Source organism: Bufo gargarizans, chromosome 7, assembly GCF_014858855.1.
Source record: "Bufo gargarizans isolate SCDJY-AF-19 chromosome 7, ASM1485885v1, whole genome shotgun sequence".
Classification (NCBI taxonomy): Eukaryota; Metazoa; Chordata; class Amphibia; order Anura; family Bufonidae; genus Bufo; species Bufo gargarizans.
Genome location: NC_058086.1, coordinates 154,237,368 through 154,525,725, shown reverse-complemented (window position 1 = coordinate 154,525,725; position 288,358 = coordinate 154,237,368). Strand labels below are relative to the sequence as shown.

Genomic DNA, 288,358 nt, shown 5'->3' with positions numbered 1-288,358 from the left:
GGAGGCAAAATTACCGGCCGGTTATCCTGGATCCGGACAGTACAAATTTCTCCTTTCTTGTTGGCGAACCTTTGTTGGGCACACAGCACACTAATAGTCTTTTGAATAACTCTTCTGGAAGCAGGTGAGGCTGAAGATATGGTTTGATTCAATGCTTCAAGCACTTCGGAGTAACAATTTTTAAGAACATTAGTCCCTAAGATCACAGGGTGTCCTCCTTTATCTCCTGCTTGTACCACAATCACGCCTTGCTGTGGCAGGGTGGCTTCTCCCACCTGAAGGGTAGGTTCCCAATACCCATGCACTTTCACTGGCTTACCGTTGCTAGCAATGATATCTAGCCAGGACTCTGGTGGCTGGGTGAGGAGACTTGGATCCCAGAACTTGTCAAAGGCAGGCCGTTGAATGGTGGTGACCTGCGACCCAGTGTCCAATAGGGCTTCAAAGGGTATCCCGTTGATACATATATTAATTTTTGGACGGGATCCTACATACTTAGGCATCCAGCTTGGATCTTTTGGACCTACTGTTCTACCTCCCGAGGGGCGGTCCTCTGCCTCAGGGGTTGCCCGTTTAACTGCCAGCACATTGATTCAGTATGTCTATATTTCTTGCAGTGGTGGCAGACAGGCTGTTTTCTACTTCTGGGCCGGTACTTCGGTCGCCCATCAGGCTCTTTTGGATATACATCTCCATATGCAGATGGGAGCCTTGGAGGAAAAGGACCTTCATCTTCCAGTAACAGAGGTCTCTCCCACTCCTCTATTTTCTTACACACCTTCTCCAAGCTTAGAGTAAGATGGTTCACTTGCTCCATTAGTGCGGCCACCACATCTGTGACCGGAGCCTGGGTGGCCTGACTGACTCCTGCCGGCCCCACATTAACAGTCTTTGGCTGGCAAGCCTGAGGTTCAGGGAAGGCTGCTGGCCCTGGAGCAGGGTTCTGGCCTAGTATACTGATGGCCAATTCCTTAAAGTCCAGAAATGTACAGTGGGGGTGTTGAGCTGACAACATGCGTAGCTGGCCCTTTAAATGTTCAGTACCGATGCCCGCAATGAATTGCTCTCTAAGAGTCCGGTCCTGGTCCTCAGCTTCTTTAGGATCCACTTGGACTACAGCTCTCAGTGTCTCTTGTAAGGACAGGGCAAATTCGCGGAGCGACTCTCCAGGCTGCTGCTTTCTGCTGAAGAAACGTATTTTAACTTCTGACACCGTTCTGGCCTCAAATGTGGTGCCCAAGCGTTCAAAGATCTATTCCAGGCTACTCTTCTCAGAACGGGGCCATGACATGACTTCCCTGCGGGCGGCCCCTTCTAACTGAGCTAGGAGGATCTCCATTTGTTGTTCAGCAGTTATGGGATAAAGCCGGAACAAGGCCAGTATCTGCTCCCTAAAGTCTTTTAACTTGTGGGCTTCCCCTGAATAACGTGGGAACCAGGGGGCCCCAAAATAGTACGGCATGGTTAGCGGCATCAGGCTTGGCAGTAGAGTCGGCTGTGGGTACTTCAGCAGGCACGACTGGGGCTGCCTGTCCGATTTCCTCAGCTGCGGACATGGTGTTGCTAGGTGGGTATGGCCCTTTAAATGTAGCGGAGTGGACCGGAGCGGCAATGGCAATAACTTATTTTTTTCAGACAAGTCTTTGGTTACTAACGGGGGTCCCTCCGGTGCCCTGGCAGGGGTCGGGAAGCTTCCGGTAAGGTAAACAGAGAAGCCGGCAAAAGTTTTTAAGGTCTGTACTTACTCCGGTGGTGCTCGCTCCAGGTATCGCGTGATGCGCAGCTACGGGTGTTGAACGTCCTGCGTACCGCGTCAGCAGATGGGCGCGGCCTCTCGTAGCTCCGGGACTCAGGTAGGCGGCACCTTTTTCTCCAGACAGGGCGGCGTTCTTCTTCCTTGTTGGCTGGGCGATGGCTCCGCCTGGTTCTTTTCGCGCCAAAGTTCTCTTTTTCGCGCCAAACAGCTCAACGTGGCGCGAAATTGTAATCCAATCAGGTTAAGTGGGCAATATGGCTGTCTATTCACTGACAGCAAGCGGTGACTTAAATCGGCAGCAAACAGTCCAGATAATACAATCTTCACACCGCAATTATCACAGTTCACTTTGGCCCAGCAATTTTTAATAAAGCAATTAGGGCTTGTCACCTTAAGGCAATAAACAGCACACAGTTTTTGTATCCGCAATGGCGCAGGAATGTTCGTATCCTGTTCGTGACGCCAATTTATGCAACACGACAGACCTGCAGGGTATAGCGACAGTGAGGTCACGGTGTGGGCAATCGAGGGTTACTCACTTTTTGGAGGACCCTGGGCAGGCATGTAGCAGTGAATGAGAGGCAGACACTAATTCCTCTGGGGCACACTCTGGGTGTAGAGACCTGGCCTGATGTTGGGTGAGGTGCCCTGGTTCTTGCAGGTGTTTAGAGTGCCTGAGGCAAAGGTCCCTTTAAGGTTTGTGACGCCAGTGCCTGTAACGGTGGCACACCGGTTTTCAGGAGCAGTAAGTGAGGTACACGGGTGATATGGTGAACCAAACGTTGCTTTACTTGTAACAGTCCAACTTTATACATGCAGTACAGAAGAGGTTAATGCAGTCCTTTACAGTTCCAAAAGCACAGCAGGTTTCAATCTTGCAAGATACTTGGAGGGTATATAATTAATACTTGGCAGTGCTATGCTGCTCTATCCCCACAGCTATTCTAGCTGGCTGGATCCCAAGGCCCGGATACCTATTTGCTGGCTTAAATCCTTGGTATGAATTCCTTCCTCCAGTATTGGCACTTGCTTAAGGTTACAATACCTTTTACTTCCTAGCTGTCTCTCTCTGCTTCAGGTGACTGTCATGGAACCATGAACCAGACGTACAACAAGAGATAAGTGGAAATAAGAAGGCTTTATTGAAAATCAAGCTGTAAGCAAAAGTCCAAACGGATGGCTAAACCGAAGCAGGGTCTTGCGTAGACAGAGGTCAGGAACCAGGAGGGTAGTCAGACGAAGCCTGGATCAGGAACCAGCAGGGTAGTCAGACGAAGCCAGGATCAGGAACCAACGGGGTAGTCAGACGAGGCCAGGATCAGGAACCAGAAGCAGCAGCAGTCTTAGAAGCATGTGAACACAGGAGGACCAAGCAAGGAACTGAAGCCACAGACCTCCTATATATATGAGCTAGGCATCCAGCTCCTCCCAGTGGGAAGGAGAAGCCGCAGGGTGGGAGGCTACAAGAACCCAGAAACCAAGATGGCCGCCAGCACATGTCAAACGAAGGAGAACAGTAAGAAGGTAAGACCATGACAGTACCTCCCCCTCAAGGGCCCCTCCTCCGCGGAGTAAGGAACGGTTTCTGAGGGAAGCGTGCGTGGAAGGCTCGGAGCAAAGCAGGAGCATGGACATCTGCGGAGGGAACCCAGGAACGCTCCTCTGGACCATAACCACGCCAATGGACCAAAAACTGCAACCGACCGCGGACCAGGCGTGAGTCCAGGATATTGCTCACCTCATATTCCTCACGATTGCCCACTTGGACCGGACGGGGCCGAGGAACCGAGGAAGTGAAACGATTACACACCAATGGCTTCAACAGGGAGACATGAAACACGTTGGAGATCCGCATGCCAGGAGGAAGCGCAAGGGCATAGGCTACCGGGTTTACCCTGCGAAGCACTCGGAAGGGACCAACAAAGCGAGGCGCCAGCTTGGGAGTGGGCACTCGAAGGTTGAGGTTGCGGGTGGACAACCATACACGGTCTCCGACCTGGTAGGAAGGAGCGGGCGCTCGTCTGCTATCAGCCTGGAGTCTCTGGCGCTGCGCAGAGACCTCAAGGGACCTCTGGATCTGTACCCAAGAAGCACGTAGGACGGAAAGGCGATCCTCCACAGCCGGAGTATCCTGGGGAGAGAATACCTCCGGTAACACGGCAGGTTGGAACCCATAATTGGCCATGAAGGGAGACGTCCCAGAGGAAGAGTTCACCGCCGTGTTCCTGGCAAACTCAGCCCAAGGCAGGAGGTCAACCCAATTGTCTTGGTGATCGGAGACATAGCAACGAAGGAATTGCTCCAAGGCCTGATTGGATCGTTCTGCGGCCCCATTGGACTGAGGGTGGTAGGCCGAGGAGAAAGAGAGATGAATCCCCAACTGGGAGCAAAAGGCGCGCCAGAACCTGGACACAAACTGACTCCCCCGATCCGACACAATCTCCTTGGGCAAACCGTGCAACCGGAAGACCTCCCTGGCGAAAATCGTGGCCAACTCTTGTGCAGAGGGTAACTTCTTGAGAGGAACACAGTGGCACATTTTGGAAAACCAATCCACAATCATGAGAATGACCGTATGGCCTCGGGATGCAGGGAGGTCCACAATGAAATCCATCCCCAGGTGTGACCATGGGCGCTCCCCGGTGGCTATGGGTTGCAAAAGGCCCAACGGAAGGTGCCGAGGGGACTTACTCTGGGCACAAACGGAGCATGCCGCTACATATGCGGCGATGTCGGAACGTAGAGAAGGCCACCAGAACAGACGTGAAACAGCCCAGGACAGCTGATTCTTTCCAGGATGCCCCGCGGCCTTGGAGTTATGGTAGGTTCGCAACAACCGAGTGCGCAACTCCTCAGGCACAAAACACTTGCCGTTGGGTCTCCCAGAGGGAGCACCAGATTGAGCCGCCAAAATCTGCTCAACCAGGGGAGAGGTCAGGCTGGTGCGAATGGCGGCCAGGATCTGATTCGGAGGTATGACCGAAGTCGGAATCGACTCCTCCCCGGACAGCTCGGAGTACTGCCGTGATAAGGCATCCGCTCTGATGTTCTTGGAACCGGGTAGGTAGGAGACCACGTAATTAAAACGTGACAAGAACAGAGCCCATCTGGCCTGACGTGGTGTCAATCTCTTGGCCTCAGAAAGGTAGGTCAGATTCTTGTGGTCCGTCAGGATGAGAACCGGAACCACCGATCCCTCGAGCAAGTGCCTCCATTCTTTAAGGGCCTGCACGATGGCCAATAACTCCCTGCCACCAATCTGATAGTTGCTCTCCGCGGAAGACAGTTTCCGGGAGTAAAACCCACAAGGAAGCAGAGAACCCTCTGGTGTTCTACGCTGAGACAGAAGGGCGCCTACTCCCGTCTCAGACGCGTCCACCTCGAGCACAAAGGGCAACCCAGGGTTGGGATGCGACAGAATCGGAGCCGACACAAAGGCGGACTTTAGAGCCTCAAAAGCTCGGATGGCCTCGAGCGGCCAGACCTGGAAATTACTGCCCTTCCTGGTCAGATCCGTGAGAGGCTTGGCTAGCATAGAAAAGTCCCTGATGAACTTCCGATAATAATTGGCGAAGCCCAAAAAGCGCTGCAGGGCACGGAGACCACTGGGCTGGGGCCACTGTAAGACAGCCGAAACCTACTCAGGATCCATGGAGAACCCCTCAGCGGAAATGATGTAACCTAAGAAGGTTACCTGGGATCGGTGAAATTCGCATTTCTCAAGCTTACCGAACAGCCTGTTCTCTCGTAACAGTTGCAACACTCGTCTGACATCCATAATGTGGGCCTCCATGGATTCAGAATATACCAAGATGTCATCCAAATAGACCACCACACACTGCTGCAACAGGTCACGCAAAACATCGTTGATGAATTCCTGGAAGACTGCGGGCGCATTGCACAACCCAAAGGGCATAACCAAGGATTCATAATGACCGGTCCTGGTGTTAAACGCGGTCTTCCACTCATCGCCCGCCTTGATCCTTACCAGGTTATATGCCGCCCTCAGGTCGAGTTTGGTAAAGACCGTGGCCCCTTTGAGGCGATCGAACAGCTCGGAAATCAAGGGTATCGGGTAAGCGTTCTTGATCGTGATGCGATTGAGACCCCTGTAATCGATGCAAGGCCTCAACTCACCGCCCTTCTTTTTCACAAAGAAAAATCCAGCCCCTGCCGGGGACGAGGATTTGCGAATGTGTCCGCGTGAAAGCGCCTCCCTCACGTACTCCTCCATGGCCTCATTCTCCGCTACCGACAGTGGATAGACTTTGCCACGAGGAGGAACGGCACCAGATTGTAACTCTATGGCACAATCGTATGGGCGGTGCGGAGGTAGGGCAACCGCGCGCACCTTATCGAATACATCCCGGTACTCTTCGTATTCAGGAGGCAACAGAGAGTCCGAGGAAGTACACAGCAACTTGACAGGCCCATGGATGCAACTAGCCCCACACTGCGGTGACCACGAGAGGATCTCGGCCGATCTCCAATCGAAAGTCGGATTATGCTTCTGGAGCCAGGGGTACCCCAAGACCACCGAGTAGTGTGGAGACGAAATCACCTGGAGACAGACCGACTCTCTGTGAACGGCACCAATGGCTATCCCCACTGGAAGGGTCTCATGAGTCACGTGTGGCGGCAGAAGGGGTCTGCCGTCTATCGCCTCAAGAGCCAGTGGGGAACCTCGAGGCTGCAGAGGAATGGAATTGGCGGCAGCGAACACACTATCAATGAACAAACCACCAGCACCAGAGTCCACCAACGCCTGGGTCGTCACCGAGCCCCCGACCCAGGAGAGGACAACAGTGATCAGTGGTTTGTCAACACGGGAAACCGGGGACGAGGAGACTCCACCCAAGATCTGCCCCCGACAGGATCTCAGGTGCGAGCGTTTCCCGGACGGTTCGGACATGCCAACCGAAAATGCCCACCGAGACCACAGTACATGCATCGGCCCTCGCGTCTCCGGAGTACCCTCTCCCCCTCGGACAGGCGAGCAAACCCCAGCTGCATGGGTTCACCCCCAGACAAGTCATCCCCAGGAGGCGTGGGAGGAGAGGGAGGCACGGGTGGGACAGCAAACGTAGGCGCCAATCTGTTAGAAGACCTCCGCAGGCTCTCCTTAAAGGAAGGTCTCTCCCTGAGTCTGGTGTCAATCAAAATCAGGAAAGAAATAAGAGACTCGAGCTCCACTGGTAGGTCCTTAGCTGCAACCTAATCCTTCAAGGCATCCGAGAGACCATGAGAGAAAGCAGCGACCAGAGTCTCATTATTCCAGCCCACCTCTGCTGCCAGGGTACGAAACTCAATGGCGTATTCAGCTACGGATCGTGAACCCTGTCTGATGGACATAAGGAGCTTCGCAGCAGAGGCAGCACGAGCCGGCACATCGAATACCTTCCGAAGAGAAGCAACAAAACCGGAAAACTCGGCAACCACCGGATTGTTGTTCTCCCATAAAGGGCTGGCCCAGGCCAAGGCCTTGTCCGAGAGCAGCGAGATCAAGAAGCCCACCTTTGATCTCTCAGTAGGAAAGGCATGTGGCAGCAACTCGAAATAAATGCCCACCTGGTTAAGGAAACCTCGGCACTGAGTTGGCTCTCCCCCAAAGCGCTGTGGAAGGAGGGCAGAACCGGTCATACCCCGAGACACCGCAGGCGCAGCAACAGGTGTCGGGGTAGACTCTGGCGCAACAACCGGAGCGGCAGTAGGAGCGGGCCCAGGAGCGACAACCGACCCATCGGCAACGGAAGCGAAATGAGCCGTGCGTTCAAGCAGGGTTTGCAACGCCACAGCGAACCGACCCAACAGGTGATCCTGCTGATCAAGTCTGGCAACCAGCGTAGGTAGCGAGGATGGCCCTGTACCGTCAAAATTCATGGCTTGGTCCTAATGTCATGGAACCATGAACCAGACGTACAACAAGAGATAAGTGGAAATAAGAAGGCTTTATTGAAAATCAAGCTGTAAGCAAAAGTCCAAACGGATGGCTAAACCGAAGCAGGGTCTTGCGTAGACAGAGGTCAGGAACCAGGAGGGTAGTCAGACGAAGCCTGGATCAGGAACCAGCAGGGTAGTCAGACGAAGCCAGGATCAGGAACCAACGGGGTAGTCAGACGAGGCCAGGATCAGGAACCAGAAGCAGCAGCAGTCTTAGAAGCATGTGAACACAGGAGGACCAAGCAAGGAACTGAAGCCACAGACCTCCTATATATATGAGCTAGGCATCCAGCTCCTCCCAGTGGGAAGGAGAAGCCGCAGGGTGGGAGGCTACAAGAACCCAGAAACCAAGATGGCCGCCAGCACATGTCAAACGAAGGAGAACAGTAAGAAGGTAAGACCTTGACAGTGACAGATGACTGCGGGTTGCTCCCAGGAGGTGCTGTCCTACTACTGGGGTATCTCAACTGAGCTATCCTTAGCCTCAGGAGCTTCAGGCTGACGAGGTAACTCCTCCAGTCCCCTGGAATACACTACTACTCCCCTGTCTGGGCCATCCGATATATATCTAGGGCTCTCTAGCTCCCTCTAACGTCTGGGAGGCTAAACTACACCCTGACAGGCCTGACACCCAGATAACATAGGGAAAATACACCAATGCAATACAACACATTAACCTGTGTAGTGCCCACCTTTACCTAGTGGGACACTACACTGTGACTCCAGAGGGGAAGGAAGAGGCCGAGACCGCAGCAGAAGAGTAAGCAAAAGGAGCCTGAGATCTTTTGTCGTTTTTCAGGTGTGTACTCCACTGCAGCTTGTGCTTTGCATTTACTGTAGATGCCTGGTCATGCAGGTGGTGCTCAGATATAGAACATTTATGCCTCGTGCAAACCACTCGTATCTAGGCGTCAGCACATTGTCTGAAGAACTGCCATGCCAGGGAACTCCTTGGAGCTGGCTTTGGTTTGCTCAGTCCCTGGGTGCGATGGGCAGTAGCAAGCATACTGGCTAGGGGACAGCCACTGCTTTTGCACCCTGCTCCCTCTTTTGCTGTGCAGCTGCTGATGTGTAACCACCACCTCTTCCTCCGAACTGCACACGTCACTCGCATGACCTTGATTCCATGTGGGGTCTAGGACCTCATCATCCTCCACATCATCTTCCACCCAGTCTTCACCCCTGCCCTCCTTGTCGGTCTGCACACGGCAGAAAGCCGCAGCAATTGGCACCTGTGTTTCGTCATCATCATCAGACACGTGCTGCGGTCGTCCTCCCATGTCCACATCCTGAAACATAAGTGGTTGGGCATCAGTGCACTCAATCTCTTCCACTTCTGGGGCAGAGCTAGGTAGATGGCCCACCAGCAGAGTCATCAAAAAGCATAATATGCTGCTGCATGAATTCGGGTTCAGACTGCTTGGCTGATTTGCAATGGGGTGAGGTGAAAGACAGATGTCCATGGCCTGCAGGTGTTTCATTTGTGTGTGTAGCTGGCACAGATCGACCACGTCCTCTCCCTGAGACAGCAGCACCACGACCAGTGCCACGTCCCTTATTTAATGCTCTCCTCATTCTTTGAGGTCACCCACCAAACTATCAGACGGATTAACTATATTAATTTCCTTGTCACATATGCAGTGCACATGTATCTCGCACCAAAATTGGGTATATGTCACCGGCCGAACTAACAGTCAGATTAAATATATAAATTTTGCTGTCACGTATAAAGTGCACGTGTATCTCACACCAAAAATGGGTATAATTTAGCTACCGAACTAACAGACGGATTAACTATAATAATTTCCCTGTCACATATGCAGTCGCTATATGTCACCCACAGAATTAACAGCCAGATTTACTATTAGATTTCTGTGTCTGGGGTGCAAAGCTGGTGTATTGCACCCACAAAAAATCACTATAGGTCACCCACAAAACAAATAGCCAGATTCCTAACACTCTCCCTTGCTTTAACTGCCTGCTTCCTATCTCTGCACTACTAATGGGTGGTGCTACAAGTGATCCAGCTTGTATAGAGGCTGGGTCACATTATGCACTGGCCAATCACAGCCATGCCATTACTTGGCATGGCTGTGATGGCTTCTAAGTGCCATTAGTTCAGGTCCGTTCAACACTATTTGTGGCTTGTCAATATGCATTTTGGCAAAGTTCAGTTTCGCTTTTTTTTTTTTATTTGCTTACAACAGTGTTTTACTTTTCGGTCCTCTTCCATTCAGTCCACTTTGGATAAGGCAGCCACGGATGGTGTGATCTGACAATCTGATGTACCTTTACCTTGGCGTTTACCTCTAATCTCTTTGGAAGTTGTTCTGTGCTCGTTGGTTACCATTCATATTATCTTTCTCTTTCATTTGTCATCAACTTTCCTTTTGCGGCCACTTCCAAGGAGGTTGGCTTCAGTCCCATAGACCTTGAACTTCTGAATAATATGTGCAGATCCTAGTGGTAAGTTACTGGGCCCATTGTAAATCACAGACCCTAGTGGTAAGCGACTGGAGGCCATTGTGAATCACATAGCCTAGTGGATGGAGGCCATTATTGTGTTACAGCCTATGCTCAGCGGAGGACCATCTGACACACCAGTACTGCAGCTGCAGCTGAAACTCCACTATCGTCTGCTTCTCGCACAGTCTCTCCAGAATGTGCAAGGTGGAGTTCCACCTTGTGGGTACGTCGCATATGAGGCGGTGAGCGGGAAGGCTGAAGTTACACTGCAGCGCAGACAGGCAAGCAGCAGCAGGGTGAGAACGTCAAAAGCGCGCACATACGGACCGCACTTTCTGCAGCAGCTCTGAAATATCAGGGTAATGTTTCAGACACCTCTACACCACCAAATTCAGCACATGCACCACGCAAGGGATGTGCGTCAAACCACCTAGTGCCAGAGCTTCTACGAGATTTCGGCCAGTATCGCACACCACCAGGCCAGGCTTGAGGCTCAGTGGCACCAACCACTCATCGGCCTGTTGTTCCATGCCCGTGCACATCACCTGTGCAGTTTTTGCCCCAAACAGATGAGTTTCAAATCAGCCTGCTGTTTTCCCCTGGCTGTGCTGAAGTTGGTGGTGCAGGTGTTACCCTGACCGGATGAGGATGCAATAGAGGAGGAAGCGGAGTAGGAGGATGAGGCAATGAGAAACGTCCTGTAATCCTCGGTGGCGGAAGGACATGCGCCAAACTGCTATCCGCCTCAGGCACAGCTGCCACTGCATTTACCCAGTGTGCAGTGAGGGAGATATAACGTCCCTGTCCATACTTACTGGTCCACATATCAGTTATCAGTCATTATGTGGACCTTGCCACAGATGGCGTTGCGCAGTGCACACCTGATTATGTCAGCCACTTGGTTGTGCAAGGCAGGGATAGCTCACCTGGAAAGGTAGTCGCAGCTGGGAACCATGTACTGTGGGACAGCCACTGCCATAAGGTTTTTAAAAGTCTCTGTCTCCACTCAAAGGCCAGGAATATTGAAATGCTGGCATTCAGGGTCAGGAATCACTGTTAGGTAGGGGGTGCTTCCTGTCACGGGTAATGGGAAATGGAAAAACACCAGATACACACAAAAGGAAATAGACAACAGTCTAGGCCTCAAAAGCTAAGGAAGAGGGATGGTGACCTTCTAGTAATCCCTAGGCCTTTCCCTAACTCCTGCCAGTATGAGTAGATCCTGATGATGGAAATGCTCATACGCCGGGTATCTATGCCCTGCTAAAACTGACGAGCCCTAGGATAGGCGGCAGGAATTGAGACAGCTGGTTCCTTCCCAGATGAAGAAACCCGCGTCTCCCTGAGGCCTAGAACCAAAACACACCAGAGAACAACAAGTGGTTTGCATGAGTGGTTTGCACGCTGAGCACAACCTGCATGACCAGGCATCTAAGTGCAAAGCACGAGCTGCAGTGGAGTAGACACCTCAAAAACCAAGAAAGGTCTCTGGCTCCTCCTGCTTCCTCTTCTGCTGCAGTCTCGGCCTCTTCATCCCCCTCTGGAGTGACAGTGGCACCTGGCACCCCACAAACAGAGGATGTGGCAGCAACACCACCACCTCGGTCACCAAGCATCTCCACAATGTCCCATGGAAGCGTTCAGCTGTCTATCTCCCAAACACTGGAGCAAAAGAGGAAGTACCCCCCTACCCACCCGCGATCCCTGGCCCTAAATGCCAGCATTTTCAAATTCCTGGCCTTTGAAATGCTGTCATTCCTTCTGGTGGACACGGACAGTTTTAAGAATATGATGGTGGTGGCTGTCCTACAGTACATTGTGTCCAGTCACCACTACTTTTCCAGGCGTGCCATCACTTCCCTGCACAACCAAGTGGGGGTCAAAATCAGGTGTGCACTGTGCATCTGTGGCAAGGTCCACCTAACTACGGATACGTGAACCAGTAGGCACGGCCAGGGACATTAAATCTCCCTAATAGCACACTGGGTAAATGCAGTGGCGGCTGGGCCTGAGACGGATAGCAGTTTGGCGCATGTCCTTCCACCACCGAGGATTGCAGGGCGTTTCTCTTTGCCTCCTGTTGCTTCCTCCTCCTACTCCGCTTCCTCATCCTCTACCGCCTCCTCATCCTGTCAGCGTAACACCTGCACCACCAACTTCAGCACAGCCAGGGGTAAACAACAGCAGGCAGTTTTGAAACGTATCTGTTTGGGGGACAAACCCCACACCGCGCAGGAGCTGTGGACGGGCATGGAACAACAGACCGATGAGTGGTTGGCGCCAGTGAGCCTCAAGCCCGGCCTGGTGGTGTGCGATAATGGGCGAAATCTCGTTGCAGCTCTGGGCCTAGCCAGTTTGACGCACATCCCTTGCCTGGCGCATGTGCTGAATTTAATTTAATAACTTGACCCACCCTCTCCATCCAATCAGATTTCAGCCATTGACCTCCCTTGGATGTGCTATCCCTTTCTCAAGCTCCCTCTCCGGCATAGAACCCTGATTCCCCGTTACCCGTGATCGCTATGGTAGGCGCATAAAAGAACATCGAAAGTTGATAGGGAAGATCTCCAAATGGATCGTGGACGTCACGGGGACGTGCGATCAGGCAGAAGTTATCTAGAGTCAACAAAGCGGCAGCAGGGCCTCTCCTGTATAACGTTTCCTAATCCAAAATACCCCAGTGACATTCACTGTATATTTTTATTACTCATTCCAATAACAAAGCATCTTAAAGGGAACCTGTCACCAGGATTTTGTGTATAGAGCTGGGGACATGGTTTGCTAGATGGCCACTAGCACATCCGCAATACCCAGCCCCCATAGCTCTGTGTGCTTTTATTGTGTAAAAAAAAAAATTGATACATATGCAAATTAACCTGAGATGAGTCCTGTCCCTGACTCATCTCATGTACAGGACTCAGCTCAGGTTAATTTGCATATGTATCAAATCGTTTCTTTTACACAATAAAAGCACACAGAGCTATGGGGGCTGGGTATTGCGGATGCGCTAGCGGCCATCTAGCAGCCCATGTCCTCAGCTCTATACCCAAAATCCCGGTGACAGGTTCCCCTTAAGAGTCCTGTATTATTATTTATCGTCATTACCTACCGTATTTTTCGGGAGTGGGTAATTGACTCACGCCTGCTGCCTTCCTTGGATGCTTCTGCTTCAATACCTTGTCCCACATCTCCACCCAATCAGATTTCAGCCATTGACCTCCCTTGGATGTGGTACCTTTTTCTCAGGCTCCCTCTCTGGCATGGAACCCTGATTCCTGTTAACCGTGATCACCATGGTAGGCGCATAAAAGAACATCGAAAGTTGATAGAAAAAATATTCAATTGGATCGTGGACATCACGGGGACGTGCGAGATGGTGGAGCAGTATGTGTGCACACGCCTACACCAACTGACTGATGGGTCTGCCCCCTTTACTTCTGGGTCTCAAAATTGGGCACATGGCCTGAGCTTGCCATTTATGCCTTGGAGGTGCTGGCCTGCCCTGCAGCCAGTGTATTTTCTGAACATTTGTTTAGCACGGCAGGAGGGGGTTATCACAAACAAGCGCAGCCGCCTGTCCACAGCCAATGTGGACAAGCTCACGTTCATTAAAATGAACCAGACAGCGGTCCCACAGGGCTTGTCCGTACCTTGTGCAGAACAGACATGTATACCGGCCTCACCCAGCCATTGTTTTACTCCAGCGCACTTTCTCTTTTTTTTATTTCCCAATGTTTTGGAGTCTACCCAAATTTAACTCCTTCAAGACACAGACTTATTTCACCTTAAGGACCAGGTCATTTTTTGCAAATCTGACCAGTGTCACTTTAAGTGCTGATAACTTTAAAACGCTTTGACTTATCCAGGCCGCTCTGAGTTTTTTCGTCACATATTGTACTTCATGACACTGTAAAAATTAAGTCCCAAAATTATTATTTTTTGCATAAAAAAATACCTAATTTACCAAAAATTTGGAAAAATTTGCAAATTTCAAAGTTTCTCTACTTCTGTAATACATAGTAATACCCCCAAAAATTGAATTGTGATGACTTTACATTCCCCATATATGTACTCCATGTTTGAATTATTTTGGGAATCATATTTTATTTTTTGGGGATGTTACAAGGCTTAGAAGTTTAGAAGCAAATCTTGAAATTTTTCAGAAATCCAATTTTTAGGGACCACTACAGGTCTGAAGTCACTTTGCGAGTCTTACATAATAGAAACCACCCAAAAATGACCCCTTCTATAAACTACACCCCTCAAGGTATTCAAAACTGATTTTACAAACTTTGTTAACCCTTTAGGTGTTGCACAAGAGTTATTGGCAAATGGGGATGAAATTTGAGAATTTCATTTTTCTGCCTAATTTTCCATTTTAACCAATTTTTTTCCACTAACAAAGCAAGGGTTAACAGCCAAACAAGACTGTATCTTTATTGCCCTGACTCTGCTGTTTACAGAAACACACCATATGTGGCCGTAAACTACTGTACGGCCACACAGCGGTGCGTAGAGTGAAAGGTGCGCTGTTTGGTTTTTGGAAGGCAGGTTTTGCTGGACTGGTTTATTTACACCATGTCCCATTTGAAGCCCCCTGATGCACCCCTAGAGTAGAAACTCCATAAAAGTGACCCCTTCTAAGAAAGTACACCCCTCAAGGTATTCAAAACTGATTTTACAAACTTCGTTAACCCTTTAGGTGTTGCACAAGAGTTATTGGCAAATGGGGATGAAATTTGAGAATTTAATTTTTTTGCCTAATTTTCCATTTTAACCAATTTTTTCCACTAACAAAGCAAGGGTTAACAGCCAAACAAGACTGTATCTTTATTGCCCTGACTCTGCCGTTTACAGAAACACCAAATATGTGGCCGTAAACTACTGTACGGCCGCACAGCGGTGCGTAGAGGGAAAGGTGCGCCGTTTGGTTTGGCAGATTTTGCTGGACTGGTTTTTTGACACCATGTCCCATTTGAATCCCCCTGATGCACCCCTAGAGTAGAAACTCCCTAAAAGTGACCCCATCTAAGAAAGTACACCCCTCAAGGTATTCAAAACTGATTTTTACAAACTTTGTTAACCCTTTAGGTGTTGCACAAGATTTAATGGAAAATAGAGATACAATTTCAAAATTTCACTTTTTTGGCAGATTTTCCATTTTAATATTTTTTTTCCAGTTACAATGCAAGGGTTAACAGCCAAACAAAACTCATTATTTATGGCCCTGATTCTGTAGTTTACAGAAACACCCCATATGTGGTCGTAAACTGCTGTACGGGCACACGGCAGGGCGCAGAAGGAAAGGAATGCCATACGATTTTTGGAAGGCAGATTTTGCTGGACTGTTTTTTTTGACACCATGTCCCATTTGAAGCCCCCCTGATGCACCCCTAGAGTAGAAACTCCAAAAAAGTTACCCCATTTTAGAAACTACGGGATAGGGTGGCAGTTTTGTTGGTACTAGTTTAGGGTACATATGATTTTTGGTTGCTCTATATTACACTTTTTGTGCGGCAAGGTAACAAGAAATAGCTTTTTTGGCATTGTTTTTTTATTGTTATTTACAACATTCATCTGACAGGTTAGATCATGTGGTATTTTTATAGAGCAGGTTGTCACGGACGCGGCGATACCTAATATGTATACAATTTTTTTTATTTATGTAAGTTTTACACAATGATTTCATTTTTGAAACAAAAAAAATGATGTTTTAGTGTTTCCATAGTCTAAGAGCCATAGTTTTTTCAGTTTTTGGGCGATTATCTTAAGTAGGGTCTAATTTTTTGCGGGATGAGATGATGGTTTGATTGTTACAAATTTGGCGTACATGCGACTTTTTTGATCACTTTTATTACCTTTTTTTGGAAAGTAAGGTGGGCAAAATTTCAATTTCATCATAGTTTTTTATTTTTTATTTTTATGGCGTTCACCGTTCGGGAAAAGTAACATGACCGTTTTATAGATCAGGTCGTTTGCGGACGCGGGATACCAAACATGTGTAGGGAATTTTATTTTTCTCATGTTTAATCAGTGATAAATGTGTTTTTTGATTTTAACTTTTTAGTTCACTTTCTTAACTTTTTTTTTTGACCCAGACCCACTTGGTTCTTGAAGATCCAATGGGTCTGATGTCTGTATAATACAGTACAGTACAATATATATTGCACTGTACTATATTTTACTTACACTGAACAGATCTATGCTTTTAGCATAGATCTGTTCAGCACCATGGACAGCAGGACGCCTGAGAAGGCGTCCTGTTGCCATGGGAACCTTCCCAGTCTGCTCAGTTATGGTCAGAACTGCGCAGACGGGGAAGGGTAAGGACGGGGCTTCGGGGGGCTGCCTGGGAGCTCTCTCCCTCTCCCATCGGGGGGCTGCAAAGGTACAGCAGCCCTCCAATGGGAGAGGGAGGGAGCTCCCTGAGCTGTTAACCTTTTCCATAACGCGGTCCGTACGGACCGCGGTATGGAAAGGGTTAAACGGCTGACATCGCATCACCGATGTCAGCCGTTTATACCAGAGGTCCAGCAATGTGCTGACACCCTGGTGTACCACTGTACACCAACGATTATTATAATGGGAGGCGGGCGGGGGATCGCAATCCCGCCTGCCGCACCGCCCGCCTCCCGCAACTGCCGCACCGCCCACAAACCGCCCCCCTGCAACCCGCCACATAAATGAATTCAGGGGTGCAGGGGGGGGTTAAAAAATTAGATTTTTGGCAATTTTTAGTTTTCTGATCCATGCGGTCAGGGAGAAGGAGAAGCACACAGTCCCTCCCTAACCCCCCCTTACCGGCCCTGATGCGCTGCGATTAGTCCCTCTGCAGTATTGGACCAATCACAGCGATCGTGGGCGGGTCAGGGCTACAATACAGTTACTTCCGGCTTCTCTGGTTGCCTAGCAACCCCAGCACGCCGGCTTCACAGAACCTTCAGCGCTTCGGTCCCTGCGCTGACAGTGAAAGCCGATCACGTACATGCACGTGGGGATGCGGTGAGGCACCACATTCCCCCACGTACATGTACGTGATGTTGCGTGAAGGGGTTAAACAAAAAAATAAAAAAATAAAAACCAAAACCAGTGTTGGCTACCTCCTCCTCCTCCACCGCCAATTCCACCTACACCGCCACATCCACCGCCTCCTCAACCTCCTACTCCATATGGACCTCCTCCTAGATCAAGTTTATTATTATTTTTTTACATATTTTATGTTATTTTAAGTCATTTCCCTATTCACATTTGTTTGCAGAGCACTTGCTATGCTCGTAACCACATTTTGCAGCATTCTAGCCCTTTCCATGACTTTTTTAGAGCCATTTTAGTGCTCCAAAGTTCGGGTCCCCTGCGCTGGTATTCCTCAGCAACTAGAAATGAGCAAACCAATTCTACCATCTCTATTCGATGCTGCCTCTTCTCTGAAGTTTCTCCAGCTAAAGGAAAGCCAACTGCATCTTTATACATAGTGAGATGGAATTGCTTTATCGGTAATTGTCCAATAAATGTCTATAACCTTAATCACAAGCAGAAATAATTTGGAAAGGAGCGCAGAGCAGTGAGAGGTGACATTTTCCCTCCTGGCACTGTCAGCAGAATATAGACACCTTTCATGGTGCCTTCATTCCTTGTATAGAGGGTAGGGGCTGATATAGGAGCAGGGTCCATCACCCAGCTTTACTCATATGGTGGCACGTGTATAGAGTAGATTTTTTTATTTTTTATTCAGAAGACATGAAAAGCCAAAAACATCTCAGAAATATATGTATAAAAATCGAAAATACTGAGGGCAAATCAGATCCAATCAGATCCAGGCATGTGTGATGATTTCACAATGAGGGGAGGACCAATGAAATTATAGAATCTTGTGAGGACCAATCAGATTGAGGCAGGTGTGATGATGTCACAGAAGCTAGTGACATCATCGAGTTCTGAGGCTTGGAAAACAACTGTCTGACATTACCTTGGTCAGAATATCTCTGGATAAAGAGAGAGACAGATAGGCTTGTGTTTTTGCTCAGCAAATCCTTGCTTTCGTTTAGCGAATCATTTACTTTGCGCCATGGAGATCCGGGGTTTGGCATGCTTGCCTTTCCTCTGGGTCATATGGACGCTATCGGGCCTCTGTGCCCTGATTGCCTTGACTGTCATCCCAGGCCATACAAAATATCCTTACATCAGGTAAGAGGAGACAGGGTGGGATTCCTCTGTAGTATCATCAATGTTATTACCGTATTATTATCAGATTAGTTCTGGAATGTTATGATTTTTGTTGGTGGATTATTAATAAGCTCCATCTCTTAATTGTTAGCACAGAAAACATCACATTGGGGGGACTTTATCAAGACTGAGATTTCATGCACTGGACGGTGTCTGCACATAAGATCATATTACGGAGGATGATTACAATAGAAGGAAATAAAGTCTTCTCTGCTATTAGAAGACATGAGACAATTCTGCCGTTTGTGCCTAAATAACTCCCAATATTTTGCTTTCTTTCTCAGTGACACAGGAGCAAAATTTCCCGAATCTGTGGTCTTTACAGTGGTCTTCGTAATATCTGCCATTCTAGGTAAGTAGATTTAGGTTCCTATAGAGAGATAACATCATGATGGGCTCAGCGCTCAGTGATGATGTTATCTAACAAAATCACTATTCACTGCTGAGCGGCGGCCATCCTTGCAGATTATAATCATCACTGAGTCCTGGAGGTTATTACAAGTGTGTAAGGAAGTCCCCGGCTGATCCCATGTGTTGTCCATTTCAGGAGCTGGCACCGCTTCCATCCAGTATCGGTTCATGATCATCCGGTCTGAGAAATCAGAGAGGCGACATATCATCTGCCAGAGAATCCTCTATGCCTTTGCATGGATTGGCTGCATTGGGACCATTGTGACCGGCATATTTTCGGTAAGTTTCTATACAGAGGTCTCAGGACTAGTAATATAGAGGGGTTATGGCTTGGAACCAATTGATGTCTATAAATATATGTAAGTACACACAGTTTTAGTCTTTGATCCATAGAAAATACATTGTCTGGTGCTCATTGGTATATACTGCATATTGCTCATTAGTTTTCTATAGAACCCAATCCATCATACCTAACAATTATGCCCCCTGGTGACTATTCTTATGAATTACTGCCCCCATATAATTACACCACCTGCAGCCTCTGCTGTTTTGTATTCTCAGATCTTCAGGACGTTCACATTGATGACATTTATTTCTCTGCTTTCGTTCTAGATGAGGATCAGTCCTACAGTCCACAGGATCGGCGCAGGACCGGCATTTTTCTTTTGTGCCGTTTACAACTTAGGTCAAGCTATATGCCTGTACAAGAAATCCTTTAGCAGTCGGCGCATATGCCACGTTAGATTGGCATCAATCTTGGTGACCATTGTGGCCTTGCTGACCTGTATCCTCTTATAGCTGACTTGTATAGTGCTATGTTGTATGTTGGATACACTGGAGATAACACACTTACCAACATCGTTGTGGGTAAATTTGGGGCTTTTAACACATGCCTCAGACACTCCCTTCCCCCTAAACCTGTCAGGTGATTCCCATATACTGGTAGGATATACCTAAGCCATCTATTTGAGGCCTGGGAAAACCTGAATTTGCCATCATAGTGCCTGAAAATTCAAGACAATTCTGGCAAATTCTGGACTATGGCAACTAGGAGGTTATCGGCTCCCTCTGACCCCACCGTAGCACAGATCAGACATGACAGTATAGGACACATTATAATAAAAGAATTATGTTACTTTTCCTTAACACATCTTTCCAGTTTCTGTGTGTATGACCATCGACTTCTTCCAGCTATGTACCGGTCGATGCAGAGAGGTGAGTTCATATCACTTTTCACCATCTTCTGTAATCCATGTGTCCTGTGTGACATTAATATAGAAGCTCTTGGTGGACATGTCATCCTCCCATCTCACTCCATACCATAGCTGCTGCTGAGCACCGCCAGGCACTAATCCTCCATTCTGTCCCTCTGTCTTCTGCAGATCTACACTAGGACAGGCATGGTGGCCGAGTGGCCTGGATTTGTTGGCCTGATAATATATCCACTAATGAACTATACAGATTTCCAGGTGAGTAGATGCCGTGTAAAGGTCTTATTTGTTCCAAAAACATTTCAGAGAAGTAATATATTATATAGAGCTATTTTATGATTAATGATCTTTCTTCTTTTTTTCCTTAGTGTTTGTATTTAACGTTGTCCAGAAAAGGTGTCTCCATTGGCCTGAGAGAAAAGACCCAGGACCCTGAAAACCCCCAATAACATCCAAGGGGTTGAGCACCAAGACAACTGAAACCATCATGACAGCGCTGGACAATGATCTTCTGTATCAAGAGGCAGATTCCAGGCTTGGTCTCTGCCCTCATTACTGGATGTGACATTTTACCGGACTTTCCTAATACCGGATTTGACATTTAACGGATTTTCTGGATTCAACATCTACCAGACTTTCCGAATACTGGATTTGACAAATTACCTGGACTTTCCTTAGCTACCTCATTTCTAATGATGGCTTTTACCCTCTTGCCCAGGGGAAGGGCAGTCCTTCAGACATGGTTCCCTGGAGGTTTCCTCCACTAGGAGGTTTTTCCTCCCCTGAGTGTTGAAGGATGAGTTGGGGGTTCACCATCATCAGGGCCATTTCAAAACCACTGGCCTGTTAATAAATAAGTCGTGAGGTAGCAAACAATGTGTCTGAGCCTCTTTATTGATTATTATAATGAATGTATTGTAACTAATGTTATCTAATAAAGACTGGGGAACGTCATGGGGTGACCAGACCAAGCTCTGGAACCAAGAGGAAGGTGGTAATGCCTGGGCTGGAATTTTCCATTAACATATAGCGTATTTTCACCCCATAAGACACACTTTTTCCCCCCAATGTGAGGGGAAAATGTCACTGCATCTTATGGGGCGAATACTAATGAGCACTTCCATTATGGAAGCGCAGATTATTATCGGAGGACCAGAAAGCGGTGAATGCAATGGCTCTGGGGCTCTATACTCACAGCTTCCTGGTCCTCTGCTGTCGTCTGTGCAGTGACTGCGCACAGCATGAGGACGTTCTCTGACCTCACGCTGTGAATGTCGGGTCCCAGCACAGACGACGGCAGGATGAAGAAGATAGAAAGCTGGATCCTGGGAGCCCGGGGAGTCCAGAGCAGGAGAGGTAAGTTGATTTTTTAAATTGTAATAGCTCTGAGGCATGGGGGTCTGATCTGAGGTCTAATTGGGGGTCATTCACATTGGGGTCTGAGCTGAGGTCTTATTGATGTCTTATTAACATTGGGGGTCTGATGAGGTCTGATTGGGTGTCTGATTAACATTGCGGGTCTGATTGGGGCTATGAGCTTAGGTCTGATTAAAATTGGGGGTCTGATTGATGGTCTGATCTGTGGTATAATGGAAAATATTTTTTTTCTCATTTTCCTCCTCTAAAACCTAGGTGAGTCTTATGGGCAGGTGTGGGTTTTATAGGGCGAAACATATGGTATGTCTATCGTGGTTGGAATTTTATGGGTATAATAAAAAGTGATTCAATAAAGGGGCATTCTACTTAGAACAAGTTATTCCCCTCCATTTGTCATGAGAACAATGAATGCACAGGCCGAGAATGCGCACCTCTGCTCTATTCACTCTATAGAATTGCCAGTGAAAGCTGTGCTGCACTCCGCCATCTTCGGATGTCCCACAGAGAATAAATGGAACAGTGGTGCACATATACTCAATCCATTCTCCTTTCAAATGGGAGTCATAGGTTCCCCTGTTCTTGTGACTGGCTGTGGTCCCAGAGATCACACCCCTCCAATCTGTTATTCCCGTTGGAGTGAATAGGGAAAACAAGCTGGTACAGATCTACGGCCGCAGCAATCTCATCCTTTATCTCATTTCACATCTGCTAATACCCAGATACAACCTTATTATCCATTATTTATAGACCAAACTATTCCCTGGCCCTGTGCATAGAATATATCACTCACCATGGTCAATTTCCCAAGTGGGGGCTCAAAATCTACCTTCTCCCAGGCACAGATACTAGAAACAATTTCACAGGGTGTCAATTAGACAAAACATATGTTACAGGGCTGAGAGTCAGTCGTGTTTTGATATTTAAATTAGAAACATGGGTGGGTGAGTAACATCACTTTGCCACATGGTTCCATAGTCATGACCCGCCCCTTCCTGTGCTGACATCATCGGTACAATGAATTCTGGGTAGGCAGGTGTTAATATAGTAGCAATAGACCTAGCCATTGGAGGCTATTGTGAATCATGGACTCTAGTGGTAAGTGACTGGAGGCCATTGTGAATCACGGACCCTAGTGGTAAGCGACTGGAGGCCATTGTGAATCACAGACCCTAGTGGTAAGTGACTGGGTTCATTGTGAATCACAGACCCTATGTAATGACCGGCAACACGCACAGGGAGGAAAAAGGGAAAGCCCTGCCCAAGGGAGAGGGAAAGGTGGTGACCCCTAACTCTCCTTGCGGCTGGCACCTGACTGCCCTGACGTCCCTAGACGGGTTCCTCACCCGTGCGGCGATCACGTGCCTAAACCCTGGCTTTCCCTGAAATGAACCCTAGATAATGAACGGGCCGGTGGGATCGCTAGTCCTCACCACTGCACTGGGAGGGAAACACCAGGGAGAGGACAGACAAACACAGACAAACACAAACACCCAGGTGGACGACAACAACTGTCCACAAAGGTCCAACAGGGATCCGGAGGGTAGCGTTCTAAAGCAACAATCAGAGAACGCAGCAACATAGCTCCAGTGGGTCAGAATAGATGTCCAGGCAGGAAGCTCTATATCTGGCAACCAGAGAAGTGTGAGAGGGGAATATAAGGAGGATTGGGAGTGCTGGACAAGGAACAGCTGAGAGAAGGAGCTACGGATCCCTGAGTGAGCCAAAAGGGTTTGCAAAGCAAACCCAGAAAGCTACAATAAGGAAACATCCCTATCTTACATAGAGCGTGCAGCCAACCGCTGCGACCTCCTGACCCTGGGTACAACGGAGTCAGGCGTGGCTCTTGACACCCTCGTGACACCCTAGTGGTAAGCGACTGGAGGCCATTGTGAATCTCAGACCCTAGTGGTAAGTGACTGGGTCTATTGTAAATCACAGACCCTAGTGGTAAGCGACTGGAGGCCATTGTGAATCACATAGCCTAATGGATGGAGGCCATTATTGTGTTACAGCCTATGCTCAGCGGCGGACCATCTGACACACCAGTACTGCAGCTGCAGCTGAAACTCCACTATCGCCTGCTTCTCGCACAGTCTCTCCAGAATGTGCAAGATGGAGTTCCACCTTGTCGGTAAGGCTACTTTCACACTAGCGTTCTGCTGTCCGCTCGTGAGCTCCGTTTGAAGGAGCTCACGAGCGGAGCAGAACGCTTCCGTCCAGCCCTGATGCAGTCTGAATGGATGCGGATCCGCTCAGACTGCATCAGTCTGGCGGCGTTCAGCCTCCGCTCCGCTCGCCTCCGCACGGCCAGGCGGACAGCTGAACGCTGCTTGCAGCGTTCGGGTGTCCGCCTGTCCGTGCGGAGGCGTGCGGATCTGTCCAGACTTACAATGTAAGTCAATGGGAACGGATCCGCTTGAAGATGACACCATATGGCTCAATCTTCAAGCGGATCCGTCCCCCATTGACTTTACATTGAAGGTCTGAACGGATCCGCTCAGGCTACTCTCACACTTAGAAATTTTTCTAAGTTATTAATGCAGACGGATCCGTACTGAACGGAGCCTCCGTCTGCATTAATATGATCGGATCCGTTCAGAACGGATCCGATCAAGCGCAAGTGTGAAAGTAGCCTTAGTCGCATATGAGGCGGTGAGCGGGAAGGCCGATGTTACGCTGCAGCGCAGACTGGCAAGCAGCAGCAGGGTGAAAATGCCGAAAGCGCTCCCAGACGGACCGCACTTTCTGCAGCAGCTATGACACATCGGGTAATTTTTCAGGAACCTCTGCACCATTAAATTCAGCACATGCGCCAGGCAAGGGATGTGCATCAAATTAGCTAGTGCCAGAGCTGCTACGAGATTACGCCCGTTATCGCACACCACCAGGCCAGCCTTGAGGCTCAGTGGCACCAACAACTCATTGGTCTGTTGTTCCATGCCCGTCCACAGCTCCTGCTCTGTGGGGATTTTCCCCCCAAACAGATGAGTTTAAAATCAGCCTGCTGTCCTTTTCCCCTGGCTGTGCTGAAGTTGGTGGTGCAGGTGTTACACTGACCGGAAGAGGCAACGAGAAACGTCCTGCAATCCTCAGTGGCGGAAGGACATGCGCCAAACTGCTATCCGCCTCAGACACAGCTGCCACTGCATTTACCCAGTGTGCAGTGATGGTGATATAACGTCCGTGTCCATGCTTACTGGTCCAAGTATCGGTGGTTATGTGGACCTTGCCACAGATGGCGTTGCGCAGTGCACATCTGATTTTGTCAGCCACTTGGTTGTGCAAGGCAGAGATGGCTCACTTGGAAAAGTAGTCTTAGCTGGGAACCACGTACTGATGGACAGCCACTGCCATAAGCTTTTTAAAAGTCTCTGTCTCCACCAGACGAAATGGCAGAATTTCAAAGGCCAGGAATTTTGAAAAGCTGGCATTCGGAGTCAGGAATCGCTGTTAGGTAGGGGTCGCTTCCTGTCACTATTGGAAAGGGAAAAACACCAGATACACACAAAAGGAAATAGACAACAGTCTAGGCCTCAAAAGCTAAGGAAGAGGGATGGTGACCTCCTAGTAATCCCTAGGCCTTTACCTAACTCCTGCCAGTATTAGTAGATCCTAATGGTGGAAATGCTCATACGCCGGATGTCTATGCCCTGCTAAAACTGACGAGCCCTAGGATAGGTAGCAGGAATTGAGACAGCTGGTTCCTTCCCAGATGAAGAAACCCGCGTCTCCCTAAAGCCTGGAACCAAAACACACCAGAGAACAACAAACAGAAAAGGCAACTAGTACTTAGCTACGAGATGTATGGAGAAGCAGGAGATCCAAGACAAACATCTCTAGCAACTCCAAGAGGAAATATCAACCGCATGGTCAGCAGTGTGAGGCGGACCTAAATAGAGCCTCATCACTGATAACAAGCATAACCTGAGGAGAGGTGAGACCCTGCCAAACAACATACAAAGAGGAAAACAGAGAGACCTGTCAGATAGCCTCACGTGCAGCAAGTCTATCCGATCTTCTCACCTCTGTCACGGGAGGGACCGTGACACTTCCTCTTTCTCTCCGGTATTTAGGGGATGGACAACTGAACGCTTCCATGGGACAGTGTGGACATGCTGGGTGACGATGGTGGAGGTGGTGGTGTTGCTGCCACATCCTCTGTTTGCGGGGTGGCAGGTGCCGCTGTGACTCCAGAGGGGAAGGAAGAGGCCGAGACCGCAGCAGAAGAGTAAGCAAAAGGAGCCTGAGATCTTTTGTGGTTTTTCAGGTGTGTACTCCACTGCAGCTCGTGCTTTGCATTTACTGTAGATGCCTGGTCATGCAGGTGGTGCTCAAATATAGAACATTTATGCCTCGTGCAAACCACTCGTATCTAGGCGTCAGCACATTGTCTGAAGAACTGCCATGCCAGGGAACTCCTTGGAGCTGGCTTTGGTTTGCTCAGTCCCTGGGTGCGATGGGCAGTAGCAAGCATACTGGCTAGGGGACAGCCACTCTGCTTTTGCACCCTGCTCCCTCTTTTGCTGTGCAGCTGGTGATGTGTGACCACCACCTTTTCCTCCGAACTGCACACGTCACTCGCATGACCTTGATTCCATGTGGGGTCTAGGACCTCATCATCCTCCACATCATCTTCCACCCAGTCTTCGCCCCTGCCCTCCTTGTCGGTCTGCACACGGCAGAAAGCCGCAGCAATTGGCACCTGTGTTTCGTCATCATCATCAGACACGTGCTGCGGTCGTCCTCCCATGTCCACATCCTGAAACATAAGTGGTTGGGCATCAGTGCACTCAATCTCTTCCACTTCTGGGGCAGAGCTAGGTAGATGGCCCACGGAAACCCCACCAGCAGAGTCATCAAAAAGCATAATATACTGCTGCATGAATTCGAGTTCAGACTGCTTGGCTGATTTGCAATGGGGTGAGGTGAAAGACAGATGCCCATGGCCTGCAGGTGTTTCATTTGTGTGTGTAGCTGGCACAGATCGACCACGTTCTCTCCCTGAGACAGCAGCACCACGACCAGTGCCACGTCCCTTATTTAATGCTCTCCTCATTTTTTGAGGTCACTCACCGAACTAACAGACAGATTAACTATATTAATTTCCCTGTCACATATGCAGTGCACATGTGTCTTACACCAAAAATGGGTATATGTCACCAGCCGAACTAACAGTCAGATTAAATATATAAATTTTGCTGTCACGTATAAAGTGCACGTGTATCTCACACCAAAAATGGGTATAATTTAGCTACCGAACTAACAGACGGATTAACTATAATAATTTCCCTGTCACATATGCAGTCGCTATATGTCACCCACAGAATTAACAGCCAGATTTATTATTAGATTTCTTTGTCTGGGGTGCAAAGCTGGTGTATTGCACCCACAAAAAATCATTATAGGTCACCCACAAAACAAATAGCCAGATTCCTAACACTCTCCCTTGCTTTAGCTGCCTGCTTCCTATCTCTGCACTGCTAATGGGTGGTGCTACAAGTGATCCAGCTTATATAGAGGCTGGGTCACATTATGCACTGGCCAATCATAGCCATGCCATTACTTGGCATGGCTGTGATGGCTTCTAAGTGCCATTAGTTCGGGTCCGTTCAACACTATTTGTGGCTTGTCAATATGCATTTTGGCAAAGTTCAGTTTCGCTTTTTTTTTTATTTGTTTACAACAGTGTTTTCCTCCTCGGTCCTCTTCCATTCAGTCCACTTTGGATAAGGCAGCCACGGATGGTGTGATCTGACAATCTGATGTACCTTTACCTTGGCGTTTACCTCTAATCTCTTGGGAAGTTGTTCTGTGCTCGTTGGTTACCATTCATATTATCTTTCTCTTTGATTTGTCATCAACTTTCCTTTTGCGGCCACTTCCAGGGAGGTTGGCTTCAGTCCCATAGACCTTGAACTTCTGAATAATATGTGCAGATCCTAGTGGTAAGTTACTGGGCCCATTGTAAATCACAGACCCTAGTGGTAAGCGACTGGAGGCCATTGCATTTACCCAGTGTGCAGTGAGGGAGATATAATGTCCCTGTCCATGCTTACTGGTCCACATATCAGTCATCAGTCATTATGTGGACCTTGCCACAGATGGCGTTGCGCAGTGCACACCTGATTATGTCAGCCACTTGGTTGTGCAAGGCAGGGATAGCTCACCTGGAAAGGTAGTCGCAGCTGGGAACCACGTACTGTGGGACAGCCACTGCCATAAGGTTTTTAAAAGTCTCTGTCTCAACTCAAAGGCCAGGAATTTTGAAATGCTGGCATTCAGGGTCAGGAATCGCTGTTAGGTAGGGGGTGCTTCCTGTCACGGATAATGGGAAATGGAAAAACACCAGATACACACAAAAGGAAATAGACAACAGTCTAAGCCTTAAAAGCTAAGGAAGAGGGATGGTGACCTTCTAGTAATCCCTAGGCCTTTCCCTAACTCCTGCCAGTTTGAGTAGATCCTGATGATAGAAATGCTCATACGCCGGATATCTATGCCCTGCTAAAACTGACGAGCCCTAGGATAGGTAGCAGGAATTGAGACAGCTGGTTCCTTCCCAGATGAAGAAACCCGCGTCTCCCTGAGGCCTAGAACCAAAACACACCAGAGAACAACAAGTGGTTTGCATGAGTGGTTTGCACGCTGAGCACAACCTGCATGACCAGGCATCTAAGTGCAAAGCACGAGCTGCAGTGGAGTAGACACCTCAAAAACCAAGAAAGGTCTCTGGCTCCTCCTGCTTCCTCTTCTGCTGCAGTCTCGGCCTCTTCATCCCCCTCTGGAGTGACAGTGGCACCTGCCAGCCCGCAAACAGAGGATGTGGCAGCAACACCACCACCTCGGTCACCAAGCATCTCCACAATGTCCCATGGAAGCGTTCAGCTGTCTATCTCCCAAACACTGGAGCAAAAGAGGACTGTTGGTAATCAGGAGAGGGCGGAGGAGAGATAGGAACCGGGCCGGCACCTCTGCCTACCTGTAGCTCCCCTAACTGAAACTGAACCAGTTAATAAACACTCGAGACAACAGGTAACCTTTAGCTGGGTGATGATCGGCCACAGCTTATTTATTTTAAACGGCAAAACCAAATAACATCATCTTGGAGCGGTATGCCAACCGCCGGACTCCCGGCGGGCAAGTACGCCATCAGCCATTTCCAACACTCCGCTGTATCAAATGCCGCCAGCTGTGACTTCATATCTCCAATCATACCGCAATTCTTAAAAGAAGAAGACAACATAAATATCTCCAAAACAACAGTTGTACAGGTTCCCAAACCTTTCTTTTCAACTTTCTTCCTCTTTTTTATTTTTTATTTATTTATTTATATATAACACCCCTGGAGAAAACCAGAATCCCCAAGGCAACTCCACACTGAAACCCATTCAAGGGCGGGAGGGAGGGCAACTCGGCGTCCGCTGACAAAGAGGAAGTGCAGCAGCAGAGAAGGGGGTTATATAACCTGGATAGAGGGAGGAGATAAAAAACCCTACGCCCCCATAGTGATGAATCTCCCACAATCCCTTAACCCTTTAGGTACCTAAACCAGGGCAAGGTGCTACACATGACCCCAGGCTGGGGAGGGGAAGGGGGACCACCAGTCCCTAAGCACCCTCCATAAAAAGTCGGGCGCTTGCCAGAAGTACCCCCCTACCCACCCGCGATCCCTGGCCCTAAATGCCAGCAATTTCTAATTCCTGGCCTTTGAAATGCTGTCATTCCTTCTGGTGGACACGGACAGTTTTAAGAATATGATGGCGGTGGCTGTCCTACAGTACATTGTGTCCAGTCGCCACTACTTTTCCAGGCGAGCCATCCCTTCCCTGCACAACCAAGTGGGGGTCAAAATCAGGTGTGCACTGTGCATCTGTGGCAAGGTCCACCTAACTACGGATACGTGAACCAGTAGGCATGGCCAGGGACATTAAATCTCCCTAATAGCACACTGGGTAAATGCAGTGGCGGCTGGGCCTGAGGCAGGTAGCAGTTTGGCGCATGTCCTTCCACCACCGAGGATTGCAGGGCGTTTCTCTTTGCCTCCTGTTGCTTCCTCCTCCTACTCCGCTTCCTCATCCTCTACCGCCTCCTCATCCTGTCAGCGTAACACCTGCACCACCAACTTCAGCATAGCCAGGGGTAAACAACAGCAGGCAGTTTTGAAACGTATCTGTTTGGGGGACAAACCCCACACCGCGCAGGAGCTGTGGCCTGGCATGGAACAACAGACCGATGAGTGGTTGGCGCCAGTGAGCCTCAAGCCCGGCCTGGTGGTGTGCGATAATGGGCGAAATCTCGTTGCAGCTGTGGGCCTAGCCAGTTTGACGCACATCCCTTGCCTGGCGCATGTGCTGAATTTAATTTAATAACTTGACCCACCCTCTCCATCCAATCAGATTTCAGCCATTGACCTCCCTTGGATGTGCTATCCCTTTCTCAAGCTCCCTCTCCGGCATAGAACCCTGATTCCCCGTTACCCGTGATCGCTATGGTAGGCGCATAAAAGAACATCGAAAGTTGATAGGGAAGATCTCCAAATGGATCGTGGACGTCACGAGGACGTGCGATCAGGCAGAAGTTATCTAGAGTCAACAAAGCGACAGCAGGGCCTCTCCTGTATAACGTTTCCTAATCCAAAATACCCCAGTGACATTCCCTGTATATTTTTATTACTCATTCCAATAGCAAAGCATCTTAAAGGGAACCTGTCACCAGGATTTTGTGTATAGAGCTGGGGACATGGGTTGCTAGATGGCCACTAGCACATCCGCAATACCCAGCCCCCATAGCTCTGTGTGCTTTTATTGTGTAAAAAAAAAGATTTGATACATATGCAAATTAACCTGAGATGAGTCCTGTCCCTGACTCATCTCATGTACAGGACTCAGCTCAGGTTAATTTGCATAGGTATCAAATCGTTTCTTTTACACAATAAAAGCACACAGAGCTATGGGGGCTGGGTATTGCGGATGCGCTAGCGGCCATCTAGCAGCCCATGTCCTCAGCTCTATACCCAAAATCCCGGTGGCAGGTTCCCCTTAAGAGTCCTGTATTGTTATTTATCGTCATTACCTACCGTATTTTTCGGGAGTGGGTAATTGACTCACGCCTGCTGCCTTCCTTGGATGCTTCTGCTTCAATACCTTGTCCCACATCTCCACCCAATCAGATTTAAGCCATTGACCTCCCTTGGATGTGGTATCTTTTTCTCAGGCTCCCTCTCTGGCATGGAACCCTGATTCCTTTTAACCGTGATCACCATGGTAGGCGCATAAAAGAACATCGAAAGTTGATAGAAAAAATATTCAATTGGATCGTGGACATCACGGGGACGTGCGAGATGGTGGAGCAGTATGTGTGCACACGCCTACACCAACTGACTGATGGGTCTGCCCCCTTTACTTCTGGGTCTCAAAATTGGGCACATGGCCTGAGCTTGCCATTTATGCCTTGGAGGTGCTGGCCTGCCCTGCAGCCAGTGTATTTTCTGAACATTTGTTTAGCACGACTGGAGGGGGTTATCACAAACAAGCGCAGCCGCCTGTCCACAGCCAATGTGGACAAGCTCACGTTCATTAAAATGAACCAGGCAGGGGTCCCACAGGGCTTGTCCGTACCTTGTGCATAACAGACATGTATACCGGCCTCACCCAGCCATTGTTTTACTCCAGCGCACTTTCCCTTTTTTTATTTTTTTTATTTCCCAATGTTTTGGAGTCTACCCAAATTTAAACAAAAAAAATATAAAAAATAAATAAAAACCAAAACCAGTGTTGGCTACCTCCTCCTCCTCCACTGCCAATCCCACCTACACCGCCTCCTCAACCTCCTACTCCATATAGACCTCATCCTAGATCAAGATTATTATTTTTATTTTTACATATTTTATGTTATTTTAAGTCATTTCCCTATTCACATTTGTTTGCAGAGCACTTGCTATGCTCTTAACCACATTTTGCAGCATTCTAGCCCTTTCCATGACTTTTTTAGAGCCATTTGCAGTGTCCCAGGGGGTCAGTAGTGTATGCTGGGCTTTGTAGTGCAGATCGACTCACTAACCTGGGATCCACTGTCGTCTTCAATTGGGGCAAATACTGGAACAGGCAGGTATTTAACAGTTCGTGACGCCAGTGTCAATTAAACGGTGACACGCCGTGTATGGTATTGTAGAAGAATGAAGCAAGCATAGGATAGCCAACAAAAACTGGAACATTTACTGAATATCAGTGAATACAGCTGGTTCTTGAAAGTACAGAATGGCCGGTCTTAGCAAGGCATTATACAGAGTGTTGATTACAGGAGATGCAGTACAGGCGGCTTGCTCACTATTCCTGACTGGTCCTGCTACATGTGACTTTCTCTCCAAGGTCTAATGCCCTTTATCTGGCGTACCCTTGAAGCTGTCCTTATCTAGTACCTCCTCTGTTATCTTGAGTACCTCTTGCTTTATCTGATCGGCTTCTGTGGTATTCTGTGTCTTCAGGCTGATTAGCTATGCCCTTCTGACTTCTATGCATGGACTCAGGAGGGAATCCTCTCTGCACTGAGTCTGGAAACTTCTCACTTCCTGAGCTAGGCCCTAGCCTATTTATACTGAACTGGGGGCTCCCTCTGCTGGCTGTGATAAGGATTGCCGGTAACCGGCCTGACTGGCTTAAAGGGAACTACACACTCAAATCTAGCAGTGTCGGGTAGCCTACCCGTATGCTGCACATTTTAGTGCTCCAAAGTTCAGGTCCCCATTGACTTCAAAGGGGTGCGGGTTACGAACTCAAACTTTTTTGTGAAGTTTGGCCGAACCCTTCGAACCCAAACTTCAAGGTGTCCGCTCGACTCTAGTCCCTACCTACCATGCACCATTTAGAATACTGGTACTTTCTTTCTGGTGCTGGCAGAGGGAACCGTGAAACAACTCAGGCACTTGTGCCCAGACATGACTTCTACTTCTACAGCAGATAGGATTGCCTGCGCTGGTATTCCTCAGCAACTAGAAATGAGCAAACCAATTCTACCATCTCTATTAGATGCTGCCTCTTCTCTGAAGTTTCTCCAGCTAAAGGAAAGCCAACTGCATCTTTATACATAGTAAGATGGAATTGCTTTATCGGTAATTGTCCAATAAATGTCTATAACCTTAATCACAAGCAGAAATAATTTGGAAAGGAGCGCAGAGCAGTGAGAGGTGACATTTTCCCTCCTGGCACTGTCAGCAGAATAGAGACACCTTTCATGGTGCCTTCATTCCTTGTATAGAGGGTAGGGGCTGATATGGGAGCAGGGTCCATCACCCAGCTTTACTCATATGGTGGCACGTGTATAGAGTAGATTTTTTTATTTTTTATTCAGAAGACATGAAAAGCCAAAAACATCTCAGAAATATATGTATAAAAATCGAAAATACTGAGGGCAAATCAGATCCAATCAGATCCAGGCATGTGTGATGATTTCACAATGAGGGGAGGACCAATGAAATTATAGAATCTTGTGAGGACCAATCAGATTGAGGCAGGTGTGATGATGTCACAGAAGCTAGTGACATCATCGAGTTCTGAGACTTGGAAAACAACTGTCTGACATTACCTTGGTCAGAATATCTCTGGATAAAGAGAGAGACAGATAGGCTTGTGTTTTTGCTCAGCAAATCCTTGCTTTCGTTTAGCGAATCATTTACTTTGCGCCATGGAGATCCGGGGTTTGGCATGCTTGCCTTTCCTCTGGGTCATATGGACGCTATCGGGCCTCTGTGCCCTGATTGCCTTGACTGTCATCCCAGGCCATACAAAATATCCTTACATCAGGTAAGAGGAGACAGGGTGGGATTCCTCTGTAGTATCATCAATGTTATTACCGTATTATTATCAGATTAGTTCTGGAATGTTATGATTTTTGTTGGTGGATTATTAATAAGCTCCATCTCTTAATTGTTAGCACAGAAAACATCACATTGGGGGGACTTTATCAAGACTGAGATTTCATGCACTGGACGGTGTCTGCACATAAGATCATATTACGGAGGATGATTACAATAGAAGGAAATAAAGTCTTCTCTGCTATTAGAAGACATGAGACAATTCTGCCGTTTGTGTCCAAATAACTCCCAATATTTTGCTTTCTTTCTCAGTGACACGGGAGCAAAATTCCCTGAATCTGTGGTCTTTACAGTGGTCTTCGTAATATCTGCCATTCTAGGTAAGTAGATTTAGGTTCCTATAGAGAGATAACATCATGAGGAGATCAGTGACTCCAGCGCTCAGTGATGATGTTATCTCCCTAATCACTATTCACTGCTGAGCGGCGGCCATCACTGCAGATTATAATCATCACTGAGTCCTGGAGGTTATTACAAGTGTGTAAGGAAGTCCCCAGCTGATCCCATGTGTTGTCCATTTCAGGAGCTGGCACCGCTTCCATTCAGTATCGGTTCATGATCATCCGGTCTGAGCAATCAGAGAGGCGACATATCATCTGCCAGAGAATCCTCTATGCCTTTGCATTGATTGGCTGCATCGGGACCATTGTGACCGGCATATTTTCGGTAAGTTTCTATACAGAGGTCTCAGGACTAGTAATATAGAGGGGTTATGGCTTGGAACCAATTGATGTCTATAAATATATGTAAGTACACACAGTTTTAGTCTTTGATCCATAGAAAATACATTGTCTGGTGCTCATTGGTATATACTGCATATTGCTCATTAGTTTTCTATAGAACCCTATCGATCATACCTAACAATGATGCCCCCTGGTGACTATTCTTATGAATTACTGCCCCCATATAATTACACCACCTGCGGCCTCTGCTGTTTTGTATTCTCAGATCTTCAGGACGTTCACATTGATGACATTTATTTCTCTGCTTTCGTTCTAGATGAGGATCAGTCCTACAGTCCACAGGATCGGCGCAGGACCGGCATTTTTCTTTTGTGCCGTTTACAACTTAGGTCAAGCTATATGCCTGTACAAGAAATCCTTTAGCAGTCGGCGCATATGCCACGTTAGATTGGCATCAATCTTGGTGACCATTGTGGCCCTGCTGACCTGTATCCTCTTATAGCTGACTTGTATAGTGCTATGTTGTATGTTGGATACACTGGAGATAACACACTTACCAACATCGTTGTGGGTAAATTTGGGGCATTTAACACATGCCTCAGACACTCCCTTCCCCCTAAACCTGTCAGGTGATTCCCATATACTGGTAGGATATACCTATTAAGACAATTCTGGCAAATTCTGGACTATGGCAACTAGGAGGTTATCGGCTCCCTCTGACCCCACCGTAGCACAGATCAGACATGACAGTATAGGACACATTATAATAATAGAATTATGTTACTTTTCCTTAACACATCTTTCCAGTTTCTGTGTGTATGACCATCGACTTCTTCCAGCTATGTACCGGTCGATGCAGAGAGGTGAGTTCATATCACTTTTCACCATCTTCTGTAATCCATGTGTCCTGTGTGACATTAATATAGAAGCTCTTGGTGGACATGTCATCCTCCCATCTCACTCCATACCATAGCTGCTGCTGAGCACCGCCAGGCACTAATCCTCCATTCTGTCCCTCTGTCTTCTGCAGATCTACACTAGGACAGGCATGGTGGCCGAGTGGCCTGGATTTGTTGGCCTGATAATATATCCACTAATGAACTATACAGATTTCCAGGTGAGTAGATGCCGTGTAAAGGTCTTATTTGTTCCAAAAACATTTCAGAGAAGTAATATATTATATAGAGCTATTTTATGATTAATGATCTTTCTTCTTTTTTTCCTTAGTGTTTGTATTTAACGTTGTCTAGAAAAGGTGTCTCCATTGGCCTGAGAGAAAAGACCCAGGACCCTGAAAACCCCCAATAACATCCAAGGGGTTGAGCACCAAGACAACTGAAACCATCATGACAGCGCTGGACAATGATCTTCTGTATCAAGAGGCAGATTCCAGGCTTGGTCTCTGCCCTCATTACTGGATGTGACATTTTACCGGACTTTCCTAATACCGGATTTGACATTTAACGGATTTTCTGGATTCAACATCTACCAGACTTTCCGAATACTGGATTTGACAAATTACCTGGACTTTCCTTAGCTACCTCATTTCTAATGATGGCTTTTACCCTCTTGCCCAGGGGAAGGGCAGTCCTTCAGCCATGGTTCCCTGGAGGTTTCCTCCACTAGGAGGTTTTTCCTCCCCTGAGTGTTGAAGGATGAGTTGGGGGTTCACCATCATCAGGGCCATTTCAAAACCACTGGCCTGTTAATAAATAAGTCGTGAGGTAGCAAACAATGTGTCTGAGCCTCTTTATTGATTATTATAATGAATGTATTGTAACTAATGTTACCTAATAAAGACTGGGGAACGTCATGGGGTGACCAGACCAAGCTCTGGAACCAAGAGGAAGGTGGTAATGGCAGGGCTGGAATTTCCCATTAACATATAGCGTATTTTTCACCCCATAAGACACACTTTTCCCCCCCAAAGTGAGGGGAAAATGTCACTGCATCTTATGGGACGAATACTAATGAGCACTTCCATTATGGAAGCGCAGATTATTATCGGAGGACCAGAAAGCGGTGAATGCAATGCTCCGGGGCTCTATACTCACAGCTTCCTGGTCCTCTGCTGTCATCTGTGCAGTGACTGCGCACAGCATGAGGACGTTCTCTGACCTCACGCTGTGAATGTCGGGTCCCAGCACAGACGACGGCAGGATGAAGAAGATAGAAAGCTGGATTCAAAATCTACCTTCTCCCAGGCACAGATACTAGAAACAATTTCACAGGGTGTCAATTAGACAAAACATATGTTACAGGGCTGAGAGTCAGTCCTGTTTTGATATTTAAATTAGAAACATGGGTGGGTGAGTAACATCACTTTGCCACATGGTTCCATAGCCATGACCCGCCCCTTCCTGTGCTGACATCATCGGTACAATTAATTCTGGGTAGGCAGGTGTTAATATAGTAGCAATAGACCTAGCCACTGGAGGCCATTGTGAATCATGGAATCTAGTGGTAAGTGACTGGAGGCCATTGTGAATCACGGACCCTAGTGGTAAGCGACTGGAGGCCATTGTGAATCACATAGCCTAATGGATAGAGGCCATTATTCTGTTACAGCCTATGCTCAGCGGAGGACCATCTGACACACCAGTACTGCAGCTGCAGCTGAAACTCCACTATCGCCTGCTTCTCGCACAGTCTCTCCAGAATGTGCAAGATGGAGTTCCACCTTGTGGGTACGTCGCATATGAGGCGGTGAGCGGGAAGGCCGATGTTACGCTGCAGCGCAGACTGGCAAGCAGCAGCAGGGTGAAAATGCCGAAAGCGCTCCCAGACGGACCGCACTTTCTGCAGCAGCTATGGCACATCGGGTAATTTTTCAGGAACCTCTGCACCACCAAATTCAGCACATGCGCCAGGCAAGGGATGTGCGTCAAATTAGCTAGTGCCAGAGCTGCTACGAGATTACGCCCGTTATCGCACACCACCAGGCCAGGCTTGAGGCTCAGTGGCACCAACCACTCATTGGTCTGTTGTTCCATGCCCGTCCACAGCTCCTGCTCTGTGGGGATTTTCCCCCCAAACAGATGAGTTTAAAATCAGCCTGCTGTCCTTTTCCCCTGGCTGTGCTGAAGTTGGTGGTGCAGGTGTTACGCTGACCGGATGAGGCAACGAGAAACGTCCTGCAATCCTCAGTGGCGGAAGGACATGCGCCAAACTGCTATCCGCCTCAGACACAGCTGCCACTGCATTTACCCAGTGTGCAGTGATGGTGATATAACGTCCCTGTCCATGCTTACTGGTCCAAGTATCGGTGGTTATGTGGACCTTGCCACAGATGGCGTTGCGCAGTGCACATCTGATTTTGTCAGCCACTTGGTTGTGCAAGGCAGAGATGGCTCACTTGGAAAAGTAGTCTTAGCTGGGAATCACGTACTGATGGACAGCCACTGCCATAAGGTTTTTAAAAGTCTCTGTCTCCACCAGACGAAATGGCAGAATTTCAAAGGCCAGGAATTTTGAAATGCTGGCATTCGGAGTCAGGAATCGCTGTTAGGTAGGGGGTCGCTTCCTGTCACTATGGGAAAGGGAAAAACACCAGATACACACAAAAGGAAATAGACAACAGTCTAGGCCTCAAAAGCTAAGATAGAGGAATGGTGACCTCCTAGTAATCCCTAGGCCTTTCCCTAACTCCTGCCAGTATTTGTAGATCCTGATGGTGGAAATGCTCATTCGCCGGATGTCTATGCCCTGCTAAAACTGACGAGCCCTAGGATAGGTAGCAGGAATTGAGACAGCTGGTTCCTTCCCAGATGAAGAAACCCGCGTCTCCCTGAGGCCTGGAACCAAAACACACCAGAGAACAACAAACAGAAAAGGCAACTAGTACTTAGCTATGAGATGTATGGAGAAGCAGGAGATCCAAGACAAACAAGCTCTAGCAGCTCCAAGAGGAACTATCAACCGCATGGTCAGCAGTGTGAGGCGGACCTAAATAGAGCCTCATCACTGATAACAAGCAAAACCTGAGGTGAGACCCTGCCAAACAACATACAAAGAGGAAAACAGAGAGACCTGTCAGATAGCCTCACGTGCAGCATGTCTATCCGATCTTCTCACCTCTGTCACGGGAGGGACCGTGACACTTCCTCTTTCTCTCTGGTGTTTAGGGGATGGACAACTGAACGCTTCCATGGGACAGTGTGGACATGCTGGGTGACGATGGTGGAGGTGGTGGTGTTGCTGCCACATCCTCTGTTTGCGGGGTGGCAGGTGCCGCTGTGACTCCAGAGGGGAAGGAAGAGGCCGAGACCGCAGCAGAAGAGTAAGCAAAAGGAGCCTGAGATATTTTGTGGTTTTTCAGGTGTGTACTCCACTGCAGCTCGTGCTTTACATTTACTGTAGATGCCTGGTCATGCAGGTGGTGCTCAGATATAGAACATTTATGCCTCGTGCAAACCACTCGTATCTAGGCGTCAGCACATTGTCTGAAGAACTGCCATGCCAGGGAACTCCTTGGAGCTGGCTTTGGTTTGCTCAGTCCCTGGGTGCGATGGGCAGTAGCAAGCATACAGGCTAGGGGACAGCCACTCTGCTTTTGCACCCTGCTCCCTCTTTTGCTGTGCAGCTGGTGATGTGTGACCACCACCTCTTCCTCCGAACTGCACACGTCACTCGCATGACCTTGATTCCATGTGGGGTCTAGGACCTCATCATCCTCCACATCATCTTCCACCCAGTCTTTACCCCTGCCCTCCTTGTCGGTCTGCACACGGCAGAAAGCCGCAGCAATTGGCACCTGTGTTTCGTCATCATCATCAGACACGTGCTGCGGTCGTCCTCCCATGTCCACATCCTGAAACATAAGTGGTTGGGCATCAGTGCACTCAATCTCTTACACTTCTGGGGCAGGGCTAGGTAGATGGCCCACGGAAACCCCACCAGCAGAGTCATCAAAAAGCATAATATGCTGCTGCATGAATTCGGGTTCAGACTGTTTGGCTGATTTGCAGTGCAGGTGTACCTCACACCAAAAATGGGTATATGTCACTGGCCGAACTAACAGCCAGATTAACTATATTAATTTCCCTGTCACGTATAAAGTGCACGTGTATCTCACACCAAAAATGGGTATATGTCACCCATCAAACTAACAGACGCATTAACTATTATATTTTTGTCTCAGGGGTACAAAAATTGTGTTTTGCACCCACAAAAAGTCGCTATAGGTCACCCACAGAATTAACAGCCAGATTTATTATTATATTTCTGTGTTAGGGGTGCAAAGCTGGTGTATTGCACCCACAAAAAATCATTATAGGTCACCCACAAAACAAATAGCCAGATTCCTCACAATCTCCCTTGCTTCAGCTGCCTGCTTCCTATCTCTGCACTACTCAGATGGGCGGTGCTACACGTGATCCAGCTTGTATAGAGGCTGGGTCACATGATGCACTGGCCAATCACAGAGACGGCTTCTAAGTGCCCACAGCTCAAAAGCTTGTTGATTGGCTGCCCTGCAGCCTTTCAAAACTCTTTTAAAATGCTTGAACACTGAACTTGAACCCAAACTTTTCCAGCAAAGTTCAGGTTCGGGTCCGGGTCCCCGAACTCAAAAAGTTGGGTACAGTTCTGGTTCGTTCAACACTATTTGTGGCTTGTCAATATGCATTTTGACAAAGTCCAGTTTTGCTTTTTTTATTATTTGCTTACAACAGTGGTTTTCTCCTCGGTCCTCTTCCATTCAGTCCACTTTGGATAAGGCAGCCACGGATGGTGTGATCCGACGATCTGATGTACCTTGACCTTGGCGTTCACCTCTAATCTCTTTGGAAGTTGTTCTGTGCTTGTTGGTTACCATTCGTATTATCTTTCTCTTCGATTTGTCACCAACTTTCCTTTTGGAGCCACTTCCAGGGAGGTTGGCTTCAGTCCCATAGACCTTGAACTTCTGAATAATATGTGCAACTGTAGTAACAGGAACGTCAAGCTGCGTGGAGATAGTCTTATAGCCCTTACCTTTAACATGTCTCTTTCTAATCTCCTGAGACATTTCTCTCCTTAGTTTTCTTTGGTCCATGTTCAGTGTGGTACACACCATGATACCAAACAGCACAGTGACTACTTTTCACCCTTTAAATAGGCAGACTGGCTGATTACAAGTTTGAAGACACCTGTGATGCTAATTACAGGACACACCTTAGTTTATCATGTTCCTATGGTCAAACTATTTCCAATCTTTTCTAGGGGTACCATTATTTTTATCCACGCCAGTTTCATTAGTTTGTTCTGTTGAACCTGAATTCAAAACCAATGTCTGATTTTCATTAGTTGATTTTCAGTAAATGTGTATTTATACAGTTCTGGAAGCCATAACCAGGAGTGAATTCAAAAAAAGAGGAAAAGCCATATCTGTATTTAAAGGGCATCTGGCAGCAGATTTGGACCTTGGCCCGTTGGCAGTTTTGCAATAAGGAGTCTTAGGTAATGACCACACGGTCTGGTCGTGTCTTGGCTGCAACGCACCCCAGTGTGTTCAAGTATCGCATGACCATACGGGCCGCAGTTGACTCTTGTTATATTAATGAGACCGCACTGTCTAGTCAGTCTGCATTGCTAATGGATGTGTGGCTCCTTCAATACAACGCTGCTATTAACAATGCAGACAGACTAAACAGTGCGCTTTTCATTAGCTAACAAGTGGCAGCTGCAGCCCGTATGGCCGCATGGTACTCAACCTCAGCCCGGCCACGTCACAACCACAAAATGACTGCAACGGGTGGTTATACCCTAAGTCACTCTTTACTGATTTACACATAGAATAACAATAGGGTGTTAATACATTTTTAAAGTTGACTTATGAAAATTGGGTTTTTGCAGAATAATCTTGACATTTGATTCTGAGACTGTAGTTACTAGTGGAAAGGTGAGCCTACCAATGGTTCCCTTGACCCTGGTTGATAGCTTATCAAATAGGGTAGACTTCATTCCATATCTCATATACATATTATTCATACGGTATATAAGACTAAAATGGTCCATACTTGCTTGGGGCAACCACATTTCATTGGCCAACTGACCCCTTATAGGAAGACACAGCTGGAAGATCACGTAGTGCAGTCACATTGTGTGCGGTGGAGGATTTGAATAGCATCCCACTTATATTTTATCAATTTTGTTATAATCAGAAGGTAATAAAGTAATCAGATGTAATCAGAAAATGAGTTCTCGCACAGCTGAATGAAAATTCATTATGCAAACTCGACGGCTGTGGATTTTTTTGTGCACATATATAATGCAGTAACAATTTGGTAACTTATTTTGGCATATAATAAATTAGATAATAATTATTGTGTATATCAGAAATATAGACACTGGATGTCAAATCCACTGCTTATAGAAATAATCATTATAAACGAGTCTTGGAGGAATGGATGTGTCTGACTGCAGGGAAATCTTTTAAGGAAGAATCCAAAAATGCTAGAATTTAGACAAAGAGGAGTCATCCTTATCTTCCAGCAGGGCAAAAAAACAAGGCAGGAAAAAAAAGAATACAATGTATACCTAGGGTAGGTTCACACAGGGTTTTTTGGGTGGGGGTTTTGAAGAAGATTTGAAAACCTGCAGGGCCTATCAGAGGTAAAATACAGATGAGAACATCCAACTACACGGTGGCTCAGTGGTCAGCACTGGTGCCTTGTAGAGCTGGGGTCCTAGGTTTGAAACCGACCAAGGACAACATGTGCATGGAGATTGTATGTTCTCCCCGTGTTTGTATGGGTTTTCTCTGGTTTCCTCCCTGGGATCTTAGATTGTGAGCCCCATTGGGGACAGTTGGATTCTAATATCTGTAAAGTGCTGTGGAATATATAAGTGCATAACATAACTAAATAAATAAACTACATCCTAGACTGTTATTATCACATGACCTCAGTGTCAAGGAACCATGAACCAGACGTACAACAAGAGATAAGTGGAAAATAAGAAGGTTTTATTGAAGAGCAAGCCGTAAGCAAAGTCCAAACGGATGGCTAAACCGAAGCAGGGTCTTGCGGAGACAGAGGTCAGGAACCAGAAGGGTAGTCAGACGAAGCCAGGATCAGGAACCAACGGGGTAGTCAGACGAAGCCGGAATCAGGAACCAACGGGGTAGTCAGACGAGGCCAGGATCAGGAACCAGAAGCAGCAGCAGTCTTGGAAGCATGTGAACACAGGAGGACCAAGCAAGGAACTGAAGCCACAGACCTCCTATATATATGAGCTAGGCATCCAGCTCCTCCCAGTGGGAAGGAGGAGCCGCAGGGTGGGAGGCTACAAGAAAACCCAGAAACCAAGATGGCCGCCAGCACATGTCAAACGAAGGGAACAGCAAGGAGGTAAGACCATGACAGTACCTCCCCCTCAAGGGCCCCTCCTCCGCGGAGTAAGGAACGGTTTCTGAGGGAAGCGTGCGTGGAAGGCTCGGAGCAAGACAGGAGCATGGACATCTGCGGAGGGAACCCAGGAACGCTCCTCTGGACCATAACCACGCCAATGGACCAAAAACTGCACCCGGCCGCGGACCAGGCGTGAGTCCAGGATATTGCTCACCTCATACTCCTCACGATTGCCCACTTGGACCGGACGAGGCCGAGGAATCGAGGAAGTGAAACGATTACACACCAGTGGCTTCAACAGGGAGACATGAAACACGTTGGAGATCCGCATGCCAGGAGGAAGCGCAAGGGCATAGGCTACCGGGTTTACCCTGCGAAGCACTCGGAAGGGACCAACAAAGCGAGGCGCCAGCTTGGGAGTGGGCACTCGAAGGTTGAGGTTGCGGGTAGACAACCATACGTGGTCTCCGACCTGGTAGGAAGGAGCGGGCGCTCGTCTGCGATCAGCCTGGAGTTTCTGGCGCTGCGCAGAGACCTCAAGGGACCTCTGGATCTGTACCCAAGAAGCACGTAGGACGGAAAGGTGATCCTCCACAGCCGGAATATCCTGGGGAGAGAATACCTCCGGTAACACGGCAGGTTGGAACCCATAATTGGCCATGAAGGGAGACGTCCCAGAGGAAGAGTTCACCGCCGTGTTCCTGGCAAACTCAGCCCAAGGCAGGAGGTCAACCCAATTGTCTTGGTGATCGGAGACATAGCAACGAAGGAATTGCTCCAAGGCCTGATTGGATCGTTCTGCGGCCCCATTGGACTGAGGGTGGTAGGCCGAGGAGAAAGAGAGATGAATCCCCAACTGGGAGCAAAAGGCGCGCCAGAACCTGGACACAAACTGACTCCCCCGATCCGACACAATCTCCTTGGGCAAACCGTGCAACCGGAAGACCTCCCTGGCAAAAATCGAGGCCAACTCTTGTGCAGAGGGTAACTTCTTGAGAGGAACACAGTGGCACATTTTGGAAAACCGATCCACTATCATGAGAATGACCGTATGGCCTCGGGATGCAGGGAGGTCCACAATGAAATCCATCCCCAGGTGTGACCATGGACGCTCCCCGGTGGCTATGGGTTGCAAAAGGCCCAACGGAAGGTGCCGAGGGGACTTACTCTGGGCACAAACGGAGCATGCCGCTACATATGCGGCGATGTCGGAACGTAGGGAAGGCCACCAGAACAGACGTGAAACAGCCCAGGACAGCTGATTCTTTCCAGGATGCCCCGCGGCCTTGGAGTTATGGTAGGTTCGCAACAACCGAGTGCGCAACTCCTCAGGCACAAAACACCTGCCGTTGGGTCTCCCAGAGGGAGCACCAGATTGAGCCGCCAAAATCTGCTCACCCAGGGGAGAGGTCAGGCTGGTGCGAATGGCGGCCAGGATCTGATTCGGAGGTATGACCGAAGTCGGAATCGACTCCTCCCCGGACAGCTCGGAGTACTGCCGTGATAAGGCATCCGCTCTGATGTTCTTGGAACCGGGTAGGTAGGAGACCACGTAATTAAAACGTGACAAGAACAGAGCCCATCTGGCCTGACGTGGTGTCAATCTCTTGGCCTCAGAGAGGTAGGTCAGATTCTTGTGGTCCGTCAGGATGAGAACTGGAACCACCGAGCCCTCGAGCAAGTGCCTCCATTCTTTAAGGGCCTGCACGATGGCCAATAACTCCCTGTCACCAATCTGATAGTTGCACTCCGCGGAAGACAGTTTCCGGGAGTAAAACCCACAAGGAAGCAGAGGACCCTCCGGTGTTCTACGCTGAGACAGGAGGGCGCCTACTCCCGTCTCAGACGCGTCCACCTCAAGGACAAACGGCAACCCAGGGTTGGGATGCGACAGAATCGGAGCCGACACAAAGGCGGACTTTAGAGCCTCAAAAGCTCGGATGGCCTCGGGCGGCCAGACCTGGGGATTGCTGCCCTTCCTGGTCAGATCCGTGAGAGGCTTGGCTAGCATGGAAAAGTCCCTGATGAACTTCCGATAATAATTGGCGAAGCCCAAAAAGCGCTGCAGGGCACGAAGACCACTGGGCTGGGGCCACTGCAAGACAGCCGAAACCTTCTCAGGATCCATGGAGAACCCCTCAGCGGAAATGATGTAACCTAAGAAGGTTACCTGGGATCGGTGAAATTCGCATTTCTCAAGCTTACCGAACAGCTTGTTCTCTCGTAACCGTTGCAACACTCGTCTGACATCCAGAACGTGGGCCTCCGTGGATTCAGAATATACCAAGATGTCATCCAAATAGACCACCACACACTGCTGCAACAGGTCACGGAAAACATCGTTGATGAATTCCTGGAAGACTGCGGGCGCATTGCACAACCCAAAGGGCATAACCAAGGATTCATAATGACCGGTCCTGGTGTTAAACGCGGTCTTCCACTCATCGCCCGCCTTGATCCTTACCAGGTTATATGCCGCCCTCAGGTCGAGTTTGGTAAAGACCGTGGCCCCTTTGAGGCGATCGAACAGCTCGGAAATCAAGGGTATCGGGTAAGCGTTCTTGATCGTGATGCGATTGAGACCCCTGTAATCGATGCAAGGCCTCAATTCACCGCCCTTCTTTTTCACAAAGAAAAATCCAGCCCCTGCCGGGGACGAGGATTTGCGAATGTGTCCGCGTGAAAGCGCCTCCCTCACGTACTCCTCCATGGCCTCATTCTCCGCTACCGACAGTGGATAGACTTTGCCACGAGGAGGAACGGCACCAGATTGTAACTCTATGGCACAATCGTATGGGCGGTGCGGAGGTAGGGCAACCGCACGCACCTTATCGAATACATCCCGGTACTCCTCGTATTCAGGAGGCAACAGAGAGTCCGAGGAAGTACTCAGCAACTTGACAGGCCCATGGATGCAACTAGCCCCACACTGCGGTGACCACGAGAGGATCTCGGCCGATTTCCAATCGAAAGTCGGATTATGCTTCTGGAGCCAGGGGTACCCCAAGACCACCGAGTAGTGTGGAGACGAAATAACCTGGAGACAGACCGACTCTCTGTGAACGGCACCAATGGCCATCCCCACTGGAAGGGTCTCATGAGTCACGTGTGGCGGCAGAAGGGGTCTGCCGTCTATCGCCTCAAGAGCCAGTGGGGAAACTCGAGGCTGCAGAGGAATGGAATTGGCGGCAGCGAACACACTATCAATGAACAAACCACCAGCACCAGAGTCCACCAACGCCTGGGTCGTCACCGAGCCCCCGACCCAGGAGAGGACAACAGTAATCAGTGGTTTGTCAACACGGGAAACCGGGGACGAGGAGACTCCACCCAAGATCTGCCCCCGACAGGATCTCAGGTGCGAGCGTTTCCCGGACGGTTCGGGCATGCCAACCGAAAATGCCCACCGAGACCACAGTACATGCATCGGCCCTCGCGTCTCCGGAGTACCCTCTCCCCCTCGGACAGGCGAGCAAACCCCAGCTGCATGGGTTCACCCCCAGACAAGTCATCCCCAGGAGGCGTGGGAGGAGAGGGAGGCACGGGTGGGACAGCAAACGTAGGCGCCAATCTGTTAGAAGGCCTCCGCAGGCTCTCCTTAAAGGAAGGTCTCTCCCTGAGTCTGGTGTCAATCAAAATCAGGAAAGAAATAAGAGACTCGAGCTCCACTGGTAGGTCCTTAGCTGCAACCTCATCCTTCAAGGCATCCGAGAGACCATGAGAGAAAGCAGCGACCAGAGCCTCATTATTCCAGCCCACCTCTGCTGCCAGGGTACGAAACTCAATGGCGTATTCAGCTACGGATCGTGAACCCTGTCTGATGGACATAAGGAGCTTCGCAGCAGAGGCAGCACGAGCCGGCACATCGAATACCTTCCGAAGAGAAGCAACAAAACCGGAAAACTCGGCAACCACCGGATTGTTGTTCTCCCATAAAGGGCTGGCCCAGGCCAAGGCCTTGTCCGAGAGCAGCGAGATCAAGAAGCCCACCTTTGATCTCTCAGTAGGAAAGGCATGTGGCAGCAACTCAAAGTAAATGCCCACCTGGTTAAGGAAACCTCGGCACTGAGTTGGCTCTCCCCCAAAGCGCTGTGGAAGGGGGGCAGCACCGGTCATACCCTGAAACACCACAGGCGCAGCAACAGGTGTCAGGGTAGACTCTGGCGCAACAACCGGAGCGGCAGTAGGAGCGGGCCCAGGAGCGACAACCGACCCATCGGCAACGGAAGCTAAATGAGCCGTGTGTTCAAGCAGGGTTTGCAACGCCACAGCGAACCGACCCAACAGGTGATCCTGCTGATCAAGTCTGGCAACCAGCGTAGGTAGCGAGGGTGGCCCTGTACCGTCAGAATTCGTTGCTTGGTCCTAATGTCAAGGAACCATGAACCAGACGTACAACAAGAGATAAGTGGAAAATAAGAAGGTTTTATTGAAGAGCAAGCCGTAAGCAAAGTCCAAACGGATGGCTAAACCGAAGCAGGGTCTTGCGGAGACAGAGGTCAGGAACCAGAAGGGTAGTCAGACGAAGCCAGGATCAGGAACCAACGGGGTAGTCAGACGAAGCCGGAATCAGGAACCAACGGGGTAGTCAGACGAGGCCAGGATCAGGAACCAGAAGCAGCAGCAGTCTTGGAAGCATGTGAACACAGGAGGACCAAGCAAGGAACTGAAGCCACAGACCTCCTATATATATGAGCTAGGCATCCAGCTCCTCCCAGTGGGAAGGAGGAGCCGCAGGGTGGGAGGCTACAAGAAAACCCAGAAACCAAGATGGCCGCCAGCACATGTCAAACAAAGGGAACAGCAAGGAGGTAAGACCATGACACTCAGATCATCTATATATTCTAAGAGATTAATTAGCCTTTAAATAATTTCTCCTAATAGCAAGTTATTGGCTCCAAAGGTCATCTGCTGGGTCTTTGGGATATTTATCAAAACTGGTGTAAAGGAAAACTGGCTTAGTTGCCCATAGCAACCAATCAGCTTCCACCTTTCATTTTTCAGAGCTCCTTTGGAAAATGAAAGGTGGATTCTGATTGGTTGCTATGGCAAATAAGCCAGTTTTCCTTTACACCAGTTTTGATAAATCTTCCCAATGTGTTTACTATATTGTATGGCTTTTTATTATTACAGGGGTACTAAATGCTGTTTTGTGATATTCATTAGTAAGTATATTTTTAAAAACATATTTATTGTAATGTTTTTGCTGAATATTTTTTTTTTTCCGTAATAGTAAAAAACAAAAAAAGGTTTTACCATAAAAGATAGCTGGAAAATGAATGTTCCATTTTCTGCTATAACCTTTAAAGGGGTTGTCCAGGTTCAGAGCTGAACCTGGACATCCCTCCATTTTCACCCCGGCAGCCCCCCTGACATGAGCATCGGAGCAGTTCATGCTCCGATGCTCTCCTTTGCCCTGCGCTAAATCGCGCAGGGCAAAGGCATTTTTCTGAGTTCCGGTGACATACCGGGCTCTCTATGGGGCTGACAGGCAGCCCGGTGACGTCACCGGCACTGATGGGCGGGATTTGGCTCTGCCCTAGCCAGTAAAACGGCTAGGGCAGAGCTAAAGCCCGCCCCCCAGAGCCGGTGACGTCACCGAACACACTGCTGGGCGGAAGTTACCGCCCGGCAGTGTGTTATTGAAAACACAAGAGCCTGTGCCCTGCGCGATCTAGCACAGGGCACTGGAGCGCATCGGAGCATGAGATGCTCCGATGCCAGGCTCAGGAGGGCTGCCGGGGTGAAAATAAGGGTATGTCCGGGTTCAGCTCTGAACCCGGACAACCCCTTTAATAAAGAAATGACGGTATATTACAAGTATGTAGTAGGATTTAAACGTCAGCTGTCATGTATAGAAGGCTAAAGACTTACCTCTACTCTATCACACGTATTGCTATTTATTTAATATACTTCTCAGGTAAACAGTAATACTATGTAGTCTTACTCGCGTATCAGATCACTTTTTTTAGACTAGTGGTAATTTTGATGCCTGCTCTTACAGAAGGTCTGGTGTCCAATTCCCAGTACATTCCTGTAAAACAATTTATTTAGTAGAAGTCATAGTAGATAAATGGAACTTTTATTTTCAAGCTTTTCTTTTATGGTAAAAGGCAAATCATTGTAAATTATTGCAAAAAAAAAATATAGTGCAAACACTATTAAATAAATGCATTTATGTAACATATTACTATTAAATATCAGAAAACAGTGTCTGCTACCCCTGTCATCATGAAAAGTGTGTAGAACCGCACAATACATACCCCTGTATCAGGTAAGTACTACTGTTAAAGATGAGCGATATGAGTTTTATTGCAGAGAAAGTGTTAAATCTGCGAGGATTACTAACAATTCCCGCTGGCAGCTAATAAGAAAATCAATAACGCTTTCATTTAAACTGGTATAATTCTTATAAAATTAAATGACACCGTTCATAACAAAGTAATTGTATTTTCAATCACAGCTGCTTCTTCAAAGAGATCGACTTCATTTACTGATTAAATGAGGAAAGAAGGCTTGTATGTGTAATGACTAATTGGTAAGTAATTGGCACAATGGAAGGTACAGGTAGGCTGGTATAATACATGTTGGGGCCTCTGTACCTTCATGCAGATTACCGCTATGCCTCAGTTTGCTGTAGGAAGAGGTGAAGCACGTGGTTTTTATGTCCTTCATCTGTACTTGTGATGAAACCATGGCAATTGGTGGTAATCTGTGTACAGTATGAGATTATGGGGCAAACCGGCACCATCAGTCATTTATACAGTGTACGCACATTCATACCGGCTATTGTCTACGAGTCCCATTTAGCTGGATAGCCTCACATGGCAACGCCACTTCCACCTGTGGTGGTCAATGTGTGCATGATTTTACTGCAAATGGGTGAGCGAGGCTTGGCCTTGTGTCACCCTTATCTGGGAATTTATATTGATGACCTATCCTCTGGACAACCGGGACCCCCACCGATCAGCTGTTAGAAGAGGCTGGCGCTCCATGAGAGCTGCAGCCTCTTCCTAGGCCGTGTGATGTCACCGTACATTGGTCACATGGCCTAATTGCAGATCAACCCCATTGAAGTGAATAGGGCTGAGCTGCAATACCAAGCATAGCCGCTATACAATGTACAGCTCTGTGCAAGGAAAGCTGCCGGGAGTCGGCTGTGCACACCAGAGCTCCCGGTGAGTGCGGCGGCTCCCTGTAACAGCTGATCGTGGGGGTGCCGGGATACGGACTCCCTGCCAATGTGATAATTATGACCTATCCTGAGGATAAGCATCATTATCAATTCTTGGATAACCCCTTTAAATACTGCATCACTGCGGGCAGTAATAAGGTCACCACGAGGCCACACTCCACATGACACTTAAGAGTCCAGGGTACAAAAAAAGTTTAAGATTATATAGAATTTCTTTCATTAAAAATGTATTTTCTATGATATGGTCAATACGGGGGTTGTCTCACCTCAGAAATTGGTAGCATATGACTAGGACAAGCCACCAATTTCAGATATGTTGGTGTCCCACCTCTGGGCTCTCTTGGCTATTTTCAGAACCACCAATGAAGTGAATGGAGAGCATCTGACGCATGCGCAGTGCGCTCTCATTCATTTGGGGGGCCTCATTCTAGAGATAGGTGCGGGTCCCAGAAGTACCGTACAGACCAAAAGTTTGGACATACCTTCTCATTCAAAGAGTTTTCTTTATTTTCATGACTATGAAAATTGTAGATTCACACTGAAGGCATCAAAACTATGAATTAACACATGTGGAATTATATACATAACAAAAAAGTGTGAAACAACTGAAAATATGTCATATTCTAGGTTCTTCAAAGTAGCCACCTTTTGCTTTGATTACTGCTTTGCACACTCTTGGTATTCTCTTGATGAGCTTGAAGAGGTAGTCACCTGAAATGGTCTTCCAACAGTCTTGAAGGAGTTCCCAGAGATGCTTAGCACTTGTTGGCCCTTTTGCCTTCACTCTGCGGTCCAGCTCACCCAAAACCATTTCGATTGGTTTCAGGTCCGGTGACTGTGGAGGCCAGGTCATCTGGCGCAGCACCCCATCACTCTCCTTCATGGTCAAATAGCCCTTACACTGCCTGGAGGTGTGTTTGGGGTCATTGTCCAGTTGAAAAATAAATGATGGTCCAACTAAACGCAAACCGGATGGAATAGCATGCCGCTGCAAGATGCTGTGGTAGCCATGCTGGTTCAGTATGCCTTCAATTTTGAATAAATCCCCAACAGTGTCACCAGCAAAGCACCCCCACACAATCACACCTCCTCCTCCATGCTTCACGATGGGAACCAGGCATGTAGAGTCCATCCGTTCACCTTTTCTGCGTCGCACAAAGACACGGTGGTTGGAACCAAAGATCTCAAATTTGGACTCATCAGACCAAAGCACAGATTTCCACTGGTCTAATGTCCAATCCTTGTGTTCTTTAGCCCAAACAAGTCTCTTCTGCTTGTTGCCTGTCCTTAGCAGTGATTTCCTAGCAGATATTCTACCATGAAGGCCTGATTCCCACAGTCTCCTCTTAACAGTTGTTCTAGAGATGTGTCTGCTGCTAGAACTCTGTGTGGCATTGACCTGGTCTCTAATCTGAGCTGCTGTTAACCTGCGATTTCTGAGGCTGGTGACTCGGATGAACTTATCCTCCGCAGCAGAGGTGACTCTTGGTCTTCCTTTCCTGGGGCAGTCCGCATGTGAGCCAGTTTCTTTGTAGCGCTTGATGGTTTTTGTGACTGCACTTGGGGACACTTTCAAAGTCTTCCCCATTTTTCGGACTGACTGACCTTCATTTCTTAAAGTAATGATGGCCACTCGTTTTTCTTTACTTAGCTGCTTTTTTCTTGCCATAATACAAATTCTAACAGTCTATTCAGTAGGACTATCAGCTGTGTATCCACCTGACTTCTCCACAACACAACTGATGGTCCTAACCCCATTTATAAGGCAAGAAATCCCACTTATCAAACCTGACAGGGCACACCTGTGAAGTGAAAACTATTTCAGGTGACTATCTCTTGAAGTCCATCAAGAGAATGCCAAGAGTGTGCAAAGCAGTAATCAAAGCAAAAGGTGGCTACTTTGAAGAACCTAGAATATGACATATTTTCAGTTGTTTCACACTTTTTTGCTATGTATATAATTCCACATGTGTTAATTCATAGTTTTGATGCCTTTAGTGTGATTCTACAATTTTCATAGTCATGAAAATAAAGAAAACTCTTTGAATGAGAAGGTGTGTCCAAACTTTTGGTCTGTACTGTATGTCATTGGTGGCATATTCTAGTGATATGCCACCAATGTGTAAAGTGACACAACCACCTTAAGAAAAAAAAATAGGAAATCCTTACAAATTATTATTAATAATTTTTTATTTTTTTTGCTTTTACATGCCTCCCAGTAAGACATTTCATGTTGCCAAATTGCTATTTGGAAATGCTTTGAGGGCAATTTCTTGCATTGAGGTATTGATTAGCGTTAAAGTCTTGATAGAGATATAGGCATGTGCAGTACAGAAGCATGGCAGAATGTAACTGCACATTTCAACGCAAGCTATTATTTTTCATCAATCAATATGAAAAACATAAATCATCAGCGAGAGCCTCAGACAGGGCTTACCGCTCATCTAGGCAATCTAAAGAATGGGACTGAACAGGGAAGCTGGAAAGAGGTTCCTGAGGAGGACAGTAGTGAAACAGGCCAGGGTAAGACAGGACACCTAGTTCATAGTCTTCTTCAGTCAACTACACAAACTCACAGGCTCATGCACACAAACATATTTTCTTTCCGTGTCCGTTCCGTTTTTCTGTATGTCTGTTCCACAAAAAAATAGAACATGTCCTATTATTGTCCGCATAATGGACAAGGATAGAACTGTTCTATTAGGGGCCAGCTGTTCCGTTCTGCAAAATAAGGAATACACACGGACGTCATCCATATTTTTTGCGGATCCGTATTAGAGGATCGCAAAATACATAGGGTCGTGTGCATGAGCCCTTAAAGTGAATGTGTCACCTATTATTTTTCTGCCAGTTTAAACCAGATCGTTACAAATGCCTTTTTACTAATACATCTTCATTTTATGATTATGGAGGCGGCCATCTTCGCAACACCAGGGACAAATTTATCTTCATTAAACACCAGTTTTCAGACGCAAATGAGGCTAGAAATCTACGGCAGCTCTAATCTGCCGTTCATTTCTGTAAGGTGCACGGACTGCAGGAGAATGCACCTAATTTATGACGAGGCCTGTGCATCCTCCGACAGTGCAGGGAATATCAAGACTGGCTCAGAAAGTGTCAGTCTTGATTAATCTCTCCCATAATCAAAGTAATCCAAAATGGATGATTTCAGCCAATGAGCGCTTGAAACAAATAGCGTTTACAATCTTGTGATGGCCAAGTTGAAAAATGTTTGCTGTTGTCAGATGAAATTACAGGCGTGTGGCTTGATAGGACGAGAATTGCCCTTTGTCATTGTGCTGGAGGAACAGGGTGTTATTATTATTTTTTTAAACTGACGTCCTGGTCGGTCAGGCTAGTCTACTTTCACACTCACGTTTTAGTTTTCCATTTGTGAGAGCCGTTCAGGGCATTCTAATGTGGGCAAAGGAAGATTCTGTCCGTCATGCAGAACCTCACTCAGAAATATGTGGCCACAATGCAGTTTCACTTTACCTAAACTAGACCTCCCACAGAAACATCAGACATTTTTCAGAAAATGATGGCTCCCAGAATGGTTGGAATACCCATTTTTAAATATTCTAATGCCCCACCTGTGCACTGCATAATGCTTAAAGGGAACCTGTCATCAACTTTATGCTGACCTCACTGAGGGCAGTATAAATTAGTGACAGAAATGCTGATGTCAGCGGTGTGTCACTCATGAGCTAAAAGTAAGTGGTTGCTGAGAACCAGCCTCATAATCATTACAGCCCTGGCCTTGAAAAGAGTCAAATCTACCTGAGAAGAGTCCTGGTTATCCATAATCTCCTGCTCTCCCGCCCATCTGCTGATGATTGGCAGTTCTCTCCTAGAGAGAAAGGTAGAAAACTAGGTAGAAGCCTATCAATCATCAGCAGGTGGGCAGGAGAGCAGGAATTCATGAATAACCAGGACTCTTCTCAGGTGGCCGTGACTCTTTTCCAGGCCCAGTCTGCAATGATTGTGATGTTGGGTCTCGGCAACCACTTATTTTTAACTTATAAATGAGAGATCGCGGAAATCAACTCACCTGTCTACTTTATTCTGCCGTTAGTATGGGCAGCACAAAGTTGATGACCGGTTCCCTTTAATTTTCCCTGTGGTGACACTGCCTGGTTCCTCTGCAGATAAAAATTGAATACTGTGTTGTCAGCAGAAGACCACCTGTGATCACCTTGCTTCCAGATCACCCCAAAGCAGACAAGCCCTTTAACAACCTATAGGTTGCCTCTTCTACAAAAGAAAAATGATCCCCATGCAAATATGTTTGTACACTGGAAAGGCCTTCTACAACTAGACTAAAGCAATATGCAGCTACCAAGTGAATGGAGCCGGGCTGCAACATGGCAACTAATAGATAACAGCCATTTTTTTTTAACCTTATTCAACCCCCGTTAAAGGGATTGGACGCATTAGCACATGTCCTATCTTTTGCGGTGCAGCCACATGACCCGGAAGCACATGGAAGGGCTTCTTTGTGCCTCCAGGTCCGTGCGGCCACTCCTCAAAAGAAAGGACACATCCTATCTTTGCCCGCAACATGTGGATCATGGACCCATTGAAGTCAAAGGGTGCGCAAAGTGATACAGGTCCGCATAACAGACACTCCCGTGTGAATCCACCCTACGGGCTCCTGCACACAACCGTACCCGTTTTGCAGTCCGCAAATCGCAGATTTTCAAAACACAGATACTGGCCGGGAGCCTAAAAATTTTTTTGCTCCTGCAGAACTTTCCTATCGGACATGTTCTATTTTTTTTGCAGGGCTGCGGAACTCACTTGTGGATGCAGACAACACATGGGTGTGCTGTCTGCATCTTCTGCGGCCCCATTCAGCTCAACGGGTCTGCAAAAAATGCAGATGCGGACCAAAACTACACCAATGTGCATGTGCCCTATGTCAGATGAAGGATCCATTCACACATCCGTAAGTGTTTTGTGGTCCACAAAACACTAATACCGGGTGTGTGTTCTGCATTTTGCGGACCGCACATGACTGGCCCTATGATATAAATGCTTATTCTTGTCTGCAATTGCGGACAAACACACTTGGCTCTGATACATCTGTTGCTTTCTGGATCTGCTGTGCTAACAATATTAAAAAGGAACTTTTCCTTTGGCTGAACTTGACTTTCTGTGGTCTGTCTTTTTCTTTATCCAGAGGAGCTTTTCTCTCCCTGGCTTCTGAGGCTTGTAGCTTGGGCCTCTAAGTCCAGTAGAGCTGAAGGTGCTCTGCTGGCTGGAACATAGCCTTCCCCCAGCAAGAGGGGGGGGGGGGGGGTAAGCTAGACATGACCTCTCCTAGACTAGAATGGAGAGAAGGTTCCATTCCAGGCAAACTAACTCTGCCATGCATGCCGCCATCTGCTGGTAAACCAGGTACATTAAACTTGAATCTAACATTTGCATGCAAAGAAATATGCACGTTATACAGGACCTGGAAATTAATATATGTGATGACATTGCATCAACCATAGGAGATAGTGGGGAGGTGCGGAAGGTGGTAATGCACCTCTGGGGCGTTACATATTGACGTGTGAATTGACCCCAAGTCTAGGTGAGCTACTGTCAAAACCTACATGTGCGAGCTCCAAAGAGGGTCCCTGACCCAACACCACACAGAAGCCCCAATACCAGGGTGTGCCTGACGGAAGAAAGGTTGTGTCCTCCAGTCACTGCGCTGCCCAGGGTGGTGCAAAAGTGGAGATCACCATGATCACCTGCGAGTCCTATCACCACCCTCAGAGCCACAACTACCAATCCCATCCTCCATGCACTCTCCAGGGAACTGGACGCCCTCAGATCATTCATTCATTTGGGTACCTCCAATATTTATCCCCTATCTTCTGGATAAGGGATACGTTTCTATCCTGGGGAACAACCCCTTTAACCGCCTCCGGACCGCCTAACGCAGATCTGCGGTCCGGAGGCGGAAGCTCTGCGCAGAGTGACGCATATAAGCGTCATCTCGCGAGAGCCGTGATTTCCTGTGAACGCGCGCACACAGGCGCATCAATGACAGGGGGGTGATCACCTCATATACACTCCCTGATCACCCCCTGTCATTGATCACCCCCCTGTAAGGCTCCATTCAGACATCCGTATGATTTTTACGGATCCACGGATACATGGATCGGATCCGCAAAACACATACGGACGTCTGAATGGAGCCTTACAGGGGGGTGATCACCTCATATACACTCCCTGATCACCCCCTGTCATTGATCACCCCCCTGTAAGGCTCCATTCAGACGTCCGTATGTGTTTTGCGGATCCGATCCATGTATCCGTGAATGGAGCCTTACAGGGGGGTGATCAATGACAGGGGGGTGATCAGGGAGTCTATATGGGTGATCACCCCCCTGTCATTGATCACCCCCCTGTAAGGCTCCATTCAGACATTTTTTTGGCCCAAGTTAGCGGAAATAGTTTTTTTTTTTTTTTGTTTTTTGTTTTCTTACAAAGTCTCATATTCCACTAACTTGTGTCAAAAAATAAAATCTCACATGAACTCACCATACCCCTCACGTAATCCAAATGCGTAACATTTTTTAGACATTTATATTCCAGACTTCTTCTCACGCTTTAGGGCCCCTAAAATGCCAGGGCAGTATAAATACCCCACATGTGACCCCATTTCGGAAAGATGACACCCCAAGGTATTCCGTGAGGGGCATATTGAGTCCATGAAAGATTTAAATTTTTGTCCCAAGTTAGCGGAAAGGGAGACTTTGTGAGAAAATACAAAAAAAATCAATTTCCGCTAACTTGTGCCAAAAAAAATAAAAAAATCTATGAACTCGCCATGCCCCTCATTGAATACCTTGGGGTGTATTCTTTCCAAAATGGGGTCACATGTGGGATATTTATACTGCCCTGGCATTTTAGGGGCCCGAAAGCGTGAGAAGAAGTCTGGGATCCAAATGTCTAAAAATGCCCTCCTAAAAGGAATTTGGGCCGCTTTGCGCATCTAGGCTGCAAAAAAGTGTCACACATGTGGTATCGCCGTACTCAGGAGAAGTTGGGGAATGTGTTTTGGGGTGTCATTTTACATATACCCATGCTGGGTGAGATAAATATCTTGGTCAAATGCCAACTTTGTATAAAAAAATGGGAAAAGTTGTCTTTTGCCAAGATATTTCTCTCACCCAGCATGGGTATATGTAAAATGACACCCCAAAACACATTCCCCAACTTCTCCTGAGTACGGCGATACCACATGTGTGACACTTTTTTGCCGCCTAGGTGGGCAAAGGGGCACATATTCCAAAGAGCACCTTTAGGATTTCACAGGTCATTTTTTACACATTTTGATTTCAAACTACTTCTCACACATATGGGCCCCTAAATTGCCAGGGCAGTATAACTACCCCACAAGTGACCCCATTTTGGAAAGAAGACACCTCAGGGTATTCCGTAAGGGGCATGGCGAGTTCCTAGAATTTTTTATTGTTTGTCACAAGTTAGTGGAATATGAGACTTTGTAAGAAAAAAATAAAAAAATCATCATTTTCCGCTAACTTGTGACAAAAAATAAAAAGTTCTATGAACTCACTATGCCCATCAGCGAATACCTTAGGGTGTCTACTTTCCGAAATGGGGTCATTTGTGGGGTGTTTGTACTGTCTGGGCATTGTAGAACCTCCGGAAACATGACAGGTGCTCAGAAAGTCAGAGCTGTTTCAAAAAGCGGAAATTCACATTTTTGGACCATAGTTTGTAAACGCTATAACTTTTACCCAAACCATTTTTTTTTTTACCCAAACATTTTTTTTATTTATCAAAGACATGTAGAACAATAAATTTAGCTAAAAATGTATATATGGATGTCTTTTTTTTTTGCAAAATTTTACAACTGAAAGTGAAAAATGTCATTTTTTTTGCAAAAAAAATCTTTACATTTCGATTAATAACAAAAAAAGTAAAAATGGCAGCAGCAATGAAATACCACCAAATGAAAGCTCTATTAGTGAGATGAAAAGGAGGTAAAATTCATTTGGGTGGTAAGTTGCATGACCGAGCGATAAACGGTGAAAGGAGTGTAGTGCCGAAGTGTAAACAGTGGCCTGGTCATGAAGGGGGTTTCAGCTAGGGGGGTTGAAGTGGTTAAAGGGCGTCTGTCACCCCACTAAACCTTTTTTTTTTTTTTTTTTTTTGCTTACTTATAATCCCTACACTGCGATTTATGGCTACATGATGTAATTAATCATTTTGTTCCTCTAGATTTTGTTAAAAACACGCTTTTAAAATATGCAAATTACCTTGCTACCAGCAAGTAGGGCGGCTACTTGCTGGTAGCAGCCGCATCCTCCGATCCTAAAGACGCCCCCTCCGCATTGTGATTGACAGGGCCAGGGAACGGAATCATTCTCTGCTGGCCCTGCCTGCTTGCATTCAAAATCTGGCGCCTGCGCCGCGGCTGTACCTGTCTTCAATCGGCACAGGCGCACTGAGAGGCGGCCGCTCCTTCCTCAATGCGCCTGCACCAATGACGTCACATCTACACCCGGCGCAGGCGCATTGAGGATGGAGCGGCCGCCTCTCAGTGCGCCTGCGCCGATTGAAGACAGGTACGGCCGCGGCGCAGACGCCAGATTTTGAATGCAAACAGGCAGGGCCAGCAGAGAACGATTCCGTTTCCTGCCACTGTCAATCACAATGCGGAGGGGGCGTCTTTAGGATCGGAGGATGCGGCTGCTACCAGCAAGTAGTCGCCCTACTTGCTGGTAGCAAGGTAATTTGCATATTTTAAAAGCATGTTTTTAACAAAATCTACAGGACCAAAATGATTAATTAGATCATGTAGCCATAAATCGCAGTGTAGGGATTATAAGTAAGCAAAAAAAAAAAAAAAGTTTAGTGGGGTGACAGAAGCCCTTTAAACATACATGGGGTTAACACTGAACAAAGTATCCAATTCCTTTAAGACATCACCTTCTAAATTTATGTTGCTGTAAAAACGTGGAGTGCGCTGTATACAAAAGGTTTATTCACTAAATTTTGGTAAAGGACTTCCGAGATGAATATTAAATAGATTTTCAATTTCCAGATGAAATTGAAACTTTCTATTAGTCCCTTCCTCGTTCTGATCATTCATGACATTAATTCAATTAGAAGTAGTAATGAAATTGACAGTGTAAATTACACTTGAAGCTTGTCCTTGGATCTGCTCCAGAAGAGGTCAGCCGAACACGCCTTATTAATACCCACGGGATACAAGGGTATATTTCAGCGTTGTCCCTCATTACGGTGGCAGGGTTACCGTAGTGTTCTTCAAGCCCTTCCAGCATCGCAAATCTCATAGGTCTACTTTAAAATCATAACATTAAAAGTTTACTGAGCTGTGTAAATGGCGACATCTGGTTGTGTTCACAAAGTGGCCACCTGTACGTCTGGTGAAGCTGAAACCAGATGGAGAGCTAGAATCCAGTGCATTATAGGTCACATTTTGGACCTTTCGAGCTCTCATCCGGAAAATGAGGACACCAGTGTTAGTATAATAAGCTTTTTATTAAAGTGCACCTTGATTTTGAGACTCAAATCTGACACTTAATAAAAAAAAACATTGGCAAAAGACACAATTCTAAAATACCGCGGGCGCGAGGATTCGGTCTTGGTGAACCGTGGCTATTTCCCTCATGGAGGACCTGAGATATCTTATTGGGAAAGTGCTAATCCAAGCTCTCTCATGTCATACATGTAGGAAATAGTCACATTTCACCAAGATCTAATCCTTACACCCATGGTATGTAATCTAATCTGTCTGTGTATACTGTAACATGCAGACCATGGCTGCCTGGAACCCCTACATAGGCAAGCAAGTAGATGAATAAACCTCAGTGGTAGTGATGGAGTCTTCACGATTGGTGAGTTGTCAGACCCTGCTTACTGGCAACTGTTTAAAACCTTTGTTTTAATGGCAGAGAGGACATACGCCTCAATGCAGAGATCATATGGACTTGGTCGTCAGACAGTAAATCTTAAAGGGGTTGTCTCATCTGAGACAATGGGGACATATCGCTAGGATATGACCCCCATTGTCTGATAGGTATGGGTCCCACCACTGGGACCCGAACCTATATTGAGAATAGAGCGGGCCAAAGTGGTGGCTGGAGGACTCTGGTCTGACCACCACAAAGCGCTTTGCCCATAGAATTGAATGGAAGCACACCACGCATGACCGGCTACAGCTCCCATTCACTTCTATGGGCCTGAGGAAAATAGCCGAGCCAGTGCTCAGCTATTTTCGGTGGCCCCATAGAAATGAATGGAGGGCGGTTGCCCATGTGCAGTATACCCTCCACCACTTTTGGGGCTCAGTTTAGGAGATTGGGGCGGGTCCCAGCAGTGGGACCCTGCAACTATCAGACAATGGGGGCATATCCTAGCTATATGTCCCCATTGTCTCAGATGAGATAACCCCTTTAATCTACTTCACAGCAGACCTCTGACATAATAAAATATAGTCATTGCATAATTTGCATGCACCAGACAGTGTCAATTTTAATACACATCCTGCAAAGAATAAAGCCAAGCTACAGCAGGAGAACAAAGTGGTCACATGATATACACAAGTGCCCGCTTACCTCTGCTCCAGCTTTCCTTTATTTTGTTCAGACGCCTCTCCATGAATTAGGAGACGGATGATCTTCAGTGATTACATGAGGGAAAAGGAGTGCTTACTAATTGTTCTCCGAAACAGAGTAAAATATCTTAGTATGTTGAGAAACAATCTGGGGTCGGCACTGGAGCCTCTTTATAGGGTTCTCGTGGATTTTAATGTGCTCTCGTGGGGTTCCCTGGTGGTGCTCTGCATTAGGGCTTGTTCATACAATGCTGGTGCTGTGGACCGTGAGGCAGCCACATGGGGATCGCGGACCCATTCACTTGAATGGGTCTGAGATCTGTCCGTACCGCAAAAAGATACAGCAAGTTTTATCTTTTTGCGGTGCAGAGGCACGGAACTGAACCCACGAAAGCACTCCGTAGTGCTTCCGTTCCGCATCTCCGGATTTGCGGACCCATTCAAGCGAATGGGTCTGCATACGTGATGTGGAATGCACGCGGCCGGTGCCCCCGTGTATTGCGGACCTGCACATGTAAGGACGGTGAGTATTGAGAAATGGTGGAGAGACATCCCGTATTGCTCCAAAAAGAAGGCTCCTGGATAATAAAAACAAATGCAATGGGACTTTTGGGTCTTAATGATGAGAACGATTTGGCAGTTTTCATCTAACGAGTTGTATAACGATGCTTTGGTTTTTAAATGAATGTTTGTATATTGTTGCCCTAGTGATGATGCCAGAAGTAGTCTGGCCTCCCACGTCATCACGTGGGAGGCCAGAAGAAGTGCGGCTGAGCGTGAAACAGCCGTCGCCTGTGACAGAGTAAGTGCTTGCACCAGCGACTAGGTTTTAAAGAGAAATAGACACTGCAAAAGAATCCGGTGAGTGCCGCAATTTTTGTTTTCTCCTCGCATCACAGAGAAAAATATCTATTTTGTGCCCTTTAGCTTATTTGTCTCCAAAAGGATATGTGTTATCTAGATTTTTTTCCCTACAAAGTTAAAAGCATTAGGCTACATGCACATGATCGTTGTGTGCTTTGCGGTCCGAAAAATCGCGGATCCGCAAAACACAGATGGTGTCCGTGTGCGTTCCGCAATTTGCGGAATGGCACAGACAGCCTTTAATATAACTGCCTATTTTTGTCCGCAAAATGCAGACAAGAATAGGACAGGTTATATTTTTTGGGCGGACCACAGAACGGAGCTACGGATGCGGACAGCACACAGATTGCTGTCCGCATCTTTTGTGGCCCCATTGAAGTGAATGGGTTCGCATTTGAGCCGCCAAAACAGCGGCTCGGATGCGGACCGAAACAACAGCCGTGTGCATGAGGCGTTACTGAAATATACTTAGTTTTTTATTTGCTGCTTGGGGATAGGAAACTTGCCTGAGCAGTGCGTTTTGCTCTGTAAACAGAGATACGTGTTACGGCAGCCACATTGACCATAGGAATCTGTAGTGTGGAGCTGATTAATGTCTATGCGAATGTGTCTGTGCGACCTGTGCAGGATGGGGGCGAGCTGGGGCCATCACCTTTTGTCAGTGGTGGATTCCGTTTTATCTACCCCAGCTTTATATTAGAGGTGTTACCTTTTATTGTAATCCTGCCTGCTAATAAAACATTATGTATTTTTACTATAACATGGATCTAAAACATGTTGGTCGCTGCTTTATTAACAGAGAAATCACATCTAGAAAGACTCCTTTATGATGATCTGTTATAGTTGTACTTCTATACAGTAGGTTTGAGTCTGATATTTGAGTAATAACCAAATAACTTTACTGCCGGTCTTGATAATCAATAGACATCACATGTAGTCACATCCAGTGACTGGAGCACACGTCAAGGCGCTACCTCCAGGAGGAGAGGCGGACATGGAAGACCGGTGACATGCTTATCGTTGTTGAATTATTGCTTTTGAATGTTCTGCAACCTCCTGAGGAAGGAGGATGAATTGATTGATGCTCCGAAATGCTCCGAGCAGTCCTTGGAAATTGTCTAAACCATCAACCGACCCGTCAGACTGTGTGACATGGGCAACACCTTTTGCTGTTGAGTGGTTTGGGGGTAGCTACACCAGGGATCAGCAACCTTCGGGACTTCAGCTGCTGTGAAACTAGACCTCCCAGCATGCAAATGTTCTTGGCTGTCCTAACTCCTACAGAAGTGAATAGAGCAGTGATGGCTAACCTTGGCACTCCAGCTGTGGTAAAACTACAACTCCCAAGATGCCCCCCTTGCTTGGCTGCTCTCAGAACTCTGTAGAAATAAATGGAGCATGCTGGGAGTCGTAGTTTCACCACAGCTGGAGTGCCAAGGTTAGCCATCACTGGAATAGAGGATTCTGGGAGTTGTAGTTTCAGAAAAGATAGAGTGCCGGAGGTTGCTGATCCCTGAGCTACAAGATTCCCCTGGGTGAGTGCAGTATGTTCCACATGGGCCTATGACGACGGAATTACCAGTTTGGCACTACAGTACCTAGCGTTCTCTTTTTATCTAGTACTTTCAAGGATGTCTGGTCATACCACCGCACTCGCCACCCAAAAATTACTACTACGGGCATTTATTATATTCATCCAATATTCTTCTGTGGACGTGAGGGAGGAGGGTCTGCATGGTTGCCACAATACTCTGCTAGATCTCCACAGTATTGTGGCAACCATGTGGCCATTTTTTACAATACTGTGCCGAGTTTGTCCAAACTGGCTCGCCCTCTGTTTTTCCACATTTTCTCCATCACCAGGTCATGACTAAAACAAATGTATCCACTAGAAGTAAGCAATGAAGGTAGCAACTGATTCAGTGCAAGCAGTGATCCAAAAAAAGGAATAAATGCTAAAAAAAAAAATTCAATTGTAGTATGTTCTAAAAAAACAAAAACAAATAAATGAGTAAGTGTTAATTGTGTACCATATACTTTCTGAATACAGTATCTAACAGCTTTTATTTTTTTCTTAATTCAACAAGAGCCATACAATACATAATATTCATAAAAAATGTAACATTCTTTAATTCTTTCATGTAAATGGAGGGGAGGGGCGGGGAAGAAAGCAAATACAAAATGAAAAAAAAAAAAAAAAACGAAGAAAAAAAACCCCCACTAAAATACTGCCTTTTTAGTTATTGCCAGTGAACTGGCACGAGTCCAATTGAGCACCAGTGTAGGAATGGACATTACACAGCAGCGTGTCAGATACAGCTCATGAACGTGTTCAAATATTCACAGGTGAAAAATACATAATCCATAGCAACTAGTGTAGACTGAACACAAAAAAATAAAAAATTATAATAAAAAGGGAAAACTGTCATTAACACTTGGTTTAAAAACAAAGTTGTAACAGTTCTGTCCGTACAGTGTATGTTCCAGACTGTCCAGTGTCCACATTGACCATTAAAAGCTCTCGTCCCATATTTATTGGTACGATTGACTGGCAGACGTTGAAGATCACCTCAAGGTCTTGTTTTCTTAGTGGAGAACATTAGATATGGCTCATTTGAGGACAACCTTAGAAGTTACCAATGAACCGTCTCGAGGGTATCATTTAGTCTGTAGGCCTGAAATTAAAAGTCTTATGAACAGAGGTGTATAGTCCATTAAAGTAACAGCGCACTGTGCCCTTAGTTTGACTTTGGGTAAATTTTTTCATAGAAAAAGTTCTGCGACAGAATGTACAGTTCTCCGTCTTTTTCTCGTACTGCGTGCGCCCTGACAAACTGGAATTGCTCAAGTGCAAACTCGTAAAATTCATTTTCCATTTTCCAGATGTCTGACTGCTGAAGTTTTGCAGTGGTCTCCTTGGAAGGTGCCTTCTTCTCGGTTGTTTTTCTTAGGTGGGACTTTTTACCTTTTTGTACACAGTAAAAGAGGAATAGGAAGTTAGAGAATGAAGAATACATCATCATCAATTAAAATAAAAAATAAAAATAAATCTTGAAGAATATTTCAGTGTAAGGGCGTACCTACTATAGAGGCAGGCCACGTGACTGCTATGGGGCTCAGCACTAAATTGCTTCTCGTGTTCAACAGAGATTCACTGAACTGCCATATGCCACCACTAGGGGGAGCTCAATACATAGAGATTCTACAGCTTTCATTGATTTCAATAGTAAGTGTATACATTTCTATGCACTGAGCTCCCCTAATGGTGGCTGTAGATATAGATATATATTTTAACACTGTGTAAAGGGAAGCAAGCGATTTATCTGTAGTTATGCCAGTCTTCTGGTGTTCAGAATCATATTTATGGAGCACCTGGCTGCTTTATAACAGCAAGATGAGAAAGACTTTAATGTCCTTTAAAGGGGTTGGCCCGTTTCACACATTGGTGGCATATCACTAGGGACCCGCACCTATCTCGAGTCCAGGGCCCCCAAATTGAAGGAGTGCGCATGCGCAATGTGCTCTGCATTCACTTCTATGGGAGTATCGAAGAAAGCAGAGCGGGCATGCTCACCTATTTCTGGAACTCCCTTAGAGATGAATGGAGAGCGCCCACTTTTCCATTCCCCTTTATGGGTGTCCTGGAAACAGCCGAGAAATAAAAGGAGGGTGGCTGTATTTGCGCACTTGTTCACTTTGGAGGCCCCGTTCTAGAGATAGATGTAGCTCCTAGAGGTGGGACCCGCACCTTTCTGACATTGGTGGCATATCCAAGCAATATGCCACCAATGTATTCAAGTCTATGGGAACATATGGGAATACAGAAAACATTGAGTAGGCTTGTTTGAAACATTTATTGGCACTTTGATTCCTCTTAAAGGGTAGGTTCATCTTTAAACATTTGCTGGCAGTCTGTGACTATCTAAGCTTCTCTATGTGTTGTGCCCCGTCATCTTTGACTCTGGAATGGTTAGCTCTCCAAAAAGTGAAGTGGCACAACACTCTGATCAGCACTTCACCCTCTTGTTTCTATCGATTGGTGGGGTCCCAGTGCATTTCTTACATATCTCAGTGAGAACCAGAAGATTACCAGTGAACCCTCCCTCGAAGAGATTTTCCAGACTATTAAAAAAATGGGCTGCATCTCGGTTTTTTTTTTTCTTTCTTTTTTAATTTACTACACATGCCCAGAGATTCCCATTTTTTTTTTTTCAGGGCCCAGACAACCCCTTTAAACAAAAGAGGTGCAATGATTCTGATTGGAAAGCGGTTTTATTTCTACATGGAAGTCTCCATACCTGAACGGTAAAGCTCTGTGGCACCTCTGAAGAAACGAGGCAAGGCGGCTTCCAGCAGCATGATAAAATCTTCAAGCTCCTCGGTCACTCCAACAAGAAAGTATTCGTTAATCAGGTTGTACTTCGCTTGGTCCAGCGCCCATCTGCTCCCCACATTCCTGGAACGAGAGTTCAGTTATAGGCATTTTTTGGCCAACCAATACCACAGTCCATTGGACAGGTGAAAAATGAAACAGAGAAATGAAGAAAACATCATATGACAAATAGTCCTCTTATCCGATTTGCATCTTGTGATTTGTTACCAAGGTAACTGAAAAAAAAAAAATCCAACGCACAAGGATAAATTTTTGTGTGAAAGCTGATCTAACATATACATTAGCCTGTGCCCGCCTCTGGGTTAGTACAGGTGCCATGTGACGCTTCCTGTTTCTTCTTCGGTCCCGGCAGCCTGGACCAACTTACTCTCTGCTGCCCACCAGCACGTGGTCCAGCTGCTGGTGACCCATATGTCTTCTGCAGGCTGTGGCCTGCACGTCTCTGTGAAGGCCTCCGGCCTGTCTCTAGGGTGCATGGTTCCCGGCTCTTAAAGGGCCAGAGCATGTCCCAGATTCCTATTCCTTCAGCTAAGAGCTGGTCATTTTAAGGTATTTAAGACGCCTTCCCCTATGGGAGAGTGCCTGAGCTTAGGTTTCCTAGATACCGGTGAAGGTGTGCTATTCTGTCTGTTAATCAGCTCTGACGCTCCGCTGCCCGTCCTGACCATAGCATGTTAACCCTTTACTGCCTGCCCTGACTTCGGACTAGTTTCACAGATTCACACAGACTCTGCTTGCCCTGACCACAGTCTGTTTTCTGAGTATGTGTCTCTGGCCCCAGTTGGCCAGCAGCTGATCACACCGAGATTATGTCAAGAAGTAGCGCCCCTGCAGCGAAGTCCAGATCCCAGTTTAGGAGTTAAAAGGTGAATACCGTGGGACTGCCAGGATAACGGCCTTAGGTCTAGCCGTTTAGTTTGTGCAATGGTTCCACATCTACTGCCTGTAATGTGGATATGTCCCAGAATCCAGTGCTCTTCATGCCACATCTATCAAACCTATCTTAAAAAAAGAACAGAGCCTTGTTGTGAATACTGGGTAGCATTCAGATTTAAAGGAGATGTCTGGTCTCAAAGTTGTCAACATCAATATACAGAACTGGTGCCAAGTAGGAAAAAAAAAAAAAAACGCAGAAGAGCCATTGCCATACCACTGCCCCATGACCATTGTGGGTCACTGACCTCTGAGGTCACATGTGCGTGAACAGCATGTCACTGCTATTTGACTAATGAAGCCAGTGACTGACTGAATCGGTCATGGGACCAAGGCAGGTGTTTCTTTTTTTTTTTTTTCTTCAACTTTGCCCAGGTTCCATCCACTGGGGCTGTTTGGTCGGTAGGCTGAACATCCCTTTCAGCTAGTCCACTGAATTCTGAAAATGAGGTCTTTTAGGCCATGCCTTACATCTAGAACGTAAATGGATCAGCACAATGACATGGCTGTTTTCAAACGACGAGACGCTGGATGTAGCCAATACCTTTTCCACTTCATTGTGCTGACCATAAAGGTGCCTCGGAGGTAGGATCCCCACTTATCAAACAATGAATGGCCCATCTAAGGGACTAACTGCTAAATGCAATGCGATTTTCTCCACCCCTGTATAATGAATAAAATCCAGGAAAATGAATGAAATAAACCATTTCTACTAAATATATTTAGTCTCCCTGGGAGCGATTAATATATCCCTTAATCTGCAGCTGCAATCCATTGTCATTATAATAACATTTCAGTAGCACCTAACACTATAATAACCGTTTTATAGCTTTTTCCTCTACAAATAATTTGAGAAAAGCAAGAACTAAAGTAGCAGCGATGGAGTCATAAAATCTATAAAATCTTATGCATTATGCTGTAACATATGGAGAGCACATGATGGGATATTGTATATTCATATTTTAAGGATTTTTTTTTTTATCCCCTGTGCGTGCTTTATGGCAGCTGCAACGAATGGGAGTTAATGGACAGAAGTCTCAATGGATTAAAGCTGCCCATTACACATGGGATAACAATCATTCTCGCAAGAAGTTTGAGGAGTCAGGTTGGAAACTTTTGGCCATAGTATGCTGAAAGTACAAGTGTATAGCACGACTAGCTGAACCCAGCCAATCATTTGTCACATTATATAGTCAAGTACACAACAGCCCAGTACGGGACTCCAAAATCAGCCAGCTTAGTCGTTTGCGTCACTGGTGGGATCGTTGGCAGGGCATTTTGTTTACATCATGTTTTTATGTTATACAATTTCTATAATTGCGCAAAGTTCTATATTAAAATAAAAATCCTAAAATCCTGCAGTTTTTACCCTGAGCCTAATAATGAACACCACTATAAGATAACTTTTCAGCAGTCTTCTAGTTATCATGAGAGACAGAATAACCATGAAAGATAACACCTTAAGGTAACACAGGACCCAGCATGTACAACATGTGACATCATGTCTTATCTACCCCCCCCCCCCCCTCCTCCACAATGACCTCTGTACGGGTCACATGTGACTGCTGCAAAGAATCTTTCTAAACAAGTTAACAAATCAGAGATAAGGCTTTACATGAGGCGTCAGCTGACGGGACTGAAAAGTGAGTGATTTGTTAACCCCTGTATGTCAAAAAAGGCTAAATGTTTTTAATAGACCAACTGAATTTTTTTTTTTTTTGCACAAAATGAGTAAAATAAAAGCAATCATAAAATAAATTTCTCTGATCTGATTAAAGGAGGAAGGAATGAAATAGGGATCAGTGATCCCTACAGAAGATGCCTACACAGGATCAATCAAGCTGCAGTATATAAGTGGATACTGGATATGTCTGAAGATATTTGATATATCTGTAAATGTGCAGCATTGAGTCTGACGCGTAGTAATGTATAGGAGACATACAGTGGCGGACTGGCTATAGACCATAGTCCACCAGAGCCGCCCTCACTGCCACTGGCCAGGTACATACTACTGGGGGCACTATAGGGGTCATTATTAGAGGAAGTCTAGGCAGCATGTAAAAGTAGGTCTGGCTCATTGCTGTGGCCCACATCTCTCTTCGTAAACCCCCTGCTGTATCTTAATTGGAGGAGGAAGAGGAGGACAGAATGTGGCAGCTATTAATGGCCACTACAGAGGGACATGCTTCTGAGGAGGTATTTTGTGCTGTATTGTGGCATTTGGTTCTTTGGGATGGTATTCTGTGCGGCACTATGGTATTGCTGACCCCCGACAACTTGTGTTGCCCTGCCTTCTGTCAATTTGGACCCACCAACAACAATAGGGCCACTTTATTTTCTTTTTTCCAGGGCCATTTTAAAGTTCCCAGTCCGCCCCATAGCGGTCATCAATGAAACCTGCAATTACGGGGAGCCGGCGTTCTACTAGATGCATGGCACGCTGTGTACTTGTCGGAAGTCTAATGAGACCTTGATCTTCTCATAAATATTTAATGACATTTAACACTTTTACTCAATATCCCGCTGTCTGTTTACTGCGAGTTTCAGCTAATTAGTAAATTCCCAGCTCATGAAAAAATAGGACCTCATCTTGTTCAGCCTCACGTTGATTAATTCAAGTGTTACATTCAACTCTGATGTAATGATGCATCGATCAGGGGGGCAATTAAGGGTTTCAACGGAATTCAGACTCTTACTTCAGTATGCATGGCTTAAAGGGGCCGTCCGAATACTGAATGCTCATCCTCAAGATGGATCATCAATATCAGATCGGTGGGGGTCCGATTCCCGGCAACTCTGCCGCGGCGGCACTTTTCGTAGGACAGTGATGTCCCATTCAGCAGTCACATGGCTCAGGCGCTCAGTCCCATTCAAGTAAATGGGGCTCAGCTGCAAGACAAAGCACAGCTGCTATCCAATGGACTGGCTCCTCAAACAGCTGCTTGCCGGGAGCGCTAGGTGTCGGACCCCCGCCGATCTCATATAGATTACCTATTGTAAGGAGAGTTCATCAATATTAAACACCCAGAAAAAAACACTTTATAAAGACTCCCTTCTTGACGCCTCTCCGCATTCTGACAAACTTTTTCATCTTTACACATAACTTTACGTCCTGAGACAAAAGTCGCAATATTCAACTGGAAATGTCACTAATATGCTTCAAAAGTCGCAAATGAGCTTCAAAAGTTGCAAGTGTCGTCTTGTAGGGTTGGCCTAAATTACGCACTCCAGTTAAATATTTTTTTTTTTAGTGCTATTGCCGTTAAAAATGTCACAATTTGAGAGAAATAGGCAGATGCTCAAGTCTAATATATATATATATATATATATATATATATATATATATATACACACATACATACATACACACACACACACATATACATACATACATACACACTCACCTAAAGAATTATTAGGAACACCATACTAATACGGTGTTGGACCCCCTTTTGCCTTCAGAACTGCCTTAATTCTACGTGGCATTAATTCAACAAGGTGCTGATAGCATTCTTTAGAAATGCTGGCCCATATTGATAGGATAGCATCTTGCAGTTGATGGAGATTTGAGGGATGCACATCCAGGGCACGAAGCTCCCGTTCCACCACATGCCAAAGATGCTCTATTGGGTTGAGATCTGGTGACTGTGGGGGGCCATTTTAGTACCGTGAACTCATTGTCATGTTCAAGAAACCAATTTGAAATGATTCGAGCTTTGTGACATGGTGCATTATCCTGCTGGAAGTAGCCATCAGAGGACGGGTACATGGTGGTCATGGTCAGAAACAATGCTCAGGTAGCCCATGGCATTTAAACGGTGGCCAATTGGCACAAAGGGGCCTAAAGTGTGCCCAGAAAACATCCCCCACACCATTACACCACCACCACCAGCCTGCACAGTGGTAACAAGGCATGATGGATACATGTTCTCATTCTGTTTACGCCAAATTCGGACTCTACCATTTGAATGTCTCAACAGAAATCGAGACTCATCAGACCAGGCAACATTTTTCCAGTCTTCAACAGTCCAATTTTGTGGAGCTCGTGCAAATTGTAGCCTCTTTTTCCTATTTGTAGTGGAGATGAGTGGTACCCGGTGGGGTCTTCTGCTGTTGTAGCCCACCTTTCTTTCTCATTCTTACATTCAGTTTGGAGTTCAGGAGATTGTCTTGACCAGGACCACAACCCTACATGCACTGAAGCAACTGCCATGTGATTGGTTGACTAGATAATCGCATTAATGAGAAATAGAACAGGTGTTCCTAATAATTCTTTAGGCGAGTGTATAATATATATATTAATCGTTTCATGCGGAAGTAGTCTTCCTGTCTAATCGGACATGTCTGCTTTGGGCCTTGGATCCTTTATCACCAGTGTGAACATAGTCTAACCTTGTTACATTTATGGGGATATCAAATCAGAACATGTGTCTCTTAAAAAGGGTTTTCATATTAATAGACTATCTTTGGGATAGGTCATCAATATGAGAACAGCAGAGGTCTAACAGCACCCCCGTGGTGCTCAGCGAGTGCTTATTAGGCCGCTCATCGGTCACATAACCTAGGAGCAGTTCAGTCCAATTCAAGTGACTGGCACTAAACTGTGATACCAAGCACAGCCGCTATTAAATGGATGGGAGGAGCTCCGGTGAGCGTTGCGGCTTTCTCAAACAGCTGGTCAGTCAGACCTCTGCCGTTCTCATATTGACGACCTCTCCTGAGGATAGGCCATCAACATGAAAATTCTGGAGAACCTTTTCAATACGTTCGGTGCGCATCAGTCTGCAATTCTAATTTTAATAAAACTCCCTAAGGTTTTTGAAACTGAAACCAACACAGACTTTAAAAAAAAATTATATATATGAAGTATGACCGAAAGAAAGCGAATCCTTTATGCTTTCATAGCCGAAAAACAAAAATATAATATTCTGAAATATGTGAAAATTGGGCTTTTGGAGCAGGTACAGTAAGCCAATCTGAATTCACAGTGTGAACCCTCTATCCTTGGGCGAGAATATTCATTTCCTTTAGTTCAAACAACCCATTAAAATAAACCAGCATATTGGAAATTGTGTCGGAAAAATAGTGCGCGCACAGCTGTGTGTAGTCTCCGCAGACAATGGAGCGCAAATTACCCTGATAATAGGGCTGGCTTATCTGCTTTCTAATTCATCACAACTGGTTCCCAGCATCCTGCCGCTGAGTATTGTAGCCATTTTAATTGAAACAATGTTTTAGTATTGCACTTGTCTCTTTATGGTTGCTTAGCGATACATAAACAGTATGCTAATCCGATACCAATCGTCTTCCTACACAAGCGCGTGAGCGTACAAATAAACTGGATGTGTGAACACCGTATGCCGTACGGCAGCGCATTTCACTTCTAATTCTCAAATACTGTTAAAGGGCATCTGTCAGCAGATTTGTACCTATGACACCGGCTGACCTGTTACATGTGCGCTTGGCAGCTGAAGGCATCTGTGTTGGTCCCATGTTCACATGTGCCCGCATTGCTGAGAAACATGATGTTTTATTATATGCAAATGAGCCACTAGGAGCAACGGGGGCGTTACCATTACTCCTAGAGGCTCTGCTCTCTCTGCAACTGAAACACCCTCTGCAGTTGGACAGGGCCAAACAGGCATGATCACATTTTCGCTACCTGTCCCTATCAACGTGCAGATGGCGCAGCAGTTGCAGAGAGAGCAGAGCCTTCAGGTATAACAGCAACGCCCCCGTTGCTCCCAGAGGCTCATTTGCATACATGAAAACATGTTTCTCAGCAAAGCGGGCACATATGAACATGGGGCCAACACAGATGTCTTCAGCTGCCAAGCGCACATGTAACAGGTCAGCCGGTGTCATAGGAACAAAACTGCTGACAGATGCTGTTTAAAAGGTCAGGATTTGAGGATATTCCATGGAGAGGGTGCCTGTGCCCCACTCTGAGGCGCTAACAATGATATCACAAGTGCAATACAGAAAACAGGAACTCTTGAGAGTATTTGCTGATTGGAATAGGGAAATACCCTTATACAATCAATCACACAGAAAATCAATATATACGGATGTCAATCACATTAAGGCTCCCGTGCTGATGGCAGCTTCTGTGATAGTACAATGCTCCTGACTTAAGTGGACATCATGAAGCCTTTAGGCACAGCAACATTATGAAGCGCGCCAAGGGATGAAAAAAAAATATATATAAAAAAAAAAATAAGGTACTTTCACACTTGCGTCAGTGGATTCCGTCAGGCAGTTCCGTCGCTGGAACTGCCTGCCGGATCTGGCAATCTGGATGCAAACGGATGGCATTTGTCAGACGGATCCAGATCAGTCTGACAAATGCGTTGAATTACCGGATCAGTCTGCGCATGTGCGGACCCTCAAGAACGGATCCCGCATTCCGGCGAGTGTTCAGGATTTTTGGCCGGAGAGAAAAATGCAGCATGCTGCGGTATTTACTCCGGCCAAAAAAGGTAAGAGGGACTAAACTAGGGGTAGGCAACCTCCGGCACTCCAGCTGTTGTGAAACTACAACTCCCAGCATGCATACTTGTTCTGCTCTTCTAAGAACTCTCATAGAAATGAATGAAGCATGCTGGGAATTGTAGTTTCACAACAGCTGGAGTGCCGAAGGTTGCTGATCCCTGGACTAAACGGATTGCTCTCCATTCAGAATTCATGGGGATAAAACTGATCACTTTTTTCCAGTATTGAGCCCCTGTGACGGAACAATACCGCAAAAGAAAAACACTAGTGTGAAAGTACCCTTATGCCACAAAAAGCATCACTATGCAAGGAATAGGGCATTTTTTATTATTATTGAAATATACGCACAATAAAAATATTTTATATTTATACGTAGTCTTTTTATGTACATTACATTTTCTTCGGTTAGCGCCTCCTGCTGTTTACCCTTCTTGTCCACCTTCTCCTACATTCAGCGGTGGACTACTTCCCTGCTCCCTTCTTAGCACTTGTATAGTGATCTCCTAGAGAAGCAGCCCAGACACCTGCCATTCACTCATCCCTACTTCTTAAGTCATAGAAGTATATAGCTATACCTTCTTCTAGGCAGGGGGGCATTACATGTCAGTGCTATTGATTAATGAAATCGTTGGAATTTCTGCTAGGAACTGTTTTCTAGGCGAGGGAGAAGGTCAGAAGGGGTTAATAAAAGCTGACTGCAATGCACTCCAGAGAGACTAAGGTGCTTGATGTGATTGTCACGTGGCACATGCTGCTGCCCACTCCTAGAAACTGAAGAGGCCACAGTTGCAAAAGGGTGAGGGAAAAAAAAAAAAAAGACAAAAAGGGTGAACGTTACACTGGAGAGCAGCGTGTCTGCACTGATATAGTACAAATGATGGTGTCCATTACTGCAGATATTGTTTTCACTTTGAGCGACAAGACCTTCAAACGGGTTTTGCCATTTGTAAAGTTGCTTTCATTCTGCGCCTTTTAGCCCAAAATTAAACTTACCCTATCCATGTTATTTTCGCTATGGCCTCCTCCTCTCCCTATTCCTAATTCTCCCCCCCCCCCCTCTGTTTATTGCTTGTTGCCAGGGATTACGGCCAACTCAGGAATACTGCAGCAGAGGCTGCGCTTGCGCAGTGTCTTTGCTTCCTTGTTTTTGTCTGCACTGGCTGGGACCACGGCAGTGCACATATTTGTGCATAAGTAGCATCTGCAGTAGCCAAGGAGCTGTTTGGTAAAGCAATGCAGGGTGCAAGCAGCTGACAGACTTGGCACCTACAGTGTTAGCTGCATCAGGTGCGCGCTCGTACAGGCAAGTGATGTCAGAGGAACCGTCAATCAAAATGGAAGGTATTGCCCACACAAGGCACAGGAAGCAGTAAGCTGCGGCAGAGGAAAGAAGGTGAGGAATCAGAGATGGGACAACCCCTTTAACTCCCAATATTAAAAGGGGTATTCACTTCTCTACATTAATGTCCATATACGTCTAATAGATGCAGGTCCCACCTCTGACAACAGGGTCCCGTCTCGCAGCCACTATGAATGGAGAGCTGAAGGTGCCTACTCTATTTCCAGAACTCCCATAGAAGTAAACGCAATGGGCACCCACCTCTACATTTATAGCTGTCACAAAATGGGGGCCCATTTTGGACGTCAGACGGTGCCCCACCTTTATCAGGCATTTATGGTACTTCCTGTGAAGATGGAATTACCCCTTTCAATAATGCCCTAGAACCACAGATGAATTAGAAGGAACTCGTGGTTTCTTCTCCAGGCAAGGAACGCCATCTTTGCCTCAGGAAGCGAGGCTTTCTTTAATTGTGACTACAATCTGGATTTACAGAAGACTGCACGTTCAGTCAAGATCTTGGACGCTTTTGGCAGGCCTCATGGGAGCTAGTGCATGCGCCCTAATCCCTGACCACCACACAAGTTGTGCGGTGGTCAGGGTTCAGGGAGCATGCACTAGCTCCTGTGAGGCATACAGAAAGTGCTTGTACGACGGCCATAGGCTGCCTTTCTCACCTGATATTATATTGTTCTGCAAATGCATTTTTTGAAATAAAGGAAATTCCACGTTACGGTGAGGGCCAGGTCATTTTCTTCTTATCTTGAATTATTTATTGGATGTCTAGTTTACATTGAGCACCTCCAGGTGGCTTGAATGGGACTCTGACCACAAGTACTGAAGAGGTACCGACGCTTGTTTCTTCTTGATTTTGGCAAGATTTGTCATAGTTTTCCTAGACTTAGGCGTTCAGAGATGTATTATTTTGCCTACACTCAGGACGCGCACCTCGTGGTTCACAAGGCTCCTCCGAACACCAGACTGTGCATCACATCACTAGGCTCAGGTGATGATACAGAGGCAATAGCGTAGTTGGGTGAACAAAGGTTCCTGGGAATTTAATTAAGACGTGCTGTAAAAGAAGGGTGCCCCCGTTAATGGGAGCTGTAAACTACCACCATCTGCTCTTATTGTCTGGGCTTTGTTGGTGTGTAAATGACAAGAGAAATTAACATAAAAAAATATTAAAATACATGGACACAAAAATGCTGTGAAATATTCATTAACGTCCTAGACATAAGTTCCTGCTGGAGAGTAATATGCAATAACTAGCGAGAGCGCATGTCTGACTGGCTGCTCCATTCATTTCTCCAAGGGGTACGAGGCCCACCGTTCACGTAAACAGTTGGGGTCAGCAGTAGGAACCTCACCGATCTAAGGGCTCATGCACACAAACATATTCTTCTGTTTCCGTTCTGTTTTTTTATTTTATTTTTATAACAGGTCCGTATGCAGAACCATTCATTTTAATGGGGCTTGGAAAAAGCTGAAATTACTCCATGTGCATTCCGTGTCCGTATGTCTGAGGTGTGCTTTCTGAGGTTCTGTTCCGTGCTTACGCACCGCAAAAAGATAGAGCTTGCTCTATCCTTTTGCCGAACGGAGGGACCGCGGACCCATTCAAGTGAATGGGGCTGCGACCCCTATGCGGTTGCCACACGGCAGGTGCCCCTGCTTAAAGGCAAGCAATTTGCGGTCCACAGCACAGGCTTCACACAGTCGTGTGAATAAGCCCTAACCGGAATACCCCTTTAAGGTCACTTTCACAGTGTCAGTGACTTCCATCAGTGATTGTGAGCCAAAACCAGCAGTGAAGCCTCCACAGAGATCAGGTATAATGGAAAGACCTGCACCTGGTTTTGGCTCACAATCACTGATGGAAATCACTGAACGCTGACCACTTAACGGTATAAAACAGGGCTGTGTGCTGGCAGCCATACACACTAGACTAGCCAGCAGCGATCTCTTCCAACGTCAATAAGGGCTCACGCACACGGCCGTAGCAGTTTTTGTGGTCTGCCAAACACAAATACCGGTTGTGTGTGTTCCGCATTTTATGGAACAGATCGTCTGCCCTCTATAGAACTGTCCTATTCTTTTCCGTAAAAAGGACAAAAATAGGATATATTCTATTTATTCGGCGGGGACGGACATACCAATGCAGACGGCACACGGGTGTGATGTCCGCATAGTTTGCAGCACCATTGAAGTAAATGGGTCCGCACCCGACCAGCAAAAGATGTGGACCAAAAACACATTTGTGTGCATGAGCCCTAAGAGGGGGAGATGAGCAGCTTTCAGACACCTGGCAGCGCTCATCTACCAAAAGAATAAAAGGCCGCACATGTAATAATATACAGCACGACTCCTCCGGGCTGACCCTAGGCTGCTGGTCATTTCTGATGGAATCAGCAGTTGTTGATGTTCATCTAATGTGAACGGCAGGATTTCATTCACATTTCACTGCAGCCCTGAACACTTTCAGACCTCGATAACCTACAGATTCCTCTTCCATCATTTAAAAAGTCCCTAAAATGTCAATTAAACTGCAAAGAATTGAACTGCGCCCAGCTGCTTCCTTATCGTGCGGCCCTGCAGTACCAATTCAGGTTGGTTAAGTACAGATTACAGCGCGAAGGCTCTTCATTAAGAAGGTGAGACAGTTTTGTTTCCTTACCAGCATTCAGAGCTGTGGCCGCAAAAGAACGGGATCTGGAGCCAAAGTTTCTCTGGAGCGCAGTCAGATCCTCCAGCTGCTACACATTCATCAAAGGTCTGAAGATAAAGATGTAATGGGAGAAGTAAATTCAAGCCAAATGTACTACACACACACACACACATTATCCAAAAATTGAGAGAAGTCTTCCAAGTGTATATCAATTATTTCTCTGGTGGGAAAAGGGTTAAATGAGAATATCACATAATGTTTCTCTAGGTTGCTGCTACATAATTTGACACATACACAATGAATGGCCGTTTAGTAGAGACCCCAATCTAGTAGTGTGTTGGACCTCTTCTGGCCTTCAGAACCACAGCAATTCATGGTAGCAGAGATTCCACTAGGTGTTGAAATCGTTCTGCAGGAATACTGGCACCTGTGGTCAGGAAAGCTTCTAGTAGTTGCCACAAATTCGGTGGAGGTACTGACATGTTCTGAACAGCCCGTTCTACTTTGTCCAAGAGATGCTCTATACTAGAGGATTAAGATCTGGGAACTGTGAAGGCCAGGAAGACTTGCTGCCATGTTCCTGGAACCAATCCATGACTATGTGTGGATGGTTGTGACCTGCTGAAAGTGTCCTACCATAGAGTAAACAGCTGCAACGAAGGGATGAGCTTGGTCGGCCACAATGCTTTGGTAAGCTCTACTGTCCATACATCCATCCAAAAGGTATCAGAGGACCCAGGGTGTGCAAAGAAAACATTCCCCACACCATACCATCATAAATCAATATAATGCTATGTGAGCCCGGCAGTGCTGGGAGGTCAGGACAGGATCTGTAGAATGCTAATGCTGCGAGTCCTGAGTGTGACACTTGCTCGTCTGAAAGGGGCCTAAGGAAATCATGCTGCATGTGTGAGTGCGATTCCCCGGTATGTACACTGTTCGGTTGGCAGGAGCGCACGGTATTATACCGATTTATAATGTAGAGTGTCTCATTTAAAGGGGTACTCCAGGAATGATTTTAAATGGCTGCAAGCAACCTGTCCTAGAATGTGGGAAGGACTGTTTGTGTCCACCTTGCAGAGCTATCTGGGGGTGAGAGTGAGGGGCCTCACTACACATTGCACTGCTCTACACTACATGGTAAGGATCCTGTCGAGGATATGCCATCATGGCTGAGCAGCCCGACAGGAACGCTCACCTGTATGCAGTATATGCAAGTTCCAGGGTGTAGTGAGACCCTAACCCTCAACCCCCTAGGCGGCTCTGGAAGTGGAGGCAACTAGTCCTGCTCACATTCTAGGACAGGTGGCCATTTTAAATTATTCCGGGAGAACCTATTTAAAGAGCCTTTACACATGTCAAAAGAAAATGCATGGGTGATGAATGCTCGTTACTACAATCGTTCATACCCCCACACACTTTCCATTACGTTAGAAGCACACTTTCTGATTGCACAGGGAGATGTGACGCCAACCAGCGAGCATTTGTATGCTTGCATAAAAGAGGCGATCAGCCGACACATGAGCATTTGCTTTATAGCCGATTGGTGGGACTGTTTAGACATTCCTGTGTCCCTTTAGGCTACGTTCAGATCACGTTTCTGATCTAGGATTGCCATATTTGCCAGGAAAGCCCCCGACACATACGTCAAATGCTTCCATTGAACACCACTGACTTCATGCATGGTAAAAGGTTGTGATCCCCAAAATATAGTATCTGTATCAGCTATCCAGACGGCATGCAGCGTGCTGTTCAGCAGTCAATATCTTATCCGCACGTCCGTCTTGTACCTTTTTATCTCCTTGCTTCCTCCGGCGCAGCCCTGGTCTGTAGTCATCACCAAATCGAAGGAAGTAGTAGTAAGAAACAAGCCTCTCTATGGGATCCCTAATAACATTTATATAAATAGGCTTCTTCTTGACTCCGAATCTGTAATAGTAAATATCAGTATGAAAGGAAAAAATGATAAAATATACATGAACATTTAAAAAACATTTTTTGATTTAACGCCAGGGATGTTTTAATTAAAATAGCTGTAAAATAGTTTAAAAAATAAATAAAAATAAAATAGAATTAAAAATAATAAACTCAAGCCATATTGCAATGAAGATGTACATGTAAAAGCAAGGCAATGTCTTGAATTATTTTATTAACCTCCCTTAACCAGAGTTCACACTAGAGGGCGCTGCTCTACAATGTCAATGCGTAGCCTTCCCGAATTATTCTGCAATGCGTTGCAGCCCCCATGAAGTAACAAAAGATTAGCTTACGACTGCACAATCGTAATTCTCAGATGTGGTAGAAATCTACCATGCCAGGATAAGGAGGGTGAAAAAAAAAAGGAGGAGGAATTGAAGGAAAATAATTGTAAACCTACTTCGCAAAGTCCAAATAGGAAATATGGCCGTGGTAGAAGCCAGGCTTCATTTCTCTCCATGAGCTTACATTCCTGACAAAGCGCATCTGGGAAAAGAAGAGAAGAAATAATATTAATAAATGTGCTAATAATCCTAATGGGTGTGCAGGATATAACTAGCGCCAATTAACCTGTTATGTATGGACCCAATTATTTTTATACGAGTAAAGTTTTTAGCTACAGACAACGCTAATGACATAACTGTAATCGCACACAAAGAAAAAGCCAAAATGTGTGACAAGCTGCTCCTTGCACCCAGCGGGAGCCCAGGAAACGTGAACCATTAGCGCCCTGGTGAACAGCAGCTGAGAACGGGGAGGTGGGCTGCGACGTGGGGACCTGGCTACACGAGCGGTTCTACAAGTCGCCTCACATGGGGAATCCACTTTCAGGAAATAAATCTAATAAAATGTATTTTGAAGAATCACTGACCATTGAAATTAAAAAAAGGAATTGACCGTATGGTCTCTCATGAACATCTGATCAGATATCTCAGCGTCGGCAATGGAGTGAGCAACAATTTTTATTTTTCTCAGTCTGTTTCACTGGATATTAAAATCCTGAGACGCTACAGAAAATGCCATCGGTGAGGGTCACCGACGTGGGGTCTCCACTGAATGCAGAACCAAAGGAGATGCATCTCTCTGTAAAATGCCCCAAATCCTTAAACTTGGTTCTCATGCACACAACCGTATTTTTCATCCATGTGCTATCCATATTAATTGTGGATTGCGCACTGACCCATTCATTTCTATGGGGCCCACGCATACATCGGTATTTTTACGGATCTGTGTGGCCAGTGGTCAGACTCCCCGATCCTGGCGACAGGTGTCCCCGAGTACACCATTTGGAGCGGTGATACACATGCTGGTTCACTTCTATGTGACTGACAGAATGGCGGAGTACCACCATGGGTGGTTTAGCATTAGGTATGGTCTGTTCCTCTCGCCATTATGGGGAGACTTATCAAAACTGGCTTGGTTGCTCATTTCTACCAATGGAGCTCTGAAAAATGAAACGTGGAATCGGATTGGTTGCTATGGGCAAATAAGTCAGTTTTCCTCTACACCAGTTCTGATAAAGCTCCGGATTTTGGGTCCTGCGCTTGTCCGCCACATAGGAGCACCAGAGATGTTTTCGCTCCGCCTACCTTCCCTCATCTTAGGCTACTTTCACACTGGCGTTTCTGGGTCCGCTTGTGAGATCCGTTCAGGGCTCTCACAAGCGGCCCAAAACGGATCAGTTTAGCCCCAATGCATTCTGAATGGATAAGGATCCGTTCATAATGCATCAGTTTGCCTCCGTTCCGCCTCTATTCCGCTCTGGAGGCGGACACCAAAACGCTGCTTGGAGCCTTTTCATGTCCGCCTGACGATGCGGAGCCAAACGGATCCGTCCTGACTTACAATGTAAGTCAAAACAGAAGGATCCGTTTTCACTGACACAATATGGTGCAATTGAAAACGGATCCACCTCTCATTGACTTTCAGTGCAAGTAAAAACGGATCTGTTGGCATCATGAACAAAAAAAAATATATATATTATTTTTTTGTTCATGTTAATGCAAACGGATCTGTTCTGAACGGATACAAGCGTTTGCATTATAGGTGCGGATCTGCACCTAACGCAGGTGTGAAAGTAGTGGTCATCTGTTAGCAGGGGGAAGTGCAGTGCAGTATTACCTGGATAATAAGTTATTACTGATTGGACTTTATTGATTTAAAGGAGTATTTATTTATTTTTTATATTCCGCAGCGCTTTACATACAATAGCATCCAAATGTCCCAAATGGGGCTCACAATCTATCAGTATGTCTTTGGAGAGTGGGAGGAAACCAGGGTACCCGGAGGAAACCCACACAAACACGGGGAGAACATACAAACGCCATGCAGATGTTGACCTTGGTCGGATTCGAACCTAGCACCAGTGCTAACCACTGAGCCACTGTGCTGCCCGTTTGTCTCACTTCTGCAAATGGCATTTATTATGTAGAAAAAGTGACTACAAGGCATTTATTGATGTATTGTGATTGTACATATTGCCTCCTTTGCTGGCTTGATTCATTTTTCCATCACATTACATTATACGCTGCTCGTTTCCATGGTAATCCAGAAGCGGTGGTCGGGCTTGTACATTATAGGAAAAAGCGTTGAACTATGGGCACTCCCAAGATCCAGGCCACCAGAGAGGCAGGCACTTTTTCTTATAGTCTACAAGCACGTCCACTGCTGCTGGATTTCAGGGTGGTCATAATCCCTGGAAAGCAGCCATGTTTAATGAGGTGGAAATGCATGGATCCTGTTGATGGATCCGGAGGATAGGTCAATATAAAAATGGCTGGTCCATTCTAATAGATGGTCCATCACTGGTCCATTCTAATAGATGACTCAAGAACACATTTTGGGGATCACTGAGGGTCACATATTCTGTAGAAGGGTGAGGAGCATCAGGTACCAATTACTGAAGACATATGGGCACCTTAACCACCCAACTGTTTTGCTGGAGTCCAGTTCGGGCCGTGGGAAAAGTAGTTAACTGGAGGAGGGAGGGCTGCTTTAGATGCTGCTATCTCCTAAATGGTAGAAGCTATAAACATGCGCTGACAGTCCACGCTTTCATACAAGACCAAAATGACAGCTAAAGTCCAAGCAACAGAGGAGAAATCACTGTAGAGTCGGGAATAATTGAGGGTAAAACCAGTTTTTACTTTAAGGTGCATTTACAGCATCCTGCTTTCTATCAGTGATATCCTCCCATGTACTGACATGTTGCTGTCATTCTGGTATTGTCTGAAAGCCTGAACAGTTCACGAGATTGAGTGCTGCTTTAGATGCTGCTATCCGACAGTCCAGGCTTTCAGACAATACCAGAATGACAGCAATATGTCAGTACATGGGAGGATATCACTGATAGAAATCGGGATGCTGTGAATGCAGCTGAAAGTGAAAGTAAAAACTGGTTTTACCCTCAATTATTTCCGATTCAATTTCTAACAGTGATTTATCCTCTGTTGCTTGGATTTTAGCAGTCATTTTGGTCTTGTATGAAAGCGTGGACTGTCAGCGCATGTTTCTAGCTGCTACCATTCAGAAGACATCAGCATCTAAAGCAGCACTTCCCCCTCCAGTTAGCTACTCTCCCCACTGCTGGAGCTGGACTGGGGCAAAACAGTTAGGGGGTTACATAGTATGCAATCTTCACACCGACCTGAAGCTACCAGCAGCTCCCATCTTGCCTAGTATGTCGGCATTGCATTTGGACAAAAACTGCTCCACCCAGCTTTCCCCAAGTACAACTGTGCAGCTTCCATCTTGCCTGGTATATGCCCTGCATATTAATTCATGCATACTGTTTTCTGCAAGATTTATATAATTGTGCCCAGTCCTATAGATGTTCTCCCAGTTGATGATGTCATTTGTGCGACTGCTGTAAAGCTTGTGATCTGTAGTGACTTTATTACCCATCCAGTATTACACTGGCTGATAATCGCTACAAGCGTTCACATGAACAAAGCTAAAGCCTGTATTAGACTGGCAGATCAGCAAGCAATTGTCGTGAGGGAAGCATTCCTTCTCGCAATCGCTAACTAGCTAGCGGAGGAGACAGCTGCTGTTACAAGCAGCGATTTCCTCCACAGCATGGGGAAGAGCCATCGCTCATCCCCATACAGTCTAGTGGTTTGCCAGCGGCAGATCGCTATTAGACAGCAAGATCTGCAGTCGGCAATTGCTGATTTTTCAGAATTGCCCAATGAATGAGCGTTTCATCGGGCAATCAGCAGCAGTATTAGACTGCAAGATGATCGCTGATTGCTGTTGTCTATTGTCCCCCAGGCTCCCCCACCAATTCCTGGATTATTTTGCTGCCTGGCTTCCTCATTTCCTATATTCTAAATCACCAACTCTTATTATGGTTGATTTTAATATCCCCATTGATGATCCTATCTCCCCATCAGCCTCTCACTTTCTTTCTATAACCTCCTCTCTTCTCCTCTCTTGGCCACGCTCGAAGAGGGCAATACACTTGATCTAGTCTTCTTCCGTCACTGCTCAGTCTTAAGCTTCATTAACTCATCCTTCCCACTTTCTGACCATAATCTTCTTTCCTTGACTATTAAGACCTCTCACTCTTCTCACACTTATAGAAACCTACACACCATTAACTGCCAGCAACTCATTGACACCTTACAGTTAGCTCTTACCCTAATCTCTTCCCTCTCCTGTCCAGACCTGGCTACCAATCTTTACAACCATAACTTCAAAACTACCCGTGATGAAGACTCTACAATATCAATCTGAACCTCCCGACAAAGAACACGGCAACCCCGGCACACACCTGAAACACGTTTTCTCCAGCAGTGCTCCAGATGTGCAAAACGCTTATGGAGAAAATCACAAATCTCAGCAGACTTCCTACATTATAAAGTTATGCTTAAAACCTACAAATCAGCCCTTTGTCAAAGAGAAGTACTTCCCTCTCTCATCTCCTCACTTTTAAATAACCCAAAACGACTCCGACACTGTTCATTCCCTTTTAAGCGTTAAAGTTCATGTACCCATCACTGTCCTCTGCGCTGATGACACAGCTATTTACTTCAGAGACAAAATAGGTAACATCCGCCAGAAAATAATCCTATTTCCCAACCAATTTCAATCCTCCTCCCTCCTGCATTTCGACATGTTCTCTCTCATCTCTTGACCTGTGCTGCTAACTACTGACCTGTTTCTAACCTCCCCTTCTTTAAACTCCTGGAACAGAGAGACCACAAACTCCTTCTCATCCTTGCTCCACTCAATTGTCCTTAAAAACACTGCTCTCTCCTGGTTCTCTTCCCATCAGCTGCTTTAGTGCATCATCTTCTCTTCCTCTTGATGTTGGGGTTCCTCAGGGTTCATTCCTAGGTCCTGCACTCTTCCCTCTCTACACAGCCCCCATTGGACAGACTACAGTGCCTTGCAAAAGTATTCACAGACCTTGACTTTTTCGTATATTGGTGCCTCACAACCTGGAATGAACATGGATTGGTTGAGGATTTGAATTATTTAATTTACAGAAAATGCCCACAACTTTGAAGATGTTTTTTTAATTGCGAAGCAAACAAATAGGACAAAATAACAGAAAAAGTCAATGTGCAAAACTATTCATCCCCTAAAAGTCAATACTTTGTAAAGCCACCTTTTGCAGCAATCGCAGCTGCAAGTCACTTTGGATAAGTCTGTGAGCTTGCCACATCTTACCACTGGGATTTTTGCCCATTCCTCCTTGCAAAACTACTCCAGCTCCTTCAAGTTGGATGGTTTGTGCTTGTGAACAGCAATCTAAGTCTGACCACAGATTTTCTATTGGATTGAGATCTGGGCTTTGACGAGGCCATCCCAACACATTTACATGTTTCCCCTTAAACCACTCAAGTGTTGCTTTAGCAGTGTGTTTGGGTTCATTGTCCTGCTGGAAGGTGGACCTCCGTCCTAGCCTCAAATCATAAACAGAGTGGTACAGTTTTTGCTCAAGGATATCCCTGTATTTAGCACCATCCATCTTTCCCTCAACTCTGACCAGTTTCCCAGTCCCATCCCCCCAGCATGCTGCTGCCACCACCATGTTTCACTATTGGGAATGGTGTTCTTTGGGTGATGTGAGGTGTTGGGTTTGCACCAGACAGAGTTTTCTTTGATGGCCGAAAAGTTAAATTTTAGTGTCAGCAGACCAGAGCACCTTCCTCCATACATTTTGGGAGTCTCCCACATGCCTTTTTGCAAACTCAATGTGCCCTTTTGTTTTTAGCTGAAAGTAATGGCTTTCTTCTGGCCTCTCTGCCATAAAGCCCAACTCTATGGAGCGTACGGCTTATTGTCGTCCTATGTACAGATACTCCAGTCTCTGCTGTGGAACTCTGCAGCTCCTCCAGGGTTACCTTAGGTATCTATGCTGCCTCTCAGATAAATGCCCTCCTTGCACGGTCCATGAGTTTTGATGGGCGGTAGTCTCTTGGCAGGTTTGCCGTTGTGCCATGTTCTTTCCATTTGGTTATGATCGATTTGATGGTGCTCCTGGGGATCATCAAAGATTTGGATATTTTTTTTATAACCTATCCCTGACTTCTCAACAACATTGTCCCTTACTTGTTTGGAGAGTTCCTTGGTCTTCATGGCAGTGTTTGCTTAGTGATGCCTCTTTCTTAGGTGTTGCAGCCTTTGGGGCCTTTCAAAAAAGGTGTGTATATATAATGACAGATCATGGGACACTTAGATTGCACACAGGTGGACATCATTTCACCAATTATGTGACTCCTGAAGCAGAGCTTTTTATGGGCTTCCTAACAAAGACGGGGGAATACATACGCATATGACAATTTTCTGTTTTCTATTTCTAAACAATAGTTTTATTTATATATTTCTCTCATTTCACTTCACCAACATAGACTATTGTGTTGTGATCCATCACATAAAATTCAGATTAACAAAACATTGAACTTAAGGCTGTAATGTAACAAAAACACGAAAAAAGTCAAGGGGGGGGGGGGGGTGGAATACTTTTGCAAGGCACTGTATCAGTAGATTTGGCTTTTAGTACCGTGTCTATTCTGACTACACCAAGTAGCTGCCTCTCTGTATCTAAAACTGAGCTTCTTGTCTTTCCATCTACTAACCCACCTAAACTTGATATTTCCATGTCGGCCTGCGGCAGTATCATAACTCCTGGACAGCACGCCTGCTGTCTTGGGGTCATGTTTGGCTCTGGTATTTCCTTTGTTCCCCATATTCATTCACTAGCACAATCCAATCTCTTGTCGTCGGAAGATATCCGTATTTTGCACCTGAGATCTGAACACTCAAGTTCACAAGGCTTAAGATGCTGCAATGTCCAGCAATTCGATTAGATGATCTTTTCTCATATCAATTGATATTGGATTAGCTGGACATATTAAGATGCTGCAATGCCTAATAACTGGATTCTATTTAAATCAATGACGATTAGACACATCAGAAGATGCTTTGGAGGTAGAAGATTAGTGGTCTGCACTGGTTACAGTCAACATATGACAACATACAAAAATCAACCATGACACCAGAAGGAAACCCATTTGTCCTATGCATATAGATCTTACCAACATGGCCACACTGGAGAAATGGGGAATATGTTCCCATAAAGAGCGTTTTTTAGCTATAAACAAATCCATTATCTTTTTGCACTTGTACATACATTGCTTTTATCTTGCAGAGGTGTCCGTTTATGTATATTGTAATTAGGAAGCGCCCCGATGTCCCCACGATACAGATAATGTCACTTCCTCTGGATAAAAAAAAGCTTGATTTCTGTTTGATAAGAGTTAACAGCAATATATTCTGGATATACTGTACAAAACTAGAAACGCTCAAAGCCCAATTATAGTTCCTGAAAATCGCAGACGTATAGGGGGATAATTATCAAAACTGGTGGAAAGAAAAAGTAGAGCCATTGTCCACAGCAACCAAATAGAGAAGGGGAGAAGTGAATGTGAAATAAGTCAGGGTACAGTCACACATGGCAGGCCAAAATGGGAACAAACTATATAATTACATGGGGCTGCGCTTCCAAAGTAACGCCAATCCGCCAGAAGGCTACGTGTTTGCTGCCAGCTGTGACGTGGTACATAACAGCAGTAAAATTGTGCAAAAAAAGGGTGACAAATTTTTGCTGCTGTAGGGTAACTGCTGGGGCCCCGTACTGCACCAATACCACCGTCTCTACCAAGGGGAGCTGTATTATGTCCACTGGATGAGAGAGGGAGATGGGTACAATGTCAAGAGGGAGATGGGTAAATGTTCCGGCAAAACGGATCGGGTTTTCCGTTCTGGGCATGCACAGACCTTTAAAAATGCAAAAAAAAAATATATATATACCAGAGATGTTTTTCCGGATGACACCGGAGAGACAGATCTGGTATTTCAATGCATTTGTTAGACGGATCCGCATGGTCTATATCACTTCCAGATCTGGAGATTTCAGGTTGCAGTTGATAGGGAGATGAGCTGTGGCTTCTCTGCACTTCAGCAATGATAGATATGCGAGGGGGCCATGGGGGGAATTATACTGTGTAAGGGGGCCACTGGGGGTAATTATACTGTGTGAGGGCCCTTAACACAGTATAATGACCCCCAGTGTCCCCCTATACAGTTTAATGAACCCCAGAGCCCCCCATAAAGTATAATGACCCCCAGTACCCCCAATTCAATATAATGACCCCAGTAGCACCCCGTACAGTATAATGACCCCCTTTGGCCCCCTCACAGACTATATTAACCCCTAGTGCCCACTATTCTGTATAATTACCCCCAGTGACCCCCATACAGTATATTGTCCCCCAGTGCCCCCTCCATACAGTATGACCCCCCACTGCAGTTTCATTGCTGAGTACTTTGTGCAAAATACCACAAGGGGGGCCACAGCGTCTATCGCTCACATGAACCTGGAGCCGGCCCTGACAAGCGTATAAACTAGAACAATTAATAGAAATAACTGTTACTTTCAGAAAAATTGTGGTGCCTGCATGTGAAGTGTTAACAAACCTTTTTACTTTTATTAGTAAACTCATTTTCAGAATTCTCCACATTTTACTGCAATTTCCTACTTTTTATAGAGGGTGTTAATGAGATTAACATGAAAGGATGACAGACATCTTCCAGAAGCCTCAGAAGCGTCTTCTTTTGCTGTAAGGCCTCTTCAAACACGTTGTTTTCCGTGTCTTTTAAATTGCACATAAAAGCAGTTACATAAACGTATGCCGCCTGAAAGGGCTGTCTGCATATGAGGTATTTATGGCATAGCCAAAATCTCCAAGATATGCCAAAAATGTCGGACAGGTGAGACCATCACCCTTTAGTAGACCTCACCACTTTCTCCTTCAAAACCTATGGGAGTTACAGATAAAGCACAGCAAGCCTTGCTCGTTTCTTTATGCAACTGGCTATAGGGTGAGGAACTCGAGGCGAGAGCCACTGCTACCTGCCCTTTATATCTTGTGATCGCTATAAATCTCAAAAATGGGAATACCCTTTCAATCCTTGCCCCATATTTATTTGAGTCTTTACTGTAGTGTTTTTTTTTTTTATTAGCATGCCAATTATCATTTTTAGTGGCTCTTTAGGTCAGTCTAAAGCTGAATGTTTGGGCCGACTGAGCAGCCGATTGTCGGGAAGGAATCGTTCTTTCCCGACAGTTGGCTGCGCGTTCAGTGAGGGCGACCACTGGATTTACATGCAGCGATCTCCTTCACTGTATGAGGAGGGGAGAATCGCCATTGTGATCCCTCGTCCCCATACAGCTGCATTGTTTCTGGGCAGTACAGGCCGTTTAGACCGCACAATCTGCTGCCCAGAAACAATGGACGACAGGATCACCCGATGAACTAGCATTTCGCTCGTGATCGGAAGCACATTTACATGGCCAGTTTGTCCTCAATGACCATTCGAAGGAACGCTCGTTCTGGATAAACTGGCCAAGTGTCAGGCCATGTAAATGCGCCTTAAGCTTCCTAGACACTCCAGGTTTGATCACTTCCCTTAAGTTAAAAGGGTTGTCCAACTTTCAAACATTTTTGGGCACATCCCCCCCACCGGATCTGTGGAGGGAAGTGTACTTACCTGTTCCCCGCCTCTCGATTTTGGCTCCTTCAGTCCACTGCCGCATTCACTGTGCTCTGGTACTCATTTGTCAACTTCTGGAATGTGCCGCTGCACCCAATGACTGGCTGCAGAAGTGACGTGTACCCCGAGCAGCATGTGACCCTGTGACATGCCGGAAGATGACAAAATGCAAAGCATTGAGGGGGCCGGCACAAAGGGGAGGGGAGCAGGTAAGAATGCTTACCTCCACAGGAATGGTGGGGAGGGATGGAAGGGACTACCCAAAGTGTTTGAAAGCTGGATAACCCAGCTTTTTTTATTTTTTTTTAAGAGAACCTGTCACTTCTCCTGACATGCCCGTTTTAAATAGCTTCATGCATTCCCCACGTAATAACAATTCTGGAGCATCTATTCTTATGGCTCTATGTTGTACCATTCCTTTATTATTTCTACTAGAAGTTATGAATAATTGCTAGCAGTCTGCAGTAAGGGTACAGAGGGGCGGTAACAAGTTGAAGGGGTGTACCTGCACAGTCTGCAGCAACGGCAGCAGTGATTGGATAGAGTCCAATCAGGAACACACGCTCAACTGGTTACCGCCCCTCTGTACCCTTACTGCAGACTGCTAGCAATTTATTCATATGTTCTAGTAAAAATAATAAAGAAATGGCACAACATAGAGCCATAAGAATAGAAGTGTTATTACATGTAGGAGAGGTGACAGGTCCACATGCTGCAGATTCTGTTGCAGAAAATGTCTCCTGGGTGCAGATTACTGAAATCCATGTGCTTCCCACCAAAACAACCCCGTTCAAATGGATGGAACAGATTTTCAGTTGCAGACATTTCTGCAAAGAAATTTGCCACGTGTGAAGGCGCCCTAAGAGGTAAAGAGTCAAAAAGTCCAAAGTCTGCAGTAGGCTAGGGTACTTTCACACTAGCGTTTTTTCTAATCAGTTTTATCCCCATGCATTCTGAATGGAGAGAAATCCGTTCAGGATGCATCAGGATGTCTTCAGTTCAGTCACTGAATGGCGTTTTGGACGCAGGAAATACCACAGCATGCTGCGGTATTATCTTAGTAGAAATTTCCGGATCAGTTGCCAGAAAGCCGGATCTGGCATTAATTTACATTGAAATGTATTAGTGCCGGATCCGGAATTAAAGATGCCGCAATGCCGGATCCGTCCTGTGCAGACCGGTAAAAAATGTGAAAAAAAATTATATAACGGATCTGCTTCTCCGGATGACATCCAGAGAGACGGATCCGTTCTTGCATTGCATTTGTAAGATCGGTTATTGGGCTAATTAACCGCAAAACACATACGGTCGTGTGCATGTAGCCTTTAGGGTATTTATGATCACTTTTTCCTACATTTTTAGGAAGCAGGATGGAATTCTCAAGGATTTTTGCCTGTGTACAGTTCAGGTTAAATGACATGATCATTTTATAGTTCAAATAGATGCAGAAGGGGCAATTCAAATCATGTGCATATTTTTCTTTTCATTTGAGCAATTTTTGAACGTTTTATTAAACTTTTTAGTCTCCGTAGTGGACATGTGATCACTTAACTGCTCAAATAATACTTATAGATGCCTGTCAACTTAGCACTCGTTCACATCTCCGTCAAGTAGACCCGGCTGCCTGATCCGGCACAAATAAGGGCCATCGGGCGGACAGTAAACAGTCACGTTTTGTTTGGCTGAAACCTGGCTTTTTTGCCACAAAATGGCCGAATCACCGCCGGACCCTATTACAGAAGATCCAGCTGTTAACTAGAGAATCCGGCAATGCCGGATCCAGCGAAGTCTAGCAAGCTTTTCTCTGCCGGAATAGCACGTCAGATCTGCTTGATGGAGATGGGAATGAGGCCTTAGCGCCCATCTTTATAATAGGTTTATTAGGTCGGTTTTAGCAACATGTATACAAAGCTAGTGGATCTGGGGGTCAAAACTAGGCCCCCAGCTGCTAGGACAACCCATCAGCATGCCTCAATCATGCCAGCACTGCACAGATTAAGACAGTATACAATACACGGTCTCAATGTCAAGCAGCAGCTGCAAAAGCAAATAAGACTTTATTGTATATAAAAATAACTAAATAAAAAAAAAACGGTGAAGTAAGAGTGTCACTCTACAAACCCGTTACAATCTGTCGGAGGAGTTTTTTTACTCTTCCATTTCTGGCTTTAAAAACATGAACCTGTTACTGAGATATAAACAACCCAGGTACCCTGGTTTTCCTCAGGGAACGAGTCCTGTTTATAAACAATACAACTCCCCTCTACAGAGGATTTCTATACCCAAAAGGGTTTCATCACCTTTAATAGAATGCTAATAATGGCTATTGCCGTGCGCTCGGTAGCGGAGTCCTGCTGCAAGTTGTGGTAGAAAAAGTCATTAACCTACATTTTTTTTAGTTTGCTTTGCATTTGTAGCACAGGTTGGAGAGAAGTGTAGTAGACGCTTGGTTCCTACCCTGCAGAAACACTGGACTACAGTTGCAAACGTCAAATATCTGAAGCCTTCCCTGGATGTAGAAGCAGCCACGAGCGCTGTACTAGAGAACCCTCCTACACACGCTGACTTGAGAACATATCGCTCCCCCCAAACTGACTTAGTAGGAAGGTTATTATCCGATATTTGGTATGTAGCAGGTTTAAATAAGATAAGCCATGATGGTAAATAAAAAAAAATAAAAAATCCTTTGGCAAGCCAGAGTCATCCGTGGACCACAAAACCGTTGTGTGCAGGAGGCTTAAGCCTGAGAAAAGCTGGGTAAAAACCTTCAATGGGAGCAGCCTTCCTAAAAATGTGAGGACAACTCACAAACTTTTCTATTTTTTTTTATTTTTTTTTGGGGGGGGGGGGGGGGAAGGGGGGGCGGGCAGTGTCACGTTTTCATGATTTCTTTAGTTCTAAGCAGGTAATATAATTAGTGTCAATGGGTCAGGAGTTATCACAGGTACATTATTCATTTTGTGGAATAATGACCAGCAGATGGGCTATGAGGAACATTGGTTTAGGGGGTCTGGTATAGTGTTTGTTTTTGTTTAAGGGGTCTGGTATGGGATTTTTGGGAGGGTCTTGTCTAGGATGTATTTGATTAGGGGATCTGATCTGCAGTCTGTATTTAGGGGGTCTAGTCGGGGATCTGTATTTATATCTATGGGTTCTACATTTGTATAGGCCTGGTATAGGGTTTGTATTTGCTTAGGGCAGGGGTGCCCAACCTGGGGCCCTCCAGCTGTTGCAAAACTACAACTCCCAGCATGCCTGGACAGCCTACAGCTATTATGGAATGCTGGGAGTTGGTTTTGTAACAGCTGGAGAGCCACAGGTTGAGCATCCCTGGTTTAGGGGGTTGTCTTTGTTTGAGGTCTATAGTTGTTTTAGGGGGCTGCTATATGGTTTGTTTTTGTTTAAAGGGGTTCTCCGGGAATTAAGAAAATGAAAATACTTAAAGAGGATCTTCTCATCCAATCAGAGCGCCCCGCTCTTAGCCAAGGAAAAGGAGCTCAAGTTCTCACGGGAGAAGGAGCTGCGATTCTCACGAGAACTTGAGCTCCTTCTCCCTGGCTAAGAGCGGGGTGCTCTGATTGGATGCGCTCGCAGCCAGGGAGAAGATAACCGCGCGTAGGACAAATTCAAGTCCCCGCCTCGTTGAACCGAATTGCCTTATTAGCATATGAGGCGCCAAAACAAACTAGGGACGAAAGGGAGGTCCTTTGAAAAAATTAAAAAATTGCGGAAAGACATCACTGGGGGCCGCACTGTAAGGTAATATAACTATTTCATTACATGTATCCTGGTGAAAGGTGCTCTTTAAATATTACTTTATTAAAAATATATTCCAATACCTTTCATCAGTTATAATGTTTTGTTAAGGGAACAATCATTTAGGAGAAATAAAATGGCCGTTGTTCCATTAGTACACTCAAAACCTGTCCTAATCACACAGGAGGATAAGTTACTTCAGGACACTGAGGTAAAGAGCTGCCTCATCCTCCTCATTGCTCTACTTGTCAGGGATTATGATCCTGAATACAGATGATAAGATGTTAAGCTCAGTCTATGTAGGAATGGAGTTTATGAGGAGACACAGAACAGACGGTGGTAATGGAGACTACATAAAAGTGCTGCTGCACATTATCCACACCCCTCCATCCTCTCTGTACTTCATGTCTCCCCATAACCTCCATTCCTACAGAGATTGAGCTGAAGAAGATCTTATCAGCTGTATTCAGGATCATAATCCCCGACAGGCAGAGCAGAGAGGAGGATGAGGCGGCTCTTTAGCTCAGTGTTATGAAGTAACTTGTCCTGCTGTGTGATTAGCATAGGTTTTGTGTGCACTAATAGGACGGCAGCCATTTTATTTCCTCTCCTGATTGCTCCCCAGACAAAGTGAGGCATTATAAATAATAAAAGGTATTTGGGAATATACAGTGAGGAACAGAAGTATTTGAACACCCTGCAATTTTGAAAGTTCTCCCACTCCACCAAATCATGGAGGGGTCTGAAATTCACATTGTAGGTGCATTCCCACTCAATGAGACAGAATTAAAATAAAATAAAAATAAAAAAAAATTAGGAAAATCACATTGTATGATTTTAAAAGAAGCTATTTGTCTTCCACTGCTGAACATAAGTATTTAAACACCTGGGAAGCAGCAAGAATTCTGGCTCACAAAGACCTGTTACTGTGCCTTTAAAAAGTCCACCTCTACGTCACTCATTAATCTAACTTAGTAGCACCTGTCTGAGCTCTTTAAACACACCTGTCCACCCCACAGTCAGTCAGACGACAACTACTACCATGGGCAAGACCAAAGAGCAGTCAAAAGATACCAGAGACAAAATTGTGGACCTCCACAAGGCTGGAAAAGGCTACGGGGCAATCGCCAAGCAGCTTGGTGAAAATAGATCAACTGTTGGAGCAATTGTTAGAAAATGGAAGAGGCCAGGGGTTGGATTCAAATTTTTAACAGGTTCCCTACTCAGCGGTGGATACGCAGCGCGTCACGAGTCATGACACATATATACATACACCATATATATGCAACACAGTCACGACATATTTACATACACCATATATACACTACACACATACCACTCAACTTTTAAAAAGCCTTAGGCCCCCTCTTTGTTATTACTGTAATGGCCCCCTCTTTGTTATTACTGTAACGGCCCCCTCTTTGTTATTACTGTAACGGCCCCCTCTTTGTTATTACTGTAACGGCCCCCTCTTTGTTATTACTGTAACGGCCCCCTCTTTGTTATTACTGTAACGGCCCCCTCTTTGTTATTACTGTAACGGCCCCCTCTTTGTTATTACTGTAACGGCCCCCTCTTTGTTATTACTGTAACGGCCCCCTCTTTGTTATTACTGTAACGGCCCCTCTTTGTTATTACTGTAACGGCCCCCTCTTTGTTATTACTGTAACGGCCCCCTCTTTGTTATTACTGTAACGGCCCCCTCTTTGTTATTACTGTAACGGCCCCCTCTTTGTTATTACTGTAACGGCCCCCTCTTTGTTATTACTGTAACGGCCCCCTCTTTGTTATTACTGTAACGGCCCCCTCTTTGTTATTACTGTAACGGCCCCCTCTTTGTTATTACTGTAACGGCCCCCTCTTTGTTATTACTGTAACGGCCCCCTCTTTGTTATTACTGTAACGGCCCCCTCTTTGTTATTACTGTAACGGCCCCCTCTTTGTTATTACTGTAACGGCCCCCTCTTTGTTATTACTGTAACGGCCCCCTCTTTGTTATTACTGTAACGGCCCCCTCTTTGTTATTACTGTAACGGCCCCCTCTTTGTTATTACTGTAACGGCCCCCTCTTTGTTATTACTGTAACGGCCCCCTCTTTGTTATTACTGTAACGGCCCCCTCTTTGTTATTACTGTAACGGCCCCCTCTGTTATTACTGTAACGGCCCCCTCTTTGTTATTATTATAACGGCCCACTCTTTATTATTAATATAACGGCCCCCACTTTATTATTAATATAATGGCCCCCACTTTATTATTAATATAATGGCCCCCACTTTATTATTAATATAATGGCCCCCTCTTTGTTATTACTGTAACGGCCCCCTCTTTGTTATTACTGTAACGGCCCCCTCTTTGTTATTACTGTAACGGCCCCCTCTTTGTTATTAATGTAATGGCCCCCTCTTTATTATTAATATAATGGCCCCCTCTTTGTTATTAATGTAATGGCCCCCTCTTTGTTATTAATGTAATGGCTCCCCACTTTATTATTAATATAATGGCCCCCACTTTATTATTAATATAATGGCCCCCACTTTATTATTAATGTAATGGCCCCCTCTTTATTATTAATGTAATGGCCCCCTCTTTGTTATTAAAGTGGGGGCCATTATATTAATAATAAAGTGGGGGCCATTATATTAATAATAAAGTGGGGGCCATTACATTAAAAATAAAGAGTGGGCCATTATAATAATAATAAAGAGGGGGCCCCCTCTTTGTTATTACTGTAACGGCCCCCTCTTTATTATTATTATAATGGCCCACTCTTTATTTTTAATGTAATGGCCCCCACTTTATTATTAATGTAATGGCCCCCTCTTTGTTATTAAAGTGGGGGCCATTATATTAATAATAAAGTGGGGGCCATTACATTAAAAATAAAGAGTGGGCCATTATAATAATAATAAAGAGGGGGCCGTTACAGTAATATTATAATGGCCCACTCTTTATTTTTAATGTAATGGCCCCCACTTTATTATTAATATAATGGCCCCCACTTTAATAACAAAGAGGGGGCCATTACATTAATAATAAAGAGGGGGCCATTACATTAATAATAAAGAGGGGGCCATTACATAGTGGAGTACCGCTTAAAAAAGCTGCTCTTACTCTGTGGGCAAAATAGATGTGTTTCCCTGTGTGTGGCCACCTTAAATATTGTCATCAACCCCATCCTATAACTCTTGTTTGGCTAAAAGAATCTAAACATTGGGTCAGGATGAGGGGAAGGTGGAGTAGGCACCTGCTTAGGAGAAATAATTAATACTTACCTCTCTCTCCTTCACAGCTTGTGGCATCCTGGTACAGGCGGTCACCAATGCCTCGCTCACTGTGCCTTCCCGCGCCGCGTCATCGCGTCATCTCGCGAGATCCGCCGCAGGAGGTCACAGTGAGGTACGTGACTAAGTCCTGCGTCGCACCTCAACTGAAGCCGCTCCCCCGGCCCCTCCTCACTTCGCCTGCCCAGCTGCCCTGCACAGTGCGCGTCACACAGGGCCTCTCCTCTCGGCTTCCGCTCCGCCCCCACCCCTATAGCTACGTCACTGGTGCAGGCGCAGCTGCAGGACCGGGTCGGGATCCCTGCTTCTCACCGGTTCTGCGAACCGCCTGTAATTTTAACAAACGGTTCGGCAGAACCGGAGAGAACCGGCTGGATCCCATGCCTGGAAGAGGCTAAAGACGACTGTCAGTCTCCCTCGGACTGGGGCTCCATGCAAGATCTTACCTCATGGGGTATCACTGATGATCAGAAAGGTGAGTAATCAGCCCAGAACTACAAGGGAGGAGCTGGTCAATGACATGAAGAGAGCTGGGACCACAGTTTCAAAGGTCACTGTCGGTAGAACACTACGTCATTATATTTACAAATCATGCATTGCACGGAAGGTTCCCCTGCTCAAGTCATCACATGTCCAGGCCCGTCTAAAGTTTGCCAATGAACATCTGGATGATCCAGAGGAGGGATGGGAGAAAGTCGTGTGGTCAGATAAGACCAAAGTAGAACTTTTTGGTCTAAACTTCACTCGTCGTGTTTGGAGGAAAAAGAAGGATGAGTTGCATCCCAAGAACACCATCCCTACCGTGAAGCATGGGGGTGGTAACATCATGCTTTGGGGGTGCTTTTCTGCGAAGGGGACAGGATGGCTGCACTGTGTTAAGGAGAGGATGAATGGGGCCATTTATTGTGAGATTTTGAGCAACAACCTCCTTCCCTCAGTCAGAGCATTGAAGATGGGTCGTGGCTGGGTCTTCCAACATGACAACGACACAAAGCACACAGCCAGGATAACCAAGGAGTGGCTCTGTAAGAAGCATATCAAGGTTCTGGAGTGGCCTAGCCAGTCTCCAGACCTAAATCCAATAGAACATCTTTGGAGGGAGCTGAAACTCTGTGTTGCTCAGCGACAGCCCCGAAACCTGACAGATCTAGAGGAGATCTGTGTGGAGGAGTGGGCCAAAATTCCTGTTCCAGTGTGTGCAAACCTGGTTAAGAATTCAGGAAACGTTTGACCTCTGCAATTCCAGAAAAAAGGCTTCTGTACTAAATATTAACACTGATTTTCTCAGGTGTTTAAATACTTATGTTCAGCAGTGAAAGATAGGCTACTTTCACACCTGCGTGTAGGTGCGGATCCGTCTGGCATCTCCACGGACGGATCCGCACCTATAATTCAAATGCTGGTTTCCGTTCAGAACAGATCCGTTTGCATTACTCTGTAAAAAAACAAAAAAAATAATCTAAGTGTAAGTCAAACGGATCCGTCCTGACTTACATTGAAAGTCAATGGGGGACGGACCAGTTTACAATTGCACCATATTGTGCCAGTGAGAAACGGATCCGTCCCCATTGACTTACATTGTAAGTCAGGACGGATCCATTTGGCTCCGCATCGTCAGGTGAACACCAAAGCGCTGTTTTGGTGTCCGTTTTGGTGTCCGCCTCCAGAGTGGAATAGAGGCGGAACGGAGGCAAACTGATGCATTCTGAGCGGATCCTTATCCATTCAGAATGCATTGGGGCTAAACTGATCCGTTTTGGCTCGTTTGTGAGAGCCCTAAAACGTATCTCACAAGCGGACCCAGAAACACCAGTGTGAAAATAGCCATAAATAAGGTCTTTTAAAATCATACAATGTGATTTCCTGAATTTTTTTTTTATTCTGTCTCAGAGTGGGAATGCAGACCCCTCCATTATTTCTAAGTGGGAGAACTTGCAAAATCTCAGGGTGTTCAAATACTTCTGTTCCTCACTGTATTTATAATAAAGTAATATTTAAGTATTTTCACTTTCTTAAGTGTCTGGTATGGGGTTTGCATTAGCTTAGGGGGTCTTTTCTTGGTTTGTATTTTGGGGGTCTAGTATGGAGTGTGTATTTGTTTATGCGGTCTGGTATGGCTTTTGTATTTTTAGAGGGTCTGGTCTAGGGTGTATGCGATTAGGGGATCTAGTCTGCAGTCTGTATTTAGGAGGTCTAGTCTAGGATCTGTGGGGGAGATTTATCAAAACTGGTATGAAGTAGAACTGGCTTAGTTGCCTATAGCAACCAATCAGATTCCACCTTTCACAACTCCTTTGGGAAATGTGGAATCTGATTGGTTGCTATGGGCAACTAAGCCAGTTCTACTTTACACCAGTTTGATAAATCCCCCTGTATTATTTCTACCTACAGGTTTTACCTTTGTTTAGTGCAGGCATCCTCAAACTGCGGCCCTCCAGCTGTTGCAAAACGACAACTCCCAGCATGCCCAAACAGCCTACAGAAGGGCATTGTGGGAGTTGTAGTTTTACAACAGCTGGAGGGCCGCAGTTTGAGGATGCCTGGTTTAGTGGACGTGGTCTGTTTTTTAGGGGGTCTGGTTTGGGTTTAAGAGGTCTATTCTGGTGTGGGGTATTTGTTTAGTGGGTCTTGTGTGGGATTGTGTTTGTATTAATTTGGGGTGTGATAAAGTGGGTCATATGTACCACTTCTGACTGGGAGCAAGCCCTAGATAAATAGGCATGGAATATGTGAAAAACGTTCGCACAAAGCCTACGGTATGTAAGTGCATTTTTCCATAGCTGCACCTCTACTACACATGCAAATAACTCCTCTTGCGCCTACGGATACAAAATGAAATTCCGAGGATTAGGTAGTTGCTATTTATGCATTATTTTTTTACTATATTCACAAAAGGTAGGTTCATCAAAAGGAGGCCCTTCACAATAAGTGCACCTGATGCGAACAGGAATGATGAAAGAATCCTACCACCCGTAATCAATGGAAAAAATAAAACACACGTAATAGTGGATTTTCAGCAGGAGCGTTACATGAGCGATTACTTTCATATTCAGAAGCCTTTCTGGATTAGACTGCATATTAAAAATCCACGGCAGATCAGACAGCCCCCATGGAGAAAGAAATATGGAAAATATTTTTTTTTACACTGTGCCTCCATAATACAGCAATATCTGCTCCCTTGTCTATTTGTCATATGAAATGATTAGGTGCAAGGCACAGTGTGCGCGCTATAGGAAATCTACTTCTAACCATATTCTGTACCTCAAGGAACAAAACAATACATAAAGATGGGAATAAACAAATGAGTCTGCGGAGCTGGAGGGTTTATGGGAGCAAATTCTAACACAAAAAAATAATTAAAAGGGAAAAACTGGGTTCAATCAACTGCTAACCGAGTGAGGAAGATAAGAAACGTGACCCTAAAAGCAAACTATGCCAAGATACATAATTGGGGTTCCTACATTGGTGGATTTTCTTTTTTAACCACAAAAAAAAAAAATGGCATGGAAACCACTTACGGTGTTATGACATTTTCTTTTGCGTAACCATCACCAGCAGATTTATTTCCAGCCGGAAGCTCGTGGGGCATGCCCTTTCTGCTGTAGCTCTCTCCCCATCACAGTTCATGGGGTGCATCCTTTCTGCAGCAGCACCCTTCCTGTAAATGTCACAGCTTCTACCAGTAGATAAAGCTGGTGACAGTTGAAGGACGGAACTGAGCATGTGCGACCGCTACAATTGGTGGACAGGTGAACAAAAGAAAATACCAGAGGGTGCCATTATAATGAAGTAAAGAGAATACCTCACAATTGGGGCATATCTGAAACTGAAAAATTAAAAAAAGTAACTAGTTTTCTCATGATCTATCTATATATATATATATATATATATATATATATATATATATATATATATATTTATATATTATATCTATATATAGATATATTTATTTATTATTTTAATATATATATTATTAAAATAATATGTAATGGTAGAACAACCCCTTTAAGGAAAACCCCAATTAAAAATTCTTCCAAGGGTGAAGAAAATGATTGGTGCACTATAATGCCATAATGGTCAGGCTGTCCTCAGCGTACTTGCGTCCCCATGTACCGTATACACAACAAATAACCACTATGAATGTGATATAAATCTCCTTGAAGTGGAATCAGTCACCAGGTACCTATTCAGCCGTTTGCATGGACACATAACTGTGGTTCACCTGATTAAAACACTGTTTTTCTTTTGTTGACCCGAGGCTCCGTTCCAGAGTTATGATGCTTTTTCTTGACATGCAAATTGGGCCTTTGGTGCAATGAGGGTGTCACCATTGCTCTTGTAGCATCTAAGCTTCCACTGCTTTGTGGCCAGTCCTTTCATAGCTGCTTTGGTTGACAAGGTCAGGCATTGGGAACACAGGGAGAGGCTGGCTACAGAAATTAGCGGAGTTTGGGTACAACAAGTGTAATAGTGATGCCCCCATTGCACCAATGGCCTAATTTGTATATTGAGGAAAGGTATCGTAACTCTGGAACGGAGCCTATGATCAACTTGACTAAAACAGCGTTTTAGTTAAGTGAACCACAGCTGTGTGTCTATGCGGTTGGATAGTGAGATCGCTGGTGACGGGCTCAAAAATCAACAGTAATAAAAATGGAAGAGGAAGAAAAAATAAATAAAAAAATCTTAAAATGCTCAAGGTGATGCTGACTCGCTGTTAACCCCGCAGCGCCTGACACAATGATGTATTGCGATTGTGTTCGAAGCATAAACCACTGACAGTATGATTCATTTTAAAATACTAACTTTGCATATTTCGGTATATCAATTGTGCAAGATATTCACAAATATCCGCAGCCATGAGGAATGTGCTGAGAATCCCAGGCCCTGCAATTAACAATTCATATTCATATCATGCCGTTACCAGAATGGTAGCAAAAAGTGTTAATTAACCAATTCTACCAAAGGGCGTTTCTCGATGTCTGTATGTTCAGGTAAAGTCTCCTGATTACCAGGGTGCGCAGAGACCTCAGGCCGCACAATAAAACACAGCGCCTCATGTTGTATCTGCTGTTGATTGCACCGCCAGCTCTAGGAGAGGTTCGATAACAATCTGATTGGATGATGTATTTGCATTCAAGTGATCAGGAGCAAGAATGCTCCTGGGGGGGCGCCACTGATTTATTTTTATAGAGACGTAGGCTAAGTTGTGGTGCAAGAGGCAGTAAGAATCCTTAATGAGGTAACAGAAGGGAAAGGATCTAAAGAATCATTTTAACACTCTAAGGCCTCATGCACATCGCCGTTGTTTTGGTCCACATCCCAAAAAGGCGTCTCGGATGCAGACCCATTCACTTCAATGGGGCCGCAAAAGATGCAGAAAGCACTCAGTGTGATGTCCGCATCCGTTGCTCCGTTCCGTGGCCCCGCTAAAAAAAAAAAACAAAAAAAAAAAACAAAAAAAAAAAACACATGTCCTATTCTTGTCCGCGCTTTGCATTTTTTTTATATTAAAGGCTGTCCGTGCCGTTCCGGTTCCGCGCGGACCGAAAAACACACCACGGTCGTGTGCATGAGGCCTAAATGTGTCTACACTCTGCTGGGGTAATCATAAAAATATAATGAAAAACTGAAACTATTATTTGGGGAAAACCATAAAACAAATGTATCACAGACAAAGCAGATGTTGGTTAAATAAGACATCTGGAAGATCTGTGTGTGGAAGAAGCAGTCTAAGGTTGGCCATACACAACAGAGAAAAGTTGGCTGGACCCATCAATTTCAGTCAACCATCTAAAGTTCTGACTCTCCCCAGATAATGGCAGAGGAGAAGAGGGTATGGGATGTAGCGGCGGCACAGCCAGGTAAGTAGAGATGAAATGTAGCTTCAGAATGTTTTCTCTATTGAGGCTCGTTTTACAGGTGACGCGTTTCGAGGCGGAACCGGCCCACTCATCAGACAAAGAGACAGACAAGATGATGGCAGATGCTGGGGAAAGAAGGACTGGACATACTCAGAAGACAATTATTGGGATCAAGCCGTTTGTTCCAAACAATTTCCCGCTTGTCAGAGGAGGTGAGAGCTGCATTTACATACAGAAATCATCTTCTTTGTATGGGAACCAGTGATCGATGCTGTGGACACTCATTCCCACAGAGAATTCTGGGCAGCAGATCCCCGTTTATAGAGCATGATCTGCTGCCTGGAAACTGTTTTGGTACCCACAGCAGTGATGCTTTCACTTGATGAATGAGCGTTTGTTCGTTTAAACGGGTGATCGGCAGCACTTTAACATAGGGCAATTACGAGGAACAAGCTTTCCTAGGAACACTACTTCCTGATAATTGCCCCGATTATAAAGGGGCCTTAAGGCTCTGTTGGGAATTGATGAGGAATACAGTCAGGAGAAGTAGCTGTTGGCTAAAACTGAAGCCTACATCAATGTGCTTGCTTACCTGGCTGCGAGTTCCAGCCCAGGGGGTGGCAAAGCTGGAAGATCCTTAGAAGAACTTCCCCGGCAGATGGCAAGCTCTGGAAGTGAGGCACGTTGGATTGGTTGTGAGGTCAGCCATCACTCAATCCAGCATCGCCACCCCCTGGGCTAGAACTCTCAGCCAGGTAGGCAGAGACATTGATGCAGGCTTTACTTGCAGTGTATGAGATCGTGGCAGCAGAAGGCAGAGATCAGTCAGAGGGTCTGGCACTGCGGTACCACCCTTACTGTGGACTATAAGATGCGAGCACTTTTCAGCAAGATTTTTTCTTGATAAAAAAGTGTCTTATATAAACAAAAAAATATGATAAGTCTCTTCCCTACAAAGCTATAACAGTCGTAAAACCAGAGATATACGACAGGGTCCTCGCACTATAGAGGTACTTTTGTTATTACTGCACTGGTCTACAATATGAAGGGAGACCACCAATGGGTTTTTATCTCTGCAAAATAGCGGCTCTACAAAGTCAAGGAATAAACAGATTTGCTTGACCATATAATTAAGAAAACTGGCGATGATAGGGTCCTCTCCATGTCACAATTACAAAATATAATGCATATAGTCTAATAGTAAGACTATCCTCGCTCCGGTCCTCTTTTAAAAGTCTAAAGGCTGGCCAGGCTAAAGCCACCAATTTTGATGGGACCAGCAGATGGCAGAGCAAGGAAGAACTGGTTACCCAATTTCGACATGCTCAGTTTTGACGATGACACAGTAGGCTTTTCGTGTGTCAAAGGATATAGTGGATATGGGAAAGCTATATATAATATTGGCAGTGAGCAGCCTACAGCCGACAAACTGTACATGACATTAAAAGCAGTTAAAGTCACGATACATATTTTTGCAAAATCTGCTGTGATTTCTGCACAGGCAAAACGGTGGCATTATTACAAACTTTCTTTTCATTTTGAAACTGCACTAAAAATGACAAGCAGAAACTGGTTGCTCTGGCAATACCTACATCTTACAGCTAAATATAGAGCGGTGTTCAGAAATGTCCCCTACAGTGTATGATGAAAAACAAAAAACTCTGCACTGCCAGAGAAATCATAATGCTGCTTTTAGGCAATACAGAACAGAATAATGCACGACCACAGCCAACACATAGGACCCACTGAGCACGGAGGCCCGATGCTTAACACCAATGCTCAGTGGGTCCTAGGTTCAAATCCAACCAAGGACAACATCTGCATGAAGTTTGCATGTCCTCCCTGTGCTTGGGCTACCACACTCCAAAGACATATGGATAGGGAACTTAGATTGTGAGCTCCACTGGGGACAGAGAGTGATGAGAGTATCTGTAAAACGCTATACATGTAAAATAAATAATAAAATAAAGAACCCTAAATCTCACCAACATGACCAAAACGTTACAGAAAAAACAGTGTTCCATTTTAGGGTCAAATATTATTCCTACCTGGTCTTGAAGTGACATCACGGGGTTATTTTTGGTGGTGTTAATGTGAAGCACGTGGTATTTGTTTTTTGCACATAGGTCATAGGCTATGTTTGTGAACGAAGTGCTGGCAGTCTTGGGAACTCTATTATAAATAATCAAAATGTCGTCGTCTTCATCGAGCGGGACCTCTTGTCGGGATCCATCCATGGAATGGCGCTGTTCTATTTCCCGTACTTCATGACGTGCGATTGCCCTCTCTGAAATACAGGAGGTACGGAGATGTATTAGTAACACTGACATTAAAAACATTAAGACGGACCATACACCGCTTTTACAATTGTGCAGTTATGTAGTGGACCGATACCGGAAGCCTTAGACCACAGAAAATTACCGATATAACAGATTTTTGACATGTTCACAAAAATACCTGTCTATTATTGGATTGGAAGAAATCAGTCCAACTATTGGGGGCACAGCAGCACATATCGGTGGGGCAGCAGGTCGCAGTATTCATTATTGCTCAAATCAGCTAAAAAGCTGAACATCAACATAGGACTTGGATATTACTATGAACAAATCCATTTTAAACCATTTTCCCCCATTTACTAAAAACTTATCCTATCAGATAACCCCTCTAACATTTCCTATACTGGAACAAACTGTAGGTTTTTTGTGCATTGCATGAATTGGTATTTTTTGTATACAGCTCGTTAACTATAATGTAACATCTGATTGTTGAGTAAAAAAAACTAATATAATATAATTATATATATATATATATATATATATATATATATATATATATATATATATGTATATGTTAATATCACAGCAATGGGTATGCAACAAAATGGTGTGAGCCTGCTCAATCTTTAGGGGACATTAAACATGTTAGAAGCGTAACAGACCCACCAGGCAAGGCACTGACATCTCTACTTTATAAAGTTAGAATCGCTTTGTTATTTCTATTCTTGACCAAAATGAAAAGCTTCTTATAAAGTCTACTAATTATACTATAGATGAAAGCACATAACAAGGTTTCTCGTTAACGAGAAATCAACAAAGCTATTACCCCACCACTAAATATACTGTCTAAGCAGATTACCTCCAGGGATTTGATGCCACACATCGAGAAATGAAAAACAATCCACTGAAGAGGCATTTAGTGTAACATGCTATACTCAACACTCTCAGGCACACTCAAGCATCTCCAGGGCTTTACCCATGTGCAATAACTATCTAGATGTTAGGTATGGTGCTGCTTAAACAAAAAAATAAAATAACGTTCTATTCCATAACCCGTTTCCAACCTTGAGAAGAAGACAGAGTCACTTGTATATTCAATACAACTACCATTTCTAAATGGGTTGTCTCACCTGGACAACCTCTGTTCACAGGTCCTTTAGAGCAGTGTTCCTCAACTCCAGTCCTCCAGGCCCACCTGTCTGTCATGTTTTCAGGATGAGCAGGTGATATAATTAGTGTCAGTGCATCAGGACTTACCACAGGTATTCATTCTGTGGGATATTCTCAAATCATGACCATCAGGTTAGCCCTGAGGTTGAGGAAAACTTCTTTAGGGGAATATGGATTTCACAGAAAAAAGTCCAAAAGAGCTTCCACTGTTTAGCAGCTGATCACTAAGGTTAAAAGACACATGGTCACGGCAGCAGCCTGCAGTGGTGGGGGCTGGAACATCGGCTCCAGCAAATTTACTAACAGAGGCGTAAACTACCGAAAACTTCTCCAGTCAGGGATTGGAGTAGTTTTCCCTCAAGGTGCATGGATTGCTGGAGGTGCACCTAATGTATGATTAGGCGCTTCCTCTGGCAGTAAGGGGGCTATCAAAGACCATCATAAAAAGCTGGTCTTTGATAAAGGACCCTCAGAGACTCATTTATTCAGCATTATTGTCACATATGCATATTCAGTAGGCAGGAACTTTGGGGATATTGGCACAGTGTGATCAGCTACTATTGTTGGAAGAACTTTTTACTAAATTCTAATTGCTTGGGCAATGAAACATTGAACAACACAAACAAATTACGGTAATTTGTTGCCTTCAATCCAAAGACTGTTTGCCTTTAAAATAATACAGCTTATGGTCTACATTACAACCACTCAAATTACAAAATTCTCAGTAAAGGCCCCTTTACATGTGCCAACTTAGCAGGCAATTATTGGGAATGAAGCGCTGGTGAGAGGAGGTGAGAGCAGCACATACATGGAGCAATCATTTCCCCTGTGTGGGAAGTAGTGATCGCTAGATCGATCACTCATCCTCTTAGAGACTTTTTGGTCCCGAGCAGCAGATTGCTGTATATACAGCAGAATGTGCTGCCCAGAAACAATTATTTAGAGGACTGCATCAGCAATGCTCCACCCATTGAACAAGCCCATTCATTGGATGATCGGTGGCACCTTTACACAAGGCAAATATTGAGAAGAAGCATTCCTAACCATGTTCCTTCCCTATATTGCCCAGAACAATTAAGGGGGCCCTAACATCCACATCTTCTCCCAACATCTTGCCATTTCATGTACCACTCTACACAAAATAACCACTGGTAGGCACAGCTACTGTGATCCAGACCGTGTGGTCACCAAGACAGGAAGTCATCGACAACTTGGGACAAGGAGACATCCAAACATCTACAGGTTACAAGGTAATTTATGATGATAGAAATGTGGTATTGCAAAACACCAAGTATTAATCTCATAATTGTTTAGGCCAACAACTACCTACATAGACTGCCCCTTTAAACTGGAAATCCTAGACTACCAAGAGGAAAATGGTTTATTGGCGCATTATTGTTTTAATTGAAACAATAAGGTAATTTTTTACGGCATCCATTACCCAGAAATTTTCCAGTGTCATCTCTAATTGTTGCAACAAAGTGATTATTACCCAATAATCAAAACGTTACATTCAATTAACACCATGTGCCATAACTAATGCTCCCAATGTAAAAAGGCATTAATGAAATGTCAGATTGGGAAACAGGCAGAAGAACGTAAACAGCGTCTTGAACTTTATAAAGCACTTTTTCACCAGGCAAGTACATTGTGACATTTTACCCAGTAATTTCTAACCCACGGGAGAGCAGATTGTCATTTATTATGTACAGCTTGGCGTCCAATTACAAATCTACTTGGCATATATTTTCCTTTCATTATGGTCTGTAGCCTTTAAGTTAATAACATCACCAAAATTGGAAAAAACGTTCAAACAGATTGTATATTACATCTCCACGAGTCACTTCTTCACCTTGACATCTACGCCATCTTCTACCGCGTCTATAAAGGACGACTTGATATTTACCAAGAGCAACGCAACGCGGCAACTTAAAATTACAAAAAAAAAAAAAAAAAAAACACTTAAAATTCTTGTTCTCCCCATCAGCTCCAATATGTCAGATGATAATCTGCTAATACCCTTCAACCATAGTGAATGCATACTGTAGTACAGGCATTGGCTTGTAGGTATCTGCTAGACTGTAACAAGACCTATTAATAATTAAAAATATGGGTCTGCCTTTTTCCAGAAACGCCTATGTCCAAGGGCTGTTTCCGGTATTGCACATCACACTCATCCAGTTGAATGAGTGTAAATCGCAATACCATACGCAACCCATAGACAAGAGTGGCGCTAATGAGAATAACTTGAGACTATTTTCTTTTATCCTCGACATTAACACGTTCCTGACCGCCTTACGTACATAAATATGCCAGCAGTCAGGACTTTAAATATGGCGCCCACTCACACATGTATTGGGCACCATTGCTGCCGGGGGACTAATGTCCTTAGATGGCGGTAACCCAAAGTTCTCCCCTCTCGGCTTTACAGAGCTTTATTTTTCACCTTAGGGGAGTAAGGGCATGGATCGTGCGTACAAAGCCCATTATTTCTAGGCCTCGTTAGATTAACTATATCCTGATTAATATGCAATATCTCCTCTGCATCATAATGCGTATCTCCAAGTGCGCATTAATCAATAGCACCTTCATGGGAAAATATAAATAGTTGCACTCCAGGGCCCATCTCCGGCTAATTAACCACCTCCCGGTGCTGAAAGGTTAAACCACAAGACAGGACATAAACATTATTTTTAGCCAGCCATGTCCTGAGGATCGGCTTCTCTAACAATATAAATACGTGATAACACCACAACAAGGCATGAGAAACAAATTAGTGTCAATATACATAAACGGATTCAAAAATTATGGTAATAATCTCGTCCTCTCATATCAATGGAGCATAAATGAGTACAAGCTAACAATATGCATATAATCCATACGCATTCACTTCCTCTCCAGTGTTCTGAAATGACTCCTTCTGGTCAACAGGACTATGCAGAGGTCACATCCAGGTGACTTAGGTGTGACCAAGACCCACCATATCCTCAAGCGCCATGTGCCCTACACTACCATATCTCTAGACTAAGGGGCCGATGTTCAGGCAGTGAGAACGTTGATGGATGAACACATCCATCGGCTCTCGTTTGCACTGGTCTGATAACACAGGCTGTGGCAAACTGAGTGTGGGAGGAAAGATTGCCGCAGTCATCCCTCCTAATTCTCTTCTACGCCTTATCGGCAGCACATCACTAATTACACAGGGAATTGTGCTGTCGACAATCGGGCATCTTTCATCCCAATAAAAGGTGGTCATTGGCCGATGAACAAGCATTTGCCCATTCATCAGCTGCTTGATAATACGAGCCAATTATTGTCAACAAGCGTTCGTACAAACACTTGACCCCGATAATTGACCCGAAAATTGTGTGGTATAAGGCCTTACAGACAAAAATTAGCCTTACATGGGGGAGCTATGCAGGTCTTACATGTCTGCTAACTTTTCGCATGACTTTGCATAAATCAATAGCACAAGTGACCACAAGAAAGTTTGTAATATGTTTTATCATTGAGAAATGTCTAGTTCGCCTGTTTTCCGCTGTTAAACAGGGGGCGCGGAAATCAATCAGAAATCAATATTAAAATCCTGAAAAAACCCTTGAAGTAAATTCTTTCAAACTATATTAAGATCCATAAAAAGTATTGGCCGTCGGCGTACACTGCATTGAGTAAAAAAAGAAAGCAGCAAGAATCTGGTCCATTACCCAACAACAAAGTATTAGGCCGAGGAAGTGTTAAAAGTGATGCACAGCATGCCTTTAGGACTCAATGTCAATGTTACAATGGAACAATTGTTTACTCCCCGTCTGCTCTTCTCCGATTTCCTCACTCCTGCAGACACCAGATCCGGCAACACGAAATCAGTCACACCAGTGATCGCAACACAATTCCACTGTGGCAGTAACAGATGACTTACTGGTTCAGATGAAGAACCTTACACCACCACCCTGCGCACAGTGCCCATGAACTAGATTAGCCCATCGAAATTATTCATTAGAGAGCTCTTTAGACTCCCAAGACTGGAGAAGGAACCAGAGGTTGGAGCAGAATGTGATGGTATATGCTAGAAATAATAAAAAAAATAATAACCCTTATTTTCTGAAACCACGTATCCTCTTAAAGGGGGTTTTCATGACTGTAATGCCTTGTGTTCCCTAACCTGGGGCTCTCCAGCCGTTGCGAAACTACAACCCACATCATGCCCTGACAGCCTGTTAAGACTTGTAGTTTTGCAACAGCTGGAAAATCACAGGTTGGTGAAAAATGGGTGAGGCCATAAATATCAGATCAGTGTGTGGTCAAACAGTACAACCGATTAACTCTTCGACGGACGCCTGCGCTCCAGAACAGGCACTGGAACAGCACAATCCTGTACACCGGGAAGTGGTCATGAAAGGTACTGCTGCGCTGCTTCCATTGACTAATTGGGGGTGGTGCTGCAGTACTAATCGCGGCCACTACCCAGCGTACAGTGCTGTGCTGCTCAGCGCCTGTTCCGGAAAGCAGCAGTCCGCTTAAACATCTGATTGGCTGAACTGCTGAGAGTCAGACATCTACTGACTTGATTGGTAGGGCGGATTAAAAACATCTTTTTTCTTATCCAATCCATTCATGCGTTTCGATAAAAAAAGCGGGAAAAAAAACAAAACAAAAAAACGCATGTTAGGGCTCAAAAGGGGTATTCCAGATTTTAGCCATTGATTATCTATTCTCCCTATAGGCTATCAATAGCAAATCAGTGGGGGTGCCCTGTTGTGTGCCCAGTGCCGGCCACAAGCAATTGATAATGGGGGTCCAACATCCAGCACCCCACCAAACAGCTGTATGAAGCAAGCTATCCGGAGAATAGGTCATCAATACCTAAACGCTGGAATACCCCTTGCACTTACTTTAGAGCTCCTCCACTCTGCTTCTCGGTACCCAGGTGGAGGAGGAAGTGTCCAGAGAAGCAGTGGAAGAAGGTAAAGTTCTCAGAGTGGCTAGGGCTCACCCTCGGTGCACTTAAAGGCTATGTACACTTTGGGGGAATTTTTTTTATTTATTATAATTGTATTGTACTTATTTTAGGCTAAAATCATATTTGTAATTGGTCATTATTAGAAATATGAAACACTTTTTTCTGTACAGGGCTGAGATGCTCTAATAGAGGGATCTGAATTTTCTCTCTGCTCAGTCACCAGCTAATCTGATGGTTTCCTTATCTCTGCTCTCTGACATTATAAACACTCATTATAGCTCAATCCTCATCTTACTGATCAGTGGCTTAAATAAGTGTTTATGACCTCTTAGTAAATTAGAGATATCGGGTATTAGATGATGGCACAATGGGGCTCCGATCGGTTACTATGGAAGCCAGGACACTACTGAAGCCTTCCATGGTCAGCTCGCTGCTGCTGTGTATACAAAGCCCAGGGCAGCAGGGAGAGTGTGAAGTCCTATTCACCCTAATAGAGCTCTATTAGGGTGAATAGGACAAGGGACTAAAAGGGAAATAGTTATTAAATAAAAAGTAAAAAAAAAAAAAAAAAAACAACACCAAAATATTAAAGTATAAATTACCCCCTTTCCCAATTTTACATATAAAATATATAAACAATAAATAAATAAACATATTACATATCACCACATCCGAAAAGTCCAAACTATTAAAATATAAAAAAATGTCCTATGCGGCGAACGCCGTAACCTTGTCCCCCCAAAAAAACAGGATCAGACTGTTCTATTATGGGCCGGACGTTACATAAAATGCAGCTTTTTTGGCTTTTTTTTTTTTTTTTTCGGGTGGTATCAAATATTGCAATACTTTTTTATGGTATCGAAACCAAATAAAAATTTTGATATTGAAAAACCCTAATTCACACAACCCTTTGTGACAGAACGGCCCAATATTTTTAATAAAGACCAATTAGAAAAAAGGATTTTTTTTTTTTTGCCAAAAAAGATGAAAATGCAATCATAAAAAAAAAAATTGCCCCCCGAAGGTATACATAGCCTTTAAGTCCTAATTTGTATATATATATTTTTTTAAATACAATTATTTCTCCTAAACCCAGCAATGGATTTGGGGGGGGGGGGGGGGATAAGGTATGTGTTTAATCATCAGGGTCAGCCCCATCAGGTATTGGTTTAATAGGGTTAATCCTTCTTACAGACAGGATCTGGCACCATGATCAACCCTAATTAACCAGGCTCATTGCCTGGCAGGATTGACCATGGTGACTGAAATGAGCCCTTAATTACTGTAGGTAATCAGTATTCCTGTTGTAGAGAAATGCTTATTTTTAGTTTTATGCAACCGAGAGGCCAGGCTAGCCCTTTGAAGCACTGCTTTAAAGGGGTTGTCCGGGTTCAGAGCTGAACCCGGACATACCCTTATTTTCACCCCGGCAGCATCCCTGAGACTAGCATCGGAGCATCTCATGCTCCGATGTGCTCCCGTGCCCTGAGCTAAATCGTGCAGGGCACGGGCTCTTTTGTTTTTAATAACACACTGCCAGGCGGTAACTTCCGCCCGGCAGTGTGTTTGGTGACGTCACCGGCTCTGAGGGACGGGCTTTAGCTCTGCCCTAGCCGTTTTACTGGCTAGGGCAGAGCTAAATCCCGCCCATCAGTGCAGGTGACGTCACCGGGGTTCCTGTCAGCAACACCTTTAACTCAGTCGTTCTCCCTCCCAGTGAGGTAGACAGGGCCAGGCATCCTCACTGCTCACTTAAATTTCGTGCCAGTACTACTGAGGCATGTGCAATGAAGATCTCATAGCAGGTATGACCACAAGGGCGCTGCTGCCTTCTCATACAGCTGATCGTCAGGGGTCCCAGGTGTCGGACCCCCACCGATCAGATACTGATGACCTATCCGCAGTATTAAAATCTCGGAAAACTCCTTTAAGAACTATCATTTTAGTTGACAGACCATTACTACGGTCTAGCATTTTTTTCCAACAGTCGGATGAAACATCTCTGATTCAAGGTGAGGTCTTAATCAATAGATCTTTCTTTGAAAGAACGTTCCAGAAAGATCTTTCATCCCTTGTCCGGTTTCATTGAACATGTATGAACAGTCTTAACAACTGTAATAGCCAATATGGACTAAAAGGTGTATGGCCGTGTCTGGAACGTTCACCAGATGATTGCTCAACCATCAGCCAACATCTATCCAAGTTCATCCATCCATCTATCCAAGTTCACATCTCCGGTAACCTGACCCAGTAACTCATGCTGAATCCCATCACAGTCTATGGGGTCTGGCAGTGAACGGCAGTGCCGATCCGGTGAACTCTGGCAGGCTGTTCTCTGTTGGAGCAGCCTGCTGTAACAGGTTATGGGAGATGTGACCTTATGTGTATGGCCACCTATAGTTCTTATTTAAGCAGCAATACTTCTAAACGGTTATGTACTATTCCATTGATTCACCATTGCCCTCGGGACACCTCTGTGCAGATCAGTCTTCAATGCTTCCTAAACTTAGAATTGGGCTGAACCGAAGACGTGACAGCCTGTGGACAGTACGCCGTGGCTGTTAGCAGTTACAAATGTAATGAGGAGTATCAAATACCGCTTAGATTACTTTTAATGTAACTACCCGAGGTTTAAGGAGGATCGATATTTCGCCCACCATGCACTTCTGAAAAATAAACTGGCTAAATAAAACTAATCCGACAACACTCACAGGGTTCACGCGCACATTGTGATTTAATGCCAATTAATCATGCCCCCCGCAGAATGACTGTGAGCTAGCAGAAATGACCCATCACACCACATGTCCTACACACGGGCACAATCAAGATCCACTACTGCAGAATAAATGGCGACAGAAAGTCAAAACATGTCAGGCAGCTGGAGGAAAAATGAAATGATATTCAGGTGAAGTGGCCCCTCAGGACCAATGAATTATACCGTGCAGGGTTTGTCATCGGAAAGGTCTCAGACAGATCTGCTACGGGTGTTATGCCCAAAGTGGGTGCTATTTTTATAACCTGCATTAACAAATGTCACATCCAACCGGAGATCAGGTTATTCACAGTTAGGAAAGGTCAGATGCATAACATCTGACTGATAATCTGTGAATGATCTACGGCTAGATATCAGAATACTGCTACATCCCATATACAGTAGGAACAATTCTTTATTTCCCTTTAAAGTGCATCTGTCAGCAGGATCAACGCCAATACTGCTTGGTAGGGTTAATTCTGCGGATTAAAAGGATATCAGTCTTGTGAAAATCGGTTGTGGAGGTCCTGAGAAACAAGACTTTTAGTCTTTATGCAAATGGTTTCTCCAGTGCACCGAGGGGTGGGACCTAGAGCCTCAGTGGTCACTCCCTTCACTGCACTGAATCCCTCATTTCCATAAACGGTAAAAGTTTTTTTTCCTCAGGAACCCCACAACTAATTTTTACGAGACTGATATCATTTTAAATTAGCAAGATCAACGGTACTAGGCAATAAGCCTGGTTTAATAGGGTTGATCCTGCCCTTTAAACCTATAGCAACAACATAATTAGCAGTGCTGTGCATTGCATTAGTGTCTGCTACCAGCAAGGCTCACAATATATAATGAAAGTGGTTAAAATCAGCTGACCATGGCCGATCTGGCTTCAGAAACCCCCAGTAATAACTTTTCTGAAGTTTTAAAGCATTTTCCAACCCAGTCACTTAGTAGTGACCCGCCATTAATTGACTAAGCGTGATTGTACTGGTTCCAGACCGTAAAAGAAGTGGAGAGAATAGCGGACAACCACATCATTGGCAAGTCATGTAATACATGGTCCACAGCAGGAAGAGCAACTTGGTTAGTGGCTCTCTGCTCTGGCTAAAAGATAAGGGTCTTGAGGGGGCCCTCTATGGGTCCTAATAGTCCATATGGTAAAAAAGATTTGTCTGCAGGAGTAAATCCCTTTGAAACCCATGCACACGACTATTTTTGGTCCACATCCGATCTGCACTTTTTACGGATCAGATTTGGATCTACTCATTTCAATGGGGCCACGAAAATCTGTATGTCCGTTCTGCCATCCCGCAAAAATAATAAATAAATAAATAAATAAATAAAAATACATGTCATATTTTTGTCCGTTTTTTGGGATAAGACCAAGAATAGACATTTTTAACATAGGGCAGGAAATTCAGAATGGGAAAATGCCAAACGTACACGGCCGGTATCTGTATTTTGCGGATCTGTGATTTGCAGACTGGATTATCGTGATAGAGAATTTATAACCCAATGAGAGATACTGCGCTGGTCAGACACAAACTCAGCACACCCCACTGATGCTCAATAGTCCTAAACCATGAGCCCCAATACCCCCTAAAGTTCACAGTTACCCCGTTCTATGAAATATGATACCAAATATATTATATACAGCGCATAAACTGGCTATAATACGTTAGAATAATTGTCTGCTGTAGAAGCAAACATTTCAGTTTGAAGAGCTTGTACTTCCTGACAACAGAGAACATAGACGGAGATGCTGGAATATAAAGCTAGAAACTCTGCAATTACCGTCAACGCAAATAACTTTTTCCAACACTTTTTAAAGCCTAATTTCTGCCATTTCTATCTGATGCTAAAACAGCAAGTGGCGAGCAATTATAAAATGGCTTTCACAGGCTTTATTAAAGGGACTTCTACATAAGACTTCTGAAAGTTCCCCACTGTTACAATATAGACAGCGAGCGGGTAAACATCAAAGAGAACGCAGCTCTTGTACTAACGCCGGGGCCCCTTCAAACGGAGGATCGACGGCGGTGACAAGAGTCAGACCCCCGCGTTCTGATATCGATGACCTATCCTGAGGCTAAGTCCTCAATAATATGTAACTGGAATATCCCTTTAAGCCACGTATGTCCCAGGGTATAGAGGCCGTGCGGTCTCTGTGTGCCGCCATATAGGCTTTGCCAGGTGACGTTCGTACAGAGTCCAGATATTTTTTTTTCTGTTGGATTCTTACAAGAAAGCCCATGTACAAGAATGGGGTCCCTATTATGACTCAGGTGCCAGCATTGGTCAGCATTTGCAGATATATTCTAACTTTTTTTTTTTTTTTTTCCAGGGTCACCAAGTTTCCAGTCCGCCCCTGCATATTACAGAGCTATTCCCTCCCAGAAGTATTGGCTCTAGGGCGATACATCTCTATAAAATCTCCAGCTGGCACCATAAACAAGAAAAGGCGCTTCATCAAGGCTAGAGATGAGCAAATTTCAGGGTATGAAATTCGTATCTGGTAAAAGGTGAATTACGTTATGGATTCCGTTACCACGGACCATAACGCAATTCTATGACGGAATGCATATCGGAGGCATTCTGTTATTCATTCCGTCATAATAGAAGTCTATGGGCTGCAAAACGTATCCGTTTCGTTAGGACAAAATATGAAATTCGCTCATCTCTAATCAAGGCATTATGTGCGTTCAGGATGTAAGCAGTTAATGTATATGTTACGGCAATGGGCCGCTCAGTTAACCGATACACGACATCTCATCGGCGTGCAGCTGCTGACCTGCTGGCTCAAAAATCTGTTGCAGCCACAGAATACTAAGCAATACATTATGAAAGAAAAATGAAGCTTAAGTAACATTAGGCTGCAAACAGTAAATCTTCACACACCAAAGGACGCACCTGGTGCTCTGCGTTACTGGTGTGCGAGCGGAAAAACGGAGAGCAGTCAGGATTGAATTCCAGCTGGGCCTCGAGATCATTAACCAAAATCTAATGCAGCAGCCTGTCTGAAAACGTTCACCTACTGGTGGTGAAAAGCCGATACTGGGTCATCCACATTTCATATTCCGCCTGTAATTGGATATCTGTTAAACCGCTATTAAAGTGCAACGTACAGTTTACCAAAACTAAGAACAGCAGGCCCCTGGACGGGAATGCACACAGCGACACGTTCCTGAACTCCGCTAAACTTCCAGTAACATGGGATAAAGGGATTTTTTTTTTCTCTCTTCATTACAAGCAGTAAAAAGATGCGGACATGCTGAGCTAGCAGCGGGCAGGACAAGTGAAGGGGACTGTGGAGGAGAGATCAATGAACGCTGCGCGACCATCAATCTCACCGCAATTAAAATGCCAAAATATAAACTGCACACCATTCACACTTAAAGGAAACCTGTTACCTGCTTTGGGAGACTCTTTTGGGACTCTTCTCAAGTGGCATCTGATACATGCACACTGCGTGATAAAGCCGAGGACAATACACCTAACTTCACAGCGCATGTGCTTGGCCTGTGGTTCATGCACAGTGAACAGAGGTGGACAAGCCCTCCCTTTCACTGGAGCAGTGTCCATGTGACCACTGCAGCTGGAGAAGAGTCCTGGACTGGACTCTTCTCATGGCAACATGGAATACTTTCTTCTGCAGGGAAGAATGGGTTTGCCATGAGCTGGTTTGAGACCTTAAACCCCAGCTACAAAACTGTAAGATAGGTAAACATTATCTGATCAGTGGGGGTCCGACACCCAGGACCCCCATCGATCAGCTGTTTGAGAAGGGAGCAGCGCTCGCAGTAGAGCTTTGGCCTTCTCCATCGAAGAGAATGGGTCAGAGTGAGATACCAAGCACTGCCACGATAAAATGTACAGCGCTGTGCCTGGTGAGCAGAGAAAAGGCTGTGGCACTCACAGAAGCGCAGATGTCTTCTCAAACAGCTGATCCACGGGGGTCCTGGGGGTCAGATCCTCACCGATCATATCCAGATGATAGGTCATCAGTATATTAGCCTTGGAAAACTCTATTAAAGGGGTTCTCTGGGCTTTCCTCAGGATAGGTCATCAATATCGGATCACCAGGGTCCGACACCTGGCACCCCCGGCGATCAGCTGTATGAAGAGACAGCTAGGATAGGTCATCAATATTAAAATCCTGGAGAACCCCTTTAATGCATGCCTGATGACAGGGAATACCGAAGGAGTCTTGGTAGTACTAAAGACTGAATCAGGGACAGCCTTGCCAACACCATTAAGGGTCCATTCACACATCCGTGTGTGTTTTGCGGATCCGCAAAACACGGACAGCGGCAATGTGCGTTCCACATTTTGCAGACCGCACATTGCCGGCACTAAGAGAATAAGCCTATTCTTGTCCGCTATTGCAGACAAGAATAGGACATGCTCTATTTTTTTTCGGCATCGGAATTGTGGACCTGGAAGTGTGGGTCCGCAAAGTGAATGGGGCCTAAAGAGAACATGCCAGAAGGTGCCTGCCCCCCAAACCATCACTAGTACCCAACAGTGCTGCCCACATAGCCTCCAAGGATGCACAGTAGCCCAAAGAGGTGCCTCCTAATGATAAAAAGGACAACTTGCACTGTGAACAAGTTAGGTCTCTGAAGGAGGAGGAAACACAGCTGCAAAAAGTGAAGGTCTCCATGTCCAAATCCCACCCCTTCTGGCTTGACTGACGTGCCTGAGAATTTGGGGGGGGGGAAGGATCAACAAAAGCACGCCAAGAAGATTTTATCACAGCTTGTGATGGCATTCCCAGTTCTTACAGACATCAGTAGAACCAGGAGTGGGATTTGATCATGGTGACCTCAACCTCTTTCGACTACCTTCTACCTCCTTGATTTCAGGGACCTAGTGTGCATACAGCCTGCAGAGGCAAAGTTATTTTTTATCATAATGAGGCACCTTTTGGGGTTAATAAGAAAATCATTTGAGGCTAGATAAAAGCAGGACGTTTTATTACCTCTAGATGACATCTAAACTAGTTTTTTGCACAATACACACCAATAGCATTCTAGTAAAGAAAAGAAAAATCCTGTAGATAACATGTCTCCAGATGTGATACTAACCAGACCGGAGGGGCGTGGCTTAGCGCGATCTGTTGCCGCCCCTCAGAGCACTCTGCATAATCACTGCGGCTAATGGTGACATCACCAGGCTCCCTACGAAGCGGAAGAAGTGGCTTCGCTGGGCAGAAAAGGAGCCGGTACGTCACTGAATCTGAGAAAAGACTCACTTTCGGCTGAGAATTTGTGCAATAAGTTCGGGGCATGAGAAAAGTCTGGCAAGGGTAGGACAGTCATGTATGTAATATTTATCTGCTTGATAAACAATTACACCAATGTCCCCAATCCCGGACAACCCCTTTATGGAACACTAGTCCTATATTTGAATACACGATGCAGGAGAACTGGTTGAACTTTCTTTTAAATAACTACAGTAATTACATTGAGAGGTTCTGAGCTGAAGACTTCGACCTTTGTAGATTTTCTCTGGTGAAGGCCCTTCCTTTTCAGACACCCATCTGTAGACCATGACCAAGGATTTGCATATCCAAAATGCGTAAGTTATGCTACTATTGGATCAGTGTACAGACTGTTTTCTTTTAATTTTCCTACAAGAAAGAGGAAGGTTTACTGGAAGTCACCAGAGTGTTGAAACTGGTTTCCTGAACGTGTAGACAACCGTTTCGGGAATTAGTGAGGAAGAACCCTGAAACAGCCTTCTACAGATGGGCGTTTATGATTTGTTTTTTTATTTTAAAAATGAGTCTCCATACACTGTCTCTTTAAAGGGGTTATCCTATGATAAATGTAAAAAATGGAAAATCAGACCCAATACATGGCCATCTCTGTATAATAAAGCCAGAACCAGCCCTGTACCTCACATGGGTCCAGAGTAGGGTTGTTTCAGGTATCGAATTTTTGTTTGGTATCGACCTCGATACCAGGATTGGTCTTTTTTCAATAGTAGGCTTCGCTATTGCGCAGTCTAGTATAAGAGAACATGGAGCGTGCTGCTCTCAGCATGCTCCGTGTTCTCCTCAGCAGCACAGGGGAGAAGGAAGCAGTCTCTCCCTCCCCCCTGTGCTGCTGCCACCAATGAGGAGAGAGGGGTGGGCCCACTGCGCCACCAATGAAAGTAAATGTTTAAAACAAATCCAGAAGTCGGGTGCTGGCGGAGAGCTCCGATCAGCGGCAGTTAACCCCTCAGGAGCCGCACCCGCCTCCTGTATTAAATGTTAATTATCATTGGTGGCACAGTGCGCCCCCTCCCCTCAACCCCCCAGTATTAAAATCATTGGTGGCACAGTGTGCCCCTTCATCCCCACCCCACAGTATTAAAATTATTGGTGGCAGTGACCACGGGCTCCCCTCTCCTCCTCATTGGTGGTGCAGTGGCAGCTTCTGATCAGAGCCACAGCAGTGTAATCCCAGGGCTCCAATCGGTTACCATGGCAGCCAGGACACTACTGAAGCCTTCCATGGTCAGCTCCCTGCTGCTGTGTGCACAAAGCCCAGGACAGCAGGGAGAGTGTGAAGTCCTATTCTCCCTAATAGAGCTCTATTAGGGTGAATAGGAAAAGGGTTTAAAAGATCCCAGGTTCTAGCCCCTAAGGAGGGAAATTGTTATTAAATAAAAAGTAAAAAAAAAAAAAAAAAAAAAGTTAAAAGAACACACCAAAATATTAAGTATAAATAACTCCCTTTCCCCATTTTACATATAAAATATCTAAACAATAAACCTATTACATATCGCCACATCTGAAAAGTCCAAACTATTAAAATATTTTAAAAAATGTCCTATGCGGTGAACGCCGTAACAGAAAATAAATAAAAACTGTGCGATTCGCCATTTTTTGGTCACCTTGTCCCCCCAAAAAATAGGATCGGACTGTTCTATTATGGGCCGGACATGCCATAAAATGCGGAATGCACTTGGCTTTTTTTGGCGTGGTATCGAATGGTATCGAGTATCGCAATACTTTATGGTATCGAAACCGAATCAAAATTTTGGTATCGAAACAACCCTAGTCCAGAGATCTCCCCATTCATTGCTAAGCCAGATTTATATCAACCTGGCAGCTCACGGGGTGTGTCCATTTGTTGCAGCCCAGGGAGCATGTCCTTTTGTTGCAGCTCTCTCCCTATCTCAGCTCAGGAGGCAATTAAAGGATGAAACTGAGCAGGTGCAGCCATCCCAGTGAGCAGGACAAAAACATAAAAAATAAATAAATAAAAAAACAGCAGGTGGCGCTATACAGATGCAATTTATTGATTAACTCAGTGGTTATGCAAAATTTTCAATTACAGAAAATTACAAAATTATTCAGATCTGGGTGCTGGTTTAAAAAAACTTTAGAAAATTATTTGTGGAACAAGCCCTTTAATGAGAATACAAACTCCTCTCTCGTCTTATCCAGACCGGTATCTCTAGGCTGGGCACATTGTGTACGGACAGTGTACCCTTCTTTCATCTGATCTACATGAGAGATGATCACCATCAAGCAGGCTGCTGGGAACAAACGTACAAAGTGAAATTGCACTAAGTAACAATATAAAAAATAAAAGGCCATAATCAAAGACATAAGAATAAACAGCAGAAATCAGTGTGGAACTTTCATCTAGAAATTCTGCACAAAGAAACCAAAGAAGAAAATGGACTTAAAGAGGACCTTTCATTGGTCGAAACATTGTAAGATAATTATCAGGCTACATAAAGCGGCGCCCGGGGATCTCACTGCACTTACTATTATCCCTGGGCGCTGCTCCATTCTCCCGCTGTGTCCTCCGGTATCTTTACTGAATTGGTTCTACTAGGCGGAGTCTGCCCTGTTTCTCCCTGGGCGTTCCTTCTCCGAGGCTGTGAGCTCTGTGCTGCGATTGGACAGCTCCACAGCCTAGAGAAGGAACGCCCAGGGAGAAACAGGGCAGACTCCGCCCAGTATAACCAATTCAGTGAAGATACCGGAGGACACAGCGGGAGAACGGAGCGGCACCCAGGGATAATAGTAGGTGCAGTGAGATCCCCGGGCGCCGCTTTATGTAGCCTGATAATTATCTTACAATGTTTGGACTGATGAAAGGTCCTCTTTAAACAAGATGATCGGCTCTTTAACCAGGCTTTTAGGAGAGTGCCGGGTCCGGCCATTGTAGCCACATACTGTATGTACTTGGAAACAAAAAGCCTGTCATTTGTATCCAAGAAGAAAAGGCAAGCGGATCAATACGGTGTCTCCTGCATCCCATTTATACAGAGTAGACAGTTTGGCACTTTATATCTGAAGACTCACAAAAGACACTGTATACGGTATTCAACCAGCCGTCCTTGCCAAAAAGCAATTGACCCCCAAAGACCAGTAATAAAGAATACCTTGCAAGGGAAAGAACGGAAACGGACATCAATAAAAGGGGGGGGGGGACTAATCATGTACATAAGTAATATAAAAAAATAAAATAAAATGTAGATCACCCCTCCCCATGTCATTAGTGAATCTAGATCATCTGTTCTGTTAGAAGCCGTCTCAGTTACAGAGAAAGAGCTACAGCAGAAAGGACACAGGCATGAGATTGGCAGGGCTGGGCAAGGCCAATCAACAGGCAGGTGGGGTGCTTTTTCCTCTTTGGGGACAGCCCCCCCCACAAATCGACTTGTTAGAATTGATTCGCTCATCCCTAACACATGGGTTTGGACCAAAGCTGAACCTACACTTAAAATTTCTCCGTCCAGATTGATCTGGCTGGATAAGGGTACTTTCACACTAGAGTTTTTCTTTTCCGGCACCAAGTTCCGTCCTAGGGGCTCTATACCGGAAACTAACTGATCAGTTTTATCCCCATGCAGTCTGAATGGAGAGCAATCCGTTCAGGATGTCTTCAATTCAGCCTTTTTGACTGATCAGGACTGAGAAAATACCGCAGAATACTACGGTTTTATCTCTGGCAAAAAAAAAAAACGAAGACTTACCTTAATGCCGGATCCGGCATTTTTTCCCATAGGAATGTATTAGTGCCGGATTCGACATTCAAAATACCGGAATTGCCATCAGTAGGCATACGTTTTGCTGGATCACTCTGCCGCAAGTGTGAAAGTAGTCTAAGTCCACCTTAATATTTCGCAGAGAGGTGTACAGTATAATCCAATAACCTTGCCTTACTTACCTTATTTAACTGCGGTCTAATTAATGGGCCTCTCGCTCCAGGGAGTCCTTTTTTTCTGTTTAACGGCAGGAAATGATTGGAGGTAATCTATAGCGGCTGACAGCTATTGATAATAAGTCTGTTGGATTTTCCGCTCACATGGAAAAACATCATAAAGAATTTACCGCATGTTTGTCTTCTGCTCGACAGAGGACATTACTAATGTTCAGGAATTTTTATTTTTTTCTCTGCTGCAAAATTTTGGCACAAAGGAACGGAGTCGGGCGAATGTTCTGCGGATTTTATGTAGGAGGCCGTTGATGATTTGATGTCTGGGGTGGTTTATGTAGATGAGGTATTAGTATCTACATTTATCACAGTTACTGTAACAGAGAATTAATAATGCATCAGTGCTATGGCTCTGTGCTAGTAATCCAGGAAATGAAATGAATACGTAATAGGCTTTATCGCCATGGCGGACCTGCCGCAGACAATGAGAAAACCCGATTTTTTTCCATTAAAAGTGTGATCCCATAAGTAGCATAAAAAATGTAAATTGGACATCATACAGTACACGACAATCTCTTTCTAACAAACTTAGAACCAGCCATGTACCTCACATGGATCCAGAGATCTGCCCATTCATTGCGCCAATTTCCCAGGGGGTATGTCCTGTATGCTGCAGTTGGTGGCAATTAAAAGAATGGAACTGAGCATGTATGTCCACCTCAGTGAACTTGGCAGAAAATTCTGAAAAAAGAGTAAACACCAGGTGGCGCTATACAGATACATTTCATTAAATAATCATGCACACAACCCGTAATGCGCGGGCATCAACCATGTGGCCATCATCCGCGGACCAATTCACTTGAATTGGGTCCGGGTGATCCGCTTTCGACAGTCCGTATAGCAAAAAAGTACTGCATGCACTACTATTTTGCAGTATGAAGGCACTGACCCAAAAAAAAAAAAATAAGAAAAAAAAACACAGAAGCACTCCGTAGTGCTTCCAATCCGTACCTCCGTTTCGCACCGCAGAGTATCTCCGGCATTGCGGACCCGTTCAATTGAATGGGTCAGCATCCGTCATAATGTGTGCACACGGCCGCTACCCGTATATTGCGGGCCACAATACGAGCAATTACAAAATTATTCAGATTTCGGTTTAAAATGTACAACATTTTTCCTGTTTACCCACCCTGGTGACTTTTTCTTCAGACCCCCAGCATGACTGATCCCCACTGTTGGGTTCTGGTTCTATCGCTGCCCCGGCAGCTGTCTGCGGTGGTCCACCTGCGTCAAACTGGGTGTCGATTCAGGGAAACTCGGGACCTGCAGAGATGGCGGGGGCAGTGATGGAACCTGACCCAGCAGTGGAGATCAGGTAAGTCACGCTGAGGAGTCTGAAGAAAAAAAGTCACCGAGGTGAACAACCCCTTTAAAAGGGTAAGGAGTACAATATTACAATTAAAAGAGCACAATATTGATGGCCTAGGTCAGTGATGGCGAACAGTGGGCACCCGCACTGTGAAAAAAGTCTATTGTGTACCAATATGCCTTAGACTTTTCCTGCTATTCATCAGCGCAGGGCGCACTATGTACAGCACAGGCAGGGCACTGAATGTAGGCAGGCTTTAATAGCTAAATGATGAAGTACATGGAATATATACTATATTGAACTATAGTATTCAGGTTAAATTGCCGTGTTGGCACTTTACGATAAATAAGTGGGTTTTGGGTTGAAGTTTGGGCACTCGGATATGGATTCCGACTTCCGTTGTGGTCCGTGGTAGCGGAATCAATAATGGCCGATTATTGATTCCGCTACCACGGACCACAACGGAAGTCGGAATCCATATCCGGTTCCAGATCGGGATTCTCCGCTAACCCGCCCCCGAACTTTAGACGCCGAACTTAAAACAGAAGTTCGCTCATCTCTATTCGACATCACTGGCCTAGGTGGACATCCAGCTGTCTGAAGAGGCTGCACACGGTGTTCCGGTGAGCAATGTGGCCTCCTCGCAGCAAACCAAGCACAGCGCCGTACATTGTATAGTGGCTGTGCTTGGTACTGCAGGCCAGGCCCATTCACTTGATTGGGACCGAGCTGTACATAGGCCATGTTAGATGTGATGTCATTGACTGAGGAAGGGGCCACAGCGCTCACAAAGCATCTGATCTCCATGAGTCGGCCATCATTGACCCCCCCCCCCCCCCCCCCCGCGAAAACCCCATAAAGTCATCTGCGAAAACAACATGTACAAGGTTTTATTTTAGAACCGAAAAAAGAAAGAAGGCCTCACTTTAATACCGTAAATAGGGGCAAACAGAGAACCAATCATATAAACCTATAAATGCTGCTATAAAAACAACCATAGAATGCCCAGTAGAAATATAAATACTTTATTAGATCATCAATGGATCACAAAAATTCATAAAATATTTTTTACACAGATTTGCTATGGAGAATAATCAGCAAAACAGACTGGATGCAATAGTCCCCCCCGTCGGTGCCTCAAACACCCGCCAAGCAGATGAAAAACATGTCAGTGTAATATGCAGTGAGGTGATTCACCAGTAGAAAATGTCAGTGAACATCCACTACAAGTGTCTGTGATATTCAACTCACTGCACAACCCAGGGGAAGATTATTGTATGAAAAAATGCAGCCCAAAAGTAATGATACAATGGAGCACAAAGTCACATGACATCCATCAAATACATCCAGATGCAATCTGCCCATATACAATAAATCAAAGATACCAGGCTGTAAGATCAAACTCCCACACAAAAAAAAATATCCACTGGGGACGTGAACATACCCACAGACATGATGAAGGGTGGAGGCACCGGACACAGGGCTGGAAGGAACCCCGACGCGCGTTTCGCCTCCTGACGAAGCTGAGGCGAAACGCGCGTCGGGGTTGCCCATAGTAACCAATCAGATTCTACCTTTTATTTTTCAAAGCTCCTTTGGAAAATGAAAGGAGGAATCTGATTGGTTGCTATGGGCAACTGAGCCAGTTCTACTTTACACCAGTTTGATAAATGTTCCCCAATATACATCTCCTGACTGAAAAAAAGGCTAGGGAAACGACGACCCCTAAGGGCTGAACGGCTGGGGTTACGTCTGACGTAAGGTCAAATAATTTAGGTTTCATGAAAAGGCTTGTTCGTGTTTGTAGGGCTTTAGGGCTCATGCACACGGCCATGTTATACAAAGGTTGTCAGGAGCCGTAACAGGCACTTATGGACGTCATGAGACCCTAGGGTACCCACTGTGTTCTATTCTGCATGCACCATCGGGTCTTGCATTAGGGTGCACCCACACACTGCGGATTTTGATGCAGAAATTTCCGCAACGGAAAATCAATTCCATTCATTTGAATGATGCGGCAAGCAGATGAGTTTCTGCAAGCTGCATTCAGGTGAATGGAACGGAGTTTCAGCTGTAGAAATGTCTGCAACAAAATCTGCAATGTGTGAGACCACCCTTAGGGCTCATGCGCACGACTGCATCCGCTTTGTGGTCCACAAAACACGGATCCCGGTGCATGCCACCATTTATTTTTTAACTTCTGTAGAAATGTCCTATCCCTGTCCACAAAATGGACAAGAATAGGACACATTCTATATTATTTTTTTTTCTGCAGGGCCGCGGAACGGACGCGTGGATAGCACACAGAGTGCTGTCCGAATCCTTTGCGGCCCCATTGAAATTAATGGGTCCCCACCCGATTCACAAAAACGCAGATCGGATGCGGACTGAATCTACGGCTGTGCGCACGAGATCTTACAGAGAATAGGTAGGATGGGGCGGAATATAGACTGCCCTGTGGGTCCACAGTGAGAACTTGCAGGGAAATCTTAAGATTCTGAAGGGCAGGAGGCACTTAAAAAAGGGCCAAAAGCTTTTAGGCTGGGTTCACACGGGCGTGTCCGGATTAGGTCCGGATGCGTCCCGGTGTATTGCGGCAAACCCGCGCGATTAGGTACGCAATTGCAGTCAGTTTTGACTGCGATTGCGTTCCGATGTTCAGTTTTTATCACGCGGGTGCAATGTGTTTTGCACTCGCGTGATAAAAAAACCGACTGTGGTACCCAGACCCGAACTTCTTCACAGAAGTTCAGGTTTGGGTTAGTTGTAGTGTAGATTGTATTATTTTCCCTTCTAACATGGTTATAAGGGAAAATAATAGCATTCTGAATACAGAATGCTTAGTACAAGGTCAATTGAGGGTTAAAAAAAATAAAAGAAATTAACTCACCTTGTCCTCTTCATCGCGCAGTTCCCGGTCTCTTCTGATGAGCTGTCGGCTAAAGGACCTTTGGTGACGTCAGATCACATGCTCCAATCACATGGTACATCACCACGGTTATAGAATAGACTGTCACCTAGCAACCATGAGTGAAAATCGCACCGCATCCGCACTTGCTTGCGGATGCTTGCGATTTTCACTCAGCCCCATTCATTTCTATGGGGCCTGTCCTGCGTTACAAACGCAGAATATAGAGCATGCTGCGATTTTAAAGCATTGCAGAAGTGATGCGTGAAAAAAATCGCTCATGTGCACAGCCCCATAGAAATGAATGGTGCCGGATTCAGTGCGGGTGCAATACGTTCACCTACCGCATTGCACCCGCGCGGAAATCTCGCCCGTGTGAACTCAGCCTTAAGAAGAAGACCTGTATCCTCTCCTGACTTGTCGGTTTTAGCAGCTAATTGCATTCCCTATGTCATTACATCTGTAGAGAATCTGTGACTATGTTGTGTAGTTCCTCTATTATTCTAGTTAGAAATTATGAAAGAATTGCTAGTAGCTTGCAATGAAGGTCTTGGGTGTCACCAGTTGGGCAGGGTCTGAGTGGAGTTCCAGAGAAAATTATTATCCCATATCATTAATAGAGTCTGATTCAAGGTAAGAGAGACCCTAGTGGACGCAATTCATTGTCTCCAATGGAAGCTCCAAATGTTTTTTTTTTCCCCCTCTGGTATTTTGGGGCCCAATATAGTACAAGAGCTTGGGCCCACTGGATGATACTATGTGGGCCATTCCAACACTGCAGTTGGGGGGGGGTCCCTGCACAGTCTGACACTGGCAGCACTGATTGAATGTCAGACACCCCCCCCCCCAACTAGTAACAGCCACCTGAACCTTAACTGGAAACTGCTAGAGATTCATTCATAACTTCTAGAAGGAATAATAAAGGAATGGCACAACACAGAAAATAATAGCTGTACCAGAATTGGTATTATGGAAGCGCTCATTAGTATAGTAGGACAAGGGAGTGGGGAATACAGCAATCTGTGTGCGGGCTCTGTACTCATGGATTCCTGGTCTGCCAGTGCCGCACGTTGTGCTGTGACCTGCGCACAGCGCAAGGATGTTGGCGCGCTCGATGACAACGTCGTGTCACAGCACTGCGCGGCAGGAACAGTGCTGGATCTCAGGAGCAGCGTTAGCATCTGGAAGGGGACAGGTAATCATTTTTTTTGTCTGATCTGAGGTTGAACTGTGATCTAATTAGCACTGGGGGTCTGATCTCAGGTCTGATTAGGGGTCTGAGCTGGGGTCTAACTTTGAGGGTCCGATCTGAGGGCTGTTTGGGGGTCTGATTAACACTGGGTGCCAGATCTGAGGTCTTTTTGGTGGTCTGAGCTGCAGTCTAACAATGGGGGGGGTCTAATCTTAGGTATGATCTGAGGCCTCATTGGGGGTCTGATCTGAGATTTTTTTGGTCATCTGAACTGCAGTCTAATTAACAATGGGGGTCTAATCTGAGGTCTGATCAGATGCCTGATTGGGGGTCAAATAACACTGAGTTTGATCTGAGGTCCGATTAACATTTTGATACTTACCACCTTTAAACCTAGGGGTGTCTCTCAGTGCACAGAATATGGTATATCCTGCAAGGGAACGTTTCACATCCCCCGAGACAATATATTGTCAATGACCACCAGACCACAGGCTGTCATAAAACAGCCTGCATCACATAGCAAAATTCCATCAGACTTTTCTCCGGTCCGCGATCTAATATATTCTTTGAAGCAGCTCCAAGAACTAAACTTGGCGGACAACAATTTTCTGTACGATCAATGATTTGTCAAGACAGACTCCAATACTAGCGTTCCACAGAACGCGTCGTCTCCCTGCTACACACATTTGAAGAACATGCAAAGCCAAAAAACGACACCTTCAATTTGTCCAGAAGAGCGATTACTTGTAAAACACCAGTTTTTTGATAAATACAAAGAAATCAGTCCGGCGCTAAATTAAATGGGAAAATAATTGGATCAGGACATTTCACAAGATAAAGCCTGTGAGGGCTCATGGCTCCAAGTGAGGCGAAAGGGGGAAGAAAAAAAACATTATCTTTCCCGTTCGCCGATTCGCTGTGGGACCGGTTTCCATTTCGCAGAGGAGGTAATAAGAATTGGCTGAAAATGAAATGACATCATTCTTTAAATGAAGATTGCTTTTTTACTGATGGAAGAAAAACTGCAAACAGAGATGACACACTTAACAGGATGACAAATAGGTCTGCCGCTACGTGAAATGAAGGAGCCGGGCCAGCACATGTATGGTTAGTACATTTCTCACAGCCTCTGTCTAAAAGAGAAAATAATTGACTGAAATATCGCTTATTGTGCAGTGGGAACAATACGTTTCTCAACACAGTGAAAAAAACGTAAAAAAAAATTACGACGCATGTCATTAAAAAAAAAAATGTCACAAATAAATGCGGATTGAGAAAGGTGAATTACTTAGGCTGCTTTCACACTGGCGTTTTGGCTTTCCGTTTGCGAGATCCGTTCAGGGCTCTCACAAGCGGTCCAAAACGGATCAGTTTTGCCCTAAAGCATTCTGAATAGAAAAGGATCTGTTCAGAATGCATCAGTTTGCCTCCGATCAGTCTCCATTGCTCTTTGGAGGCGGACAACAAAATACTGCTTGCAGCGTTTTGGTGTCCGTCTGACGAAACTGAGCCAAACGGATCCGTCCTGACACACAATGTAAGTCAATAGGTACGGATCCGTTTTCACTGACACAATCTAGCACAATAGAAAACGGATCTGTCCTCCATCGACTTTCAATGGTGTTCAAAACGAATCCATCTTGGCTATGTTAAAGATAATAAAAACGGATCCATTCTGAACGAATGCAGGTCCATGACAGATCCGCTCCAAACGCGAGTGTGAAAGTAGCCTTAGGCCTCTTTCACACGACCGTGTGGCTTTTTCAGTGTTTTGCGGCCTGTTTTAAACGGATCCGTTGTTCCATTTTTTTTTTATTTCCGTTGCGTTTCCATTTCGATTTTCCGTATGCCATATACAGTACACAGTAATTACATAGAAAAAAATTGGACTGGACATAAAATTTTCAATAGATGGTTCTGCAAAAACGGAACGGATATGGAAGACATACTGATGTATTTCCGTATGTTTTCAGTTTTTTTTTTTTGCGGCACCCATTGACCTAAATGGAGCCATGGAACGTAATTTGCGGGCAATAATACGACATGTTCTATATTTCAGTGGAACAGAAAATTGGAAATACGTAAACTGAATGCATACGGAGTACATTCCGTTTTGCAGAACCATTGAAATGAATGGTTCCACATACGGACCGTAAAAAACGGCCCGTAAACGGAAAAAGAAAAAGTTGGGTAAAAGAGGCCTTAAAAGGGAACCTGTTACCTGGATTTTGGGAATAGAGCTGAGGACATGGGCTGCTAGATCGCCGCTAGCACATCCGCAATATCCATTCCCCATAGCTCTGTGTGCTTTTATTGTGTAAAAAAAAACCACGATTTTATATATATGTAAATGAGGCTACTAACGTTTCCGGAGCCCATCCACGCCCACTTTGAAGGAGCCCAGCACCGCCCTCATCCTCCAAATCTCCTCCTTGCTCCCCGACATCATACAGCTAGAGCACCGTAACCTCGCGATACATGAGCTAGCGCATGCACAGTGTTGGCATAGTGTTCCTTCGCTGTGCTGGCATCAGCCTCAGGGAACGAAATGCGCATGCGCTAGCTCGCTCATCGTGAGATTACGGTGTTCTAGCTTTGTGACGTTGTGGAGCAAGGAGGAGATTCGGAGCATGCGGATTCGGAGATTCCACATCTCTGGATTTGCAGACCCATTGAAGTAAAAAAAAAAATGCGGTCCGCAATACGGCAACGGGCAGCACACGTTTGTGCGCAGGAGGTCTTAATGTATTAAAAAGTATTTTTAGAAAAGTGAGTGGATAAATAGGCTTAGAAAAGTGATGACAGGTTTCCTTTAAAGGAAATGTGTCACCAAACGTTTTATCTGCCAGTAAATAACAGAGACATGTCCTTTTCTTCTAGCCGGTTTTCATTTTTCGATTACAAATATATTTATTCTATTTCCTGAATATGCATATGGGGCGGCCATCTTGTACGAGCTCTTCTTAAAGGGATTCTGTCACCTCCCCTCAGCCAAAAAACGATTTAAAAGCAGCCATGCAGCACAGCTTACCTGGATTAAGCTGTGCTGTTTAATCTTGAAATCCGTCCAGCAGTTACTTTAAAAAACGACTTTGATCAATAAGGAAATGCGTCCTGAAGGTGCCCAGAGGGGCGTTTTTTTCTTCCTAGTGAGCCCAGTACCGCCCCTCTTTCAGTGCCCAGCCCGCCTTCCTTGTATTTTCTAACCGCCGCCCCCAGCCTGCCACAGCCTCTCCTGCCTCTCCTCCCCCTCCCTCACGCCGAACGAAGTCTCGCACAGGCGCAGTAACCACTGAGGGCTGCGCCTGTGCGATCATCAGGAGACTGAGGGCGGCAGCTTCATCTTCGTCACTGGGCATGCGCCGAGCCCAGTGACGTCCGATGCTTGCTCTTCCCTCAGTCAGCAGGGAAGAGCAAGCATCGGACGTCACTGGGCTCGGCGCATGCCCAGTGACGAAGATGAAGCTGCCGCCCTCAGTCTCCTGATGATCGCACAGGCGCAGCCCTCAGTGGTTACTGCGCCTGTGCGAGACTTCGTTCGGCGTGAGGGAGGGGGAGGAGAGGCAGGAGAGGCTGTGGCAGGCTGGGGGCGGCAGTTAGAAAATACAAGGAAGGCGGGCTGGGCACTGAAAGAGGGGCGGTACTGGGCTCACTAGGAAGAAAAAAACGCCCCTCTGGGCACCTTCAGGACGCATTTCCTTATTGATCAAAGTCGTTTTTTAAAGTAACTGCTGGACGGATTTCAAGATTAAACAGCACAGCTTAATCCAGGTAAGCTGTGCTGCATGGCTGCTTTTAAATCGTTTTTTGGCTGAGGGGAGGTGACAGAATCCCTTTAACAGTATTTAGAAAATTGCTTTACAGCAGTCACATGGGCCGTAGACACAATGGTTAGGAGGGAGAAGATGAGCTGTGATATCACCTATTGTGAATGTTGGATCCTGTTTTATCTATACACAGAGGTGATATAATAACAGGCAGGATTAGAATGACAAATTAGCAGATAACTGCAGTAAAGTGATTATTATTAGGCTTAGTGACCAGTCAGAAAACTGCAGGATTTTATGGTTTTTATATAGATATTGACACAGAAAAAAAAAAAAAAAATAACATCTAAAATTAAATAAAAAATGTGTTTAACATAAAATGATAAAATTTAAACAATAGGGGCAGAGGCGCAGCCTGCTGGAAAACACTCAAGGCTGGCTTGGGGCCTATGCCAGGCTCCAGCCTGCCTATACACACATGGGCACCCCGTCATCACATTTGCGGGGTGCAGATTGGAGACAGAGGAAGTCCGCTCCCTCTGTCATTGCTTAAATGTGGCGGGCACCATTGCCAGCGGCATGTAAGGAATTAAACAGCCCGGATCAGCGCTCCTGCTGGTCTGGTCTGTTAGAGCTGAGCCCCTGCTCTTCGCTGCATTGAGCACCCGTGCAGCTCATAGAACGCGCCGCCTTCAAAAGACAGCGGCCCAGCCTAAGGCCCCTTAGTGACCGCTTTAAAAATACATTTATTGGTGGTCACTAATCCGCGCCAATCCTCCCATTGAAGTGAATGGGAAGCTGAAAATAAATAAAGAAATAAATAAAAACAGGCATCGTACGTGGCTGCGCATTTTCTGGCGCTACAAAAACACACAAGCTGAAAATGCAGTTTTTAATTAGGCAAAAACCCACTATTTAAAAAAAATGCGCTGAAAACCTGCATCAAAAACCACTGGTAAAAAATTATAATAATAATAATAATAATAATAATAATAAGTGCGCAAATTCCACACTGAATTTTGCAGGTGGATTTCAAAATCCACACTGTGATTTTGGGCGCCAAAGGAAACCCATGTCATGCACTGTGCCCACTTGCGCTGACAGACGAAGGCCACTCCCTTTGTAAAAACGTTATGTAAAACTTCAATTTTTTTTCCACTTTCCTTTGCATATAAAAAAAAAAAGTTAAAAAGGGTTTCCTGGATTACAATACTGGTGGCCATCAAAATCTGATCAGTGAGGGTCCTCTGCTCAGCACCCCTGCCCTCAGCTGTTCGATTATTTAAACTTCTTTGTGGTCGTGCACACTGTGCATTTCACAGTCTCAGAAAACGGTTATGCACAAGATGAATGTCTGCCAACATTCCTAAAATGCTGCAGTTTGTGCTCTCGCCACAGAAGGTCCTTTTACACGGACCGATATTTCAGGCAATTAGGAACGAACTAAACACTCCCGATAATTGCCTGACTGTACGCGGAGATGACAGCGGTATTTACCGTACATAATGCAATCACTTCCACTGCATGGGGATGAGCGTTCAACACAGAGACAGCTTGTCATTGAGAAACAGGGCAGTCTCCTCCTCCCTGTACTAATGCTATTTATAAGAATACCAGCCGGAAAAACTGCAGGGGGCATAGCGGGCGAACCGGAGTGGCGCCCAGACAAACTAGTAAGCAATATTACATCAGTGCACAGTGCTCTACAATACATAACCTGCTAGTTATTTCATAATGTCTGGACCCACTAAAAAGGTACTCTTTAAGTAAGCCAGCACCTCATCTGCAGACAGCTGTTTCAGGGTGATTACCCCGTCATCAGTGCAGAGCAGAGGCGCTCTCTCCCCAAAAAGAGATAGTATCCCCCAAATCCTGACTTAGACCTCTCACCCAGTTAAGCCAGTACTGATGAGGGGCAATCACCCCGAAACAGCTTTCTGCAGATGAGGTGCTGGCTTTTTTAATATCCAAGTCATGTCTCAAGGCCTATATAAAGGGTCGAACATTGACTTACAGGATAGTTGCCTTACATCTGGTGGCACTAGATGCAGAGCTTGTTAAGAGCTTAAAATCTGCTGTACAGAAAATGATTTCTGGTGCCAGCTGAACGACAGCATCACCCGATGAACGAGTGTTTGCCAGCACCTTTACGCCGGCTAATTATTGGGAACAAGTGTTTCTAAAAATGATCCTCCCCAATTAATAGCCTGATTATTAGTCCCTGTAAAATAATTTTAAGTGTAATTTGTCAAGACTTCCTGCTCTGTAGAGATCACTTTTTCAGCAGTCATTCATTTCACTATCATGACAGGCAGGATTAAAATGAAAGATAACACCTATATTTAAAACAGATGATGGCCACAGCTGTCTAACCGCTTCCCCCTATTCAGGGACCTCTGAACATGTAAAATCTCCCTCCAATCTATTGGTCATAGGCACTATGACCCATGTGGCTGCTGTATAGCATCTCTCTAAATGCTAAAGAACAATTCAGGTAAGATGGCCGCCTTCATAATCATGCTCAGGGAATAGAATAAAAACATCTGTAATCAGAAAAAATGATCAGATTAGGAAAAAAAAAAAAATGTATACTACTATACACCATCCTGTTTTTCGGCAAGTAGGGGAGCTGCGCTGTGGAAATCGGGATGTTCACACCTGTTTGTTTTTGTTTTGTTTTTTACAGCATTCCCTTTATTCTAGATCTTAGACAACCCCTTTAATATTGTCTTGACCCTCTCATGCCACATGCTATACACGTTACTCTCCTTTTTTGCTAGAAACAAAGCTCATTTAGCCCCTTCGAAAACAGATTTTAAAGAGAATGCATCATCAGAAAATTAGCTATTGTTTAAATCACATTTTTAGGTTAGGCATATTTTTAATAATTTTTTGTGGTTAAAAAAAAAAATATATATATATATATATATATATATATACACACATACATACATACATACATACATACATACATACACACATATATACATACACACACACACACAGGGTGTGCTGTTCGCATTTTTTGTGAACCCATTAAAATGAATGAATGAATAGGTCTGCATCCTTTCCGCAAAAATGGAACGGACACGGAAACAAAATACGTTCGTGTGAATGTAGCCTAAATAGCTGGTTATACAGATTGTAAGAAACTGTTTTTAACCCCTACACTGCCCTGTTGCATCATTTTTCACTTTGAATACAAGGCCACGGACACACAAGGGGGCGTCAATGGAAAGTCCACCATTACTCATCATTTCCGTGAACGACCAGTGGTGGTACCGGCCCAGTAAATCACAACACACTTGCTATTTTTACACCACAGAGCATTTCGGTAAAGCAGTAAAAGTGCTAAAATCTTCCCATAATTCCCAGGAGGCGCAGAATGTTATGACTAAAGCGCCGCTATAAGCGTATGCGTAATTGAGGTCGGAGAATGCAAGAGGTAATACATCAACCCTTATTTAGAAATTAGGGCACCTGTCATAACTTCATTACCGGCACGCGTCAATCCGCACTTTGATTGAGATCTGAAAACACGGTTGCTCTGCCCACACAAATCACACTTCAGGTGTCTTCAGGTCCCGAGGCATATCTCGCTTATTAGCAATGGCAGCCACGCACAGATCTCACTTTCTAAACATTCAGCTTGCCGATTCTTTTTTTTTTTTTTTCTTTTTTTTCTTGCGTTATTATTTTAACAAGTCTCATTTCAAGAAATGTATTCCGATAAGGAGGTCAATGTAATTCTATGTAGATCCCTGCAGCAACTGCCTGCGCCTGGTGCCGGGCGCACTACATCTACATAAATTATGTATTGCTATGCGACGGCATGGCTGCATATATGCATTATGATAGCGCCAATTACGGTAGGTTATCTTATCGCCGTCATATACGGTCAAATAGTCAGTGCTCAGAATATGGCTTCATAAACTCAGCGCACCAAAAGGTTGACATTCATTTTGGCAGATATTTGGGGGGGGGGGGGGGGGGGGGGGGGGCGGCTCAGGCTTTTTGTTTTCAAAATGCCCCATCCCTTCTGGTCAGACATGTCTGTTTATTTTACTTGCTTACATAGCGCTGACATATTCTGCAGCACTTTATAGACAGTCTCATCACTTGCTGTCCCCAGTGGAGCTCTCAATCTAAATTCCCTAGCAATCTGTCTTTGGAGTGTCGGAGGAAACGCACGCAAACACGGGGAGAACATACCGACTCCATGCAGGTTGGATTTGAACCTAGGACTCCAGTGCTTGCAAGGCACTAGTGCTGACCACTGAGCCACCGCGTTTCCCCTCTCCCCGCTGAGAACGCATATATGCTTAGCCGACCTGAGTGTACATGGCCTCATACAGACATGTCAGATTCCTTAAAAAAACAAATCAGCCAGTAATAAAGGAAAATTGTGTCATGCCAAGACAAGGCATTATATTTATTTATTTTATTTTTTGTTGGTGCCATGGAACGGACATCTTTTGCGGCCCCATTGAAGTCAGAAGAACAAAAAAGAAAAAAAAAAAATCTTGTATTTTTAGAGCACATAAAAGTGAAGTTTGGGTCGGCGCTGAAGGTGCTTTAAGTAGAGGTCAGTTCACACATAATCCCTTGTCTCTGGCAGACCCGCAAGTAAAAGGATTCTCGGTGTTTTATTGTACTTACAAAGACTGTTCTTTTAACATCGCACATAAAAAAAAAAATTGGTATTCCTGCCCTTTTTATGTGCTATTATTATAGTGAGAACGGACCTACTCCCCGATTCTGGGACTGCAGCTTTTGATTATTTTTAGGAACCGCACACAAAACGCTCCGTTTAGTAGTTACCCGTATTTTAAAGAATCCATTATGCACATTTTGCGTCTGTTTTAGCCATTTTCAAACGGATCTCAGAAGGAAACCGCTAAAACAAATGCAAAATGTGCATAACGGATGCTCCGGATCATTTTTTTTTTATATATATATATATATATATATATATATATATATATATATATATATATATTTTTTTTTTTTTTTACAGGATTCGTTTTTTTTTTGTTCTTCTGATGACTGAAAAGAACGGAAAATTAAACGGTGTTGTGAACCCAGCCTTATAGGTGTCAGACATAGTACAATGTGTGCAACCATACAGCCTACAACTGTATACTGCATTCATACTTGCACAGACCCATTTATTTCTATTGGCCCCCCACCACAAAAAAAAAAAAAAAATTTCCACATCCATATGCCCGTTCCTCAAATTATAGAGCATGTCCTGATCTTGTCCATATTGCAGAGAAAAATATAGTCATTTCCATTGATTAGAGTAAGAAAAATGAGGAATGTACACGGAAGGTGCCTGTATGGTGCGAACCACAATACGGACAAGATCGTGTACATGAAGCCTAAGGGTCAATATACGCCGGCAGATAAATTGGGGAAAAAACAAGTGTTGATCAGTGATTTAGCAAGATCATGATACATGCATTTATACGTTACAATATATTGTATTTCAGTTGCAAGCACTTTGAGATCTTCCTCTCCTGCAGTTCCCATTACTAATGACGACAGACGCCTCTTGACACAAGAGAAGGTACAGCCGGCAAATGATCATTTTTAGGTCAGCATAAAAGATGTGATGAACTGCAATCAAATTATTGCCAATCGTTAGATCACTGCACATGTTTACTCAGGACAATGACTGGGAACTTTCTCTTGATCCAAAGACCATTAAGGCGAACGTCGCCCTATAGAGCCATGGCCACTGAGACCACCTTCAGGCGTTGTGGAAATCTCCCCTGCAAAAGTTGCTGAATTATTCGACAAAGAAGATTCTGAGTACGGTAGTAGAAAATCTAGCCACAAGAAAATGTTTTTGTAAAAATCAATCCTTACCGTTGTAATGTCATTTCTTGTAGATTTTCAGTGGACTATCTACAATGTCTGACCATGGTCTACAAGTATACAATGGTGTACAATGTTTTATATTTTTACATAATTTTGATCTTGGTCATTCAGTTATTGAGGGGATGATCCATTATCACATGTCTGTGAGTGGTAAAAGTATGTGAACATTCAGGATCAGCAGATAATTTGAAGGTGAAATTAGCGCCAGGTGTTTTCAATCAAAAGGATGACAAACAGGTGTGAATGAGCAACCTAATTTAAATAAAAGCTTGATTAGGCTCCTTTCACACTAGCGTTCGGGTGTCCGCTCGTGAGCTCCGTTTGAAGGAGCTCACGAGCGGACCCGAACGCAGCCGTCCAGCCCTGATGCAGTCTGAATGGAGCGGATCCGCTCAGACTGCATCAGTCTGGCGGCGTTCAGCCTCCGCTCCGCTCGCCTCCGCACGGACAGGCGGACAGCTGAACGCTGCTTGCAGCGTTCGGGTGTCCGCCTGGCCGTGCGGAGGCGTGCGGATCCGTGCGGACTTACAATGTAAGTCAATGGGGACGGATCCGTTTGAAGATGCCACAATGTGGCTCAATCTTCAAGCGGATCCGTCCCCCATTGACTTTACATTGAAAGTCTGGACGGATCCGTACGAGGCTATTTTCACACTCAGCTGTTATATGCTAAGAATAATGCAGACGGATCCGTTCTGAACGGAGCCTCCGTCTGCATTATTATGAGCGGATCCGTTCAGAACGGATCCGCCCGAACGCTAGTGTGAAAGTAGCCTTATATTAAAGTCTAATCCTCACAACACATTTGTGAAACTGTATCATGGCATTAACAAAGGAGTATATTATTGAGGGCCTCAGGAGAAGAGTTGCTGATGCTCATCAGGCTGCAAAAGGTTACAAAACCATCTGTAAAGAGTTTGGACTCCAGCAATCTACAGTCAGACAGATTGTGTACAAATGTACAAACGTATGTACACAGGCCCATTGTAATGAATGTGTCACGATTTAGTCCAGATGCTATGCGTTCACCACATGCATCGCATCCAGATGAAAAATTCAATCGTGTGGAAGAGCCCTAAAGGCCATTTGCACATTAGACTACGTTAATTTTCATGAAGGACACTGAACAACAATAGTGTGCAGGGTAGGACTGCAAGCAGAAAGCCGCTGCTCCCCAAAAAGAACATTGCTGTATGTCTGCAGTTTGCTAAAGAACACCTGGACAAGCCAGAAGGCTACTGGAACAATGTTTGGTGGACGAATGAGACCAAAAGAGAACTTTTTGGTTTAAGTGAAAAAAGAGTTAGGTTTGAAGAAAGAAAAAGCACTGTATTCCAGCAAAAAAAAACTCACCCAATCTGTGGAACACGGTGGTGGTAGTATAAGTTAGGGCCTGTTTTTTTGCGTCTGGGCCAGGACCGATTACCATAATCTCTGGAACAATGAATTCTGATTTATACCAGCAAATTGTAAAGAAAAATGTCAGGACATCTGTTCTTGAGCTGAATCTTACAAGAAACTGGGTCATGCAGCAACACAACGACCCTAAGTACACAAGACGTTCTATCAAAGAATAGTTGAAGAATAAAGTAAAAGATTTTGAATGGCCAAGTCCTGATCTTGACACAATAGAAATGTTGTGGAAGGACCTGAAACAAGCAATATGGGGGGAAACCCACCAACATAACAAAGTTGAAGCTGTATGGAAGAACGGGCTAAAATTCCTCCAAGTCTACGTGAAGGAATAATCAACAATTAATAGAACTGTTTAGGCCCCTTTCAGGCAAGCGAGTTCCATGCATCGGACTCGCAGCACGAGTATGCGGCAGCTCCCGTCCTGACCTCCCGGCACTGATGGGGTCGCATAGCATTATATTGGATTTATGATGCTATGTAACCCTTAGGCCTCTTTCACACGGGCGTCATATTTTTGGCCCGGATTAGAGGCGTGTGCGTTGCGGGAAAATGCACAATTTTTCTGCGCGAGTACAAATCATGCGTTGCACTCGAGTGAGAAAAATCGCGCATGTTTGGTACCCAAACCCGAACTTCTTCATAGAAGTTCGGGCTTGGGATTGATGTTCTGAAGATTGTATTATTTTCCCTTATAACATGGTTATAAGGGAAAATAATAGCATTCTGAATACAGAATGCATAGTAAACCAGCGCTAGAGGGGTTAAAAAAAATAAAAATAAATTTAACTCACCTTAGTCCACTTGATCACGAAGCCCGGCATCTCCTTGTGTCTCCTCTGCTGATGAACAGGACCTGGGGTGAGCTGCTCCATTAAATACAGGTTAATGACCTTTGATGACGTCACTCCGGTCATCACATGGTACGTCACATGATCTTTTACCATGGTGATTCACCATGGTAAAAGACCATGTGATGACTGGAGTGACGTCCTCGAAGGTCCTTAACCGGTATTTACTGGAGCAGCTCACCCCAGGTCCTGTTCAGCCGCTCAGCGCAGAGGAGACACAAGGAGATGCCGGGCTTCGCGATCAAGTGGACTAAGGTGAGTTAAATTATTTTTTATTTTTTTTAACCCCTCTAGCGCTGGTTTACTATGCATTCTGTATTCAGAATGCTATTATTTTCCCTTAGAACCATGTTATAAGGGAAAATAATAATGATCGGGTCTCCATCCCGATCGTCTCCTAGCAACCGTGCCTGCAAATCGCACGGCATCCGTACTTGCTTGCGGATGCCATCCGATTTTCACACACCCCATTCACTTCTATGGGGCCTGCGTCACGTCAAAAATCAGACAATATAGAGCATGCTGCGATTTCAACTGAACGCACAAGTGATGCGTTAAAAACATCGCTCATGTGCACAGCCCCATAGAAATGAATGGGTCAGGATTTAGTGCGGGTGCCATACGTTCGCCGCATGGATCGCACCCGCACGGAAAACTCGCCCGTGTGAAAGGGGCCTTACAGTTCTGGAATGTATTGCACAACACTGACATAATGCTGTCAGTGTTATCCAATACATTCCAGAACTGTAAGGGTTACATAGCATCATAAATCAATATAATGCTATACGACGCAGTTGGTGCCGGGAGGTCAGGACGGGAGCTGCCGCATACTCACGCTGCGAGTCCGATACGTAGAACTTGCTCGTCTGAAAGGGGCCTTAGTTGCAGTTACTGCTGCACAAGGGCATCACACCAGATACTGAAAGCAAAAGTTCACATACTTTTGCCACTCACAAACATGTGATATTGGATAATTTTCCTCAATAAATAAATAAAATGACCAAGTCTAATATTTGCTTGATTTGCTTATCTGTATGCAGAAAGATATAAAATTATGAAGGGTTCACAAACTTTCAAGCACCATTATACAGCTCGTTATCAATTACAGGCTCCCATGAGGAGGACCTTGAACAGACTATACTACGGGACACCATTTCCAAAGAGGCCTCTACAATATGCGCAAGAGAACATGCTCCAAATCCCACAGAGACAACAAAGTAAGGGCTCATGCAGACAAACGTATTTTCTTTCCGTGTCTGTTCCGTTATTTTTTTTGCAGACCGTATGTGGAACCATTCACTTAAATGGGTGCACAAAAAAAACAAAAAACTGAAGTTACTCAGTGTGCATTCCGTTTCCGTATGTCAGTATTTCCGTTACGCAAAAAAATAGAATGTCCTATTATTGTCTGCATTACGGACAATGAAAGGACTGTTCTATTAGGGGCCAGCTGTTCCGTTCCGCAAAACACGGAATGCGCATGGATGCAATCCGTATTTTTTGCGGACCACAAAACACATACGGCCGTGTGCATGAGCCCTAAGGCTACATGCACATGAACGTATTTTGCTTCAGTGTCCGTTCCATCTTTTGCGGATTGGACGAGAACCCATTCATTTCAATGGCTCTGCAAAAAACACAGACCATAGCCCTGCAAAAAAGATAGAACATGTCCTATTCTTGTGTCCATTTGCGGACAAGGATGGGCATTGTTACAACAGATCCGCAAAAAAAAAAGGGGATGCAAAACGGATGCCAAAAGGACGTCATCCATATTTTTTGCGGAACTGGTGTTTTGAGGACCGCAAAACACATACGGTCATGCGAATGTAGCCTAAATGTTGTGGAACTCTTAACACAACCATGTGCAAATCTTCACGCTGAGCTGCAACTACCAAAATCAATCACCCTGTAAGATCCCCTTGCAGTTCCTCTAGACTCGAGCAGTGATGGCGAACCTATGGCACGGGTGCCAGAGGCGGCACTCAGAGCCCTCTCTGTGGGCACCCGCACTCTGGAAAAAGTCTATGGTGTACAATATGCCTTAGACTTTTCCTGCCATTCATCAGCGCAGGCGCACTATTAACAGCACAGGCAGCGCACTGAATGTAGGCAGGCTATTATAGCTAAATAATAAAGTACATAGAAGATATACTATATTGGACTATAGTATTCAGGTTAAATTGTTTTGTTGGCACTTTGCAATAAATGGTTTTGGGTTGCAGTTTGGGCACTCGGCCTTTAATAGGTTCGCCATCACGGCTCTAGAGCTTATATTTCACTCAACAGTATGGGCTTACCATAGAAGGTTGACATAGAAATCTGACTTCCAAACCAAGTCCTCAAGTACTATGACAAAGCCCAAAAGAACCCCCCCAATCCCACCCCTCGGTACATAATAATGCAGCTCTGAACCATTTTACTACAGATTTCTTATGCGGCCACTGTTTGAAGCTCAAAAGAAAGAGGCCTTAAAGGGATTCTGTCACCTCCCCTAAGCCAAAAAACGATTTTAAAGCAGCCATGAAGCACAGCTTAGCTGGATTAGGCTGTGCTCTTTTATCTTGAAATCCGTCCAGCAGTTACTGCAAAAAACAACTTTGATTGATAAGGAAATGTGTCCTGAAGGTGCCCAGAGGGGCGTTTTTTTCTTCTTAGAGAGCCCAGTACCGCCCCTCTTACAGTGCCCAGCCCGCCTTCCTTGTACTGCCACAGCCTCTCCTCCCTCTCCTCCCCCTCTGTGGCAGGCTGGGGGCGGTTAGACAGTGCAAGGAAGGCGGGCTGGGCACTGTAAGAGGGGCGGTACTGGGCTCTCTAAGAAGAAAAAAACGCCCCTCTGGGCACCTTCAGGACACATTTCCTTATCAATCAAAGTTGTTTTTTGCAGTAACTGCTGGACGGATTTCAAGATAAAAGAGCACAGCCTAATCCAGGTAAGCTGTGCTGCATGGCTGTTTTAAAATCGTTTTTTGGCTTAGGGGAGGTGACAGAATCCCTTTAAAGGCCTGCAGCACCGGATTAGCTAAAATCACTCTGCTCAATCAGGTCCTTTGTACTCTGCCTCTCGGAATCACTAGTAGCAAGAACATTAAAGATCCCCTTTTGAGTGATACATGCATTAAAATATCTCGTGGCTCACTTGGATTGCTCCATAATAGCTGCCCTTAGACCACATACATCTGCAGTCAAGAGCAGCAAGTGCTCAGTGGGATAGTTTTACAGGTCAATGCGTTTTCTATTGAGCCACTGCCGAGAACTACTTTTAAAGTACCTTCACAAAGATGATTGTCCGAGCCAATATGTCTGCCACCGAGAAAGGAACAGTAAATACAAGCCATTGTGAAGCGGCCAGCCATCTATTCTCATTTAGGCTTACATGATTTCTTTTTATGTTCTGATCAGGTTTACCGCTGCTTCTGGATTCTAGCAAACTACAAAGGATTTAGTATTGTGGCATTGTTACCTTTTCATTCCATAGTAGAGATTAACCTTTTCTTATTTCACTTGTGATTATGACAGTACAGGAAGTGGGTGGCACGAACGACTACCCGAAAGACTCACTTTGTGCGGTGTACTGTGTTTTATGTAAAGCTATACAGAGAGAATGACCAGAGAGCTATATTCATGGTCAGGACAGCTAGGCCTAAAGAGGAGCCTCGGGCGCAGAGGCCAGGCCTAAAGAGGAGCCTCGGGCGCAGAGGCCAGGCCTAAAGAGGAGCCTCGGGCGCAGAGGCCAGGCCTAAAGAGGAGCCTCGGGCGCAGAGGCCAGGCCTAAAGAGGAGCCTCGGGCGCAGAGGCCAGGCCTAAAGAGGAGCCTCGGGCGCAGAGGCCAGGCCTAAAGAGGAGCCTCGGGCGCAGAGGCCAGGCCTAAAGAGGAGCCTCGGGCGCAGAGGCCAGGCCTAAAGAGGAGCCTCGGGCGCAGAGGCCAGGCCTAAAGAGGAGCCTCGGGCGCAGAGGCCAGGCCTAAAGAGGAGCCTCGGGCGCAGAGGCCAGGCCTAAAGAGGAGCCTCGGGCGCAGAGGCCAGGCCTAAAGAGGAGCCTCCGGCGCAGAGGCCAGGCCTAAAGAGGAGCCTCCGGCGCAGAGGCCAGGCCTAAAGAGGAGCCTCCGGCGCAGAGGCCAGGCCTAAAGAGGAGCCTCCGGCGCAGAGGCCAGGCCTAGGTCTTCTATACCTCACCAAGTCAATATCTAGGTCTGCAAAATACGGATACCTCCTGTGTGCACTGTACATTTTTCTCACTCCCATAAACAGAAATGACTATTCTTGTCTGCAAAGTAAACCAGAATAGGGCACATTCTATAATATGCGAACGGCCACATGGAGTCGCAAAAAATATGGATGTGCGCGTGGTCCCATAGAAATAAATGGGTCAGTGTGTTACATTTCATCTTTTCATCCTTTCTGTGGCAAAGACACTTCACATTCGCACCAAAAAAACTACATGTAACACATGCGGTTTTTGGTGCAGAAATGCACAGAAATCTCACTGGAGTTACAGCGAATGCGATGGTAGTTTCCTGTTCCGCACTTGCGCAAGATTTTTCCGAGGGACAACACTGACTAGACAGGCAAAGTTTTCGGAAGACAATTACATCCCAGAGGAGGGGGCGGACAGGAGCATGTGAAGAGGTGGGCTTGGGCTCTTGATGGAGGTGCTTTTAAGGCTACCTGCGCACAGGTGATCCACAGAAAATCTTTGACTTTGGAAGTTCTTTAGCATACCAAAAAGTTCATTTTCTGCCGTCAGGTAAGATGGACATCACCAAGAAAGGTACAGTTTAATGACTGTACACAGGGCTAGACTCCATTGTCTTTAGCGTAATACAATGGAAGTAGGTGACAGATTCCGTTCAAATATAAAATCTCAGAAAATGTAAAAGGTCTTCTACAAATGCCACTAAATAGTTAATTGACTCTGGCAGATCAGAGGCTCAATGTAAATTAAACTGTAACATGACTAATGAAAGATTTAATAGTTTAGCTGAGGTGTCATGATGCGTGAATCTTGTGAAATGAAATTATTATCTTACAGACTTAATACACATTCTCAGCTTCGCTCAACGGTGGGAAAAAAATAAAAAAAATAGAACATAGAAGTTACCGATCCCAGAGGCTACGGCATGAAACCACTAAACAGCGATAAAATAAGAACACAAAAACGTTTTGCATTGAGGGACAGAAAAGCAGAAATTCAAATCAAACACAACAATTGGAAAAACTAAACAAAAAGAAGAAGCACAAAAATGTAGAAAACTGTAACGAACATTCAAGCAACACAAAGTAAAAGACTAATAATGATGGACCACTGATGTTAAGGGTTTGACCCTTCATGACTCATGTCAACTGAATTTCTCACTTGGGACCAGCTAAAAATCAATGGAAGTAATAGGTGAAGGGTTTAATCTTGATGACTGGCATATCCTATCCCCAGTAGATAACAAACCTGGTCTCTAAAACTGTACGAAAACGGTTTGAAAGCTTAGAGGGGCATCGACACCCAGAGGCTTTGTAATTTGTTGTGTGGAAATTCCAGGATATCTATCCACTTACTGGTGACTTATCCATTAGTATATGACTTATGGGGGTGTTGTGTGCGCACAACTTTTGTCTCCGCTCCAAAATCATCTTCTGAGCGGAAACCTAACGGAGCCCATTATAGTCTATGGGATCCGTAGGCTCCGTTCGGCTCAGGTTAGGAGCCGAATCCGTCCTTTCCGTTCACCAGCTACTATAATGGAGCAGGAGAACGGAAAGGCAGAACACTGATGTGAACTCAGCCTTAGGCACAAGGTACGTGATAAATGTATGATCACTGGGGGGTCAAACTACTAGGGCCTCTAGCAATCTCCAGTTTGAATGAAGCAGTGGTCGCAATAACGCCTGTACAAGCGTCATTGACGCTTCCTGGAAAAAGTCTAAGGCATTCCAATACGCCTTCTTTTCCCCCACATTCATCAGCGCAGTGAGCATTGTGAACGGCAAGGGCAGTGCAGCGATGCTGCCTGTGCCTGAAATAACCAATAGCAAAGCTCCTTACAGCAAGGAGCTTTGTTATTGGTTGATATGAGCACCCAACGGAGTGATTACAGGTCTTGCAGCAGAGAAAGCCGGCGGGAGCTGGAAGAAGGAGGGGACGGCTGTTGTAAAGAGAGCAGGGCGTGCTGCCCAAGAACCCCCGGGAAACATGACAGGGCCACTGGAGAGCTAAGGAGCCACGGACTCGCGTGACTGGTCTGAGAGAAGAGCTGCCCCGGGCCTGTGACTTCCCCCGCCGTGTTGTGGCAGTAAAAAGCCCGGCCTGTCAGTCTTCAAGTAAGTGATTTCCCTTCCCCCCTCCCCCCCTCCCCCAATCATGGTTCTGTCCAGTCTCCCAGTTATCTGCACCCTTCGTTGTCCTGTCCATCTTGTTATCACCCCATAACTAGCACCCCCCTACGGCTGCAGGAAAATGAGGAACATAGTCTCTAAGTGTGTGCAGAATAGTTATCATGAGGAAGTGACCTACAGAAATACAAGAAAGGGAGACACAAAATCTAATAGGATCCCCCCCCACTAGTGACCCTAGTCCCCCTGTCACCCCACTGGTCACCCCCCTCCCCCCACAGGTGACCCGTCTCCCCCCTCCCCCGGTCACCCCACACAATTAATCTTTATGTTATGGCCTATTAAATGGGGCACAATATCATTATTGGTCTGGACCCCTGACTTCCATAGCATGTGCTGTCCTCATGGCCGCCCTACAACCAACATCTTTTATACACTTTCAAAATTAACATAACACTTATAAAAATAAAAAAAAAGTTCACATTAGGCTCTGTTCACACTTGCAGCGGGAGTCTACTTCTGGGTGTCCACCGGCCGTGGTATGTTTGCCAACAAAAAAAATTCAGTCTGTATTCTTGCCACCAAAAAAAAACAAAAAAAAAAAAACGTAAGAACCAAATGAACCTCATTAATGGAAATAGAGTCAGCCAGTGCCAGTTAGGATCTGTTTAAAATAATGATTCACCACAGTGCCATCTCCCATTAAAAAACAATGACCATGATGCTAGTGTGAACAGAGACTTACCGTACTTGGCAGACCTACTATAAGAGTCCACTTTATATCTACATCATTACTTTCACATATACAATTTTAAATAGTTTACCGTATGCGCCATAGCGAGATAGGGCCAAGCAGGACTGGACCCCAATGGTTTCTGGCATGAGTGACTGGTTTTGGTCAGACAAAAAGACTATGCATGCACCGGTTTTCGTCTGGTTGAACCCTTCTTCACTTATACCAGCAGCTGGCCAGATCCCTGCTGGATCCCAATGGGCTTCAGCAGTGAACGGCAGTAATAGTCTACCGGGTCCAGTGAACTCCAGAAGGTTGTGCCTCTGCATGAGCAGCCTGCTGGATACATTTACCGCAGATGTGAAACTAGACAACATCTACAGGGTCCGGCGAACTCAGTCAGGTGGTGCCTCTGCCGGAACAGCCTGCTGGATACTTTTACCGCAGATGGGAATATAGGCAACTGTCTACCGGGTCCGGTGGTGCCTCTGCCGGAGTAGCCTGCTGAATACATTTACTGCAGATGGGAAAGTAGGCAATTAGAGTTGAAAACCTGTCCAAATAATGCCAATCAATATGGTATACAACATATTTTAAGACTCTAATAAACAAGTTAGAGCATAATGCGTAACTGTATTCTAAAAATGTCCAAACCCTGTGTCAACTTACTGGCATACGTCCAAGACGGACAGCCTAGACATACCAAATCCGGTTACCTAAAAAGAAAAAGTTCACAATCGTGTCAGGAGGGCCAGCAAAATTATTATTAGCAGGAAGACATGTCCAGTTCTATCAGGAACAAGTCCTCAAAATAGGCACTGGAGAAGAGACATGAAGTAAAGATGAGAGGCAACCTTCTATAAAACCACACAACGGAAGAAGGGATTAATGACCCCAACCTTGAAGGAAGGATATGGCACATCTCTACTTCGTGATCCAAAAAGCACAAACCAAGGTCATGTAACTGTTTGATGGATACAATAGCTGTCAATACAGCCGCACCGAGGCACTGCAGAAAAACTCCAGAATTAGATCTGCAAGCCAAGGCCAAAGCAAGAATCCCACAAGGAGCAACCGAGCAATCAGTAAAGACGTTTGTGCTTTAACAAGATTGCGACGTTGCAAGGAAGAGGATTAAGACGATAAAATTATTGAATTTTGGGGAAAGAGAATAAGACATGAGCAACTCTGACATAGCCAGTGCCGAGGCACTGGCTATCTGTCCAAAATCAAACACAACCTGACTACAGGTGTCCAAAAAGCCTAAAGCGATTTAGTGATGTAATTATTTCTGTCAAGCGCAAAAAAAAAAAAATATATATATATATATATATGAGAATGAAATATTAAAGTTACTCCGCTTCCAAAAAGTTCCATGTCTGCAAATACTGCCTACAGCACCTACAGGGCGGTCGTCCTGCAGACGCACAGGAACATTTCTTTCTCAAAGCTTTCAATGATATTTTCAGCAAGTACAAAATCCAAAATCACAAAGAGGTCGCCAAAAAAAAAAAAAAAAAAAGAAATAAGTAAAAAAAAAAATGAAGACTTTCTAAGAAGGCATGGCTTTATCCACACATGAATGCGACAGCCAAGCACTGGCCTCAGCAGAATATGGCCCAAGACCGTGGCCGGTGCTGACGAATGAACTTGAATGGGTCCGCAATCCGTCCAAACCACAAAAATATAGACCGCACTGTATCTTCCGGATTGCAGACCCAGTCAAGTGAATGGGTCTGCATCTGCAAAACAGTGTGCATGTGGCCGGTGCCTGTATATTGCGGACCCCCTGTTTGCGGTTGTGTGCATGAGGCCTAAGGGTGCATTCACACAACCGTATGTATTTTGTGGTTCGCAAAACGCATATCCGTAAAAAAAAATAAGGATGACGTCCTTGTTGCATCAGATATTTTTGCAGACCCATTGAAACGATGCCTATTGTCCACAAAATGGACAAGTAAGAGACAAGTTCTATTTTTTTTAAGGGGGAGGGGGGGGGGGGGGTGCAGAACAGACATCCGAATGCGGACAGCAGACAGTCCAGACACATTTTTGCAGACTCATTGAAATGAATGGGTCTGCATCTGTTCCACAAAAAAAATGCAGATAGGATGCGGAAAAATACGGTCATGTGAACAGGGCCCAAATCTTAACTGTTACCAACCATATCTTCTGTGACACTTAGGCCCCTTTCACACGCCTCCTGAGCTGCCAGCCTGATGTAACTATAGCAAAAAAAAATATGGAGCAATGAATAAGGAGATCTCTGGATCCATGGGAGGTCCAGGGCTGGTTCTAGCTTTGTTACAGAGAGGCCTCATGCACACGACCGTTGTGTGCATCCGCGTCCGTTCCGTCATTTTTCACAGTTTAACGGAGGTCCCATTCATTTCTATGAAGCTGTGAAAAAAAAAAACAACTGATAGTCCTCCGTTTTTTGTCCGTGATTCCAGTCCGTCCAAAAAATATAACCTGTCCTATTCTTGTCAGTGGAAAATGGAGGACGGACCCATTCAAGTCAATGGGTTCGTCCAAAAAAAAAAAAAAAAAAACGGATGCACAACTGGTATGTCATCCGTGTCCGCGTCCGTTTTTTTCTACAAGACCTTGGTGCAATAAAATTACATTTTTTATTAACCTAACATTTTTTTCCTGTCAGACAAAAAAAAAAAAAAAAAAAAAAAACACAAGGAAACACAACTGAAGCAGAATCGGACACGGACCACTGAAGCCAAATCACTGACAGTGAAAAAACACTGTCGTGTGCATGAGGCCAGAGATTGTCCTGTATGATATGAGGTCTGATTTATTTATTTATTTATTTATTTTTCCTACATCAATCATGGCATAACCCTTTAAAGTCTAGGTTTGGACTTTTTTTTTTTCTTTTTTTTTTTTTAAAGACCCCTCATCTGCCCCGCCAAAATTCTGGCACCCAATATGTTAATGCCAAGCATTGGTACAGGGAGGAGGAGACGACTGGTCATCTCCTTCTCCCTGGCTGTGGCACAGTCCGCTGTGACTGGACCACGCCACAGCCACGGACAGTTTACAGGACAGGGACCGGGAGACCACTGAAAGGAGTCGGGGAGCTGGTGAGCGATTTTTTTTTTCCCAACAGGCTGGGATTGAACAGTAAAAGAAATCCAGATGGAGCTGGGCCCATTTCATATACAAAAGACTATCAAGCGGCCCATATCGGCCTGTATAGGCGAGCCAAGCATTCAGAGCCGAGAATCCCTTAATGGACTAGGAATGTGCAGTATTTGATGGTGATGGAAGAAGTGTGAACACACTATAGTACAAGATGCAGATATTCAGCAAGTTAGACGGATGAGCCCGGCAGATAGAGCGCGCACAACCATCCATCATATTTTCCTTACACGCACAATTCAGATTAAGCTCTTTGCAAGTTTTAGTCACCGGGGACACAAGACCTTGAGACGAGAATATTACAGGGTAAAAGGCCTCGTGCACACAAACGTATTTTGTTTCAGTGTCCATTCTGGTTTTTTTTTGCGGATAGAATGCGGACCCATTCATTTCAATGGGTCCGCATAAAATGCGGACAGCACACCGCATCCGTATGTCCGTTTCCGTAGCCCCGCAAAAAAAAATAAAAAATGTCATATTCTTGTCCATTTTAGCCATTGTTACAATGGAGCCGCAAAAAAAAAAAAAAAAAAAAAAAAAAAAACATATGGACACTATATGGACACTATGGCATATGGAGGTCATTCGCGGACCGCAAAACACATACGGTTGTGTGCATGTAGCCTAATCTACAAGCTGACGAGTGAAGTCTTTCCACAAGCCCAGCAGCTGCAAGAGATTTTTTTTTCCCAGTGGAAATTTCAAAAAGTTGTTTGCTGTGTCGGACTCGGTAATATAAAAATTTGACGCTGCTTATTATAGCTGGATCAGTCAAGTGGTCAGTCCAAAGCTATTAGAGTGGAGACCTACATAGAGATATACTGTATGATGCCATCAGCTGCTCCCATGCCTTGGTTGAACTGGTTAGGCTACTTTCACACTCGCGTTTTGTGTGGCTCCGTCTTCACAGACAGATCTGCATTCATAACGGATCCGTTTGCATTTTTCATAAAAAAAAAAAAGTCCAAGTCAAAACGGATCCGTCTTGACTTAGGGATCATACACACAACAGTATTACTTTTTCTGTGTTTTGCGGTCTGTTTTTTACGGATCCGTTGTTCCGTTTTTTGTTTCCGTTGTGCTTCCATTTCCTTTCCGTTTTTCCGTATGCCATATACAGTAATTACATAGAAAAAATTGGGCTGGGCATAACATTTTCAATAGATGGTTCAGCAAAAACGGAACGGATACGGAAGACATACGGATGCATTTCCGTATGTGTTCCTTTTTTTGTGTGGCCCCATTGACTTGAATGGAGCCAAGCCCCGTGATTTGCGGACAAGAATAGGACATGTACTATCTTTTCACTGGACGGAAATACTGAAATACTGAAACGGAATGCACACGGAGAAACTTCAGTATTTTTTGCTGAACCATTGAAATTAATGGTTCAGTATATGTTCCGCATACTGAACTAAAAAAAACGTCCAGTATACTGAACGCAAAATACTGTCGTAAGCATGAGCCCTTACATTCAAAATCAATGGGGTACGGATCAGTTTTCAATTGCACCATATTGTGTCAGTGAAAAACGGATCCGTCCCCATTGACTTACATTGTAAGTCTAGACGGATCTGTTTGGCTCCGCATAGTCAGACGGTCACCAAAACGCTGCAAGCTGTGTTTTAGGGACAGCCTAAAAAGTGCAGCCAAATTGATGCATGCTGAACAGATCCTAGGAAGCTTTTTTGGCTCAGTGGTTAGCATGGATGCACTTCTGCACGATTTTAAGAAAACTGCCTTAGGGCTCTTTCACACCTGCATTATTTTCTTCCGGCATAGAGTTCCGTCGTCGGGGCTCTATGCCGGAAGAATCCTGATCAGTTTTATCCTAATGCATTCTGAATGGAGAGAAATCCGTTCAGGATGCATCAGGATGTCTTCAGTTCAGGACCGGAACGTTTTTTGGCCGGAGAAAATACCGCAGCATGCTGCGCTTTTTGCTCTGGCCAAAAATCCTGAACACTTGCCGCAAGGCCGGATCCGGAATTAATGCCCATTGAAAGGCATTGATCCGGATCCAGCCTTAAGCTAAACGTCGTTTCGGCGCATTGCCGGATCCGACGTTTAGCTTTTTCTGAATGGTTACCATGGCTGCCGGGACGCTAAAGTCCTGGCAGCCATGGTAAAGTGTAGTGGGGAGCAGTATACTTACCGTCCGTGCGGCTCCCGGGGCGCTCCAGAGTGACGTCAGGGCGCCCCAGGCGCATGGGTGACGTGATCGCATGGCACGTCATCCATGCGCATGGGGCGCTCTGACGTCATTCTGGAGCGCCCCGGGAGCCGCACGGACGGTAAGTATACCGCTCCCCACTACTACTATGGCAACCAGGACTTTAATAGCGTCCTGGCTGCCATAGTAACACTGAAAGCATTTTGAAGACGGATCCGTCTTCAAATGCTTTCAGTTCACTTGCGTTTTTCCGGATCCGGCGTGTAATTCCGTCAAGTGGAGTACACGCCAGATCCGGACAACGCAAGTGTGAAAGAGGCCTTAGAGCATAAAACGGTCTAAATGTAATATGTCTCCAAATATAAAATATTTACATATGAAAAATGTATCAACCTGATTTGGTAATCCTTTCCAAATCAATTAATATTATATCACATATCATTTAACACTAAAATACAAAAATAATGATTCACCGTTTAAATCCCCCCATTGTTCCATGGCCACCACTCAGGTAGTCCCCACTGGTCCTGCAGCGTTGACATCACATACATGATTCATATGACCACTGCAGCCCATCACTGACCTCAGTGGTGATGCTTGCATTGTCCATGATCACTGAGCCCAGTGACTGGCTGGACTGGGCTGGTGACTTATATACCGTACGCAAAGTAATTCACTTCAGGGCCGGAGCGGCTGGGGATTTCATGTAAATAAGGGTTTTTCTTTTTAGGTTTATGGTTTCCTGCTCGTAGGCAATTTTATGAAAATTCCAGAACCCCCCCTTCCACCCCTTTTAAGAACTGGGTAATATGATTTTAATTCAAGCAAGGTAAACATCTGAAGGATACTCTTCCAAATATAGTGATATTTTAGGATTATATATAACTAGAAACTCCACCTTGGCATGAAGCTCCTGATGGGAACAGAAAGCACACACTGGCCTTCATGTAACGTGTTCCTCTCCTGCATCTGTCCGAGAACCTACATTCATTTCAACTTGAACCAGCCCAAATGGGACCTAATATGTGGCAAATTCTGAGATATTCCCCATCCACATGGATTGCACTGGAAATGGATGAGGATTTATGTTGTGCAATCTCCACCACAAATCTGCAGCAATTCCTCTGCATCTGAACTCAGCCTAATGGGCTCCAAGTATGGACCGCATTATCAAAATTGTTGGATTATTGGAAGCCAGAATAAAGAAAAAACTAATCTGTATGGACTTTCAACAATGGATAGGAAAACTAAATGATACGCGAGTTGCAGTCGCGGGAGAGAATGGTCATTACTGGAGCAATAGAGCATGGCCTTTCAGGTGGGTTCATGAATATGGACGAGCTCAGGCCGCCATCATCAAGGCATGTGCTACATCAAGTGGTTCTACTTTTGCGGTTACAAAATCAATACAAGACCAGAAGACGGATGTTTGAAAGAAAATCTCTTATCTTTGAGGACACACACAAGGCAAGTGGATCAATAGTCAAAGTCTCTCTGCCGACGTATGAAAATGTGGTCATCTAAACAAGCTCCTTTACATGCCCATGACAAGCTCGGACGGTGCTGCTCCGGCTGCAGTCTGAATTGGGATTTAAATGCTGAGTAAGGGTTATGTAAGCTGCTTGCAGGATGAAACCGCAGTAAGTCGTCTTACGACGGAAATAGCTTCTCTTCCCTGATGTCTGGTCGCTCTGCTAGACATCCTGGATGGAGCAGGTGGTTACTGCAGTGGTTATTTGGAGGTACTTTACATAATGTACAGACTACATTTCCTCGGACTCAGGGCTATTAGTAGTCTATGGTCTAGGCTAAAGAATAGGACTTCCTGAAGGCAATAATCTGTATAGTAGAGGGTCACTGGAAACTTCTCCTAAAACAGGGATTCACAACCATTTCTTCTCCGAGGACCACATTGTCAGGTTAAAAGGGGTTTCCCAGACTTTTATAAATGATGACCTATCCTCAGCATAGGTCATCAGTATCTCTTCGTTGGGGGTCTGACACCTGGGACCCCTGCTAATCAGCTGGTTGAGAAGGCGCTCGTAGTAGCGTAGCAACCTTCTTTGCAGCATAGCCTAGGCCACGGGACGTCAGTAGTTTTTTATACACTATAAAAGCACACTAAGCTATGGGGACTGGATATTACAGATGTGCTAGCGGTGATCTAGCAACCCATGTCCTCAGCTCTATACACAAAATCCAGGTGACAGGTTCCCTTTAAAGGCTGGACAATCCCTTTAATGGCATATCAAAAATATGTCATAAATGTCTGATCGGTGATAATTCCACCTCGACACCCACCTATTGAGAGAATGGGGTTGCTAAAATAGGGCAGTGTTCCCAATAAATTACAATGAAGAAAGATGAACACATACATGACCACCTCTCCACGTCACGTACGACTTTCTGGAGTAGCACACGCGAATCAGAAGATGCCCATTCTGACAATATATGTGGATGCAAAAGATGGACACATGGTGGATGTGAACCATCGGTACTTCACCCGCACTACATGCCACTCTTCTCTCCAACATGGAAAATACATGTGAGCAGCCACCAGACACAACCAACCATGTCTGTGACTAGATGGTTGGGGAGAAGCACAGAATGGTGCCACACATTATGCAATGCTTTAGGACAGGGGTGCACAAAGTGCCATGGAGAACCCTCAAGCAGCTGCTATGGGGTCCAGAAAAGAGTCATTTGAATGTGAAAAAAAATTAATATAATAATAATTCTAATTAAGTTCTTGGGAAGAGGAGGTGGCTGCCTGATCCAACATTTCACCATAATGGCTTATCGGAGAAAAGTGTGGCATGAACAAGAGGCAGTGCTCTCGTAAGATATAGCGAAACGCGTTAGTAGGCAGCCACAGAGCTAGAGATTTTGGTTCAGGGTTAGGTTCCAACACGTTGTAAGGGCAGTTACTAGGTTCACACACTATTGGGTAAGCTATCTCTAGGGATAATGTCAGCAACACCACTGCAGCTCTACCATCGTATTTAAACTCCCGACCCAACCTGGCAATTTTCTTGTGTGGTCAAATTTTAGATGACTACAATTCAATTACATTTAGACATTAAAATACCGAGAATGAGGTTATTATTGTGATCATTATTTTCTTTAGTATTACACTGGTTTCACATGCTCTTGGTATCATGAAAAGAAAAGCCTAAGGTCACCTCCCCCACAGCTGTCAGTACAGCTTTTAGGAGACCTAACCCACTGAAAGATACGATAATACAGATGGCAACGGCCTCCTATTTAACCGCTATGGACTTGTGCAGTCAGGTCGGAGAATTCAAGCCTCGGCTCCACGTATCACGGCGGCCAACCAGACCACCCTGATCAGCTGGTGCACACAAATGTCAGCCGTCTAAAAATATGTATTCTGTCATGTGTGAAAAAAAAAAATATATATATATTACAAACATGAAGGATCAGCACGTATGGACGTCAACCCACAGCGCTTGTGACACCGGATCATCATATTGAAAATTAAGGTAAACCAGAAGACCACATCGTCACAGTTTCCAGGCTCCAAGTCAGTTTATTTCAGCAGGCATACCCACCATTAAACAGTGCAACGTTTCGGCAGCACGGCACGATGCCCGAAAAAGGCAGTTGTACTGCTGAAACGTTGCACTGTTTTATGGTGGACGTACCTGCTGAAATAAACTGGATTCGAATCGGGAATGGATTGGTTTACCTATTACACAGTATATACCCCGACTGACACATAGAAAAATGACCAAATAGGAAGCATTATTTCTAGGCGGAATGTGATGAAATAATAAATGAAAATGCAGGTTAGTAGAAAAGCTCCAGATTTGCACACGGAAAATACGCAGACTACAGTAGTAGGGAAGACGATGAGATTTTAACAAACCCAATCTACACACTGTGCAAAATTGCTAAGCGAAGATTGGCCTGCAGGGCAGATTTTTTTTAATCCGCAGCACGTCAGTCAAGGTGCATCATTGTGCAAATTGGGAAGTCAAAAATGTGTGTAATAAATGTATTCGCAAACCATCAAATCCCCCCCGAAAAGTACACCAAAACCCTAGGTTGCAGATTTCCCTGCAGACCGTTTGCTGTGGAAATATTCCATCTGGATAAACACTTTAAGGTCCTATTACACAGGCTGATCTCCTGCCCGTAACGAGAGACGATCAACAATACCGCATGTCGATGGGCACTCGTTTACAGCGCCGTTCAAAGTGCATGGGGACGAACACACTCACTCATCCCCATGAATTTGTTGGGATGCACATCCCCGTTTACTCAGGGAGATGTGCGGTAGACAAACTGCCATTTTAATACCTGGATTTAACACAAAAAAAAAAAAAAAAAAAAAAACACGATCAGCCAACAACGCATTGGCAAGACGTGTATGTGGGGAAATTATTAAGACTGAGGGTTTGTAGCCATTTGCCTGATCGGCCTATGTTAAAAGGACCTTTACACTAGAGCTGCTTGGGCGCACTGGAGCTGTATTAAGACCATGGTGATTAGGCTAGTTTTGTAAGGAGTGCTCCCATAAGGGTCCTTCGATTTCATGCGTTTTATTCTGTTGCATGGGATTCTGCATGCACGGGGCTTTTCTCCTTCACATACACCTGATGGAGCCGTAAGAAGGCATGCGGGGCGTATCACTCAGTACTAGGAAACGATACAGACATTTCTGCATGAGGTCTTAAAAGGGGATTATCCTGGAAAAGGTAATGATGACTGATCCTCAGGATAGGTCATCATATCCCATCAGTGGGGGTCCAAGTCCCAGCATCACGGCCAATCGGCTGTTTCAGGGAGATGCAGCGCTCACGAGATCTCTTGTGATCAATGCAATCTCCCGGCAGCTTTCCAAGGACAGCGCCGTACATCTTATAGTGGCAGTGCTTGGTATTGCAGCTCAGGCCCTTAGACTTGAATAGGGCTTAGCTGCAACTAGGACAAGTGACCGATGTACAGTGATGCAAGATTAGATGGTCGGCACTGCTCCTTGTAGTTCGGCGGTGCACGTGTCAGCAAGCGGGCATCCCAGTGATACAGCTGTAAAGGAGGGACCGGCACTCGCGCTTGATTTTTGATGCAGAGTTTAATTTACTTAGAATGCTGCATCAAAAATCAAGCGCGGGTCCCTTCTTTACCGATGTACAGGGATGTCACTGACCTAGGAAGAGGCTGCGAAGGTCAAGGCTTCTTGTAACAGCTGATTAACGTTGGTCCCAGGTTTTGCACACCCGATACTGGTTGTTAGCCCAGCTCAATGTACCTGCAATTCTGTCCCCACACGCCGGTATGGGCACCGGGCTTCTTCGCGCCGTGATGACAGTTGTGAGCTGCGGGGTTCTTAGCTGTGGTCTGCATTCCTGCCACCACCATTTCTTCCTGGCTCTGAGCAGAGGTTGCACTCTCAGAGTTCCTCGTGTGTATTTGGCATGTGTGCAGGCATGTCTCTTCACTTTGTGAGGCAGCCTGCGCACGCCTCCTATCTTCCCCTGTCTATAGCTAGTCTGCAGGAGATATTTAAAGGCGCCTCAGCAACTTAGGTTCCTAGCTTGTCCAGTTTCCCGTTTGAGCAAAGGTGTTCTGTTGGTTCTTGTCATTCTGTGTATCGGACTTCGGATTTCATTTACAGCCTTTGCCTGACTACTGCCTGCCCTGACTTCTGCCTTCTCACCCTGACTACGCTTCCGTCTGATCAGCCTCTGGCCTACCAGCAACCACTGGGTGTATTGTGTCACCTGGAGGTCAGTCCAGTGGGTTCACACTCTGGTCCCAATTCCCCTCTGAGGTAGCACCTGGTAACCCCTTGGGAAAGTCTCTCCTCACCATAAGAGGTATCATGTGAAGAACGAGGGGTGTGCTTAGACATCACCCTCAGTGGGAGTTGGTCACGTAGGGCAGTGGGTTCTCATCTGCTGGTCATAACACTGGTGAACTATCCTAAGGATAAGTCATAAATATATTTTCCTGGATAACCCCTTTAAATTAAGAAATGTCAGGAACAGATTTTCAATCTTCCAAGTATTATTTTTGTTTTTCACATTAAGGCTACTTTCACACTAGCGTCGCCGGAAACTGTTTGCTAACGGATGCCATTTGTAGATGGATCCGGATGCGGATCAGTTTCACAAATGTATTGCAATACAGGATCCGTCTCTCCGGTTGTCATCTGAAAAAACGGACGAGGTATTTATCCTTATTTTACATTTTTAAAAAGGTCTGCGCATGTGCAAACTGGATCCGGCATTAATGCATTTCAATGTATTCCAGCAAGTGTTCCGGAATTTTGGACGGAGAAAATACTGCAGCATGTTGCGGTATTTTCTCCGTCCAAAAACCGTACAGTGACTGAACTGAAGACATCCTGATGCATACTGAACGGATTGCTCTCCATTTAGAATGTATTAGGATAAAACTGATCAGTTTTTTTTCCCAATATTGAGCCCCCAGGATGGAACTCAATACCGGAAAAGAAAAACGCTAGTGTAAAAGTACCCTAAAATAAAAATTAAATTAAATAAAGTGGTGGATCAGTGCAAAAATGGAGAGAAGAAAAAAAAAAAAAAAAAAAAAAAAAAAAAAAAAAAAAAAAAAAAAAAGGAAGAGTAACCGCCGACCACAGTGATGATCATCGAAAGAAATTCAGAACACATCGTTTGCATTAAAACAAATGCAATCTGCCTACGGTTTACAAAAATTCATCCGTCAGTAAAATTTATATTGGTATATTCAAATTTCCTTCAACCTGCAAGTCAACGTCTGCTTACCTCATTATGGAAATCAGCTTCCGACTCTCAGGAGCAGAAGGTCCACGAGATCCATAACTGTAAATCATCATTCTGTGGAGATTTGCAGCCATGAAAATGCAGGTCGTCGTAATTCTGTTATTTCGGAGTAAACTTTTTGTGTTCCCGCTCGAAGAACAGGCACATTCACATCCGTACGGTTCTCGTTTACTGGATTACAGTTTAGATTGCTGTAATGGATGAAGGGGAGGACGGTATTTCTGCCATACATAAGGGGATTTATGGTGCTCGGCTTGCCAAAAAACAGTACATCTGAACTAGCACTTCATTGGGCTTGAAAATCTATTTGGCGTTCGGCTGAGGCCGTCACAGTCGCTTCTAGAAGGCAGTTACTTGGAAACTGAAGACATGGCTCTCCAACTCTGAGATACCTGCCAAGATACTATATTCGGTGCAGTTCTCAATATTGTAGACGAGCGCTGTGGGAATAACACGGGCCGATCATCGGCCAAAAAATGCTGATTTCAGATCATTGCCCTGTGTAAACATGCCCAGCGTCCACCTGAAAAACCTGTCACATCTTTTACGTGGGCATAAGAACCAAGGTTGGCAGAACGTCTTACCAAGTAAACGGGGATGAGCCGACGACAAACAAAAATTCTATCTGGAGGGGCTTGAATGAATGATCTCAAGAACAATGGTGCGTTTAAGCTGTTGATGACCAAAGGTTGAGTATGTCTGTCCTGAATAATGGGCACTACCTGGTGCAGATAAGAGGTACCATAGATTTTCAACCCTTAGATGCAACATTCAATAGAAAACATGGCATCTAAAAGGTGTTTGATGGGGGGGGGGGGTTCCCCCTGTCACTCATTGGACGGGCAACATGAATGCAGGTTGCCAGTTATTGCGCTCAATAACTGCCGTTTCCTCCCTGCCACTTCCCATCTACTGTTGACGTCATCTTCCTGGTGGCAATGGTGACGGTCTGTGCACACATTTACCACATCCTCAGGATAGGCCATCAATATCAGATCAGTTAGGGTCTCTGCCGGTCATCTGTGCTGGAGCAGCCTCAGCATCGGAACGACACAACTCCATCCATCCAGCCTGGAGATGGATACTGCAGCATTGCATCCAAAGACTAAAAAACCCAAAAAAAAAAAAAAAATAAATAAAGCCACACACACACACAAAACAAAAGGATAATATTACACAGTATAGAGTTATTGCCTTAATATCTTGAATCAATGGCCCGAGCTAACAAGAAGGCGGTGAGGCATCATAGTTATTGTATTTGGAAAGTTAATGAGATTGCATAAAAAGTGGCCATTTCCCAGGGACCTTCTCCCAGAGGACTCTTCTAAATTCACGGCCGCGACTTCTTATCATTCATGATTTCCCATATAGTAGCCGTGGTCCCCGAGGCTTTCCTGCCATCATGTAAACTGGCAGATAAGCGGCTATTCCTGGCAATGCGACGCGCTATTCATTAGAGAGATATTTCTATTTAAAGACGCAATAGAGAATTTCATGAAAAAAAATTCAGACTTCAGTTCGCCCGTAAGACACACATCCAGCCGCTTGACTGATACTCTCAATCTGTTTTTCAAACCCGATTGTATCAGTTACCATGGAAGCCTGTGCACGCCGCCATCCCGCTCCTCCAGGCAGGCACAGGAGTCATTCACTCGCCCCTCCCCCTTATCTTGTTTGGCGGACCTGACCTGCTGCCTCTCCTCTTCCTCAAATGCTGTAGGCCTGGCCGCTGCAGTCTCGTCCTTCTGTTGCAGCCTGAGCTTCTCTGCCCATGCTGCTCTCCCCCTGACCCATAGAGCGCACACGCTTCCAGGCTCTTAAAGCGCCTGCGCGCACACCCCAATTCTTCCCCAGCCTATGGCTGGCTGCTCCTATTTAAGGCACCTAAGCCCACTGCCAGATGATACATCAAATTTATGACAAGGTGCACTCCTCGTCATCAATATTTTATTGGTGGGGGTTCAACTTCTGGCACTCATGCCGATCAGGCGTTGGAAGGTCATGGTGCCTAGGCCATGTAACCATTCATTGTCACATGGCCTAGGCACAGCTCAGTAAACTGAATAGGCGGCAATACAATGAACATTGGTATGTTAGGAGGAGGCCGTGGCTTCCTCAAACAGCTGATCGTGAGGTTGCCAGGAGTAGGACCTCCACCAGTCAGATATTGATGATCTAACCCAAGGATAGGTCATTGATACTTTACTCCTGGTAAACTGCTTTAAAGATGCAAAAATTTAACATACTACGAATGACATTTAATAAATTTGGTGCATAGCACGCCAACGCAAACTCAGCCCAAACTAGCTTCTAATATTAGAGCTCATTCACATGACTGTACTCGGGAAACACAGTCCATGTGTTGGCCACCTCTCCCAGCCCCGAACTGACTGCGTCATAGTATTTTATGGCAGTCAGTTACTATTTGATCGTGGGGCTATTGTACTGTACTCACATCATCATGTGAACACAGTACAATAGACCCCCGAAGCGATAGGAAGTGGCTGTATCATAAAACACTACAATGTAGTCAGTTCGGGGATGGGAGACGAGGCCAACACATAGACCGTGTTTCCTGGATCAAGCACGGTTATGTGAATCAGCCCTTACTCATGATAAATTCTCCCATAAGCGTCTAAGCCGGCTGACATCTTACTTCCCTCTCATGATATTTATACGCAGCTCAGCTACAAGTATGAAAACACTTGAAGTCTTTATTGGCATTTCCTTTAGGAGGTGATATTCAATAAGCCATATCTGACAAGTCTTCCAGCAATGCATCCTAACAAGACATAGCCATCTTCTCAGGAGTTGTGGATTTAAATCAACATCCTTTCAATACTCGGCAGAAAGTCTTCATGTGAATCAATCTATTTAATCAACTTTTCTAGTTGTGCAATTTTCTTTCTCTGAGATTTACGTCCGTTGGTGGATAGTTACATCAACGTGCAGATTTACAACTGTAAGTAAACCTTTATGCAAAGTCTACTGCAGCTAGCGTTCTTTTATCCACTGATTCATGCACGACATTAACTAAAGTATGACATCTAATAAAGAGAATGTCTGCTTTAGTGCTCTTCTTCTTTAATAGTTATGATACGGGATTATATCATAAAATGCAATACTGAGCCTCTCTGCAATGTAGTCACAAGTATCCTGCAGTACTAGCTTTCACAAAGATATATTCTATAGACCGCAATGGAACAGCGCCCCCACCTGAACCTAGTTAGGCCTTAACCCAAGGGAAAGACTGGACTTCCCAAAGAAAACAGCAAACACTGCAAAAATATTATTTATGAATGTAGTAAAGGGGTTGTCCCACAAAAAAAAATAAAAAAATATTATATAAATTAAGCATTCGACCATAAAACACAGGTATTCAATACAGATGAGGTGGCCATTCAGGACTTTGCATGCATCAGTTTCTACACCCTGCAAAACTGCACATCTACAGATCGCGCTAGGAATAGTTTTATATACTGAACAAAACTATAAATGCAGCACTTTCGATTTTGCTCCCATTTTGCATGAGCTGAACTCAAAGATCTGAAACATTTTCTACATACACAAAAGACCCATTACTCTCAAATACTATTCACAAATCTGTCTAAATCTGTGTTAGTGAGCACTTCTTTGCTGAGATAATCCATCCCACCTCACAGGTGTGGCATATCAAGTTTCATCACACAGCACAATGCCACAGATGTCGCAACGTTTGAGGGAGCGTGCAATTGGCATGCTGACTGCAGGAATGTCTACCAGAGCTGTTGTCCGTGCAATGAATGTTCACTTCTCTACCATAAGCCGTCTGCAAAGGAGTTTCTGAGAATTTTGGCAGTACATCTAACCGGCCTCACAACTGCCCAGGACCTCCACATCCAGCATGTTCACCTCCATGATCGTCTGAGACTAGCCACCTGGACAGTGAATATTTGAGAGTAATGGGTCTTTTGTGGATGTAGAAAAGGTTTCAGATCTTTGAGTTCAGCTCATGCAAAATGGGAGCAAAACCGAAAGTGTTGAGTTTATATTTTTGTTCAGTGTAAGTGAATTGAAAACTGGCTGAAGGACCGTGTCTAGAGAGCTGTGGTCAATGATTCCTGTTCAGAATGGTCCTGGGTTATAAGCGGTGCACCCCAAGGTTCAGTGCTGGGTCCTCTATTATTTATTAATTATATCGAGGATGGGACTAATAGCACCATTTCTATATTTGCAGATTATGTAGTACTGTGCAGTCTATGGAAGATGTCCATAAACTACAAGCTGACTTGGACATGCTGAGTGATTGGGCATCAACTTAGCAGATGAGAGTCGGATGAAGGTGGATAAATATATTTTTGCATCTTGGTAGTAATAATCTTTGTGCATCATATGTCCTAGGGCAGTGATGGCTAACCTTGGCACTCCAGCTGTGGTAAAACTACAACTCCCAAGATGCTCCCCTTGCTTGGCTGCTCTCACAACTCTGTAGAAATAAATGGAGCACGCTGGGAGTCGTAGTTTCACCACAGCTGGAGTGCCAAGGTTAGCCATCACTGCCCTAGGACATATGATGCACAAAGATTATTACTACCAAGATGCAAAAATATATTTATCCACTTTCACTGGTTATCACTGTACCTAGGGGATGTAACACTGGGAGAGTCACTTCTAGAGAAGTATTTTGGTGTCCTTGTAGATGGTAGATTAAATTATAGCATACAATGTCAATCAGCTGCTTCTAAGGCCACCAGGATATTGTCATGCATTAAAAGAGGCATGGACTAACACTTTACAAAGCGTTGGTGTGGCCTCATCTGGAATATGCAGTTCAGTTCTGGGCACCAGCCCAGAGAAAGTATGCCCTGGAGCTGGATAAAGTACAAAAAGGAGAGCGACTAAACTGATAAGGAGCAAGGGGTGTCTTAGTTAAGAGGACAGACTAAAAGAATGAAATGTATTTAGCCTTGAGAAGAGGAGTCTAAGGGGAGGCATGATTAACTTAAACAAGGGGGAACTGCCTCTGACTGGAGAAAAATAAAAATCTGTCTCCAGAGGTATCCACACTTCTTTACTGTAAGAACTGTGAATCTGTGGAATGGTCTACCTCAGGACGTGGTCACACAAGGAACAGTGGACGGACGGTTAAAGAAAAAAAAAAAGTCTTGATTTCCTAGACCCATTTAAATGTGTAGAATTCTGGGTCTCATTCCCCCTTCCCTTAAAGGGCTTCTCCAGAAATTAAGAAAATTAAAATACTTAAATATTACTTTATTATACAATATATTCTCAAATACCTTTCATTAGTTATAATGGCTCATTAGGAGAAACGAAATGGCCGCCGCCCTATAAGTACACACAAAACCTGTCCTAATCACACAGCAGGACAATTTTATTTCGCCTTGCGATTGCTCCCTAGATAAATGAGCCATTTTAACTAATGAAAGGTATGAGAATATAGTTATAATAAAGTAATATTTAAGTATTTGAATTAAAATTTTCTTAATTCCCGGAAAACCCCTTTAATTCTCCACCCCCCTCCCATCTCATGGTTGATCTTGATGGACTTCATACGGTTGAAAAAAAAGACCTAGCAGACACTGCAGATGCCGCAGAATTTTTTTACCAAACATCTAAATGACCAAAATCAGATGGTAAGACAAGTACATGAGCAAAGCGTCCTTATTTTCAATATGAGCCTCAGACACAATAAAATTGTTGACGGTGACAATAATAAAAGTATTGCATGGTGTGCTCGTCAGTGGAGCACTTTTCCATAAGCTGGAGGTCTGCAGTACACCTACAACGCCTTGCAACCATTTAATTACCTCCTATTTACAACTCATGTTGATTGCAGAATATAAATTACAGTTCTATATTGACATTTTTATTCCTATTTGGTGATGACCTTTCAAAGATAACGAGACCCTTGATTAAAATAAAGAGGAGATGAATAATACTATGTGAAGCTACTGAAACAAGCACGGGCTGACCAAGAAACAAAGTTAAAAATAAGCACAAGAACACAGCGCAAATTTCACATAATGATGATTGTCTCAATTTCTCCCCACCATTAACTTGCCGCTGATCACAGTGAACGGACAAATTGCAGATACAGAAAGCTCGTCAGAATCATTTTCTTTGACCATGTTCACAAAGACCTAATCGCTGACAAACCTACAAGATCAATATGGAAATGAAGTCTCTTTCATGGCACCCAACTGGTTGAGTATTGATCACTTCAGGAATAAAAGAACCTGTAGAAGATTGCATACTATGAAAATAGGAAAAATGCTGTAAAAACTGAAGTTTGACTGGACCATAATGCTGGCTATACACTGCCATTCTTAGGCTACTTTCACACTTGCGGCAGAGTGATCCGGCAAAACGTATGCCAACTGATGGCATTTGTAAGACTGATCAGGATCCTGATCAGTCTGAAAAATGCCGGATCTGTATTACAAATGCATTGAAATGCCGGATCTGTCTTTCCGGTGTCATCCGGAAAAACAGATCCGGCATTTATTTTTTTCACTTTTTTTTCGGTCTGCGCAGGAAGGATGGATCCAGCATTCCGGTATTTTGAATGCCGGATCTGGCATGAATACATTCCTATGGGAAAAAAATGCATTCAGGCAAGTGTTCCGTTTTTTGAGCCGGAGATAAAACCATAGAATGCTGCGGTTTTCTCTCTGTCCTGACCAGTCAAAAAAGACTGAACTGAAGACATCCTGAACGGATTGCTCTCCATTCAGAACGCATTAGTATAAAACTGATCAGTTCTTTTCCAGTATAGAGCCCCTAGGACGGAACTCCATGCCGGAAAAGAAAAAACGCTAGTGTGAAAGTACCCCTAGCCGAGCACTCACTTGGCTGACAATTGCTCCTCCCGACAGCCCCCTACATACATATGCATGCACACTTGGCCAAGTGTAGATGTATTTTGAATGGGGAGATGCTTCTCTCCTAGAGAACAAAGGATCGGGCACAATTAAATCCAACATACCCAAACCTTCTTTTTCCTATATCTGCCATCAGTGGAGAGCCAGGAAGCCACCAAACACACAAGATTGGTGGACCCCAATTTTGATTAAAAAAAATTCAGCTAAAGCCAAAAGTAGATCCAGCAGTAAGGAGAAGTGCAAGTCCTTCCTTTATACTTCTTATTCCCTCCAACTGACTTCAGGTTTTGACTCAAAAAAACTGCATCAAGTGTGGCACCAACTTAAGGGCTCGTCCTCATGGTGGATTTTGGCAGCAGTCGTGTGGTGTCTGCCTCTCATTGCTTTCAAAGGGAGGCAGCAGTGCAGCACTTGAGCCTGTGGTTTGAGGCTACTTTCATATTAGCATTTTGGCTTTCAGTTTCCGAGATCCGTTCAGGGATCTATCTCACAGGCGGTCCAAAACGGATCAGTTTTGCCCTAATGCATTCTGAATGGAAAAGGATCTGCTCAGAATGCATCAGTTTGCCTCCGTTCAGTCTCCATTCCGCTCTGGAGGCCGACACCAAACCTGACGAAGCGGAGCCAAACGGATCCGTCCTGACACACAATTCTCTGACAATAGAAAACTGATCTGTCCCCCTTTAACTTTCAATGCAGTTCAAGACGGATCCGTCATGGCTATAGAAGACATGATACAACCGGATCCGTTCATGACGGATGCACATGGTTGTATTATTGTAACGGAAGCAGGGGTTTTTTTTGCAGATCCATGACAGATCCGCAAAAACCGCTAGTGTGAAAGTAGTCTAAAGCTGCAACCACAACAAGAAGGGACGCTTGGATCTGCAACATGTGTCTGCTCGTGATTAAGGCCCCATTCACCAGATTCTGCATTGCCAGATTGAGGTCCGGCGGTGGTACGGCTGTTTTACGGCATAAATGCTGGGTTTTGGCCATACAAATACTGACGTTTGCATTTTTTTTTTTGTCCTGCTGGCATTTATGCCGGATCAGGCAGCTAGATCATCTGATGGAGATGTGATCACAGCCTTAGCTCCATTCAATGGAGCTAAGCTGAGGGCAGGTCCTCAGCATTAGGCCGAATGCACACGGCCGTGTTCCGCGGCCGAGAGCGGTCCGTGGTATGCCGGGCTGGATTCCTGTTCAGAGCAGGAGCGCACGGCGTCATTGGTTGCTATGACGCCGTGCGCTTCATGTCGCCGCTGAACTACAGTAATACACTTGTATAGTGTATTACTGTACAGCAGCGGAGGCATGAAGCGCACGGCGTCATACCAACCAATGACGCCGTGCGCTCCTGCTCTGAACAGGAATCCAGCCCGGCATACCACGGACCGCTCTCAGCTGCGAAACACGGCCGTGTGCATTCGGCCTTACAGAGTGAACAACTGCGACAGAATCCACAGTTGGCTTAACCCCGAGGCAGTTTAGCATTCATACCATTCCTGAAACATCTGGGACCTACCACCCCATGTTTCTATTGAACTGCTCTTCAAAATGTTCAATGGTGATCCAAGTTTGATCTAGCAAATTAACGGGTGGTTTATTCTGGCTGTAGAAACAGCCTTAAATCAAAATAATAGGGACACTGGAATGAGAGATTGATGTTGGTCTTTGGAGTGGCCTAAACACTAGAAACACAGAGAAAAACATGGTTCTTGAGTTAACTTTGCTCAAACAAAGACCGATCAGTTCATGGTAAGGAGGCCACTGGTGACCAAGCTGGTTCTTCCAAGGTTCTGTCCTGGGACAAAAGGAGTTGTCCAGATTTCTATTCTTCATAGTTCAGATATGACCGCACCTTTACTTCAAACAAAAAAAAGGTACAGATGTTCTTTTTATAGACTGTGAAAGTGAATAAGGGATGGGCTCTGGTGGAAGAAGAAAATGCATGGCATTGAGAGTATAAAATTTAGCAACATACCGCTAAACCCAAAAAGACCTCTAACATTGATTTAAACAGATCATTTTCAGTTGAAACATTCCCTTTAAGCAAAAAGTTTTGATTCTTGGAATGAAGAGGTTTTGAATGAACATTAACCGCTCTGTATCTGGTTCAACATTTGAAGTCTATACTGGGTAGCCTGGTGGGTTTCCTTCCACACAAAAAGACATACTGATAGGGAATTTAGACTGTGAACCCCATTGGGCACAGTAAGTGATGATAATGTCTGTAAAGCGCTGCGGAATAAGTAAATTAAATATGTGGGGTTTTCATGTCCCTTAGTGGTTTTATGGAAGAACCATTCCATAACGGGGTATGACAATTCCCCCCCCCCCCCCCCCCTTACAGAATCCATCAAACCATGGGGGCCTCCACTGTCAAATTTACAGAGGCACAGTCGGGCACATATGTAGGCTCCATATTAGGGATTTACGGATATGTGCACAGCATGGCATAAGCAGCACAGTATGGACAATTCTTCACGAACTTCTGAAGACGGGCAGGAGAGTCCAAGCAACAGGAATCTTAGTTCTAAAGGGATTCTGGGAATCACAGGGTTCGGTTCTCCAAGAAAATGCCGGACGATATAGTTTATGAGGGTTACGACTTGAGGCAGACAACTTTCTGATGTTTCACATGTATATTCCTTTATCGCACTTTTAGGCAGAACACCCAGGTAGATCAGAACGTCACAGCTGTCATCTACATAGCATTGCACATAAAGACATACAAGTCATAGACCGTTCCTACAAGCATGTGTTTATTCGATGTGGAATGATTTTATTTTTATTTATTTTTTTATTTTATTTTTTACAGATTTGCACATTTTCTTTTGAAAAGGGCTGTGTTAAGATACATAAAAGCTAATATCCGTATATACCGACCCCAGCAGGTGCAGTGTATGGCAGCTTCCAGCTGTACTCTTAGCAGAAGTACTAAGGTCTAAAATTATACTGAACGCCGTTCCCGCTTCTATTCAGAGAGCGTAAAACAGGGGCTTTCGAGCAATTACTGCAGCGCGAGAGGAAAACCAGAAGCTGCAAACAAAAATATGGAAGAAAGAAAGCGAGGGTCCTCTGCTTGCTCATATAAAAACGGCCATAGTGTCTGGTTTAGGGGTCATGCCCATGGAAGTAAGGGCTCTGTGCTGCGGACGCAAATAGCGGCTCACAATGCCCCGACACTGGCTGTGTGCTCCCCGTGGTACGGATGAAGACACATTGACTTGAATCAGTTCGCGATCCGCAAAATACGACAAAAGACAGCACATGTTTTACCTGTTATGGTGCATAGGCATGGACCCGAACTCCCACGGAAGCGCTTTGCAGTGCTTCCATGGGCTTCTGATCCATACCTCCGCTCTGCAAAAGATGGGAGATTACCAATCTTTGGCCGCATCTGGCAGATCGCGGACCCAATTCAAGTCAATAAGGCCGCATCAGGGAGTGCACACAGCCAGTGCCCATATACAGCGGACTGGCCGTTTATGGGCACAAAGCCCTTAGGCCCCTTTCACACGGGCGAGTATTCCGCGAGGATTCGATGCGCGAGTTGAGCGCATTGCACCCGTACTGAATCCTGACCCATTCATTTCTATGGGGCTGTGCACACGAGCGGCGATTTTCACGCATCACTTGTGCGTTGCGTGAAAATCGCAGCATGCTCTATATTGTGTGTTTTTCACGTAACGCAGGCCCCATAAAAATGAACGGGGTTGCGTGAAAAGCGATTTTCACGCACGGTTGCTAGGAGACGATCGGGATGGAGACCTGATCATTATTATTTTCCCTTATAACATGGTTATAAGGGAAAATAATAGCATTCTTAAAGGGGTTCTGCACTTTCATTTAACGGATGATCTATCCTCTGGATAAATCATCAGCTTCTGATCGGCGGGGGTCCGACACCCGGGACCCCCGCCGATCAGCTGTTTGAGAAGGCAGAGGCGCTCCAGCAGCGCTGCGGCCTTCTCACTGTTTACCGCCGGCCAACTGACGTCACGACTAGTATCAACTAGCGTGGGCGTGGCTAAGCTCCATTCAAGTGAACAGAGCTTAGCCTCGCCCACACTAATTGATACTAGTCGTGACGTCAGTGGGCCGGCGGCAAACAGTGAGAAGGCCGCGGCGCTGCTGGAGCGCCGCTGCCTTCTCAAACAGCTGATCGGCGGGGGTCCCGGGTGTCGGACCCCACCGATCAGAAGCTGATGATCTATCCGGAGGATAGATCATCAGTTAAATGAAAGTGCAGAACCCCTTTAATACAGAATGCATAGTACAATAGCGCTGGAGGGGTTAAAAAAATAAAAATTAAACTCACCTTAATCCACTTGCTCGTGCAGCCCGGCTTCTCTTCTGTCGTCTCTTTTGCTGTGTGCAGGAAAAGGACCTGTGGTGACGTCACTCCGGTCATCACATGATCTTTTACCATGGTGATGGACCATGTGATGACCGGAGTGACGTCACCACAGGTCCTTTTCCTGCACACAGCAAAAGAGACGACAGAAGAGAAGCCGGGCTGCGCGAGCAAGTGGATTAAGGAGAGTTTATTATTATTTTTAACCCCTCCAGCCCTATTGTACTATGCATTCTGTGTTCATAATGCTATTATTTTCCCTTATAACCATGTTATAAGGGAAAAAAATAATACAATCTACCCAGCACCTAACCAAACATGACGATTTTTCTCACGTGAGTGCAAAACGCATTACAATATTTTGCACTCGTGCGGAAAAATCGCGTATGTTCCCGCAACACACCCGCACCTTTTCCTGCAACTCCCGTGTGAAAGAGGCCTTAGGGTTCACGCACACGGCTGCGCAAGCGATATGGACAACCACAATACATTAGGAAGTGCCTTGTGTTAACTTTCTCTACATGATAAATGCCATTTGCTGAAGTCCCTTTAAATAGTAAAAAGAAAGAAAAATAAAATATGGGGGGAAAAAAACGTAGGTGATCCATTCATTTCAAGTGCTGTGGGATATGCCACTGCTATACAAGATGCAGGAAGACTTGTATCTCACCAAGAATGAAGTATCTCAAGGACTTCCCTGAAGAGGCCACATTCCTTCTCTTTGATTGTATACACAATTACTATTTCAAACAGATCAAACACTTCAGGGAAATGTTCAGAATTACAAGCAATGATGTTTCTATAGGGTGGTTGAGGAGGTGCAGGAAGAAGGAACATTTTAGGAAAGATTCATTTAAAAAATGAATGTTCCTCTGCTTTGTTTTTGAAGCGCTTTAGAAGTTTATTGTTTGGTCTAATCCCTCATTCACACGGCAGTGATTTTCATTAGTGATTTGAAGCCTAAACCAGGTGCGTCTCTAAACACAGAACAAGGGCAGATCTTTCCCTCAGACCTTACGAGGGTCATTTACTAAGCTAAAATAAGCCAAAATAAGCGCATTTCAGGCTCAGATGGCGGCGCAACGGGTGTGATGTGGGCAGGGAAGCGTCGGTAGGCCCATCTCATTCATCATTTTCGGTGCCTGTTTTAGGCATAGAAGCTGGCTTTCATTTAGAAGTGGAGCTGGATGCGCCAAAGTTAGAGAGAGGCCGGCGCGTCTTCATAACTTTGGCGGATCCATCGTCAGCCATGGGGATTATTAATAATAGTGTCCCTATGCCTTTGGAGGCTTTGGTTTTGGCTCACAAATCACTGACGTGTAAATGAGGCATTACGCACACGAAAGTTGTTTGGGTCTTCCCCCGATCCGTATTTCTTGCAGATCACACACAGACCTATTCATTTCTACAAGTGGGTAAAAAAATGAGTACAGCACACGGATGTCATCTGTGTGCTGTCCGTGTCCAAGGGTCCATTCCGCAAATTTTAGAAGAAGTCTCATTCTTGTCCATTTTGCCAAGGTCACTTACGCGGTAGTAAAACATGTCCATGTCGGGGACAATTGCTGGAGACCAAGATACAGAGGTACAACAGTGTGCATGAAGCCTAATAAAGATGAAGATACTAGCGAGCAAAATAAATTATTAGGCACATGTGTAGCCACTGGGAAGTAGAAATAAAACCTAAAACAACATGGTGGCCTGAGTTGACTGCAGATATCCAAAATGCTTACATAGCACAGTTGAAAACCTGGGGATGGGGGGAGATGTGAATTAAGGGAAGGGGGATGAGAAGCCATTTTATCCAAGTCAAGTCTCAAGGCCTCTTTTAAAGGTTAAACACTGACTTACAGGATAGCGACAGCTTGCTAAGAGCTCACTTGCGTACCCTCTTCCCAGAGTTCCAGAGGAATGTTGCCTGGCCAATAAGACTCTTCACGCTGTTTAGGCACTTTCCATAAGAGATATAGTATCCCGCCCGAAACCCAATTTCATACGCGTTAATGTTATTTAAAGTGAGGCTCTGGGTTAAATTTGCATTTACTGGAGAATGAACAGAACACTTACCTGGTGACCTCCTTGTCCTCTTTTTAGCGGCAGATCGGCCAGTTCCCAGGCTCCTCTTCTGCCTTCCAAGATGGCTACACCACTTCTCAGATTGCCTGATGCACATTGTGCATTTTTGTAGCTCACGTGAACAATGCTGGCCAATCCAAGTTTAGGGTTGGACAAGTAGGAAGTATCTTGGGCTACTGCCGCCCATGGTGCATCAGGTAGTCTGAGAAGCAGTGCGGCCATCTTGGATGGCAGAAGACAAGCCTGAAATTTAGCAGATCTGTAACTAAAAAGATGAAAGAGGTCACCATGTAATGTTATGTCTCTTCCCCATGCTCAGACCACAAAAAATGTGGAAAAAAATGTTTAAAAATAAAACATTCGGATACCTTCCGTTTTTCATGCAAACCCCAATCACTTCTATGGAGCCAGAGCTGTGTGAAAAACATGCAATATAGAAGATGCTACAATTTTTCCTGAACGCAGAGAGGACGTGTGAAAAACGGCTTATGTACTGTGTCTGTGCCATATCAACTGTATATCACCCATAGGATATATATTGTAAAAATATTTTCTACTTTTATGCTTCTAATTCTGTCGGGTGTGTCTTATAGTCTGGAAATTTAAATTATTTTACTTATTACCAAGACCCTCAACGCCCCTTATCAGTTTAGTCGATTAAATGGCAATTATCATTTACATGTAGTAAGTCAAATGAGATTGTATTACTATTGGTAAAAAATAAATAAAAAAAATATTCATTAGCAATGGCCACCGATACTAGCCACCATATTTACTTCATAGGTGCCACCTATAAGACTTCAAAAGCCAAATACCCAAGCTTTAAATACATAGTACATTTCAGGCACTTCACACGGCAACACAAAAACACCGCTTTTAGTCACGAAGACGTGACCATGCTGCCCCTGTGGCGTGAAACAGTGGATATTTTAGTTCTTTGTTAGCGGTTTCTTGAAATATTAATTACTTTATTTTCAGTTCTCCGTAGTTTCCATTTTCCAGTACAACATATTAATTTGTGATACGAAATCCAAGTCAGGCGACAGATCACATCTCAGACACAAATCAGCACCATTTTCCACTTGTATAACCAAATACGGCACTAAACAGAGTGAATTTACGTCCTCGCACTTTACGCTGCTTTTTATTGCCTTTGGGGACGCTCACATTTCCCACATTACATAGAATAATTCAGTTAGGAGTCTTGTGGCGGCTAATACACTGCTTTAACAACCCTCTCAGACCTCGCTGCCAGCCGCCATGGACTCGCCCTAAGACCACATGAAAGGTTCCGATCCTGACAATGGACTGAGCAGAAAGTGAATTTCTCTGGACACCGTTATTACCCGCCGTTACACGAGCTGCTATTCCTGTAGCTTTTACAGAAATTAGACATAGCTGAGGAGCCAAACGAAAATTACAGATGCCGCAGATTAGGCGCATTAATCAATAGCGGCCGTGTAGAAGTTCTGCCGCCGATTCCTCGTCGTCACACTGTACTCCCTTCTGTTATAGCAGAGGATTTCTAATGTCTTGGACTCTTAATCAATACAGAAGTTAATTGAGCACAAGCTTATCAATGTTTAACCCTTTCTAATCAGGACCTCAGTGCTACAGCCAGAGATAAGTAATGGTACTGCATAAGTGCGCCTTTTCTCATGCTCTTCTGCCCTGTTGCTAGGCATACACTGCCTAACGACCAGTCTCTTCCATGGTGCTATCAGACAGTGGCTATCTAGCAAACAGCGATGGTGACAGAGGACCAACCCATTAATGAGCTGAACAGCTGTATCACAACTGACCGTTCCGTTGCTAGGCATAAACTGCCTAACGACCAGTCTCCTCCATGGTGTTATCAGACATTGACTTTCTAGCAACCACTCTGATGGCAGCACAGTACCAACCAATGAATTGTATCACATCTGCCTGGTTGCTAGGCATTCATTGCCTAACAACCAGTCTCTGTGGTCAGATGCTAGCTTCCTAGCCACCAGTCTGTCTTAAAGGAAACCTGTCACCTTCAAAAACCATCCCAAGGCACCAGCAGTACCTGACAGTAGCCAGCAGCGTGTTTCCGACGATAATTTTCTTCCTGAAGGCCGATGCGGCTAAAGCTCAGAAAACGTTCTTTCATCCTCTGCCGGGCCGACGCGCTTCTCTAGTCATGCTGGAAGTCAAGGGGGCAGCGGCCTCCTTGCTTCAAGTCACGGTAACCACGCCCCCTTCCCTGCCCCTTCGCTGTTTTTAATCAGTTCATTGATTAGAAAGGCTGTTCTAAGGGTACTTTCACACTTGTGTTGTGAGGATCAGGCAGGCAGTTCCGTTGCCGGAACCGCCTGCCGGATTCGGAAATCTGTAAGCAAACGGATATCATTTGTAGACGCATGCAGATCTGTCTAACAAATGCATTGAAATTCCGGATCTGTCTCTCCGGTGTCATCTGGAAAAACGGATCTGGTATTTATTTTTATCTCATTTTTAAAAGGTCTGATCTGAAACCAGATCAGTTTTGCCGGAACACTAGGTACCGGATCCGGCATTAATACATTTCAATGGAAATTAATGCCGGCAAGTGTTCTGGAATTTTGGCCCGGAGAAAATACCGCAGCATTCTGCGGTATTTTCTCCGGCCAAATACCGTAAGAGGGACTGAACAGAAGACATCCTGATGCATACTGAACGGATTGCTCTCCATCCAGAACGCATTAGGATAAAACTGAAGCGTTTTTTTTTTCTGGTGTGGAGCCCCTAGGACAGAACTCAATACCGCAAAAGAATAACGCTAGTGTGAAAGTACCCCGATAAGGCAATAGATTCATAATCAATTTGGTAATGAAACCCAGAGGAACTTAGAGCGGAGCACCAAAGAGTGGATCAGACACAATTACTATTATGGAAAATGGCTGAAAAAAATTATTATCCATCAATTTTAACTTAAAAGGGGTAAAGTATGAAAACGTGCGGAAGGAAATTATGACCGCATACTTAAACCGCATCTTACATTTTCAACGTGTTCATTTTTGTCTTAGAGGGGTTGCCCCATCAGTACACCCCCCGTCATTATGTCATAAGGCACAAGTAAGTTGCAAAGGTGATCCTCCAACTCGGGATTCCCCTCTATGGGCCAAACAAGTCCCACAAGCAATGGCTACTGCTTAAACTCTAAATGGTGGCCAGTGTTGACCAGAAAAGCCCCTGGTGCATTCAACAGTTGTATCCATAGACCACCATGCACCCAATGGGGGCCGAAAAGGCTGTCCCCAACGGGGAAGGGGAAAGGTTGTCCCCAACGGGGAAGGGGGGGCCGAAAGGCTGTCCCCAAGGTGGTGGGGGGGGTGAAAGGAAGGCGAAAGGCTGTCCCCCAACGGGGAAGGGGGGGCCGAAAGGCTGTCCCCAAGGTGGGGGGGGGGGGGGCGCCGCGAAAGGAAGGCTGTCCCCAACGGGGAAGGCGAAAGGCTGTCCCCAACGGGAGGGGGGGGCGAAAGGCTGTCCCCAACGGGAGGGGGGGGCGAAAGGCTGTCCCCAACGGGAGGGGGGGCGAAAGGCTGTCCCCAATGGTGGCTGAAAGACTAAAAGACTATCCTGTTGGCCTCTGTTGGGCGGACATATGTCACTAAGGCTATACAGATGGTATACGTTGGAGTATACTCCTTACATACATGTCTGATGGAAGGTGGCAAACATAGCCATTGACTGTGTGCGGTCAAGGTGATGGCCACATTACCCAAACTGATTGTGGCTCATGCAAGAAGAACTTACGGCACCAGTAGTCTACAATGCTCTCCAGCCCAACTGCTGGTCTACTGTCCCATACTCACAGCATTATTTGAGTATGGGACAACAGACCCACAGTCGGCCTGGAACTCACAGCATCATGGATCACTATAACCCTGGAGTTAGTCCACGAAACATGACCACCACGTGGACCACACGTCATGGACCATACGAGGCAATGTGAAAGCATCCTTACTCAAATAAAGCACTTACCAACTGGTTTCTATTTAAAGGGTTTCTGTCACAAGAACCATGGCGGTGAAACGTGTGCGCAGTTCAGCAGAAGCTAGCCGTCTGGGTCCCATCCCCATCTGTGGCTTTATTTCTGAGAAAACTGAACTTTGTATATATGCATATTTGCTTTTTGTGCCTTTGGACAGCCCCTATAGAGGGGGCAACAGGGCCCATGATGAAACCCACACGTAGAGGGGGTCAGCAGCACAGGCGGCTATCCTATCGGCCAGACGCTACTTTATGACGGAGATCTCTCTCTCACCGCCATCCACCACTGAATTCACTCTGAACCAAACGCTGTATTTTTTTAAAATCAGATTTAACACTGATGATGGAGGGAGCCATACAGCATGGACAATGAGGATCTCTGCGGGCGAGCACACCGACGTTACCACCGACGTGTGCGCTAAACCCACTAATGTGTCCTGGGTCCAGTGACAAAGAGAGCCCTGGGCCACATACCGGGGCAGCAAAAAATAAAAAGGGTCAGATCCACGTGCCGTCTAGACATCTGCAGTCACAAAACCTCCACTTTATGAAAATTTGACTAAAAATAAAAGAAACAAAAAGAAGATAAAAAGAAATATGGAATTTTCGCTTTTGTTAGATGGGTCATCTGGTTGGGAAAACCACTTTTTAAAAACACATTAGAGAATCTGAGGAATCAAGAGCAGCAGTGTCAGGTCTACCCATGCGCCACGTCAGTGGGTTACATGACACAGAGGGGACACGTTACTGCTGAGGCCAGTCATTGGCTGCAAGAGCCACGTGACACTAACCCCCCCCCCCCCAAACAGGAAGTTTATCAGCGGGGACAGAAGAAGCCGGAACCTAGTGGGGGGGGGGGGGGGGCAGGTAAGGCTGGATTCACAGAACCATTTCATTTTCCGTTCTTCTGATCCGAAAAAGGCATTCTGTGCTTTAAGCATCCATTTTAGCCATTTCTGCCCGAGATCCGTTTATTTTTATTAAAAAAAAGAAAAGAAAAGTCCTGCATGCAGTAGATAACGAATCTCAGATAGAAAAGGCTAAAAAGGATGCAAAATGTGCATAACGGATACTCAGGATCCTTTATTGTTACAGGATCCTTTTTTTTTTTTCTTCTTCTGATGGATCAGAAGAATGTAAATGAAAAAATTAAATGGTGATGTGAACCCGGCCTGGGTCCGGCAGAAAGGCTCAGTGGGTAGCGCTGGGGTCCTGGGTTAGAATCCGACCAAGGACAACATGTCATGGAGTTTGTATGTTCTCCCCGTGTTTGCGAGGGCTTCCACCGGTTTCCTCCCACACTCCAAACACATACTGATCGGGACCTTAGATTGTGAGCCCCGTTGGGGACAGCTTGATGCTAATGATATGTCAGCGCTATATAAGTGCATAAAATTAATAAATAAACCATGTAAAGCCTCATTCACACATCAGTGTTTGGTCAGTGATTTCCATCAGCGATTTTGAGCCAAAACCAGGTGCAACTCTAAACACAGAGCAGGTGCAGATCTTCCCCTCAGACCTTATGTCTGTGGAGGCTTCTGGTTTTAGCTCGCAATCACTGATGGAAATCACTGAGCAAACACTGACATGTGAAGAAAGCCTAAAGCTTGATTTCTTCTGTGGTGGAGCTACTGAAAGGTCCCCCCTCTAAGATTACAGCTGATCACTGGGGGTCCTGGCAGCAGAACCTCCTGTGATCGGGACCCTTCTAACAGACAACCCCTTTAAGTTATTGCATATTCTATGCAGCCCCTTTTCAGGAAAGCTGGGCGACATCTGAAGCCACCACCACACTTCCCCGGCCATCCTGGCTATGTGCCATTCAGGAGCCCAGGGAAGTTGGCAGTAATAAGTACAACCAGAGGCAGCCCTGTGCCAGGAGAATTAAAGGGGTATTCTACCACCATCTGTAGCCCCAGATCAAACAGGGGCACCAAGGTGCCTGACCTACATTGTAGCTGCACACAGATCCCTTCACAGCAAAGTGCAACAATGTAGCAGAGGATCCGCACAATCCTTCCCACATCACCTGTTGACAGCCCCCGTGCCCTCCGTGTGCTGCCCAGCAGGAGCCAGCCTAGTGCCCTCTGTTATCAGCCAGACAGCACGATCGCAGCGGTGGTATAGGCTGGCGCCGGCCAATGCCTCTCACTGGGGTTCGGTCTCAGGCCCCCCTTCACCTGCAGACACGTGACCCCCGGGCTGGCCGCCGTCTGCCAGGGCCACAGGCGGCATGACATGAGCAGACCCCCCCTCCCCCCGGAGGACCGCCGCTTACCGAGCTTTCCCCGGGAATCCTCCAGCTTCTGGATCTGGTTCTCCAAGAAGAGCATCGCGACCCCGAAGGTCAGCACCGCCAACAGCTGCAACTTGGGCGGCATCATAATCCTTAGGAGACCCATCAACCTAATCTATGGCGACATAACGTGGGCATCGGGGGGTTGCGGCAAGAGGCACTGCCCCCCGCGGCGTACAGAAACACCCGGCGGCCGGGCTCGTTCCGCGGAGGAGGAGGGCGCCACAACAAGCTGCGGCTCCAACGTGATCCGCTCACACTGGATGTACACTGACTCTCCTGCGCTCCTCCAGCTCTAGCCGCAGCAGCAGCGCCGGCCCATTGCGTCTGACGTCACTTTACCACGCCCCCAACGCATGACGTAGACAACCTTCCTCCGTTGTGACTGGTTGCTAAGCAACCGAGCCCAGGGCCCTTTCTGGCCATACCATTGGCTGACGCTTCTCTCCCATTGGGCGCAGTCTCCAATACACAGGGGACCTGACAAATAGCTGTCCTGATAACTGCCTGACTGATAAAATAGCAGAACTAAAAGAGGCAAAAGATGTTTATCTGTAGGAAATGACGTACAATATAATATCCTCTCTGCAGTTTAGAGAACTTTTTAGGCTTAAATTGCAAATTGAAAGTGTCGGTAGTAAATATAAGTAATCACGGTTTTCTTCACTCATAAAGCTGGCGAAGTGGAACGCGTAGCTTCTCAGGCACTTATAAGGACAGCTCAGGGGTCCTCCCAGTCAGTACTACCGGCTCGCAAGATGGTGGCGGAGAGGTTACTGCTGTGTGTGGTCGCCGCTCTGCAGGCGGTAAGTGACCCTGCTGTGCCGGCCCTCGGTTATAGCCTCCTCCGTGCAGCCTAGTGGCGTGTAGTGTGGCTGTGTGCGCCCGGAGGGTCCGGGGTGACTCTGTGCCCGCTCCGGGTAGGGGTGACGTGGCCTTGCGCTGCTTCCTCTTGGCTCCGGGTTGTATCCTGCTCAGGTGGCGGCACAGACCTGTTATCAGCCTGGGGGTCTACAGGCCTCAGCCCCCTCCATACACCCCATGAGAGAGCCTTCACCCCTGTGCTTCTGCCACCAGTTACACCCGCTGATGCCACTGGGTGATGTTCATGGGGGCTCTGGTCATGTGTTCCTGTGAGTCTCCTGGTACCAGCTTGTTCCTCTTGTAGAAGCAGGCAGGGGTGCGGGGTCGGAAGGGGCAGGTGAAAAGGAATCAAGTCTGTTAACCCTGTTTGTAAGGTTCTAAACTTTCCATGTCACTATGTTTATATGAAAAAAAAAAAAAAAAAAATCCTGCAGTTTTTACATTGGCCACTGAGCCTAATAATAGGCGCTGCTTATTTCTTTACTGCAGTTATCTGCCGATTACAGACAGGACCAGAAGTCACAATAACGCCTGTACAAGTGTCTGGCGACTTTACTCCTGGGAAAAAGTTTAAGGCGTACCAATACCCACATTCATCAGCGCAGCGATGCTGCCTGTGCCTGAAATAACCAATAGCAAAGCTCCGTACAGCAAGGAGCTTTGTTATTGGTTGGGAACATCAGAGCGGTGCAGGCAGGGGAAGTCGGTGGGAGCTGGAGGGGGTGGCTGTAGTAAGTTGAGTGGGGCGCACTGCCCAAGGACCCCGGGAAACGGCCGCTGGGACTAAGGAGCCCGGCCTGTCAGTCTTCAAGTAAGTGATTTCTACACACACACACACACACACCTGTCACCCCACTAGTGACCCTGTCACCCCACTAGTGACCCTGTCACCCCCCAGGGAAGAAGCTTTTTACCAGACAAAAAAGTGCTGCAAATAAGGCTTTTTTTGTCTGGTCTTTTCACAGAATCTGCCACAGAGGTTTCAAACGCAGCCCCCAATGCAGATGTGAGTAACTTTCATACTCCTCCTCGGGTAAAAATACCCCTCAAGTGGTCAGAGGAGTATTATTGCTCTTCTGGAAAAAACGTAGTGGGACCTCTGGACAGGACTACAATGACTGATATCACCTATGTGGATAGATAACACAGGACATTCACAATAAATGATGTCACGGCTGATCTGCCCCCTCCTGACCTTTGCACCGGGCACGTCTAGAAAATTCTCCAATAGAAGTCAGTGAGGTCCGCTGTGTCTGTGGCCCATGGGGCTGCCGTAAAGCATATCTGTAAATGCTGTTAACAACTCGGTGAGGTGGCCGCCCCATCATCCTGTTCTGGAAATGGAATTAAAAAATTACAATCGGAAAATAAAAACACATAAAAAAAAACATGTCTCTCACTATTTGGCCAAAAGCTGTCTGGGCATGCTGGGAGTTGTAGTTTTGCAACAGCTGGAGGCACACTGGTTGGGAAACACTGTTCTAGGTGACACGTGACCTGTTACTTATAAGGGGGGTTGCCCAGCTGGCCAAGTGTGGTTTTTTTTTTTTTTTAATTCACAAGAACGTGGGCCACATACCTTTTGGAACCCTCCCCGAAGTGAATAGAACAGCCGGTCAGGCGTGCATGTGGCCGCTCCGTTCTTCCACAGATAGCTGAGCGCTGTGAATGGCATAGCGATGATTGATCGTGCACAGTGCAAATCCATAATATGGCCCCTTCAGGCTCCAACACCAGTTGGTTAGGACCAGGAACCACTCTCTGCGTGATGGGCACGCTTCCTGAAACAAACACGGCTCCGCTGACCCAAACTCTCAACATCATAAGGACTTGAGATGCTGGGAGTTCCTGCCCGACCTCGGAACTATTGTACTGTGTTCCCATAATGCAGCGAGTACAACGCAGTACAGCCACGGGCAGGAGCTCCAGCGTCAGAAGTCATTGTGATGCTGCTAAGTTCAGAGGAGCAACGTTTGTCCGAGAAATGCAGCCATCGTATGGAGGGTGGACCCCAGACTGAGCATTCGGGTAGGTTTCTTATGAATTCATAAGGGGAGGGAGGGGGTCATGTTCCATCGAATGCGTATTATACAAGTAAAGTAATATGCACCTGTCTGGATTCTGTGCACATGGCTTTGCAGTGGCTCTAAATTTTTGGATTTATTTATATTTTTTGTTTTTTCTCACTGCAAAAGTCTGAAATGATTTATGTTGCCCTTTATTCAATTGGGTGTAATCTGCCGGCCTGCTCACTGCCAGGATTATTAATGCTTCATGCAGATGGCGATATTTAGGAACGGTAACGTCTTCAGTTGTCGGTCATCTTCCGGACAGTGTGTGTGTAGTGAACCTTCTATTGTAAAGTGTTTATTTTATTATTATTTTTTGTCTGTTTTTTCTTTAATATTCTTGTGCCCCTCCTTTTCCAGATATCCGCCTACGGCGCTGAGCTGTCCTCGGAGGCCTGCAGAGATCTTGGCTTGTCAAGTAACTTATTGTGCAGCTCGTGTGATCTTCTCGGACCGTTTGGGCTGAATGAGATTGAGCCCCTGTGTAGACAGTGCTGCCAGCAGGAGGCACGCCTGGAATCAAGAAAAGTACGTTTTTTTTTATCTCCTCCATTATGGTACCTGTGCCCGATGGGTGTTGCCGTACATGCTGTTTATACAGTACCAGCAGAGAATAGAATTAGATGAGACAAATCTCACGTACACGGCTTTTTATTTTTTTTCTGTGCGGATGTTGACCTGCTTTGTGGATTTTGAAATCCTCCGCAGCATATCAATTCTTTGTGCAATTTATTTTTATTTTATCTTTTTTGTTTTTGTGTGTGCGCAGATTTCAACTTTTTCAATGCAAGGGTGAAAATCTGCATCAAATTCTCGCCAAAAACCACAAGTAACACGGGCAGTATTTGGTGTGGAAGCACACAGAAATCCACAGAAAAACTGCGCAGAACTCGCACCCGTGTGCAGGTAGAGAGGTTTTCCGGTAATATTGTGCCCCCTGAAATAGAAAATTTCTACTTGCCTGCTCCAATCCTACTTGCTGCCTCCACTTTTCTTATGGGTTCCCATTTACATCCGGCAGTGCGTGGCCATGGTCACATGCACAGCTGTAGCCAATGACTGGCTTCAGCAGTGACATGCAGCTTGTGGCCACATCGCCACTGGAGCAATGTGGTTACAAGCGCCACAAGGAAGTCTGCAGTTCTTCACTGCGCCGCATACTAAATGGCTGAACTCGGTGGGGGGGGGGGGGTTGGTGGCCAGGCAGGATGACGTGAACACTGCCTGGCCCTGTCAATCAAGTCTAGCAGGGCGTGGCCAGAGGTCGGAGAACTGAGCCACTAGGGGCAGGTGCCACCCTCTCCCCTGCCTCTAGAGGCTCATTTGCATATAATTTCTTATGTTCAGCTGGCTGTAGCACATCGCTAATGTCGGCCAGGTTAGTGCCCATGTTTCTGCTCCCCTTACATATGGTCTGCTGTATTTTCGGTGACTATTTTGTATTGTGAAGCTAAATAAAAATGCCACTACCACCAGATATGTTTTAGGAGAAACTCCACAAACCAGATGTGTGTATGGCCACGTGTCCAGGTCTTTTTTTCATGCAGTTTTTGAAACCAAAACCAGGAGTGGATTCAAACAAGAGAAGTCCTATTCTGAAAATGCCTGAATATGTGGCTGCACCCTAAGGCTACCTGGACACTGAACGGGCTTCGAAACAGAAATCCACACAAATGTTTGTGTGGATTTTGGTTGTTTTGCCCTGATCTAACCCTTTGCTAAAATCCGCACAAACAATTGACATGCTGCGGATGTCGGATCCCAATGACTCTGCTGGTCCTATATTACTGTGTGTGTGTGGTGTGTTTTTTTTTTTTTTTTTTGTTTTTTTTCTCGAAAATCCACTTGTGCTCCGCATTGTGTATAGGCAGCCTAATGGCTTTTCACAGAAAAGCTTGGAAAATTGCCACCATAATTTTTATATTTTAAAGCTAAATCCAGAAACGTATCCTCTCTGAATAAGAAGTGTACGTTTTTAGTTGCTTCCCTGTCATTTTATATAAACTACTAGCAGGCTGCAAAACGGCACATACAGGTGAAACTCTAAAAATTACAATATTGTGCAAAAGTCCATCTTAAAAGGAATTGCATTAATGCAGCTTAAAATTTTTTATTTTGTGAAAAGGCTTAGTATTCTAGGCTCAAAGTATCACACTCTAGTCAGCTAATTAATCCATACCCCCTGAGCAAAGGGTACCTCAAAATTGAGACTTTGGGGTTTCATAAGCTGTAAGCCATAATCATGAACTCCGCTCTTCTGAGGGATCAGGGCATTATACAGATTTATAATGCTATGTGACCCTTAAGTGTCCTGAAATCTACTGAATTACACTGACAGCATTATGTCAGTGTAAGGGCTCATGCACATGACCGTATGTATTTGGCGGTCCGCAAAAAAAATACAGATGACGTCATGTGCATTCCGTATTTTGCGGAACGGCACAGATGGCCCTTAATAGGACAGTACTATCCTTGTCTGTAATGCGGACAATAATGGGACATGTTCTGCTTTTTTTTGCGGAACAGACATACAGAAATGGAAAGCACACGGAGTAACTTCTGTGTTTTTTTTTTTTTTTTTTTTTTTTTTTTTTTTTTTTTTTTCTCTTCATATCCATTCAAATGACTGGTTCCGCAAACAAAACTGGACAGACACGGAAAGAAAATACAGTTGTGTGCATGAGCCCTAATTCAGTAGATTTCAGGACTCTACAGCCCCTTGCAGACGAGCGTGTCCAGATGCGTTGCGAATGCGTTCAGTGAAAAATGCAAAGTCATTCAGTTCTGCCACGTTCATTTGTTCAGTTTTTATCACATGGGTGCAATGTGATTTAATGCATTTTGCACGCACGTGCAAAAAAACTGAAGGTATACAAACAACATCTTTTAGCAACCATCCATCAAAAATGCATCGCATCCGCACTTGCTTGCGGATGTGATGCGATTTTCACGCAGCCCCATTGACTTCTCTGGGGCCAGCGCACAATTAATGCGTGTAAACCAACGCACATGTACACAGCCCCATTGAAATGAATGGGTCCGAATTCTGTGCGGGCGCAATGCGTTCGCACCACGCATTGCACCTGCATGGAATACTCTCATCTGCCAGGGGCCTAAGGGTCACATAGCATTATAAATCAGTATAATGCCCTCATCCCTCAGAGGAGTGGAGTTCAGAACGGGACCTCTTGTGTCTGGCCTTATTGTCAGTAATGCGTGGATAGTGCTGTGCATATGCAGACAAATTTGTGGACTGCGTTTGTTTTCCACTTGTAAACCCAGCTTTTAGGGAGATAATATATATATATATATATATATATATATATATATATATATATATATATATATATATATATATATATATCTATCTCAACCTTTTACAAAGTATTTTGGTAGCATTTATACAGTGGAAATGCACGACATGGAAAACCAGGATTCCCATTTAACCCCTTAAGGACTCAGCCCTATTTCACCTTAAGGACTTGGCCATTTTTTTTTTTTGTCACATATTGTACTTCATGACACTGGTAAAATGAAGTAAAAAAAAAAAAATTATTTATAAAAAAAAAAAAATTTACCCCAAATTTTCAAAAACCAAATTTTTAGGAACCAGTTAAGGTCTGAAGTCACTTTGCGAGGCTTACTTAAAAGAAACCACCCAAAAATGGCCCTATTCTATAAACTACACACCACAAGGTATTCAAAACTGATTTTACAAACTTTGTTAACCCTTTAGGTGTTCCACAAGAATACATTTCAATTTCAAAATTTCACTTTATTTGGCAGATTTTCTATTTTTCCCAGTAAGCAAGGGTTAACAGCCAAACAATATTCATAGCCCGGATTCTGTAGTTTACAGAAACGCCCCATATGTGGTCGTAAACAGCTGTATGGGCACACGGCACGGTGCAGAAGGAAAGGAATGACATACGGTTTTTGGAAGGCAGATTTTGCTGGACTGGTTTTTTGACACCATGTCCCATTTGAAGCCCCCCTGATGCACCCCTAGTGTAGAAACTCCAAAAAAGTGGCCCCATTTTAGAAACTACGGGATAGGGTGGCAGTATTGTTGGTACTAGTTTAGGGTACATATGATTTTTGGTTGCTCTATTATACTTTGTGATGCAAGATAACATGAAATGGCTGTTTTGGCACCGTTTTTTATTTTTTGTTATTTACAACATTCATCTGACAGGTTAGATCATGTGATATTTTTATAGACCAGGTTGTCACGGATGCGGCGATACCTAATATGTATACTTTAAAAAAAATATATATAATTTATGTAAGTTTTACACAATGATTTCATTTTTGAAGCAAAAAAAATCATGTTTTAGTGTTTCCATAGTCTGAAAGCCATAATTTTTTCAGTTTTTGAGCAATTAATTTGGGTAGGGTATGATTTTTGTGGGATGAGATGGTTTTATTGGCACTACTTTGGGGTGCTTATGACTTTTTGATCGCTTGCTATTACACTTTTTGTGATGTAAGGTGACCAAATGTATTTAGCACAGTTTTTATTTTTTACTGTGTTCATCTGAGACTTGAACTTTTGGGGGTCTAATCCTTTACAATGCATTCCAATACTTCTGTATTGGCTGTATGAGTAATACTGTGTGTGCTACTCATACAGCTTCCGGCCTGTGAGATCCAGGGGGCTGAATCTCACAGGCTCTTCACCGGAAGGCAGCGTGATGCCTTCCACGCCATCGGGTCCCCCCTACAGCTGTATGGGGACCCGATGGCACAGCCGCCGCAACGGCAGGTAAAAGCCGCAAACCGCAGGTCTGAATTGACCTGCAGTTTGCGGTGGTCGGCGATACGGGGGGGGTCACAGTCACATGACCCACTCCCCCGGCGTTGTGACAGGATGCCCGCTGAATGATTTCAGCGGGCATCCTGTTCCTATTAACCCCTGCCGCGCTGCAATGTCTGTTTAAAGTTAGGATGTACCGGTACGCCCCGAGTAATGCTTACAGCATTAGCAATGCGCCGCACAGACCTATGAGAAGGAGCGACCGCCGGCCACAGCGCACGTGAGTATAATGCGCTGCTCTCTGCTCACTAACATACCATGGCAGCCAGGACTTCAGTAGCGTCCTGGCTGCCATGGTAACCGATCGGAGCCCCAGCATTACACTGCTGGGGCTCCGATCGGAACTGACACTGCCACCAATGATGGGGGGGGGGGGGGAGGAGGGGGACCCTGTGGGATATGGCCGGCACAGTCATTGGTAGCGCAGTGGCCACAGTCCCTCCCCTCCTCCTCCTACTCTGTCCTCATTGGTCTTCAGCGGCAGCCGCGCACAGTGGGGAGGGAGAGACTCCCTCCTCCTCCTCAGCTGTGCCGGCCGCTCAGTCCTGCCTCTCTGGCCTCCGGAGGACACGGAAGCGGTGAGTGAGGCGCTTAATTTCACTCCCGCTCCGTGATCACGTGATCTAAACGATTCCTCGATGCAGGGAAACTGCATCGATGAATTTTTTGACTCTATTTAATCGAGTTATTCGAATAATCGTTTCAGCCCTACCTGTACGCCCCAAGTCCCTAAGGGGTTATCCCATGACTAATGTAAAAAATGAAAATCAGACTTCATATAGCACATGACGAACCAGCCCTGTACCTCACGTGGATCCAGAGATCTCCAGTCATTGTTCTGCTAGATTTATATCAAGCTGGCAGCTCAGGGGAGTGTCTTCTCTGCTGCAGCTAAGGGGGCGTGTCCATGCTCCACCTATTACAATTCAGGGGGCAGTTGAAGGATGAAACTGAGCATGTGCGGCCTTCTCTGTGAGCTGGACAAAGAAATAAGAAAACAAAAAACGCAGGTGGCCCTATACAGATACATTTTACTGAATAACTCGCTGACTATACTACCTTCTTTTTTTTTTTATTACATGCAGTTACAAAAGTATTCAGATCCAGGTGCTGGTTTGAAAACTGTAATTTTGTTACATTCCAAACAAAAAAATGTGTTTATATTGCGTTTGACAAAAATAAAACTCCAATGACATGTCTGCAAAAAAAACACTGCAACACTTTGTATGACCTACTCCAGCCTAAATGCTTTATTACGCAGCCCAATGTGGCAGATGAAAGTGTTCCCTCCTGGCAATTGCCTGCGCGCTAGAAGAAGAGACCGCTGCTATTACAGGCTATGATCTCCCCAGCACGAGGAGGAGCGATCACTATGCTATCATTCATCCACATGCTGGCGGCAGGTCGTAATTTGACAGCACAATCTGCTGCCGGCCAATCCTGATCAGCATGCTGGAAGATCTAGATTGCCCAGTGAACGACGAGTGTTTGCTCATTCATTGGGCAATCGGCAGCAGTATTGCACTGCAAGGTGATCGCTAATGAGCGTTCATATGATCCCATTAACAATAGTCTGCCCGTGTAATACACTCGTACGGCCTAGTTCACTCTCCAGTGATACTGAGCCAAAACCAGATGCAGGTCAAATACACAATAGACAAAAAAGAAAACTCAGGCCGGCATTCAAACAAAGTTTGCTCGCTTCACTTAACACTAGCGTTCTCAATAAAGCTGGAATTACCCTTTAACCCTTCAGTGCTGGATGAAAACACAGAACAGGTGAAAATCTTTCCTTTATAGCCTTTTCATGTAGCATCCACTCCTGGTTTTGGCTCACAACCACTGATTGAAATAACTGATCAAATCACTGAAGTGTGAACTAGGTCTAATACGGCAATTCACTGTAGAGGAATGTATGGGCGGCCTCCGCTCCAGGGATCAGACGCTGTATGCGGGGGGGGGGGGGTTGGGGGGCTGAAATTCTAAAAGCAATTTAGGCTTTCTTCTGCCAGATGGAGTGAGTTTCTCTCCAAAATGGATTGTCCAGGATAAAAAAAAAAGTTTGCTTTTTCCCTTTTTTCTTGGTTTTTCCATAGGCAACCTGTACACGTTGCAGAATGTGTGTTTTTCCTCTGCTGCATGTCAATCATATTTGCGATTTCAGCCTTTTCCAATGAAGGGTGAGATCTCCTGCAAAACGTTATAAAAGCCGCACCAAAACTGCTGTTGGGAATTGCGGATGTGGTGCAGAAATTTGGGCGCTGTTGTGTGCGGGTGGCCTTATGGTGTTGTAGCGCGGCTCTATGAGCCTGGGGAAGGAATTTGATGCGTCTGTCTCATACCTGCTGCGTGCTTGTTGCTGCTCCATGGTTATGGGCTCGTGCACACTGCCTTGGTTCTGGTCCACGTCTGATCTGCACTTTTTGCGCATTGGATGCGGACCCGTTCATCTTGGTGGGGCCCCAAAAGGTGCGCATCCATAAGTCTGTTCCGCGACCCCCGCAAAAACATAGAACATGTACTATTCTCTTTAATTTTGCAGAAAAGAATAGGACATTTGTGGAAGAGTAAAACTGGCTCCGGCTGTGTGCATGAGCCCTAAGGGAGTGTTCACATGGTTACGTCTGACTGAAAAATACTTTAAAAAGTTTAACATAACCGGACAGTCGGTGACATACTCGCTAACGTCCCCTTAACACTAGAATATTGTTGGCCAAAGCCACCATTTTCAACGGGGCTTACAATCTCCCCTAGCAGGTAATGTCTGGGGATAGAAGGATAGGGTACGTTGAAGTCAATGGTTCCGCAAGAAATTCAGACGTCACAAGGACGGTATCCGTATTTTGTGACCCGTGAAATGCCTAGTACAGGCACAGAAGTTCCTATCGCAGCAGAGCTGACGATTAGACTCCGGTCCCTCAGCTATAATGGTGAGCAGGTCAGCCTCCCTGTGTGTGAGCTTATAACCTCAGCTATAGCTAAAGTATCCTCATCCTGTCCTCACAGGTAGGGGCGCTCTATAGTTTTTCATCTGGAGATCTTTGACTTTTTTGGTAGTTGTCCCCCACCTTCTTTCACTACATTGACTGTATTTCAGATTCTACCATTGCTGTCCTGTAAGATTTGCAGTCTTCAGATTTTCCTCTAGTTTGCGGCCACACAGAAAACCTTCCTCCCTCCTCCTTTTTTTTGGGGGGGGGGGGGGTCGGGGGGGTTATATTGCCATGACCACGCCAGCAAAAGACGTGTCCTTTTATTTGTCACCCCAATAAACCGCAGCTGCATGAATGGCAGCGTGGCCGCCCATTGAAAACAAAGGCAGACAGTCTCTCCGCAGCCGCCTGGCTTTTTTGTGATGGAATCCGGCCAAATTCGGATGACAAAAAAATCTTTGTATGAACGGCCTCTAATACAGGGACAGATAATGTCTTGTCCAGCCACTAGAGTCACAAGTCGATCGATGGCTTCTATTTAGAACGTACTTGGTCCTAAGTTTCTCTTTAATTAAAAAGCAAAGGGGATTTTCCATCAATGATTGAAAATGGCCACCATCAAGGTCTGCTGGATTGTGACCACTTGCAGAGCTGTCTATGGGGCAGGGCCTCGCTACACCCTGTGCTCTGGTACTTTGATATACTGCACATTGGTGAGCGTTCCTGTCAGGCTGCTCAGCCATGGTGGCATATTAGACAGGATCACATAATGACCATCTATTGCAGAGTAGACTGTGCATTGAGGCCTCGCCTGCCTAGGGATCGTTGGGTCTCATCACTAAGACCATCACCAATCAAAATCTTTTGCTATGACATATCAAAACTCTGATACTTTAAGACAGTACAATCTTTTTCTCCTTTTCCAAGGAGGGTTAAAAAAAACTTCGGAGACCACATTTTCTGCTTCACAAGCATTATGCCACTGGGGTGTAAAACAAAGAACGATGAGCTAGAGGCGAACGTAACTGTGCGTGAAATTGTGGTGGCTCGGGCAATCGTCCGCATTTTAGAACGAGAAATTTAGCAGGGCTGTAAACGCGCAGCCGTATCGTGTGAGTGTTAATGTTGTATCTGGTCATACCAATGTAATTCCCGTATCCAGATGCTTGCGCTGTATAATGATGGCCATTTGCCCAGATATTTTCTTCTATTATATTTTATAGTCCATAACCTTTGGTGGATTTTGTTAGAACTGTAAAGCAGACAGCTCTGCCGCCCTCCTAAATGCACACTAATGGGGGACCACGTGGTACATTCTGTCTGCTCCCCACAATAAGTCCAGTAAAGGGCACCAAATCCAGACAGTCTCCCTTATTGCAGATGCTACTTAGGGACTGATGTTAGACTGCCATTGCTTTATCCAGCTGCTAAGTGTTTTGTTTATTTGGGATGCCCCTTTAAACGGGCAATAGAATAAATTATATTGATGATGTATCCTCAGGATAGGTCATCAATGTCCAATCAGCTGGAGTTTGGACAGCTGTCATAAGGGTTCCAGCGCTGCAGCCCGGCCCCATAGAAGTGAATGGGGCTGAGCTGCAAAACCAAGCACTGCCGCTGTACAATGTATGGTGCTGTGCTTGGAGAGCGCGATCCTTGGGGTACCAGGAGTCAGACTGCCCCTGATCTGATAATGATGACCTATCCTGAGTAACCTATTTTATGGATAAACCCTTTAAATGGGTTTTCCAGGCTTCTGATATTGATGAGGTATCCTCAGGACAGGTCATTAACATCTGACCATTGAGAGTTCTGACACCTGGGACGCTCACCGATCAGCTGTTCCTGCAGCCTCAGGCTATGGAACTAGCACTTTGAATGGAATAGGAGAAACAGCTCCGTTCCAAGTGTAGTGGCCGTACTGGGTTACTGCAGCCCAGCTCTCACTGACGTGAATGGTAGTGGAGCTGCAGTAACCAGACACGGCCACTACACTTTGAACAGAGCTGTGCTTCCTGTTCCATTCAAACTACTAGTTCCAGAGACTGCAGGGAACAGCTGATCGGTGGGGGGTGCGGGGTGTCAGACGCTGACAGATTGGCTGAGGATGGGTCATAAATATCGGGAGCCTGGAAAACCCTTCTAACACTTGAGTTCATTCCTGACAACATCTTCTGACTCTGCACTAATCTGTAACTGTTTCATATGTGATGAAAAGTCCACAGGTCCAGACGCTGCAGCCTGACTCCTCACTACAGTCAGACAAGCAGGAGCGTGTTTCCAGAATGTTTTGCAATACCCTAAATTCTTCAGCCCCCGCTTTTTTTTCTTTTTATGGAAATGTCATCCACTCTCAAAGCAAAATTGTGCTCTGCCAAGAACTCTCAGAAATCTTTATATAGCAGGGCCGCCATTTTAAATGAGGAGTTTGTTTGAATTGTCTCCAGCTTTATATTGCAGAGTGCAGCTGGTGGCTTCATGAATATCCTCCTTTCTTGTCAGGACACAAGCGCACTTGATTATGTCCACCGATCGGATCCTATGTTCAGAATGTGGGATTCCTCTGGATCTCGCTGCACCAGCCGTGCCTTTAATTACATTTAAACAAAGACTGCTTGTTGTAGACTGACCCTCGTGCCCTGGTGTAACGCATCCGCTTAACGCTGGGTCACACGAGGTTTTCATGTTCTTCCTTCCCCCCCTCTTCTCTTCCATCCTATTTGTCCAGTCATTTCTTCTTGATGGTTTTAGCAGTGAACGGAATGGCCCTGTCCTGCTGTAGAGGTCTGCACCTCGACTCCGAACAGCTTGAGGGACAATCTCATCTGTGCAGTATTAAAATGCTGGATGGAAAAGTCTCCTTCACTCAGATACCAAGCAAATATCTGTGGCTGGAGATAATCCTTTAAGCTCCAGGTTACATCTGTGCTATATGTGAGGCCATGAAATGACAACCTCTTATAAATCTTGATGCCCTGTAGGTAGTAAGATAGATGGATCTCCAGATATACATATATTTAGTTTCATGATCCATCGCAAATTGGGCAAGGTCAATTCAATTTCATGTGCCCCCCTTTTTGAGACTAGAATGGAGTTAGTGGACCTTCAGTATGATGGATGACACTTGTCAAAATTACCTAAAACAGAAAGTGAAGGTTGCCCGTAGCAAACAGTCCATTTAAGGGGTTAATCAAAAAAAATCAGTATCTGATCCGACTCTTGGGACACACACACACACACACACACACACACACACACACACACACACACACACACACACACACACACACACACACACACACACACACACACACACACACACACACACACACAGCTCCTTATAGTAGACCAAGCATCGTATAGTGACTGTACTTGGTATTGTAGTTGTGTCCAATTCACTTGAATGGGACACCTCACCTCCATTAGGTTCATAATTGATCTGAGAAACAGCTGGTTGCAGTGGGGTGCTGGGAGTTGGACCCCTACCAATCAGATGTTGATGACTGGAGCCCTAATGGTTTTCCTGAGCCACTCTTCCATTTTTCATTTGGATTAGTTGAAGTTGTCCAGGAAGAATTTTTATCTATATATTATAATTTTTTATATATATTTTTATATATATATATAATGCATTACTCGCCTTCATCGATCTACTGCTGCTCTCCACTTCCTGTCCCAGATCGACCCGCCAGAAATACCAGTAAGCCTTTTCAGCCATTACTGGTATCTCTTGTATGTTCTGGGAAGGAAGTGTAGAGCAGTGTTGGAACAGCAGTAGTGGGGATCACTGTAGGTGAGTAATGCGGCTTTATATTTTTTGCCAAAATGTATATATTTTTTTTTTTTTCCCTCTTCACAAAATCTTATTGTTACCGTTCAGCCTCTCATTCCATCCTGAATATACAGGCTGCGGTATACCATACTAGATGCAGAAGCCAAGATGACCTCTCCATAAGTATTACAGTTGTAGATGTAGACTGGAGAGTTGCTGTTAAAGGGCATCTGTCGGCAGATTATTATTTTTTTTTAAACTGTCTGAACTGGAACATGTGCGCTTGGCAGCTGAAGTCATCTGTGTTGGTCCCATGTTCGCACGTGCCCACATGGCTGAGAATATTATTTTACCATATGCAAATGAGCCTCTAGGAGCAATGGGGGCGTTGCCATTACACCTAGAGGCTCTGCTTCCCCTGCCACTGCCAAGCCCTCTGCACTTTGATGGGACCAGGCAGTGATGACATTTACACTGTTTGGCCCTTTTAATCAGAGTGCTGCAGTTGCAGAGAGAGCAGAGCCTCTAGGTGTAACGGCAACGCCCCCGTTGCTCCTAAAGGCTCATTTGCATACATGAAAACATAATTTTCTCAGCAATGTGGGCACATATGAACATGGGACCAACACAGATGCCTTCAGCTGCCAAGCGCACATGTAACAGGTCAGCCAGTGTCATAGGGACAGATCTGCTGACAGATGCCCTTTAATACAGTTCCCTAATAAAAGTTGTGGTTACTGAAGCTTCACTTTTATTGCACTTTTTATTAGCACTGATGCACAGAAGAAATGCTTATATAGAGACCCGGACAATCGTGAATTGGTCTAAAGGATGTATTAAAAATAAATAAAAAATTAACCAAGTCCTTATGTGTGTCTGCAGATGTACCCAGGGGCCATTCTTGAGGTCTGTGGATGAAAACTGGGGAGGTTCCCTCAAGTCCAGGGTAAGTCTATAAAACTATTTCCGCACTCGCTTCTAGCTCTTTCTAATATCGGGTAGTAAATATTTGCCTGATAAGGTACATTAGAATTTAGTATCCTCGGCAGCTGAAGCGAAACCTAATATTTTACAGATATGCCAATGCATAGCGTGTCCGTAACTCACATTTTGCCTGGCAGCAGAAAAGCATTTACGAAGCTGCAGAATTACCCAGCCTTCCTAAATTTTACGAGTGAGCTTACCGCTGTCACGTCTGCCTCGCCCGCCCGCCCCCTCTCATCCGATTATCCATTACCCCAGCCTTCATTTGCAGAATTGGAGAGATCTATTATTTGTTGATTTCCATATTGTAAATCTTGAGGATGTGCAATCTATTGCAGGGAAGACTTGGCAGCGCGCACCCCCTTCTGACTGCTGCATCTGCCGCCTCCTAGCTGAGTTATTTTCCCTGCGTTTCCCATGCCTCAGCTGTTCTTGTGTCTTTGACATGATCATGCTAAAGTCGCGCAGTTAAATCATTCCACAATGAGAATCCGAAAGCCCCGAGTAGAATCTCTGCTGCACGTGTGGATCCTAAAACAAAGGCGCTCTGCTTTGTATGGAGAGGGAGCTGCCAGGTGGTGCATGCTGGGTAATGGGGAAAATTATCATTGATTGCTGGTTTTCAGACTGTCATCTGGTTTTACAAAATGAGCAGAAGGTTTTCTTTTTTGCCTTTTTGAAATTGTAACGGAGAGGAGCTGAGCTCTGTGAGATATAGGTTTATATGATTTGGAGCAGGATTTCTGTGGAAAAAGCGGATTAAATCCCGACCGGACTCCTAAAAGAGACAGTGGGAGTCCTAATTATCCCGTTTATACGCGGCGGACGTGTGTGTAAAGAGAAAGCTGTCAATCGCTGTGTGTGGGCAGGGTCATCAAGACTCACCGTCCCTCCTAGGAGTTGGGATTAAAGGGGTTCTCCGGGCATCAATATCAGATCTATGGGGGTCCGACACCCGGCTCCCCTGCCGATCAGCTGTATGAGGAGACGGTGCGCGCAGTGTGCACTCGACATCTCCTGTCTGTCTTCCCGTTTGCTTCTGCCATAGACGGCAGCGATGAGCAGGAAGAGACTGTGCACGCCGTCTCCTCATACAGCTGATCGGCAGGGGAGCCGGGTATCTGACCCCTGCCGATCTGATATTGATGACCTATCCTTAAGGATAGGTCATCAATATTAAAAGCCAGGAGATCCCCTTTAAGGGTACGGCGACACTGATCCTAGTCAGGATCGCAGAGGCATTGCCGTGATCCCATTGAAATGAATGGGTTTGACCGTGTGCCGCAGCTACAACCCCTGAATCACAAAATATCTAACTCTGCTGGATTTTTAGTAATTCAGGAGTCGGTCTCAGCACATGTGCGACCCCTATTCATTTCTATGGGATCACCACTACACTGCGATGCCCTTGCAATCCTGGCTGCGACCATTGTTGTGTAGCCGTACCCTAACACTGACCAATAAGGGGAATGATGGGAAAACTCCAAGCTCAGCACTTTCTTTTTCATTGGTTGCCCTCCCAAAGGATTTCTGTACATCAGACAGATTTTCATATTCACAAGGTTGTTGCCAGATTTGTCGATGGATCTGCTACGTGACGCTAATGCCAGTCTGTCTGCTAATCTTAAGGGCTAGGATAAATTTGGTGCATTCTTTGGTTTGCCAAAATGTGTATTTTTGTGTAAACATAATTACTGCAATTGCATTTTATTAAAGGTTTTCAACTTGCTTATCATCCGCAGCCTGCATGTATTCTCGTACATTGCAGGCTGCTCAGTCACATTCAGTGTTTGAGCTGTCTGATGGCTGTAACCCTTGTGCTCTCCTGAACACTTCTCTATCTAAGGCTACTTTCACACTTGCGTTTGGAGCGGATCCGTCTGGTGTCTGCACAGGCGTATCCGCTCCTATAATGCAAACGATAGGATCCGTCCAGACTTTGCATTGAAAGTCAATAGGGGACGGATCCGTTTGAAATGGCACCATATTGTGTCAACGTCAAACTGATCCGTCCCCATTGACTTGCATTGTAAGTCTGGACGGATCCGTTTGGCTCCGCACGGCCAGGCAGACACCCGATGCTGCGTTCGGGTGTCCGCCTGCTGAGCGCAACGGAGGTCAAACGGTGCCAGACTGAGGCATTCTGAGCGGATCCGCATCCACTCAGAATGCATTGGGGCCGTATGGATCCGTTCTGGGCCGCTTGTGAGAGCCTTCAAATGGAACTCGCAAGCGGAACCCCGAACGAAAGTGTGAAGGTAGCCTAAGCCGACATCTTTACAACCAAATAAAATGAACCTAAATCTAAAGTTATGTCCACTTTGGGTGTGTTCAGCAGAGCCAGGGGTGGCGGCAGACTTAGTTGTCTGAAAGCACATTTGATGTACAAAACGCCATTCTGCATCTTGCTATGTATTGTAACACATGTAGGCTGCGGAAGAGTCTAGTTTTTAAAAAAAAAAAACTATTAGCCAAAAATACACGTTTTATAAAAAAAAAAAAAAAATGCTTCCAAAGGTGTCCATGAAACTTGCTGCAGTGATTTTCCAGGGTTTTTCTCGTACTGTTTCCTAACACGTGGTATATTTTGTGTTTCCAGCTTTTGTCAGGAGTGACAAGCCCAAGCTTTTCAGGGGCCTGCAGATCAAGGTATGACTATCTAAAACTGTAGACTAGACATCCCCAAAAAGTAAAGCTTTGACAGTCTAGTGTCAAAAATAATCATCTATCCTCTTAGGAATTTGAGTTAATAGAGGCGGGTCCTCTATTCAGGATCCTCATCTCTTGGGCATAGTGGATTGTGGTTTCCAAAAACGTCCCTTGCTCCGTCTTTCTGGGAACCATGATCCAAGTGTGTACAGAGCCTTACATAAGAATAAGCAAAAGGTCTCCTGTGGTAGACATTCCTACTGCTCCACCCAGAAATGTGTAAAACGCCTGTTCTTCTCCTGTTTCAGTATGTGCGTGGCTCTGACCCTGTACTGAAGCTTCTGGATGACAACGGGAACATCTCTGAAGAACTGAGCATCACCAAATGGAACACGGACAGCGTTGAAGAATTCTTGAGCGAGAAACTGCACCGTTTATAACTTGTTATACATATCACAAACCCTCTCCCTATCGAATCAGACCCCCTCTTTAGCTTTATGCTGGGTGTCCTCTGTAAATCAGCCCTGCTTTACTACTTTTATACTGTAAGAAATCGCTGCGGTTGGGTGTGTATGGACATTATCCAGTTATAGCATGGGTTCAGTTCCCACTTAGAATATTGTTTGTTGCTATGGAGCAACGGACTGCGATCTGCCACTTATGGCTGCATTCATTGTTTAAAAAGTGACAGCTTGTAGGAGCAAGTGCAGAAATCTGAGACTGAACCCCAGTGACTGTTCCCATGAACATCCAGACAGACCAGGCTGTTGTGTAATGGACGCAATGTAGTAAGGTATAGATGCGGTTTGTGCCCTGGTCAGTCCTTGTATTTGTATGGTTCGCCACAAAAATAGTATTAAAGGGGATGTCCAGAATCTTGTCATTGATAGCCTATGCTCAGCATAGACCAGAGCGGTCGGGGTCCTGTGTTCTGCACCACTGCCGATCAGTTGTTAAGGCCTTAAGCACACGGCTGTTCAGTCATTCCATGCATTGGGGACTGCAATTTGCGGTCCCCAATGCACTGGCACCATTCCTGCGGCTGCCGTGACTGATCCAGACCAGTCCGTGATCTGTCCGACTGCAAAAAAATAGTTTTATTTCTTTTTTTTCTTGGTGCAGAGGCATGGACAGGAACCCCACAGAAGCACTACAGAGTGCTTCCATGGGGTTCCATGCCTCCGTTCTGCACCTCCGCTTTGGATTGTGGATTTAAGTTATGTGGTGAGCATACGGCCGGTGCCTGCATATTGCGGACCGCAATACGGGCAACGGCCATGTGCGTGAGGGCTTAACTTGTAGCACTGGTGCTGGAACTACACAGCTCCACTGTGTTGGGATGGAGTTGGTAACTGCAGCACTGTCCCCATTGAAGAGAATGGGAGCAGTGCTGCAGTAACCAACTCTGTCCACTACACAATGGACATAGCTGTGTAGTTGTAGCGTTACTGCTGAACAGCCGATTTGGATGGTGTGCAGGTGCGATCTGATGTTGAGGGGAGGCTATCAATATGAAAATCCTGGACAACCCCTTTAAGAACATCTACATTTTAAAAAAAAACTAACAAAAAAACAAAACTGTGTGCAGTACCTGTAAGGACAGATTACACTAGTTTCTAGGAGCATATGGTAGGATCACTGGGACATGACTTGACCGTGAATTTATTTTTAATTCCGTTATCTGAGCTTAGAAATGCAGTAACTTGCCGCCTTTATTCTGAAGCTTGTAGTCCCACTCCTGCTCTAGATGTCCATGAGAACACAGTACTGGTAATGTATCATTCCAAACCACAGCTTCCCTAGACCCAGAATTCAAGATTTTTCCAAAACTGAATGGTCTGAGATTAGATAACGCGGCCTCCCCTTGTAGAAACGACTGCACTCTTGTCCGCTCGTTGTTGCAACATCTCTCCGTTCACTTGAATGGGGCTGAGCTGGAACGCCCAGGGACAAGAGCGGAGATGTCTTCAAATCTCCACGATCCAGCATTGTAGCTGAAGAAGGGCCGACCGCGCACATCCATCTTTGGTAAAGAACGCAGATCTCCTAATGGCTTCGCAACCACAAAAATGACTTTATTGGGCCAGTATGAGGAGGCATCGCCAGATCCATCATGAGACTGTAATAAAACGTGCAATGTACCGGGGCATTACTAGGGTAGTGTGGTGTTCATTAAATAGGGGTTAAGTCACATTTGATTGTTGTTGAAAGGAAAATGCAAATTTGTAATCTTCATAATTGGCACAAGTTGAAGCCTTTGATGGATGTCACCACGTCCTTTAGTGCCCTTTACTTTTTTTTTTTTTTCACATGCATTTTATATCTCTGCCTTTTTTGTAGCTTTTATTTACAGCATCTCGCAGAAGCCGGGTGCTGAAAGGACACATTGTTTAGGGATGATGAAAGGGCTCCGTTCACTGCATTGGATGTGACACATTAGGGTCATGCACTTTTGTGAAGACTACACAGAAAACCCTCATAAGGCTTGTGGATGTCTGATGTGCCGTGCGTTGTGCCCTCGTGTTAAGCTCTGCTGCTTTAAATAGGAGTCTGAAGAATTGACTTGTTAACGATGGAAGTCTTTAAATAAAAAAAATATCTGAAAAGATGACCAAGTGTGTTTTTTGTTTTTATAGGGGGCTGTAGATCAGAGGTGCATAGGCATGCTCCACAATGTCATTCTGTATGGCCGCCACAAGCATCTGACAGCAGAAATGTCTGTGCGGCTGCTCACATGTAGTTTCTGTACTAATGGTGCACTGCAGGAAGGAGTATATAGGGTAAAGGCCGTCTACATGTGATAATTACAATGGAAAGAACCAGATGCATGACCTCCTCCTTTCTGGTGTGCTAATTCAGAGAGACGTTACAGTCCTGAAAGTAGAACCTGCACCCATCAGACATGTATGGTCCATACCTTTGATAGGTCATGAGTTTCAGGTGGTAATACCCCCTTTAAAAGGGTTATGTCATAATGAAAATCAGACCTCCTATAGCACATGACAACCTCTTTCTAAGGGCTCATTCAGACGGCCGTATGCAGTCCGCAAAAATGCGGATCCGTTTTTTTTTTTTTTCAGACAGTTCAGAATGTCCACAAAACTAATAGCATTTCTTTTTTTTTTTTTTTTTTTTTTTTATCCATAGACTTCAATAGGGCCATGTCCTGATTTTTCACTGACAAGTATAGGACATGTAAAAAAAATTGCTGAGCCGCGCAATGGAAGAAAAGGGCCCCAGAGAAGTGAATGGGACAGCATCTAATCCGCAATAAAAACAGATCCACATTTTTGCGGAAAGCATACGGCTGTCTGAATGAGCCCCAATAAAGCTAGAACCAACCTCACATGGATCCAGAGATTTCCACATTCACTGCTTCAATTGCTCTGTTAGAGTATTTTTGGCTTAGCAGCCCAGGGGACGTGTCCTTCCTGCTGCAGCTCTCTCCCTGTAACTGCCACAGCTTCGAACAGATCATATGGCTGGTGCTGGGTTAAGATTTAAACAGAACAGAGCGCATTTGACCAGCTCAGTGAGGCCGACAAAAATAAGAAGGAACAACCAGCAGGTGGCGCTATACATATACATTTTATTGAATAGCTCAGTGGGTATGCAACATTTTAATTACATGCAATTACAAAAGTATTCAGATCCAGGGGATGGTTTGAAAACTGTAGAATATTTTTCTTGGGCTAACCCCTTTCAAGAAAATGTATCTATAGCGCCTCCTGCTGGTTGTTCTTATTTCTTTGTCTGGGTCACTGAGAAGGCCGCACATGCTCAGTTTCATTCTTTAACTGCTTCCTGAGCTGTGATGGGGAGAGCATGGACACTCCCCCCGGAGCTGTGATGGGGAGAGCATGGACACTCCCCCCTGAGCTGCAGCAGAAAGGACACTCCTCTCAAGCTGCCAGCTTGATATAAATCTAGAGTATGGTTGTGCTGTCCTCATCTTTTGTGGCCCCATTGAATTGAGTGACCCATAAAGACCCTCAGGCCCCTTTTGCCGCGGGCGCAATGCGGGAGGGGAATGCATTGCATCCGCACTGGATCCTGACCTATTCATTTCAATGGGTGTGTGCACATGAGCGATGTTTTTCACGCAATGCAGGCCCCACAAAAATGAATGGGGCTGTGTGAAAAATCACATAGCATCTGCAAGCAAGTGTGGATGTGATGCGATTTTCACGGATGGTTGCTAAGGAGATGAGGGATGTATGACCCGGGACCCCATTTACTTTATTATTTTCCATTATAACTTGGTTATAATGGAAAATAATAGCATTCTTTAATACAGAATGCTAAGTAAAATGTCTTTTTTTTACCCTCAATTGACATTTTACTTGGCCTTCTTTAATACAGAATGCTATTATTTTCCATCATAACCATGTTATAATTGAAAATAATAGTCTACAGAACACTAAACTCAAACTTCAGTGAAGTCCGCGTTCAGGTCTGGGTACCACATTCCGTTTTTTCTCCCACTCGTGCAAAACGCATTACACCTGCCCTGAAAAAACTGAATGGAACGCAATCAAAACTGAGTGAAATTGCGTGCCTACTCACACGATTTTCCCTGAACGCACCTGCATTGCATCTGGCCCACGCCCGTGTGAAGGGGGCCTTAGGAGGTGTCAGTACGAGAAAGTGGCCCTCAATCTGGGACCGGTTGTGCACCCCCAGTACACCTCTTTGACAGTTAGATGGACTTTGTATATTCTAGGTACATAACCTCCAAAAGATCTTGGCATCTGCGCAGGAGTCTGTAGCTGCTGATGGTTTTTGAATCCTGCACGTATGTTTCTGAACGGAATACTTGATATATAGATAGTTCCATCCTGGAGACATTATTGGGTCATGATTTAAATCCTAGTTCCTTGTGTCTGCACTTGCTATTTTGTCGCACTTTTTAATATACAGTTGGCAGTGCAGACATGAGTCTACATTACTGGAGATATACGGGGGGAATGTTTGAAGTCCATTTTTACTTCAGCCTGTGTTTGCTTAGTTAAGTTTGACTCCTCTTTAATCCTAACACTTTTGTCTAGAAACATTACTCCAGTTTAACGCCACCTCCGTGTGTCGCGGTGATTTAAATCTGGAGTGAAACTAGTGGAAGGCTGAAAAATCAGCCTGAATTTGTGGGAGGGGCATCTTACCTTAAGCTCCAGCTCCTCAGGGCGCTGTTTTTGTTTGTCTCCTTTTCCCCATCCAACTCCCTCCCAAGGCAGCGGGGGGGGGGGGGGGGCAGGGCAGGGCAGGGGCCGGCCAGCGGGTCCCCTCCTTACTTAGGGCTCCGCTGCAGCCCGGCGTGTGTCCCAGCGTGGAGCGCACACTGGAAATCTGCCACCAGGCATGAGCTCCGGGTCGCGTGCTCGGTGTGCGTTCCAGGGTGGAACGCACGCCGGAATCTTCATTCAGGTCCGGCGGAGTCATGCTGCGCGGCGGCGGCTCCAGTGCGGTGACTCCAGCTAGGTTAATCCTGTCCCCACTGGGTCCCTCCCCCTCTGGAAACCCACACCTCGATTCTGGCCCCACAACCAGGTCTCCCGCCCTACGTACTACTTAGGACGGGTGGTCCCTGTCCCCCTAGTCTGCTGGTCCGCATGGTCACGGGTCATTTTTTCCCAGGCAAGCCTGGCACCCCCGTCAAAACAGGCCATACATAGAAGGGGTATCTAGCCCCTGGGCAACAACGGCCACGTCCACAAACAGCAGCAAAAAATAAATAAAAATCCCTCAGTAGGGCCCAACCACAAGCCATCTCATACGCACTCCCGCCGTGCCACGCAGCGCTAAGCAGGAGGAAGACAAGGTCATCCACGTTTCCTCACTTAGGGAGGGGCCCCGGGGTCCCTGCTGGGCTGAAAGGGCGCTAGTTCCAGTACGTTGGTCAAAGAAACTGGGGGTCTCACTACGAGTGGGCCAGGTCGTCATCACACGCCATACTCATTCAGCGGTCACAATGCTCACTACAGTCATCCAGTCCATGGTGGCGACAGTGCCATGTGTTATATGTATGTACTTTCACGTTATATGCTGTTTCCTCTACTGGTTCGCCAGGCTCATACCTACCTCTGCCTCCTGGATCGCCCAGGCACGCACCTATCTCTGTCTCCTGGTTCGCCAGTGTGGCGAAACCAACCTCGCCACTGGGTTTTGGAGAGGGCTGTTTAAAAGCCTCTTGCCTCAGGATTATGGCCCATAGTAACTTTAAAGGAGAAAACAGACCGGCCGCACAGCTTAAATCTGTCTGTAGAATTGTATTTTATGTTATTATGCGTTCGGTTAAATTGTATGTTATGTGAGGGCACCCAGATAGCTAATTTTATTGTATTTGTGTATTCTGCCATTCACCTAATGATATGCACTCAGACTTGAGCTATCTGGGGATATGTTAAATGTCTGTGTTTGCTGTGGGGGTGTGCCATTGTGTGTTTAAATTGTGATGTCTGTCCTGTTGTCTCCACATGTGTATTGGCGATCTCCCCTTTGTCCTGAGAGATAATTGGATTGCCCTCGGTTGTCTCCCAGGCAGAGAGGAGGAAACCATGATGCATTGTGGGGATGTGTTGTATCTGTTCTGTATTTGCAAAACTATAATAAAAACCAGGCTGGGTGTGCCAGCACATCAGAGCACTGCTTGACCCTCAAGACGGAGCCTTGTCTCGTTATTGGGGGGATTCCCTGTATGCTGTTGGAGACTGATTGCCAGGAGTGTAAGCTGACTGGTACGCCTTTTCCTGTTCGTCTGCTGACAGCTATTTGCGAGGTTCCAGTTTGGAGTGCTATTTTGTATCCAGTTCGGGAGGTTGGTGTTCTGCAGTAGCTGTGCCTGTCTCTCGGAAAGGGGCATATCGCCTAAACGGATTTTAACCCCTTGTCTGCTGAAACGGTCCGTTACATTGGTGGCAAGCAGCGGGATCGTTCCTACAGCCAGAAGGACAGCTACAGGAGACACCATTTCTGTGGATTCTACAATTTAAGGGCAACGCATGTCTCAGTACAGCGACCCTAAAAGCACCAGGATGGAAACAGCAGTGGAGTACAGATACTCTGTGGAGGAATTTGACCGTATGATGTGGTTGCGGCTGAACTTCTTCGGACCCGATCCAGCTGAGAAATACGTGAAGTTCGTGAGGAGTCTAGTGTTCAAGACCCTACTATACCGGGCAGAAGGTGACGGTCAGCTGCCATGTTGGGTGGACCTCCATTGGAAGTTACAGTTGCGGGACAGTGGAAGCCCAGTCTCCATTCCCCAGCGGCAGTGTGAAGTGCAGGGAGGGGAGAGCAGCGGCCTCCCTCCCCAGCGGCAGGCTGAGTTACAGGGGGCAGAGGTATTTGTTCCTGCCCCCCAGCAGCAGCAGCATGATTTTTTGGGAATTGGGAGCCTAGTCTCCATTCCCCAGCGGCAGTGTGAAGTGCAGGGAGGGGAGAGCAGCGATCTCCCTCCCCAGCGGCAGGCTGAGTTACAGGGGGCAGAGACAGTCGGTCCTGTCCCCCAGCAGCAGCAGGATTTGTTGGGAACTGGGAGCCTAGTCTCCATTCCCCAGCGGCAGCTTAACACACCAGGGGGAGACAGTAAGCCCCACAACTGTGCAGATGGGACCGTGGTCTCTGCACTCACAGCACAGGGGGTAGGGACAGTCGGTCCTGTCCCCCAGCAACAGGGCTGTTTAGCCAAAGAGGAGACAGTCGGTCTCCCCCTCAAACAACCAGATCTCCAGCCATCTCCGCAGGGATACCAGGAGGAGGAGGCAAGCGAGCCCTCCCCTTCCCAGCTACTTCCCAACCGAGTTCTGGGGGCAGGGGATGAGCCTGCAATACCCACTGATCCCTTCCCAGCGGAAGAGCTGGCATCAGGGCAGAGAGCCGCTAGCCTCTGCTCCACCAACCCCCTTGTTACAGGACTGGCTTGTACCCCCCTCACCCCAGCGGAAGAGCTGGCATCTGGGCAGAGCACAGTCGGCCTCTGCCCACCAAGTACCTACAGCTCCAAGCTGGAGAACCACAAAGCAAGGAGTAGCAGATGCACACTCAACAGCTGGGGACCTACAGAACAGAGCCAGGCCCCAAAATTCAACAGGTCCAGTATTGGGTTGTGGGTGGGCTGCCAGACTAACTCAGGTACCGACCGGCGTGAGGTCAGGTATCTTGTTAGTCTTCCCTGGGGGGGGGGGGGGGTGTGGCGAAACCAACCTCGCCACTGGGTTTTGGAGAGGGCTGTTTAAAAGCCTCTTGCCTCAGGATTATGGCCCATAGTAACTTTAAAGGAGAAAACAGACCGGCCGCACAGCTTAAATCTGTCTGTAGAATTGTATTTTATGTTATTATGCGTTCGGTTAAATTGTATGTTATGTGAGGGCACCCAGATAGCTAATATTATTGTATTCGTGTATTCTGAGTGCCATTCACCTAATGATATGCACTCAGACTTAAGCTATCTGGGGATATGTTAAATGTCTGTGTTTGCTGTGGGGGTGTGCCATTGTGTGTTTAAATGGTGATGTCTGTCCTGTTGTCTCCACATGTGTATTGCCCTTTGTCCTGAGAGATAATTGGATTGCCCTCGGTTGTCTCCCAGGCAGAGAGGAGGAAACCATGATGCATTGTGGGGATGTGTGACAGCTATTTGCGAGGTTCCAGTTTGGAGTGCTATTTTGTATCCAGTTCGGGAGGTTGGTGTTCTGCAGTAGCTGTGCCTGTCTCTCGGAAAGGGGCATATCGCCTAAACGGATTTTAACCCCTTGTCTGCTGAAACGGACCGTTACAGCCAGGCTCATACCTACCTCTGCCTCCTGGATCGCCCAGGCACGCACCTATGTCTGCCTCCTGGTTCGCCAGGCTCATACCTACCTCTGCCTCCTGGATCGCCCAGGCACGCACCTACCTCTGTCTCCTGGTTCGCCCAGGCTCATACCTACCTCTGTCTCCTGGTTCGCCCAGGCTCATACCTACCTCTGTCTCCTGGTTCGCCCAGGCTCATACCTACCTCTGCCTCCTGGATCGCCCAGGCACGCAACTACCTCTGCCTCCTGGATCGCCCAGGCACGCAACTACCTCTGCCTCCTGGATCGCCCAGGCACGCAACTACCTCTGTCTCCTGGTTCACCCAGGCCTGTCATCCTCCCCAGTTATGTTCTCTTATTCCCTTCCGAACTTTATGGTTTTGTCCTCTCAGGAACGTGTTCTGACCGTTCACTTGTACGACATTTGGACCAAGGTCAGGTAACCCAAGACATCAGTACAGGTAGTAGCCTCTAATCCCAGGTACGTTACTCAGACCGACACAAGCCTTCTCGCAGTCGTACTACGTTCCGGTTACATATAGTTATTGCATATTTTTCCAGGAACAGTCTGGTTATGTATTCCCCTGAATCGCTCAGGCGTCTGTATTTTCCCTGGTCTCTCAGTGGGTAGGTAGTGGCCAGGTCCACCCAGGTTCAGGGTAATGCCCGACGCACCCAGGGTCCGTCATCTTCACGAAAGGTGTAGGTAAGCGCCTGATTCGCTCAGGATTCCATGTTGCCTGAACCGCTCAGGATTCAATGTATTTGCCTGAATCGCTCAGGTTCCATGCGTCTGCCTGGAACGCTCGGGGGTTTCTCAGCAGGGTCCGGCTGGTTCCTGGTTACCCGGTTCGTGTCCGGCATGTCTGGATTTCTGTTTCCCGCAGGTCTTGTTGCATGCAGCGTGACTTCGGGCCCTGATTCTGGCTGCATCCTGGTTCTCCGTCGCTTCATTCCAGTGCCACCAGATCGCACCCCTCTCCGGGTCTCGTACCAACGCAAGTTTATTTCAGGTAAGCAGGGCCTCAGGCCACCGGAATTTCGATCCATCCTCAATTGTGTCGCAGGGCGTCTCTGTGTCCGGTCATTCCACGGTGCCAGGTTTCAGGTAAGGTCCAGCCGGGCTCAGAGCCTTCCTTCATTCACCACGAGCCTCCATTCCTAGGTCTTCAGTATGGCCGGAGAGTTGGCAGCGCTGTCCGTGGATTCGGGTAGGTTGCGATCCTTTTTATACCATGGTCATTCCTGTTTCCTTTCCGCTCTTGCCCGGTCACTCGGCCACCGCTTAAAAAAATAAATAAAAAAAGGGGACATATATATATATTTTTGGGGGGGTTTTCCGGGGGGGGGGGGGGGGGGTTCTGACGCACCCCAGGTCTCATTTCCCTGAATCGCTCGGGTTTTATGTATTCCCCTGAATCGCTCAGGTTTCATGTATTTACCTGAATCACCCAGGTTTTATGTATTTACCCGCGTCACTCAGGTTTTACGTATTTTCCCTGAAATCACTCAGGTCATGTATTTCCCTGAATCGCTCAGGTTTGTATTTTCCTGTCTCTTTAGGGTTGACGGTATTTCCAGGTTGTATGTATTAATATTACAGGCTATAGCTACTAGAGAGGGGTCGTTGATCCAGGGAGTTATTCTGATTGCCTGATTGGAGTCGGGAAGGAATTTTTATTCCCCTAAAGTGAGGAAAATTGGCTTCTACCTCACAGGGTTTTTTTGCCTTCCTCTGGATCAACTTGCAGGATGACAGGCTGAACTGGATGGACAAATGTCTTTTTCGGCCTTATGTACTATGTTACTATGTTACTATGTATTTTCCTGATTCACTCAGGTCACGTATTTCCCTGAAATCGCTCAGGTCTTATTTCCCACAGGTTGTTCGCATTTGCCTGAATCGGTCAGGATCCAATATATTTGCCTGAAACGCTCAGAGGTTTTCCCATACCATCAGGAAACTACCAAGCCGGCGTCAAGGTTTCCAAAGTTTTTCAAGGTCCCACCCGCAGGTGGCTTGAACGATGTCTCCTACACCCTGGCGTTCATAGCCCACTGTCACCGCAAATCTCAGGCTGTCATTTAACACCATCGGGCTGTACCTAGTGGGGATACAGCACTGCGCCATGCTTCATAATCCAAATGGAGGTTCCATTTCTTCAGTGCAGGCAGTCAAGGCAGCCCTTAGGGGGATCCAGAGGTGCGGGGATGCCCCTACCGCCCGTAGAAAGCCTGTCTCCGGTGAGATGTTTGGGAGACTGTCGTCCGCGCTGGATAGACATCCTTTTGGGCACTCTCCTAGTTTAATTATTAAGGCAGCCATGTATCTCAGGTTTTACGGGTTCCTCAGGCCAGGTGAGTTTACCAGCACCTCCCCTAAACATCAGGGGTTGCAGGTGCGGCAGTTGTCCTGGGCCAATGACCATTTTGTCCTCTGGCTCCCTTTCACGAAGGCCAATCAGCATGGGCCTCCCTCGGAGGTCAGGTTTTAAACCTCGAACGATTGGTGCCCGGTCATGGTCCTCCGTCAATTGTTAGCCCTGTTGCAAGATGCCCCCCTAGATGGCCCGCTGCTTCCTTGGCGTGGGGGGCCCCTGACGTCAATTCAGTTCGTGTCCTGCCTCAGGTCTCGGCCATAACGCACTGGCCATCACAGGACACTCGCTCCGAATCGGGGCGTCCTCAACATAAAAAAACGGGGTCCCAGCGCACGTGATCAAATGCATGGGTCGTTGGCGCTCTTCCTGCTTCACAAGATACATCCCGAACCCGAATGTAGAGATTTCCCAGGCGTTTTGTAGTCTTGCTCTCTGAGTGGAATTAAAAGCTTTTGGTCACTACTCTGCTCTCCTCGTCTATCTTTGCCCACTACTAGGCTTACCCTCGCTCCTGGCTTCCGGCACAACACAGCCAGCTAGGTCAGGGGAAGCGCTTCCCCCCTCATCACAGGTAAGCCTCTCCCATAAGTTAACATAGCTAACTGTGCCCACTTTTTTGGCCACGTAAAAAAGAAAAGAAAAAAAGCTTTAAAGGCTATGGACACCGTTGGGGGCATTTTTTTTAATGGCTGCATTTTACTCATTTTGGATAAAAAAATTTCCAAGTGGTCTTTATTACAACTGTTCAGCCTTTTCTGAGATACAAGGTTAAAATCAGGCTGCCTGTGTCTGGTTTCTTTGAATCTCGTCATCTGACGGCTCATGTGTAGCTCTTATCTCCTGACCTCAATGTCGGATTGGCATGGGCCAGATTCCCTGCCGATCTGCTGTTTGAAGAGCACTTTGTTTACCTTCTCGCCGTCGACATTGCAGCGGCGAGTCGGTGTAATTACAGCTACTCTGTCTCCTTTCAATGCAATGGGACTGCTCCCTCCTATTTAAGTGAATGGGAGCAGAGTTGCAGTAACTAGCTCTGTCCACTACACAATGGATGGCGCTGTGCAGTAAAATGCATACTTCCAGCACCACAGCTACTCCTTATCCGCTGACCAGCTTGGGTTCATGGTGTCAGACACCCACTGATATAATCTATCCTAAGAATACTAGAAAACCCCTTTAAGATGCCATAATTTTGGCGCAAAGTAAGCCTACCAATAGGTGGTGTAAAGTTATATAAAACTATATACCAAATTTACTATCAAACAGCACCGACCACAGAACTTTTCCACTATACAGGATTATAAAATCTGCCCCAATGGTTCCATGATGCTGTGGGGATTATTGGTCTGATCCCTTCAAGAAAAGCGTCCCTCCTCATGCTGGGGAATAGGGTAGGGGGCCTAAGCAGACTCCCCACAACCCTGCTCCTTGCAGTCTGCACAGGAATATTTTGTCTTATTTGACATGGGGCATGGCTGCAGGAGCGGAGGTGCACAGCTTTGGCAGCCATGATGACATGCCAGCCAGCAGTGCTGCTTTGAGGTATGTGGAGCCAGGGCTACAGGTTGGCAGACGGGAGGAGGGGGCTGGTCAAACGTAATAAGGACTTGTACAAGATCTTGTGGTTTCAGCAGTGCCATGTGCCTGGACCCTTAGGTCTCGTTAACATCTCCAGGTCAGTTTGAGGTCCATGGAAAATCCATCCATGTTTTATCAATGAGGTGTTCATGCAGAATCCGTGTTTGGCCTGTGTCTGTTTTTTTCCTTCCATGTGTCATCCATATTCCGGATGCTGCTAGGCTAAAAAATAATTTCCAGAGCTTCTCCTACCACTGGTCTGTGAAAAACCACTGACAGAACACAAGATGTGTCAGTGTTTTTTTACACAGACCTGTAGACTTCAGTGGGCATGTTTGGTCCGCATCACAGACTAAAGGGGGGCACGTTAAAGGTAAATGAGTATGCGTACTGTCCATGAAGTGTGAACGAGGCCTTGGACAGCATGGACAGTAACAGAACGACAATATGCGCCAATTTAACATTTCACTCGTAGATTTTTCTTTCGTTTCTAAAAAAGGCTTTCGGAATATATATCCTGCATATTAAATCATAAAATAGTTTTTTGTGTTCGGGGTGCAGCTGAGAAGACAAAGGGGCACACTGATGAAAGTCAAAGGGACGTAGTGCTCCGAGCATCACTTCTGCCCCTTCCTTTTTTTTTTTTCAACAAAGGTTTACTTACCCTTTAAAGCAAATGGCAGACCCTGTCAAATAATACTGAACTGATTTAATGAGTTTAGATGTGGGTCAACTGAGAGACAAATAACCAACCTTATACTACACAGGCTGATGAAAGGGCATTGTACTGCCATCTGCTGTTCAGAAGTGTGAACAGCACCTATTACATTTTTTATTTTTTTAAACAGAATATATTGCAATCTTCTAATAAGTCTGGTAAACATACACAATAAGTGCATAGAGCATTATATGTGGGTATATGGGAGAGAGGAGGGTGGGTGTAAATATCACTCACCTTGGGGTGTTGTGCTGGGAGCCCGACGTGCCAAAGTAAGAATGTTTGGAGCTGCTGCCTGGTTGTCCCGCCGCAGTGGGTCTGGATGAAAGACAACAATTGGAGCAAGGAAAAAGAGGCATCATGCAGGCACAGCTCATCAAATGGAACTTCCAGAGATGGGTTCTTAGTAAAATCCTGTACCAAGTGTATAAACAATGCGTTTCAGGGCTGGACAAGTCCCTTCCTCAGGCATTACACCAATAATGCCTGAGGATGGGGCTTGTCCAGCCTCAAAACGCGTTGTTTGAGGCATCCTCAAATAAATGGATACAGCGATGTACGGGAGTCAGGGGGCAATATTTGCCTATACAGTGGCATTAATTTGAGCTCTCCATCTAAGGTATACTTCTGGCATTACTCCCATCGGCTATGGCTGACGGATGGCTTTGCAGAATGTGAACACAGCCGAATATCTGTATGGTCAGCATAGGCTACCCATGCATTATATGAATCTGCTACAGGGTAGGGGGCTGCTGGCAAATTTTTTGCTCATTGTTCAGCTCCAATTATAAGGTACCCCGACCACCACAGTGCAGATCTAGAGCAAAAAAGCAACAAGAAAAGAAAGAGCAGGAAAGACAGAGTGAATCGAATAGACAGGAGGAAGAGGGTTAGAAGAAATAAGATCTCCTCTGTATAGGAGCTAATGATCACTGGAGATGGCTTTGCGGTTCGCCTGGCGGGTGTTTCACGGTGAACTTTGCTCATTCACGATTCGCCAAACATGCGAAAATATGGCGATATTCGCACGCGCCATATTTTTTTGCATAGCGCCGAACTTTGACCCATGACACATCCATCAGGCGGGACAGGACAGCGAATTGAGACGTTTCAGCACATGGACACACCCCCAACCCTATAACAGAACCCGATCTGGCCGCCATTTTACATTATGTGTTTTGCCAGTGTAGGGAGAGGTTGCATTTTGGAGCAGCTAGATAGAGGGACAAACGCTTTTGAAATAACTAATTGCAACTGGTGTGATATACCTGTTGCCCCAAGAAAAACTGGGGCTGCGATATACCTTCTTCCACAAAATCCTTATTGAGGGGTGCTATATACCTGTTTCCGCCAAATACTGATTGAGGAGTGCTATATACCTTCTTCCACTAAATACTGATTGAGGGGAGCTATATACCTTTTTCCACCGAATACTGATTGAGGGCTGTGATATGCCTTCTTCAACAAATACTGCTCTTCTCTACGGACTTTGGCAGAGGGTCATTTAGAAAATGACAGGCAGAGGAAGAGGCAGATCGTTCCGCAGGGGTGGTAGGGGTCGGGCAGGTGCACCAGGCTGGAGCCTAAGTGGGAAGTTGGAGAAGGCGCGTGCGATAACTTTGAAGGGCGTACCAGAGTTGGTTGAGAGGCTCACTCAGCCTTCCGCTTCTACACCCTCCTCATCCTCTGTATCTGCACCCTCCTCACTCTCTGCTGTGTGCACCCCCAAAGACACCACCACCATAGCCCCTCCAGTCAGAGGAATTATTTTCCCATCCATTCCCAGACCTTACTGATGTGCAGCCATTCTTGGCATCAGATGAGGAAGAGGAGGTAGCAACGGCCGCCACCCAGCAGTCTGACGACAGTACCCAGATCAGCCAAAGGAGGGTGGTGCCCACTGTTGCTGCCTACTCTGAGATCTCTAATGTCAGTGGTGGTGAAGGGGACGATGATGATGATGTGTCGATGGACGTTACATGGGTGCCCACAAGAGAGGAAGAGGAGGGGAGTGCAGAGGGAGAGACAGAGCAGCAGATAGGGAGGAGAAGCAAGCAGAGCTCGCAGTGCACAGGAGGCAAAAAGCAGGCTGCAAATGTATCTGGATCGAGCCATCCACCATGCACGATCACATCTTGCGCTCCCAGGTAGTGATGGACGAACATCTGCCGGGACGGTTATCGAACGTGATCAAATGTACGCGAACCGCAAGTTCGCGGCGGGCCCCATTCATTCAGTTCATATTTGCAGCCAAGAAATATTTACTAGAAGTGCACAAATAGTCCCACAACATGGACAGTGACATAACAGATGTATTATTCGAATTTGCGATCTCCATTTATTATTTTTTTCAATGCGAAATATCGGCAATATATTTTTCACGTACGCGCATGCGCAAATGCACTATACAGTACCCAAATGCACTATAAAGTAAGTATATTATAAATATAACACCCCGCTTCAATTAGTTTTTGGGGAGGGACGACTGGTATATCACACCAGTAGAAATTATTTGTTCCAATAACGTTTGTCCCTCTATATACCTGCAGTATCGCAGCAGAACCGCACACAACTGCCGCACAATACAAATGCACTATAATATACCTTCTAACATAGAAAGTATATTATAACATTGTACAAGGAAGGCAATCCATTAGAATATACATAAAGATAAAACGTAACCTTTAATAATGTTACTATGAGGGTCCATTCACACGTCCCTAAGTGTTTTGCGGATCCGCAAAACACGGACAACGGCAATGTGCATTCCGTAATTTGTGGACCGCACATCGCCGGCACTATAATAGAAAATGCCTAATCTTGTCTGCAATTGCGGACAAGAATATGACATGTTCTATTTTTTTGCGCAAACGGAAGCACGGATGCGGAAGTGTGGATCCGCAAATGCGGATGCAGAAAGCACATTCCGGCCCCATTGAACATAAATGGGTCTGCACCCGTTTCGCAAAATTGTGGAATGGATGCGGACCGATTTTGCGGACGTGTGAATGGAAAAGATTTCCCTCAAAAGCGCCGCTGCCTTCTCAAACAGCTGATTGGCGGGGGTCCCGGCTGTCGGACCCCGGCCGATCAGATGCTGATGATCTATCCAGAGAATAGATCATCAGTTAAAACAAAGTGCAGAACCCCTATAAGCAAACAGCATAGATGTGGTAGGCAATAACAAGTGCTCGGCGGCACCAAATCAGAAACCATATGACCTACCACAATCCGGGGGGTTCCAGTGCACATCCATGAACCATCTATCCCTGGGCTAGATGATGAAGGACATTGAAGGACAGGGTGGGCAAAGACCTGTCCCTGATATTGCCCTACAGGGGGATGCTATTCTGGCCCTGATAGCCTAACCACAGACCACCTGCCCTGATAAGAGCGACCCTAACCGGAACCTTACCCTATATAAAAATGGCCCTAGTAAGCCCCTAGCTCCTAGGCCCCTGACTTCCAGGTGATCACTATATAGATCTATGTGTTTTTGGCTCATTATAAAAGTATATCGCACCCCTCTGTGTATCACACCTATCGATAGCACACCTATACCAGTGCTTAAAAGGACTTTTGTGGACCTATTAGCTAGCGTTTGGTGTCCCTAACAGCCTGTCCCTGCTCCACACAGCAACCTCTTCCTACACTGGCAAAACACTGAATGTAAAATGGCGACCAGATCAGGTTTATTTATAAGGTAGGGGGTATGTCCATGTGCTGAAATGTCTCAATTGGCTGTCCTGTACTACCTGATAGATGTGTCATGGGTCAAAGTTCTTCATAATGTAAATGAATATGGCGGGCGCGATTTTCTCCATGTGTTCGCATGTTCGGCGAATCGAGAACACACAAAATTTGCCGCGAAACGACCGCCGCGCGAACCGCAAGGCCATCTCTACTCCCAGGACACCGGCACATGGCTCCACAGTGTGGGCTTTTTTTTTTTAACATGTCAGCTGCTGACAATAGTGTTGCCATCTGCAGCCTGTGCTGTCAATGCATAAGTCGCGGTAAGCCCAACACTCACCTAGGGATGACCGCCTTAAGAAGGCACCTGGCCTCCCATCACCGAGCCCAGTGGGAGCAACACTGTCAGAACCCAAAAAGACACACTGCTGGTGCTTCACATCCTGCCTCTTCTCCTCCTCCTCTCTCCTCCCATTTGTCCTCCACTCCACCTTCCACCGTGCCGTCATCGCGTTTATCTGGCAAAAGGCAGGCTTCCGTGGCCCAAATGTTAGAGCGTAAAAAAATGATGACGCTGGATAATTCTCTTGCCCAACGGCTGACCGCTGGCTTGTCGGAACTGCTAGCCCGACAACTACTGCCATATAAATTGGTGGACTCGGAGGCCTTTAGAAAATTTGTGGCCATTCGCACACCGCAATGGAAGGTCCCAGGAAGGAAATATTTCTCCCAGAAGGGCATCCCTGAGTTATATGGCTACGTTCAGCAGGAAGTTAATATATCTCTGGCACACAGTGTCGGGCCAAGATACATCTGACCACAGACATGTGGTCTAGCAAACACGGGCAGGGGAGGTACATAACTTTTACTGCTCACTGGGTGAACCTTCTGACGTCCGTCAAGCATGTAACCCGTGGCACCCATGTGGATTTGGTGTTACCGCCAAGGATTGCATGCAGACCTGCCTCTTCTTCTCCTCCTCCTACTCCAGGGATGTCAAACTCGTGGCCCTCCAGCTGTTGCAAAACTACAACTCCCATCATGCCTGGGCATACTGCAGCTATCAGGGAATGCTGGGAGTTGTAGTTTTGCAACATCTGGAGGGCCATGAGTTTGACATCCATGTCCTACTCCATTCTCCGTCTCCTCTTCGGCTGACTCCTCCTTTTCCACTGCTACCGCCTCTTCCGCTGCACCCCCCCAGCTCCCCAGAACCGATTCGACGTGCCAGGTGAGACGTTGCCAGGCTGTGCTGTGGCTGTTGTGCCTGGAAGCCAAGAGCCACACTGGTCCTGCGCTTCTTTCAGCTCTGTGGTCACAGGCCGATCAGGGTCTAACCCCGCTCAATTTGAGTCGTTAAAGCGGTGTGCGTCAACGGTGCTAATCTGCTGAGCGCACTGAAACAGGGCAAAATGACACACGTGCCGTGCATGTACATATCACATTAATATTCCAACTGCCGGGGAGAAGATGATGGCATCTACAACTTCAGGAATGAAGATGGAGGGGTGTCAACTTTAGACAATGTCTGTCCAGGGATGTAGCTATTGGGGGCACAAGGGTAAAAGTCGCGCCTGAGCCCTGGAGTCCCCTTTGCCAAATAAGAGGATGCCATTAAATAGCACAGGGCAAATCGGCGGGACTCCTCAAGTTATGCCTCTGCAGGTACCCCAACAATAATTAGATCTCAGTGTCCTGTTCCTGGGACCCTAATGATTTCCTGAAGTCTGCCCATGTAATTCATGCACATTTTAGGTCCCTCTAATAACTTATGGTCCATGGTTGCGGAATCCATAACGGAATTCTTAGATAACTCGAACCTTGTACGCCGAACTTGAAAACAGAAGTTCGCTCAACACTAATAGCGATTCCTGAATTCCTTGTGAATTCCCCAATAGGGTTTTTGAAAATGAGGATCTAGGGCAAACTTCATCCAAAACTTTCAGATAAGTGTAATTATACGGTACATGTATATACAATGCACGTATGGTAGAAGTATAGTTTATATCGTAATAGATTGAAATTGTGCATGAAAGCAATGCAGAGTTATGTATCTTCAAATCCTTTCCTGTAAGAGTTGAATGAAGGTAAAAACGCTCTATTTTCTCGCTTTCTCGCTCACTGGCGGCTGCACATCATCATCTGTTATCCTGATAACCTTTGAAATAACAATGAGCGATGCGGCACATAGATCATCTAACCAAGGAGTCGATACTACAATGCATCAGAATGACTTTTCCTACTATTGATTGGCGAATTCATGGATACTTAAATGCTCCAATGACTTTGCCAGGCTCCAATCTATCTTATTGATCTTTTGGTACAATGAATCACAGCAATTTGGTAAAATCCAAAATGTATTAATTGTGGGTCATTAGCTTCAGTCACCGCAGGGAAAATTAGGTGTGAAGTCCTGCGGGGTCCATCACCCACCACAAACATACATTACTGTTCAGACCATGTTATACAGGTCCTTCTAAAAAAATTAGCATATTGTGATAAAGTTCATTATTTTCTGTAATGTACTGATAAACATTAGACTTTCATATATTTTAGATTCATTACACACAACTGAAGTAGTTCAAGCCTTTTATTGTTTTAATATTGATGATTTTGGCATACAGCTCATGAAAACCCAAAATTCCTATCTCAAAAAATTAGCATATCATGAAAAGGTTCTCTAAACGAGCTATTAACCTAATCATCTGAATCAACTAATTAACTCTAAACACCTGCAAAAGATTCCTGAGGCTTTTAAAAACTCCCAGCCTGGTTCATTACTCAAAACCGCAATCATGGGTAAGACTGCCGACCTGACTGCTGTCCAGAAGGCCATCATTGACACCCTCAAGCAAGAGGGTAAGACACAGAAAGAAATTTCTGAAGGAATAGGCTGTTCCCAGAGTGCTGTATCAAGGCACCTCAGTGGGAAGTCTGTGGGAAGGAAAAAGTGTGGCAGAAAACGCTGCACAACGAGAAGAGGTGACCGGACCCTGAGGAAGATTGTGGAGAAGGACCGATTCCAGACCTTGGGGGACCTGCGGAAGCAGTGGACTGAGTCTGGAGTAGAAACATCCAGAGCCACCGTGTACAGGCGTGTGCAGGAAATGGGCTACAGGTGCCGCATTCCCCAGGTCAAGCCACTTTTGAACCAGAAACAGCGGCAGAAGCGCCTGACCTGGGCTACAGAGAAGCAGCACTGGACTGTTGCTCAGTGGTCCAAAGTACTCTTTTCGGATGAAAGCAAATTTTGAATGTCATTCGGAAATCAAGGTGCCAGAGTCTGGAGGAAGACTGGGGAGAGGGAAATGCCAAAATGCCTGAAGTCCAGTGTCAAGTACCCACAGACAGTGATGGTCTGGGGTGCCATGTCAGCTGCTGGTGTTGGTCCACTGTGTTTTATCAAGGGCAGGGTCAATGCAGCTAGCTATCAGGAGATTTTGGAGCACTTCATGCTTCCATCTGCTGAAAAGCTTTATGGAGATGAAGATTTCATTTTTCAGCACGACCTGGCACCTGCTCACAGTGCCAAAACCACTGGTAAATGGTTTACTGACCATGGTATCACTGTGCTCTATTGGCCTGCCAACTCTCCTGACCTGAACCCCATAGAGAATCTGTGGGATATTGGGAAGAGAAAGTTGAGAGACGCAAGACCCAACACTCTGGATGAGCTTAAGGCCGCTATCGAAGCATCCTGGGCCTCCATAACACCTCAGCAGTGCCACAGGCTGATGGCCTCCATGCCACGCGGCATTGAAGCAGTCATTTCTGCAAAAGGATTCCCGACCAAGTATTGAGTGCATAACTGAACATAATTATTTGAAGGTTGACTTTTTTTGTATTAAAAACACTTTTCTTTTATTGGTCAGATGAAATATGCTAATTTTTTGAGATAGGAAATTTGGGTTTTCATGAGCTGTATGCCAAAATCATCAATATTAAAACAATAAAAGGCTTGAACTACTTCAGTTGTGTGTAATGGATCTAAAATATATGAAAGTCTAATGTTTATCAGTACATTACAGAAAATAATGAACTTTATCACAATATGCTAATTATTTGAGAAGGACCTGTATGTCCATGTAACACTTGAAAGAGACCGAAGATCGATTCCCAGTAATTGATGCATCAAAATAGATGAAAGTCATGGTTGTAATTGGATAATACAGGACGGATTTCATAAGTGTTATAGAAGTCACATATAAAGAGCATATCACACATCCTATATAACACAGGAACACAGAAGGCCCCTGGGCATGCACAGTATATGAGTCCCTGGCGCTTGAATCACTCTATACCTCCCTTCCACAGTCCTTAAAGGGGTTGTCTCACTTCAACAAATGCCATTTACCATGCAAAGTGAATACAAGGCACTTAATGTATTGTGATTGCAGACAAAGGTGGTCCTACAAAGTATTGACTCATAGGGGGGCTGAATACAAATGCACGCCACACTTTACAGTATTTTATGTATTAAGAATTTTAAAAACCACGTATCATTTCACTTCACACATACTTGATACTTTGTGTTGGTCTATCACATACAATCCCAATAAAATACATTTAAGTTTGTGGGTGTAACATGAAACAATGTGGAAAAGTTCAAGGGGTATGAATACTTTTCAAGGCACTGTAGTTAAAGGGCTTTTCCAAGTTCTATAATGCACCCCCATATGCCCAGGCCCCTCACAGAGGTTGTTGTTACCTTGCTCCCAGTCATCCGCGTCGCTTCTCATACCGGCACGGCCGCCACTGCATATCCCGGTCGCGTGGATGAAAACATCCACGCCAAGCAGCCAATAGCGGCCGCAACAGGAACAAGCCACCCTAGCGTCACCCGTGAGGCTAGGGAGGCTCCTTCCTATCGCGGCCTGCTATTATTGGCTAACAAACCCGTCCGTCCCCCCGACGCCGGATGTTTTCATCCATACTACAAGGAGATGCAGAGGCGGTCGTGCCGGTATGAGAAGCGTCACAGTGCCGCGGAGCGAGGTAAGTACAACCGCTGTGAGAGGCCTGGGCATATGGGGGGCAATTATAGAACTTGGATAAACCCTTTAAACATCCCACAGGAGTATAGTTAACTTGTTCACTAACATGTTTAAAAGGGCGTTTGATCAAAGCAAAACCCTAGTAAAGATGGCCGGTCATCGGATCACAGTGCTAGTCATATAATACCCACTAGTGTTTATTGAGAGGGCTAATGTATACAAAAAATGATGAAGGGGCTCCTGATAATCAAAGTGGGGAAAAGTTAGCCCCTCACTGGCCAGACGAAGCGCAAACCAGCGCGAAACGGCCGTCGTCGCTCCTGTATCCGTGAAGTTCATGATTGTACGCTCCTGCCTGGATGCTTTTACAGAGAAGAATAAAGACTGTTTTTATTCAGCAGTGGTGAGTGCCGCCCCTTCTTTTTCTATTTTCATCTTCTATGCTACAACATTTTTTTTTTTTTTTATAACCATATTCTGACCCCTATAACTTTTTTGTAGTTATGTATACGGGGCTGTGTGAATGCAATGTTTTTGTAGAATGATCTATTCTTTTCAGTGATACCAATTTGAAGTGTGTATTTTAAATTTGCAAAAAGCTTCTTTTTTTTTTTAAGTCACCATGGGTGACAATAAGTGGCAATCATTAGATTGCCTATTGTGTCATTGATGTCTATATAGACACCATTGAAGACTTCATTTGCACTATACCAGTGGTGCCCAACCATTTTTCGTCTGAGGGCCACACCAGACATGGTATAAATTTTGTGGGCCAGAACCAGGTAGCTTTGCCAGAAAGAAATGCAAACACTTTGAGGGGGCACATATGAGCATTACTATTGTAAATGGGCAAATATCTGGGCATTTTATCTGTGAAGGGGCACATCTGGGCATTACCTCTGTGAAGGGGGCACATCTGGGCATTACCACTGTAAAGGGGTCCCATCTAGGCATTACCACTGTGAAGGGGGCACATCTGGGCATTACCACTGTGAAGGGGGGCACATCTGGGCATTACCACTGTGAAAGGGGGCACATCCGGGCATTACCACTGTGAAGGGGGGCACATCTGCACAAAGGCAGGTCCAGCTCGCCCAAGGTCATGTGCTTCCTACGCAAACTCACTTGGCTAGCCCTAAAATACAACTTACATATTTCTTGTACCCACATCCAGGGCATCAGGAATGTTGCAGCAGATGCCTTGTCTCGCCTAAATCTGAACCTTTTTTTCCAGGTCATGCCACAAGCCGAGAGAATCGGGATACCCCCCCACCCCACCCCGGATTTCGGCTCCCTGATCCTGGACTAGACAGGCACATATTAGTGGCTCAGTCTCTCATCCGCAAGTCCCTGTCCGAGAACTCCACCAGGAACTACCAGTCAGGTTGGAAGGCTTTGAAAGTTTTTTCTCACCTTCATCCTAGGGGCAACGCGAGTGAAGTCACATTCATCATGGCTTTCCTGGCATACTGCCACAAAGACCTACACCTTTCGTACAGCACCATCAGGTTGTATTTGTCAGGGGTCCAGCATCCCCTCATGATCAGTCATCCGGACAGCAACTCCATTTTTTTCTTCCCATGCCATAAAAGCCACATTGCGGTGTATTCAAAAGAGCTCAAACAAGTCCGAACCCTCCAGGCAACCCATCTCAGGGGACCTGTTCAGGAAACTCTCATCCTCCCTAGACGGCAGTCCTTTTGGCCCATTCAGAAGCTGCATTCTCGAAGCTGCATTCTCAAAGCTGCCCTCTACCTAGGTTTCTACGGTTTTCTCCGGCCCGGGGAATTCACCGGCACCTCTCCTCACAACACAGGCCCCGCACTAAGCCAACTCACCCGCAGACACAAGCATTTCATTTTCACCTTACCCATCTCCAAAACCTTGAAAACAGGGCCCCCTGTGTGCATTGAATATTTCCCTACTACTAACCCTTGGTGCCCTGTGACCGTCCTCAACAGGTTACTAACCACCCTGGGCGACCGGGCTCCTGCCAGCCCTCTCCTTCCTTTCCCGTCACGGCCACTTTCGTCCTCACAGTTCATTAAACACATGCGCAGCCTCGCATCAGGGTTAGGGTTCGACCCCCAGGCCTTCTCGGGCCATTCATTCAGGATCGGAGCCACCTCCGCTGCATCCAAACACGGGGTCCCGGCTCATATCATACGCAAAATGGGTCGATGGAAGTCATCTTGTTTCTCACAATACATCCTGCATCCAAAAACCGAAATCGCCAGAGCTTTCTCTGACTTAGTATTGTAATACTACCATCCACAATAAAAGAGTTGTATCCTAACCATTCCTACTCGCATTTTTTGCCCCCTTTATTTGGCCTACCCTCGTCACGTGGCTAAAGGCACACCACCAGCCACCTAGTTAGATTAGGTTCAGACTCACACCAGGCTTCGTGCCGTAGCCAGGACCACAAATTCAGCAGGCTGAACTCAGCCTGCTTTTGTGGGAGGGGTGTAGGGGGCTTCTTAAGCTCCGCCGCCCAGCTCACCTGGTGCACGTCCTCTCTCGCCCCTCCCTCAGGGTATGCCCCCTTTATTTGGCCTACCCTCGTCACATGGCTAAAGGCACACCACCAGCCACCTAGTTAGATTAGGTTCAGACTCACACACCAGGCTTTGCGCCGTAGCCAGGACCACAAATTGTATATATATATATATATATGTATATATATATATATATATACACACACACACATAGTTATTAGATCTCCCCTCAGTCTTTTATCTAAACTGAATAACTCTAATTTGGATAATCTTTCTGGGTACTGTAGTCCACCCATTCCAGTTATCACTTTAGTTGCCCTCCTCTGAACCCTCTCCAGCTCTGCTATGTCTGCCTTGTTCACAGGAGCCCAGAACTGTACACAGTACTCCATGTGTGGTCTGACTAATGATTTGTAAAGTGGCAGGACTATGTTCTCATCACGGGCATCTATGCCCCTTTTGATGCAGCCCATTATCTTATTGGCCTTGGCAGCAGCTGCCTGACACGGGTTTCTACAGCTTAGTTTGCTGTCCACTATAGTTCCTAAGTCCTTTTCCATGTCAGTGTTTTACCATGTTGTATGTAGGGGTATTTTTCCTTCCCCTGTGCATAATAACACGCTCAGTCCTATTACATCTATAGAGCTAATCCCCCAATAATATGCCTATAGATATTGCAGCTCTAAGCATCATTTGTCTCTATGCCTTTTTGCAGAAATAGGGAATACAATAATCAGAATGACTTTACCTCCCCCTAAAACCAGACGGCCGTGGTCTAGTGTGACTTTCATCTAAGCCCCTTCATTCTTCATCTTTCAAATGATTCTTCCTTTCATCTTGCTCTATTAGAGGATCCTAAAGGACAGAAGTGCCGCCATATGTATGGTTTATGGCACTCTGCAGGCTAAAAATTCACTTATAAAATATTGTAGCTGTTCCGGAAAGAACATTGTGCCATAATGACAGGGACATAACGTCATTTGTCCATATAAGAATATAGCATAGTATCTGATACCTGCCGCTGTGCCCCACGGAGCTGCTCAATCTTATAAAAGCTGATTAACTATTATATTTGGTGCGACATGCCGGTTTTATGAGGGTTTCTTTTTCCTAGGAATAGTGATTTCTCTCTCTGAATCCGATAAGCAATACAGGAATATGCAGGACAATAAAGAAAACCATGGGCGAGGGGTATTGTAAAATGTGGCGCATTTACATTTAGAGAAATTATCTGTACCTCACCCGACAAGGGGCATGTGTTAACGGGAAAGGGACGTGGCCTAATATGTGACATTTTGAGGAAAAATTCTAGTGTAAAATGTTAATGCTCGGCTAGGCCTTTACTGCCGCGGTTTTCAGTTGCGGTTTGTTTGTGGCCTTTCTGTCCGAAGTTTAGTCTTTAACAAGTGAAATGCTCTATTGGGTTCAGATCAGGAGACTGACTTCGCCATTCAAGAATATTCCACTTCTTTGCTTTAATAAACTCCTGGGTTGCTTTGGCTTTATGTTTTGGGTGATTGTCCATCTGTATTATGAAACGCCGACCAATCAGTTTGGCTGCATTTGGCTGGATTTGAACCCCAGAATTCATCCGGCTGCTTCTGTCCTGTGTCACATTATCCATAAAAACTAGGGACCCAGTGCCACTGGCAGCCATGCATGCCCAAGACATCACACTGCATCTGCCGTGTTTTACAGATGATGTGGTATGCTTTGGATCAGGCATCCTCAAACTGCGGCCCTCCAGCTGTTGCAAAACTACAACTCCCAGCATGCCCGAACAGCCTACAGGTCTCAGCCTACAGCAGGGCATTGTGGGAGTTGTAGTTTTACAACAGCTGGAGGGCCGCAGTTTGAGGATGCCTGGTTTGGATAATGAGCTGTACCGTGCTTTCGCTATACCAGGGATGGCCAACCTGCGGCTCTCCAGATGTTGCAAAACTACAACTCCCAGCATGCAAAGACTGCCTACAGCTATCAGCCTACAGCAGGGCATTGTGGGAATTGTAGTTTTACAACAACTGGAGAGCCGCAGGTTGGCCAGCCCTGCGCTATTCTTTTTTCATTCCATCATGCTGGTAGAGGTTGATCTTGGCTTCATCTGTCCAAAGAATGTTCTTCCAGAAGTGTGCTGGTTTTTAAAGATTTTTTTTTCGCAAAGTCCAGTCTAGCCTTCTTATTCTTGAGGCTTATGAGTGGCTTGCACCGAGCAGTGAACCTTCTGTATTTACTTTCATGCAGTCTTCTCTTTATGGTAGATTTGGTTATTGATACACCTATATCCTGGAGAGTGTTGTTCACTTGGTTGGCTGTTATGAAGGGGCTTCTCTTCACCATGGTAATTATTCTGCGATCATCCACCACTGTTGTCTTTCGTGGGCGTCCAGGTCTTTTTGCATTGTTGACGTCACCAGCGTTTTTTTTCTTTCTCAGGATGTACCAAACTGTAGATTTTGCCACTCCTAAGGCCTCTTGCACAGGAACGTTGTGCATCTGTTCTGTGCATTGGGGACTGCAATTTGCAGTCCCCAATGCACGGGCAACATCTGTTTGGCGGCCGGGACAGATCCAGACCCATTAAACTTGAATGGGTCCGTGATCCATCTGCACCGCAAAAAAATAGAACATAGAGACCCGAGAGGATGGTCCGTATCAGTGAGCGAGGGAATCAGTCAGGAGCTTCATGCTCCCCGAAGCAAAGGGTGCATAAGATCCTGACAGTTGTGGTTCTTTCCTTATTATCACACCCTGTAATGTTCTCAGATAGCCCATAATAAACTCCTACCAATGCTGGAAGTTGTAGTCCTCTTAAATACCTCTCAATGTAACAGCGAATGATGCTCCATAATAAGTCTGGAGATGCTGAGGGTTATAGTTCTCTACTCTTATAACTCTCTCCATGTAATGGCTACTGATGCACCATAATAACAGTCTGGAAATGCTGGGAGTTGTAGTTCTCTCCTCTTATACTCCTCTCCATGTAATGTCCACTGATGCCACAGTCTGGACAATCTTGGAGTTATAGTTATCTCCCGTTATAGGATGCCCCATAATAACCATCTTACACGCGTAATAATCACTAGAGAGGAAGATTCAATGGATTTCTGACAGATGGTGGAAAGTTTCCATCAGAACAGGCATTTTTTCTCTCACCGATTGTCTGGTCTATTACATTTCCACATGGTTGTAACCCAGCTTTTCCATGATCCTCAAAGGCACTGAGATACTATTTAGGAGTGAAGAGGAGGTTTCTTGGTAGATTCAGTATTCTGCAGCCTATTACAGTTCCACATGATGGTAACCCAGCTTTCCTAGAAATCGGAAAGGCAAATCTGTCCGATTTAATATTCTGTTGTCTGCTACAGTTCCACATAGCTGTAACCCAATCTTTGTTGTACTACTACTAACTAGGGGATTATTTCCAACAAAATGGCCACTCTCGCTGTGTAGACAAAAGTTATCCAGACCAAACACAGCCCCATTCCCTATACTTCCAGGCTCACGTGCACTAGCATGAGAGGAGGGAGATTACATTGCTGCAGCCTAAGAGAACAATGCATTGCTTTTCTATTGTACCTTTTAAGGTCTACAATTATGATATCTAACAAAACAAGAGCAAATAAAGACAGATAAGATGCTTCTTTTTTGTGTTTGGAGTCTAGCTTTAGTTCCCCTTTAAGAGATTAAAAAGCAACAAATTGTTATGAATTTAACACTGAATATTCACTACAACACTTCAGCGACACAGCTCCATGGGCCGCTTCTTTCCATCTTGACTACAGTAATATAAAGAATTCCCCAAGTGAAGTTATGAAACATAGAAAGACAATGGTCTCAGGACCATGTAACCCTTCTGTACTTTAGCACAGTCCCAGAGTATTATGTACGAGACCCTTCTGCTTTCAATGCACATTCCAATAAACCATAACATGTCATGCTTCAAAGTGTACCCGTCTATACAGGCCGAAGGTTATTTCTAGAAAGACATTTTTCTGCAGTTTCGGTACAGCTGAGTTATGTCAAAATGATGATGGGGTAGAAAGGTTAAAGCAACTTGAACTTTGTTGCTTCCATAATGGAATCAGAAATTTTCTTTCTGTACAAGTGATTGAGAGTTGCTGCCCTATATTTATTTAGTGAAATGACCTGTAAGACAGTCTGCAGGTAGTAATCCGTTATCCTGTCTGTAAGATGACAAGCCTGAAAACACACTCGACCCAAACAATAATTTCATCAAAAGAAAAATTCTACTTTTAATGACCACAGAAAGTCATCAGAAAGTTAGTGAGACTAAGTGTGTTTGCCCTGTCTTAGCAATATCTTAAGCACATGAAAGCTTATAGCCATCTCCCCTGACATCACCATCCACATCCACACTCAACTCAGCCGAATGCACATGTTTATCTAACAGAGGAGCAGCAGAAAATTATCCCCTAGCCTAGAAGAACACAAGCCACAAGAGAAAAAGTGAATGTGCACTGCTCTGTCTTAGCATAGTACCGTAGTACCAAAGCTGCCAGGAGACTACTTTAAGCTGAGCACTACCCATACAAGGACAGAGCTGAGACTATGTACAGATCCATCTCCTTATATCCGCACATCACATACAAATGGGTAGAAAATGGACGGTATTTTTCGCTTTATAAGGCTACTTTCACACTAGCGTTCGATCGGATCCGTTCATATTAATGCAGACGGTGGCTCCGTTCAGAACGGATCCGTCTGCATTATGACTTAGAAAAATTTTCTAAGTGTGAAAGTAGCCTGAGCGGATCCGTTCAGACTTTACATTGAAAGTCAATGGGGGACGGATCCGCTTGAAGATTGAGCCATATGGTGTCATCTTCAAGCGGATCCGTCCCCCATTGACTTACATTGTAAGTCGGAATGGATCCGCTCATCTCCGCACGGCCAGGCGGACACCCGAACGCTGCTTGCAGCGTTCAGGTGTCCGCTCACTGAGCGGAGCGGAGGCTGAGCGCTGGCAGGCGGATGCATTCTCAGTGGATCCGCCTCCACTGAGAATGCATTAGGGCCAGGCGGCTGCGTTCAGGGCCGCTTGTGAGCCCCTTCAAACGGAGCTCACGAGCGGACACCTGAACGCAGGTGTGAAAGTAGCCTAAGATGCACTTGATAACACGTACCTAGGATTTAGCGGACGGAAAAATATTTTTCATCAGACCTCAGATCAGACCCCCAATCTTCATCAGACCTCAGATCAGACCCCCAATCTTCATCAGACCTCAGATCAGACCCCCAATCTTCATCAGACCTTAGATCAGACCCCCCAATCCTTCATCAGACCTTAGATCAGACCCCCCAATCTTCAACAGACCTCTGATCAGACCCCTAATCCTCATCAGACTTCATATCAGATCCCTAACCGTTATCAGACACAAAATAAATAAATTAACTTAAGACTGTATGAGGTAATCGGCAAGTTCATTGTTAGCAAGTGTTTGGGTGATCGCTCTTTCTTGCAGTCTAAGGCCCCCTTGCGCGGATTTGCGTGCGGTAAATCCGCACCGTAGGTCATGTCCATTGTATTCTATGAGAATTTGAAATTCTCAATGCACACGATGCGGATTTTGACCTGCGTGCGGATTTTAAAATCCGCGACATGTCAATTAATTTTTTTTTTCCTGTCCGGATATCTTGCGGATTTTCTCCATTCACTTCAATGGAGAGGCTAAAATCCGGATGGTACACGCACACAGTGCGGATTTTGATGCGGATCCGCATCAAAATCCGCATGTATGTAATAGGAAGGGGAATCAGCCACCATTTTGTGTCTGTTCATTGCAGCAAGAGAAGGAAGCAATATACTACATATAGTATATGGAGACGCAATATACGTCTCCATATACTAGAATGTACTGTCGGATTTGAGAATTACGGTACGTTGAAATCGCGATGCGATTAATTTAACACAAAATAATCGCATGGCGATTTCAACTTAGTACTGCTATATTCCATATTCGCCGAATATGGAATATAGCAGTACTAATGGAGCGTCCCCATCACCATGGGAACGTCTCCATATACTAGAATGTACTGTCGGATTTGAAACGTTGAAATCGCGATGCGATTAATATAACACGAAATAATCGCATGGCGATTTCTACTTAGCACTGCTATATTCCATAGTAGGCTAGAATTAACGAATATGGAACATAACAGTGCTTAAGTTGAAATCGCCATGCGATTATTTCGTGTTAAATTAATCGCATCACGATTTCAACGTACAGTAATTCTCATATCCGATTCTCAAATGATGTCACAGGAAATGATGTTAAAAAAGGGTGTATTTTTGTTCTAGAGAGATGTTGAAAAAATCTGCATGCAAATCCGCACCAATTAATGCGGATTGACCGCACGGATTTGCCTGTGAACACCTGCGGATTTCAGTGCGGATTCTCCGCACATGAATCCTGAACGTGTGCATGTACCCTAATACTGCTGCCGATTACCCAAGGAATGAGCAAATGCCTGTTCATCTGGCATATCTAGGTTTTTAAGTCTAGACAGTATGGGGACAAGCAATGGCATAATAATCGCTCCCATAGCGAGTAGGAGATCGCTGTATGTAATAGAAGCAGTCTCCTCCGCTAGCAAGCAGGCGATTGCCAGGAAGAAACGCTTCCCTCCTGACAATCACCTGCTAGATATGGTAACACAGCCCTTACCTCTCCTGCTCTGGACAGTGCGCTCTTACTGCACTCACCGCTCCCTTGTCTTCTTGTGGGCCCCGTGCTGCACTGTGACCAGACGAATCACAGCATCAGATTATAGTGCACTATGTCCTGATGCTATGCGCAGTGCAGCACAGGGCCCGGAAGAAGACCGGGGAGCAGCGAGTACAGCCAGAGCGTACACTCACCGCTCCTCCTGCATACTTATGAGCGCTTTCATAATGGAAGCGCGCACACACACACTTTTTGGGTAAAAAGTGTCTTATAAAGTGAAAAATAGGGTAATCAAATACAAAAAATAAAAGTCTGCTCACTTTGTGTAAAGGAAAGCACAGCGACTCAGTGGTTAGCGCTGGAGTCCTAGGTTTTAATCTGACCAAGGACAACATCTGCATGGAGTTTCTATGTTCTCCCCATGTTTGCGTGGGTTTCCTCCCACACGCCAAAGACGTACTGATAGGGAGTTTAGATTGTGAGCCCCAATGGAGACAAGTGATAATGCCTGTAAAGCGCTGCGGAATATGTCAGTGCCATATAAGGGAGTAAAATAGCTAAAGTCTAGAAGTAAATAATTCATTATGATCATTTAGAACCAAAGCTTCTATTTTCAGGATTAGCACTGCTCTCTTTTGAAGCAGATGTTTGCTTCTGCCCAAAATAATTTTATACATATCAGAGAGGCTGGAAAAACTCTTGGGGATCAATCACAGGAAATGGCCATAATCGAAATCTTGTCAGGAGGTATGTAGGAGCTTGGCTGTAAGTTGTAGCTTAGCACCTGTTAGACCGTGTTCACACACCATAGGTAGTCTAGTGGTAGGACCCATGCCACACTGAGATACCTTGACGGTGGTGCAAAAGAGCTCTGTTGTGTTCCTGACAGGAGTACATTGGCTAAAGTCTCAGTTTTAACATCAGACTGAGGGATTAGCCAGTATTGTCAGTTGCATATCATTGTGGTGCACCTTTCACAGTGATTTATATTCACATCCACACATTATCCCATCTTGTGTAGGATGCCTTTGTGGTGCAGGTGGTCCACTGCCGACATTCTCCATCGTATGCATTTTTGCTGGGGATTGCTGTTAGCAACGGATCACATGAGGAGGAATTGCTCCCCCGGTTATAAACACGCCAGTGTTTGGGGTTTTTGAGCATTTCCTCCCATTTAGGCCACTTTATTTCTGTTATTTTTAATTTATAATCTAAATCTAGTCTACATTCCACCATCTTGCTTTTACTGTAATAAAGAATTTCTGTGGGTGCCCCACACAAAGAACCTCAGTAGGCAGCACCAACTTTAAAGGGAGTCTTTCACCAGGACACTAGGCACAATGGGCCAGATTTATCACGACTCTGACAGCTCACTCCACTTTCACATATGGCTAAAGTCAGTTTTAGCCAAGTCAGATTTATGAGCGGCCCTTTAAGACTGTAATAAATGTGGTTTGACGGTAGCAGTTTATCCATCAGTAAGCAGCTTTACAAAAGTTGCATGTTCTATTAAAAAGTCTCATAAGATAAGCATGATCCTCACTGGAGTGAAATTGCGACTTTTTAAATAGTCTCAATAGTAAATCTGTCTAGAGATTCATTTGCATAGGAAAACACGCCCACTTTCAGAAAACTGGCGAGCATAGTGCAGAGCAGAAAAAAGTTGCACATTTTTGCACAGTTTAAGCGATTGCGCAAAAATTTGCGACTTTTTCACTCCATTATTCTGACTTGAGCTAATGATAAATCTGGCCCAATGGCTTGTAGTGCACCACTGCTAGCCATTTCCTCTTCTTGATTGACAGGGCCAGGAAAGATCTCTATACCAGAACCCGACAGTGCCAAACAGGGAGCGGGTTGGGGCTAGAGGAGGAATCAAGAGGAGCAAGGGTGCACAGCATGGCTTCGGCCCACCCATAGTGCACATAACTGATTATATGCATATGGATTAAAAGTACCTTTTCTTCCGAATGAGGCAACAGATGGCTAAGTGGAAGGTATCATTACGGCTTAGTATCGGAAAAATGCCAATCCTGGTATCGGCTCAAACCGTATTAAAGTAATCGAGAAAGTATTGATATTTCGATAGCCGATGCAACCCTAGTCTGCAGTGTGGTCAAAGGGTCTTCAAAATATAAGAGATATCAACTTCCAGCTACTGCTCTCTACTTCTGGCACCTATCTCAACATGCAGGAGATGACTCGGCCAGTGAGAGGACACTAATAATTTCACCACTTAATCATACCACTGAAAAAACCCCAAATAAGTATATATAAATAAGATTACAAAATACGAGAGTATTGCGGTATGCAGGGATACCTTTTTATTGTACTAACCTAATACTTAAAAGACAAGCTTTCTAGAGTTTTCCTTTCTTCCTCGGTATTGCTTTAGACCTCTCGAAAACTTTTCTTTATAGTTTAAAGCAGTTTCAGCAAACACCAGGGCTGTGTAAATAATCCCATATGTTAACCGCTTGCCGCCACGCTAACGCCGAAAGGAGTCATCGCGGCGGCTCTCCCAGGTCACACTAACGCCAATAGGCGTCATCTCGCGAGACGCGAGATTTCCTGTGAACGCGCGCACACAGGGGCGCGCGCTCACAGGAACGGAAGGTAAGCGAGTGGATCTCCAGCCTGCCAGCGGCAATCGCTCGCTGGCAGGCTGGAGATGTGATTTTTTTTTTAACCCCTAACAGGTATATTAGACGCTGTTTTGATAACAGCGTCTAATATACCTGCTACCTGGTCCTCTGGTGGTCCCTTTTGTTTGGATCGACCACCAGAGGACACAGGTAGCTCTGTAAAGTAGCACCAAACACCACTACACTACACCCCCCCCACCTGTCACTTATTAACCCTTTATGAACCACTGATCACCCCATATAGACTCCCTGATCACCCCCCTGTCATTGATCACCCCCCTGTAAGGCTCCATTCAGACGTCCGTATGATTTTTTCGGATCCGCAAAACACATGCGGACGTCTGAATGGAGCCTTACAGGGGGGTGATCAATGACAGAGGAGTGATCACCCATATAGACTTCCTGATCACTTCCCTGTCATTGATCACCCCTCTGTCATTGATCACCCCCCTGTAAGGCTCCATTCAGACGTCCGTATGATTTTTACGGATCCACTGATACATGGATCGGATCCACAACACACATGCGGACGTCTGAATGGAGCCTTACAGGGGGGTGATCAATGACAGAGGAGTGATCACCCATATAGACTCCCTGATCACCTCCGTCATTGATCACCCCCCTGTAAGGCTCCATTCAGACGTCCGTATGATTTTTACGGATCCACTGATACATGGATCGGATCCACAACACACATGCGGACGTCTGAATGGAGCCTTACAGGGGGGTGATCAATGACAGAGGAGTGATCACCCATATAGACTCCCTGATCACCTCCGTCATTGATCACCCCCCTGTAAGGCTCCATTCAGACGTCCGTATGATTTTCACGGATACATGGATCGGATCCGCAAAACACACACGGACGTCTGAATGGAGCCTTACAGGGGGGTGATCACCCATATAGACTTCCTGATCACCCCCCTGTAAGGCTCCATTCAGACGTCTGTATGTGTTTTACGGATCCACGCATCTATGGATCGGATCCGCAAAACACATACGGACGTCTGAATGGAGCCTTACAGGGGGGTGATCACCCCATATACACTCCCTGATCACCCCCTGTCATTGATCACCCCCCTGTCAGGCTCCATTCAGACGTCTGCATGTGTTTTACGGATCCACGCATCTATGGATCGGATCCGCAAAACGCATACGGACGTCTGAATGGAGCCTTACAGGGGGGTGATCACCCCATATACACTCCCTGATCACCCCCTGTCATTGATCACCCATATGTGTTTTACGGATCCACGCATCGGATCCACAAAACGCATACGGACGTCTGAATGGAGCCTTACAGGGGGGTGATCAATGACAGGGGGGTGATCACCCCATATACACTCCCTGATCACCCCCCTGTCATTGATCACCCCTATGTAAGGCTCCATTCAGACGTCCGTATGTGTTTTGCGGTTCCGATCCATGTATCCGTAAAAAACATATAGACGTCTGAATGGAGCCTGACAGGGGGGTGATCAGTGACAGGGGGGTGATCAGTGACAGGGGGGTGATCAGTGACAGGGGGGTGATCAGTGACAGGGGGGTGATCAGTGACAGGGGGGTGATCACCCCATATACACTCCCTGATCACCCCCTGTCATTGATCACCCCCTATAAGGCTCCATTCAGAATTTTTTTTGGCCCAAGTTAGCGGAAATATTTTTTATTTTATTTTTTCTTACAAAGTCTCATATTCCACTAACTTGTGTCAAAAAATAAAATCTCACATGAACTCGCCATACCCCTCACGGAATCCAAATGCGTAACATTTTTTAGACATTTATATTCCAGACTTCTCACGCTTTAGGGCGTCTAAAAAGCCAGGGCAGTATAAATACCCCACGTGTGACCCCATTTCGGAAAGAAGACACCCCAAGGTATTCCGTGAGGGGCATATTGAGTCCATGAAAGATTTACATTTTTGTCCCAAGTTAGCGGAAAGGGAGACTTTGTGAGAAAAAAAATAAAATAAAAAAATTTCCGCTAACTTGTGCCCAAAAAAAAAAAATTTCTATGAACTCGCCATGCCCCTCATTGAATACCTTGGGGTGTCTTCTTTGCAAAATGGGGTCACATGTGGGGTATTTATACTGCCCTGGCATTTTAGGGGCCCGAAACCGTGAGAAGTCTGGGATCCAAACGTCTAAAAATGCCCCCCTAAAAGGAATTTGGGCCCCTTTGCGCATCTAGGCTGCAAAAAAGTGTCACACATCTGGTATCGCCGTACTCAGGAGAAGTTGGGCAATGTGTTTTGGGGTGTCATTTTACATATACCCATGCTGGGTGAGATAAATATCTTGGTCAAATGCCAACTTTGTATAAAAAAATGGGAAAAGTTGTCTTTTGCAGAGATATTTCTCTCACCCAGCATGGGTATATGTAAAATGACACCCCAAAACACATTCCCCAACTTCTCCTGAGTACGGCGATACCAGATGTGTGTCACTTTTTTGCCGCCTAGGTGGGCAAAGGGGCACACATTCCAAAGAGCACCTTTCGGATTTCACCGGTCAATTTTTACACATTTTGATTTCAAACTACTTACCACACATTAGGGCCCCTAGAATGCCAGGGCAGTATAACTACGCCACAAGTGACCCCATTTTGGAAAGAAGACACCCCAAGGTATTCCGTGAGGGGCATAGCGAGTTCCTAGAATTTTTTATTTTTTGTCACAAGTTAGCGGAAAATTATGATTTTTCTTTTTTTCTTACAAAGTCTCAGATTCCACTAACTTGTGACAAAAAATAAAAAATTCCAGGAACTCGCCATGCCCCTCACGGAATACCTTGGGGTGTCTTCTTTCCAAAATGGGGTCACTTGTGGGGTAGTTATACTGCCCTGGCATTCTAGGGGCCCTAATGTGTGGTTAGTAGTTTGAAATCAAAATGTGTATAAAATGGCCTGTGAAATCCGAAAGGTGCTCTTTGGAATGTGTGCCCCTTTGCCCACCTAGGCGGCAAAAAAGTGACACACATCTGGTATCGCCGTACTCAGGAGAAGTTGGGGAATGTGTTTTGGGGTGTCATTTTACATATACCCATGCTGGGTGAGAGAAATATCTCTGCAAAAGACAACTTTTCCCATTTTTTTATACAAAGTTGGCATTTGACCAAGATATTTATCTCACCCAGCATGGGTATATGTAAAATGACACCCCAAAACACATTGCCCAACTTCTCCTGAGTACGGCGATACCAGATGTGACACTTTTTTGTAGCCTAGGTGGGCAAAGGGGCACACATTCCAAAGAGCACCTTTAGGATTTCACCGGCCATTTTTTACAGATTTTGATTTCAAACTACTTCGCACACATTAGGGCCCCTAAATTGCCAGGGCAGTATAACTACCCCACAAGTGACCCCATTTTGGAAAGAAGACACCCCAAGGTATTTCGTGATGGGCATAGTGAGTTCATGGAAGTTTTTATTTTTTGTCACAAGTTAGTGGAATATGAGACTTTGTAAGAAAAAAATAAATAAATAAATAAATCATCATTTTCCGCTAACTTGTGACAAAAAATAAAAAGTTCTATGAACTCACTATGCCCATCAGCGAATACCTTAGGGTGTCTACTTTCTGAAATGGGGTCATTTGTGGGGTGTTTGTACTGTCTGGGCATTGTAGAACCTCAGGAATCATGACAGGTGCTCAGAAAGTCAGAGCTGCTTCAAAAAGCGGAAATTCACATTTTTGTACCATAGTTTGTAAACGCTATAACTTTTACCCAAACCATTTTTTTTTATCAAAGACATGTAGAACAATAAATTTAGCGAAAAATTTATATATGGATGTCGTTTTTTTTGCAAAATTTTACAACTGAAAGTGAAAGGGGGAGGGGAGAGTGAGTCTTATAAAGCAAAAAATACGGTAAGTCACTATACTTCACACAATTACATTTCATAGAGAATTGTGTAATTAGCAAATTTCTAAATCACTTCATTTAAAAAAAATAATAATGCCTGCACCCACCTGAAAAACAAAACAAAAAAACAACAACTGTAAACTCATGACCAGTGGGGGTCTGACTTCCACCTAAGCTGCAGTCCACTGCCTGTTGTCAGAAGATAGCTCACAGGAAATGGGGGCATGGCGGAGCTATCTGAGATACTGAGCCTGATAAAAGAACCGCTGTTGAAGATTATAGGAGCATCTTGTGTGTCTGTAAGGGGTCACGCATACGACCGCTGGATGTTTTGCGGTCCACAAATTACAGATCCTTAAAACACGAATACCAGCAATGTGCATTTTGCGGAACAGAACGGCTGGCCTCTAATGGAACAGTAGTATCCTTGTCCCTAATGCGGACAATAATAGAATATGCTATTTTTTTTCAGGGCCATGCGGACATACGGTAACGGAATGCACAGAGTAATTTCCGTTTTTTGAGGGCATCATTTAAGTAAATGGTTCCGCATACGGGCCGCAAAAAAAAAAACAAAAAAAAACACACGACACGGAAGAAAAATACGTTTGTGTGCTCCAAGTGAGATTTCCCTCTCTGTTTTGGGAGCTTCGGAGCTTTAAAAATATAGTGGAAAGTAAGGGAAAGGATGTCACAGCAGGACAGTGCTGGCAGATTTCACTGAGGGGATATGCTCCCTGCTTCTGAGTGAAATGCACCTACCTATACAGCTGAAGCAGGAAATAATATGGCTGAAAGAGACTTGTCCAAAAAAAGATCTGTTCCCCCACAGTGATGATTGTACAAAGAAGCACAGCCATTATGCAAACGATTTTAGAAAACTCGGGTACGCTTTAGGCTACTTTCACACCTGCGTTCAGGTGTCCGCTCGTGAGCTCCGTTTGAAGGGGCTCACAAGCGGCCCTGAACGCAGCCGTCTGGCCCTAATGCATTCTCAGTGGAGGCGGATCCACTGAGAATGCATCCGTCTGCCAGCGCTCAGCCTCCGCTCCGCGAGCGGACACCTGAACGCTGCAAGCAGCGTTCGGGTGTCCGCCTGGCCGTGCGGAGGCGAGCGGATCCGTCCAGACTTATAATGGAAGTCAATGGGGACGGATCCGCTTGAAGATGACACCATATGGCTCAATCTTCAAGCGGATCCGTCCCCCATTGACTTTCAATGTAAAGTCTGAACGGATCCGCTCAGGCTACTTTCACACTTAGAAATTTTTCTAAGTTATAATGCAGACGGATCCGTTCTGAACGGATGCAAATGTCTGCATTATAGGAGCGGATCCGTCTGATGAAACATCAGACGGACCCGCTCCGAACGCTAGTGTGAAAGTAGCCTTAAATGTCCCTTTATCTACAATATATATCAGAGGTCATCGCGTATACAGTCAAGCATGCTCAGATAGACACACAGTAAGCAAACAAAAAGGTGTGACAACATCAACATATGTTTTCTTTATTGTACGGTCCAATTTATATTTGTTCCAATTCTGCTAGTTTGTTTTTTACTTTTCTATTTTTAATGCATTTTCAACTTCTACATTTACATTTAATCTAAGACGTCTTAAATATATTTATAAAACAATACAAAATAAAGTGGAGTACAGAGGATTGTTTTTGCCCCACATACATTCACTAGGTAAAAAGTACATGAACATTGGGTTAATTAGTAGGCTTCCTACAATATCTGTCAGGATCTTAAACCAAAGGTTAAAAGGGGTTATCTGATATCTAAAATATCCCCCCCCCCCCCCCAGTGCCCGGGCCCCTTGTATGGATTATACTTACCCGCTCCAAGGCACCCGTGTCACCCCCGGATCCCTGCATGGCCACCGATGCATCTCACCGTCGCTCGGATCAAAACATCCAGACGGGGGAAGGGGGATAGTGGAAGCAGCCAATAGCAGGCCGTGATGGGGACGAGCTCCCTTGAGGCTGGTCACCATTGCGGCCTGCTATTGGCTGCTCTCCCAATCGCCGGATGTTTTGATCCGAGCATCGAGGAGATGCAGCGGTGTCTGTCCAGGGATCCAGGGCGATGTGGGTGCCCAGGGAGCAGGTAAGTATAATCTATACAAGGGGCCAGGGCATTGGGGGGATATTTTAGAAACTGGATAACCCCCTTTAAGAAAGACAAATGAAGAACAGCAAACCTGAAATAAAGGCATAAACATATGTTTGAGACCATAGAAAGAAGGCTGACCACAGTATCCTCTGGGCCGTCTACAGCAGGCCTCTTCAGACAAATTCATACTGTAATTTGGGGGGGGGGGGGGGGGCACTTTATGTAACATAGATCACGCACGGGGGCAATGTGAGAACAAATCATTTGTTCCTGATTGTTCAGCTGCATTCACAAACAGCCATAGTTCATCCCCATACAGATTGATGGTTTGTCGGCAGCACATCAGTACACACAGGACGGTGTGCCGCCGACACAATAATGAAAGCTGTGTTCACCGAATGAACAAGCATTTGCACCTTTCCATTGGGCAATTATCTGGATTGCCCCCTTTTATGAATGTTCGTCCCTGGTAATTGTTTCAACCCTAAGCCCATATAAGAGAGCTCTCAGGGTAGGTTCACACTTGCGTTAAATGGATTCGGCAGGCTGTTCCGGCAGAGAACAGCCTGCTGGAGTTCACCAGATCCTACCTAGCTGGATACTGCAATTCACTGCTGGACCCCATTCACTATAATGGGATCCGGCTGCTTGCATGTATTTCTGCCGGATCCGTTTAACACAAGAGTGAACCTACCCTTAGTCAAATCGATCAATCCAGTGGACAGAACTTATGCATTCATTGACTGTTAAAGGGGTTATCCGATATCTAAAATATCCCCCCACCCCCAATGCCCAGGCCCCTTATATGGATTATACTTACCTGCTCCTGTGGACCCGCGTCGCTCCAGATCCCTGCACGGCCGCTGCTGCATGTCCTCATCGCTCGGATCAAAACATCCAGCGACAGGGGGGGGGCATGCTGCTAACTGCACCCCGCCTCAGGAACCTGGAGCAATGCGGGTGCCGGGGAGCAGGTAAGTATAATCCATACAAAGGGCCTGTGCTTTGTGGGTGGGGATATTTTAGATATCGGATAACCCCTTTAAAGAGGACCTGTCAGTTTTTTTTTGTAAAAGCAATACCTGATACAGTAGTCCAGGAGATGCCATCCTGCTATTTTATTTCATGATCCGCTCCTCTGTTGTGCTACTATGCCTCTTTTTGGTTTTGGCGCCTAATATGCTAATTACAAGCAGCAGTACAGGAAGGAGAAGACCTTAGTTCTTCTCAATTGTCATGTCCTTCTAGTCTTCTCCCTGGCTGTGAAGTGGAATTGGATCACGTCATAACCAGGGAGAAGACTAGATGTTCTCATGAGATTTGGTAATGTTGCGAGAACAGGCAATGTAAGAGCATAGTACTTGCTTACATAGTCTGTTCTCGCGATATTTACCAAATCTCTCGAGAGCAGCTCGTCTTTTTTCTGTCTGTGAAGTGGTCTGCAATGATTGGACAGCGTCATAGCTAGTGAGATGGGGAGGCCCACTGAGAAGAGGTCTCCTCCTCGTTGTACTGATGCTAGTAATTAGCATATTAGGCGCCAAAACCGAATGGGTGACATAGCGGCACAACGGAGAGGCAGATCATGAAAAAAAATAGCAAAATGGCATCTCCTGAACCTGGACTAGAGAATGACTTATTGCTCTTATTGCCCTCTTCAAGGGAACCTCGGACAGATCTCTAGGAGATGTGCACCCTGCTATGTTACAAAGCAAGTGCTGCTTCATCCTCTACTTCCTAGGAGCTTCCTGTGAACATGACCTAGAGGGGTGTAAGGGATTGTGCTCAACGCCAGTTAGGACAGCAGATGTCTCTGGTCTGATGAAGAGATCACCCACCCCACTGACATTTCTCTGGGAAGTTTTGAAAGTGCATGGCAAATATTCCTTGAATGAGACTTAAAAAAAAAAAAAAAAAATATGTAAGCAAAATTTTGGGGAATAACAAAGCATTTGGCACGCAATAATATTTTACCGAAGCGAAAGGGATAAAATAAAAGTTTAACCCACTAAATAAATATTTTCAGATTCATGGCAAAAGCTTCTTCATACTGGGCAGTTCTGGCAACACATCACAGTCCATAATAACATGTAATGTGGAGTGTTCCTATAATGCAAGAGGTGGCAGTTTGAGGAAGGCCAGCTTGACATTGCTGAATTTCATAGAAGACATTTATACATGGAAGACCCTGATGCTGGCCACACACTTTAGCTGGACAGCTATTCCTCCAGGCTTCTCTGCACACATGTATAACCGGCTGAGCATGCGTGTGTTCTCAATGGGGAGTAAGCTGCTGTCAGACACCTCTGGCAACAACCTATTTCCCTAATAAAAGGATTGGGCATGTGTAAATTCGACATGCCAACCCTTCTTTCTCCTGGTATTTGCCATCTGGGAACAATCAGGACAACCCGGTGGACTGGTCCTGCCAAAAATCAGCTGACATTAATCTAATGTACATGGCCAGCTTTACACCTACCAGATATCAAGTTAATTGCATATAAATATTTTTTTTTATTTGATGAAATTCGGCACTTAAGGAGAAGACAAAACAAAAAAAAAAGTGAATTAGTTAAGGAGCTCTAGGTAGGTAATTGGCACTTTGCCTTTCTGGTTGCCTCGCTCTCCCATCAACCAGTCACAGTCCATTCCTGGAATGTGGTACACGGTTATGACCTGAAATGAAAGAAAAACAATGTAAACCATTATCCTCATAAGGTGGGAACTAAAACCGAAACAAAGTCTTGCAGCTTTTAGTTTGAGTCCATGACAAATTGGTAGGATGTGGAGTAATTTGGTAGTCTTCAGTGATCTAGTGCTACTCATGAACTGGATAATGTGATACTTAAAAGGGGTTCTGCACTTTGTTTTAACTGATGATCTATCCTCTGGATAGATTATCAGCATCTGATCGGCGGGGGTCCGACGCCCGGGACCCCCGTCGATCAGCTGTTTGAGAAGGCAGCGGTGCTCAAGCAGCGCCGCGGCCTTCTCACTGTTTACCGCTGGCTCAGTGACGTCACGACTAGTATCAACTAGCGTGGGTCAGGCCGAGCTCTGTTCACTTGAATGGAGCTTAGCCCCGCCCACGCTAGTTGATACTAGTCGTGACGTCACTGGGCCAGCGGTAAAATATGAGAAGGCCGCAGTGCTGCTGGAGGGCCGCTGCCTTCTCAAACAGCTGATCTGCGGGGGTCCCGGGTGTCAGACCCCCGCCAATCAGATGCTGATGGCCTATCCAGAGGATAGATCAACAGTTAAAAGGGTTATCCAATCCCTATAATGACCCCCAGAATGCCCCAGCCCCTCCTCTAGAGCATACTTACTAGCTCCCCAGCACCCGCGTCCCACTGGATCCCTGCACGGCCACCGCTGTATCTCCCCATCGCGTGGATCAAAACAACCGGCAATGGGGGAGCAGCCAATAAAACGGTCACCATCGCTGCCTAAGTAGATAACCCCTTTAAGGGCCATTTACACTGCCTGATATTCGGGCAGATTATCGCTAAGGAATGTGCGATCACTCATTAATAGTAATTTACCTGACTAAAACAAAACCCTAGTTCATCAGGTAATTGGATTGTTTGTGTGGTCACCTAAATCACTGTTTGCTGGCGGCAGATTGTGCAGTCTAAACAGCCTCTTCTGCCCATAAACAATGATTCTGTATGGGGACGAGAGATGGCATTAGGCCCCTTTCACACGGGCGAGTTTTCCGTGCGGGTGCGATGCGTGCGGTGAACGTATTGCACCCGCACTGAATCCTGACCCACTTATGCGTTGCGTGAAAATCGTAGCATGTTCTATATTTAGCGTTTTTCATGTAATACAGGCCCCATAGAAATGAATGGGGTTGCGTGAAAATCGCAAGCATCTGCAAGCAAGTGTGGATGCGGTGCGATTTTCACGCATGGGTTCTAGGTGACAGTCTATTCACTGTATTATTTTCCCTTATAACATGGTTATAAGGGGAATAATAGCATTCTGAATACAGAATGCATAGTATAATAGTGCTGGAGGGGTTAAAAATAAATAAAAAGTTAACTCACCTTATCCTCTTGATTGCGTAGTTCCCGGTCTCTTCTTTACTAGCTGTGGGCTAAAGGACCTGTGGTGATGTCAGATCACATGCTCCATCACCATGGTGATGGACCATGTGATTGGAGCATGTGATCTGACATCACCACAGGTCATTTAGCCCACAGCTAGTAAAGAAGAGACCGGGAACTACGCAATCAAGAGGATAAGGCGAGTTAACTTTTTATTTATTTTTTTAACCCCTCCAGCACTATTATACTATGCATTCTGTATTCAGAATGCTATTATTTTCCCTTATAACCATGTTATAAGGGAAAATAATACAATCTTCAGAACATCAATCCCAAGCCCGAACTTCTGTGAAGAAGTTTGGGTTTGGGTACCAAACATGCGCGATTTTTCTCACGCGAGTGCAAAACGCATTACAATGTTTTGCACTCGCGTGGAAAAAAAAAATAAATCGCACATTTTCCCGCAACGTACCCGCCTCTTATCCGGGCAAAAAACATGACGCCCATGTGAAAGAGGCCTTAGTGATCGCTCCTCCCCAGACTGTGGAGGAGATCGCTGCATGTAAATGCAGCTTTCTCCTCCACTGACGAGCAAGCGATTGTCAGTAAGGAACGCTTCCTTCCTAACAACTGCTTGCTACATCATGCCATCTAAAGGGCCCTTAACATTGTCCAGAGCGAGACTAGGCGCACATGTGCAGGCCATGGTACGGAAGAGACCAGGTCAGCTCTGAGGTTCTCAAATTTATAGGAAAACTGACCAAGGAGCTGCAGTAAGACAATTAGAGCTTTGCAGATTGATACCGTCAAGTGCTACACAACTTAAGGGCTATAGCAGATCTATCCCCCATCAAGTGCTGATGTCACTCTAAAGAATTTTCAGTGCTCTCTTTCTGAACCATACCCGGTGCTCCGAACATTGGCAATGCAAAATGACCACCATCATAGTAATTCTTTAGCATTTCTCTAATGGCAAGGGTGGACGGAACTGCCATGCACTTTTTTTATAGTGAAGATATCTTTCATTTAGGCATCTTTCACATTAACATTTTTCACGGAAGTGTGCTAGCCGCATTTTCACATCAAGTTTAATGCGTTTGTGTTCACTTCTCAGACTGTGGGAAAATGAAAACAATCACGGAGACATGCACTATGTTGGTCCGTGATGCGGAGAACACGCCCATTGAAGTCTATGAGTCTGTTAAAAACCATTGGCACTATACGGACATGGCATCCATATTTGGTCAGTTTTTCACGGACCACTGATAAATTTAATTGTCAGCTGAGCAGTGTCCATGTAATACGGATGACACATGGACCGGAAAAGAAAAAAAAAATGTGTATTACACACGGATCCTTCACAGACATCTTCATGCATAAAACCAGTCTGGATTTTCCATGCACGTCAACTGGACATGAGGACTAAAGCAACTTTCACAGCAGCGTCTTTGCTGGATCAGTCGTGGCTCAGCAAAAACACTTCCGTTATGAATGGATCCGGTTGTATTATCTTTAACATAGCCAAGGCGGCGGATCCGTCATGAACACCACTGAAAGTCAATGGGGGACGGATCCGTTTTCTATTGTGTCCGAAAAAACTGATCCGTTCCCAGTGACTTACATTGCATCCGCATCCCCATCACGGACAGCGTTATTCTGTCCGTGATGGGGATGCAACCAAACGGAACACATTCTGGTGCATTCCATTTCGTTCAGTTTTGTCCCCATTGACAATCAATGGGGACAAAACTGAAGCGTTTTCATCCGCTATTGAGATCCTATGACGGATCTCAATAGCAGAAAGAGCAAGTGTGAAAGTAGCCTAAGGAGGACCAGTGGCATCTAAGCATGACATGAATGAGTGAATTTGCTTTCTATCACACTGGGCCTATGGTGCTCAGGTCCAAGAAAGTCTATCGTTAGCCCCGCAAAGGATAGGAAGTGATTGGAGAGATTCGCCGAACAACAGGGCAAAATAAGTTGTCGCTATATAAAAACGTGAAATAAAGGTTTTACACTGAAGACACCGGCACAAGCAGAAAATCAATGAACGAGACCGGCTTATATTACCCAGGGTTTTAGAAGGATGATGGATTACCTAGGTGTCAGTGTGACCCGTCTTCTCATCAGACATAATTACCTCATCTGCAAGCAGTGATAGTTCACTGCTGTTTGCCGCGTCGTAATCATACAGAACTCTGGCCCTTCTACTGCCACTCGCAGCTTTCAGCTCGCTGAAGCCTGATGTAACCACAGAATTGCTTGCAGCAGGTAATGGAGCGGAGGCAGAGACTGACGGGAGAGAAGCACTTTGCATAGTAGTTAGGGACGACTGATTATTGTTCGATGCAAAAGTTGATGGAAAGCTGAAGAAAAAAGAAAAGATGAACAAATAAAGTGGCTACTGAACCTGCTGCACCAATAACGACATTTTACTTCAAAAATCATTTCTATTGTTTCACTTGTTGACAAGCGCTGTTACCATTAAAGAAAATTATGGCCCTTACTTCTCCTGACGTCTCCTTCACAATGCACCTCACGGCTGCCTGCATTATACTGCACACTGGGGCGGACCCCTTCCAACCCTGTTACTTTAAAGGTTTTGTTTGGTAACTAGATACTTTTTAAAATTTGTTTTTAACCTAAGAACTTTTTTATATAAACAATAACATTCTCTTTTATTAAGGCTCCTTTCACACGTCAGCAAGTGTGGTCCGCATCCGTTCCGCAATTGTGCGGACCCAGTCATTCTCTATGGGCAGCACGGTGGCTCAGTGGTTAGCACTAATGCCTTGCAGCGCTGGGGTCCTAGGTTCAAATCCGAGCAAGGATAACAGCTGCATGGTGTTTCCTCCCCGTGTTTGTGTGGGTTTCCTCCCACACTCCAAATACATACTGATAGGGACCTTAGATTGTGAGCCCCATTGGGGACAGTTGGATGCTAATGTCTGTAAAGTGCTGCTATATAAGTGCAGATAATAAATAAATATGGGGACGGAATGGATGCTGAGAGCACACTATGTGCTCTCCGTATCCGCATTTCCGGAGCGGGGACCCAAACTTCCAGTCTGCAGCTCCGCAAAAATAGAGAACATGTCCTATTCTTGTCCGCAGCTGTGGAGAATAGAACTTCTCTATTTAGTGCTGACCATGTGTGGCCTGGTGTATTGCGGATCCGCAATACACCACGAACATGTGAATGGACCCTAAGGCTCCATTCAGATGTCCATATGAATGGTCCTGATCCGTTCCGCAATTATGCGGAACGGGTGCGGACCCATTTATTTTCAATGGGGACGGAAAAAATGCGGACCGCAATAGCGGACAAGAATAGCCATTTTCTGTTATAGTGCCGTAACACTTACGGACGTCTGAATGGAGCCTTATGCCGATATTCCCCCTGGTTGGGGGAGACTGCATCGAAACGTAGCGGCTAAATGTCCAGAGTCCAATAGCTCAGAACTGCAGGATCACTTGAAGTAGGCACCTTCACCACACCAATATTCAAATATTTAGATCCATGTTGCCAATAACTCAAAACATAGAAATCCAAGGAAAGAGGGAATATTCAGTTATTCCTCATACATTCACACAAGATTGAATCCTCTCTTTTGTGTTTCTGGAAAGGAACATTGGAGATCGGAAACGTGGGAAGCATCGAAGATTTGATTTCAGTGATTATCTGTGTGAATGTACGGGGAGCCACTGAGGAAAAACTAACGCGCTCTCCTTGGATTTCTATGTTTGAGTTATTAGCAACGCAGGTCACATACAGTGCACTGGAGAGACTAGTGCCATGCACGGGATGATCCATGGCCACGATGTCTGCGTGCACCTGTGGGGATGGCAGCAGTAAGGCTGGATTCACATCACCTTTTTTTGCCATCAGTTTAAACGTATATATTAACCGATGCCTCAGACGGATGCCACACGGTAGTATCTGTCACCATAGAGTTCGACTGTAAAAAATACAGGAAAGCTGCAAGGATGTCAGATGCTCCGACTGCCTGATCTTGGACAGGAAAGGGCTCATTATATAAACTGTATTAGGGAAATATATACACTTACATCACCACAGATTAATTACAGCCCGTCTTACAACTCAGTTATGCAGATTCATCGACGACATCTGTACATGTTGGTAATAGGGTATTCCAGCTGTTAAAAGTAATAACTATTGGAACAATGGAGGTCCTTCTGTTTGGATGCCCACTCATCACAAGAATGGAGATCCCATACCATTCAGGGCCCTCCAAAGTGAGGTGAACGGCATTCCAATTACCAGTGCTGAACTGGGAGCTGGTGCCGGGAAGCAGGTAAGTCATTTTCCCTTTGCAGGTCTGGCAGAATGCAGAGGTTTGACAACCCCTCCCCCCCATCGCTTCTCTATTTATGCGCAACTCTTAAGGGCACTGTCACTAGTATGAGAGGTTCCGTGAATATGATCACATCGCCAGGCTGTTTAATTTTCATTGCATACTTTATGCAGAGACCCTAAACGGGTGTTCAGTGGGCAGCAGCACCAGCTAGCGTGTGTATCTCAGAGAATGCATACGATGATGACCTAGCTAAGGGCAATATATCATGAAGTGCATGTTCACTGGGCATCGGTGCCAACTGACGGAAGAAAAACATGCAGACATGAGAGTTACGTTCACATCCTGTTCAGGAAATGCCTCACAAGTAAAAGCAGAACAGGTTCACACATCTCTATGGGCCAGAGTGTTATACTACGGTACACAGGGAAGTGCTCATGAATACTACAGACACATATGTATGCTGCAATATTAAAGATCTTTAGATTGCTTGTGCCATTTTCCAAGATGCCAAGCATTTAAAGGGGTATTCCCATCTTAGACAATGGGGGCATATCGCTAGGATATGCCCCCATTGTCTGATAGGTGCGGGTCCGAGAACAGAGCGGGGAGCACTGTGGCTGGAGGACCCCAGATTTCCTTGGGTCCATCCACAACCAAGAGCTAATCCCCGCATCTACCATAGAAGTGAATGCGCGGCCCATGTTCCCATTCATTTCTATGGGGCAGACGGCAATAGCCGAGCCACCGGTTGGCTATTTTCGGCGGCCCCATAGAAGTTAATGGAGGGCGGCTGCGTATGCGGGTCCCACCCACACCTATAAGACAATCGAGGCATATCCTAGCGATATGCCCCTATTGTCTGAGATGAAAAACCCCTTTAAATACAAATGACCTAATGGAGGGCAGCATATTGTAAGGACAGATTCACTTTAAAGGGGTTCTCCCGGAATTTAGAAAATGAAAATACCTAAATATTACTTTATTATAAATATGTTCCCAAATACCTTCCATTAGTTATAATGGCTTGATTTGTCTGGGGAGAAATCATTAGGAGAAATAAAATGGCCGCCGTCCTACTAGTACACATAAAACCTGTCCTACTCACACAGCAGGATACATCCCCACCTCCTCTCTGTACTTCATGTCTCCTTGTGAACTCCATTCCTACAGAGTCGGCTGAAGATCATATTAAACTGTATTCAGGACCATGATCCCTGCCAATAAGAGCAGAGAGGAGAGGAGGATGAGGCAGGTCTTTAGCTCAGCGTTGTGAAGTAACTTGTCCTCCTGTGTGATTAGGACAGGTTTTGTGTGTTCCAATAGGACGGCGGCCACTTTATTTCTCCTAATGATTGCTTCCCAGAGAAAACGAGCCATTATAACTAATGAAAGGTATTTGGGAATATATTAATAATAAAATAATATTTACGTATTTTCATTTTCTTAATTCCTGGAGAACCCCTTTAAAGGGGTCCGTCTCAGTGGCTAATTCTGTTTAAGATTATACCGAAAGTGGAGATCAGCACTGAGCCACATACACAGAATACCACATTCACACCACTGGTACTTACCTGCCAAGCTGTTTCTGAAGATCCAGCATATACTGATAGCATTGGGCGAAATAGGTCATCTGGGCTTCCACAAAGTCATTCAGACAACGCAAATGATGTGCCTTTATGGGAATACAATGCGTTATAATATCATATTAGCTAACAAGACAAGCATGGCTGCAAGATCTAACTACGGCCTACACGAGGCTCCAAGAAAGACAGACAGAAGAACATGACAATATATATTATATAAATGCACAAAATCAGGATTGCGTGCGGAAAATCCGCACCATAGGTTGTGTACATTGTATTCTATGAGAATTTGAAATTCTCATGCACATGATGCAGATTCTTTCCTGCGCGGATTTTGACTTGCGGTGTGAATTTTAAAATCCACAGCATGTCAAATTATTTTATTTTTCCTGACTGGATTTTCTCTCTTCACTTCAATGAAGAGAGGAAATTCCGCATCAAATCTGCATGTAAATCCACACCAATTGGTGCAGATTCTCCACACAAATCCTGAACGTGTACATTTACCCTTAAAGGAAAATTCTGGTGATAACCAAAGTTTCCTATTGTTGGCAAGTTTACAGGCTCCATAGAGAATGTCTCCGTAAGGATACGTTCATACATGCGGATTTCGGCACGCACTCCGCACAGATATCCATGTGTAAACTGCATCAATTTCCAACCCATTGTTTCCAATCTGCGCTGATGCAGCCAATTATTTTTTCTTAACCACGCATGAAATAAACCCACTAGATGGGGGCTAACCCATGTGCAGACATGCAGAATCCGCAACTGAAATCTGAGGGTCCAGATCAGCCCGATTCCCAGTCTCCCCTCCCCATCAGCTGTTTGAAGAGGCCACAGTGAGCGCAATGGCCTCTTCCTATGGTAATGACATCACATTTATCGGTCACATGGCCTTGGGGCAGCTCAGTCCCATTACAATACCAACCACAGCCGCTATCCACTGGATGGCGCTGTGTTTGGCAAGCTGCAAGGAGGCTCCAGTTCTCACTGAAGCGCTGCAGCCTCCTCAAACAGCTGATCGGCGGGGGTGATGGGAGTCAGACCCCCCCCCCCCCCCCACTGATCTCATATTAATGACCTATGCAGGTTGCTATGGATGCAGCATATTTTCCAATAATACAAACACTTTTTATTTTTTTTCATAAATTTTTTAAAAAAGACCCCCGATAGCTGAGAATCTGAGAGTGAGGTACAGAGATAACATGAAGGGTTAAGGTCATCCCTTTCCCCTTAGATCTGGATTCTTCTCTCCCTGCTTTCGTCCTCCTCCCAACAAGCTGCAGTCAGAGTTACAATATGTAGCTTTCACTTCAACCTTGTTCAAAATTTTAGATTGTGACTAGCTCCATTCTGGCTGAGAGGTGGCCTTCAGCAGTGGTCCCCCTCTGCAGCCTCACAGCCCGAGCTGGACTCCTGCAAGACGGTACAGTCCTGTCCTGTTTGACGAACCCTGCTCAGCCCGCTCAGCTGGTGAAGGGTTATATCTATTATTTTTCAATTATTAGTATGTATTATTGTAAAGATATGTGTTGGTCTTCTTACTCATCAGTCATGCAGCCAGTGGAGGTCAGGGGATACTTACATGTGTACTGCTTATGCCTTCTAGCAGCAGACGTGTAATCTCAGCTTGCCGGTCAAATTCACTTTGAGTTATTCTCATTTCCTGTTCAGCCTTGAGAAAGAAAACAGCCATTAGAAACATGTCTCGTGTGTATTTTTCCAAAGGCGGACGGCCCCAGTAGTCATTGGCACACAGCATACCATTATGTTCTCTGCTAGTTAACCTGCACAAGATGAGACGACCCGTGTCCTGCTCCCACCAACCATGGCTCACATCAGGACGTGCGGCCTACGTCTGTGGTTTTCCGAGGGAACAGTAAACATGGGAGCTTCCCTGTCATTTCTTCTTTTCCACATACTCAACAAATGTTTTATTTCCAGTGGCTTACCCGCCTGTGGTGGGGGTTGGGCATACCGACCACAGACACCTAGTAAATCACAACACTTTTCTCTGCTAGTTACGCAACACATCTAGTTATACAATCCACATCTGCTCTGCTAAGTCTTCTTCACTCACTATTTGCAGGAAGTTGGCTTCCAATTTCTTTGTCATAGGTAATTATCATGGTTGTCCAGCGACCTGTGTGCCAGCATCTCACCAGCTTTAGCCTTATACGACATGCCATCCTTTGATGGATTTTTTTTTTTTTAACCAGTCTCTCAAAAATGTTTTTCCTATGCTAAAGGGTTGCTAAATACAACATTGCCGCAGTTTTGGTGACACGAGAAGATAGAGAAGCCTCAGATTTCTATGTGAGCCTCAGTTGCTGTGTTGCTCAAGCTTTACTATCACTGTGTTATGGACATTCCTCCCAGATATCATGAACACCGATGCTTCTGGGTCATCATCAGCTACTGTCCCACCCATTATGCTGGGTACAGAGTGTCATTGTTGTCTGCTTATGACGCTTGGAGAGATGTGCGATAAGCTGCAATGCCTACTCTAGCAAGGGGGTATCCAAAACTAACAGAATTCCCTGAGTGGCAGACCCAAGGTGGCGATCGTACTCACTTGGTCCTTCCTACTGGGTTCATTCTCGATAGCGCCACAGCCAGAGCATCATGTCCCTGCTGGTGGGTTGGGGGTTTGCTTGACTGCTGCATCAGTGACCTGCTCCCCTTGTGTTATCTGTGATGCAAGGGGAGCAGGTGCCCGCTGCACCCAATGACTGGCTGCAGTGGTCATGTGCCCCCCTTGTCAACAGGATTTCAGCACAGCAGGGAGATGAAGAGCTGGCCAGGGAGCAATGGAGATACAACCCAGTGCAGGGACCAGGTAAGTGTGAGCATCACAGCGGATTGGCCATTCTGGGTGGTCCGTTATAATCTTGGATAAACCCTTTGCACTGGATTTTGATGGGGGCAATTACCTCAAAGGGCATTCCTAGGAACGTCTCTTTCCGATAACTGCTATGTGCAAAGGTGCTGCCGGTCACCCAATGAATGGGCAAACACTTGTTCGACAGAAAACCCAGTTGATGTGGACAACAAAGTCATTGTTTCTAGGCAGAGAATCATGCTGTGCAGGGACAAGCTGTAGCAGTTGCAGGGTCCCACCAGTGTACGTGGGCACTGCAAAAGCTTATGTCATGTTATATCATGCTGTATTTTATTCTTATGTGAAATCCCTGTTACCAGGCTGTCAGGTGCACTGCACACATTCCACCACTAGATGGGGGTAGCACCACAGTGTATATATAGCACAGTTCAGGCTTAGTGAGTTGTTTAGAGTGTGTGGAAGAAGAAGAAGGAGCGAGGAGCTAGGGGGATGGAGAGGTCCCCTCCCTCCACGGCCCAGAGGAGCCAATAGTATCTCAGTGTCAAGCCAGGAAAATAGGCAGAGGTGAAGTCTGTATTCTATAGTCTACTCTTCCGGAGTGTCAAGTGGATTTTACTACGTTGATTTTGGAAAAGACAAAGGAAGGACAAAGCCATTATTCTGGGCTCTAGGCTCCTTTGTATCAAGGTGAAGGACTTATCTTCCGGCAGCCTCACCGTTATTTTAAGGATAGATAAGATTTCTGTTGCATCACTTATGTGTAGAAGATTACGACTTGAACTACCTCCACTGAGACTGAAGAAAGGCAAAGAGCTGAATATCAGTGAGTACATAACTAGCTACTATAGCCTGAGACATAACCACATGTACAGCCTGTTACTGGGATTCATCACATCCAACCTGCATGTTTATAAGAGACTGTTTCATAACTGGATGAAAACTGTTGTCAAGACCCTGTTCATAGTAAAGTTCTCAGTTGGATTTAACCCTGCCTCATTCTTCTATCTTCATACTACCACCACTCATTTTGTACCACCAAGGTGCTGGCGTCACAACATTACCTAAGTCAGGGGCCCAGCCGCACAAGCACTCAGAAACCCAATTACCATCAAGGATGCCTTGATCACCACCTGGCCGGTGTCCCCTGTAATAGAGTGTGCCCCGGAGAATCCAGTGCTCCCCTTCACTGCACTGCTGGTAATTGGTCATTATGATAAATGCCTTGCATAAATGAGAAAAATATGGTTTTTTAATGTTTGCTTAGAAGGTCTTCATTCTACTGATCAGGAGTTATTAGAAACAGAATATTGGCACTACCTGTTGAGCATACATTGGTGCCAGCTTTCTGTAATTGGTGTCACTTGTTTATGCTTTTCTTATGTTTAGTCACTGAATAAATGGCAAATTTCCAATACAAAAGTGCAATAACCAAGAAAAACAAGTCTTCACTCAGCAGAATTTCCATAGCTGAGGACTGGTATTTCCCTATTCTGGGGAAGAAAACAATGTGAAAACACAATTTATCATCTGTAAAACCGTTTTCTACAACAGAATGTAATCGGTGGGTAATAAGCAGCGAGGTGGTCTTCTTTTACCCAATGTGCCTCCATGAGGAAAAGATTGGATGTCCTAAGGTTCAAGTGAATTCACCTATATGAAGAAGAGCTGAGGGAGTCTATCACATCCCACCAGTCCCATAGATGGCTATAAAGAAGATGGATACCAGTCCTAAGTGAAGGAGCACAATATATACTCACCTGGGTCACTTCATCAGTCCACATCTGACCAGCATGAAAAACACGAAAGACAATTTAATGTATAATACCAACATATTCTGCTCCCCTAAACTCAGACTCTTTCAACTGGTAATTTGTAGAAATTTGATTCCAATATTAGTTGGGAGGGAGGCTGCATTATTTGGTGGAGGAAAAATTCTCAGCTGCAATAAGGCTCCCCTAAAATGGCGAACCCAACAGTGATGTGAAGTAGCATCACCTGAAGTTCTTCAGCATGTTCACGAAGACTGGATTAAAGGGGTTTTTTCCGAGATTTTAATACTGATGACCTATCCTCAGAATAGGTCATCAGTATCTTGTTGGTGGGGTCCGACACTCAGGACCCCCACCAACCAGCTGTGTGATAAAGCAGTAGCACCACAAACGTCTCATAGTTTTTCCTAGGCCAGTGACGACACAGTAAATTAGTCATATGGCCTAGGAGCAGCTCAGACCCATAGAAGACTATGCTGCGATACCAAGTGCAGCCGCTATACAATGTACGGTGCTGTGCTTAGTAAGCACGTAGAAGGATACGGCACTTACAGATGATCAGCGGGGGTCCTGGGTGCTGCACCCCCACACAGGAGGATAGGTCATCAGCATCAAAATCTCGGACATCTCTTTTAAAATGGTTGTCTCACTTCAGCAAATGACATTTACTTTGTAGAGGAAGTTAATACAAGGCATTCACTAATGTACTGTTATTATCCATATTGCTTCCTCTGCTGGCTAGATTCATTTTGCCATCACATTATACACTACTCGTTTCCATGGTTACAGACCACCCTGCAATCCATCAGTGGTGGTCGTGCTTACACACTATAGGAAATAGCGTCAGCGTCTCTGGCGGCCAGGACCATGGGAGCACACATAGGCTGGTGCTTTTTCCTATATTATGCAAGCACGACCAACACTGATTGATTGCAGGGTGGTCTGTAACCATGGAAACGAGCAGTGTATAATGTGATGGAAAAAGGAATCCAGCCAGCAAAGCAAGCTATATAGATAACAATACATTAGTAAGTGGCTTGTATTAACTTTTTCTTCATGATAAATGCCACTTACTGAAGAGAGACAACCCCTTTAAATGTTTAACCATGTGCGTCCTGCAGAATGGTGGACACACTGAATGTGTCATGTGAAGCATTTTCGGAAACTCTGACCTCGCTTAACTGGTAAACAGGTAAAGCTAGGTCTCAACCAACACTCCCAGCGAGTTTGTGTAAATTCTAGCCAAGTGTGATATATCACTCAACCCCATCCCATTGGAAAACCTGAGCTGAAATCAATATAGCGGATTTCAAAATGTTTCCACCACCAAATAACGCAGCCGCCCTCCCAATTCGTAGTTTCGCTTATTGGTAGTCAGTTCTCTACAAATGACACCAGTTAACGGGTGTGTCCAGACTTTTGCCTCACCCTGTATTATGCTATAAGGGGACTCCAAGGAAATCAAAATCCAAGTATGAATCAAAAGGTTTTACAAAAGTTGCCTTTTTTAAGCCATGTAAACCGGAAAACATTGTATGCATATCAAAAGAATGAATTTAAAAATGGAACAGAACGAAACCATCTATAGGTCCATTATTACGGGCAGCATTTATCAAGCCATGTACAACAAAAAAAAAATTGCATGTCACATTGGTGCTAAATTTAACAATTTTTGGGGAGTTTGGAGCGGCACTTGCCACTTTTCCAAAAGGTGTTTGGAGTGGGGAGAGAAGTAGTAAGTGTGGGGGCGGCCATAGCCAGTCCAACACATTGATTACAATCTAGAGGTAACCGGATGTCTACACCAGCTCTCCCGCTGGCACAGATTTTTGTTCATGAACCTAGACAGAGGAGCCACAATTAAGAGGTGTGCACCTGACACTAGCGGGAATAGATTGAGACCAGCATATACGCCAATATTAATAAAATGTGCCAATTTTTTTAAATATACCTTTACAGTGGCGGGAGCGCAGTTTTTTTGACTAAACCGGAATACGAAGAGGTAAAAAGGATAAAATTCTTTCTGCCTGCAGCCACCTACATCCACTGTTTAAAGGAAGTCTGCCAGCGGCTTTGACTAAGCAAAACTGCTGACAGCACTAGGTAGGGGTTGGGAAGAGCAGAACATACATACATTTTGTGGCTAGTTTATTATCAGGAGTAGTGTGAATAGGAACTTTTATTCTGACCAGGCACTACTCCTGCAAATACCCAGGGGGGGTGGAAATTCACTGTGAAAGGCTCTCCGTATTGAGCTCCCCTCTCCTCTGAGTGACAGCTGTAGCATCCAACTAGGAAACCACTACAGCTGCCACTCAGAGCAGAAGCAAGGGGCAGTTCAATGCTCAGAGCTAGTGATGAGCGAAGCGAGCTCCGGATCCTAGATCCGAAGTCGCTTTGCTTAAAACCTCGGATTAATGCTGTACGGAGATCAGTCTCCATACAGCATTAAAATGTATGGCCTCCGATGAGGCGAAGTCAGTCATTCACAAAGTGCCGCGAGACTTTGCTAAATAACCTCGATATTCTATTTTTTAAGTGGAAATCCACTATAAAACTCGCATCTGAAGGTACCAGTCGGAACTGAAGCAGAGTTCTGATCCAAGTTTTAAAGTGTCTACAGCTCCTACACAGACCAATGTGTCTCCGTGCTTACAGACTACGAACCGACCCTACGTAGTCAGATCCTGCCAAAATAGATTGCTCCACTCACTCCGCTGTACAGAATGTACTCATTTGACAGAAGACGGACTTCTAAACCATTTCAGTTTTTTTTAAGAGGCAGGATTCAAGCTGCACAACTGGCGGACTGACACTATTAAGTTTCTAGCGGCTCTGTAGCTGTAAGTAGAGGAAAGCATATGCAATATCAAGGAGGTAGGATGCATCTGAGAACGGTTAGGAACATAGGAACTGATAAAAGTACTTGTCTGGGTCACCAGGTCCCTCCTGCAGGGCAGCGTGAAGATCGTCCTATAGAAGAATGGAGAGGGATACTGCAGTTTGGCTGCTCGCAGTGCAGTCATTTTATACGGCAGTGAGAAAAAAAGAAAAAAGATACACATGGTGAACAGCTTGACATACCATAGATGAGACACTACAACTCCCAACCTGACCACTTAGGTATGCAGGAAGTTGTAGAGCCCCAAAAGCTGAATGGTGCTACCACTGAGACGTACTGTCCTGCGGACATGGGAGGGTTGGTCTTTGGAACAGAGGGATAGCCCACGGACTATGAAACACACGCTGTGGACGGTACAACAAACTTAGACTATAACTGAGGAGACTTGTCTATAGGTCGGACAATGATTGTGGGTTCTCTTGCAGTGAAGCGAGATGACTGAGTATACCAAATTCTGGCATATTGTGTAAAAAATACTAATAAAAAACCGAACAAAAAACTGCACTTTTCGGTTGTATCGGCAATAGAGCATTATAGATCTGGTCTACAATTTTTTTAGATCGTAATTCAAACTGCAAGATTTTCCAGGAGACTGAACGAGGCCCAATACAATGCAAGAGAAAGCACAGTAAATCAATGAAGTGGTGATGGGAGCCCAACAAACCTGCAGCCACTTTACATGCAACACGCTGAGCATGTAAGAGAAATTTACCATAAAGCCGCCATCCCGCACAGGCTCGGATGTGCTTAATTGCTTAAGTGCACACATACAAAGACAAAAAAATATAAAAAATTGACAGTAAAGTAAGAATCTGTTCAAGAAGCAGAGAAAGACATTACAATCAAAGTGCAGGTACGCAGAAGACATGTTCATTACCATCCGCACATTGCAACTGTGCAAACACATTGGTTGTCAATGCAGGAAAATAAAAATCTTACTTCATAACATATACATTTCTGCAGAATAAATGCTGCAAGTGGAGGAAACTGCTTGTGCCGTGTCCACAGTAAGAAAGGATTTCCTTCTTCCCAATCAGTTAAAGGGGTTGTCTTATCTCATACAATTGTGGTATATTGCTAGCAAATCCTAGCAATACGCCTTTAAAAGGGAACCTGTCACCAGGATTTTGTGTACAGAGCTGAGGACATGGGCTGCTAGATGGCCGCTAGCACATCCGCAATATCCAGTCCCCATAGCTCTGTGTGCTTTTATTGTGTAAAAAAAAAGATTTGATACATATGCAAATTAACCTGAGATAAATCCGGTACGTGAGATGAGTCAGGGACAGGACTCATCTCAGGTTAATTTGCATATGTATCAAATCGTTCTTTTTTACACAATAAAAGCACACAGAGCTATGGGGACTGGGTATTGCGGATGTGCTAGCGGCCATCTAGCAACCCATGTCCTCAGCTATATACACAAAATCCTGGTAACAGGTATCCTTTAACTGATTGCGGAACCCCTTTAATTAAGACCTTATCAGAGAGTTCCTATTGTAGTGCTTGAGGCCTTTACAGTCCTGATTTCATAAGGAGGCATACAAAGGGGTTTTCAGATGGATTCTATATGAATCAGACAGAACAACAAATGTGGCATGCTCTACAGCAGTGTTTCCCAACCAGTGTGCCTCCAGCTGTTGCAAAACTACAACTCCCAGCATGCCTGGACAGCCTTTGTCTGTCTAGGCATGCTGGGAGTTGTAGTTTTGCAACAGCTGGAGGCACACTGGTTGGGAAACACTGCTCTACAGCAGGGATGGCCAACCTGTCGCTCTCCAGCTGTTGAAAACTACAACTCCCAGCAAGCAAAGACTGCATACAGCTATCATCCTAACGCAGGGCATGGTGGGAATTGTAGTTTTACAACAGCTGGAGAGCTGCAGGTTGGGCGTCCCTGCTCTACGGGATATCGTGTGTACAGAGGTATCCTCTCTGACAAGTAGTCCAGGGGAGGACTCAAGGGCGGACTAGCAACTTAAATTGGCCCTGGAAAGCACCTAAAAAGTGGCCCAACCAAATGGACAGCAGGTAAGGCTACACAAGTAGGTTCAGCCATACACCTGCAGTGCAGGCCACAGGTCTCTTCCAGCCCGAGGCCTTAAATGCCTGCGTCCCTATGTCATCTGTACACTGCCTCATAGACTTCAAGCCTAGTGCCCTGTTTCTTATGAGGGTGAACAACAGGGCAGGAAGCCATTGGGCTCCTGTGCCCACCACAGTTCTCAACCTCAAACACTCAGTGTAGCTAAAGGCTTACCAAACTGATAAGAATATGGCTTAAATGAGTGTTTATGAGGTCAAGAGATCAGAGATAAGGGGCCTGAGAAGTGATCCTCTGCAAACAGACAGATTTTTAACCATTGTATTTAAAAAAATAAAAATAAATGATTGAACATTTTTAATAAAGGCCAACTGAAAAAGTGATTTTGTTTTAGCTGAAAAATCAAAGAAAAATTGGCTCGAAGTTGTCCACAGCCTTAAACGGTTGTAGTGTGAGACACTGAATCACAAAGAATCTACTTTTAGGACACTGATGAACAGATCACACAGTAGACGTTCCCATGTAGTGGGCACGGCGCACACGAAAGTGGCCCCAGCATGGTTTACTGCAAATTGTCAATCTTTTCAAACTGATTGGTAATGGCGGTGCAGTTTATGGATGAACCGATCGTGCAACTGCCTGCAAAACTGTGTGCGTGACCGTTAAAGGGGTTGTCTCATATCTCTGTTACTAAGGCGCGATGAGATCTCGACCATCTCCCGGCCAGGCTCCGGCGCTCTGCTCTCTCAGTAGCTCTTATTGCCGTGCACGAGAGCTACGGAAACAGCGCAGCACACAAGTTATGCTTTCTCTGAGTTAGGGAAACAGCAGAGCTTGTGTTTGGCTGCACTGCGGGTGCTACTGGGCACTCATTTATTTTACATGTTTCACTTGTAATAAATACCACGTGGTCAATAAGGGCATTGCATAACATGGCACTTTGTGGTAGAGTCATGTGTACCTGAACTCAACGTGTGAATGTGCGTCTTTACTATACACCTTCATCAGTATGACCTCTAATGCATTGCTGGAAAATCTTAAGAATTTAGAAGTAACATAACTAAACAAAAGGAGGTCATCCCGCCATCATTTACACAGGGACCACACGCAAAGCCACATAAATCATTGCTCATCGATAAGCAAAGATAAAAGACTGAAATGCTGAGGTGGCCATCGCAGCAGAGAAATTATCCTGACATCTTACAGGATCCTTCTAAATGCCAAATACTGGCACACTGCTGAAGGTGGCAAAATCAGCAGCGTGCCAGCACACATCTGGCTCAGCGTGCCAGCACACATCTGGCTCAGCGTGCCAGCACACATCTGGCTCAGCGTGCCAGCACACATCTGGCTCAGCGTGCCAGCACACATCTGGCTCAGCGTGCCAGCACACATCTGGCTCAGCGTGCCAGCACACATCTGGCTCAGCGTGCCAGCACACATCTGGCTCAGCGTGCCAGCACACATCTACTTTCAATAGGGAGAGAGGAGAAAACCTCTGTCAGACAACTCTAGCGGCAGCTTCTCTCTTAGGAGAACAAAAGCATGGGGTGGAGCTCGGCATACACATTACATTGTCAGATAATCACCCAAAAAACGGTTGGTTTTCCAGACAAAAGTCTAATGTGTAAGGTGAAAACCAACCGAAGATAATGGGTCAAATAAAGTACAAAAACACATATAAGACTAAAGTAATCACAAAATAGCATAATGTTATTGAAAATCACAGAGACATGATTAGCACAAGCCACAAAAAACAATTAGCACAGGCCACAATACATTTAAAATATTAAAAACCAGGAGGACTGAGGGTGGGCTGTCGGTATATGTTGAAAAGTGCAAGTGCAATATTCATGATTGGTCACTAAAAACAAGGTTGGTTCAACAAAACCACTATGGCTCAAAAATACAGGATAGAAAAAAATAATATACACATATATACAACAAATACTTAACCATGTGGGTGGTAATACACACCACAAAAAGTAACTAGCAAAAAAAAAAAAAATGTAATAGGCACCTAGCAAATACTGACCAACCAATTTGGTATACCGCACACGACCACCAGTCCACTCCCCAATGCACGTTTCGCGTTAGCTTTTTCAAGGGGTATTGTCACCCACATGGTTAAGTATTTGTAGTATATATATGTGCATATTTTTGCTATCATGTACTTTTGAGCCATAGTGGTTTTGTTGAATCTACCGTGTTTTTAGTGACCAATCATGAATATTGCACTTGCACTTTTCAACATATACCGACAGCCCACCATCGGTCCTCTTGGTTTTTAATATTTTAAATGTATTGTGGCCCGTGTTAATTGTTTTTTGTGGCTTGTGCTAATCATGTCTCTGTGATTTTCAATAAAATTATGCTATTTTGTGATTACTTTAGTCATTCTAGTGTGTTTTTGTACTTTATTGACCCATTATCTTCGGTTGGTTTTCATGATATAGTTAGGTGTGGGTCCTAAATTTAGATTTATGGGCTATATATAGGTTCCTAATGTGTAAGGTGACCTTAATTTTAAGGGTTCTATAGACTTTAATACAGTGGGGGTGGGGTACATGGGCAGCATCTGCTTTCTTCTTCTCCAAATCAACATGGCCAATCATATTATAGTGTATACAGACTAGAGTGTCCCCAGATTTAGAGGATGGGAATAAAACAAAAATGTCCTCCTGTGGTGCGCTTCTGTGGTACTTAAAGGGCATCAGTCAGCAGATTTGTACCTATGACACCGGCTGACCTGTTACACGTGCGCTTGCTAGCTGAAGGCATCTTTGTTGTTCCCATTTTCATATGTGACCGCATTGCTGAGAAAAATGATGTTTTATATATGCAAATGAGACTCTAGGAGCAACGGGGGCGTTTCCATTACACCTAGAGGCTCTGCTCTCTCTGCAACTGCTGTGCCCTCTCCACTGTGATTGATACGGTCAAGCAGGCATGATGATGCTTTAACTATCTGGCCCTGTCAAAGTGCAGAGGGTGCGGCAGTGGCAGAGGAAGCTGAATCTCTAGGAGTAACAGCAACGCCCCCATTGCTCCCAAAGACTCATTTGCATATATAAAACATAATTTTACTCAGCAATGCAGGCACATATGACCATGGGACCAACACAGAGGTCTTCAGCTGCCAGAAGCACATGCAACAGGTCAGCCAGTGTCCTAGGTACAAACCTGCTGACAGATGCCCTTTAAAAATGATATACCTTTATTAAACAGTAAAAGAAAAAAATGCCTCACCGACCATGCTTTTCGGGGGTTAAAAGAGGACGTGGTCCCAATTAATGCAAACCTGAACAGATTACTTCCTTTCATTAGAACACACAACAAAAGGCAGGAACACATGCTGAGAATAACTAGACATAATAACGCAGGTAATTACGGAGATTTCATTCCCAGGCAGGTTGGAGAATGCCTTGTATTGTGCCGGCTTGCTCTGCTCTACGTTGCTCTGCTCACAGAGGAATCTGGGACCTTCCAATTGTTCACCACAAAGCACACATGTTGTCAGGTCAGCAATTCCGTCTACTTAACCACAGGGAGCAGCAGTGACGGGTTTTTTCCACTTGTTTGTCATATCATCTACTTACCGAAGCTCTGGCTTCTGCAACTTTTGCCTTTTTCAATCGGGTCTTTGCAGCGTCCAAATCCAACCTCTTATTCTGCAACAGCTTCCGTTCTCTCTGAGGAAAGTGAAAATACCGAGGGAGCCGCGTTACGACATCTGTTGCATAATGGCTCAATAAGCAGTACAGGAAATAAAGAGAGGAGCAAAACTGATGCCAAAGTTCATGGCGCCGTTGATTCTGCAGCGCAGCAGCTTGTAGGATTTTATTCTATGAACACTCAAGAAACAAAAAACAGGCAAAATATAAAGAACACGAGAAGCCCTCTGGGGACACCGCTGGGTTTTCTCACAGCACATAGCTTTACATGCCCGACCACATACAAACAATACATACTGTCATAGGGTGGTATTTTCCAGGAAACCCTTAAAGCTGCCAAGGCATGATGGGAGCTGTCATAAATGTGATAATGCACTGTTAAAGGGGTTGTCCATTCTCACTGTTAGGGTCTATTCACACATCAGCACTTTGGGTCCGGATCCGTTCCGCGGAACGGGTGCAGACCCATTTGTTTTTAACGGGGCCGGAAAAGACGCGGACAGCACACTGTGTGCTGTCCGAATCCACGCTTCTGTCCCGTGGCCCCAAACTTCAGCTCTACAAAAAAATAGAACATGTCCTATACTTGTCCACAATAGCGGACAAGGATAGGCATTTTCTATTATAGTGCCGGCCATGTGCACATGGCCAGTGTCTGTGCTTTGCGGATGCGCAAAACACCTACGGACGTGTGAATGGACCCTTACTAATGTGAGATGGGACTAAGCGCTGACCATAGGAGTGGGTCAGTTTCAGTATCTGCTGATCGGTGGGGGTCATAGGTCATCACTATTAAAGGGGTTATACAAACCCTATAATGCCTGGGCCCCCTCACACTAGGGTTGGACGATATCAAAATTTATCAGACGATAACGATATTAAAAAATTTATCGCGATAACGATATATATCGCGATAAATACCCGTTTAATAGAAAAAAAAAAAAAACAAGGAGGCGTTACACTGTATGGGGGGGCGGCCACAAGGAGGCGTTACACTGTATGGGGGGGCGGCCACAAGGAGGCGTTACACTGTATGGGGGGGCGGCCACAAGGAGGCGTTACACTGTATGGGGGGGCGGCCACAAGGAGGCGTTACACTGTATGGGGGGGCGGCCACAAGGAGGCGTTACACTGTATGGGGGGGCGGCCACAAGGAGGCGTTACACTGTATGGGGGGGCGGCCACAAGGAGGCGTTACACTGTATGGGGGGGCGGCCACAAGGAGGCGTTACACTGTATGGGGGGGCGGCCACAAGGAGGCGTTACACTGTATGGGGGGGCGGCCACAAGGAGGCGTTACACTGTATGGGGGGGCGGCCACAAGGAGGCGTTACACTGTGTGGGGGGGCGGCCACAAGGAGGCGTTACACTGTATGGGGGGCGGCCACAAGGAGGCGTTACACTGTATGGGGGGGCGGCCACAAGGAGGCGTTACACTGTATGGGGGGGCGGCCACAAGGAGGCGTTACACTGTATGGGGGGGCGGCCACAAGGAGGCGTTACACTGTATGGGGGGGCGGCCACAAGGAGGCGTTACACTGTATGGGGGGGCGGCCACAAGGAGGCGTTACACTGTATGGGGGGGCGGCCACAAGGAGGCGTTACACTGTATGGGGGGGCGGCCACAAGGAGGCGTTACACTGTATGGGGGGGCGGCCACAAGGAGGCGTTACACTGTATGGGGGGCGGCCACAAGGAGGCGTTACACTGTATGGGGGGGCGGCCACAAGGAGGCGTTATAATAAGGTTTGCACCATACATGCAGTAATACTTTGCGATATACCTTTCCCGCGGCTGCCTCGCTTGTGTGCTCTGATTCTGACATCAGATGCCGGTGGGCAGAGATTTGAATATGGGAGCAAGGAGGAGGGAGAGCCGGGGCGGCCGCTGGCGAAGTAGTAAGTTTATAATTTCGTCACCAGAGCACACTAGTGAGGCAGCCGCAGGAAAAGTGTCTCCAGAGACACCAGTACTCACACACGGGATCGATTCGCCACATATACAATAGAGCCGACACTGGTGGGTGACGACGGTGATGATGTCAGATGGTGGGTGGAGACTTGGGGAGGCGGAGCAAGAAGAAGCCAGGCCAGGAGCGAGAGGAAGTAATGTTGTTACTCAGCGGCAGCGCTATGCAAGGTGCAGGGGCGGGCGGGCGCACGTTTAGAAGCGGTCAGCGCACAATGTGCGCTGACCGCTTTGATGACATCACAAAATACTGCAGTATTTTGGAAACAGCGATATCGCCGTTTTTTTAATACCGCGGTATATCGTGATACCGGTATATCGCCCAACCCTACCTCACACAGTTGTACTTACCTTGCTCCCCAGCTTCTGATGCCTGCACAGCTGCCGATGCATCTCCCCGTCACATGGATCAAAACATCCGGCGATGGGGCGCAGCCAGTAGCAGGCCGCTACTGGAACGAGCCTTCCTAGCGGTGACGCGAGGGAGGCTGGTCACCGCCGCGGCCTGCCATTGGGTTACGATCTTTGTTGTGCGCAGTGACACATTAGCCGTACATGCTGGTTGCCAAGGGCAACGCGTTGTTGTCGCAGCATGTATGGGCTTTGCTCTCCTTCTCCTGGTTCCTCCCCTGTCTGGTGCTGGATGGGTTAACTTCCTGGCTGCGTGTGGCCACTACGGTTTTATCACCTGTGGCTTCCAGTTGTACTCAAGCCTTTGTTTGTGCTGGAGCTTTGCTCCTGTCCTGGGTGTTTTATCTGCCCAGTCCTTGAGGGCTTCCTAGTGGGACATACTGTCATGGTGGGGAGTGGGGGGAAAACTCTCCACCGTACAATGAGGAGCAGACGGAATAGCAACTGGGCCATGACACAGGGGAAGGGAGCAGGTCACCTCCTAAGCCGCCCTAATCCTGGCCCTGACTCCTAACCGTAAGAGCAGACCAAGATGATAGGTGGGCTTATACACAGGAACCTCGGACCCTGAGTCGCCCTGATGATCCCTGAATAAAAGGTAAGGAGCAGGAGACGACCTGTTCATCCTAGATGCAGATGAACAGGAGTCTCCACAGGCCTAGCTGCAAGGAAAGGGAGAGCCAGTGAACAGCCACTGGATCAGCAGGTAAGAGCCCAGAAACAACACGCACTTACCTGCCGCGGCCACAACAAAGACCGTGACACATTGGCTACCCCCCCCCCCTCCCCCCCATCGCCGGATGTTTTGATCCGCGTGATGGGGAGATGCAGCCACGGCCATCAGAAGCCGGGGAGTGAGGTAAGTACAACCTGTGTGAGGGGCCCGGACATTAGAGGATAAAATCTCGGAAAACCCCTTTAAGAATTGACTAACCAATCCTACCCATTAAGAGGTGTCATTGTCTCGAGAGCATCACTGTCATTCATTGCACCTCCCAGTAGTTTTATTGCTATGGCTGCTCGGTGTACATATGTACAGTATGAGGCAAAGGTGACAACGTGTGCAAATATGTTAAAAGGAGGCGTCTCATGGAACAAAAACGTATCCAAATACACAACAAGCATGTAAAGTTCCATGACAGTCCCTCGCTATTAAGTAGTCATTTTTCATCAGAAACCCAGTAGTTTATACTTTGTGGTAAGAACATGTTAAATAGGAATATGACGGCTCAATGAGTCACTGGACAAACGGTGTGAATTTTGCAGAAACATCTCCGGCCTGTGCTATACTTACCAATATTGTTTTATAATCTCCTTCTATAAAATTCCTCAAGGGAGTGAGAAAGTTAATGGCTCCAGTCTGTACAAGCTCCCGGTGAGCTCCTCCTATTCGTCTCTCCGTTTCCCCACATTTAATAAGAGCATTTCCTGAAACACAAAGACGAAACGCGTTACCCTCAGAAAATAAAATGAATGTAGTGCTGGTATACAGGGACCTCTCACTCCAACTCTCAGCATCTGACTCACCAGGAATGCTTTTTTAATGGACGCCTTATTCAGCAGTTTGAACACAAAATGGACCTTCTAATTATTACACGTAATGACCAAACGCTCCAGACTGAGAAAGCCAGCCATATCAGGCCTCATGGACACGACCGTATATATTTTGCTGGACCCATTGACTTCAATGGGCCAAATATAGGACATGTTCATGAATGCGGAAAGGACACGAATCATCTGTGCGCTTTCCGCGTCCATATTTATATTCCGCAAAAAAAATAGAGTATATCCCCAAAATGCGGACCACGGAACCGTTGAAGTCTATGGGGAAGATTTATCTAACTGGTGTAAAGCAGAACTGGCTTAGTTGCCCATGCCAAAATAAAAAATGCAGACAGCACATGGATGGCATCCATTTTTTGCGGATCTGAGAGTTATGGACCACAAAATGTGGTTGTGTGCATGAGGCCTCATCCTGTAAATATTCAGAAATTTCATATTCATTTTTCAATTATATATATGAGGCTAAAGTCAACTGTGATGAGGTATTAGCACATCGGACAAACATGGTTGCTTCACTGCAAAAAGTCCGCAGCCTTCATGTTCACAAATGACCACTGGCTTTCAAGGAATAAAACTGGTTTCTGAGGCTGAATTTTGTACTATTGCCATGTGGAAATGTAAATGCCGATTTGAAAAAAACTAAAAAAAAACTGTCCATTTGAGGGGAAAATAATAATCTTGACACTGTATTGTAGACGGGGTGTTTTGTTGAAAGATTGCTGCACGGATTAGCCATTACCGCTGCTCACCAGATATCGTCTCGCCACCTTTAACCCTTTTTTGTGAACAATTCCATGCACTTAGAGAAGAAACAAGTGTTTTTCTGCATTTTTTAAAGGGGGTTTTCCTATCTTGGAAGTTCAGGGCTGCCATAGTTTCCTAGCTCTGACCTTTCTGCTGAATATGGGGGCAGTGATTCAAAGTTTGACTGATGGCACAGGCAAGCAGGGTTAGGATAAGATAATCCTTTCATAGTCCCACCGTGGGGCAGTCCTCACAGTGTTACAGCAGCACAGAGAGTACAAAAACTCCAAAATAAAAAGGCATTACAGTGACAGTTGGGTAAAGAATAAGGAATATAGAAATCAACTTAAACTCAAATGCCTTCCCGAGGCTGCTAGTGAAGCATTTTCATTAGCAGCTTCAGAGCCGAGGGACCAAGCTGCCAGTGAAGTAGCTGTGAAGAACAGCTCCAAGGCTACTGAGCATGCCCTGGAGCTGCTCTACACAGACTATGAGCGCTGATTTTAGGTGTCTGGAATGGTAGCTGCTATGCACGTAGTCCTCTTCACACTCCGAGCCACCAGAGAGGCCGGAGCGCTCTCCTGCACTGTGCAACCGCGGCCACTGCTGCTACATTGTCAGGGGATACAGCCCCTGCAGCAATAAACATTCTTTAAAAGGGACTAAGCAGTGGACTAAACAGAGGAAAGGAGGCACTAAGTGGCTTATATTAACATTTTAAAGGGAATCTGTCACCAGTTTTATGCCGCTAGGTTCTAACAGCTCCAGCCCAAGCCAAAGAGTCCCGATATTCATGAGCTTCTTGCTTCCACCCCCACTGAAGAGACAACCCCTTTTTAATAGATTTTTTTATTTTATAACATTCTGCACGAGACTAAAGGAAAAACCACCAGAAAAAAAAAGGAACATTTAGTTTTCTACTGCTCTCAAAATGTTTTTGGGGCAATAAAAGTGGGCACAGCCAAGTAGAAAGGGTGTCACCATGGCCCCACACGACTATCTGTTTTGTGGTCCCACAATTTTCCCCAGGACTACTGTACAAAAAAGCCTATTCTTGCCCACAAAATGAATTCAGCCTCAGGGCCCATTCATACGACCGTATTCTTTTTTCCGTATCTGTACCGCAATTTTGTGGATCAGATGCGGGCCCATTCATTTCAATGGACCGCAAATGATGCGGACAGCACACCGTTCTGCAGCCCTGAAAAAAAAGACAGAACATGTCTTATTCTTGTCTGTTTTATGGACAAGAATAGGCATTTGTATCAAAGGGCAGGACACTCTAATCCACAAAATGCAGAGCGCACATGGCTGGTATCGGTGTTCTGCAGATCCGAAACGGAAACGGTCATGTGAATGCACCCCAAGACAACTAACTGCACTGGGAGGTTAGACTACCGAGGGCACAGGGAAAGAGGGCTCTTGGAATTTCATTTTCCCACAGGGGTTCCATCTAATATACAAATTCTGCGGGTAAAGGCTGGAATTATCATGACCGCAGAAAGGTTAAAAAAGGGTAGGGGGGGGAGTTTAGTAAGAGGTAACATTTTGCTTCAATGCCCCAAGATATTTTCAGTTGCAGAAACGATTTATAAAAGTTATCTGCACAGTAAATTAAAACCTGGGTTGCAAGGTTTTAACACTAGCTTAGCCGAATCTGAAACAGCTGACCAACTGATGCGTATCTGGGCCTCCTAAGGCTACTTTCACACTAGCGGCAGGACGGATCCGACAGGCTGCTCACCCTGTCTGATCTGTCCTGCCGCTATTTCGCCGGACCGCCGCAGCATGGCGAGAGGCCGCCGGACTAAAAAGTTGGACATGCAGTACTTTTAGTCCGGCGGCCTTTCGCCGCGCACTGCCTTGCTGCGCTGGAGCTCCGCCCCCCCCCCCCGTCCCCATTATAGTCAATGGGGACGGAGCGGCAGAGCAAAATAGCGGCAGGACGGATTAGACAGGGTGAACAACCTGTCGGATCTGTCCTGCCGCTAGTGTGAAAGTACCCTAACCCTTCCCTGATGGCGGATATTCTGGAAGAGGAGAATCAGGATTTTAACATGCCCAACGCTCCTATTTTCTTGGAGACAAGCCACCTCCAGTGGCTTTCTCCCCTCTCCACATTCAGACCTCTTGATCAGATGAGCCGACCATGCATATGTATGGAGGTGGGGAGACGAGAGAGAAAGCTCTTGGCTGAAGGAGCATTCAGCCAACAGATAACTGAAGGATATGGCTTTACTCTGCACAGCTATATCATGACCAAACCCACAATCTTTTCCTCCAGCACACAAATCTAGCTTAGATTAATCACGAGAAGTTTCCTTTATGTGGAATGTCTCACGATTTTGATTTTAGATTCACGATACATGTAAACCATGCGATGAGGGAGGACTTCTCCTGCTGGACAAGTAAATGTTCTAGATAAACAATCGTCCTCAAAAAAGGATCAAAACGACAAGTTTATCATGTTGTATTTTGCTCATGAAACCGAATCACACCCAACAATGCTAACATATGTTGTGTGGGACTCGGCTCATTCTTCCAGCTGTGCAACCTTCGCTCACCACCATCGCAGATACTCACCGTATGCTGTTCCTGGCCCAAATTCATTCCCTGCATCAATCATGTACTGGGACAGCTGCTCCTGATTATTCAGGCGGCTTGGTGCTTTTCTCTCAAGTTTTTCATAGACAAACTCTTCTATCCTGGTGTCTAAGAAACCAAAGGAATGAGAAAAGAGTCATGAGACAAAAGCCTAACAACAAGCTTATTATGTAATTTCTGGAAAAAGACATAAATGAACTATAAAAATACATAGGCACAAATACAATTACTAGATTCTCATCCGATATCTGGTTGGACAGGAACTATAGCCATTCTACAAATGCAGGCAAAGGTATAGTTAAATGTAGGAGTGATCAGAAGTCCTGTGTAGGCATATTAACTAGATTTGCTTTTGAGTAGTGCACCTCTTGGCAAGATATTGCTGACTGCTAGACATGCCTCTGCGATGGATTCGAAGATATTTTGCCCATTTGACAGAATGTGGGAACGGGGAGCATCATTGGACTGAGATAAGCAGGATGGTCGTTTTGATGAAATGCTAGCCATCTAGGCTGTTCTGACCGAGGAGCTAGGAGGTCCTGGGAGCAATGGTTATGTGAAGGCATACATACACAATGAATAGGCTTCGGATGGCCCAGACAGACCATCAATAGAGAGGACCTTTGATCCACCAACAAGCACGAGCAGCACCACAGTTTGGTTGTCCACCATCCAGACACAGGTGGCACCTTCATTACACACCCCTGTCTCTACAAGGGGTATTTTAAGGTGCTTATCAGAAGAAAATTTGGTGTCATAGTGCCTATTATTTGTTCTGCCATTGACAACCTGGCACTGTCACTTGGTTTGCAGTGTTGTCATGAATCCTGGACAGCTACATACTGGAACCTTATCGTCTTTAGCAACAAATCTAGGTTCTTATTGGGATTCTACAATGGTCGGTTTGCAGTATGGAGGCCTCTACCTTTGCTGTGGTGCACACTGCCCCAACTGCTGGTGTGATCTGGGGAGCCACCACATAGGACGGCCGGTCACCCCTAGTAGTGATACGAGGGACACTAACAGCTCAGCGATATGTGCAGGACATCCGGGGGCCACATGTGTTCCTCTCATGGCATGGCTTCCAACTAGCATGTTTCAGCATGTTAATGCTCACCCACAAACAGTAAGGGTTTCCAAGGAACGTCTCCGACAGATTACAACACTTCCTTGGCCGTCTGATCTCCAGATTTATCTCCAATCCAGCATTTATGGGAGGGCAATATGTCTGAAACTGCACAGCTTGTGAACTGTTCCCGTGATGCTGTGGTGAAAGTGTATTTTGAGTGGACAAATGGCACCATTGTGAATAGGCGATGTGGAAACTGGTGCACGGGGGATACTGACACTACGGTGGAGCAGCCCACCGCCAGCAGGAACCAAGAGGCTACCTGACGTTGTCTAAAACAGCAGTTGGGTGAACTCTACTGCGTATGGGGCTCCGAAGCAAATGGATGGTCACTGCACCTCTGCAGATCACGTACACCTATACATGCTGATTGTCTTGCTGGAAGATCCCATCTTCCCCGGGGGGAGACAATGTGAAATGCCATATGGCTAGAAATGTCGACATTGGTTGTAAGAGCATGAACAAGATTTTTATGTAGTACCCTGGCCCCCTAATTGCCTAGACTTGAATCCAACTGAGCACATGTGGGACCACCTCGATCGTCATGTTCGCTCAACCTACCAGGGTTACCAGGTTGCTCCCAGCCAATCTACCTGATGTTTGTGCTGCACAGGGTGGTTACTCTGCATATTAACAGGTGGTCGTAAGAATGTGACCCAACTGTGTCATCATTACATTCACACATATAAAGTTTCATTTGATTCCAACAACCCCTTTTTGGTGTATTCATTTTTTTTACAAAGATGATGACGAGTACAAAGAAATACTTCTCGTCTCAGTCTTCATGATGATTCCTGCAGTGAATCCTCTGCTTGTACATTACAGAATTTACAGCTATCCACTAGAATATATCCATTATGGAGATTGCTCATTGTAGGACTGATCAGTCAGCAGCATAAAGGTTGTTGCTCATGACCGTCTCAAGCCGTTGCATAAAGCAATCAAGCAATTTGCTTAATTACATAAAGTTTTCTGTCGTAATTGTATTTGGGCGGGGAGGCAGCAAATACGGAGTTCTTTCTTAGTTTTGAAATATAAACCTCTATTAGATATATTAGATATAAGTGGTATGTCAACAGACATAAGCTGCATTGGGAAATAAGGTGCGGGCGGATCCCCACTGATCAGACACAGGTTAGGTGATAAGTGGCCTTAGTAGGACAACCCCTTTAAAGAGAAACTGTCAGCTCTAAAACACCCCCCAAACTAGAGTGCGACAGCGTCTCAGATTATATCATTTTTATCTTCATACTTACTTGCATTCTGACGCTGTGCATCGTGAGAACCCCTCCTCGAGTCCTCTCCATTATGTGCGTGAGCTCAGGAGTCATCTCACAGTGTCGGAACGCAAGCGAATATGAAGTTAAAGATTACATAATCGCACTCAGCGTCCTTTACACCAAACACCACTTACTCTAGTTTGGGGGCTGTTTTGTAGCTGATAGGTTCCCTTTAAAGGGGTTATCCAATACTATAAAAAGCACCCCCATATGCCGTGCCCCTCACAATGAATATACTTACCTGGGTCCCGGTGTCGGGGGGTAGCAGCCAATGGCAGGCGGTGACGGGCCTCCCTAACATCGCGGGTGACGCTAGGGACGCTCATCCCCGCCTGCCATTGGCTGCCCTCAAACCCCACCCCCTCCCCGGTTGTTTTAATCCGTGCACGGGGAGGAGCAGCAGCGGTGCAGGGACCGAGGTAAGTATATTCAGTGTGGGGGACATTTTATAGGAGTGGACAACCCCTTTAAAATATTTTTATGTGCTTCGGTCATGTTCACACATTAAAGGGGTACTCTGGCTTCACCTCAGGATAGACCAGCAATATCAATGTGGGGTTCCACTTCTGGCACCCACTCCGATCAGCAGTTTGAATGGGCCACAGCAGTTGAGCGATGTTTACCTGCATGCCACCTATATATTAACAGCAGTGCAAGGTAATCACAGCTTAGCCCCAGTCAAGTGAAAACGTGGAAGCTGTAATTACCTGCTCTACAATGTAGATGGTCTGCAGATGAACACTGAAGAGGCTGCAGCACTCGCAAGAGCACCAAGGCGTATTCAAGGCAGCATCAGTTGGAAGCCCTTCAATCAGATATCAATGACTTTCCCTGAGGATGAAATACTCACTTTAAGTGTAATTTCAGATAAGCGTGTCCAGTGTGGAAAACACACTCCCCTGTTATGGATACCGATCTGTCCAACCGTGCATCTACTGAATTGTAATGACAGCATTATGCGAGTACAAATCATTGCAGCAGAGGTCGGGCAGAGACACACAGCATTATAAATCATCATAATACCATGTGGTCCAGTGAAAGGAGCAATGTCCATAACGGGAAATCACTGGTGCTGACAAAGTGGACTTCAATCCAAATTTCAGGAAAAATATTATTGGCTGCGAAGCCCAATTTCCTCGTGCTTCATGATAACTAATACATTTTCCCTGAAATGGCAGTAAAAATATTAAATGGGTTGTCCGGGTTCAGAGCTGAACCGGACATACCTAGAATTTCACCCAGGCAGCCCCCCTGACGAGCATCGGAGCAGTTCATGCTCCGATGCTCTCCCATGCCCTGCGCAGGATCGCGCAGGGCAAGGGCTCTTTATTTACTGTAACATACTGCCGGGTGGAGGCTTCCGCCCAGCAATGTGTTCAGGGATGTCACCGGCCCTGATAGGCGGGCTTTAGCGCTGCACTAGCCTGATGCCACCGGGCTCACTGCTGGGCGGAAGCCTCCGCCTGCAGCCAGTATGTCACCGGAACTCCACAAAACGCTTTTGCCTTGCTTGATTCAGCACAGGGCAAAGGAGAGCATCGGAGCATGAACTGCTCCGATGCTCTTGTCAGGGAGGCTGCCTGGGTGAAATTCTGGGTATGTCCGGGTTCAGCTCTGAACCTGGACAACCCATATATATATATATAATAATAAAAAATATCATACTTACCCCATCCATTTGAGCGTAATGAGGCCGCTACAGCCATCTTGCTTAAAGATCTTGTGCGGTGACGCATGACGTCACCGTGCTGGCCGAAGTGATGGTCATCACGCGCCACATGAGATTTTACGCTGGCTCTTCAAGCAAGATAGCCGCGACAGCCTCTTTCCGATCTAATGGATGAGGCAAGTACGATTTAATTATTTTTTTTATTTGAAAACACTAAAATGCTTTAATAAGGATCTCAGATGCCGCGATCAGTGATGAAAGCGACATCTGAGGGGTTCAATGATAGGGGGACGGCGCGATCGGCGTTGCGGGTTATTGCACCTGCTACTTACAAAGAAATGTGCTTTGTAACAAAGTAATTTGTCACCAAGTGAATTTTTTTGTAAAATTTTTGAAAATGTCCCTTATCTCTAGAAATTAGGGGTGGGCGATATGGCCTAAAATCTATATTGCGATATAATTTTAAGCATGTGCGATATGCGATATATATTGCGATATATTGTTTTCTATATTGGGGGGGGGGGGTGTTTAAATTTTATTTATTAACTATTGGCCTCCTTAAGGGCTAGAACCCTTGTCATATTCACCCTAATAGAGCTCTATTAGGGTGAATAGGACTTTACACTCTCCCTGCTGCCCTGTGCATAGTGCACACAACAGCAGGGAGCTGACCATGGCGGCAGCCTCTGATCTGCCCCCCTTCCCCAGCCTCTGATCTGCCCCCCTTCCCCAGCCTCTGATCTGCCCCCCTTCCCCAGCCTCTGATCTGCCCCCCTTCCCCAGCCTCTGATCTGCCCCCCTTCCCCAGCCTCTGATCTGCCCCCCAGCCTCTGATCTGCCCCCCAGCCTCTGATCTGCCCCCCAGCCTCTGATCTGCCCCCCAGCCTCTGATCTGCCCCCCAGCCTCTGATCTGCCCCCCAGCCTCTGATCTGCCCCCCAGCCTCTGATCTGCCCCCCAGCCTCTGATCTGCCCCCCAGCCTCTGATCTGCCCCCCAGCCTCTGATCTGCCCCCCAGCCTCTGATCTGCCCCCCAGCCTCTGATCTGCCCCCCAGCCTCTGATCTGCCCCCCAGCCTCTGATCTGCCCCCCAGCCTCTGATCTGCCCCCCAGCCTCTGATCTGCCCCCCAGCCTCTGATCTGCCCCCCAGCCTCTGATCTGCCCCCCAGCCTCTGATCTGCCCCCCAGCCTCTGATCTTCTCCCCAGCCTCTGATCTGCCCCCCTTCCCCAGCCTCTGATCTTTCCCCAGCCTCTGATCTTTTCCCCAGCCTCTGATCTGCCCCCCTTCCCCAGCCTCTGATCTGCCCCCCTTCCCCAGCCTCTGATCTGCCCCCCTTCCCCAGCCTCTGATCTGCCCCCCTTCCCCAGCCTCTGATCTGCCCCCCTTCCCCAGCCTCTGATCTGCCCCCCTTCCCCAGCCTCTGATCTGCCCCCCTTCCCCAGCCTCTGATCTGCCCCCCTTCCCCAGCCTCTGATCTGCCCCCCTTCCCCAGCCTCTGATCTGCCCCCCTTCCCCAGCCTCTGATCTGCCCCCCTTCCCCAGCCTCTGATCTGCCCCCCTTCCCCAGCCTCTGATCTGCCCCCCTTCCCCAGCCTCTGATCTGCCCCCCTTCCCCAGCCTCTGATCTGCCCCCCTTCCCCAGCCTCTGATCTGCCCCCCTTCCCCAGCCTCTGATCTGCCCCCCTTCCCCAGCCTCTGATCTGCCCCCCTTCCCCAGCCTCTGATCTGCCCCCCTTCCCCAGCCTCTGATCTGCCCCCCTTCCCCAGCCTCTGATCTGCCCCCCTTCCCCAGCCTATGATCTGCCTCCCTTCCCCAGCCTCTGATCTGCCCCCTCTGGTAACGCAAACCCCCCCTCCCCAGTATTAATCATTGGTGGCAGTGGCCACAGGGTCCCCCTCCTCCCCCCCATCATTGGTGGCAGTTTGCAGTTCCGATCGGAGCCCCAGCAGTGTAATGCTGGGGCACCGATCGGTTACCATGGCAGCCAGGAGTCACGCTGCTGAAGTCCAGGCTGCCATGGTATGTTAGTGAGCAGAGAGCAGCGCATTATACTCACGTGCGCTGTGGCCGCCGGTCGCTCCTTCTTCTCATAGGTCTGTGCGGCGCATTGCTAATGCTGTAAGCATTAGCTATCCGCCGCAGACAGAAGAAGGAGCGACCGCCGGCCACAGCGCACGTGGGTATAATGCGCTGCTCTCTGCTCACTAACATACCATGGCAGCTAGGACTACAGCAGCGTGACTCCTGGCTGCCATGGTAACCGATCGGAGCCCCAGCATTACACTGCTGGGGCTCCGATCGGAACTGCAAACTGCCACCAATGATGGGGTGGAGGAGGGGGACCCTGAGGGATATGGCCGGCACATTCATTGGTAGTGCAGTGGCCACAGTCCCTCCCCTCCTCCTCCTACTCTGTCCTCATTGGTGTTCAGCGGCAGCCGCGCACAGTGGGGAGGGAGAGACTCCCTCCTCCCTCCTCCTCCCTCCGCTGTGCCGGCCGGCTCAGAACATGGTGCGCGCGATCATATCGCGGTCCGGCGATATAGGCGATATGGCGAAAATCCATATCGTGGCCCAAATTCATATCGCATATCGCCTATATCGCCTATACCGCCCACCCCTACTAGAAATCACACTCCAACATGAAGCGTGTCTCCCTCACTGGGCGAGCTCGTCTGAAACTGCCCTAAAGCTTCAGACAAGATTTAGGCGTGAGTTTGGGGGAATAAATTCTGACAGAATCCACTGACATTCTGCTGGCAATACATGTGAATGGGATGTCAGAGAAAATCCATGCAGAATAATGAAAGCGCAGTGCTCGGTATGTTCATTCTTCACACGTATTCCGCATGGAAAATTCCAGGACTAGCGCCATTAAATTACAACGGGGATAATCTGTGAACTGATCCACTGGCCAATGTTCAGTGTGCGGCAGAAGGCAGAGCTTCCGCTTAGGAATTTTTCTAGATATTATCTGAAAAATCTACAGAAGATTTGCCTATAGTGTGTAAACACGGTCCTATAGTGCATGGAGTTCTAGGATCATAGAAGGACTACTAGGAAGATAGGGGGTCATTTATCAAACTGGTAGAACTGGCTTAGTTGCCCAAAACAACCAATCAGATTCCACCTTTCATTAAAGGGACTCTGTCACCACTTTCTAACCCCCACTTTTTTAACTATCGTTTTATTCATGGTGCCCTTCTGATTACAGTTGTCATCTTATATGTTAGATCTGCGGTGCCGTTTAGGTAAAAAATCGATTTATATCACCTGTCAATCAGCTAGATAAGGTGCCCAGGGCGTTCCTCTCCTCTTGAATCTGCCGCCTGCCGCCGCCGCCGTTGGTGCCCAGCTCCTCCCCCGGTCTCGTCAGCGCTGCCTCAAACAACACAGATCCGCCTCCGGCTCTCCCTCAATGCCCCCTCCTTTTTTTCGGAAATCTCGCCCGTGCGTACGCATCCTTTCGGCATCATCGCTCTAAGTTCGCGTTATGCGCATGCGCGAGAAAAGGATGCGTACGCACGGGCGCAGGCCTGTGCGCACACGCGAGATTTCCGAAAAAAAGGAGGGGGCATTGAGGGAGAGCCGGAGGCGGATCTGTGTTGTTTGAGGCAGCGCTGACGAGACCGGGGGAGGAGCTGGGCACCAACGGCGGCGGCGGCAGGCGGCAGATTCAAGAGGAGAGGAACGCCCTGGGCACCTTATCTAGCTGATTGACAGGTGATATAAATCGATTTTTTACCTAAACGGCACCGCAGATCTAACATATAAGATGACAACTGTAATCAGAAGGGCACCATGAATAAAACGATAGTTAAAAAAGTGGGGGTTAGAAAGTGGTGACAGAGTCCCTTTAACCAAAGGTGCTGTCAAAAATGAAAGGTGGAATCCGATTGGTTGCTATGAGCAACTAAGCCAGTTCTACTTTACACCAGTTTAATAAATGACCCCAATGATTCCTAAAAATCTGTAAAGCTATCCTTTAACCCATTACCCAGAGGAACATTGCCATATGTCCTTACGGAAAATCCTATTGACGCCTCACAGCACACGAGCTCGAAAACTATTTCTCAATTGGAATATTTTCGGCCTTTCCAAGATATTCTATTAAAATCCCAGTAGAGTCTAGCTGGTCAAACAGAGGAAGGAAAAGGGGGATTTGGTCACAGGAAGACTGCCATTATCAGATAAACACACAGCCTATTCCTTCACGTCCCTGTGTAAAGAGGAGATGGGGGGTGGATAAAAAACAAAAGGCTAAAACATCAGAGGAAGTCACCAGCAAAATGAAGCAATAAATTACAACCCGTCAGCCATCATAACATACACGCCAAAAGGACAAGGGATTTCCAAGAATCTGTCCGGAGGACATGTGCAATAAACTGCTAATCCAGAGCAAAGACCAACATCATCTGGAGCCTTCATCAAATAGTGATGAGTTTCAACTCCAACATCTAAGGCATCTAAAAATACATTCTGTCGTCTAACCCGCCCGAAAATATATGAGGGATGAGCATTGCTTGGGAGCTGAAATGTATACACTGGTTAGTTGTGTGGTCAATAGAAACCCAGGCAACTATCAGATACACATCGTCCTGCACTTCTAGCTCTAAAGGGACCTTCTCTTAAAGGGAATGTCTCATTAGAAAATTACCTATTGTTTAATGTTTTTCATGTTTAAATTACTACTTTAAATTTTCCATGTCCTTATCCAGGTCTGTTTTCGAACTGCCTAACAGGCTGGTCTGTAGAGATCACTTTACTGCAGTTATCTACTTATCTGTCATTATAATCCTGCCTATAATGATATCACCTCGGTGTATAGATAAGTCAGGATCCATCATTCACAATAGGCGATTGTCAAAGCTCATCTATTCTTTCCTTGCACAGGTCAAAGAGCATGCCTAAAAAACCCACCCATAGAAGTCAATGAGGTCCCTTCCTGACCATTGGGTCTATGGCTCATGGGGCTGCCGTAAAGCAATTTTCTTAATGCTTTCTAAATGCAGATAACATTTTTGGCGACACATTTCCTTTAAAAGCTAAATATTAAACATCCATAATATAGGTCAAAACTGTATGATCAAGGGGGCCTCCAACCACTGGGACGTCCAGCGATCAAGAAATTTGAGAATCCTCAGCAGTACTGCTCCATTGATTTCTATGGAACTGACAGATATGGCAAAGCATGGAACGAGCCAATCCCATATATAGTGAATGGCGCGGTGGTCTTGCATGTGCACTACTGCTCCATTCACACAGGGAACTTGAGGACCCCCGTTTTGTCATTTCTGAGGGTCCCAAGAGCCAGACCCCCCGGCAATCCAGTGGATTGGTGGTAAATGTTTCATATGTCAACCCCTTTAATATCAGAATGTGACGCAGCCAGAATTCTGTTCCATTGTCAAATGCATGGACAGAGGGGGCAAAGGTTCCCCAAATACATTAGATTAGTATGATTTGAGCTTGGCGACCTCCTAATGTGTATGGGGTATCCCAACAATTCCCTGCGGCAGATGTCAGGGAAAATAAGGATCCTTTGTTCAGGTGGAAGATCAGAACTGCCAGAGGCTCCTGGAAGCAGCTAATTTCCCTCTCTCCATTGAAGATACAGGCATGTATGGCTGCTGGTGGTGGAATAAGTCGAATGAGCGTTTGGCCTACAGCTATTATAAGTGCTTGAGGTTCTTCACACGGCAACTGTGGTTCTTGTATGTCTCTCTCAGACCTCTGTGTGGGACCTGTGTGCATTAAATGTAGGGTCTATGGACGTCTACCAACCCATACATGGAAACCATATGTGAGGATCCTCTAAAACAATTCCCTGGATGGACTAGAGTTAAAGGCATTTACGTGACTGGACCTGAGCTGCACACCAGACACAGCCCAATTAACAAGAAGTGGTAACGTTCCTAGAGAAGACAGATTCCTGCGTTACTGTTCACCCTTGTCTCGGGCAATATACTTTTCCAAAGAAATGTAACTCAGACTGCACAATGTGAGCACTGGAGGAGGCCTTACTTGGATTTGGCTGTAATAAAACTTCCGTTTGCTTCATTATTTTCTCAGTCCATACTTTGGTGCTTTCAGCTTTAGCAAGAAGGTTCTCCAGGTGGGCGTCCAACTCGGTCTTTTCTGCCTGACCAAGCTTCTCTTCTGTAAACTGTAGGAGCAGAGAGGTGAAGAAGAGTAAGTGTCTAGAGAACGGAGATAGCTGCTATAAAGGCGATTCACAAAGGGCATCCTCCTAGCATGTGCCTGTGATATGCGGTACAGGCCAAAAAACAGATGCCGGGTTATGTTTCATAGAGTAAAGTTGGCCACGGTCATATGACACTCTTAATACATATGCACTTAGCATACGACACCTATGTCCTGCTGAATGTATAATGATGGAATTTGTGAGTACCAAGCACTGCGCTGTACACTATAGCGGCTATACTTGGTATCGCGCTTAGTCCCATTCACTTCAAGGGCACCTGAGGGGTTAACTGCCGCTGATCGCAGCTCCCTGTCATAGAGGTCGGGTGCCGGCTATGTGATTCATCCGCCTCCTGTACCTGTATTAAACGTTAGTTATTTTCATTGGTGGCGCAGTGGCCACAGCCACTCCCCTCCCCCGCCTCTCTCTCCTCTCATTGGTGGCAGCGGCACAGGGGGGGAAAGAGAGACTGCTTCCTCCTCCCCTGTGCTGCAGAGGGAACATGGCGCAGTAGCACAGCCTAGTATCGGTAAAAGGCAAATCCCGGTATCGAATCGATACCGGTACAAAAGTATCGATTGGGTAATCGATACAACTGGTTACATATAATACATTCACTTATATAGGGGTCATGAAGTCTGTAGATACCAAAACTAAGGGTACTTTCACACTTGAGTTACAGGATTCCGGCAGGCAAGGATCTGGAAATCCTTATGCAAACGCTAGCATTTGTTTCCGGATCCGGGTGGCAAATGCATTGAAATACCAGAACTGTCTCTCCGGTGTCATCCGGAAAAATGGATCCAGTATTTATTTATTTTTCACATTTTTAAAAAGTCTGCGCATGTGCACACCGGGTAACCGGATCCGGCATTCCTGAATTTTGGCCGGAGAAAATACCGCATGCTACAGTGTTTTCTCCGGCCAAATACCGTAAGAGGAACTAAACTGAAGACATCCTAAAGCATACTGAACGGATTGCTCTCTATTCAGAATGCATTAGGATAAAACTAAAGCGTTTTTTCCGGTATTGAGCCCCTAGGACGGAACTCAATACCGGAAAACTTTAACGCTAGTGTGAAAGTACCCTAAACTGTACCTATGAGAACAAGAGAGAACTTTACACAACTACCTTAAAGGAAAACAAAAAAAACATTTCTTATCCACTCTACTACCGGGATCCATGCCATTCAGCAGAATAGGGGCCCTATTTTACTCTGTTTGAAGGAAGCATCAATTGCGCACGTTCGGCAGTCATTCTGCTCAAGTGCCTGGGACCCCACTACATTTCTGTCTCCAGCAGTCTCAGAGTTGAACTGAGCAACACAGACAAGTGCAACTCCACTAAAACAGGGGGTCACAGCAGCTCTGTTCTCATGACCGGTGGGGGCCCCAACTGTCAAACTCCTGGTGACCAGACACCTTCTATCATGTAAACTGGGATAATTGTCTTCTATGGGACAACCCCATTAATATATAAAGCATGACCCCAGCGTGTAATATGCTCTGCCACCTTTACACACAAGTCTGCTGCAAACCATCGACGATGTAGAAGTGGAGACGATCACAGGCTACGAGCGGAGCAATAGCTCACCGATCCTGAACTTCAGTGATATATACAGGTCCGCAAAATGTGAAAACCCTGGTAGTGACATGCGGAAGACCCCGGAACAATATCTGGGAGGAGGGATGATGCTTTGGTTGATCTGCTGAAGGCACCTTCTACGTCTAGAGGAAAGAAGTCTTCATCATAATGTAAATGGGAATTCTTTAGTTCAGGGGACAGAAACCCCCACAGCTCCAGCTGTTGTGAAACTACAACTCCCAGTATGCACATTTGCTTGTCTGTTCTCAGAACTCCCATATAAGTGAACAGAGTATTCTTGGCATTGTAGTTTCACAATTTCTGGAAGTTACTTAAAGGGCAGCTGTCGGCAGATTTGTACCTATGACACTGGCTGACCTGTTACATGTGCGCTCGGCAGCTGAAGACATCTGTGTTGGTCCCATGTTCATATGTGCCCGCATTGCTGAGAAAAATTAAGTTTTAATATATGCAAATGAGCCTCTAAAAGCAATGGGCAGTGCTCCAGAATGCAAGCAAAATGGTCGCCAATGCAACTTAGAATTGCAAAATGGCGACAAGACTTTGTAGTCTTGTCGCCATTTGCGCCTAGACCATCCGCCGCAGACGTCCGCTCACACTACCCGGCCTAGAGGGTGGGCGTGGCTTGGGTTCCCGCATCCTGTGCTCCCGCTTCCAGTAGTCTGACAAGTTTGGGGTAGAGCCTTTCACCTCACCCTGATTGGCTAGTAATTTTCCCACCCATCGCTCACTCGGTAACCGCCCCTTCATGTGTATTCGCTGCTACACGAACAACGCTCGTTTCTATTGGACGGTTGCGAGTCTCCTCCTGTGTTCTGCTCGCTGATTGGGTTGCGAGTGTGGTGGGCGGAAGCGTCGCCTGTGTGTTGTCCCGGCTGACGTGCACATAGATCCCGAGAAGGGAACTGGCCATGTTATATTACTGGGTGAGTGTTTGCTGTGTGACAACTTTGCAAACAAAGTGACATGTTCTTGTGAAGGGACGTGCTTGTAGTGGCCTACACGGTGTATATTGACGCTGACCAGTCCAGACAAACCTTTATTTTCAAAGCTGAACTCCCTTTTAAACTCCTCTTGCCACACTGCATCAAATTCAAGATGTCTGCTTGCTGTCGGTGAATGCAGACGCTCATGCTTACATTCAAAACCTACAATCCAGTGGTAAACGCCATGCTTTATCTACACTGATACATTGTAACGGAACCTCAGCTGTAATAAGTAGAACAGGGGTACTCAAGTACTTATTGTAAAAGGTCCACATATCCAAGTCAAAAATATATATAAGGAGGGACAACACCATTGGCGTGTAGCGCTGCATTATTATTATTTTTTTAACAATAATCCACACCTCCAAGCCCACCTATTCTCCTTTCTGCTGACCAACAGTAAAAATGTCCTTTCAGTACCCCCTAACAATAATGATGCCCCTTAGACTGTAAATACAGTGCTGCCCATAATTATTCATACCCCTGGGAAATTTTGACTTCGTTACTTTTATTCAACCAGCAAGTAATTTTTTGGCGGGAAATGACATAGGTGTCTCCCAAAAGATAAGACGATGCACAAGAGGCATTATTGTGGAAAAAAAACATTTCTCAGCTTTTATTTACATTTGAGCCCAATGTGTCCAGTCCAAAATTATTCATACCCTTCTCAATAATCAATAGAAAAGCCTTTACTGGCTTTTACAGCAATCAAACGCTTCCTATAATTGCAGACCAGCTTTTTCCATGTCTCCGCAGGTATTTTTGCCCATTCATCTTTAGCAATGAGCTCCAAATCTTTCAGGTTGGAGGGTCTTCTTGCCATCACCCTGATCTTTAGCTCCCTCCACAGATTCTCAGTTGGATTCAAGTCTGGACTCTGACTGGGCCACTCCGAAACGTTAATGTTGTTGTCTGCTAACCATTTCTTCACCACTTTTGCTGTGTGTTTTGGGTCATGCTGAAATGTCCACTGGTGCCCAAGGCCAAGTTTCTCTGCAGACTGCCTGGATGTTGTCGTTGAGAATCCTCATGTATTGCTCTTTTTTCATGGTGCCGTTTACTGTGATTAGGTTCCCTGGTCCATTGGCTGAAAAACACCCCCAAAGCATTAGGTTCCCACCACCATGTTTGACAGTGGGGATGGTGTTCTTTGGGTTGAAGGCTTCTCCTTTTTTACGCCAAATGAAGGAAACATCATTTTGACCAAACAATTCAATTTTTGTTTCATCTGACCATAACACAGAAGACCAGAAGTCATCTTCTTTGCCCAGATGAGCATTTGCAAACGCCAAGCGAGCTTTTGTGTGCCTTATCTGGAGAACTGGAACCCAGCAGTGTGCAGTGTCTGTTGGATTGGGTGCCTTGAGACATTGCCACCAGCAGAGCCCAGATTCACCAGGATGGCCTTGGTGGTGATCCTTGGATTCTTTTTCACCTCTCTAACTATCCTCCTGGCCAGCACAGGTGTCACTTTTGGCTTCCGACCACGTCCTCTGAGATTTTCCACAGTGTGGAACATCTTGTATTTTTTTCTCAAATGTAAATAAAAGCTGAGAAATGTTTTTTTTCCCTACAATAATGCCTCTTGTACATCGTCTTATTATCTTTTGGGAGACAGCTATGTCATTTCCCGTCAAAATTACTTGCTGGTTGAATAAAAGTAACTAAGTCAAAATTTGCCAGGGGTATGAATAATTATGGGCAGCACTGTATTTAGTGATCCACAGAGTATGATGCCCCTAATTGCACCCTCACCGCAGGGTGATCCCTTGGTGCCTCCACACATTATAATGCTCCTTAGTGCCCCTGACACATTGCGATGCCTCCTTAGTTCCTCCCCACAAAGGGCCACAGTGGCCCCTTAACATGTGAAATGGCCACTGTGCCCCCTGCAGAGTAGAAATGCCCATTGTGCCCCCTGTGTTAAAAAACAAAACAAAACACAATAACTACTCACCTTGTCCCGTTCCTGAAGCTCACAGTCCTCTCTGCAGCACTGTGCGGGCAGAGCTTATGCAGATTTTCAGACTGCAGGCCCCGCCCACACACCAGCAGTGTAATCTGTGCCTGCAGGCTGAATGGGGGAGCAGGGAGAAGTCTTCCTGCTTCACCATTCAGAGAGCTGCTGGCCTAAAGGAGGGGAGGAGCGCGGGGAGCGGAGCGGAGTGACAGGACCCAGCTCCCTGCGCTCCAGCAATGAGCGCTGCCATCTGTATTAATGGAACGCTCATTGCTTCTGGCCTCTGGAACCCCAGCAGAGCTGGCACCCGAGTGCATGCAGGGGTCCGGACAGTTGGCAACCACGGTCTGCCAGTTGAGTACCCCTTAAGTAGAAGGTTAAGATAGTTTTCAGCGTCCCAGAGGCTGACTGCAAGCAGAGAGTTTAAAAATAGGGATCTAGTAACACACAGTGAATAAACGCATGTACAGAGGCTGAAAACCCATCTTGGTGACAGAGCTGTGTGTTTGTTACAATGTGTCAGTGTAGCTTGGTGCTGTACTCCTAGTGAGGGTAAGAGGCGCTGAGGGTAAGAGGGGTAAGTACCCCAGCGCCTCTTAGTGGCTAAAATGTTGGAGAGGAGAACATAGCATCCAACTCTAAATTATGTGCTTTAGGGCTCATGCACACGACCGTATGTATCTTGCGGTCTGCAAAAAAATACGGCTGACATCCGTGTGCATTCCGTATTTTGCGGAACGGAACAGCTGGCCCCTAATAGAACAGTACTATCCTTGTCCGTAATGCGGAAAATAATAGGACATGCTCTATTTTTTTTTTTGCGGAACGGAAATACGGAAACCGAATGCACATGGAGTAACTTCAGTTTTTTCCTGGGCCCATTGAAGTGAATGGTTCCGCATACGGTCCACAAAAAAAAAAAAAACTGAATGGACACGGAAAGAAAATACATTCGTGTGCATGAGCCCTTACTCTGTCAAGTTTTTGTTTGGATGAGATTCTCGAAAAAGCAGACAAGCAGTGGAGGCCGGGAAGCGAATGAGCCAGGACCTGGGGATTACCAACGCAAATCTGGCTAGTCTGACAGGTCATGGAAATGAGTGCACGACCCCTTTAACTGCGCAGGCTGCAGCTTAGAGAACCCCATGCTCAGCGATATTATATGTATTTGAAATTTGGTGACTAAAAATGTCATTTGGCTCCTAAATTTTGAAGGTTAGAAGCCAATGGCTCCTTGATATTGTTTTTAGTCTGGAGCACTGAATGGGGGTGCTGCTGTTACACCCAGAGGCTCTGCTCTCTCCGCACTTTATTAACAGGGCCAGGCAGTGAAAACGTGATCACACCTGTCTGGTCCTGCAAATCAGAGTGGAGAGAGAGCTGAGCATCTAAGTGTAACAACAACACCCCCGTTGCTCCTAGAGGCTCATTTGCATACATGAAAACATAATTTTCTCAGCAATGTGGGCACATATGAACATGGGACCAACACGGATGCCTTCAGCTGCCAAGCGCACATGTAACAGGTCAGCCAGTGTCTTGGGTACAGATCTGCTGACAGATGCCCTTTAATTTCCAAAGAAGGGGCGCTGAACTAGGGATTGTGATTGCCGGATTTGGAGTCAGGAAGGCATCTTTCCCCTGATACGGGGCAATGGGCCTCTGCCTCAAAGACTTTTTCCGTCTTCTGGATCAACACGATAAGTTTAAAGGTTTCTCTTGATGTTCTGTGTCTTTTCTCAACCTTATCAACAGTATAAGGCCTCATGCACACGGCCGTTGTGTGCATCCGTGGCCGTTGTGTGCATCCGTGGCCGTTGTGTGCATCCGTGGCCGTTGTGTGCATCCGTGGCCGTTGTGCCGTTTTCCATTTTTTTTTCGCTGACCCATTGACTTTTAATGGGTCTGTGGAAAAAGCGGAAAATGCAGTTTTGCAGCCGCATCCGTGTTTCCTGTCTGTCCCAAAAATATGACCTGACCTGTCCTACGGTTCACGGACCCATTCAAGTCAATGGGTCCGTGAAAAAACACGGATGCACACAAGATTGGCATCCGCGTCCGTAGGCTACTTTTACACAGACGGATCCGCAGATCCGTCTGCATAAAAGCTTTTTCAGAGTCTGGGGCTCCGATCGGTAACCATGGCAACCAGGACGCTACTGCAGTCCCGGTTGCCATGGTTACTTAGCAATTTGTAGATGCATTATACTTACCTGCGATGTCTGTGACCGGCCGGGAGCTCCTCCTACTGGTAAGTGACAGATCATTAAGCAATGCGCCGCACAGACCTGTCACTTACCAGTAGGAGGACCTCCCGGACGGTCATAGACATCGCAGCTCGCAGGTAAATATAATGCTTCTACAAATTGCTAAGTAACCATGGCAACCGGGGCTGCATAAGTGTCCTGGTTGCCATGGTTACCGATCGGAGCCCCAGCGATTAAACTGGGACTCCGATCGGTACTCTCCGCTGCCACCAATGATAGGGGGGGGGAGATTTTAATTAGGAGGGGGAGGGAGGGAGGGGGGGCCGGCCGCACTGGCCACCAATGAGTTAACTGCAGGGGGGGAGGGGGGGGCCAGCCGCACTGGCCACCAATGAGTTAACTGCAGGGGGGGGGGGGGGGGCAGTCATGTACACTGTTCTTTCAGTATATTCTAACCTGAAGCGTCCCCATCACCATGGGAACGCCTCTGTGTTAGAATATACTGTCGGATCTGAGTTTCACAATGTAACTCAAATCCGATGGTATATTCTAACATAGAGGCGTTCCCATGGTGATGGGGACGCTTCAAGTTAAAATATACCATCGGATTGGAGAAAACTCCGATCCGATGGTATAAAAGGGACTCCTGACTTTATATTGAAAGTCAATGGGGGACGGATCCGTTTGCAATTGCACCATATTGTGTCAACATCAAACGGATCTGTCCCTATTGACTTGCGTTGTAATTCAGGACGGATCCGTTTGGCTTTTTTTTCATGTCCGTTGATCCTCCAAAAATCAAGGAAGACCCACGGACGAAAAAACGGTCATGGATCACGGACCTACGGACACCGTTTTTGCGGACCTTAAAAAAAAAAAAACGGTCGTGTGCATGAGGCCTAACTATGTAAGACATGGGTAACTCACGGCTGTGAAGGTAGGTTCACATCTCTGCTCAAGGTAATCTGGTCCTGCAGAGGAACAGACCACCGGACTTACCGTATCTGGCATGGCCATTGACTATAATGGGATCCGCCAGCTTTCCTGCACAAATGCCTACTTTCAGCCGAGCAGTAGAACTTGTCTAGCCAAAAACTTGCATTTACGTTGGAAAGCCGCCACATCCCCCATCGGATTGCCTTATGGTCAATGTGGACGGAGCGGTGTCCAGCAGTGTGCGGCTATGCTGGATACAGTAACTGGTAGTCTGATCCTCTGCTGGATTACCTTTAGCAGAGATGTGATCGGCGCTCGACTGCAGCTACAGGCTGACTGTCATCACATCAGCAGACGTCAGGGGTGGGGAGCAGTAAATTCTCCGCGAGGTGACATTTATGCTTGGACCTGTAGCAGATGCTGGAAGTTAGCCTGAAGCTTCAGCATAAAACACATGATAAGACGCTTTCAGGACTAGAGAAGCCAGAACATCTGTAATATTCCAGATTATGTATGAAATCAGGCGGACTGAATGGCTGCGCTTGTCCTTCTCCATTAACCTCTTAGGAGCACATGACTCCTGATCATACGACACAAATCTACATGTTTAGGAGCTGCACGTGTCTTATGACATCCTAACACTACAAGCACTTTACACCGTCAGCAAGGTTTCCAGGACAGGTTCAGTGTCGTCCAGCCAGATATACCCATCACGCAGAGACTGGGGAGTGAGCAGTCCCTGACCACAGCCTGATGAGGGGAGTAGTGCTCTGTCATGGCAGCTGAGGCACAGCTAGAGGAGATGTACCCTCCAGTCACTGATATCGTTAGGCCTCATGCACACCGGATCGGATCATTTCAACGGGCTGCAAAAGATGTGGACAGCATCCATATGTCCGTTCCGCAGCCCCACCAAAAAAACAAAAACAAAAACAAAAAAAAAAACACATTCCGTTCTGTTTTCAAGTTCGGCGTACAAGGTTCGGGTTAGGATACTTTCACACTAGCGTTATTCTTTTCCGCCGCTGAGTTCCGTCCTAGGGACTCAATACCAAAAAAGAGCTGATCAGTTTCATCCCCATGAATTCTGAATGGAGAGCAATCCGTTCAGGATGCATCAGGAGGTCTTCAGTTCAGTCTTTTTGCCTTTTCAGGACCGCATGCTGCAGTATTTTCTCCGTCCAAAATTCCGGAACACTTGCCTGAATACAAGATCCATTTTTTCCCATTGAAATGGATTAATGCCGCAAATTGTGGTCTGCGCATGCTCAAACCGCAAAAATGTGAAAAAATTTATGCCGGATCCGATACCGGAGAGACAGATCCGGAATTTCAATGCATTTGTCAGACGGATCAGGATCCTGATCCGTCTGACAAATGCCATCAGTTTGCATACAATTTGCAGGATCCGGCAGGCAGTTCCGGTGACAGAACTGCCTGGCGGAATCCTCTGCCGCAAGTGTGAAAGTAGCCTTATCTAAGAAATCCGTTATGGTCCATGGTAGTGAAATCCACACTGGAATTCTTAGATATCCGGAAGCTTCTATGCCGAACTTAAAAACAGAAGTTTGCTCATCCCTAGTCCTATTCTTCTCCATTTTGTGGACAAGGATAAGACATTTCCACAGGAGTTTGGAAAAGAAAAACTGTGGCACGCACTCGGCTAAGATCTTTGTTTTACGGATCAGTGATTTGCAGGCAACTAAACGGAAAGGGTCGTGTGCATGAGGCCTAACTGGGATTGTTTAGTTTATTCTTACTTTGACTGGAGAGTTCCTTTAACCCCCTTGTCTCACCCCTCAAATTGCTGTGGGAAACAAAGCCCTCACTTCATGGATCCCTCGTAAATCCTGTTCTGACGCCGCCTGGTCTCTCTGCTCTCCACTTTCTGATCAGGCTGCACCAATCCCCTGTGCGGGACCAGGAAGCAGAGGACCACAGTCCTGGGAGGCGAGCACCACTTGTTATTAGTGTGTTGCTTTTCCATCTGACAGTAAGCTAATCAATAGCAGGTACAGAGTGAGAGACAAGTGTCTCCCTGCACCAGACGCATCACCCAGCCTGAGCCTGCGATAGATCTGGGGAGGGTCTGGACGGCCTAAATGTGGATTTATACCTGCAGATAATCGAGAACAAACGTTCCTACGTGTAAAGGCGCCACAGATCCTAGTTTCCGGTCAGCAGATTATGCTATCTAAACAGCGATCTGCTGCCCAGAAACAATGTAGGATGAGCACAGCAACCGTGATCCCTCCTCCTCATACTGTGAAGGTGATCGCTGCCTGTAAATGCATCACTTCACCTCCACTGAACGAGCAGCCTGCTGACAGGAACGAACGCTTCCGTCCCGACAACCTGCTGCTGCCGGACCCGTGTAAATCCAACTTAAAGAGGACCTTTCACGGGTCCGAACATTGTAAGATAACTATCTGAACATGAACTATTATCCCTGGGTGCCGCTCCGTTCGCCCGATGAGGCCCCGTTCCCTTTTCCCGCGCTGTATGGTAATTGCTACTATCGGTTCACCAGGGAGGAGTCCGCCCCGTTTCTCCGAATGTATTTGTAAGACGGATCCGCATCTGGATGAGTCTACAAATGCTGTCCGCCTGCATGCAGATTGCCTGATCACTCTGCCGCAAGGGTGAAATTAGCCTTACAATGTTCGCGCCCATGAAAGGTCCCATCTTTAGGATTATTAGACCTGGGCCACTGAATGCAAAAACCACTAGAAACAACACCACAAAAACTGCTGCGCTTATTCTTGATTTAAAAAAACAACAAAATAAAAAAAAAACAGGGACAAATTCATGTGGGCGCGGAGTCGCAGACCCTAAACTTGTCGATCCACTGGTACGGATGAGCGGATCCCCAGTGTCTACAGTAACAGGTTAAAGGGGTATTCCGGCTGTTAGAGGTGTCCCTTATCCACCAGCTGGGTGGGGGTCCTACTACTGGCAGTGCAGGCTGTCACCAAGTGTCACTGCTGCCATGCCCATACATCAGGGGGGCACAGACCGTACCCTTATGACTGAACGCCCTGTACTGGAGACACAGCAGATAAATCTGGGCAGCATCAGTCGATGCCCACAGCTATATGTGCACCCAGTGTACCGGGGCACAGTAGGCGGAGGCCGCCCGCTCCCGTACCTGCACGGCGCGGCTCAGGAAGGTGCCGGCATCGGCCGCGAACTTCTTCACGTTGAACTCCATGTTGATGCTGGTCACACGGGCTGAGGAGATAAGGGAGGAAGCTCCACCTGGAGCTCGGGGGCTCTGTCACACTCTGGGCGGCTCCTGCTGCCCTCACACAGCATGTGACCGGAAGTGACTGCGTGCACCTCCATACCATAGAGAGGACAGCACGTAATGGCACGAGTGACGTACGCCGTGTAACTGCGCAGGCGCGGCCCAGGGCACTTTATTTTATTTTTAGTAGATTTTACCTGCCTGTTTTCTGCACGGTTGTAGGGCTGTGTTCAGTCTTTTTACAGAGTGGATTTCCTGCCCTCATAAACATTTACTTACGTATTTATTACTGACAGCTGGGTATTCTCATGTTACTGTTCATACATTTAAAGGGGTTGTCTGGGATTGAGGACTTTATTAGTACAGGACAGACATACGTATAACATACATCCATGCCCTGCCTTTTTC

At 45.8% G+C, this 288,358-nt stretch overlaps 3 protein-coding genes across 3 annotated transcripts; 1 reads left to right on the top strand and 2 right to left on the bottom strand.

Moving 5' to 3' along the window:
- Window positions 1–63,081: 63,081 nt before the first annotated feature.
- HS2ST1 (heparan sulfate 2-O-sulfotransferase 1) lies at window positions 63,082–178,531 on the bottom strand. The gene is made up of 7 exons (XM_044301794.1): window positions 178,177–178,531; window positions 103,750–103,988; window positions 79,134–79,219; window positions 78,547–78,685; window positions 76,766–76,863; window positions 65,230–65,387; window positions 63,082–63,896 (listed from the first exon to the last, which is right to left on the bottom strand). Exons 1-7 carry the CDS (start codon window positions 178,298–178,300, stop codon window positions 63,670–63,672), a joined length of 1,071 nt encoding a protein of 356 aa, XP_044157729.1. The 5' UTR covers window positions 178,301–178,531; the 3' UTR covers window positions 63,082–63,669.
- Window positions 178,532–178,860: 329 nt separating this feature from the next.
- SELENOF (selenoprotein F) lies at window positions 178,861–198,892 on the top strand. Its single transcript, XM_044301696.1, has 5 exons — window positions 178,861–179,000; window positions 181,488–181,655; window positions 193,531–193,594; window positions 196,232–196,281; window positions 196,590–198,892. Exons 1-5 carry the CDS (start codon window positions 178,953–178,955, stop codon window positions 196,719–196,721), a joined length of 462 nt encoding a protein of 153 aa, XP_044157631.1. The 5' UTR covers window positions 178,861–178,952; the 3' UTR covers window positions 196,722–198,892.
- Window positions 198,893–235,614: 36,722 nt separating this feature from the next.
- On the bottom strand, window positions 235,615–288,023 carry SH3GLB1 (SH3 domain containing GRB2 like, endophilin B1). Its single transcript, XM_044300472.1, has 9 exons — window positions 287,852–288,023; window positions 276,828–276,969; window positions 266,702–266,830; window positions 263,106–263,239; window positions 259,358–259,450; window positions 247,787–247,876; window positions 246,187–246,287; window positions 242,437–242,662; window positions 235,615–238,923 (listed from the first exon to the last, which is right to left on the bottom strand). The coding sequence occupies exons 1-9, from the start codon at window positions 287,912–287,914 to the stop codon at window positions 238,816–238,818; spliced, it is 1,086 nt and encodes a 361-aa protein (XP_044156407.1). The 5' UTR covers window positions 287,915–288,023; the 3' UTR covers window positions 235,615–238,815.
- Window positions 288,024–288,358: the final 335 nt, after the last annotated feature.

What these genes read in the sequence shown, in the direction of transcription:
- HS2ST1 (XM_044301794.1), bottom strand. Translation starts at nt 178,300, where the DNA reads ATGGGTCTCCTAAGGATTATGATGCCGCCCAAGTTGCAGCTGTTGGCG. An exon ending in GGATTCCCGGGGAAAGCTCG is followed by an intron (nt 103,989 to 178,176) that starts GTAAGCGGCGGT and finishes CCTGTATTTCAG; the next exon opens with AGAGGGCAATCGCACGTCAT. An exon ending in TCCTATTTGGACTTTGCGAA is followed by an intron (nt 78,686 to 79,133) that starts GTAGGTTTACAA and finishes TTACTATTACAG; the next exon opens with ATTCGGAGTCAAGAAGAAGC.
- SH3GLB1 (XM_044300472.1), bottom strand. Translation starts at nt 287,914, where the DNA reads ATGGAGTTCAACGTGAAGAAGTTCGCGGCCGATGCCGGCACCTTCCTG. An exon ending in TTTATTACAGCCAAATCCAA is followed by an intron (nt 266,831 to 276,827) that starts GTAAGGCCTCCT and finishes TTGGTTTCTTAG; the next exon opens with ACACCAGGATAGAAGAGTTT. An exon ending in CTTCAGAAACAGCTTGGCAG is followed by an intron (nt 242,663 to 246,186) that starts GTAAGTACCAGT and finishes TTTTTTCTTCAG; the next exon opens with CTTTCCATCAACTTTTGCAT.